The sequence below is a fragment of the Chenopodium album genome, chromosome 5 (assembly GCF_948465745.1).
Source record: "Chenopodium album chromosome 5, dcCheAlbu1.1, whole genome shotgun sequence".
In the NCBI taxonomy this organism is placed as follows: Eukaryota; Viridiplantae; Streptophyta; class Magnoliopsida; order Caryophyllales; family Amaranthaceae; genus Chenopodium; species Chenopodium album.
The window spans coordinates 2065892-2354249 of record NC_137838.1 but is presented as its reverse complement, the minus strand read 5'-3'; the positions used below and the strand labels follow the sequence as shown (position 1 = coordinate 2354249).

General features: G+C 33.9%; 25 protein-coding genes, 1 non-coding gene and 7 pseudogenes across 37 annotated transcripts; 17 read left to right on the top strand and 16 right to left on the bottom strand.

Moving 5' to 3' along the window:
* Positions 1–22633: 22633 nt before the first annotated feature.
* LOC145630034 (protein DETOXIFICATION 49 pseudogene) lies at positions 22634–24799 on the bottom strand (annotated as a pseudogene).
* Positions 24800–32927: 8128 nt separating this feature from the next.
* Positions 32928–38297, bottom strand: LOC145631481 (serine/arginine-rich splicing factor RS40-like). Of its 2 annotated transcripts, none has more exons than XM_081683573.1 (6): positions 38248–38297; positions 37195–37304; positions 34455–34567; positions 34127–34356; positions 33375–33995; positions 32928–33290 (listed from the first exon to the last, which is right to left on the bottom strand). In XM_081683573.1, the coding sequence occupies exons 2-6, from the start codon at positions 37298–37300 to the stop codon at positions 33254–33256; spliced, it is 1107 nt and encodes a 368-aa protein (XP_081539699.1). In that variant the 5' UTR covers positions 37301–37304; positions 38248–38297; the 3' UTR covers positions 32928–33253. The 2 variants fall into 2 exon arrangements, with proteins under 2 accessions (XP_081539699.1, XP_081539698.1); XM_081683572.1 differs by lacking the exon at positions 38248–38297 and adding an exon at positions 34782–35113.
* Positions 38298–53909: 15612 nt separating this feature from the next.
* Positions 53910–58106, bottom strand: LOC145631480 (uncharacterized). Its single transcript, XM_081683571.1, has 7 exons — positions 57565–58106; positions 55451–55563; positions 55242–55330; positions 55087–55161; positions 54863–54970; positions 54589–54684; positions 53910–54409 (listed from the first exon to the last, which is right to left on the bottom strand). The coding sequence occupies exons 1-7, from the start codon at positions 57987–57989 to the stop codon at positions 54143–54145; spliced, it is 1173 nt and encodes a 390-aa protein (XP_081539697.1). The 5' UTR covers positions 57990–58106; the 3' UTR covers positions 53910–54142.
* Positions 58107–59413: 1307 nt separating this feature from the next.
* On the bottom strand, positions 59414–60319 carry LOC145631299 (dehydration-responsive element-binding protein 1A pseudogene; annotated as a pseudogene).
* Positions 60320–68301: 7982 nt separating this feature from the next.
* Positions 68302–74519, bottom strand: LOC145631479 (potassium channel KAT3-like). Of its 2 annotated transcripts, XM_081683569.1 has the most exons (14): positions 74308–74519; positions 74139–74172; positions 71966–73816; positions 71603–71818; positions 71360–71515; positions 71064–71121; positions 70628–70945; positions 70302–70541; positions 70022–70120; positions 69857–69889; positions 69583–69768; positions 69063–69462; positions 68492–68633; positions 68302–68354 (listed from the first exon to the last, which is right to left on the bottom strand). In XM_081683569.1, the coding sequence occupies exons 3-13, from the start codon at positions 72151–72153 to the stop codon at positions 68527–68529; spliced, it is 2001 nt and encodes a 666-aa protein (XP_081539695.1). In that variant the 5' UTR covers positions 72154–73816; positions 74139–74172; positions 74308–74519; the 3' UTR covers positions 68302–68354; positions 68492–68526. The 2 variants fall into 2 exon arrangements, with proteins under 2 accessions (XP_081539695.1, XP_081539696.1); XM_081683570.1 differs by lacking the exon at positions 71603–71818 and having other exon boundaries at positions 68302–68633; positions 73784–73816.
* A 511-nt stretch (positions 74520–75030) lies between these two features.
* On the bottom strand, positions 75031–79136 carry LOC145630033 (uncharacterized). Its single transcript, XM_081682270.1, has 5 exons — positions 78781–79136; positions 77334–77598; positions 77027–77223; positions 76381–76568; positions 75031–75703 (listed from the first exon to the last, which is right to left on the bottom strand). Exons 1-5 carry the CDS (start codon positions 78873–78875, stop codon positions 75417–75419), a joined length of 1032 nt encoding a protein of 343 aa, XP_081538396.1. The 5' UTR covers positions 78876–79136; the 3' UTR covers positions 75031–75416.
* Positions 79137–82232: 3096 nt separating this feature from the next.
* Positions 82233–103085, top strand: LOC145631477 (ABC transporter B family member 28-like). Of its 4 annotated transcripts, none has more exons than XM_081683567.1 (18): positions 82233–82671; positions 84648–84835; positions 85903–85926; positions 86858–86959; positions 87548–87638; positions 88924–89024; positions 89196–89246; positions 89352–89480; positions 96756–96818; positions 96925–97204; positions 98897–99045; positions 99141–99230; positions 100268–100402; positions 100479–100535; positions 100631–100687; positions 101399–101691; positions 101799–101937; positions 102822–103085. In XM_081683567.1, the coding sequence occupies exons 1-16, from the start codon at positions 82281–82283 to the stop codon at positions 101633–101635; spliced, it is 2145 nt and encodes a 714-aa protein (XP_081539693.1). In that variant the 5' UTR covers positions 82233–82280; the 3' UTR covers positions 101636–101691; positions 101799–101937; positions 102822–103085. The 4 variants fall into 4 exon arrangements, with proteins under 4 accessions (XP_081539693.1, XP_081539692.1, XP_081539691.1 ...); XM_081683566.1 differs by having other exon boundaries at positions 101796–101937; XM_081683565.1 differs by having other exon boundaries at positions 101399–101699.
* On the bottom strand, positions 103009–104192 carry LOC145631478 (uncharacterized). Its single transcript, XM_081683568.1, has 2 exons — positions 103657–104192; positions 103009–103470 (listed from the first exon to the last, which is right to left on the bottom strand). The coding sequence occupies exons 1-2, from the start codon at positions 104125–104127 to the stop codon at positions 103207–103209; spliced, it is 735 nt and encodes a 244-aa protein (XP_081539694.1). The 5' UTR covers positions 104128–104192; the 3' UTR covers positions 103009–103206.
* Positions 104193–106290: 2098 nt separating this feature from the next.
* LOC145631476 (calcium-dependent protein kinase 10-like) lies at positions 106291–110413 on the bottom strand. 5 transcript variants are annotated; one of them, XR_014112395.1, is made up of 6 exons: positions 110264–110409; positions 108759–109740; positions 108234–108530; positions 107380–107778; positions 106430–106945; positions 106291–106308 (listed from the first exon to the last, which is right to left on the bottom strand). XR_014112395.1 is itself a non-coding variant. In XM_081683561.1 (5 exons), the coding sequence occupies exons 2-5, from the start codon at positions 109345–109347 to the stop codon at positions 106677–106679; spliced, it is 1554 nt and encodes a 517-aa protein (XP_081539687.1). In that variant the 5' UTR covers positions 109348–109355; positions 110264–110413; the 3' UTR covers positions 106365–106676. The 5 variants fall into 5 exon arrangements, 4 of the variants coding, with proteins under 4 accessions (XP_081539687.1, XP_081539688.1, XP_081539686.1 ...); XM_081683561.1 differs by lacking the exon at positions 106291–106308 and having other exon boundaries at positions 106365–106945; positions 108759–109355; positions 110264–110413; XM_081683562.1 differs by lacking the exon at positions 106291–106308 and having other exon boundaries at positions 106365–106945; positions 108759–109734; positions 110264–110412.
* Positions 110414–112235: 1822 nt separating this feature from the next.
* Positions 112236–114664, top strand: LOC145630032 (uncharacterized protein ycf20-like). The gene is made up of 2 exons (XM_081682268.1): positions 112236–112403; positions 114039–114664. The coding sequence occupies exon 2, from the start codon at positions 114061–114063 to the stop codon at positions 114526–114528; it is 468 nt and encodes a 155-aa protein (XP_081538394.1). The 5' UTR covers positions 112236–112403; positions 114039–114060; the 3' UTR covers positions 114529–114664.
* A 666-nt stretch (positions 114665–115330) lies between these two features.
* LOC145631298 (mavicyanin-like) lies at positions 115331–116333 on the bottom strand. Its single transcript, XM_081683381.1, has 2 exons — positions 116171–116333; positions 115331–115734 (listed from the first exon to the last, which is right to left on the bottom strand). The coding sequence occupies exons 1-2, from the start codon at positions 116331–116333 to the stop codon at positions 115331–115333; spliced, it is 567 nt and encodes a 188-aa protein (XP_081539507.1).
* LOC145630031 (pentatricopeptide repeat-containing protein At2g33680 pseudogene) lies at positions 115697–119396 on the bottom strand (annotated as a pseudogene). Its single transcript, XR_014111999.1, has 4 exons — positions 119160–119396; positions 116872–119056; positions 116171–116271; positions 115697–115734 (listed from the first exon to the last, which is right to left on the bottom strand). The product of XR_014111999.1 is annotated as a pentatricopeptide repeat-containing protein At2g33680 pseudogene (transcript).
* A 1133-nt stretch (positions 119397–120529) lies between these two features.
* LOC145631474 (zinc finger CCCH domain-containing protein 48-like) lies at positions 120530–127543 on the top strand. Its single transcript, XM_081683558.1, has 9 exons — positions 120530–121423; positions 121934–122026; positions 123237–123326; positions 123430–123531; positions 124189–124335; positions 124445–124564; positions 124692–124751; positions 126572–126669; positions 126932–127543. Exons 1-9 carry the CDS (start codon positions 120923–120925, stop codon positions 127071–127073), a joined length of 1353 nt encoding a protein of 450 aa, XP_081539684.1. The 5' UTR covers positions 120530–120922; the 3' UTR covers positions 127074–127543.
* Positions 127544–127845: 302 nt separating this feature from the next.
* On the bottom strand, positions 127846–131116 carry LOC145631475 (sorbitol dehydrogenase-like). The gene is made up of 6 exons (XM_081683559.1): positions 130905–131116; positions 130743–130810; positions 130049–130285; positions 129168–129458; positions 128319–128506; positions 127846–128223 (listed from the first exon to the last, which is right to left on the bottom strand). Exons 1-6 carry the CDS (start codon positions 131008–131010, stop codon positions 128031–128033), a joined length of 1083 nt encoding a protein of 360 aa, XP_081539685.1. The 5' UTR covers positions 131011–131116; the 3' UTR covers positions 127846–128030.
* Positions 131117–133299: 2183 nt separating this feature from the next.
* On the bottom strand, positions 133300–135121 carry LOC145630030 (pentatricopeptide repeat-containing protein At2g29760, chloroplastic pseudogene; annotated as a pseudogene).
* A 12038-nt stretch (positions 135122–147159) lies between these two features.
* LOC145631297 (uncharacterized) lies at positions 147160–147591 on the top strand. Its single transcript, XM_081683380.1, has one exon. It carries the CDS (start codon positions 147160–147162, stop codon positions 147589–147591), a length of 432 nt encoding a protein of 143 aa, XP_081539506.1.
* A 7783-nt stretch (positions 147592–155374) lies between these two features.
* LOC145630029 (peptidyl-prolyl cis-trans isomerase FKBP42-like) lies at positions 155375–160858 on the top strand. The gene is made up of 8 exons (XM_081682267.1): positions 155375–155528; positions 156739–156813; positions 157349–157531; positions 158033–158122; positions 158853–159037; positions 159147–159269; positions 159366–159518; positions 160333–160858. The coding sequence occupies exons 2-8, from the start codon at positions 156777–156779 to the stop codon at positions 160657–160659; spliced, it is 1098 nt and encodes a 365-aa protein (XP_081538393.1). The 5' UTR covers positions 155375–155528; positions 156739–156776; the 3' UTR covers positions 160660–160858.
* A 5590-nt stretch (positions 160859–166448) lies between these two features.
* LOC145630028 (protein HOTHEAD-like) lies at positions 166449–170491 on the top strand. The gene is made up of 5 exons (XM_081682266.1): positions 166449–167019; positions 167241–167882; positions 168508–168905; positions 169504–170069; positions 170175–170491. Exons 1-5 carry the CDS (start codon positions 166941–166943, stop codon positions 170209–170211), a joined length of 1722 nt encoding a protein of 573 aa, XP_081538392.1. The 5' UTR covers positions 166449–166940; the 3' UTR covers positions 170212–170491.
* Positions 170492–170883: 392 nt separating this feature from the next.
* Positions 170884–170963, top strand: TRNAL-UAG (transfer RNA leucine (anticodon UAG)). Its single transcript has one exon. It is a non-coding gene; the product is annotated as a tRNA-Leu (tRNA).
* A 6021-nt stretch (positions 170964–176984) lies between these two features.
* LOC145630027 (subtilisin-like protease SBT5.4) lies at positions 176985–182911 on the bottom strand. Its single transcript, XM_081682265.1, has 12 exons — positions 182780–182911; positions 181561–182567; positions 180706–180815; positions 180511–180608; positions 180150–180311; positions 179828–179939; positions 179166–179703; positions 178899–178996; positions 178560–178805; positions 178353–178467; positions 178058–178271; positions 176985–177944 (listed from the first exon to the last, which is right to left on the bottom strand). The coding sequence occupies exons 3-12, from the start codon at positions 180798–180800 to the stop codon at positions 177385–177387; spliced, it is 2238 nt and encodes a 745-aa protein (XP_081538391.1). The 5' UTR covers positions 180801–180815; positions 181561–182567; positions 182780–182911; the 3' UTR covers positions 176985–177384.
* Positions 182912–184024: 1113 nt separating this feature from the next.
* Positions 184025–187941, top strand: LOC145631296 (protein neprosin-like). The gene is made up of 7 exons (XM_081683379.1): positions 184025–184210; positions 184845–184931; positions 185062–185268; positions 186273–186443; positions 186667–186720; positions 186877–187023; positions 187576–187941. The coding sequence occupies exons 1-7, from the start codon at positions 184025–184027 to the stop codon at positions 187939–187941; spliced, it is 1218 nt and encodes a 405-aa protein (XP_081539505.1).
* Positions 187942–188613: 672 nt separating this feature from the next.
* Positions 188614–194202, top strand: LOC145631295 (protein neprosin-like). The gene is made up of 7 exons (XM_081683378.1): positions 188614–188715; positions 192572–192658; positions 192740–192922; positions 193051–193218; positions 193344–193397; positions 193518–193664; positions 193813–194202. The coding sequence occupies exons 1-7, from the start codon at positions 188614–188616 to the stop codon at positions 194200–194202; spliced, it is 1131 nt and encodes a 376-aa protein (XP_081539504.1).
* Positions 194203–200431: 6229 nt separating this feature from the next.
* LOC145631294 (protein neprosin-like) lies at positions 200432–201992 on the top strand. Its single transcript, XM_081683377.1, has 4 exons — positions 200432–200596; positions 201174–201260; positions 201341–201829; positions 201930–201992. The coding sequence occupies exons 1-4, from the start codon at positions 200432–200434 to the stop codon at positions 201990–201992; spliced, it is 804 nt and encodes a 267-aa protein (XP_081539503.1).
* A 3360-nt stretch (positions 201993–205352) lies between these two features.
* Positions 205353–207869, top strand: LOC145630026 (uncharacterized). The gene has a single exon (XM_081682264.1). The coding sequence runs from the start codon at positions 205473–205475 to the stop codon at positions 207423–207425; it is 1953 nt and encodes a 650-aa protein (XP_081538390.1). The 5' UTR covers positions 205353–205472; the 3' UTR covers positions 207426–207869.
* A 6027-nt stretch (positions 207870–213896) lies between these two features.
* On the top strand, positions 213897–215799 carry LOC145630025 (transcription factor TCP19 pseudogene; annotated as a pseudogene).
* Positions 215800–219584: 3785 nt separating this feature from the next.
* Positions 219585–220941, top strand: LOC145631293 (peroxidase 66 pseudogene; annotated as a pseudogene).
* A 2310-nt stretch (positions 220942–223251) lies between these two features.
* LOC145630024 (peroxidase 66-like) lies at positions 223252–224705 on the top strand. The gene is made up of 3 exons (XM_081682263.1): positions 223252–223476; positions 223561–223749; positions 223848–224705. The coding sequence occupies exons 1-3, from the start codon at positions 223267–223269 to the stop codon at positions 224409–224411; spliced, it is 963 nt and encodes a 320-aa protein (XP_081538389.1). The 5' UTR covers positions 223252–223266; the 3' UTR covers positions 224412–224705.
* A 2210-nt stretch (positions 224706–226915) lies between these two features.
* On the top strand, positions 226916–228391 carry LOC145630023 (peroxidase 66-like; annotated as a pseudogene). Its single transcript, XR_014111998.1, has 3 exons — positions 226916–227201; positions 227397–227585; positions 227683–228391. The product of XR_014111998.1 is annotated as a peroxidase 66-like (transcript).
* Positions 228392–229686: 1295 nt separating this feature from the next.
* Positions 229687–233630, bottom strand: LOC145630022 (uncharacterized). Its single transcript, XM_081682262.1, has 4 exons — positions 233433–233630; positions 231301–231548; positions 230177–230384; positions 229687–230059 (listed from the first exon to the last, which is right to left on the bottom strand). The coding sequence occupies exons 1-4, from the start codon at positions 233613–233615 to the stop codon at positions 229937–229939; spliced, it is 762 nt and encodes a 253-aa protein (XP_081538388.1). The 5' UTR covers positions 233616–233630; the 3' UTR covers positions 229687–229936.
* Positions 233631–242096: 8466 nt separating this feature from the next.
* LOC145630021 (uncharacterized) lies at positions 242097–244934 on the top strand. Its single transcript, XM_081682261.1, has 4 exons — positions 242097–242490; positions 242596–242666; positions 242759–243865; positions 244040–244934. Exons 1-4 carry the CDS (start codon positions 242211–242213, stop codon positions 244754–244756), a joined length of 2175 nt encoding a protein of 724 aa, XP_081538387.1. The 5' UTR covers positions 242097–242210; the 3' UTR covers positions 244757–244934.
* A 12939-nt stretch (positions 244935–257873) lies between these two features.
* On the bottom strand, positions 257874–262467 carry LOC145630020 (uncharacterized). The gene is made up of 7 exons (XM_081682260.1): positions 262231–262467; positions 262121–262152; positions 260903–261000; positions 260537–260619; positions 259461–259538; positions 259282–259380; positions 257874–258490 (listed from the first exon to the last, which is right to left on the bottom strand). Exons 1-7 carry the CDS (start codon positions 262318–262320, stop codon positions 258218–258220), a joined length of 753 nt encoding a protein of 250 aa, XP_081538386.1. The 5' UTR covers positions 262321–262467; the 3' UTR covers positions 257874–258217.
* A 3220-nt stretch (positions 262468–265687) lies between these two features.
* Positions 265688–269685, bottom strand: LOC145631473 (putative fructokinase-7). Its single transcript, XM_081683557.1, has 7 exons — positions 269437–269685; positions 268706–268899; positions 267899–268111; positions 267588–267785; positions 267339–267476; positions 267010–267126; positions 265688–266092 (listed from the first exon to the last, which is right to left on the bottom strand). The coding sequence occupies exons 1-7, from the start codon at positions 269456–269458 to the stop codon at positions 265964–265966; spliced, it is 1011 nt and encodes a 336-aa protein (XP_081539683.1). The 5' UTR covers positions 269459–269685; the 3' UTR covers positions 265688–265963.
* Positions 269686–271438: 1753 nt separating this feature from the next.
* LOC145631472 (phosphoglucomutase, chloroplastic-like) lies at positions 271439–282612 on the top strand. Its single transcript, XM_081683556.1, has 22 exons — positions 271439–271709; positions 272112–272177; positions 272279–272323; positions 272424–272516; positions 272594–272646; positions 274605–274656; positions 274748–274816; positions 275680–275748; positions 276799–276921; positions 277041–277093; positions 277653–277731; positions 277826–277890; positions 277962–278029; positions 278986–279104; positions 279198–279272; positions 279657–279772; positions 280708–280849; positions 281346–281427; positions 281507–281553; positions 281663–281740; positions 282071–282176; positions 282259–282612. Exons 1-22 carry the CDS (start codon positions 271494–271496, stop codon positions 282324–282326), a joined length of 1884 nt encoding a protein of 627 aa, XP_081539682.1. The 5' UTR covers positions 271439–271493; the 3' UTR covers positions 282327–282612.
* The last annotated feature ends 5746 nt before the right edge of the window (positions 282613–288358 follow it).

The window sequence follows — 288358 nt, the reverse complement described above, 5'->3', positions numbered from 1 at the left end:
AGGGAATATTATTGCTCATATATGCTTTGCTTCCTGTGAGGTTTACAATGACAGATGAGAATGTGAACCAAAAGTGGGGAGGGGGAAGGCACCACATTACTTACTTCTAACAAACCACACCATAAATAATCATAGATTGGGCTAACACTAAGTAGGGAGGACGAGGGTAATTTAATACTTGTACCTTCCTCCCAAGAGCAACATTTATGGTCATGGCATGCGTGAGATGGCACATGATCATCACGGGGGCCTCCATGTGCCAACAGGAGCACAATGCTAAGTGCTCCATCCCCGGTGCATTCAATAAATTACGAAGGTAATTAAGGTAATAGGATTAAGATTTGGGCCATATTATTGGCTTCCCTAATTCGGAATGGCATTTTCAGTTTCTAGTTACTACATGTAGGATGCCACATTGGCCAAGATAATGTATATTCATCTCCAAAATGATTATAAAAGTAGTATAAACTATAAATGTTATAAAGCTGTGATAATTGGCTACTACCTGGCACAAGTCATGATCTATAAGGTCTGCTTGAAGCTGAAACATTGGGAGCAAGCAAAAAACACAGCCACCTGGAACTCCTTGTTTGTATTGAACACTTCACTTGGAGCGGAAGTTGTCCCTGTCCCTTTGATTCCTGTTAGCACATGGAGGAAAAGTACAAAGAAGGCTACATTCAGATTAGACTGAGCTTCGAAGTCAATTATAATCCAATTGAGCCATGCGGATAGAACAGACAAAATAGCGCGGAAGCATAACACATGGCAAGAGGGAAATTGTTTGCAGCATTTATCTTTACAGATTTCGCGCTACTTCTACCGTTTTCAAGTCATTGCAAGCATATGAGATGATAACTGTTTTTGGTAAACATTTATTTTAACATTATGCAACTTGTATTCACTGAGATAGCTAGTCTGGTGATTAAAAAATTGATCAGCAAGAGAGCTGAAATCGCAAATTCGATCATTAATGGTCATATAATGTGCTTCAGCAGCAAGGGTTGTGTTAATTCATTATCTTTTCGACCAGGGGATTAGTCTGATGGTTCTCTATGACTAGTTAGATCATGGATTTTAGCTGTAAAAAGCAAAGTGCATGCTATAGTAATTCTAATTAGCTATACAATATACCAAAGTACTATACTTAAAAAGTAGAGTATTTCACCATGAAAAGATTCTAACAGAAAAGCAAATCTAGAATCAAATCTATTTCATTAAGGGAAAATGAAGCTGACCTAAACGTGCAAAATGCCTGGCTTGGGAGCACAAAGACCAAAGAAACAGTTGGGCAAAAGCAGTGATAAGCTTAGTCCAGCTGTAATTGTTATAATAGTATACTGTATTAGACAGTGTATACATTAAAACTCCACAACCCACACAGTCTTAGCCGGAAAACTAGGAATGAACTAAATTATTTTGCTGCACAGTAAATACACAGAAATATTCAATAGCTGCAAATTGTTTTTAAGTAAAGGGCAGTATTGCATAAAGAATCAACTGAAGAATTTGAAATAAGTAAACGACAAGAATAGACCAAAACAGCTCATTTTCTTATTCTTTATGTTATCATAGAAGGTGCTTAAGTTAGAAAAACATCATCAATTTTCAGGATTCTAAAGTTCTAGATATGCTGGAAATAGTAGAACTATTTATGTGACACACCATAGAAAGATTGGGTTGCTACGTGCCTACAGATCTCAGAATACGAAGATGGTTATTAAAGACAGACAGATCTGTAATATACTTCGTATGTATTGCCAAACTTAAGTTCCTACAAGGGAAGAACCCTGTGAAGTTTGCACAGAATCATGATGGCAGATTGTTTAGGCATACTTAGGAGTTAGGACGAAGGTGAATTGTTCACTGCATATAGGATCTGAAAGAACTATTAAATGGTATCCCAAAATATTAGTCATGTTTCTGAATAATCTCATATTGACAGATAGCACTATATTATGTAGAAACATGAAACATAGCACGAGGAAATGACGATATGAGATTGTAAGCTCATCAGCTAAAAGTACAATTTACATAGCATGCCATCCTAATACCCTGTTACAAAGTACTTCCTAACCTGTTCACCCTTAGCTGCAATTAGACATCATGGAAGACATTTGATATGGCACGATTGTTAGTACGTATACCAATGACATTGGAGAAGTTCATGCACAGGATCATGGTTTGACCGGTTATACAAATGATAACGGTGTTAGGACATAACATGTCATCCCGAAACCCTCTGTTACAGCTTACAAAGTACCTCTAACCAGCTGCAACAAGAACATAATGCAAGCTAAAGAAACATTATGGATGACACTTGAAATTACACGATTATTAACCTACACTTCCAAAAATCAAAGGGTCATAGCCCTCACAGGTAAACATGAAACGCTAACATACACCCTAGAAGAACACGGAAGAATAGTTTTTGTATAACGGTGGAAGAGTACCTGAACAGTGAACAGAAATATGGTTTGACTGGTTGTACGGATGATCGTAAATTCGTAATGTTAGGCAATTCATTGGTAATAGAAAAGTCTTGTCTATGAGGCCCATCCTCTACCCTTCATAATTAAATTCACAAGAAAAGTGCATACATCAGGATCATCATCATCATTTCATATGTCATCGCAAAGCCCACGTAGCAGATTAGCAGATTGATCTTCATCACTCTGCTTAATCTTACTCTGACCTCAATACATATCTACACTAAAAGGAAGATTTGTATGAATATAGGTTTCAATATTATCAAGAAATATCTTAATGTCTTCACATCATTTAAGAAAAACATACTTCATATGTAACATTACATAAAATAGAAAGGTTTGGTTGATGAAGAACAAGATATTGCGTAGGGTGGAATTAGAACAATAAGAATGGCACGATATTTTCTAGTAACAGGTAAGTAAACAATTAATAATAGCACAGGTAAGTAAACTAAAGAAAAATTGTGCACTGCTGATCTTCTGACTAACATCATAAAAAAAAAAATAAAAAAAAAATAAAAAAAAAAAAAAAAAAAGATGATAGTAGTAGGACGAAAAGCATTTAAACACTATCTAAACTTAGTAAACAACCAGTATACAGCAATAACAACATTAAACCGAAAACCAAACCATTATGCACAAAGCTTTAGTCCTAGTGTCCTATCCAACACCGAATGATAAGGAGACTGTTTTCCTATGTAAGGTCAGTTAAAGTCTTATAAAAGAGCAGAATATCGGTTTTCAAAACTTCTTAAATCTAAAAGTTGATCCGATCAAACTAGCAGTTGTAGTTCATAGACCTACAATTAGATGATTGATTAAACAAGCACGTTAGGAGCAACAACACGAGAGTACAATTGAAGTGCTTGCTCTCATATCTCATGGATGCAATGTGAATGTGAGATCATGCGAAAATTTTGACTGCATGTTACAGTATAGTTCAACTCCATAAACACATAATCACATGACACATTATTGTAGTAGAAGCACTGATTCAGCATGCAGTGTTCTGAACTTCTGATCACTCTTTCAAACTTATCAATTCTATGGTAGATCTTTCCGCATAATTGAACAAGCTACTATTTCAGGAAAAATTTTGAGCATTGCATACTCCAGATTATTGAAATTTCTCAAACCAAAGACAAATCAAACATAGGATCACCTAATATGGAGTAATAGATAACAAACAAATTTTACTAGCAGAAGTTTATAATAGCAACAAATTTAAGCAATTTCAAGTCACTCATCTCCTTGTCATATTCCTAATTTTCGAGGCAAAAACTCAAATTTTATCAAACATCAAAACCTAAGTATGATGAGCAATTGAACATCACATTGTTGAAGCATTATCAACAGAAATTAATTCATCAAAAATAATAACGGTATATTAGTCCGACAAAATTCGCGCAATTACTCTAACAATCATAAAATTCAAAGTTATAAGGAATTGATCATCATAGAATCAACGCATCATCAACAAGAATCAGCAGTTTAGGGAAAAATTACAGATAATTAAGCTGAAAAAACTGGATAAATTTAAACTTTAAGCTGATGAAATGCTGCAAAATTTACCTCATTAATCAGTTCTGGAAACCCTAGCTTTTGCGAAGGAGAAGAAGAGAGGAGAGAGAAAGAGATTTCGCAACTGATTTCTCGTTTCAAGCGACATTAATTTCTCCAGTGATCGACAAATGAGGGAGGATAGAGCTCTGATAAAGGGGGGAGAATTAGAGTGGCAGTTTTGAATTTGGGAATTTATTTCACTGTGGAAGAGTATTGAGGAAGCTTAAAGCTAGCCCAATTACCGGAGTTTCCGTTGCATGGCCCAAAACCCAAAATCTAGGAGTTCTGCCCACGATGTTTTAAGGGAAAACTAATGACCTTGTTTTGTCTATTTTTATGATGGATTACGATTGAGTTATGAGAAAAACAATGGATATTTCGGTGATAAATGGCTAGGGATGGTTTACGACACATTAGGGTGGCGCCTTGTGTTGTCAAGCCGTGTTTAGAGTCTCTTCATGCTGTAAGGTTGGCTAGGGATTATTTACGACACGTTACCGTGACCATGTGTTGTCCAACCGTGTTTAAGGGTCCTCTCATCCGGAAGGCTGGCTAGGATGGTTTACAACACATTATGGTGGACTTGTGTTGTCATCCGTGTTTAAGGGTCCGAACCTTTGGAATCCGATTGACCGTGTATTGTAGGGCTTTGATTTTGATTTTGTGCTTGATGTTGGATTGTGCTATCTATCTTGGAAATGCAAAAACATAGCCCAACTCAAAAGTATAGTCATAGTAAAAGGCCCTTATCATCAACGCTCCCTAACGACATCGTCTTCATATCACTGCCACAAATTATAGATCTAACTAGGAAGCCAAAATACAAATGTTCATTATTAAGTATGCAATTTTTTTTTTTTTTTTTTTTTTTTTTTTTTTTTTTTTTTTTTTGGTCTGGGGGGTTGGGTGTGGCCCAAATTTTCTAGGCCCATTTTTTGGTGGAGTATAATTGTGCATATTCTAGAAGCTTTCTGGAATTTTCTGAACATTTCTTCCAAGCTCAATAGATCCACAACTATAAATATAGGTCATGGACATTCAATCATCACTTCATCATACATACACACATAAGAAGCCATACCATACTCTAGTCTTTCTACATACTACATCTGGTAAAGACTACATCTCCTTGTACTATGTGGATTATTTCGGCGATCCTCGTTCGTGGGTTATTTTATGATTTTTCGCACGCTAAATACTCTGTGTCATTCTTTTACTACTTATCTTGCCTTTCAACTTCCTCCATTTTAGTTTGCTTCCGCTGTGCACTCACCAACCCCAACTGGGATATAGCTGTTTTATTATTTTGGGATTTAATAAATTGCAGGATGCCATAAACATTTTGATTAATATGTGAAAGTTGGTTTGTACGCTCAACAATATTATTTGAAAAAGATTAAAAAAAAAAAGAGTAAAATTTAGTAAATAAAAAAAAATATCTTAGATAATAAATACTCCGTATCTGGTTTTAAGAGTATTATAAGAGTATACACTAGAATACACCTAATATTGCGTATTCGTATTAAAGATGAACAATTCGACCATTTAATTTCTTTGCAACTGTGGATATTATGGATCTTTATCATAGACAATAAAGAGGTTATGATGCACTTTCAAAATGCAAAATTGTAAATAACGGGATGCTAGGAGGTTGCCTTTTTTCCATTTATGTTTAGCATGATAATAGGGGCTCATTGCATCCACAATTTGTTTTTGCACGAAATTGCTACTATTTAATTTGTTGAATTCCAATGTTTTACGTACTTGAGTTTTCTCATTTGGCTTTTTTAAGATTTTTGTTGAGTTATGTAACACTTTTCTAATTTTTCAACAGTGAATCAAACCTTATAATTAAATCAAAGATGATAAATAAAAAAGGTTTATAATGATGAATAATGTATAATTTATTTGTACTTATACGTACGTGTTTTGTACCATTTTGTAACAAAAAAGTTTATAAAAACATAAATTAACATTCATAATTCGCTATTCTAATGAGTAATATTGTACAACATATTTGAATATATATTCACCCATTCTTTTTTTTTTTTTTATATAATTTTATTAATCATTTATTTTTATAAGAAAAGTACTCTATTTATTTATTTATTTATTTTTTTTTTTTTTACAAAGAACTAGATGCTATTATTTTCCTACCACGAATACTATAAGTTGAGGTCCCATAACCCCTTTCATTCACTAAAAGACATTAAAATACTACCTTCGGTCCAAATTACTCGCAACTTTGGGGTATTATTTGTGAGATATAAAATATTCCAAAGTTGCGAGTAATTTAGACCGAAGGTAGTAAATAAATTGATACCCACATTGTTAAACTTCCACCTAGAATTATGTGCCTTAATATTTTAACTAAATTAAGACAAATGTATAAAATAACATAGTTTTTTTTTTTTTTTTTTTTTTGCTCTATTTTTACTTTAAAAATCATGTGCATCAGACAAACCGAAAGATTAATTACTCCGTAGTAGATTAGTTTATAACAACAAACCAAATATTATTACACTAACCAAAAGATTATAAATGTAGCCAGACAACTACTTCTGACAGATCAGGGAATACTAAATTACTTCCACCACTTATAAGATCTTAATTTTCCGAAAGTGCTAAATTTTGGATCTTAGTGTGTTAATGAACAACTATAAAGTACAACTAGAGGTACTAATAATGGAATGCATGCCACTTGGTAGTCATTCATGATTCTCATACACAAGATCCATCTACTCATTTAAATATAGTGTTTGGGCATACAGATTATTATTGGTTTTAATTAATCCCATTTTTTATAACTTAATTTATCAAGTGTTTGATTAGTTAATCTTGTCTTTTAACTCTTGTTTTAATATGAAAACTATTATTTTTGTACATTTAGAATTTTAAATACATGTATGATTCATGAAAGCTGTCTAATGTTAATTTTTCTCCCAATATGTTTAGTAGTATTGTTCAATAGACAGAGAAGATCGAGGCTCATAACACATCTATTATGATCATTTTGATTCAAGAGATGAGTTGTTAATTTGCGGTTATAATTGGAATTATTATTTGCTAAAATAATACTCCTATTTATTTTTAAAAAAAAAAATCTACATATACAAGTAGCTTTTTAATAAATGAAACTTATGATAGATGTACCGAAAGATAAGATAGATGTACTTTAACAATATACAAGAGTTATTAAAAGGTGTAAAATGATACTCCTAATTATAACCATGCTTAAATGTCAATAGTAAAATTTGATTTGGCTTTTAAATTAAAAATTACTCTGTACTAACTACTAAACATACAAACCTTTACCAATAAACCAAACCTACTTAATTACAATAAATCAAACCTACTTAATTACTACACGATAATAAGAGAGTATGTGTCATATCTACGTACGAAAGCCGACCTAATTAGATTCTAATGTACCATTATACCAATTGTTTAAAATTAAAAAAGCATGAAAATGATGGAAAAGTGTAGAATTTTTTTTTTATTATAAACTTTCAAAGTATAAATTCTAGTGCGTATCATGTTGGGCGTCGACAAACAAGAATTATGGTTGAAGCACAAAATTGACACGGAATATAGTGTACCTGCAAAAACTGCCCAATCCCCTCGCAATAACTTTCCCTTTATACTTATAAAGCCGATAGCCGTTAGTTACGTGAGCCATCCATTCAATTCACCTAGCTACTTTCCTTTTGTCTCCCCTATAAGGCGCCACCACCTTCTTTGTTGGCATTGTCGCCGTAATTGTAACAGTTCCCCCCATATATTCTTTCATTAATTAATCTTATGCTAATCACATTGATAAATTAATCTTATGCTAATCACATTGATAAAAGTCTAAATTCTCCTCCTACTTTTAATTTCTTTAATTAACTTCTACCAATTGTTTTGATTGGGATGTGAATTAAAAGTTGTTGGTATATTTTATTTTGTCGACTCTATCTTTTGTGTCCTGGGTGGAGTAAAGACATAAATATTATATATTTTTTTTTTTTTTGAAAAACATAAATATTATATGATGTCTTACATTTAGACTTTTTTTTTTCTTTTTCTTTTTTAATTAAATTTTTTTTGTGAGGCATGTTTGAACTAGGGTTAACTTTTTTAAAACAACAATGCTAAAACAATGAATCTTAATAGTATGTTGAATGTGCATGTCATTTTGTACTACTTTAGATTACTTTTGGGCTAAGTAGTTCTAAATTATTTTTCTTAATATTACAAAGCTTACATCGGTAGTTGTTTAATTAATTTTAGAGTAAAAAAATAAAAATAAAAAATTAAATTCATTAATTCATAGCCATCCATGTTTAAAAACTGTGTTAATCAAATGACTATTGTAGAATTTTCATGACAGTTGCACTCTCAGCCACACCCTATGAAAAATATTATTGATTTAAGGATATGGATAATTTTGATAAAAGAGATAGAATACCTATGTTGATGTCATTTTAGTTTGTTTTATAATTATAATAATAAAGTATTAAATCCATCTACTACTAGATTGCTTGATGATGATGTTGCCACTTGGTTGCTTTGGCTAAAGGTTCTCGAACGAGATCATTGTGTCATCTTCCAATGTTGAAAAACGCATGTAACTAAAAACTATCTTTTATTTTATAGAATATGTAAACAACTAAACACTACTTTTGCTAACATTAAAATAAACATATTAACCTATGAGTGTTTGGTAATAATTCATGCATGGCCATCTAGAAGAACAACTGCATCTTAATATACAGTAAATTGAAAGCCTAGTTTAGTACTGAGTACTCTAGCTCCTAGTATTGTTTGATACGTGTGTGAGTCATAACTCACATTGCCACATTGGAAAATGATGGTTTATTATCAAATAATATTATTAGCAAATAGCAAAGGCGAGGATGAATAATTTAGAAGTACTTGTATATATAGATAGAGTTAAATTGTTTTTTTTTTTATTATTATTATTTTATTTTATTTTAGGTATGGTTAAATTAATTAGTGGGAGAAATTGTCGAAAAACATATAGTCATATAGGAAAAAAGAAATAACAAAGAAGTAAAGCAAGTGTGACTTTTATCATTAAAAAATTTTAAAAAATAAATAAGAGGCAAGTGTGATTAGCGGAAGAAATACCAAGCAATTGAAAAAATGTTGTAATTAATCAAAAAATGAAGATAAACTAATCATATTGAGCAATTATTACTCCGTACTTATATCAATTTGATTGGAAATTTAAGGAGCAATCACTTCTAGATTTCTTAGTTTGTGTTTTAAATTCTTCTCGAAGCATTCATAATATTAAAGAAATGGAAAATTAACAAAACTACTCATGTGATGACTACCATCTTAAATGTCATCTTACTTTTATTTTAGAATAAACAATAAAGCCTCAAACAATTTAATTGGTCTACGAATAACGAAAACTACTCCCTAATTCTAAGCACATAGTGGTGTGGATAAGATAAATAAATACGGAGTAACAGAGGTATTTAGCATTTGAGCTAACCAAGACACCAAAGTTACCAAGTAGCATGCACAATTTCATGTTACAAAATTATTTATTTGTTTTTAATCATAGATTATTTTATTTATATATATTGTTCATAACAAAATTTTCTTTTCCTATATACTACTATATGATATGAGGAAGTGAAAGACTATTAAAAGACTTAATTTAAAGTGCAAATTAAAGTTCGGCGCATGATAAATGGCGATGAATGTTTTAGACTAAGCTACAATTTTCTGATCTTGTGAACGTCTCTAGTCACTAATGTGTCAACAATCGAAAAGGATTCTCCCCGGCCATGAGAAGCTGAAGAGAGCATAGCTGCTCGAGGCCTTGAGAGGCACAAGAGCGACAAATATTGATTAATTATATGTCATTAATAATTAGGGAGTGTCTATTAAATTTTAGGAAATAAAATTGATTTTAATAGTTCTAACTTTGATCGATAATCTTTATGTAATCCTAATTTTCTTTAACTTTCGATTAACTGTTAGAAAATAACCTACTCTAAGTTGGAATGATTCTAAAATAATTGAAATTGATATATTTTAAGAACATCGGCTAAAGTTGAGATTATTAATTTATCTATTTTTTTTTAAAAAAAAGTTGTTATAGATTGTTCTTTGAAGAGTGAGAAGTTGCATGATTGTAAATGTGTCTCTGAAGGAAAGTTAGCTAGATAAGCATGGTTAGTGACTAAAGTAAACAAAACCATGCATGCATGCTTATAACATTCAAATAAAACTACACGTTGGAAAAGGAACGGTCGTCGTCAAAAATAATGCAACAAAAGTAATATAAGTATTTTTCTTTTATTGTCGGTGAAAAGCCTGATTCATCGTTCTCATCCTTGACAATGAGTTTAATTAGTGAGTGTCTAGATGCAGATTGACATTGAGTATTAATCTTGTAACGAGGTTATGCATGCTTGGTTGGCAATTTTAATTTATTTATTATTATTTTTTTAAAATGTAATACACAGTAGTTGTCAACTGTTGTTAGGAATAACACTTCACTAGTCAGCTGCTCTTAAAAATTGATTATATTGAGACTTTGAGAGATATATAAGGATATATTCTGTTTGTCTGATATAAGGTGTTATGCACTGGTTTTTAAATTCTTCTAATTTAAGTTGGAGTGATGCATGCATTCTTCTTATTTATTAATTGAACTTTGATCTTAGTAAGTTAGTTGTAGTATAGGTTAAGGCTAATACTAGCATATATGAAAACTATCTATAGTCTAGTTAGATTTGTATTATGTAAATTTTCTAATTTTATAGTTCAATATGCACAGTTTGTCAATATATAAGTAACTACATACAGAGTATAAGAAAAACTAATGTGAAGTATCATTTAGTCTAATCCAATTTTATTATAATATTTATAATTTGTTGTATTTGATGAACTAGCTAAGTTGGTTTAAGCCATGAGGGGTGGGGTAATACTTAAAACATGTGATCAAATCATGTTCAAGTCATTTGTCTTCACAGCTCTCCTTACCACCAAAAAAAAAAAAAAAAAAAAAAAAAAAAAAAAAAAAAAAAAAATCATAATTTTTGATAGAAATTTCAAATTCCTAGCAAACATTTGGTCGTACAAGGTACATAGTTTTATTTTAAGAGTGTAATATCTTTGAAATTGATTTTACTATAAATTAGGTATGCATAGAATGGACATCTCAATGTCTTAGGTAATAAGACGGCCTAATTAATGAGTCTAAAACTTCGAACATCTACAGTAAAATAGAAATTGTGACCATATTTTGTCGTCTCATATGCCAAGCAGCATGAATAAAACAGTTAACCATGACTTAAACAGTGAAACTTGAGGAAATTAAGATAGATAAGTCTAAGAAGAGTCGAATAATAGAAACAAGTGGAAATAAATCGGTGCAAGCCGACAAGTTGAACTAATAAATGTATTAGTTTGGCGTGTATAAATAGCGTCAGCCTTGCAAAGCGCTCATAATGCGAAGGAATTTTGGGTAAATTTGCCCCCCTAAAAATGCCCCCTAAAGTTTGACATGTTTTGATTGAAATACTTTTATTCGGCTTTTGGCGGCCTTCCAAAAGGCCGTAGAAGTTGGGCACGCAACGGAGTTTTAGCCTTTGGGAGCAACACTACATACACCTCATTGTCACAAAGTCAATAGCCCATAGCTTTGACTTTTTAGGCTACTTAATAATCGATAATTCTATATTGTGATTTAATTTGATCTGATTTGAAATAAGCAGCACTGATATACTCTGTAATGAATAAAAGTACGATTTTGAATACTTGAAAAATAAAGTAAAGTTTGATTGAAGTACTGTATTTTTAGGGAAATTTTAATTTAAATATGTTATCCCCTGCATCCTTAAGAAATGTTTATATTCGGACTTTTCATGATTTTCAAAACTTATCCTTTAACCTTTCTATTGTTATTTAATTAGCATAATTAATAATACGTATGGTAGCCATATTCCAATTTACTTTCACTTCTGACCTTTACTAAAATTTCAAAGTTCGATCTACTAGTTCATGATCATTAGCAAGCAACATCCACTGAAGGTGGTGGGGGCCTGGGGGTGGGGGGAGGCCAAAAGGGTAAGAGAATTTTCATCCCTATATTACACAAAGTGAAGATTATTTTAACAATCTATAGTTGTAAGATATAATCCGTAACGCTGGATTAAATCTATTATAAATATGTAATGAACATTTTATTAAAACATACTTGTATACTACTAATAAAACCTAGTAAAATCAACCAATGGGCGGTACAATGCAATAAACATAAAATATATACGGAGTACTGTATAATGATAAGAAAGAGGTTTGATGAAGCCTACTTGGGCAAGTTGTTAAAGAGGAAAGGGCCTCTCATTTTCCTGCCCCAAAGGCCATGTTACCCATTTGAAAATCGGTTTCCAAGGATCTATGTACTTTGTACAAGTTAATTATGCATTTATGAATCAATGATAAAATTGATAATTTATGTATTAACTATAAAGGCCAGACTAGCTAAATAAATAAGTACCTATAGAAAATCAAAGAAACCAATTTGCGTTGCAAGATAGAGTATATTCTTATAAGATGCTTTTGTCCATGAAATATTGAATGGCCTTTGCTATAACCAAAGGTTTAGGCCTAATCTTTAGTGACCTAAAAATCATGGATTGGGTTAGAAACTAGCCATATATACATATATAACAAAGGATTCAATGCTTTCTAGTTATATACAGATTCATATATCTCCTTACATATCTCAATTTTTGTCCAAATGGTTTATCATTTCAAAAATTTCAATAGTGATTTACATTGAGTTGAGGTCCTTTTTTTTTTCTTTCGTCAATCTGTTCTTTGTTCGATGTGCACAAATTATTTTTCCATCAGTTTTTTTTTTTTTAAATTTTATTTTCTCCGTCCAATAATGATTCTTATACTTTTCAAGAATAAGCATAAATAGTTGTGTTGAATACGGAGTACTTGAAGAGTATAGAATACAGAATACTACGTATATATATAGTACCCCTAAAAAAATCATAGTAATGCATGCAATATTATATCTTTATTCGTAAGCTATAGTAACACTGTTGATATAACGACTTTGTTGAAATTAATATTACATCCCCCGCTTAACATGGAGAAGTACGTATGGTACGTACCTTCTCTAATGTAATTGAATTTTTACTCCATCAAGTACTCTGAAATTAATGTTGTGGTCCATTAATTTGTTTTATGCACATAAAGTTTTACTTAAGTACATTATTTGTTCCCTAAAAAAAAGTACAGTACATTATATGTAGTATGTACATAGGATTCTTGACAACCAATGCTATGATATTTTATACTATGCTCATGATGATCTAAAGACGGAGTACATATAAGTTTAGGTAATCGACTTAAGATTATTGCAAAAGAGAAAATTGTGATATTTATTTGATGTGATTTGCATAACGTATTATATTAAGAAATTCAGTCAACGTAAATATTTCAATTTAATTTTAAAGAATTTTTTTTTTATATATAAATATTTCATATCTTTTTCACGTGGATATTCTCTATCAGTTTATTCATTGAAAACAAAGCAATCTATATTTACAAATTGCACTCTTCACGATTTCACAAGGCCACATACTATTTCCATACTCTTGTCACCCCTTTAATAATTAATTGTTTTATAGCAAAATATTTTAATTAGCTTGTGTGCTATTTTGATTCTAATCATCTCATAATGCACAAAGCCATTTTGCAGCCGAAGAGTCACGCTAATTTCACTTAAAAACGGCCTCAATGTCTCCTATAGAAGGTACTATCTCATTCACTTTCCCTATCTTTAATTTGATTTATCTTGCTTGCTAGCCTGTACTAATAATTATGTGCTAATAATTTAATACAGAAATATGTGTATGGTATACCATACAATTTTCGTAAGCCTTTCGATCATGTATTTGATCAAGTGTCATTTTTCTAGTGTATGCATGTGTATTTATGTAATTTAACAAATTATTTGTGACATTAAGCAAATATAATGTTCTATTTATATATACTAATAATACCATTTTAGTACTTTATACAATTGTAGTTTACTTAATTAACTATCCCATTACATTTTTTGAGTAATGAAAAACACTCATTTCAATTTATATTGGTGCAATAATGTGGTTAAAAAAACAAATTTTATATTGGTGCAATAAGGTTTTTTTTTTTTTTTTTTTTTTTTTGGGTACAATGTACTTTGTACTACGTTAGGTATAATTAGATTTTCAAAACTATATAGCCTTATTAGAGAGTACTTTTGGAATGATCGAAAAACTAGATAAGAGATTACGTTTGGTTGGAATGATTAATTGAAAACACCTAAATATATACAATTTTTTCTATGATTTGTTTTTCATGCTTAGCTTACATATTGGTAAGCTAGCTAGGATAATGAACACATGTGAAAAATAAATTAATATACCAAGTATATAATTAACAAATTTAGTTGATAAAGTTTGTATGAAGGTGTACTTCATTGAGATATAAATTCAAAGTTGACCAATTACATCTATTGTCCTTTTTTTAAAAAAAAAAAAAAAAAAATTGTAATTCATTACTAATTAATCATATGAGATTTTTTATATTATCTACCATTTTATGCTAGCTAGCAACCTCGTATGATTAATATTTCAAATTCTGGCGAGACATGAAGATAATATTATAAATGATGTACGTAACATGTAGCGTTAGAAATTGAGCCATTAGTAAACTATATGTCCCTCTTGTAAAGTTATATAGAAATTAATAAGTTTTATAGTCAACCAGTTGACATCTCTTTTTATAGACTTCATTCCACTATATATATTCTTATTATTAGATCCCTTATTTTAAGTTCTTCCAAATAAATTAAAATTTAAAAAATCACTTATTTTAGGGCATCCGTTTTATTGAGATCAAAATTATCGCATACACTTTTTTAACAAAAGAAATACAGTACGTAGTATAGTACTACATTACTACGAAGTATATTTTAGTTTGAATCTAGCATCATAGTATTAATAAATTTTATATGGAGGCAAAAATGCATTTGTACTTTATACAAGTATTTTTTAATGATGAACTATCGCTTATAATCGAGGACAGTTAGGTAGTATGCTTCGTAATGCACCACAATTTAAGGACACTACTTAATACTTCATGAAATATTATTCGCGCTATTACCAAATGTTAGAAAATAAAACCAAATATGATTTGCATGACTATCTAATTGTTTTACATTGATGAAATAGGTCGGAAAAGAATAATTAACATACAAGAGTAGTCGCCTGGACTAATTTTATTACCAATTGGTTGTAGGATGAAATACTAGTGAAATTATTAGGATATGGAGTATAGTCCAGTACGTATACACCGATTTTTATTAGATTTAAAGTTCTAATTTACTGAGTACAATACTATATTCTCCGCGAGTACTATACTATATACAATAATACTATACTAACTTACGTACTGCACCGATTTTTATCAAAATTGAAGTACTAATGTACTATACTATATTTTTGGTCAAGAGATTGTTCTGTAACTTAAATGTAACCCACTCCATAAAATTACAAACTGATGACTCATAGAGATGATCAAGGGCTATGGCCTCATGCTGTCATGCATGCCGACCTTTTCATAATTAAACTTATAATTTGTACTATTGATTGAGAGTCAAAATTATATGTCTATATTACTACATTTATGTTTGTTTATTAGATTTGCATATCTTTGATCAACTGATTTTCTGGCTGCATAAAAAAAATATTAATAGTTGTTTAATTTAACTGACTTTAATTAAAACCCTGAAGCATAAGCTGCATTTATTGTAATTTATAAGTATATTTTTTTTTTTTGTAATGCATATTTATAAGTGTAATTTAAGTATTAAGGTTCATTGGTCTGTAAGTAAGTAATATGGGTCAGTGCCCCTAAGTCCTTAATTTATAGATACATTGTACTTTGTACTACAACTACTTTTAATTTGGTTTTTTGAAATACCATAGAGTCGCATCATCTATATATTACTTTTATCAACACTTTGTCATGCAAGTTAATTAGTTGTCACTTTTTGTACACATATAATCTTCAATAATTTGAGCATATTGCTCATTAGATGCATACATATAACTTATTTTACAGAATATATAATTTCTTGTGTATGCCAAAGAATAGTAATGGTTACGGTCTTTGAAGAGTGCTTCGTACTCCCTTTGTCCTATTTTCGCAATTAATGACTAGTCATTAGCTATGTGTTGTTTGTTTAATTTGTATGAGTTGATAATCAATAGTTGGCTAATTAACCGGTTTGACTACTTGTTTGAAAGAGGGTGTTTATTACGGAATAAACAACTTTTGGGCAAGAAGTAGAGGTTTAGATTTTAGTAAACCTTTTAGCTGATGAAAGTCAATATTTTTAATGTTGCTGGATTATTTGAATTGTTTATTTCTAAAATAACAACTTTTTAAGTATTATAAGTATTTCTAAATTGAAATTAAAGTTGTTAATGGTCAAAGTTGTGCGCTAAAATGTATTCCTTATTAAAAATAAAAAAAAAATAAAAAATAAAAACAAAAGAACGAAGTTCAATCTTGTATGGGATGTTATCGACTACCATTATGGACTGGATAAATGGGCTTGAGCTACGAATCTAGACCCGACCTATTATTGTCGACATATGTCCGTGTCGGCCTATTCACCAGGTTCACTTGGAGAGTTACTTTCGACCATGTGGACACCGGCCTCTTGCTTTTTTGGTATTCATCAATAAATACTCCCATAACTCGATTCTAAGGTACGTTTTTAATTACTCTCAAACACTTAAGTTACCCTTTATGCCCTTATCAGACTTTATTGACTATACCATCGGGAGCTGTTTTTCTTGGACAGAAACTTCAAAGTAGCGAATCTAAATTAATTGTGCAGGTATCAAACTAAGCAATTAGAGAGACCATTACCGGCCGCAGATATAAGTTCCCTATTCATACCGAAACATCTTTTAGTAAGCATAATTCGTTATTATATTCTACTTGTATAAACTTCAAATTGGGATCCACACCTTCTTTATAACTACAACAATATATAGCATATATAGTAGTTCGTACTATTTGATATGCCCCTTTGATTGACAAAGGAATCTTCTAACTATTCTATTCTAGGAGCCAATCATATGAACTAAATCTAGGAATCTTCAACCAAGATGATTAAAGAGTTAATTGAAGTGGCTCTACATTGTGATTTGAGACCAAAAATAAATAAATTATGGAGTACACTCTAATACTCTAATTGTTAAAATAAACTGACGCAACTCATAAAAGTTAATCACCTAGGAATCTTTAAAATCATCGCAAAGATTAAGAAAGATTAGTTTTAATTAAGCTAAGCATCTCTTGATTATTAGATTATGGGTGATTCTAGCCGTGTGATTGGAGTAATAATTACTTACGATCCGCAACATTCCTATATTTTTTTGGCTTTCTCATGCTTCCAAGGAGACAGGTACGTAAACACATCTTTTAAGCTCAATATAAGGTTACATTGTCATTATTTTATATATTAACGGGAATATATGGTTGCATTATACTACCACATACACTATTTATTTATTATATTGAAAGATTTTATAGGATTTGTTTTCAGGCTAATTACTTCACTAGAATGTCCACTGTTAGGATATCTTGAAAATTTAATGCATGTGATTTTGTATTTTTTTTTTTTTTTTTTTTTTTTTTTTTTTACATATAGCTATTACAAGTAGATTTTATATCGATTTTAATTTAGTGTTTTACATCTATTTAAAATTTCATCATGGGCAATAACTATTATATGACCGCTTCTGCCATTAACTAAGGGCTAATCACAAGATAGTTTTGTTATTGGTAGAGAATATACACTGAATGTTATACATAAATTCTATTCTCAGTCAGTCATAGATACAACTCATACAAACTATATGAAATTGAACTAAATTTTATAATCTATTTCCCGCTAATTAAGGCTAATGAATTATGTATGCCAATATAGTACTATGTACTTCTTGTGAGGTTGACCATGCATATAGGTATATTAATGTATTATTGAGAGGATCTCCTTCGATATCTTAATCAGTGCAGCTAACGTATGAATAAGATTACTTGGTAACAGTACATTTTGATTTCTAGTGTACGTGAAATTCTCATGCTGAAACGTTTTTTCTTGCATGACTCTATTACAAACAAAACCATGCTCAAATCAGATAGCAAATACACACAAGAAAACAAGCTAAAATTTTCTTTGTCACTGTGCTATATATGTGTACTATATATGGACCAACAAAAAATGCATACAATTTTGAGTCATTTTTAAATAGTTGTCACACATTTCATTTCACAAATCAATTCAAGTTTAAACACGTATTATGTATAAACATTATACACATTTAAAACATATAGAGTACGTGCCAACTGTACGCCTGTACTACATCCATTTAAATTTAAATTTGATATTAATATGTTAAAAGATACACTTTAGAATAATGTGACAAATAATTTCAAATCCATGAAACCTAAACCATGAAAATAAACAATGAAATTAGCATATGGCTTTTCCTATCTTTGATTGTAACTTTATCTAATAATCCTCTCTACCTCATGTTTTAATCTACCCTTTCATATTGACTAATTTAACACTATTAACTCTCAATTCACTCCGGCCATGAAAGCTCTCCCTCAACATTTTCTCCACTTCAAGACTTGATGGTACTAAATTCTCACTCTTGTCATGCAATCCTCCATCTAATTAAATAGATATAAGCTGTCAAAATAACCGTTGCAAAAACATACTTCGTAGTATATATATAGAGTACAATTTTCTACTCGAATTTAATACACAATATAAATTTGATTAATTAATTAAACTCCTCATCAATCTACGGTAGGTAGCTTAGATAGATAATCATAATTGAGTACTAGAATTGTTACTCCGTAACTTATACACCGTACCTTTATTACCTTTCTCATATTTATTAAAAATTACATGATATTTTATTTACACAAAAACAGATACGGTTATTTTATGAAATAATAATAATTGTAAAATATACATAGTATTTCATTATGCATTCGTGCGGTAGACAGTGGTCGTCACTCGTCAGGGCATTCAACAATTGTACTGCACGTCGTCAAATCTTACAAATTGGTAAAGTTAACAAATGTAGTGTATCTGTGTATGAAACAGGACATTTTTCACACTGCTTTTATAAGATTCCTACCGGTCAAACTAATTAACTAACTAACTCCCCATATATATTTTCTGGACGGCTGCTTTTTGGCAATGGGGTAATGGTAGTAGGTTCATGATATGTTTCAGGCACGCATGTCTTAGCTAAGCATGCCTTACTACATGAAACTATACTAGTAGATTTTGATTGTACGTTATAAACACAATATGGATTCATCACTCATTGACCTCGTGCCTTATTTAAATAATACTACGCAGTTATCTAGGGGTGAGCGAAAATTCAGGGTACCCTGATATGGAACCGGAACCTGTTCGAAACCGCAGGTTCCAAACCCGGAACCTGTTGATTAGGTTCCGGTTCCGGGTAATAAAATTAGGAACCTCTTGCAACAGGTTCCGGTTTCGGGTAATAAAATTTTGGATCTAGAATCTGTAGGGTACCCTGTTAGTACAGGTTCCCTATAGGGTACATGAAACCGGAACCTATATGGTATTAAAAATTCTAGACAATTAGTGTTGGTTTGTTATATTTGAAGTACTATACTAAAGTTGTAAGCTTTTATTGTGATCATCTATTTAAAAAAAAAATAAATTTGTCACAATTTATCAAGTAACTATTAAACTTACTTTGACAGACAGGGTACCCTGTTTAGGAACCGGAACCTGCAGGTTCCGGTTCCGGTTCTCAATTCTTAGGAACCTGTTGCAACAGGTTCCGATTCCGGTTCCTATTTTTAGGAACCTGTTGCAACAGGTTCCGGTTCCGGGTCCTGATATTTTTACAGGGTACCCTGCTACGCTCACCCCTACAGTTATCTACTTATCTTAAAGTATGTGTCACACTCTAATCGGATAATATATGATGATATGGAGTAGGTTAATTAGGTTATGACCGATTTATCTGTTTAAGAGAATTATGGAGCGATTTTGTTTTGATTATTTATCGTATTAGAATTTATATGTTATTGAGAGTGATTATTATGAGTTGTGATGACTCATTAATTATTTTAGGTTGACTTCAAAAAAGTTGCTTGTGGAAAAAGCTTGAATTCACGGGATCCATTAATTATTTTTTGTTTGATCTTTAATGAAAATAATGAACATGGGTGATAATAAGGCAAATCTAGTTGCGAGACTCTCAAAATCGATTTGGTGATAATCTAAAGAGAATCAAAACTCAAATTTGAGTCAAACTTAATTAATAATAAGACAAGAAAAGGTGACTTGAAGTCAACATTATCAACCATAAACATAAACCCATAATTGAATGCAAAATTGGCAAATTCTACAAATTACATACCAACAAGTAAAATCCAAATGGAATGTATGTGGGGATCAATCGAAAAGTCTAAATGAATTTGAATTATTATGTATAAAATTTACTCGTATTAAATATTGATTCTACATTATTATCAAGTGAGTTGGAACAAATACAAAAAAATTATTAAATATATATATTCCGTATATCAATAAGGCAGAAATTATGTTCTCACCCTAAAACACAATGTATTTATTGTTGATTTTTAAAAAATAATAAAATAGCCGAAATATTACAGAATTTCAAATTACATATAACACTCTTAATACAAATTTTTGTATGTGGCTGGCCACATGGTGCGGCAAGGGTTACTTGTAGGGTGTTACTGGTTTTGTCAAGGGTTACTTGTAGGTATTACTTGTATTATGGGGTTACTTGTATGAGTGTTACTGGTTTTGGTCGGGGTTACTTATAGGGTGTTACTGGTTTTGTCAGAGGTTACTTGTAGGTGTTAGTTGTATTCTGGGGTTACTTGTATGGGTGTTACTTGTTTTGGTCGGGGTTACTTATAGGGTGTTACTGGTTTTGTCAGGGGTTACTTGTAGGTGTTACTTGTATTCTGGGGTTATTTGTAGTTGTTACTTGTATTCTGGGGTTACTTGTATGGGTGTTACTGGTTTTGGTCGGGGTTACTTGTAGGGTGTTACTGGTTTTGTCAGATGTTACTTGTATTCTAGGGTTATTTGTATGGCTGTTATTGGTTTTTATCAGGGGTTACTTGTAGGGTGTTACTGGTTTGGTATGAGATTTTGGTCTGGAGTTACTCAGAATACAAGTAACACATACAAGTAACCCCACGATACAAGTATCTAATACAAGTAATCTCATAATACAAGTAACATCATACAAGTAACCCCAGAATACAAGTAACCTTAAAATACAAGTAACCGTGCCGCACCATGTGGCTTGCCGCACTGAAAAACCTCTGCACTCTTAAATAAAATAAAACAAACAATACCAACAAATCTTCTCCGATCAATGGTTAGCATCAATTTCGTACCTCTAGTAATAATAGCGGTACGAATGACAAAAACAAAATCGACGAGTATCGTAAAGATTGTCAACAACTCAACATTGACGTAGAAATGCAAAACATACAATGACACTTTTTTATGAAGCAGTCAAAATCAAAAGGACTGGATTACATTCCAAATGTAGAGCCCTCTTATAATATTTTCATCCAATAAGTAAGTGAAACATACACCTATGAAATGAATTGGAATTTTGGAAACATCTCACCAAAAATCAAGTTTCTGCTGCGAAGTTTCAATACATTTTTATGTACTCGGTTTAGTTGTGATGTTGAAACCCACGAGCACAACTCACCAAGTACGACCCACATCCACATGCCTCACCTAAACGCTCCTTTTACATCATCATGACATATAATTAGATTTTTAATAAAGTAATTAACTTTAATTTGTATACTTCTACCTTTGCTTAATGAATTTTACTTAGATTTTTATAACTATGTCACCAACTTTTTACTACTACTACTACAGCTATTTGATTACCGTACGGCATGAAATCTTGCCGAATTTGCGCGCATGAAGTTATTACAACTTGTAAAACTTTACCGTGTTTAACAAGTGTTTAATTTTGACACTTTCCTTCTTCTTACTACTACGTATTCCATTTGTGGGCTTTGAATTTCTTTGTCATCTCTCATTAAGTAGCTAAGCTCCACTAATTGACGTACATGATTATAACATGACTATTACAAGATTATTATGTACCCGCAACGATTTACCACGCTATCATCATGGTATATGCACTTTTCGTGATCCTTTTATCTTTATAAGATTTCTTTTGTCTTATTCTTTGTTCACTGCTACTAAGATATTTTTGTCATCGAATATTATAAAATTAATTTTGAATAGAAAAAGTATTAAGCTGTTTAAAATATAACGGTGATGCTATTAATTCAAATTACACTATCATAATAACGATTAATCAATATATCTAAGCACGGACTTGATTGGTTGCTTGATTTGATGTTAATACTAGTCGAAAATTGCTGCGGCAAGTATCATGTTTTAATTTTGGTACTAGGAACAATCAAATTCAGGAATAATCCAGTCGAATTTCAGCCCCCTGTTTGTTCTGTTTTCACTCAAAAAAGAATGATTATAATAACTTTCAGTAAACTTTTGATTCATAGTTAATATTTTTTCCAAAGAATATACTTTTCCAAATTTACTACTTTCCCTCCAACTCACCAAAAAAAAGTTGCTTTTTTCAAATTTACTATTTCCTCATTCATCTTTTCAATAACACATGAAAAAAATAGAACCTATTTCCCCTGTTAATTAATTACACAAAATTTCACCCGCCAAACTAAAATTAAAAAAAAAAAATAATTAATTAAACAAGTAAAGATTGATCTTGATCGTATTTATGAGTATGTTTATCTTCTTCTTGAACAAGAAGAGGAGGAGAAGCATGATCAGTAAGATCCTTAGCTCTTTGAGCCTCATTTTCCCAATCTGTTCTACTCAATACCAACATCATTGTGATCACACAAGACCCTTGGGCAGCTAATAACCCGAGCCACATCCCTTCGAAGTCGAACCCGGCGAAGAACCCGAGCCATACCGCCACCGGCATACCCACCAAGTAAAAGCATCCTAAGTTAATATTGGCACCAACTTTGGGCCGGGCCGTCCCACGTAACACCCCGCAGCCCGTTGTCTGCGGGCAGTTTCCGAGCTCACAAAGCCCAATTATTGGCAAAACCAATGAGGTTAGCTTGATAATGTCTCCGTCTTTGGTGAACATCCCGCCCCATTTCTCCCTTACCATGAAGGTGAAGAAAAGGGCTGAAAACCCAAGTATGAAACTGAAGAACAGGCCCGTTACGGCGGCCCGTTTGGCCCGCATGGGCCGGCCCGCACCGAGCTCGTTGCCGACCCGGGTGGAGACACTGACGCTCAAGGAGGAAGGGAAGATGTAGATGAGGGAGGTGGTTTGGATGAGGATCCCCATCGACGCGACGGTGGCCTTAGGGTTGACAAGGAGGCCGCAGAGGAGGATCATGATCTCGTACCACCACCACTCGAGGCAGACGGAAATGCAGCTAGGGATAGCCAGCTGAAGCAGCGTTGTGTACCCTTTTAAACACTCCTTACTAATAGGAGCCCAACCTTTCTTACAAGATTTCGAAAAGAAAACATATATCATTAGAAAAAGTATCATATTATAGTTAGTCAAGACGCCAGCCAAAGCCACCCCTTTGATCCCTAGCTTAAGCTTGACCACCAAGAGCCAGTTAAGAGGAAGATGTAGCGCGATGGCTAAGGCCGCGGTGAAGGTGAGAGGCAAGGTGATGGACTGAGTCCTAAGGTAGATTCTTAGTGGGTGTAGAATGGACTGAGCCAAAAGGTCAGGTAAGGTGTAGATTAAGTATGCTTGGGCTTGGACCGCGATTCCTTGGTCTTGGCGGCATAACAAGAGAAGTTTCTCCATGTTGAGCCACAAGAAGGAGATAGGGAGAGAGATAAGTAGTAAAAGGATAATAGTCCTTTGAAGAGTAAGGCCAAGGAGAGAATGTTTTTTAGCACCAAATGCCTGACCACATATTGGTTCCATACCCATAGCCAACCCGGATAAAACAGAGTAGCCAGTAATATTAGCAAACCCTATCGCTAGCGAGCCGCCTGCCAAGGCAAGCTCGCCTAGTCGGCCTAGAAACAACATTGATATCATTGAGCGTGAGTATAGTAACAAACCGGTAAGTATCATTGGTAACGCGACATCACCTAGTAACTTAGCCTCGCGTAAGGATGAAACACAACCCGAACTTGAAATTGAGCTGATACGCGACTTATGATCAATATCCGTATCATTATAACTATCATTATTCGTAGTAGTAAGAGGAGGAGGAGGAGGAGAAGTTGGGTGGTTATAGATAAGTAGTGTAGTAGTATGATGATCTTGTGGTGAATGTAAAAGGGAGGATATTTTGGGTGTTGGAGAATTGGGTAGCAATGGGGCATGCAAGCTGGCCATAGGGTCATCATTGGTTGATTTTGTAATTGGGTAATTTGTTGGTGATTGGTTTGAGTTGCATTTGCTGGAGATAAATCCATCATCTGAGCCTGCCTGCTTGCACATTTTTGGGAACAGAATATTTTTAGGAGAGAGAAAAATTAAGAGAGAGAGAGAGAGAAAGAGAATATGTGAGAGAGAAAATGAGAGAAGAGGCTGTTTCTTGTTTGGAGTTAGGGGGGAAAGGCTGGCACGGTCTTTATATATAACGGGGGTAGTATTTGTGCTCTACTTTTTGAATTTACTATTTTTTTTGTATTCTAGTATTTCTAAGATTGGACCATTTTTAAAATAATAATAAAAAATAATATTTTTTTTTAAAAAAACAGGAATCCGAATATTGATGTTGAACTATACTGTGCAAGTATTTTTTTTATACAAGGGGTATATTGTATATCACGCAGTTTTTCCGTGTCGTAACATGATTTTTCGGTGTGAGGTCAAGGGATGTATCTTATTAATTTTATTGTAGAAGGATTTTTTCTTAATAATTTCTCCCTTAGATGGACTTTCTCCTTATTCTTACTATTAAAGGAAAAAAGAATTACTAGTTGTTTGTTATTTTAAATCATTAAATATCATTTTGTTTGGATAAATGAACGTCGAAGTATAATATTATGTACTTGTACGCGATTTTAATTATATCTAGTATGGTTATAGGAACACAGATCATGCAAATATATATTTTTAATACTTCGTATTTGAAATAAGAAACACAGGTCATACTACTTTAGATTATCTCTTCAACTAAATACATTACAAAAATTCTTAATTTAAAAATATGCAATAGGATAACATTGTTTCATAGTTTAATTTTTTTTTTTATAAAAATAGTGGGGATCACTCAAGCATGAGTTTTAATGGGCGGTGTGAAAATCAAATACTATTGTTATTAATGACCTTATTATAAATACTTCTTTCGTTTTATTTAACTGCATCATTTGAAATTTTATACTATTTACACAAATTCTTGTGATGACTGTGTTTTGTGATTTCTGTAAGAAAAAAAAATATGAAATGAGATCTCATTAGATTCATCAAAACATTTATTTATTTTTATTTAAATATAATTAAATATATTAATGATCAAAGTATTGCATCGACAAATGTAAAGTGACGAGAGAAAGTATATTTTATGTATAAAAACAACAGTGACTCAAATAAATAAATAAAAATTAAAACAAGTATCAAGTGTGTAACTAAGATTGGGCCCCATAAAGGTGGATAAGATGTCAAAAAATGGAGGCCCGATTCGATTACTGTATTAAGATTAGTTATAATTACCCATTATAACTATAATATCTGTCAATCAGCTATATATCACCGACTCTAACATCACTTTGATTCAATTTCTCCTGTCGTTAAGATTTTACCAAGTCAATGTAACATTTTTCTCGTGGACCAAGTGTTGTGAATTTTCAACAGTTTGGAGAGTTCATTAATAGTTATGGGCCTTTGGCGGCAAAAACCATAGTACATGTACACGAAATTTAAGCTACTGATAAAATATTACGGGCCTGTTCTAATAGAGTGAAATCAGTTGAACTGAACTGAATTGAACTAAACTGAACTGAGTTGAACTAAACTGAACTAAAATGAATATTTTATAAGAGAAGGAAATTAGGAGCTGAACTGAACTGAACTGAAAATAAACGTATGAGAACAGGCCCGACGTAGATAACAGTTTGACTGTTATATTCGCGCTTTAGTGGTATTCGCGCTTTAGTGGTTTAATTGTTATATTTCTTATAATGGTGAATAGAGAGTTAAGGAACATATTTATTGTATGTATTTGGGCTTCAAGTAGGCCATCTAACAAAAGTTCAACCAATTATCAAAGGAAAGAAAAGGTCAACTACACTTGTATAATTATGTTATGTCTAACATAAGTTGTACTATAACTAACACAACCCTAACGGTGGATGCTTGCTAATTGCTATTGAGACATTCATCACAATGCCATTAGTACTATTTTATTATTGGACAAAATTGGTCAATACTTTATTAGTTACTTGTCATAACATTTTGACTAAAATGAGAATATTGAGTGCATGCATAGAAAATGATACAACTATTCAAAAACAAACTGTTGGTTAGAAAATTAAAATTGATTTGGAATAAGAAGCATTAAAAAACATAGGAAAGTCAACTTAAGTCTTCCATATTAGGTTTTCTATTCTTCGACTACATCTTTTCCTGCATATTTCTCACATTTAAACGAAATGATAACTTCTTATGGCAAAAATACGATTTTATAACACTTTTGTGCCAATGTGCGTACAAATGGGGCTAGAAGTTATAAGTGAAGTTAAAATTTGGGAGAACAACACTTGTGTCAAGTATCAAAGTATGACTATGTCTAAATTGTCTACCATAAACCACACCAAAAACAAAATACGCGGGAAAAAACTAGAAAATGGACAAAAGAAACTTCTAATAACATGGGCTAAAGCCTAAAAGGTATACTAGTGTATAGTAAGAATGTAATATAGCAGCCTTTTTTTCAGTCTTCTTCAACTTCTTATGGTTAGAAATTAGTGCTAGTTGACATATATAATGAACGTGCAATTTGGTTAATACTAGTACACTACATACAACTTAAAATAATGAGTAGGAATATTTTGAATTTTCCATTAACGGTAATAGATCGTCAATGCCGTAGTCTTCCATTTATATGCCTAATTACTGATTAGGACTATACGAGTCATCTAATGTTTGAAATTAGACGTTTAAATTAGCAAGTTTGTGAAGAAATTTCGTACGTGTTGTATGACGAGATCTAGTGTAAGGTCAACGCAAATCTTGAATTTGCTAGAACCTTTGGGGCTTTTTGTGTGGTCCTATGTTCAACTCCCTTTGTAATTTTTTTGTGATTCAATTAATTATTTCACTTTGAATATCACGTTAGTTAATTAAAAAATATAAGTGTTAATAATATGTTTAATTATCTATTACTTTAATAAAAATTATTTTAAAACTAACAATATAGTATTAAAACTTTGTATATTTGGACATATCTAATATACGTTTACCAGTATTATATTTTCTTGCTAAATAGTGAAAATGTGACCAATACGAAGCTTGTGGAGTACATTCCAATTTGGTATTGTAGTATATTTCCTTTATAATTTATTAAACTCGGATGTCGTCGTATGTAACATGTAATACTTCTATTTCTCTTTATGTTTGCACAAGGCTAAACTAATACAAGTCCGACATATAAAACCCTATAAATGTTATTATTAATCTATGGGTCTCATATGAGTAATAGGACTAATAGTTCGTACATTTGTTATACCATATTGACCCTATTCTTGTTTTGATTGAAAATAAATAAGTGTCGGCATTCTTGTAAAGGCATTTAAAGACTCGTTCTAGATGTGACTGAAGTTATTGAAGAAGCTCATCACAAAATAATTGCCACCGTTATGTAATAAATACTCCAATGTTATGAATGAAACTAACTGTACAAATCAAGATATGAAGAAAGTTAGGACTTTAGGAGACAACACACGCTCTTTTGAGAGGTAAGAGGTCGGGCCATGTAACTTAACCATAATGTTGCTTGTTGCTACTAACTATTAGAATAATGACTTAATTATGAGTACAATTGAAGTGATGAAAAGAAGTTAAAATTTTTATTTCAAATATACTTAGGCCCCAACTTTCTAACACGTAGGGCCTGTTCTCTTCAACTTATTTTCAGTTCAGTTTAATTCAGTTCAGTTCAGTTCAGCTCTAATAAGTTCAGTTCAGTTCAGTTCTTAATTTCCTTCTCTCATAAAAATATTTAGTTCAGTTCAGCTCTAATAAGATAAATTCAGTCCAGCTCCAATAAGTTCAGTTCAGTCCATTTCAGCCAATTAGAACAGGCCCGTACTGAGTATTACTATACTTAAATTATTTTATTTTACTTAATATTCCTCCTTTCATTTCATAATCTCGTAAAATTTTGACTTTTTACATTACTCACTCACTCAGTAGTAGTCAGTAATTCAGTACTCACACACCTAACTTATGTTTTGTTACTATATAATAGATATACTAGTCTGTAGTGCATTTTTTTTTGTGGCTAGTTTCATGGTGTGCCTAGAGTTACTTAAATTATTATGGGATTACTCGATCAATTAACACTTTTTTTGTGTAGCTGGGCACATTATGTGACTGACTGACACACACTAAATACTTAATTAATAGGTAATCTTTGACCGATTAATTAACTCTTAATTGAGTGAACCCTGACTAAGTTACCCCTAATCGAGTAACCTCCTAATAAATAACCCTGTTTAGAATAAGTAATCTCTATTAACAAAAAAAAGGTAATCTGACCACATGGTGTTATCAAACATATATGAAAATGTGTGCTACTAGTATATAACGTACTCGTATTAACGTTTACTAGTGCAAGTGTATTCTGTTTTGGGGAGGAATAATACTTGTAGTCTTGTAGATTGAGTTAAGAAAAAGGAAAGTCTTACATTTTACACTAAAATAAAAAGGTAGGTCCAATGAGTATGTGTGTTCAAGTGTAATAGTGACAAGTAGCTGGTATCCACGTGATGCAAGTTACCCAATATTTTACTTTTTTTCTTTTGAGAAGACATTCCACCCTTCTTTTAATTTGGTCACAATATACATACAAACGTGTAGAAATCACTTCAAATTTAAAATTAACTTCTAATATGGGGTACTACTATATAACAAATTAAAGTTGTTTTTGCATGCATGAAAGAATCTTTATGTGTTTTAGTTCTCTTCATAACGTTTTTTATTGACTCTTACTTTGGAGTTTTATTCAAGTTTCCTCGACATGAGAAAAATCATACTCGTACAATGAATTAAAAAGAACTAATTAAAAAACACAACTTTTTATGGTAAGTTAATACTTCCTCTATTTTTTAATACTTGTAACACTTTTCTAAAATGAAAATGTCACAATACTTACAACATACTATAAATGAAAAGTTATTTTAGGGAAAAACTATACTATTTCTCTTATTTAAAGCATGTGGCCCACCAAATTACACTCCTAATATTCATTCATCTCATTTTAAAGTGTATTATATCAAGTAAACCCCACATTTATTATATATAGTGAAAAAATGAATGTGCATCTATTAAAAAACCTAGGAAGTACGAAATAGTACTCACATGTTGAGAATATAAATTGAACTACGAAAATGATATGTATGTATACGAACGTATTCCATAGTTATGAAGAATCAAAGTAATGAGTATTGGCCTATTGGGTATTCAACTATTCATAGTAGGTCATAGTAGTAGGTCATAGTAGTAGTTCACTAAAATAATCTGATACTCACATTGTTGTTTGATAGAATATCGGTCTATGTCCTCAAAAATCACATACACGATTTGTTTATTATAGCAGCACATAAGAATGCTAAGTGTTTTAGAAGGCCACATACCGAGAAAAGAGATAGAGAGAAATAAAACAGGTACTCCTATGATAATAAGGTGGTAAGTTTAGAAAAAAACATTGTGCACATAAATGAATAAAAGACGTTTAAAACAAAATTGTTTCATGCTTAATATAAATTTGTGAGTGAATTCATCTATGTATAAACTTATTGAATGATGTTCGGTTATACATAAGAGGCTTTTAATTATAGTTACCTATAGGCTACAAACACAACTTTGATCGAACAAGCTAAGTAAGATTATTATAGCAGTAGTGCATACTAACTTTACTTTATCCTGCTCTTACGACTTTTTTTATATATGAATAAAACATAAACTATTCAATCCCTACAAGGCTACAAGGGCTAAACTAATAATAAGACAGCAAAAGAAATCTGTTTAGGATAAAAGATAAGAATGGAGAAAGAAAAGTTTGAAGTAGCAACTAGCATTTAGTAAGCGTTTGTGAATAAGCAAAGTATCTAGCTAGAAACTGTAGAAATTGCCCTAGAATTTTTTTGTCGATCTTTCGGCTAAGTACTTGCCAAAAAAGAAAACTTTATTATCTTGTTCAAATAAAAAAAGTTGATCCTTTTATCTTCTTATGACATATTCACAATTCACGAAAGCACATTTTGGCGAATTGTTCTTAGCTTCACTTGGTGAAATACACGTGCCAATCATATTGGATAGTATATTTGTTTTGGGTTCATCCACATTTTCTGTATTATGATGTGGCGATAAAACTTATGTTACGTGTCAATTTTGACACCCATTGTAGCCCTATTAAGACTAACAAGCCCTTAGGACGTACTGTAGTGATTAATGTAGCACGGTCTTTATTTAATTCGGTTATATATATTTGGAATGAGAGTAATGTATTACGAGTACTAAGGTAATACAGTTAATGATGTGATTGTAAGGGGTTTTAATAGTAATAGTGCAGTGTAAGGTAAATAAACTATCGCCCTTATTTTATCAATATAAGGTAAATAAAATAAATTATCGCCCTTATTTTATTAAAATTGAATATAAAAAAAGAACAAAAGACCTTAGCACATTTTATCTTAAACACTTTATTTTATTAAAACTGACTATAAGAGTGTAAATTTATTAAACTTTATTGAAGCATTTTTTTTTTATCTTATAAGCGTATGCATATTACATCGAAACCTTTAAACACGCACATTATAACTCTTCTATAAGCCCTAGTAATATTTGTATATGTGATACTGGAGTCCAACAACCTGCACTTTTATTTACATTTTACATGCATCATCATCATCATCATTCGTTATTTTAACATAAACTTTTTTTTAGTACAGTAGCATTTTCACAGGAGAATAGTAAAAAATAATGTCTGCTGATTGTTCATAAAAAATGATTAGTACCAAACATCGGCCAATTTGCAGACCAATTTTGTAAAACCAAAGAGGAGTAAAATTTTGTCAAAAGAAAAGTCTCAAAAAAAGGTGGGTCCATTATATACCAACTTGAAATCGGTATAGAGTATGGTCGGAAAATTTCGGACCGTAATAGAATTGGGAAGCAAAGTAGTGACCACCAATAGCTGTAACAAAGCTGTGTTTTGTGGCTTTGTGCAAGCTTGGTTGAGATGTCACCTTAAAATTTAGGTGTAAATCACAAACTTGCTTGTCCATAATTTTGATGAAAATCATGGTCCTATTTTTGGTCACTTCCTTTCTTTGATTGATGACCCTATATTAACCATAAGGGTCACTTGATGTCATCAAATTCTATCAAGTACCATCCCTCTCTAAAGGACCACTAAAAGATTTTTCCATATCTCTCTTCTACTACTACCTCCCATAAGGGTTAGCCTCCATCCCAATAACAACTAACAAGCTAATCAAATTAGTCGAGCGAGAATGACACACTACTAAGGTGTCTGAATGGCTGTTATCAGTATACGTTGTCAGTGTCTTATACAGTAATTATTGGTAATCCTTTTAGGACCGCTTAGAGAAACTGTTGTCCTTTCTATCATAAGCTTAGCTGTGTGAAGTAAGGTTTTGTTAATAATTTTGAATCAAAATATTTGAAGTAGAGAGTAAAGAATACAACCTGACAATGTGATAAGATATACTTGAATCATAAACGAGTGATGATACATTTTGTAATATTTTCTTATAATTTGATACGTTTATGATAGGTCCACTATTGATGTTGCCAAATCTTATACCCTAGCTACACCAATGGACCATCCTATTTTTACTTGATAAGTGCATTCGATTTGCTTTATATATCACTATGTTAATGTGTCAACATCTAAACCATTCCTAGCTAAGCCGTTTCTTTTTATCCCTTCTAATGTATGTGAATTTGTAGTTCTAAGAGTTGATAAAGTTGGTGCAGTAAGCCTTATCCTCCACATCTATATCATCAAAGCTATGTCAATTGCAACAATAAGCAACAATTATCCAGTTCATCCTTTCATGATCTCCTATCCACTAAATACAAATATCTCCTAATTACTACTAGTACTAATAATTGTACACAAAAAAGATTCAAGGCAGGGGATAAGGAGTAGCGCCTACCAATTCAAAACTCCTCGAGAATCAACCAAACATGATTTAGCAAACAAGGTTCCTTGTGAAGTTGAGAGTAGGTAACAAGAAATCCCACATCCAAAGTACAAAAACTAAGCATTAGAACATTCAATTGCACTACTTTTCTTTGCCATAACTGATAAACACATTAAATAAGGAATTACGATAATGGGAATGATTGATTGAAGGTAGTAATTCAAGTCGTCTAGATTCAATCTGAAAACATGGAGGCCGCAAACCACTTCAACCTACTCAGCAAGAATAGGAGATCACTACAAAAATAAACCAAAGCATACTTGATAACGTTGTTACGGAGTATAACATAAAGCTGAGTTCCTGACTGAGGAAAACCATGCACGCAAAGGTCATACACAAGATACACAGAGCACAGACCTGAAGGGTGCAAGTCACGGTTTTTTTTTAGAATTTTAAACAAATTTAAATTTAAGTCATTGAAAATTGGTGAGAATCAGGTACCACTGTAATACAGAGCTGGACTAACTACGAATGATTTAGCCATTACTAATATTCTTACATAAATCTAAGAGAGCATGTCACAGCTACCGCCTTTTAGAACTGGAAAGCAGCCAAACTGGAACAAGATTGAAGCAAAGCAGGATCAAGATTGCGATCTTTCACGTGCTAGAGGCGAGGGACTGCAACACAAAACAATTCTAGATTAATATATGAAAATCCAACTGCAAAATTAACTATAAGATTCCAAAAAATAGAGAATCAACCTTCTATATCTGTCATCCACTGGGCTTCCATATTCACCGGTAGGGCTCTCTCTCAAGTCAGGCTTGTTAATCGGACTCCTGGGTTCTTGAGCATCATCAGAGATGGCCCCTTCCTCGGGATAAGGGCTTGAGCTAGGGGGACGACCATGACCATGACCATGACCATTTTTCTCTCCACGAGGACTTCGACTACGCTCACGAAAATCAGAAAGCTTCTCTTCAGGACGTGGGCTGGAACTACGTGCACGACTATAATGTGGGCTACTCCTTGATGCCTGGCGAGGACTACGGTTCATACCATTTCCATATTCTGGGCTTCGCTGTACCCGACGAGGACTGCGGCTTAAACGATTCCCATATTCAGGACTCCTCTGTACTCGCCGAGGACTACGACTAGAGCCATTCCCATACTCAGGACTGCCACGCTCTCTCCTATAGGCAGCAGGGCTGGAGCCAGTTCCGTAATCTGGACTTCCTCTCTCTCTTTTGTAAGTACTTGGTGACCTCCTCCTCCTACTAGGTGATCTGTCACGGCCTCTCCTATCTGGGCTACTGCCACCTCTTCTTTCGTCATCATCACGAGCAGCATACTCAACTGATATGACTCGATCCATTAGCTTGCTGCATGATAAATGTTGTACCAATATTACAAAATATAGACAGGCAACGAAAGAGGAACATTCAAAGCTGAAATGAAACAAAACAGTGAATAAACATGATAATCTATAAGTGTTGGGAAAAAAAAAACTGACCTTAAGTTTGTTGCATCCAGAGCTTTAGTAGCATCATCCTGGGATTCATACTGTACAAATGCAAAATTTCTTCGGATCCTCACATTAACAATCTTCCCATATGGATCAAAATGCCTTTCCAAGTCCCTTGTCTTTGTATCATAAGGGAAATTAATAACAAATAAGGTCTTAGAAGGCCTTAGATTGGCAGATCTTCTTGTACTGACTGGTTTTCTGCCACCTCGTTCATGCTGAAGGACAGATTGACATCATAAGAGATTTATATGCTGATATGCAAGGTAAAAAATAAACAAAAAGGTACATGAGAAGTCAAATGTTTGCAAGCTACCTTTGTCCATTCAACACGAAGCCTCCGCCCTTTTCTACCAAATTCAGATCTATCAAGGGCTCGAATTGCATACTCAGCATCTCTGTCATCGTCCATGTAAACAAATGCAAATCCTAAGAAAACATGAAACAAAAGAAAATCAGCAGATGAGACAACAGAGAAATATACTAAATTAAGCTTCACAAACACCTTCAATAAATCCCACTGTAGGACTCTATGACATCCCTGCCATACATTGACAAATATCGAAATATAGAACTTCCTGAAGAAAATATTATATATATGCACCACTTAAAACTATAAAGCTAAGTGAATTTACCAACAGACCTTCTGAGATCGACTAAATGATGTCAAGGACAAATTCCAAAAGTTCATGGAATGACAGTGATAGAAGGGACATCTCCACGTATGCTGCTGCCTCCGCTGCGAGGTCGGCAAGGTAAGTGCTATGAAATATGTCCAAAATTAGAGGTTGGACAAATGTCACAAGAAATGGGAGGCAATGGTGGTGTCTCATGCAAGTACAGGATGGTAGTGTCATCGTGGATGGATCAGACAGGCTCTTCTTTGAAGAAGAAGAGGAAAATGTGACATAAGCTGGAAATAGAGGGAATGGCCCATCCATCAGCCAAGGGAGATAAGAATATGCCAATACATTCCTGCGCCAAAGAAATCGTTGAGTACAGGGGCTGACACTTTTAAACAAAACAGTTTTCTTCTTAATGTATCTTGAACCCCATTACAACTCAACAATTGACACAGATTTGTCCGAACGAATCCTTTAGGATCAATAATTGAGCAACCCACGATTAGTGCACCCTCAAAAACAGAAGTTACCAAAATCAGTTGGCTCGGTATTTTGGGATCTGCTTCATGGGCTGCTGACCTTTCACACGCTATTTCCCATATAGTTTGTACTTAAAAGGCGTGCAGAGTATCTCGCAGTATTCTCTATTTTCCTCATGAATCCAAATTCATAAAAGATTTGTATAGCTGTGTCTTTGTAAGATTGATGTCAGACACCGCACATTCTCTAATGGCACTTCCCCAGCAAAATTTGGGCATAAATTTTGAAATTTAACAGGCAAAAGTAATCACTTGAGCCCTTAAAAACCTTTTTATTTTCCGAGTGATGATATCCAAATAAAATCATTATAACAAGACTGGAACTACAGTAACACTTCAATATGTACTATCTTAATGACACTGAACACTTCAATATGTACATACAGGCAAAAAAATTGATGACAAGTGTCAAAGTAATTCAGGAGACACTAAATTTTCGTTAAACAATACTGATTTCATCCACTGAGAGACTATTGTAAGTTCAGATATTTAACCATAAAAAATACAAAGTACAACAGAATTCCAAAAGCAAATTCATACTTTAAGATGCTTAATAGTTTCAACAATGATCAGTCAGTAAACAAAACAAAAACTTCCATACTGCTTGCAAAGTAAACAAATGTAAATCACCTCATTTATTTAACACGAACATGAATTCTAAACATTAACACCAATTTCCCTCTCTAAACCAAAAAATACAAGAGTGAAATTTTACTGATCCTATTTTTATACTTCCAATTAAGGAATTTTTTTTTTTTTAAAAAAATGCTGACTTCTTATTACTACCTCCGTTACATATTATTTGCAACGATTTGACAAAAAGTAAAGAGGGAAAATGTCTAATCGTTGCAAATAATATGTATCGGAGGTAGTATATTTTAGCTGTAAAATGAAAGCTTTTGTGACCTTAACAAGAGGGGTAAAAAAATCTTATCTACAAAGCATTCTAACCTACCAACGCCCCAGTACTGCTGCCTCCATTCCAGTAGCAATATCCTTAAGTTCAATGACTATATCACATCCTTCATCCACACAATACAAAACCATGCTCAACTTTTCATGTTTAAGATGCATTTTCACAACACTAATCAAATCAGTTGACATTCAAACTTTGTGATAGCCATAAATTAATGTACACACTCGCCAAAAAGTGAGCAAAATGTTGAGATATAGTCAGGGGTTTTACAGGATGTTTATTACTCCACAACATTTCAATAAATTTATTCTTTTTTGTAAAAATAATGTTGTCAAACATGAGAGAGTATTCCTATGTTAAACAGGCTTGGCTCTGAACAACGTGCCTAGGTGTCCATACCAATGTTGAAGTGTCCTGGGAGCAAATAAGAAACATATTTCAATTAGACGGTTCTGTAGGGGTTCAAGGAATGGAGGTAATCAGAGGTAGAGAGTGGGGGGGGGGGGGGGGGGGCAGCAGACGGCGAAGGTAGAGTCAGGTGGCAGGGAAAGGAAAGGGGGATCGAGATTATTAAAACTAGATATCTACCTCATCTACTGTAAGTTAATGGTTTATGCTAATTTAGGTCTTGACAGACTTTCAAATGTAGCCAAGGGTTATTGTGCAAATTAATTTTGTTCTTTCGGTTGAAAGCCTAAAACATTGTATTCATGCAGAATTTCTTAAACAAAATGAAATATGTGTATCCAAGATTCTGAGCTGGAAGCAAGTTAGGCAATAGGCACTAATGGAGAAGTAGCTCCAACAAACAAATAAAATTGATATCACAATTCATTGTTGAATTTGGAAAAATCAAGGAATACAAAACTGAGTCGTTTTACTGTTTTAGCATGTGCAATTTTAGCTAGTACATAAGTGATGCAGAATAAAACACATAAAGCAAAAACTAAAATATCAGACATTAATCAAGAATATTACCAGACTTCATATCCACTCGATCAACTTTTCCATATCGTCTGAAAAGGCGCTCCAGATCAGAAGAGCGTGCATCGTAATCAAAGTTGCCACAAAAGATTGGCCTCATTTTTCTGAAAAGTATTGAACAAACTTCAGAATTCTTACTAAGGATTATCCCACTTATGAGATTAAGGCTGATTGATTGAACAGATGATTTATAAAGTTTATGGAATGATACGTTTCTCAGTGTCACAAAATAAAAAAACCAAGTCTCTCTCAATCTTTCCTTTCCCTGTCCCCACTTTCTTTTCCCCTGATGACTATAATTAAATTATGGTCTTTTTGGAAATATGAATTTCATTCAAATTCTGAATTTTGGATCAATTCATTTGTTTGGAAAATAAAAAAAATATTCAATTCTCTAACAATGGTAATTGCTTCAAATGACATTCATAAAGGCTTGCTCTTTTGCTCATCATTTCCCACATGCAATAACAATTAAAACCACAGATAAGGCAAATCCAGCCGAAAATTGAGAAGTGTAAACACAAGCAATAAACTACAGAACTAAGAATCCATCAAAATGTTTTTTACTTAAAAATTAGTATAATAAAGCTGGCTCAGCATCCATCATTAAACTAACAAGTAATCAATACCCTAAAAATGTCATTTCATACGGTTAAATTTATCCTAAAATACTTTCATGGAAAAATCCCCAATTCAAAAACCCTAACCCCAAACTTTAACAATTCTTTACAAAACCAATGATTTCCATGACATAATTCTGGCTAGTTATACTTAATTATCTGAAATTATCCACAAATTTCAATTTCTCTATACTTAAAACAAACAATCACAATAATTTTTATATAGAAAAATCACAGCAAAATCAGTAACAAAAACTAGATCCATCAAAACTACACCCAAAACTCGCAATTAAATCATCAAACATTATCACAGATCTACAACATTCAATTATACAACTAAAATCAAAATTAAAATAAATAAGGATAAATAAATAACAAGATCTGAAATAAATGTTCATTCAAAAAGCATACAAAATGAGAGAAAAACCTTGAGATTGCGAAACAATTTGCTACAATTTGTAGATGATTACAAAGTAAAACCCTAAATCTTGGAAAAAATGTTTTTTTTTTTTTTTTTTTTTTTTTTTTTTTTGGGGGTGAAAAAGAGAGAGGAACTGATAGAAACACGAGAGATGAGTTTTTATGTAATGAAGCAAGATTTGGTTATACAAGTTTTTCTTATTTACATAATTGCCCCTAAAACTTGTATTAATTGCAAGATTAACTTTTTCTGGGGATTTGTGTTAAATCATACGAGTATGATATAACTGCTCGTAATTGTATTGGTTGGATCAGTCAACCAACCACCTTGTCCTCCTATCTCGTCAATTTTCAGATTTATAACGTCAGCAGCTACAAAAATATCTACCATTCTTCTTCCACTCCTCTAAAATATCTTGACAATAATAGAGGGAAAATAACAACTGCTCCTAAAGCAACCATTTGCGTATATTTTTTAAGGCGTGTTTGGCAAAATATAGTTGTAACTTGTAAAGGTAGATGTTAGGCATGTAATTGAGAGCTGTTCAGTTAATTAGAGATTTTAGCATTGAACTAGCGAAGGTGATAAATAATTAAGCATGTGTGTTTGGTAGAATAATTGTTTAACGGTAAAAAAAATTGAAGAAAAATTTCAAGAGCTACCTTCAATCATCAAAAGCTACTTCAATAGTTAAACTGTTTCCACCACTAGATTGCCAAACACTAAGGTTTTATTTTTTTTACTAATGGCTTGAAAAAGTCAGTCCATTAGCTAGTGCCGAACATGCCCTTAAGCTTTATATGCTGACGCGTGTGTTAGATCAATTTGTTTTCACGGAGTAATCTTTTAGGAAGAGAGGGAGAGTAACTTACACGGCCTTTATATAAGTTATATGTCGAATTTTTTTTGTATATGATGTCTATCTTTTCCAAAATCTTTATTTTTATTTCTAACAACAAAAGCATAAGATAATGAAAACAACCCATTCAGATAATACGTGCCAAAAAATCCCATTCAGATAATACCTTTTCTTTTTATATTGATAACAGCTCGTACATCACACGTGTCAAAGTGTAAAATTGCAGCTAAAAGATGAATGTTACGAAAAGAAATTAAATAAAATAAAGCAAAGCAAAGAAATTGAGGTGTTACTGGATCACATTGCATCCAGTGAGCCCAATGAAGATGGATCCAATAGCAAATGCCCATGATTATTGGGTTGAGTATAGTAGTTCTCAAAGCTAGATGATAAATCTTCTTCACTAGTTTGTGGCCCAGAAATATAGTCTTCTGGAGGCCCATAAACATTGAGTACTAATGCTATTTCAGCTTGGGCCTTAACCAGTTGATTTTGGGCCATGTTTAATTCTTGTTGTAATTGGTAAATGACTTTAACACAACCATAAACTGGATCTTCAACTCGACAATGTGCTTCATAGTGTAAACAATTTGCTGCATCTTCTCTCAAGTGTACTGGAATCCTCTGCATATTAACAAGACAAAAAAAAGTTACATTCATGTTCATTAATATGAAATACTTTGGATGGTTCGATATCAAATTATCGAGATTATAAATGAGACTCTGGAGTATAAATTATGTAAGGTTGCAATTATTCATCTAAGAATATGAAATGATTTGGACAATGGTTCGTTGATCAAGACTTTTCAAAAAGGGTACACTTAGGACATGCTACAATAGAACATACCCCGTGCACAATATATAGTGATCATAAACCATAATTTTTAGAAACTAAGGATAGTGTATACACCCTCATTTCTAATGACCAATATTTATAGACGGATGGAGTAATTAACACGAAAAATAAAGATCGTATAGTAATATAATACCTGAAGCATTCTGGCAATATTGCTGGCACCGTAGATTTTGTGCACATTTTCAAATCTTTTAGGATCATTTGAAGGGAAATAAGGTGAGAAAATGCAATCTGATGGACATCTTTTCCTCAAATATTTGCAAGCTGCACAACGAGAATGGTTAGCCATTATAATATTATACGAAGATTTAGCCAAAAATGTGAAAGATTTTATGAATCTATGTGTCCTTCTTTGAGTATAATCTAATAATATATGGAAGATTTTATACGGCCATAAATAATTTATTTATATTGCTAATGACAAAACTTTTAATTTTGTATAGAGACATTAGAGCTTGTTATGGAGGGAAAGGAGTTTCTAACGGCTAAATTTATTCAAAATTTGCGCTATAATTTGGAAAGTTTTTTTAGCCTTAATAGTTTTGGAGCGACAGTCGTCTAGCCGTTACTCAGTTATACTAGCTCATTTAGCTTAATGCATTCAATTTTTAATTACAAATTTAATTTAATGCTTTTATTAAGGATATTATACACATGCACTCATATACTTGTCATCCAATAGATTATTCATAATTTTTCCTCAAAAGAAGAAAAAAAATTAAATTATTCATAATTGAAAATAATACAAGGTTGAAACTTGACATGCATACTCCCTCTATCACATAAAATCGCAGCAAATTAATGTGAGGTGGGATGCACCTAATGAAGGCTGGTACGTGTTGAACTGTGATGGGGCTGCAAAGGGAAGTCCAGGAGAAGCAGGTGGAGGGGCTATTATTCGAGACCACCTAGGGGGATTTGTTTCTGCCATAAGTGCAAACTTTGGGATATGTAGCGCATTTAGAGCTGAAGTTCTAGCACTTACCAATGGTTTGAAATTAGCTCGAAACCTTCAAATTCAACAACTTGAGATTCAATTGGACAACTTGTCCTGTGTACAAATTCTGCAAAAGGACAGTATAGGAAGGGGGGATTGCTACCATGAGATTACACTATGCCAAGAGATGCTCAGGAATGCCAATTGGAAGACCAAAGTTATTCACATTTATAGAGAAGACAATCGTGCGGCGGATAGGTTGGCCAACCGCGGAATCTCTCAAGACACAGGATTATTTATCTTTGAATCGGTTCCCTTAGAGCTTAGCAGAATTTTGGCGGAGGATGCTAGAGGGGTTTCACTACCTCGCTTAGCTCCACCTTGATTTAGCTTAGCTTAGTAGATAGTTGTTTGTTCTGTTTTATGTCTTGTTTCGGTTGTTTTTCTTGTTTTTTATTGGAATTTTTTTCCTCACTTGGATCAAAAAAACATAAAATCGCAGTATTTTGACTTTTACACTATTTATAGGTTTGCTTTGTCTCTCTCTCTCTCTTTTTTTTTTAATCAATATATTTTTGGATAACTAATGTATAAGAATCATATATATATTGTCATGTGATACAAGTCTTTAAATTTGTATGCCTATTTTCATTAGATCAGGCTTTTATACTTCTCAAAATTATATAATAATTAATATTAATGTAATAACTAATATTAATGATATGGTCAAAGTTGTGCATCAGCATATGTGCCGATCAAAGTCTTGTGATTATAATGAAATAGAGGGAGTAAATAAATTGGTTTGACCATACTTGTACGCAACCATACATATACTTTTTTTTTTTTTTTTTGGGGGGGGGGGGGGGGGGGGGGAGGGGGGACAAGATTCTAAAACAAGACTTCAAAATAAGAGAACTAATTTTTATCATGAGCAAAGGCAATTCATGATGTTGATGTAAACCGTGTACTTGTGAACGCAGGTTGGACAATATCATGATTAAGCGATATACATACACTAGAAATAAGGGTTGGTAGGTCCGAGGTCGATCAAATTTGTCATAGGAGCAAAAAATGAAAATTTGGTTACAATTAGCTTTAGGCTTGTATGCTTGCTTGCTAAAAAATAAGGGGAGATGATAAATTTTAATTCTATGAATCTCCACTATATATACTAAACAGAGTTTTTTCACTTCTTCTCTAATTTTCTATGTAATTTCTACTTCATTAGTTCAAAGCTATCTGCTTCTTATGGAGTCAGAACCAGCAAAATGCAAAGTAGGATTATCAACTTATCTCTATAAATCAACATTACATAAATAGATCATAATAACTTTTCTCATTCAATGTAAAAAACTAAAACAAATTAAATTAACCATGACAATTGTGAATTACCAAAAAGATCTTAGGCCATCCATACTTTTTTCTTAAGAAAACATAATAAATAATTCGCAAGTAAAATTACTCTAAAAGACATATTCTATTGTAATTATCTATAAATTTCTAATTTAAAAAGCACACAAAGCTTCACATACAACATGTCAAAAGGTACCTAGACTATAATCAACATTTTCTAATTAAATCACTACTACAAAAATGGCAAAAGAGACCTATAATAAGAGACCTTTTGGTTAATACAGCAGGTCTCTTTGATATAAGAGACCTAATATTAGAGATAACAGGTCTCTAAAATGTCAAAGGACCCACATGAGATTTTGGGACGAAAATAAGAGACCTGTTGGTTTGCTGAACGGGTCTCTTATATATGCGCATAAGGATTAAGGACCCACCACAACTAGCGTACTCTCGCCTTTTCTTTGTTTTTTTTTTTAAGAAAAAAAAATTCCCTTTTTAATATTTATTCATTTATACAGCTCATTATTAGTCATGTTCATATGAATCTCTTTTCTTGTTCCCCTTTATACGTCTCTTTTCTCTTTCACCTCATCACTTGTCTCATCTCATTTCTCATTTTTATTTCTCACGAAGCAATTAACTCCTCCTCATTAACGACGCTGCATCTTCCTTCAACACCGGCGTTGCCTTCTTCTTTTAACTCAAAGTTTGAGGCTTTCAACGTCTATTATGACCATAAATACTCCAGATCTAGAGTCTTATGGTCAAATTTGCCTAAATAATTCTACAATTGAATTAGTCTTAAAAAGGTATGTTTCCATATCAATTTAATTCTGAAAAGTTTTTGGGTTGTTGACAAGGTGTTTCTATGGCAATGGTTTATGGTTTGTTTGTTTCTTTTTTAAAAAATAGGTTGCTATAGTTTAGATTGGGTAGTTTTTGGTTTTTTCGTTGGTGGCTAGTGTCTTACGGGATTGGGGTTTTTTCACTAGGGGTTGGTTTTTCACGGGGTTGGGTCGGTTTATGACGAGGTTGGGTCGGTTTATTACGAGGTTGGGATGGTTTTCACGGGGGTGAGTGTAGTTTATACGGGGGTTGGGGTGGTTTTCACGGGGTTGTGGGCGGTTTGTTAGAGGTTAAGGCTTAGGGTTGGTTTATAGGGGTTTGTTATTGATGGTATTTTCTTGGGTTTTTCTTTTCTTTTTTTTAATGTTAAATTAAGTATATTATTTCCTTTGCAGTTTGCAGTTTGGGTCAATTGATTACTTTAATATTGATGATTTTTCTGGGTTTATTTTGTATAACAGATGATTTAGGTGCCCAAGAGTTGATTTATGTGGTGAAGATTGCATATGGGATAATATATGATTTTATCCCCTTAATTTTGTTATTGATGTTTAAATCGTGTAAGGTTGTGTTTATGTTGTTGATGTCTAGTTTTTAACCTGAATTATAACCCTTGAAGCTTTTTTTTTATTGATTCTCTTAATGGTATACAGGTTTTTAGAGGCCAGATGACCAATTCAAGAAACTCGCTTAGCTGATATATGGAGGGCTAAAGAAATTACCAAAGAGATGGTTGGATTCACTTGCCGTATAAAATTGGTGGGAATGTTGTTAGTTTTGATAACTTATTGTAAATTATTATTTCCATTAGTTATTATTTACTTGTTCCATAAATTCTCTTATACATGTAAATTATTGTTCGTATATACTTGTAAATGTTACTACTAGTAAATTCCATAATTATATAAGTTTATGTAAATTTATCTAATTTTTTGGTTTTGTAATTTTCAATTTTAGTAGAATAATTACAAAATAATAAATATATATCGTCAATTTATAATTTTTTTTTTAAAAAAAGAAAAATTATAAAGAGACTCGTTACCTGACAAAACAGGTCTCTTTATGGCTATCAAAGAGACATGTTGTATGAAATAACAGGTCTCTTCCCCTTCGTAAATATATGATGTATATACATGCGAAGAGACCTGTTACTTTACATAACAGGTCTCTTATTGATAACAAAGAGACCTGTTCAGTTGAACAGGTTTCTTTAGCAAAGAGACCTGTGAGCTAGAGACCTCCTCTAAACAGGTCTCTTATGCTATTTCTAACGGGTCTCTTTGGCCTTTTTTGTAGTAGTGAATTTTAGTACCCAACATATATAAACATGTTAAAAAAAAAAAAAAAAAAAAAAAAAAAAAAAAAAAAAATCTTAGACATCCAAAGTGAAATATCCAACACCCAAAAGATTTGTTTTTTTTAGCAAAAATTATTGTTCAGTGCTTCTCAATCATAGAACATAATAATATGCTACAATTGATATATAGCAAGGAAATTTCAAAGACATGAAATGTCAAAAATGTTATTTTCATGATAACAACAATTATAATTATGTACTTATAACTTTGTAAATACATAAGTAAGAACAAAGTATCGGTTAGATGCATATTATTGTATGAGTATGTAATATTTATCGAGTTCAACTGCCTAATTAATTAATAGCCAAAAATCCTTCATGTTAATCAGGCAGTTCAGCTTGAGCTCCATAAATATTACATACACTCAAACAATAATATGCATGTAACAAACAATATAATGAAACATAAAACATGCAGAGAATAATGAAGACAAAGATATTGAGCAACATATACATGCATAACTTTAAAGCAATTTATCCACAATCCCAAATTCCCAATGTAAGAAATAAAACATTATCAAAAGAGTCAAAAGAAAGTCATTGGCTCTAGCTTTTATTGGTTGAGTTTTATGTAAACTGATCGAAAACTAAACTTTGTGATTTTATCCTTCAAATTATAGCAGTCATCGATCACTTCCAGCCACGGCAGCACCAAATTTAATGCTTCAGTTAGGCCCCATAAAATCAGCCCCACCATCCTGCCAAAGTAGTGCAACAAAATACATGTGTAAGTTTACTGTTATGATATGACAATGTAGACGGGTTTTAAGTTATGACTTATTAGATTACCAAGTTACCATTATTCTTGTACTCTAAAAATATTGCCATAATATATATGTATCAATTGGAGTAGTTTATGTTCTAGTAACATGTTAATTTATACAATGTCGACTTTAATTAGACTGTATTATGATATTATGCATTGCTTATTTTTCTAATTAGATTGGTTTCAGTTTTTAATGTCGACTTTAATTAGACTGTATGTAATAAATTATAAACTACTCCGTATAACAATTGTACAAATTATGAATTGACGATGGTTATTTAATATTGAATCTAGCAACAAGTTATATATATATATATATTATTGTCGAAATTAGACCTTAAAATGGTGAAAACAGAGGAAATTAAATACATATTATTTTAATACGTATTATTTTATATATGCTTGCAACTGCGCAATGTTTTATTACCTATTTTAAAGTATAAGATAGATTACTTGTATTCAAATATACTCATATTAGGATTGAGCTAGTAATTAAAGTTGTACTTTTCAAGTATCAAGTAATTCCTATATACTAGTATTAACAATTTATAATTTCAATTTCAAGCTAGAATATCAATTCACTTGCCTGCTGATTGAGGAATTCTAGTTCACTCTCAGCAAAATAGTTTTCGAAAGGGATGTCATCATTGCTAGTATTAATTCCCTGCATGATGTTTAATTTGTCTTAGCACATTATTATTGCAGTGCATATATTAATTAATACTATACATACATGTGAAACATGAATCTTTTTTTTTTTAACATATATAATTTCTCATACAATAATTATACTGAAGAGTTCCAACTCTATTGTATAAAGATGGAGTGCATCAATTGAGAGAATCATGCATAATATAAAAAGAAAAGGCCAGACAAAATATAAACATGTATTCTCTAAATATTTAATCTGATTGGTTTCAGCTCTTAATGTCAACTTTTATTAGTCTGAAATAATTGATTAATTAATAGTGGTATGGATTATGAATAGATACATGAAAAGGTCAATTATTATTTAAAATTGAATCTAGCAAAACTTTTTTCTAAAAAAATTTATTGCCGGAATTATATCTCAAAAGGTGAAAACAACACTTATTTTAAAAACAGGGGAAATACCTATTATTTTATAAATGCTTATAACTGCGCAATATTATTTACCTTTTTCAGGTTCTATAACGCTTTAAGAACATATAAGTTACTTCAATATCGTATTTACTCTATATTTGAATATGTAAGAAACCAATATTAGGATTAATAAGCTAGTGAAGTTGTACTTTTCAAGTATCAAGTCATTCATATATACTTGTAATACCAATTATAATTTTAATATCAATCAAGAATATCAATTTACTTGCCTGCTGATTGATGAATTCTTGTCCACCCTCTTGAGTAACATAGTTATCGAAAGAGATGTCGCCATTGTTAGTAATTCCCTGCAGGAAATTAGTCTTAGAACATTGTTGCATATCATATATACTATGAAAACAGTGTAAATATAAATGAAATTAATTAAATTCCACAAATATATAACTTCACTATTATTATTTGAGGGGTGTAACTTGCCTGATCAAGTCCTTCAGCGAAACCTCCCTGAGCATTACCTTGAGCATCAAAAGGTCCAAACCCGAAATTGTTGTCAAAATAGTCCTGCAACAAATTGAAATCATGCTTGTTCAATATTGTTGGGAGTTTGAGTTTCAAAATACATACCTCTTCAAAATTAAACCATGAAAAGCAATTTATATTGTATTGAATTTTTTTTTTCAAAACATATACTATTATGATCAAATGAATATATAAGTGCATTATACAAGTAATTATTTATGTCAAACAGAGTAAAATAACTTGTGACTCACAACCAAACATTTAATTTTAATAGTAATTCCAAACAAGTCCTTAATAATTAGCCACACACAGATCCACAGTTATAAATTAAACTAACCGGACAATAATGCAACATTATTATTATTATTATTATTATTATTATTATTATTATTATTATTATTATTATTATTATTATTATTATTATTATTATTATTATTATTATTATTATTATTATTATTATTATTATAACTTAAATTTAATTAAAGAAAAATGTAGATCTAGAGATGAAAATAAATCAATTTAATTCATGCTAAAAATGGGAGCAATAATTAAACTACAAAAGCAAGCAAGGTTAATTGATTAGATAAATTACCTGATCCATTGGAATGTCAATACCAAGTTCCATAAATTCATCACCTATACCACCTTGCATGTTTGGCATTTCTTGTGACATTCCAAAGGGATTTGCTTGAGGAGTTGCAATTTGATCAACATTAGGTGTGTTAAAATTCCAATCATCAACATCAGAAGAGAAAAGATCAGCAAGAGGAGTATTAGTATTATTATGAAAAGAATTATCAGCAAAATTCATTCCATAATAATTGACCTCTTGAGCATTATTAGCATTTTCAGTAAAATTATTGCTACCATGCATGCCATTAGCAAAGTTAGCATTAGCAACATTATTATCACCAAGAACTATTGGTGTGTTGTTAGTAGGGCTAATCAGCTCCCCATCAGTACTAATTCGAAGCCCGACATAGTTATTATTATTGTTGCAATTGGCTGGATGAAACTGCTGGTTGCTTAGAACCCTGCCATCAATAGGACTAGGAGAAACTTGTTTATGCATACGTTGAAGCTTTTGCAATTTCTCAAGTAGTTCGATTTTTTGTTTTAGGCTTCGAACTGCCTCACTAAGATCACTAGGAGCACCGCCCCTTGCTTGTTTCCTTGGACCATTAGCTCCTTGGGTGCTACTCTCTCCTATTTCAAAATTAGGATCATTTGTCATACCTGTGACAATAATTTACAATTCATTAGAATCCTCGATCGATTATTTGGAAACTAAAGAAAATATTTTTCATTGACAAGTTATTAGAAAAATCAATTGGCAAGTACATACATGTATAATTAATATTAATCAATTTTGAATTATTCTAAACCAAAAAATAAATAAAAAAAAAATAAAAAAAAAATGAAACTTGCATTTGGTAGTAACATCCAACAATTATGCCCTAATGTATTTTTTTCAACAATTTTTTTTCAACAGTTATGCCCTAATGTATTAGTTAAGTACATACACTAGAAATTAGGATCCAATTGTTGAATTAATAATGGGTTTATATTTATATTGTTAATAATAATAATAATAATAATAATAATAATAATAATAATAATAATAATAATAATAATAATAATCAAAAGCACCTCCAAGTGTATTCAATTTTAAATTGATAGAACAATTTTTAATTAATTACCTAGAGAACGCTCTGCTACGAGGCCTCGATACTGATCTTGAATGCTACCTGTAAGAAAGGTGATTTCATTCAACACAAAGCTTGATCTAAATGGCCTCTCATTCCAATTATTGGGAATACCATTTTCATTGTCAGTTGTAATATCCGAAACCCGCTTCAAAAATATGCGATATTTCTGTAAAAACAAAAAAATGTTATATCTCTATATTACCATATTCAGAAGAAAAGCAATGCTTCCTTTTTGAGAATTGAATAATTTGCATTTTAGTAATTATATATTAAGTTTTTTCAAAAAAAATTATTAAAAAAAATCATATATTAAGGAAATTAATTATAATGTAAATACGATTAAATATATTAAAATAAAATAAATCATTTTTTTATAGGATTAATATTATTGCAATATTATAAATCATATATTCTACTCCTTTTCATATAATAAGAAACAAATAACCATATAACAAATCTATTTGATAACAAAATCAGATCGCAATTACGTGCAAGATACGTATATGGTGTATCTTCTCAAAGAATCATCGTGTGCGTGTGCATGTGCATGCATGGACACTGTTCTAATGAAGAATAAAGATTATTTACACACAAAATAATACTAGTAGCTAACAAATTTATACAAGTATATATAGATGAAAATATCCTTGATAATAATCTTCTATTATTCTAGTGTATGATAATTAACCATAATGTAAAAAAATTTATAGTTAAAATAATTAGCTAGTGTAAAAAATAACTCACCTGCAAATGGCTTGCAATATTTTCTCTCTTCAATCCTGGAACATTCATGTACTCCAAAATTCTCTTGGGCACAGCTTCTGATAATTAAAATAAAACAATAAAACAATTAAAATGTTAATTCAAAGATTATATATTATATATATATTCCATATCCAAATCATGATATCATATTTCAAAAAAAAAAAAAAAAAAAAAAATCATGATATCAAATTTCTAAGAAAAATCAAATAGTACAACTTACTGTCTACACCAAGGTTATTGACAGCCTCCAAAAATCGGCTATGAAGTGAGGTAGTCCAAACCAGCTTCGGCTTCTTCATAGCTGGTTTATTCTTCTTCACAACCCTCTCATCTGAATTACTACGCCTTTTGTTAATACCATTGTTAGTGTAGACTAATGGTGTAGCATTCACCTTGTTTCGGCCATTAGTAATTGGCGCGTAGTTTTGCACAATGTCATTGTTGCAAACGTTGTTGTTGTTGTTAATAATGTTGTTGACACCGTGCATCATCTCTTGTTGATTAAAGATTCGCATCAAAGTATCAGGATCACTTGTTATGACACGAGACATGTCTATTGAGTTAGCATTGCTATTAGCTATACCCTTTGTTGGAATAGCAAATTGCCATATTTTTGAAAGATTGTGTGGAGAAATAGGCTTCACAAAGTAGAATAGAGCTCCACTTTGTAAACCTTTGTGGATGATGTCTCTATCCTGGTCAGCAGACATTACTGCAAAAAAAATCATCTAAATGTTTAATTTGATTAATTGATTAGATAACTAGAAATTTATAATTTTTCAACAAAATAAAACTAAGATAAAATACCACATTTATTTAATTTTTATTGTCTAATGATCTATTTAACCTTCAATAATTGGGAGTCATAAATGAATTAAATTCCATGTAAATTTATTAGTTGGACATATTAATTTACAAATGTAACATATGAATTTCAATGACAATTTTTTACAAAAATAAAATAAAAAAAATAGCAAAATTAAAATTTTTTTAAAAAATAAATTAATTAATTTTTTTTACAAAAAAAAAAACCTAAATAAAAAAATCATGACCAAGTGGTGTCATGGGACACAAGAATTAGGCTATGTTGGATTTGGAAAAAAAAAAAAAAAAACACTTCTTTCATGGTCTTTCGAAAGATTTCGACAAGAAACACAAATAGAGGCAGTGAGAATAAATTAATTACGAAGTATAAAATTGGAGTATTTATACTTACAAACAAGAGGAAGCTTGTACTCTTCTTCGACATGTTTAAGGAGCTCAATGCCACTCATATGTGGCATGTGCACATCCGACAAAATCAGATCAAATTTTTTATCTTTCCTCCTCCTTAGTACTTCTAGTGCGTCTAATGGGTTGGTCACAGCAATAACTGCAGATTTAATGAAATTTAAACATTTTAGTATAAATTCATAGTATATATTATCAAGAATTTACAAAAACGAATCAAATTAAAATTATATAAATACAATTAACATAACTTATTTCTTTTCAACTATGGTTTGATAGTTGACTTGTATGTTTTTCATGGAATTGACAAATTATAAAAAAAATAGTTAAAAAAAATGTTACACTTGTACTTAAAACAAATTAAGACCCATGAAAGGGGGAAAATGAATTAACTTTAGTACGGAGTATCAAACTACCTCATGAAAAACAAACCACCTCATTCTATAAAGAATTCTGCTTGTGAAATTGAGACAAATAGGATTGAAAAAATATTTGAGAAAACACCATGAATTCTACTTGTGAAATTGAGACAAATAGGATTGAAAAAATATTTGAGAAAACACCATGTCCAAAATAATTTTCTTGTAGAATCAAAATCTCAAAATTTTGTGTCAACAAAAAAAATAAAACTTGTTTGTTTTTTTAAAAAATAAAAATAAAAAATAATTCAAGATTAAAAATTCTATCAAACTCGTTGTAGACACATGACATTTGAGTCTCCATACATCCTGAAAACTTTGAAAATTATAAGTGATTTGAAAGACGGAGACTTTTAACTTCACCCCTTTTCTACGAAAAAAATCAACAAGTTATTTCAGTTTAGTAAAATAGATTTAAGAAATTACTTGTAAATAAAATTAAAAAAAAAATACATTAAAACAATATAAAACATGTATTCTAGATGAATAGAAAAGATGAATTGCTACCATGATGATTCATTTTTGTAAGAGCTCCTGCAAGAACTGAAAGACAAATTGCATCATCATCAATAATAAGGATGCTAATTCCTGGGTTATTGCTTGTCTTTTCCATATTAACTCTCACTAATCTCAATTTATGAAAAACTCTCCTTTTGCTTGAAACTGCCCTAAACACAACAGAAAAGAACTTTGAAAATGTAACAAAGCTATTGGGTGATGACTTAAATAGTTAAATGTAAGAGGGAAAATGCTCACTCTACTTCTTTGTGGACCTCTACAAATGTTTTCACCTCATGTATATATACATCATTAAAGGGTTGATTGTATTATTATCTTCCTTATTACCTAATAAATGCAAATCGGTTTCAAATAAAAAAGATCATGTGAATGATAAACGGTAAATTATATCGTTATGACGACGTTTGCCACAAATAATGGTTAATTTAATTTAATAAAAACTATGTTGGTAAGTAAATGAGCATTGTGTGCACGTGTTACAATATGAATAGACTAAGAAAAAAGTTTCTACTTATTATGAAAATCAATATTTTTGCACTTGATATTAAGTTATTGGGAAGATTGTGTAATTAAGATTTAGTTCCATAATCTAGAAAGATGACCATAGCCTTATCTGATTTATTTCTTTCAATTATATCCTTGATTTTGTTTTTGATATAGGAATATATCTACATAGCCTTAAGTCCTTAACACAAACATTGATTTTTTAATTTTATTACATAATTTATCAATTGTAGAGTTAAAATATGAGTTTTATTGTGAACTTTTTAATGCGCAAATTTAACTATGTTACTTTTAACTTGATTTTTTTTTTTTTTTTATCCGCTCTTAAGGGCATATATAGTGTTCAAGCTAAGTATTAAAATCTGAAGTATACACTATTTGGTTAAAAAAAGATAGGAGGTATAAAAGAGATACGCTCTACTAATAATAATGTTGATTACGTATCGAATCATTTTTGTTGGAAAAAATTATAAATAAATTAATACAGATAATGAATCATGATATGAATATACCGTATCCAGATCAATTTGATATAGCTTAAAATTCCGTATCGAATCAATCAGATGTAATATTATATGTTTATATTCAGTCTGATTCAATAAACTTGGAGTTTAAATTAAAGTCCAAATTGCTTACATTAGAGAGAGTTATTTCAACTTTCAAGATCAATTCAACTAAAAAAACAGTGTAATAACAACCCTTGTGATTCAATCAAACAAATTAAATTTAACATTTTAAAATTTGTAGGAAAATTATGTATGTTAAGAAAATGAATCTAAAAAGTGGCTAATTACTTTAATATATGTGCATTTCAACAATAATTCAAACACTTTAATGATTTTGAACGGTTAGTTACTCTTTGTGACTAGATAGATTATTTATATGAAATATTATTTATATTGTGCATATTATGCCATTTGTTATATGTATAGTAAAGTCTAAAATAGTTACTTGGGGATATTTTCTAAGAGTGGTATGTTATTTCAGTGGGTTTGAAAGCGGTGTCAACTCCATAAAACTCTTTATTAAACTCGAATTCAACTCAGTGAACTCACCATCTTTGTTTCTTGGTTGTGTTTGTTAAGTATTTATAGCAAAGAAAAAAAGTTATTTTTTTAGGGAGAGTAAAGAAAAAAGTTGTTTTTTTTTAGGAGAGAAGAAAACATAAAGGAGATTGACATTAAAATCAATAGTGTAAAGAAATAAGTTTTTTTTAGGAGAGAAAAGAAAAAAGGTGTTCGACATAACTTTAAACAAAAATAAATAAATACGTCAAAAACTAATTTGCATTTCGTTATGTAAATTGTCATCTAATTCATAAATGTAATATGCCAAAATTGCAAACAATTAGTGGAAAATGAAAATTACTTTGAAAAAAAATTAAGGTAAGAAGAAAAAAAAAATAGTACGTATATTTGAAACATGCATGCATGTTGTTACATATATAGGACTTTAGGTGGATGCTAAATTTGTTTAGCTTGTTGCTTCAAAAATTTGATAAATATAACTAGCTTGTTAGTTCGAATTTTAGAGGATCGAATTTTTATTTTATTTGAACTTTTACAAATATTTTAATTTTTACCATTTGTCTTTTTTAAAGTTTTAAATTAATTGCTCGATTTTCATTTTTGATTTTCTTTCAGACACACCAAATTAAATAAATACTCATTTTCTTTCAAATCATGTAATTTTTTTATTTTTTTTTATTTGGTACTAGTAGTCATTCAATATTAACAGTCGTTACTTCACTTTTTTTTTTCTTTATCACGTGAGTATTTTGGTGCAAATCAACAGGTGCATATAAAAAATAAAAAATTAAAAATTTCTATTGAAATAGTAGAAGTTGTATTCTTTTCAACCTTTTTTAAAAAAAAATTATTTCAAGAATATTTAGTTCGTACTCCTTATAATATAAGATAATTCGGAAAAAAAAAAAAAAGCCCTAATGATGACCAAATTCCATAGAATAAATAATGTCTTAACATTTGTGTAGTATTATGAGTGCTTCAACAAGCTCATATTGAAAATCATGGCCTATCCAATGAGGACAGTCTATACAAAATGACCCATATGTGGACAACATAGGGTTCGACAATGTGAGAACAAGATTTACAACCAAATTATATACTCGTACTATACAATTACAAAGATTGGACCTAAAACTGCAGAATCAGCCTACTCAGAAACCAGACTTCAGTTGCTCATATAATGCCCACAAAAGAACACCAATCAATGTATCTCTTGCCAAATCTTTAACAATTTTATTGATCCAAGCATTAGGAACATTAGCACCAGATTTATTCCCAGCTAAGTCGCGAAAGCGTAGATCTCCCAGGTCTGAAATCAGCGCGTAAATCACTCCATTCAAGTGACCCTTTCCTATTACTCCCACCACTCTCTTACAGTTATTTACAGCTTTGCTCCGTTTTAGAGACCATGCTAGGTACTGCAAATGTGAACTTCAAGTTAGTATATAAAAAGAGTGAAAGAACTTTGAATAATCAGTGATTCTGGACTCTTTGTATTGATCATAGTATCAAGATAATCATTGCACAGTACAATAATCAGGTTAAAAAATGCACTCTTGTGGATGAGTAAAGAACTTAAGAGAAATGAGACCATTACCGTGTCACGTTCAAGTATAAGTGGCTGTACAAGGGAAGGGTAAGCAGAGCTAAGTTTCTCATATAGCTGGTAAGGGTTGTCATCAGTACCCGATTCCTGTAACCAATCACAACTGGGAAATTAAGCAAGAATCTTAAGGTATATAGTCATAAGAGAGTACAGTGTGAAAGGAATGGCCTTATAATCCTGATAGTTGATTGTTGTTTGTTAAGTGTCATTCTACAAAATTTAGAATAATGTATAGCCCACATTAAAACAATAGAGTAGCGAGGACCTTCACATTGGCTGTGGAAGTCTCGGATGAAGATGTGATTCCTTGGATAACTGAGCTCACTAAGCTTAATTTTTCGGCCCATTTCAGTGAATTCCACGCCCTCTCAAGCTGCAACGTATGACAAACAGAACATAATCCCAAAATGAGCCTAAAAGTGCCTCATCAATTGAAACTGTTGAAGCCAAAACTGTGCTATTACAGGTTGGAAATTGCATAAGACTTACAGTAATTTCAATTGGCCGATCCCCCAACACTATCTGTGCACCAATTTCTTCAGACACCATCCGAGCAGCACGAAACTGTAAACAAAGGATATTATCTCAGTCAATCAGATGACTTCCTGTATCCAAATTAAAGTTAACCTTTGCAAGTTGGCTACCTCATCTCCAAAAGGCCTGTCAACATCCGAAGAAATTTTTGATGAAAAGATGGCCAACAATAGCCTTAATGCCAAAGCAGTTTGTCCCCCTATCATAAGAAGTCAGAAAAAACCACTGATCAGCCACGCAGGCCCACAACGCCACCAAGTTCAAATGAAGCACACTTCACATATATGTAGATAAGATTAAGGTGTAAATCCAGGCTTACCTAAGTTTATGCTACGACTAACAGCACCGAAAAATCCAGCACCACTTAAGGAAAACATATTGGACTTCAGCTCTGCTTTTGGCTGATTGCTGCTGGAGTACATTATCCCAGCTCTGAAGATGAAAGTCTGTAATAATTAAGGTTAAGCCATGGAATGAAGATATAACACACACATATTCACATATAAGAGGATAACACCTAATTTTCTACAGCCACAATCATTTATTTATACATTGTATTTTACTCCAACTTGGCCTTTCTAGTTCCACACCATGTCAACATGACACAACAAGGATTAGAGGTATCAATTCCATAGCCAACACTTGACATAACGATATTAAAATAAAGCGCCATTACAGCAACAAGAGGCTAAGAAGATAGGTTTATGATAGAGTGATCGACAAACATTACATAAAACTGCCATTAAGGTTTTTCATTAAAGTAGTTTGTAATGCACAAATTTAAAAGGCTTTAAATTAATGTAATGACATCAAACCAAGTTACATATTGGATTCGAAGCCCCTGAATCCTAACAAAATTAGTTTCATATCTTGATTTAGTTAGATTGTTCATGATAAAAAAGCATATCCAGAAATTTATATGTATTTGTCCTCAGAGTACTTGGCAAGAATTTAGAATTAGAAAAGAGCATAAAATAATCTAAAATGCTACACATTCCTGCTTGAACCATAACTTCTAACTTCAATCAAGAAATAGTTGTCATGTAAACCTTTATCAAAATTTCTGCATCATTCAGGATAGTGTCACTCGGAGAATAAGGTGCAAGGTGCAACTCTAAATATCAAGTATCAACCTGTGATCATCTCTGATACAGGTTTTGCTGAAGCCTCTAGTATTGTAATGTGAAAACTGTATCTGCATAGAATTCTGCTCCTATAGTCCTATAGACTTCGTAGAATTCAAGTCTCAAAGGACTACCATGCTTTAAGGAAACACAGTAAGGAGCATTATAGCAAGCTTGATGCCTAGAGTCCTAAACCACATACTTGTCATGCAAAGTTTTATCTCTAACAAAATAGTATTCGTATGTCATACTTGTCCAAAGAAAACTCCACCGAATTGCCTTTTGCCATTTTCCTATATCCGATTTTGTGTTTGATCTCGTTTACATGGGATGTCTGAGGTGAATATATAGTGGAATCTAGGGGCAACTGAAGTCTTAGTATTGCAACTCCAGTGTATTGAGTAATATACAACGAACTATCAAGCATTATAATACACCCTTTAATAATCTTTCTTATAACTTTCCTAAAACACATTTTGGTTGATTAGCATATACAAGTAGTTCAACCAAATACAGAATAATGACCTTGAACTTCACATAACTCCAGTGTAGACAATAGAGCTCACAAACATCACTTACAATCTTTATAAAACAAGCTGGACCCCCTCTCTTTTTCGAAATATTGCGTTCCTATTAACCCCATTTTTTTTTCTTGGATACCCTCAAATTTGAATTAAGGCTCCAAACTTTGATCTTTCAATCAAACAGGAATTTTTCTATGAACATATTAAGTTGTATGAATGATATTTTATTTTAATTCTCCTATCACACAAATTAGTCATCATTACCACAGCTCAATCTCATAATTAAGCTTCGTCAATGCTAAGCTTTTAATTATTATTTAAAGTCCATCATCTTTGTTTTAATTAATTTTCAGGTTTCTGTTAATTCCTTCCAGGATCTAACTTAAATTGAAGAAAAAATTGATACGGAGTATTGGTTTTTATTTTTGTTGATAAAAGTTATTCCAATTCACCAAAATTGTCATGTTGTAAATCCTGTTAATCCCGGATTTTAATTTATAAACTTTGAATTAATAATTCATATGATTGATTTGATAATTTTTAGCTTGATTAGAAATCCTAATAACATATACGAAAAATGTTTAGCCATGGATGTCAATCGGCTCAGTTATGACCGAAGATCAAATCCCGTCTATATCACCCACACTTTAAACACCAGAAAAAACAATTTTTTTAACAGAATGTTAGGATCTAAAACTACTTCCATCCAACATCTAACTAAAATTCAAAAAAATTAAAATCATCGAAACTTTCAAGTCTTATAACCAAAAAGCTAGAAGACTTGCCTGCTACGACAAAGCTCAACGACGACATTATCGGGCCGAATAGCCCGAACAACCCGCTCAACATCCAAAGATGAACCCTCATCAATGTGACTAGTACCCACCAACCAAATCTCATCGGGCTCAACAAACTCGGCCCGCCAAGATGGTACAGGCCCAAATTGATTCTTCTGGACCAACACCAAACTCCCCATATCAACCAAATCCAAAAGCTCCGGGTGGGCCCCCGAAATTACGGCCCGAGAATCCGAAAATATTTGTGATGATCGGAAATCGAACCCGGGTGGCGGAGCCTTAATCGACGCTTTACAACTGAATTGGGCCTTGAGTTTGGGCTTGGGCTTAAAATTAACAAGTTTCGAAGTTTGTGAGATTAGCAACGACGGTGACGGCGGTGATGACGGCGGAGATGACGGCGGAGTTGCCATGGATGAATAACAGCTTAACAAGTGGTTTTTGCATTTACTGTTTTTTTTTTCTTTTCTTTTCTTGTTTGGGTTTTTAAAGTGGTTTAGTGTGAGATTCGTGTGTGATGTAGGTGGACATCAAGATAACATGAGAAATTGTCAAAAAAAAAAAAAATAGAAGATAACATTAGTGGGGCCCAATAACGTGTGAACATGTGGTTGAAAGAAACTCGCTTTGAAATGTGGGTCCAAAAAGTGAAATTTTATTTGTGGATGATAATGCTCCAATAGTCTCACTACTAGTAGTACCGAATATACTTGTTATGAATGATTGATGAATGAACCTTTGAATTTCAGCCAAGTAAAAGGATTGTATAACCAAGTACAGTATTATCCTACTTGTGTATCCTTCGTGGTTTTATTATATTGATAACTTATAAGATAAGTTATGACAAAACAAATTATGTTGGTTCTCATTAGAGAATCTATTGATGTTTGCTTACATGCAAAAGGTTATCTACCTATCCATCTATCTATCTGGCTTTTTACTCTTTTTTATTTTTTTTGTTATTGGATTATTGTACCAAGGTGTGTGACTGTATTATTATTTTTTAAAAACAAACGAATTTTATCATTATCATGTGCAGTAGGATCTAAATTTGTAAATCTTTCTCGTTCCGACAATAATCTTTTCTAGGTATAAAGTATGACACATGATTATGGAAAAATTAAAAAATAGGTACAATACCACACACACTTACGTTAAAACTGTGACAGAACTACAGAAATACTACACAGTCACCCGTCTTATCCACATGACAAAATTTACTCTCCTTGTTCCTCATTTGATACACACCATTTTACAAACAACAAAATAGCATTTCCATAATTCCATCCCATCACATATTGAGGTATAACAACATAACAAGCATAAATTAATAATTTGCTCATAAATTTAAACATGCTCTGTTTTCAAATTTCCCTCTTATTTTATATGAACATGTTTCTTGAAAACAGTGTATTACTCCCTAAAGTTAGACAAGATACAACCAAATTTAACCAAGAAAGAGACGAATCATCGTCAATTAAGAAAGTAGTACATGATCTAAGTACTACACTTTACAATCATACTTCTATTTTTAGTAATACTAGTCACTCACTCAGCTGTGCTCTGTTTCTCCAAAGCAACTAACAAAGTACATTTCTAAATTATATTTTTTTATTTAAATTTTCCCACTCTAAATAACAATACTTGCATACCACCTGTACCAACCAACAAAAAACAATCGGTAACGGCTAACTAACCAAAAATCATGCCAGCATAGTACTCTGTTCTACTTCTAAATTTTAACATACAAAAATTTAAATTTTTTTCTTTCTTTTTTTATAGATTCTGAAATTATCCTAAAACTTTATTAAAAGAATAAGAATGAATGGAGTGGTTTCTAAAAAGAGTAACTCCATAATGGCAAGTCAGCAGTTCCATTTGCCATATCATCGTCTTCATAAGTCGTCTCATTGAAACTAGTCATATTTGGAGGCGGAAGCATCCCCATTCCATGGTACATATCCGCGATTAATCCCGGGGTTTCGAGTTCCGTCTCGTAATCCATATACATACCATTCTCATTATTACTAAAACTCATGTTGTTCATCTCATCCATTGTAGCAGTAGTTGACGATTGAGCTTCCTCTTCCGCCTTCTCATCTACCGCCTGTTGAAGTTCTTGAACAGGCGGAAGTTGAGGGCGGAATGCTTCGGCAGCCTCAGCGGCTGCGCGTTGAATGTCCTTGGTATCGGAGGATGCAGGGACAGGGAGCCGCCAAACGGAGTCAGCAAAGTTGAGACAAGCACCGGAACGACCACGGAGGGCCATTGCTGCCACGTCATGAGCTCTGGCAGCCATCTCGGCAGTAGGAAAGGTGCCGAGCCATATACGGGTCTTCTTGTTAGGCTCACGGACCTCGCACACCCATTTACCGTTGTTCCGTTGGCGGATCCCACGGTAAACGGGGTGACGAGTCTCCGTAAACTTCTTTCTGCCTGCCCGTTTCTTCGGGTAGGCAGAAGCGAGCATGAGCCCCTCTTCTTCAGTGGAGTTGGGGCTCATGCCGCCGTCGGATGAAGATCCTTGGTTAGTGTAAGACATGTTCATAGAGGATTTAACTTGTTTGATGAGTATATACGATTGTGTGAAGTACTATTTTTATTTTCTTCTCAAGCTTTCTTTTTTTTTTAACGCTTCTATTTTTCTTTTGGAGTTGTTTTGTGTTATTGTTGGACAACATAAAGCCGTAATTGGGTGCTATTTATACTTACGTATATCCAACTTGCTAAGAAAAGTGATGGGCCTTTCCTCAGCCAGCAGATAATAAAGTAAAAAATAATAAAAGAAGGCATGGGTCAATTATAATTAATGGTCAGATATATATTTTGGGAATAATCTGTTTAAAAACATAGGATACGATTCATATAAGTGGTATAATTAGTGATTTAATGGTCGTGTATATAGATAGAAAAAGACGATGATTCTCTATTTTCAGGTCATAAACACTATATAATAAGTTATAATTTAAGTAATGATATATGTAGTCTTGAGGGTTATATATAAGCATTAAATGCATTCCTAAAAATTATATAAAATTAGAAATTCATGACAAAAACACGCATAAATCAATATAATTAGTGTTTATATTTTTATAATTTCTTAACTTTTTACGATTTTCAAATATAAATTTAATACTTATGTCCCATAACATTTTCCTTATAATAATTTTTACTACGTACTTACAAAGTAATGTTTTTTTTGCTCATGTTTCAAAATATTTTTTGTAATGGGCCCACTTGTTTTTTGGCAAATTGTATTGTGGGCCATGGAAATTTGGGTACATCAAGTGAACAAGTGACATTTGTCAAATGCTTAACTAATTCCTCATTTGTTTTTATTTTTTTGAAGAAACTAATTCCTCATTTATGTGGGGCCATAAAGCGATGGAAAAAGTTTTCTTCACTAACCAATAAGAGTAGCTGTTTTATTTAGTAGCTGTCTTTTAGTCAAGGAAATATCTGAAGAGTGACTATTTGACTTCAAAAATAAAATATCAATAGACTACATTGTAAAATATCCCCTAAAAAAGAAACTTTTTTTTTAATTGTTGGTGTGTTTTGATTGGTTCAAAGAGAAAATCCCTTTATTTTTATTTTTTTGAACTAGAGACTGTTATTTGAGCACATATTGCTATACTGTTGTGTGTCTGTGTTGCATACTCGTGGTCGTGGGTAGGAACTATTATACTCCATAGTCCATATCATGGTTTAGGATATTTTTATTTTCATTGAATGGTGTATGAACTTTTTGATGAAAGATATTCCCCGATGCATGATGATGCATGGTTTTTAAGGTGATCATGAAAAATTAGAGGCTGGAAAAGTTTCTGGACATTTTATTCCAGAATCGATTTTGTCAACCACTAAAATTAGAGGATTGATTTTTAAAAAAAAATTATATTATAGGCGATCTGTGTATGTTGATCTATTCAAAAGTTTAATGGATATGATCGCCACAACCGTTAAAAAACAACGGCTTTTTGTTTGAGACGGAGTTATCATAGTATATATGTTGCTAACTATCGGTGTATTTAAAATTAAAAAATAAAAAAAAAAAAAAACTACTTTTATATAGTTTGATGCACTTGTTTTGTTCGAACCTGTAAGTGTGTCTAACTTACATTATCTAAATTACTTGTCTAAAATTACTTTAATTTGTACAAACTTATCTTAACAACCTTTGTTTCTTATTAGCCGGTACACTTCATTTATGCACACATTTTAAGGAGGTGTACAAGAGTTGCTACTACCTTCGTTTTTTTTAAAGTGCCTCATTAGCAAATTTGGCACTATTCACGCATGTTACTATCAAGCACTTAATAAAAAAACGGAGGGAGTATAAGGTAATAATAATTATTATAATACCCCTACCTTTTTTTTTTTTAAATAATAATACCCCTACCTACTACACTACAAATCAATCTAAAGTTGTTTAATTAAGGGTCTATTTTCATAGACTGAACTCAGCTGAACTGAAATGAATATTTTATAAGAGAAGGCAATTAGGAGCTGAACTGATCTGAAAATAAACGTATGAGAATAGGCCCTTAGTAATGGTAAAAATATATAGAAAGGAGTGTGGTTCGATACAGAGATGGAACTATACATTAAGAAACTTACCAAATAAAAAGGGAAACTTGTCAACTAAAAAACGAAGAAAGTATTAATTTTCCCGAATAATCCAAATCAAAATAAATGATACAGAACATGCTCCAATATATTCCGTACTAATAGTAGAGTAAACCCCCATTCTCCGGTATAGTTCTTGTGTTAATATGGTTAAGATCGAGAGCTAAACCCTCACCTTGTTTTAATTGTATATATATACTCCGTTTATTTTAGTTGACACTATTTGACTTTTACACTATTCACATAACACGCTTTGACTCGCTTTTGTAGTTTATATACACGATTAAATATATTCATGTGGGATAATGTTTGAATCGTTTCAATATATATTTTATTAATATCCACTTTTTATAATTTTACAATGTTGTTAATTATAGGTATTAATCGTTAAAAACATATATCGACAAACGTGATAATAGAAATATATAGAAAGTATATATATATATATATATATATATATATATATATATATATATATATATATATACAATATAGTAGTGTAATAATATACAGAACAAAAAGTGTGTAAGTGTTGACGTGTTGTGCTCTAGTAGCTCTTGCATTATATTTTGAGTTGTTTTCTTTTCTTTGAAAGCTGCGTGAACTTTTAGTGAATAATTGTATGTAGTCTAGACTGTCTAGTGGATTTTTTTTTTTTTTTTTTTTTGTTCCTTTTCTTTTCTAGACTGTCTAGTGGATGACTTAGGTGACCAGAGGAAAACCTCAAAAACTAGAGGTTGGAAATGATCTTGGACCAACAAATTTAATAATATGGACATACGGTAACAAAAATTTCCAACTACTAGAATTAGATGATTAACCAATAGTATATAATTGTATAATGTTATTGTCAATAATCTATGTGTGTGAATTCATAATAGGTTTATAAGAGATATTATATTACTTCATAATAAATACTATATGATCGTGCAAAATGACAAAATCTTATAGGGCCTCTTGTATCATAGATTAAGATACTTTGTTTTCGTTGAAAGCTACATATATTTTTGGATTTTTGGTGAATGCTATTCTGAATCGATTTGTGATTGATCAAGTGTTCTTGAAAGATTACAGGTTGAAATGATCCTATAACAATAGTTTTGTAATTCTAGAGCCACTAAATTTATATGATCACTCAAGAGGTTTTCATCGGTAATTTGTGTGTAAGGATGTATTACAGATTTATAAAGATCGAGTATGTTTAACACTAGGATCGATTTGAAGAATAGATAAATCTTATATTCCCTCCAACCCAGTTTATTTGTCAAAATGAATCATTTTAGCCCGTATAAATTATTTACTGTAATTACCATTTTGACATGTCAATATTGCTATTTTTTTTTTAATATTCTAATTTTCAATGGCATATTAATACCAACTCACCTAATTTGACTAGAGGAATTGAAGTTTGTTTGTTTTACTACCTCCGTTTCATATTATTTATAACGATTAGACATATTTTTTTTCTCTACTTTATGTTAAATCTGTTACAAATAACTTGAAACGAGTTAGTAATTATGCTAGTATAAAATTTTGACAAATTAAAATGAAATAGAAAGAGTATGACACAGACTGACGCTATGCTGCAGTAAGATACAGAGAATGAGAGAAATAAAGGCGATAGAGCGACTGAGCGAGTGATGTTGTGCACTAGTAGGACCTTTGTCCTTGTATCATTAACTTAAGATATTTTTCTTTTCTTTGAAAGCTACATAAAGTTTTGATTCGAAATGGATGATTCTTAGCCTCTTAGGTGACCATGTGTAGTTAGAGGCTGGAGTTGGTTCTAGACCTTTTTTTTTTGGTTTTATTGTTATTATGTTTGTTTGAACACAAGATTTAAGAGATTTTCATTGCTTTTTCAACAAAAAAAAAAAGAGATTTTCTTTGGCTTTTGTGTATTGGTTTGTATTTGAGGTCCATATAGAAGTTGGGTATCATCACTATCATGGTAGTGTGGCAAAACTCATATAGTCTTGTTGTCCTTTTCCATTCGCTATATTATTTCTATTACGGAGTATTTTAAAGTTGTATTAAGTCAATTGATTGGTTGATCGCGTTCTTTTAAATTTATGGGGGTGAATGATGAAATAAAAAATAAGGGTAATATAATCTTGATACGCGTTGATGATACTTGTAATTTTTTTTTCTAGGGTAGTGTGACATCATTTAACTACCTTTTTTTTCACATGGTAAAATAAAACTACTAGCTCATCAACCTATTGAATAAATAATTTGACCAACTACTCACTAGATTTTATTGTTATTGACAAAGTTGATCAATTTGCACACTAAAAGCTTGTTCACATTTACTGAACTGAGCTGAAATAACTGAACTGAACTGAACTGAATAGAGCTGAAATGAATATTTTATGAGAGAAGAAAGTTATGAGCTGAATTGAATTGAGTTAAACTGAATTGATTGGAGTTGAACTGAACCGAACTAAAATGAAATGAAATTAAGCCGAAGTGAACATGCCCTAAATCAAACAAGCACCGTATGTATATAGTTTCTAATGACTAGTAACATTAAACAAAGCACAAATAAACTATGTGACCATATTTATAGACATCTCAAAATAACACCCATATTTTAGTTTAGCATTTATATTTACAAAGAATTTTGTATACATCCGGTTTACACTAATATTAGTGTACATCGAGCAGTATAAGGGTAACTTTTTGTCTTTTTTTGGGTAACTTTAAACATAATACAATTTTTATATAAATCAACAACAAGAAAAGTTTTATAAAGGTAATTTAATTACATTTAATCACTAATAATTGATTTTTAGTCATTTAAAATGTGATTCTTTACTAATAAAGCGTATATAATTTTTATTTGAATTGTGTTACTTTAACGCATATTGGGGTAACTTTTATTCATTTCAGGAGTAACTTTTAATCACTTTAGGTTATATTTATAATGGATGTACAATAATTATTGTACACCCGATTTTTTTAAAAAGTTTGTGTTATATTTATTTACTCCATCTATTGCTTAACCCCAATAAATTACTTCACATATGCTACTTATTTTATAGTTCGTTACATAACCTTGTAGATGGGAAAATAATGGAGCAATTTTAAAGAGACACCCCTTGAAGAGATATGGGACAAAGATAGACCAGTAGACCATGAATGATTTAGCCAAATTATAACATGACGAACCAATGACAAACCATTGTTATTAGAACGAGTAAGACCAATGAGTTATGAGTCACTAATTTTACACACTCACGAAATCACACGGTTTGCCACCTCCTTAAATTTCCAAAAACGAAATAAAAAACATTATCGTCCCTTCTAGAAACTCTAGATCATAAGACAACAAAACGTAGCTTTTAGAATTGACTACTCAATAAGTCACTTTACCCTTTTTTAATTTTTGATTTATTTTTCACTTACTAATTAAGTAAACTTTCCCACACGTTTGGTGAGTTGGTAGTTACACACTCACTTCTAACGGTTGTTTCCCTTTTTCCGTCATTCAACTGTTAGGTTTTTTTCCGCGTAAACGCGTGAACCACGTGACTTTCTTACCATTTGCGGAAGTATCTTTTTTTTTAGATGCTTTGTTGGATATTTATTTTTGGAAATCTTGCTTTACAGGGGGAATATCTTGTTTTATTAAGACATTAATAATATCATGATTATTTTGTTTAGTATGTCGTCATTATCCTACATTCCTACTTTCTACTACTCCGTACTTTCTAGATTATTGTTATTAGTTGTATTATTATAGTGGATTATACCAAGTATATTATTAAAATTATTTCCCCCGTTTCTTTTTAGTTGATACATTTCTTTAGTCATATATGTCAATTCACAAATTCAAATGTTAATATATTTAGTTACCGATTTTCAAAAATAATAAAAAGTTGATATTTTGAAAATATACATCGTGATAAATCTAACAAAACCCCACATGACTATATTTTTCATTACGTATAAATCACAAAACTTGGTCAAAGAAAAGTGTGTGAATAGTGCTAAAGTCAAAACGTGTCAACTAAAAAAACTGAGGTAGTATATTGTTGTGTAAAAAAAAGTACTCCCTCCGTCTCATAATTTTTTGTTTGTGTGTTTTCACAGTTTTTAAAAAATAGGAGGAAAAAGAGGATGAAGTACATTAATAAAAATGAGAAGTACAACGATAAATAAAAGTTAAAGAGAGAAAGTGAAAAAATGTACAAAGTATGTGCAAAATTCAAGGGTAAATTAGGAAATACCATGAATAAAGTTAAAAAAAGTAGCGATAATGAATTTTACATACTTCATACTATCCAAAAATAGAAATAGACACAACATTTTTTATCTCCAAAATAGAAAACAAGAACTATATTATGGGACGGAGGGAGTATACTATAATATGTAATTATGTTGCGCTGTTACATTAGTGGATCTAACAGCTACATTACAAGAATAATCGAATTTGATAATAATGTCTGATTTGCGCAAATATTTAGTTAATTAATACTTCATGATGTCGTATTAGTGATTAAATTTGCGGCGCTGGATTGCTCATATTATTATAATGTAGTAGAATGTTTAATTGAATCTGTTGTCTATATTTTGTCGGGAGGACTAAAAGAACTGAATCTCTTACACGATGTGGATTAGATACATGATTAATTTCTACAAAACATAACTTCATACGGATCTGAGTAGAATATAATAAAGGAAGACTTTTATTTATTAAAAATTAAAAGGAAAATCGTTTTCATGTTTTAAATATGTACATACTACATACGTGTAGTGTGTTGGACTGTTGGTTAAAAGTATATGATTATTAATAGAATCCATAAATACTTGGTACTTCGTATATTTTTTTTTGGTGTTTAGAGAGCCACAAGGGCGGAGGTGAGAATCGATCCCAAGATCTTCTGGAATCGAGAGGGAAACTCTAACACTTGAGCTCTTCGTATATGATTATTAATAAAATCCAAAATAAAATTCAAAAGCGGATTTTAGACGATTTAAAGGGCCAAGTATGCACCAAATAATTAGAAATGAAGTCTAAGTTATACCCTCCCTGTCTTTTTCAGAGCCCTAATTTAACAAAACATTGAATTTTGACCTATACTATCTTTGATAATTAATAAGTTTATATTTAAAAAAAAAACTATATGCTAAAACAATTACCCATATAATTATAGTTGATTTTTTGTATAAAGTACAAACACTGGTCAAGTATTTATTTAAATACTAAATAGTGAGGAAGTCATAAGGGTACTTAAAAAACACATGGCAGTATAACACTAGGCATGATCAAGCCCTTTAAGTGGTATAATATGATACTATACTTTGACTACTTAGTTGGATCTCAAATTCTTGAGATTAAGGATTCAAATTTTTCAAGGGATGGCTCAAGGGGTGAAGGTCCTCTTATCCAGTCATTTTCCCTCGTACTCTCACATAACATAAACTTCTTATATTTTTTTCAGGAAACTACTCTCACTTTTTTTTTTTCTTTTTGAGAAACTACTCTCCCATGATATGAGTCATATGACCCACATATAGTCGAATAAAATAATAGAAGATTTGAGGTATAGTGCTTGTTCCAAAAAAAAAAAAAAAAAGAAAAAAAAAAGATTTGAGGTATAGTTAGGGCCACATTTTTATTGGTGAAGAATGACAAGATATGGTGATAACATAATAGACATGTGAACTCGAACCGTGGCTGGACCACCCTTTTGAATGTTGTAGCATAAGGCCCACACCACATAACTATGGGCCTAGGCTGCGCTACGACCCACGAGGTAATCAGACTTGACATGAAGCACGACAGCCTATTTTTTTTTTTTTTTTAATTTTTTTTTTTAGTTTTTTTTTGTTTTGTTTGTTGAGAAAACGAGCCTATAATAATTTTTTTTTTTTTTTTTTTTTTTTTTTTTTTTTTTTTTGAGAAAAGCCTATAAAATATCTTTACCAAGCATACCAATAAATGTAGTATGAAAGACAATAAATAAAGTTATAGAATGTGGTTCCTCAAATACAGAGGAAGCCGCTGCATATACCTCATTGTATGATCTACCATTCTACCCTGCTTTCGAGTTTCAATAATCCTTCAAATTCAATGCCTTCGAAAAATTCTTACATAAAAGATATACTTTTGTACTTTCCATTTGGATTAAGTTGTGCCTCAGCTGCCAAAAAAAAAGTTTTCGCATTACTAGTTTAAATTACGTACACTACTAGAGTAGTACGGAGTATCAATTAATTCCGGCCATATGGAATAATTGTTAGCCTCCTTTCAAAATTATATGGAAGATCTAAACTCTACCTGTACAACTAAATTACACCCAATTCTTTTCAGTGTTATTGCATGAAAATTAGATGGTCTCCATCTCTGATCACACCAATGTCTTCAATTTCTGCATTTTCTGTACTGATAATTTTTGTGAAGCGTCGTCTGAACTTCTGGCCTGCAGTTCAAAAGGGTTGAATTTGTCATCAGAAACACACAATCGAAGAATTGAACAATGTGTAGGAAAAAAAATGAGGTTCTCCTGATTGTCAATGAGTAGGGATAAATGTGGCTGTGAAGCCCGGTACGGCCCAGCACAAAAAAAAAACACGGCATGTTACTGTGCGTGTCGGCCGTGGGCCGCCTTTATTTGGGAGAAGCACAATAAGGCACGGCACGGCCAAACCCGGTTAAAATCAATGCAGTATTGCTTAGCCACTTAAGCTCGGCATGACGGCAGGTGGACATGGGCCGACATTTTAAAACTTTGGCCCGACCCGGCATGAAACTTGTGGGCCGAGCCTAACTAATGCCAAATCATGTGGGCCTGACACAAGGCATGACCCGGAACGGCCCAAAGCATCTTAAAGTAGGGACTGGCTGGTACCTGCAAGATTGAACAACTCTTCAATGCTATCTGGCAGGACTATCAGTTTGCCAAACTGTTTCTCTTCCATACTGTCGCTTTGCGACTGCATGTGAATGATCACTCTAATCTTGTTAACATTTGTAATCGCTGCTCCAGGATGTCCTATATAGCTGTTTGACCTCAAGTTTTCCGATGCTGCCTCCATGCCACATGTGACTGAATCATAATATTTTTGAGTTTCCACCTTGTATGTAGCATTCCATCCTTTGTGCATTGTGCTATTTTCAGGAAATTGGGGTTCAATTTCATGTTTTAAGCATGTAATACATTTATGTTGGCTGTTAAACCGCTCCCCATAAGTATATTCCTCAACATCTTGCTGCTCCAACAAACCTTGGTTTGCTAGATGTTTTAGTTTCTGCAGAATAAAACACGCAAACACCTAGATTAATAGCAGTATCATCTACTCATTCTGCTCGTATGAGAATGGAGGGAGAATCAATTAGGCTTGCTCATATACTAGTTTTGGAAGAATTACCGTAAATAGATGGTTCTTGATGATATGTCCGTCTGCTTCGTTTGCTTGAATAATGTTCGTAAATGAAGTACTATTTAACCTTAATATCTGAGACAGTTCTGAAGTCCGGACAGTGAATGGCTGAGGCTTGTTACATAGAACCCCAATCTCTCCAAATATTTCCCCTTCAAATAGCTTCTGAACAACCTGAGTACAAAGTATAATTTTCGCTGTTAAGACACTGAAAATTTTATTTCCTAGCATACTGTCTCTGTTAAATTGACAGCATAATTACCTGATTACGCCCATTAATGTGTGCCACCATGTCCTATAATAAAAGATAACATTTCATCAGTTTATAAGTCTTTTGATGATTTGATTAATTGTTAGCCTGTTAGAGTATTAGGTAGCTAACAGTTAATTATTTAGCCATAAAGTGCTTGAAACAATAAAGATTTACCACTGCACCAGATACGAGAATGTATATATCCATCGGCGTTTCATTTTGTAAAATCACATCTTCTTTAGGTGGAAAGTATTCAGCCTCCATTTCCGAAACCTGCATACAAGGAAAATAAGGGGAAATAGGCGGAAAATGGCATATGTAACACAATATAGATTGCAGTATAGTATCATCAATCATCATTGGCCAAGAGTACAGCAGAAATTAAGCATATACTCGTATACTGATTGGAAAATAAGATCAGCTTTAAAGCTTGTCAAGCAGGAACAGGTCTTACCAGTTGTAAGAGAAACTTTTGAGAAACTCCACAGAAAAGTTGGACTTTCTGAACAACAGGAAAGAAGAGATATTGTGCAATGCTAGATCGGAGAGCTTTGGGCAGACTGTTTAAGGTCTGCTGCTGTTTTAACCCTTCAGTTTTGAACTTCAGACATACATGTGACAGCATTTGGTCCTGTATTCTGGGAGGAAGTTGATTGCGTGCGGCGAATTCTGTACAAGCTCTGACTGTATCTCTCTGCAGAACCATTAATCATGAGCATTGTTCATATTTTCTAATTCTAATAAAAACTTATATATATCTAGCTATATTGAGCCACTCACAAAATTTCTGGTGCGACTTGTCCAGTGAACAACAAGGTTTGTCATGTTTCCAATGATGTAAGACGTGAGTCCTAGATTGAATAGCATGTAGAAGATGTCAAACAGCATCTCGATAGTGTTTTCAGCATGCAGGTCACCATAGCCAGTGGTTGTTAGTGTCACAATAGACCAGTATAGCGAGGCAATGTATCTCTTCCACACGCCCTGTGATTTAAAGTTCGGGTTCACTGCACCAATCCAAGTTTTAGTTGGATCAGGGTATTTGTCTGCTATCAGGTAATAGAAGCATCCAGCATAATGAACAGCAAATAATGTTACCTGTAATTTAATATTAGTCAAAAGAAAAGATACCACTTAGGCACTTACTAATTAAAGTTAACAACTATTTCAATTAAGTTGACTATAAAAATGGTAAGCGAAGTTCATGATGGCTTACTGCGACAAGTTTGGTGCAGCGGGTCCAAAAGTAGTTGAAGTGGATATCTTTCTCGAGCCTGGAGATGGTTAATAATCATAGCAAAGTCTTAGGTGAAACCGTCTCATAGTAATCAAATAACAAGTATAAGATGGTACTAAAAGTTACCCTTCAGAAAAGTAAAAAGTCGTTACTAAAAGTTTTCATTAAAAACACAAATCAGTCTGGTACTCTTGCAAAAAATTACTGAGTACTGCAAGACTGTCATATCATCCAGAGTTTTACTTCATCAGTTCATTTAGAGTTTGATTACAGACCTTGCAAAGAGGGAGCTGACCCTCCGAAGTCTCCAGAGTCGAAGCATGTTAAGTGCTTTAAAACCTAGTCCACCGTTGTGGTCTGTAAAGAGAAGGCTAAGCGTCTGAAGTGGTGCTGTTGAACAGACATCAAAAATAAACCAGGTTGACAGGTACCTATAAAAAAAATTAGAAAACTTTTCAAGTCCAACTTTAGTATCTAGAACGGTTGGAATCTGAACTGCTGCATAATATTATACTAACCTGATTGCAATTTTTTTATGATCATCAATTAGTAAGTAAGTTCTACGATCAATATATGCAACAAAGAAGGTGAGAACTATATCAATTGCGAAAAAACCATTCACGACGTGATCAATGATGAAGAGTGCATCCTGCTTGTATACGAGGAATGCAAACTCAAACGGACAGATCCATGCTGAATACACAACCAGGATTATTAGCAGCATCTCCCATGCCCTGAAAGTTTGAACCTTTTCACTTAACTCTCATGACAACTGATACAATTTTACAGAAAGATGACAGCAGCAGTGAAGTATGTTATGTCAAAAACCTTGATAGAGTAGAGTGTATGTTTTAATGTTCAATCCTACTTTGTTATCTCACCTGTAGCGAGGATTGAATGGTGAGATGACATATTTATTGAGCTCGACAGTTTGGTTGATTCGAGCTCCAAGAGACGGTAAAATATCATTGGAAAACACGCTGTCATAGCTGCTACCATGCTCAATTCTCAGCTCGTTTGTGCAAAAACGCTTGAAGAATGTTCTTATGCAGGAAAGCCACACCCACATGCTTCAGTATGCGCGTGCTCAAGAGTCAAAATTATTCTTTATACTCAAGATTCAGAAGTTTTTTGTAGTAAAAGAAGTGTTATAATTAATTTTTACTTTTGCAAGCTGGTAAGCTATGCTTGGAAGAGTTATACCTGTTTCTGAATCATATATATATTTTTACATGTCTGTACATATATATGCAATGAAAACAGAAGTGGTGCGCGATTGCCATGTAGACAGATTGATGAGAAAATTGAAAAGAAACATCTTGTGACCCAACCAGAAATGGAAAGGAAGCATATATGAGTATATGGCCCAGGTAGATCTCGTGTATAAAGGTAGGAGAAGGATCCAGAGAGAAAAAGACAGCAATTGTGGCTGAAATACGTCTCTTTTGTATTATAATTTATTAGCTGGTGCACTGTTATTGGGTTCATGGGTACCAGAAAGAGGGAAAGTTCACATCAAAGGTAGTTTAAATTGTTGTAAAAGAGGTTATAGTTAACTGTAATGGTAATAATTGTGAACTGCTATTAATAATTGGCTTGGTGGATGGCTCCAAAAAGAAAGGAGGCCTATTGTTGCTGGCAGGCAGCCGCACTCTGCATTAATTTATACAGCCTCTGTTCTTTTATAATCGCAACATTTGCACTATTTATGATTGTGAGGAATAGTGTCTTTTAAAGTTTTTGACTAAATGTGTTGACTATTCTTCTTGTCTTTAAAAGTTTTTTCCTATGTAGACAGTAATTGTCTCACAAAAAAAAAAAAAATCAAGATATGATTTAGAAACAGATGGAGTAATATTAGAAACAAATTATAACATATATATGAAATGATTGTTAGATTAGATCGACTCAATGTATAGGGTCAACGTTGAGCATTGGACATGTTAAAATATCGTGATTAAAATTAAGTAATGGAGGGACTATTTGATATTTCATGATTCTTGTATGTAAACTATTCACAATTGACTCGAATATGATCAAATCAAATCCAACTAGAATAAAACAATTTGTCAACGGGACATGACCCATTCCAAAGGATGCAGTTATCGCCTATACTAACACTACTAGTTGTAGGACCACATTCCCCCTACACAATGACTCTTCACTTAATGGAAGACTTAATTTGGTTGAATAGATTACATACTAAGTTCTAGTCAGTTATTAAACTTTGAGTAACTTTTGAAATCTCAAGTAAATGCCAAAAGACGAAGAATAATCAATGTAAACACATGATCTATCTTCAACAATTTGGCATTAAGATTTCAAACCAGAATGCTCAAATTCAAGCTTATACATTAATTATATGAACTCGAATTCAAAACTAAAACAAATTCTTAAAAACAAAAAGCTATCTAAGTGTAAATCCATTTCTACAACTCCGCCGCAACAGGTATTGTCACATTATAGCCCATTGAATTTGACACTGAACAGAATCCTGTTCCGTCGTTGTCCCTTGCTGCATTAGCAGCGAGCGCCAACACTTTCAATGATAGATAGAGGTAAGTTAAAGGAAAGGAAGGTCAAAATTGCTAAGAGGCTCCCTTCTTAACTAATGACCAATAGAATATTCCGAACATGTAAATTAAACATTTCAAGAATGCAATGATTTACAATTAATGGGATGGAAAAAAAAAGACTACCTCATGTGTCCGACTTTGTGTATGATCCACCAACTTCATTTCAACCAAATTGCTCAACCAAAAAAAAAGAGTAGTTAACAGCTACTTAAGTTAATTGCTCAACTAAAGCATTGAAGAAGAATATACAGTAATTAACAAAAAAAAAAAAGGTTGAATCATAAGTAAAGTTAGAATGAGGTTTATGAATGTCGCATTTTCTTTGACTACAAATTTTGTATAAATCAGCATTACACCGTTTGATTAGCAAAGAGTTCATCCTTATTGACATTAAGAGTTTGAATTGAAATTCATTTATAAACCAAAAAGTATTAGAATGCAATTAAACTGAAATTATGGCAGCAGGAATATTTCATACCTGTCAAATGACTCAAATATGGCCTCAACACTCCCTGCATTCAAATTGTACAAACATATATCAACCAAAGTATAAAAGGCTAATTACAAAAATCACAAGCTAATCATAGCATATCACATCACTTTATATTATAAATAATCAAATAAGATTCACTAATTAGCACAATCACCTTCAATGTAATCATCCTGTATTTATCAACCGTTGTATTTATCAACGTGTATGTAGATAGAAACTCCGTTGAAGGCGAGCCTTGTCGAAGCATCATAATTAGTTTCACTGTGGTGTGGGGATGATGAAGATGTGGTGATGAGGAGGAAACTAAGGAAGATAAGAGGGATTGAATAGTATATGAAAAGATTGAAAAATTAATCAGCATGTCTTTGGGATATATGTAAGACAAATTCTCAATAATTGCATAAGATATTTTGAACTTTTGACTTTCAATTCGTAGTAAAAAGAGAGGTAAAGAACTACACACTAATCACTAATCATAATCAGAGTACCCAACTGATTTTTTTGCCAGTTATATAATCTTAGATTCTTAGGTGATCACTCTGACCTAATAATATTGTTTAAACTTGATAAAAGCCATGTATAACAAATAATGCACTTCTAAGTTCATACATAAATACACAAATTTATCGATTTAACTTGACTTGACCATATAGCATGAAAATTGTACCAACTCCTACGACATCAACCAACCATATTGTTAATAATGATCTCAAGAAACCTACTAAAAGTTAGTTCAGTGAAACACTTAAATATGAAAACATAAAATGACCACCCAACCGGCCAATCAGCACATTTGACACGTATCCGTTAATCCAGAAAAGGCTAAGAGAAATTGACAAAAGAAAAGGTAATACGAAGTACAAAATAAAGGCCAGGATATATAACAGAGTACCAAATTAGATGAATCTTTTTGTAACAGAAATAACAACCCCCATATTGCCAAATAAAGATATGAATCTTGAACAGAGTGCACAGATACTCAGATAGTCAATCAGACTAAGCTGAAAAAACTTAACAGAACATGAGAACTGAGGAAGACCAAACAATGTTTACACTATACATCTTCAACAAAAATCCTAGTCAACACATTACACATTAATGTGGAAACAAACTCCGTTCTTCTGGCCACCAAGGGGTGTCAAAGCAGAAACACCCACCAATGCAAGCATCCCAGAGAGATGCACAATGGCGAGAGAAAAAACGGATGAAATAGCTGAGATCACAGCACGAATCTACTCTGTATACAAGCCGAAGCAGAAATTTCTACTTGGCCTTCTTCAATAGAATCAATGTTCTGTACTCTGCATCATCCTTAATGAAGCTCCACCAAATGTAGGAAAGAGGAATGCTAATGGCATGCCACACAGCAAGGGCATCCACAAAATCCCAGTAAGGTGGAAAATCATAAATCACCAAGAGGATAGAAAGAGCTCCCCCAAAAACTACAATCCATAACTTCGAACGTGAAGGATGCTGACTCATACGACCCCATACAGCCCACAGAAGAAGCTGAGCCAAACCCATGGTTAGGCACACTTTCATGTTCAGACCTGATGGACACAGAGGAAATGGAATTCAGACAGGTGATCATGAAACATCATAATAATTTACATGCAAGTTGGAACTGAGAGTCAAGAGAATAACTAAGCCTAGAAACAACTAAGATTCATCAGTTTACTCATAATTCCCTCCTAAAGCCACCACTATCAAGGGAAGGGAAATATGTGCAATAAATACCAGTTTTAGGCTGTAAGAACAGCCAAAGAGCTCTAGCAAAAAGCAGATGTGGACCACAGCCAATTGGCCACCGTGCTAAAAATACCTTTTAGAGAGGTCAGTAATATAAAGTTACATGCTAGAGAGTTTCACATATGAGCAACTGTTTATAATGTATGGAAGGGGTAATATTTACAATCACAATTCAATGATCAATCAAAACATTCGACTTTGGATCTCAAGGATTATATTAATTTGCTTTTTCGTTATTTCATACTTCGTATTTTGCTGTGAATTACTAATAGGCAATTCTAAGGGCAAAGAGTCTCTCTGCATTTGTAACAAGGCACTGTTTCACCCAAGGGCCCAGACCCCAACCCAGAAGAAGCAAATCCTCTTCCCCACTTCATGAATGAAATGCATGAAATGATGCTTTGTAAATCAACAAACTTCCTTATAAATCAAAAATGTATAAATAGATTATTAAAAAAAAATTGAAAGAGAGATTTACCATAGTCAAGAGCGTAAAAATTTAGATACAAGATGTGTGTCGTCACAAATGCAATTAGTGGTGCGGAAACCATAACCCTAGAGGCTTCCCGCTTTATCTCAAATGCTCGAAAGATAGCTAGGATAAGACCAAAGCCAAGCAATGCCACAGCAGAGGAGTAACCTAGCTTCTCTGTCAGGTCCAGATCTCTGTAAAAGGAGGAAAGGTTACAGATGCCAACCCATTTCCACATCATTGACTATAAGCATAAGGACATGCAAGAGCAGCAGTAGCCTAACAGGTTTAGACAATCAGTAATTCTTGTTATAATGTAATAATGACTGATGGCGACCTCAGAGCCACAAATTTCCCAGTTTTAAGCTTTCAATAACAACTTTATAAGTATAAAATATACATTTAAAATAAATAAAAGCCTTGTTCGTTCTAGCCTATATCTTTTCCCTTTCTATTGGTGTGAGAACCGTTAAGAGTGTAAAAATCAATCTTGAATTGCACTTTTTTGCCAAGATGCCAACATCAAAGTATTTAGAAGCTATCAAGAACATACATAGCAGGATGCAGAACTCAGGGATATCTTAAAGCTACGGCAGATGCATAAATTTGATAAATGAATTACACAGAAAAATGCAAAAGGATGAGTACTGACCGACTGTGGAAAACTGCAGCCCAGAACCAACAATTCATTGCCAAGACACCATAGATATGCCACAAGCCAGAATATTCATAATATGTCTTCCGCTTATCCGTCAAAGGCAACTTGTAATAAACAAGAATGAAGAATGATATCCAACCGTGAAATTGTATGGCAAGATTGAGTGCAGAAAGAGATACAGAAACAGGTTCCTGGAGAAACAAATGGGAACCATTTTAAACAGGATAATTGAAGAATAAACAAAATTAAAAAGTACTTTATAATACTATACATATTTCAACAATGGGAAATACAAAAGAACCTGGATTCCATATACACGACGAAAAGGCCATCTTCCATGATACTTGACAGGTTTCTCTCCAAGCTTTCTCCTTTCCTCCTCCCTTGCAAGCATGCAATAGTAGCGACAATCACTGTGGCAATCCCACTGTTTCCATTTCAGATAGAGAGGTTCTTGAAGATACCATCGACCATCAGAAATGTTACCATCGGCAGTGAATATGCAATGTTGAAAGCACTGATGGCTTCCAACACAACCGGTCTCCTGACAATTTTCCACACAACCCCTAGAGCATGACAGAATATATAATCAGTAGAAGCTCTGTACCAAACAGTCAAGCAAGAAGAAGATAAAACAAAGTCAAGGAAAGCTACGAAGTGCACATCGTCTATACTAAATTACTAATCTAATAATAATGCTAAAACATTGCCAGAACTCATTTCTAACATCAACACTATATTTGACAAACTACAGGCCGAATCATCCACTGAATTCGCTCATAATATACACTTTATTAAATATATACGAAGTTTAGGAGAACAGTCACTCAAGAACAAAGGCTACACCAAATTATTATAAAAACAATTAAAATTCCTTAATCCTGATGCCTCTCATCCTACCTTAAAGAGTTTCTATGCAATTAAAGGTACTAGAACCCAATGCACTTCTTCAAGGTTGTCAATCAAGCAACTAGGCAAGAACTTAATATCTATCGGATGCTCAACCCCAATAGGATGTCATTAGCTGTCCAATTTGCTCAACTTAACAAGTTCACAGGTGAGTAATGAGCTAATGGCTTATGAATAGTCCCATATCAAAAAGGTTTATTTACTTTAAACAGCTAGAGAGTAACTTTGACATTCCCACAATTTCCAATTGGTTTTAGGAGGGAACCACCTTAAACGAACATCTAATAAGTCCGACTATCCACCATCACGACCACAACATGGGATATAATCCACTTTAACATTCCCCTCCACCACCACCCCTCATTGACCACTAAAACTTAAGATCTAATAAGTAAGTAATCTCATTATGAAGGTCAAACAACCCATTGCAAAAGACTCAGGGTAGAATAAAATTGTAACATTGAATCATCGCATCAATTCTTCTAAAAAAGATAAAACCTTAATCATATCCATCCAACTCAGAACCCCACTAAGTCACATTCTTCAACTCACTTTTTTAAAATCCTCCACTTTTTAATCCAAAAAAAAAAAAAAAACCATCCAATCAATCAGTAAACTAGATGTCACCAATCACACCCATGAATTCCAATAATCGATCAATTCCCAAATTTCAAATTCAAAAAACAACAAAAAAATCACCATGTATCAACAAATTTAAACCCTAATTAGCAGCAACAACAACAACGAACATTTGCAAATTAACCAATTAATCAACAAAACAAATTAAACCCATCAAAATTAAACCACAAAAAATAAAAGTAAAGCAAAGATTAGACAACCTGTAAATTGGATCAGCATCACCTTCAGTAGCTTTAAGAGCACGAGCAATGCCGAAAAAAGCAAAGAAAACAACCAACCAATGACAAAGTGCCATCTGGGAAAAACCCAACAAAAATGGAGGAGAGAGAAAAGGTAAACAGAGATCAAGCTTTACCAGCTATGGCGGCAAAAGTCAGGCGATTTACAATCACATTTTTCGGAGGAGAGAGAAAATAGAGGTGCAAGATTTTGTGGGATTTTTTTGGGATAAATATTTAATTGCGCGGAAAAATTGGGAAGAAGACAAGTGGGAGAAAAAACGAGAGAGATAAAATAAGTTTGGGAAAATGGTACGGAAGGAAGTTAGTTTATTGAAATGAGTTTGGGGGTTTTGGTAAATGGGAACAAATCATGATTTGAATGACAAACTGATTTTCTGTACATAATTTTTTGAGACTATCACCTGACACGTGGGGGTAGATTTGTGGATGATTAAGGTATCTTTAGTTTTGTTTATTGCTTGCCACGAGGTCGGGTTATTGGTTTTCGTGTGAGACGGGTGTATCGTGTGACCATTAAATTTTGAGGTTGGGGAATGATATTTGATTTGAGATATGGTCAAATAATTATATACTCATATTATTCAATATAATACAAATTTAAAATAATTGCTAGTTGTGTGATTAGAATCCACCACCTAAACACTAATAGAGTTAAGAATACACAGTAAATCACAAATATTAAATTTAGGTATAATTAAAGGTAAAGAGAGACAAAGAGTATATAAGATGAGTAAAAAAACCATGGAAAGGAAGCGGGCAGATGTAAGGATATTGAATCAACAGTGTTATCAAATTAATTTAAATATTAGGATAATGAGGAGTATTTTTTATATTAATTTGCATTACAAAAATTTCTAATTGAATAATATTTTTAGAGGTAATTAGTGTGATTTCGAAAATGTATGCGATGATTCAGATTAAGATGGTTAGGTTGATTAAGTGATTGGAAAGGCAGTATATATGGGTACAGGTAGCGATAGTGGTTTCAGTTGGTGATATTGTGGTTTACTTATGAGAAGTTTATGTTAAAACTTTAATTCATTAATCATCATTATAAAGTTTTGTGTTGGATTCCGTATTGATCAACTCAGTTTGGAAAAAAATGGATGTTTCAATTCGAATGCATCACTTCCCCTTTTAGTTAATAAATTTTCTATCTTTTTTTATATAGTTATATTACATGAGCCCTCTTTATTTACATTTCTCTTTATTTCTTTCTATTTTAAAAAATGTATAATACACGTCACAAAATCTATGCAACTAAAAAACAAATGAAATCTTTAGTTTTGTTTTTAATTGTTCTTTTAGTGTGTTTTATACAACTCACTTATCATCTTCTTCTCATTTAATTTTTAGTGTGTTTTGCTGCTTGGGCGGAACATTGGAGAATTATGTATACATTACTCACAAATAATGTCCAACACTAATATTTATAGGTGATGTATGGAGGCAATGGAGGTGGAAGTAGTGTGTTAAAATTTCTACCCACCTACTCTTTAAATTGCCATATTAATCTAGAACCTTTATAGCCATTCACCAATTCTAGAATTTTCCACAATTCTGTGTCAAGTTCTCAACCTATGAGAATTTTCCATAAATCTTTAGAATCCTTGAGACATAATTAGTTGAACTATGGAATTTATTGTGTCACACTAACTCGTGTCACACTAACTCAACATATACTTATAACATGAAGTTTGTATGCTATAATGTTTTGTGTTACTTTGTTATCTTATTGTGCTTTTCTTCAATATTTCTACGGCTTTAATGTCTTCATTTTCAACTGCTATTTCCTCTTTTCATCTTCCGGAGTTAGAGTAAACCATTAGTAAGGGCAAAAAATAAAAAAAACAGAGAACTTTGTAGCTTACTTCATTCTTCACATACACTTCGTATTAGATACTCCGTACTTTTTCCAATAGTTTTCCTCTTTTATTAGAAATTATATTTCAATTATTCGCAACAACACAAGTCACTACCAAAGATTGCATTGGAGTCATGCATCATCAAAACATTTACATTCAATCTCGGCAAAACCAAAGCATCCTTAGCAAAAGCTATAACTATTCATAAAGAAGTCCAACTAGCTCTTCATTGCACCATTCAAACAATTTAAATTGAAGGTGGTAATAACCTTTTAGGCTTTTAGTCAATGAGTCAATAAAAGACATTTGGTTAGTCCCTTGGCAGATCAATCATATTATCGAAGACATTCGTTCCCTCCCCACCCAGTTTCAGTTAGGGGTGTCCATTCGGTTTTCGGTTTGGATTAAACCCAAATCCAATCCGATCCGAAATAAATTTCGTTTTTCATTTTCAAATCCAATCCGATTCGAATTCATAACAAAATCCAATCCGATCCAATCCGAATTATAATTCGGTTATTTGGATCAAATCCGAAAATCCTAATTAAAATACGTTACTTGCTACTTTTTTGGCCTAATGCGATTATAAAAATAAAAATGTAATAATAAAAATACAAGTCTTGAAAGGATAGTTGTACACGATTAATACAAGTATTGAAAGCATAGGTTTACATGATTAATTTTATTATAATCATAAACATAGTTTAACATAATTAATATTAACAATATTTATTTATAAAATAACACTTCCATATTTCGGTTATTTTGGTTTTTTGGATCCGAATAAGGTCAATCCTACCCAATCTGAAAATCCGAAGTTTAAAAAAAATTCAATCCGATCCGATAATTCGGTTTAGATTGGATTGGATTTCGGTTTTTATCCGAATAATGGACACCCCGGGTAGTAGATTGGAGACCAACAAGTTTTAAGTTAAGAGTTTTACTATCTTAGCCATTTATTAGTTGTGCATTTTTATCCAACAAAATTATAGTTAACTTAGATAAGTTAATTTGTGTCTTATTATACAATTTGTTTCCATTATGTAATGATTGAGCCGAGTTTGACAACTAAAAAAATGTTTATATCAAGACTTAAACTCGAAACCAACAAGCCTTACTATCTAAACAGTCGAATTTGATTAGCAAATTAAACAAATACTCCCTCCGTCTCCGAAAGAACGACCCATTTGGCCTAATTTTAGTCCCAAAAAAATAACCCATTAGCATTAAAATACCCACTAATTTGCAACAATATTTGTGCAAAATTATCTTTTCCATATAAAATTTTGTTTTTCCATATACTTTTATTACTACCCCTCTCTACTTTTTTTCCCTCAAAAAAAAAAAAACCTCTCTACTTTTTTGTAAACCCCATGTAAATTTAATTTTCAAATATACTTTAACTTTTTTTTATTTAACTTTATTAATACCTGCGAAATCAACCCAAATCGGTCGTTTTTTCGGGGATAGAGGGAGTACAAACTAGCCATTCGGGGCATCATGTGCATATCTAAGAAAAGGCAAATATTATATGTTGAACAGACCTAACGGGTAAATCGTGAGTCTCTTACAGAAAGCTATTCCCGTTCACAAATGGCGGCAATTTCTCTCTCCTCCCCATCAATCACCCGCACACACTTCCACTTCTCTCACCCCCGCATCCAATCACATCACTTCCCGCTATTTTCTCTCTCCTCGACCCAACTCCGCCGCACCACCAGCCTCCGACTGATAACTCCGAAGCAGAAATGGGCACCAGCAGCTTACGTACACGGACCCGCTTCAGACTATTCGGTATCTGACCCGAACCCGAACCCGGACCCGAAAGTCGAGGGGTTTGGGAGAGAGAAAGTTGAACCAGAAGTTGCCATAAGTTGGGGAACTTTCTGGAATTTGTTGGTGGACCAAAAATGGCGGCTTGCTCTTTGTGTTTCTGCTCTTGTTGGGGGTACTGCTTGTACCCTTTCTATGCCTCTTTTCTCAGGTACTGTTTAATTCTTCAATTGTTTATTGTTTTTTATATAAATAATCATATAGTTTGATTTAATTGGAGTTGGAATTATGGGTTACAATTGTAGCTGAATTGTTTGATGATAATTTAGGGTTTTCAATTTTGTTATGATTGTTTGTACTTAGTTATTGGTGAACCGAAGAGATAGATATTGAATTGTTTTGATGTAAATGTATCTGATCATCAGAGAAGAATAGATGAATAGCATATTCACTTGGACAACACTTAAGCAGTTAAATCCCGTAGGCGACGCCTTTTCTTATTGATGGAGCCTTGAAGCTTGGCTTTTCTCACTCTAAAATCCAACATGTAATGTTAAATATCACTTTACAATAGCAATGCAACTTCAACTAAATTTATCTAATTTTGTTAATGTGTGGAAATTGCTAAATTGACCTTTAGGCGAGTGATCATAGGTGTATTCGACATTACAGGATTATTAACTAAGGACATTTCTCTAACCATACTCTTTCTCCATAGAATAAACAGATTTTTAATCCTTTCTCGTTCTAAAAAGTATTGAATGATAACCTATAATTAATGTCTTATAGCTATTGCATAAAGAGGCTTGGATGGAGTCTCTTTCATCATGCATGGAATTTTTGAAATACACTGTAATAGACTGTTAATATTCACGCTAATAATAAAGGAGAAGGTTCAGAAATTTGATTAAAGATTAAGGGTTTCTTACAAATGGTAGTAGTAGGTTTAGCCTACAAAGCTCCTATTAGTGACTTGAGGTCACAACTCTCCTAATAGTGACTTAAGGTCACAACTCTCCTAAGGAATTACTCCAAATTCTGCCTACCTATTTCCTTCCCTTCCCTCTCTATTTATACTAAGGACAATTAACCTAGTGAGCTAATATTAGTAGAATACCTATACTACCCCTCCTTAGGTTGATCTAATACATACACATTATGGTCCTAGAAAGAAATGAGATAGAAAGGCAATTTAGGAAACCACAATCTAAGAAGTTGTCTGTCTTGTGGATAATAATGTTAAATATGCAAATAGGGTAGATTGGTTTTCAAGTATACTTTTCACTTAACACAAAACAATCATATTATCAACTATGACTCACCTTGAGTCCTTGGGATAACACAACTTAAGTATATATTTTGGCTGATGTCTCTCTAAGTCAAGCTTGGCTTAGTTTAAATAAGCTTGCAACAATTCACATTCAACCCTGTCCTTATGTAGTGCCCATAGGTTTGATGTTAGCGCTTAGCGGAGTAAAAACTTGAATGTATGACTTCATCTCGATCATATGCAGCAGATGAATGTTTATTGACATAATTTCCATAGTTATGGTAATTAAGATGTGATTTAGCACATATATCTCAGGTTTAACCTTTATTATCACATACGCAACTAACTCATTACTCCAATTTCCAGTCTACTTTTCCGCTGCCTCATCCGTATTGCTGATTTGCCAATTTGCCATCTTTAGTAGTAGGAAAAGTATCACTTCTGGAGGCTAAACGGTTACTAGTGAAGGAAATACTGTTTTTTTGCAGTAGAACTTCCTCACCTCAAGAAAGAAAACTTCCATGTACTTTCTGCCCAATTTCTAACCCAACATCTCTTTTGAGATCCAATCTCCTCGTACCCTGTGTCCCCTTACCTTCATGGTTCCACTATGATTGTGAAGAAGAGGGCTGAGAGAGGGTTTTAGTGGTAGGGACAACATCTGTTTTCCAATTTTTGATCCAGATGATCACATAGACACTGCAGCAGTAAGCAGCTTAGGATTCTTCACTGAGGCTCTGCTTTGTTGGTCCTTGGCATGTTGCTTATTAGCTAATTTTTTCTTATAGTATGGAGACAATTCTTGATATATCTTCTTTCTACTTGATTTATATTTGGTTTATCCCCCCCACATCTTATTTTTTTGGTTGCTTAAATAAAAAAACCCTTATATGCTTCTATGTGTCGTGATTATGCAGGGAGGTTTTTTGAAGTTCTTTCAGGAACGACACCCGAGCCTTTGTGGAAAGTAATGAGTAAAATTGCATTTGTATATTCATTAGAACCAATCTTCACTGTGATATTTGTCATAAACATGAACAAAATTTGGGAGAAGGTTATGTCTGTTTTAAGAGCTCAGATATTCCGGAGGATGTTAATTCAAAAGGTAGCATTGCGTATCCTAGCCCATTGAATTTATCTAGTCTCATTGTTTGTCTCATCAGGCATTATAATTTCATATATGCTTATACCGTGCTAGTGTGTAACTAATAAAACAATTGAAACAAGGAAACCTCTTAATGTTTTGTATGGGATAGTAAATCAAAGAAAAAAACATGGGTGACCAATGAGGATCATGCATCTAGCCGTCTAGTACAGAACAACATATTTAAATGTTACTTCCTCCGTTCTTTAGTTAATTCAACAATTGCCTTTTATAGAAGTTTCACAATAATCAATTTAACTCTCTTTTGGGAAACATTTCACACTAAAAGCTACAACTTTGCCCTAGTTTATCATCTTTTGTTTCTCCTCTAATCATATAATCACATGGGTATAGGGTGGGCCACCTCACCCACTTTCCTCCCTTATATTCTTCGTGTCAAATCCAATTGTTGCAATGAATAATGAACGGAGGAAGTATTGCTGTTAGTATGCTTGTGTTAATACTTAATTAAGACCCCCAAGGAAATATGGTAGTTGTATCTACTTATGTGCATGTGAGACTGTACTGTACCAGTAAGAAGTACACTAGTATTAAATGTAACGACTATAGCTGTACACATAGCTTCTATAAATTTGCAGCGGCATTAAAACAATTCCATGACTTTCTGGCTTCTGGACCAAATTGCTTAGTAGAATAGGAGTATTTGATTTTTACATTATCTTGAGGTTTGAGCACTTCAGTGGGATGGACCAAGACTGCAGTACTAAGCAAGATCATATATATTGGTTGAATTTTTCTTGCCTTTTCACCAACATGAATATGTTACATGCCTGAAAAGCAGTAGCATTAATGCCTTGCAGTAGCACTGTTATGATTGTTAAATGTAAATACCAAATTGGGCCACCTAAATGTACATATGATTTATAGCAATATCTCTTTTGCCTTTCACATTTCATGATCTGTGTCTGCTTTAGTATATGCGACATTTTGATAAGACATTGTGTAGTATTCCGAAACTCATTAGTTGCTTAATTCTAATTTGTCACTTTTTCATTTGTTCCATGCAGGTGGAATTTTTTGACCGCTACAAGGTATGGTGTGGTTTTCATATTCTTATCAATCTCTACAGCTGCTCATAGTTTGTGATCTGCCGATTTCTTTTCCCCTTTATTTTAGGTGATCTTACCAGAACATTTCTGAAATGGTGTATATTATGTGTGTTCTTGGCAAAATATATATATATATTTTATTCCTGTCGCCTTTCATCATTGTTGATGCAACATAGTTTGTGCTGGATGCATTTTATTCCCAGAAATGAGGTGCATCCAATCATAAGTATTCTCCACCTTCAGATGCCTTGACCTTGTAGTAAGGTCATACTCTGATAATAAGAGCACCATGGTGCTTTTGAATATTAATGATATACTTCTTTTTTTACTTGACCTGTTTCTTTTTTCACGCTTTCCAATGCAAAACTTCAACGATTAATAACTTTAATTCTCCATAAGTAAAAATTATAAAAGTTATATATTATGATAGTACTTCTTGAGATGAATTCAAAAATATCCAACACGAACATGTTTTTCCTTACAAATTATTCACAAAAGACGGTCAAAGGAGGAGTGGTGAATAGTATAAAAAGTCAAAGCGGGTCAAGTAAAAAAAAACGGAGGAAGTATATGTTTTTTTCTCCTTTAGTCAGCTATTGGCTCTATAGCATGTCGATCCTGGCATATCTCACATTTCGATGTTTGAGATCATACTTCTCGAAGTTTCTCATTTTTCTCTGAGATTTTTGGTGATGGGACTTTGAATCAGATTATTCATTGCATATGACATTACTATGTTGTTTTAGATGGAAAATTTCATCTCAGAATTTCGTAATTGTTTTAAAAAAATCTGCTTATGTTTCATGGACATTAGATTTCTTTCCCTTTTTTCTTCATGTGTTGCATTAGTCGTGGTTACTTAAAACGATTATAATTTCTCAGTTTCAACATTTGTGGTTTCTAAATTTTGCAGGTTGGGGAACTGACTGGATTGTTGACCTCTGATTTGGGGTCTGTTAAAGACATTGTCAGTGAAAATGTTTCAAGGGACAGAGGATTTAGAGCACTTTCCGAGGCAAGCTACTTTAATTAAACAGGAATGATTCTTCTTAAGGTGTAGAATGCTAGAATTCATAGCTAGCTTTATCTGAAGTGGACTGAGCCTTCAGTCTCTTACTACAGGGGAAAGGAATCAGAATAATGTGGATATATATTCTCTATTACTCCCTCCGTCCCATAATACTTGATACAGTTTCTATTTTCGTCTGTCCCACAATACTTGACACGTTACTAAATATGGAATGGGACCACTAATAAAAAAGTATTTTCCCACATTTTCTCTCTCATCACCTACTCCACTCCCACCTCACTTGGTGTTTTCTTGTAAAAGTTGTAATATAAAAATACAAAAGAATTTTGTATACAATAAACAAATGTTTAAAATAACCCACTAGTAGTTTAGTTTTCTTAAACTACGTGATCACCCCAACGTCCCAAGTATTACGGGACAGAGGGAGTATAACTTTATTACCTGTATCATAAAATTAGTCAACTGAAGATTGTCAATAATCTAGGTTGTTTTGTAACATGATATGATCTCATCCATACATGTTTCTGTAAATTTTTGTTGATTCTTATTTCTAAATATCCTCATAACTTTCAGATTGTTGGAACTATTTGCATCTTGTTCACTCTTTCACCACAACTCGCACCAATATTGGGTTTGCTTATGCTTATTGTCTCCATTTTAGTAGGTAAATGTTTTTTTTTTTTAAAATTTATTTATTGACTCTTTTGTTTTATTATTCATCTATCTCATTGCATATCAATTCTCTATTTAGAAGCGTGTACAAAATATCATCTTTGACCTTGTTAAATACTTGAGTAAAATACTTAGTTGATTCATTTTTAAGAAAAGGTTGTTTGGAATATTCTGAAAGACTTCCACCTAAATGTTAATGTCATAAATTTTCTCATAGGATGCCATGTATGGAAAAGGAGTTGTCCACCTCCTTTCCCTTTGTTGTGGCGTGCGTTTTTTTTTTTTTTTTTTTTTTTCCTTTTTTAAATCCACTTCTTTGAGTCAAAATCAACCTATCTCATTGTTGCTAATCACATACATGTCCGAGGGTGAAATGTGGATGTTCGCGATTTTTCATCCACTGTTATTAATACCAAAGGTAAAGGTAGGATTTTCTTTACTTTATCATTATAACTTTCTATTATGTATGTAATCGCTAAAGCTAAGCTTTTGGAGTGGGCTCGGCAAGAACCCACTTTGTAAGAACAAAAGGGGTACCCCTTTAACCCCAAATGCCTTCTTGATTCCTCTACGCTGCCCTAGACTTTGTATTTCCCCATCGCAGGTCATTGCTCTTAACATAATCATTTTCAAGTTTTACCTGCCAAGCCATCATCACCAACCCAAATTCTCCATCACCTTCTCCCTTCATCTGTCATTCCTAGTAACTAAGCCCAAAACGCCTACCATCTGTGCAATCAACAACGCACCCCTGAGTCCCTGACCCCTACTCACCCCCTTAACAATGACCACCACCTAAGGATGTAGATTTTGAAGACTGAAACCTCACAACTGCCAAATATGATATCCATTAGATTTTACAATGTCAGAAGGAGACATGTCAACATGGAGGCGAGGGTTGAGACTTGAGAGAAGGATATCCAGCATATCTATATGTGTGCATTTGCGTGCATGTGTTTTGTAACTCAGTGTTGCTATGACACAACCATACTTATACTGCGAACATCATAAACATGCATCCTGAAACAATTCATGGATCCAAATCTAGTTGTTTGACTTGCTGAAATCAAAGAATTGTATGTTCTGTAAGTCAATAATATATCTTGATGCATATTCTTATCATGTAGTTCAATTCAATGTACTTATTGAGTTATTGATGTAGATTCGATTGCATAATTGCATTGAGTATCATCATTTAGCTCCTTTGAAGATTAGTCTAGCTTTTCTTCTGATTTCCATCTACCTATATAATTTGTTTTTAACATCTTGTTCTTCAGCTGTTTACAAGCGGTCAACTATGCCTATCTTTAAAGCTCATGGTTTGGCACAGTCTTCAATGTCTGACTGTGTGACAGAAACAATTTCGGCCATTCGCACTGTGAGTTCCAGTGAGTTGCAGTTGTGCAATATAGCATTTTAGCATCCAATGCCAGCTCTAGCTCTTTTAAGGGTGATTTGGATAATCATAAACTATAACTTTGGCTTTTGCATGATGGGATCTATGATCCATCCACATATGCTGTACTGAACTCTTGATATAATATTTCAGGTGAGATCCTTTTGTGGGGAAAAGCGCCAAATGTCAGCATTTGGTAACCAGGTAATCTATCTGTCATGTCCTTGAGTCGGAAAATGGAATCCGTTTTGGTTTCTGTGGGATTTTGTGCGTTATGTTTGTTGATATTTATTCTGTTTGATGTGGCAGATACTTGCTTATCAGGCGAGTGGCATTAAGCTGGGGACTTACAAATCCATTAATGAATCAGTGACCCGAATTGCAGTTTATGTATCATTATTGGCTTTGTATATCCTTGGAGGAAACAAAGTTAAAGCGGTGAGGTTTCTTCAATGGCAGTAGTATTTTTGGCCTTTTTCTTACCAAGCCTGTTATTCATTATATTATTTCCCTGTTTTTTCCATGATAATATTTTGCAATAAATCCTCTTGATTGACATGCATGTACGGGATGTTTTTGACTTATGTCGAAGGTTTCATGTCTTTTTGACTATTACGTATATAATAAAATGTTGAGGAGATATAGAAAGGAAACAACAGCAGCTTGCTGAATTGTAGAGTTGTCAATTCGGGTGAACGGGTCGGGTTTGGGTTGAGTAAGAGTGGGTCAGGTCAACTCGGGTCGGGTCAATTCAGATTAATTCCATAATCTATGCGGTTCGGGTTTGGGTTGGGTCATGCTTGGGTTAGGTCGCGTCGGGTCATACTTATCGGATTTGGGTCGGGTTTAGGTTGGGTTAATAACAGGTCAGGTTACATTCGGGCCGGGTGAACAATAGGTCGGGTTAATTCGGGTTTTCATGGGTTAAAAAGGGTTGATGTAATTCTCGGGTTCAAGTCGGGTTCGGTTCAAGTCAATAATTTGCGGGTTAGAATAGGTCGGGTCATTCTCGGGTTTGAGTCGGTATCGGTTAAAGTCAATAATTTGCGGGTTATAATCAGGTCGAATCATTTTCAAGTCGGGTCATTCTCGGGTTCAAGTCGGGTTCGGTACAAGTCAATAATTTGCGGGTGTTGGGTTATTTTCAAGTCGGGTCATTCTCGGAGTCAAGTCGGGTTATGTTTAAGTCAATAATTTGCAGGTTACAATCAGGTCGGGTCATTCCCAAGTCAGGTCATATTCGGGTTTAACTAACTATTAATATATAATTATCATTTTTATCAAGCTAATTATTTCCTTTAACTATAATATATATGACAATACACTAGGAAACTATGGCTTATAATTTAGGAAGATAATTATCTCCTTTAACCATACAACAAATATATGCTATATTTAACTCTTAAATTTGAGGATAATGCTCCTTTCTTTTGCTTGCCTAGACTGACTTGGTCTCTCAAGACAAAATGTTTTGATCAACAATAATAAGGTGGTCTAAATTGCATTTAAGATTTTAAGGTGATTAGAAATTGGGTCAGGAACAATTTGGGTTGAATTTAGGTCGGGTCAATAACAAGTCATGTTAATTTCAAGTCGGGTTAGTAACAGATCGGGTTCAATTTTTGGGTTGGGTAAGTAATAGGTATGGTAAAAGTTGGGTCGAGTCAATTAAAAGTCGGGTTGAATTTGGGTCAGGTCAATAACAAGTCAGGTTGATTTCGGGTCGGGTTTGTAACAGGTTGGGTTAAATTCGGGTCGGGTTAGGAACGAGTCAGGTTGAATTAAGGTTAGGTTAGTAACAAGTCGGGTTAAATTCGGGTTTTGACAGATTAAAACGGGTTTGGGTCAATTTCGGTTCAAGTCGGGTTTAGTGCAAGTTAATTAAATTGGCCGTTGTAAACCGATAAATCAGTGCAAGTTGTAAACCGGTAATTAAATTAGCCGTTTAAAAGCAAATTGAATGGTTCCACACACCCAATTGGACTCCCGGAGGGTATTCGGGACCATGGTAAACATTTCGGCAATTTTTATTTTCGGGCGAAAAAAAGTAGAAAAATTCCAAAATTAAAGACTAATATCCACGCTTTTGAGAAATTTTAAGGTTTCGGGGCCGGTGTCGAAAAGTCTAGAAATTCTATGGGATACATCTCGGGGTCATATAATGCCATTTGGAACCATATATGATCATTATTTGGTGTCATAAATGTTCGTGGTAGGCTTGAATTAATGAATTAGGTGCAATTTGTAAACCGGTAAATTGGTCGTTTAAAGGCAAATTGGATGGTTCCACCCACCCAATTGGACTCCCGGAGGGTATTAGGGATCATGGTAAACATTTCGGCAATTTTTATTTCCGGGCGAAAACAAATCAAATAATTTCAAAAGTGAAGGCTTGTCCACGCTTTTTAAGGAATTTTTGGAGGTTTCGGGCCCGGTGTAGAAAAATATTAATATTTTAGGGGATATATCTCGGGGTCATATAATGTCGTATGGAACCATATATGATCATTATATGTTGTCATAAATGTTCGTAATAAACTTGAGTTAATGAAATCCGTGCAAGACTACAAGTTGTAAACCGGTAATTAAATTGGCCGTTTAAAGGCAAATTAAATGGTTCCATCAACCCAATTGGACTCCCTGAGCGTATTAGGGACCATGGTAAACATTTCTGCAACTTTTATTTTCGGGCAGAAAAAAGTCAAAAAATCCAAAATTAAATTTTTTAGGTTTCAGGGCCCGGTGTCGAAAAGTCTTGAAATTTTACGGGATACATCACAGGGTCATATAATGCCATTTGGAACCATATATGATCATTATTTGTTGTCATAAATGTTCGTAGTAGGCTTAAGTTAATGAAATCGGTGCAAGTTGTAAACCGGTAAATTGGTTGTTTTGAAGGCAAATTGGATGGTTCCACCCACCCAATGGGACTCTTGGATGGTATTAGGGACCATGGTAAACATTTTGGCAATTTTTATTTCTGGCGGAAAAAAAGTCAAAAATTCCAAAATTGAAGGCTAATATCCACGTTTTTTTTTAGAAATTTTGGAGGTTTCGGGGTCCGGTATCGAAAAGCCTTGAAATTTTAGGGAATATATCTCGAGGCCATATAATGTCGTTTGGAACCATATATGATCACTATTTGTTGTCATAAATGTTCGTGGTAGGCTTGAGTTAATGAAATCGGTGCAAGTTGTAAACTGGTAAATTGACCGTTTAAAGGCAAGTTGGATGGTTCCACCCACCCAATTGGACTACCGGAGGGTATTAGGGACTATAGTAAGCATTTCGGCAATTTTTATTTTCTGGCGAAAAAAATTCAAAATTTTCCAGAATTGTAGGCTAATGTCCGCGCTTTTTGAGAAATTTTGGAGGTTTTAGGGCCTGATGTCGCAAAATCTTGAGAATTTAGGGAATACATCTAGGGGGTCATATAATGCCGTTTAGAACCATATATGATCATTATATGTTAAAATGTTAGTAGTGGGCTTGAGTTAATGAAATCGGAGCAAGTTGTAATACGGTAAATCGACCGTTTAAAGGCAAATTGAATGGTTTCATCCACCCAATTGGACTCCCGGTGGGTATAAGGGACCATGGTAAATATTTCGACAATATTTATTTTTGAGCGAAAAAAGTCAATAAATTCCAAAATTGAAGGCTAAGATCCATACTTTTTGAGAAATTTTGGAGATTTCGAGGCCCGTGTCGAAAAGCCTTGAAATTTTAAGGGATACATCTCGGGGTCATATAATGCCGTTTGGAACCATTTATGATCATTATATGTTGTCTTAAATGTTCGTGGTAGGCTTGATTTAATGAAATCGTTGCAAGTTGTAAACCGTTAAATTGGCCGTTTAAAGGCAAATTGGATGGATGCACCCATCCAATTGGACTCCTGGAAGGTATTAGGGACCATGGTCAATATTTCGGCAATTTTTATTTCCGGGCGAAAAAAAAGTAAAAAAATTTCAAAATTGAAGGCTAATGTCCACGCTTTTTGAGAAATTTTGGAGGTTTTGAGGCTTGGTGTCGAAAATGTCTTGAAATTTTAGGAATACTTTTCAGGGTCATATAATGCCGTTTGGAACCATATATGATCATTATATGTTGTCATAAATGTTCGTAATAAGCTTGAGTTAGTGAAATCGGTTCAAGTTATAAACCGGTAAATTGGTCGTTTAAAGGCAAGTTGGATTGTTCCAACCAGCCAATTGGACTCCCGGTGGGTATTAGGGACCATAGTAAACATTTCGGCAATTATTATTACCAGCGAAAAAAAGTAAAAAAATTCCAAAATTGAAGGCTAATATCCACGTTTTTTGAGAAATTTTGGAGGTTTCGGGACTCGGTGTCGAAAAGACTTGAGATTTTAGGGAATATATATCGGGGTCATATAATGTCGTTTGGAACCATTTATGATCATTATTTGTTGTCATAAATGTTCGTGGTAGGCTTGAGTTAATGAAATCGGTGCAAGTTGTAAACGCTAAATTGGCCGTTAAAAGGCAAATTGGATGGTTCCACCCAACCAATTGGACTCCTAGAAGGTATTCGGGACCATGGTAAACATTTAGGGAATTTTATTTTTGGGATAAAAAAAAGTCAAAAAATTCTTAAATTGAAGGCTAATATCCACACTTTTTGAGAAATTTTGTAGGTTTCGGGGCCCGGTGTCGAAAAGTTTTGAGGTTTTAGGGGATACATCTCGAGGTCATATAATGTCGTTTGGAATCATATATGATCATTAAATGTTGTCATAAATGTTAGTAGTAGGCTTGAGTTAATTAAATTATTGCAAGTTGTAAACCGGTAAATTGGCCGTTTAAAGGCAAATAGGATGGTTCCACCCACCCAAAGTGTCTGCTAGAGGATATTAGGGACCATGATAAATATTTCGGCAATTTTTATTTCTAGACAAAAAAAGTAAAAAAATTCCAAAATTGAAGGCTAATATCCATGATTTTTGAGAAATTTCGAAGGTTTCGAGGCTGGTGTCGAAAAGAAATGAGATTTTAGGGGATACATCTCGGGGTCATATAATGCCGTTTGGAACCATAAATGATCATTATATGTTATAATAAATGTTCGTGGTAGGCTTGAGTTAATGAAATCTGTGCAAGTTGTAAACCAGTCAATTGGGGTTTTTAAAGGCAAATTGGTTGATTTCACCCACCAAATTGGACTTCCGGAGGGTATTAGGGACCATGGTTAACATTTCGGTAATTTTTATTTCCAGGCGAAAAAAAGTAAAAAAATTCCAAAATTGAAATCCACGCTTTTTGAAAAATTTGGGATGTTTCGAGGCCCGGTGTCGAGAATTTTGAGATTTAAGGGGATATATCTTGGGGTCTTATAATGTCTTTTAGAACCATATATGATCATTATATATTGTCATAAATATTCGTAGTATGCTTGAGTTAATTTAATCGGTGCAAGTTGTGAACCGGTAAATTGGCCGTTTAAAGGCAAAAAGGATGGTTCCACCCACTCAATTGGACTCTCGGAGGGTATTAGGGACCATGGTAAACATTTCAGTAATTTTTATTTCCGGGCGATGAAAAGTTAAAAAATTCCAAAATTGAAGGCTAATATCCACGGTTTTTGAGATTTTTTTGAGGTTTTGGGGCCCGATGTCGAAAAGAAATGAGATTATAGGGGATATATCTCGGGGTCATATAATTCCGTTTGGAACCATATATGATCATTATATGTTGTCATAAATGTTTTTGGTAGGCTTGAGTTAATGAAATCGGCGCAAGTTGTGAAACGGTAAATTAGCCGTTTAAAGGCAAATTGGATGGTTCCACCCACCTAATTGGGCTCCCAGAGGTTATTAGAGACCATGGTAAACATTTTGGCAATTTTTTATTTCCGAGTGAAAAAATTCAAATGTTCAAGGCTTTTTTGAGAATTTTTGGAGTCTTCGGGGCCCGGTGTCAAAAAGTTTTGAAATTATAGGGAATACATCTTGGGGTCATATAATGTCATTTGGAACCATATATGATCATTATTTGTTGTCATACTGGTTCGTGGTAGGCTTGAATTAATGAAATCTTTGTAAGTTGTAAACCGGTAAATTGGTCGTTTAAAGGTAAATTGGATGGTTCTACCCACCCAATTGGACTCCCGGAGGGTATTGGGACCATGGTATACATTTCGGCTATTTTTATATCCGGGCGAAAAAAATTCAAAAAATTCCAAAATTGAAGGCTAATATCCACGATTTTTTGGAAATTTCAAATGTTTCAGGGTCCGGTGACGAAAAGCATTGAGATTTTAGGGGATACATCTCAGGGTTATAATGCTGTTTGGATCCATATATGATCATTATATATTGTCATAACTGTTCGTGGTAAGCTCGAGTTAATGAAATCGGCGCAAGTTGCAAATCGGTAAATTGGCCGTTTAAAGGCAAATTGGATGGTTCTACCCACCTTATTGGACTCCCGGAGGGTATTAGGGACCATGGTAAACATTTCGGCAATTTTTATTTCTGGGTGAAAAAAAGTAAAAAAATTCCATAATTGAAGGCTAATATCCACGTTTTTTTGAATTTTTGGAGGTTTCGGGTAGAGCTGTCAATTCGGGTGAACGAGTCGGGTTTGGGTCGGTAAGAGTGGATCGGGTCGATTCGGATTAATTCCATAACCTATGCGGGTCGGGTCATGCTTGAGTCGGGACACATCGGGTCATACTTCTTATCGGGTTGAATTTTTGGGTCGGGTTAGTAATAGGTCTGGTAAAATTCGTGTCGGGTCAATAACAAGTCGGGTTGAATTTGGGTCAGGTCAATAACAAGTCGGGTTGATTTTGGGTTGGTTTTGTAACAGGTTCGGTTAAATTCGGGTCGGGTTTGTAACGGGTCGGGTCGGGCCGGGTTAGTAACAAGTCGAGTTAAATTCAGGTTTTGACGGGTTAAAACGGATTTGGGTCAATTTCGGTTCAAGTCGGATTTGGCTCAATTCAGGTCAATAATTTACGGGTTTCATTCGGGTCGGGTCATCTCCAGGTCAGTTCATGTTCGGGTCTCACATACTCGGGTTAACTTGGGTCTAGGGTTGGTTTCAGGTCGGGTCAGGTCGGATTTGGGTCACCATTTTTTCGGGTTCAGATGGGTCGGTTAATAATCGGGTTTGAGTCTGTATTTCGGGTCGGGTCAACTTTTGATAGCTCTACTGAATTGGGATATTAGAAGGGTGAAGCAGACTTTTTAAAAAGCTTTTGTGATAGAGGTCAAAGAAAAGAGATCAATTGGATTGTTAATTGAAAATGAACTTGACTGAAAGAGACTCATTAGTCCATATGATAATGTAAAACACGGTAACATAGGAATAGCCTTTATTGACTGTTGGGATGAGAATCTTGCATCTAAATTATGAAGTGTATGTGGGCAAATTTTTGTGCCCTTCAGAAGAGAAAGGTGAGTCATTTGACGCTGAATTGTTATAGGCTAAAAAATTATTAATCCTCTTTTAGAAGTGTGACCTTCATGTTTAAACAAGAGTGCAGATTTCCAGTGAGGGTACTAATCTTCTAGAGCATAGGGTTTTTGTTTTGCTCCTTTCTCAACTTGTTTAGCAGCTATATTATTTTTCCTCATTATATATTTATTTGTCGATGATCTCTGACCTTAGTATCATAACAATTAATTCAAACTCTATGAGCATGTTTAATTTGTCTACTTATATGGTTCAATGGAATGTGCAGGGTGAACTCTCAGTTGGAACCGTGGTTTCTTTCATCGGATATACCTTTACTCTGACTTTTGCTGTGAGTTCTTGCTTCTAGCTAATAATTTAGCTGTTATACATTTTTTTAAAAAAAATTAAAATTATTACTGTCCCTTATAACCATGTTTATTATATATACTATGCAGGTTCAAGGATTGGTTTATACATTTGGAGATCTACGTGGGGCTTTTGCTGCTGTTGAGAGGATTAATTCGATTCTCTCTGGGTCAGAAATTGACGAAGCTCTTGCTTATGGTTTAGAAAGACAGATTCAACCAAAAGATGTTCAGGACGAAAAGTTTCAATTATTTGTTGTCAATGGATTTGATGAGAAACAGCAATCTAATCATATGCATTACATGTCAGCCTTGGGCTCATCAAGTGATGTGTATAACGTAGCCTGGTCCGGTGACATTAGTCTTGAAGGTATTCCAAACTTGTTTTTTTGTACTTGTGTCAGGTTGATGCTATAATTACTTGTTTATATCTTCTCTCTCCCTACTGTGTACCTGTTATTCAGCGTTAATGTGCTTTGTCCAGGTACCTTTTGACCCTGGAAATGTGGAAAAAAAACTGCAAAAAAATTAATCAGTTAGGAGGCTATTTACGGTCCATTAGCAATTTAACCAATCCTAAAGCCCTATAAATGGAAAAGGAAGAGGTTATGCATCCTAAATCCCTATAAATGGGATAAGAAAAGATCATGCATCCTAAAGCCTTATAAATAGAAAAGGAAGAGATTATGCATCCTAAAACCCTTTAAATGGAAAAAGAAGAGATTATGCTATGCAGCTCTGTGCCCAAAACATTTATTCAAAATCTTCCTATCTAAACAATAAGCAATATTTTTCTCTTTTTTTCCCTTACAGTATGAAAAACTAATTTTTCTTTCTTGAAGTATGAAAAAAAGAATTTTCCTACCTTTTTGAGACAACAATTCATCTGAATGAAACATTCTTCAGTTTGCTCAAGGTCTTTAGGCTCTTTACTGCTTCTTGACCCAGGGAATTACAGTTGTGAGTCATTACTCAGTAGCATTACCCTGGCTTGCATAATGGAAAGCACTCCAGCATCACTTGTATCCTTAACTACTGGGGACTAGAAACCGGCCCCAACAAGATATTCAACATTATCTTGAAGGCAGTTATAAGCACTTTACAAGCTGCTTTTCCTGGCTTCCCAATTGCTACACTACCAAAAATGAAGGTTATGTGCCCATTGAGGGGAAGTCCTGATTTCTTGTCCCCCTATTCATAGCACTTCTTCTAGGATCAGCTCTATGAACTTGTTATAGGAAGATAGTAGTAAGCATTCCCATTGTTATAGTCCCCCACCTTACAATCCCTTTAGACATCATCATTATGATTTCCTCTCCAATCTTATCAATTACGCTAGCAGCATTACTCTCAATACTATGAGTTCAAAGAGTCCAAATGATGTCAACACCACAGCATCTGGGCTCCTATACTTTCCTAGACAAGATTTTAGATGAAAGATATGCTTTATTGATTAAGCTGTTAAACAGCCTAAAAAAATTCTTAGCGGTCTATGTTAATATGCTTACACTGTTGAGCCTGCATAGTACTAAGAGATTGATGTAGGTCATAAAATTTGATCTTTGAATGTTTATTGTGCCTTATTGATACAGTTTCATGTTGAACAACAATCCTTGTAATGTCAGGGGTGAGGGGCTTTCTCCTTTGGAGAACCTTCTTAACTTTCGGGTTCTGAAATATATAGTAGTGTCTGTACAACTGACATATAACATCTACAATTAAGTGAGTCACTCCCGCTTTGTTTTTCTTATTTGTTGCTTCTTCAATATTATACTCCATTGCCTCATTTGATGAAAGGATCTTATAAGCATTACCCTAGAGACCATGTTTGGTGCACTCTTGGTTTGAAAAGGGTGGTTGACTGACCTTTTACTTCACTACTAATAAGAATTAAAGGACTGAATAGTAGTGAGACATTTGAAGTTCATTTTGAAGCAAACCTGAAAATTTGCCATTGTTATATGTTCAGCTTTGTTGGAAAATCAATTCTGACACTTCTTGTAGTAAAATGAATCTGCTTTTAAATGCCAGCTACTAGTTTAACATTTCCCCATCACTGCAGATGTCCACTTTTCTTATCCATTGAGACCTGATGTCGAGGTCCTTAAAGGTCTTAACCTTACATTAAAGAGTGGAACTATTACTGCTCTTGTGGGATCAAGCGGTGCAGGGAAGAGTACAATTGTTCAGTTGCTGGCACGCTTTTATGAGGTTTAGTTTGCATTGTTGATTCTTTCTCTCTCCTAATTGTAAGTGTGGTTACTTATTGTTTTATAACACAACCAAGCCTTGTTAATGTTTTGCAGCCAACCAGTGGCCGCATAACTGTGGCTGGAGAAGATGTTAGAATGTTTGATAAAAGTGAATGGGCTCGAGCTGTCTCAATAGTGAACCAAGTAGGTTTTCAGCAATAAAGCTTTTAGCTGTTTAACTTTTGCTTTTATTTTTTTTGGGCATTGGAATCTAGATAGCTTCTATGTGGCATCAGATGCAGCTTAAACTATGGCCGCCATACACCAGAAAAGAAACCCTCCCAAATTCATCTCTGTCCATTTAAACCAGAAGAGTCTGGATTGGGATGGGTCTGATTGTCTAATCACAAATCAATCAGTTAAACCTTTCATGAACTAATTAATTGAATTGCATAAAGTTCACACCATTAGGAGATAGTGCCTTTGATAGGTCTTATACTCTTATGTTTTGACCATTATGCTCTGTCTGTGAAGCTATAGATTGAGTCTTTTGCTTTACTGTTCTTCTTCTTTTCATGTTCTTCAAGATCTATATATTTTTCTCCTCGTGCTTTCCTTTTGATCTTCCTTACTACAATTTCCTTCCCCTGTTAATTATTCTTTTTCAATTTAGTACGGAGTAGTTTTTTGTTGGATTTTTTAGACATCAACTAAATTCTGAGTAGATTTTTACATTATTAATGTGTTATTTACTTTCTTAGTAAAGGAAAACCTTTTCTCCTTAGACTTGTTTAAAAAATTTGAAATGCTTCAGTAGCCAGCAATATGTAATGATTCTAAGGTGCTTTCAACTGTTGGGTCAACCTGAACCCTAATATTTGTCTGAGGGCCGACCCTTTGGTAATTTGAACCTGGAATTATCAAACCCACTACATCCATTGTAAATATGCCCTGTCCTACTAGTTGGCTCCCTGTAACTAGACTGTTATTTTTGAAAACTGTACTGAACTGGCTGCTCAGACTGCTGAGCTGGACTTCTTGCTAGTTCAGTCAAACATTTGAAGATGCTATTTGGTATGACTTGTCAAACCAGTGTACCAATCAACACGCTGGTAAACTGTCAAGTTGGTTACATATTCAAGTATATACATCAAGTATACTTATCATCTGGGTACATCTGATACTCAAATTGTCAGTCTTATGATGTCTTTCTGAAACATATGGTGACTAACCTTGTGCAGGATCCAGTTCTCTTCTCCGTGTCTGTTGCAGAGAACATTGCATATGGTCAACCGGATGCTAATGTATCTAAGGATGATATAGTAAAAGCAGCAAAAGCCGCTAACGCTCATGAATTTATCATATCACTCCCACAGGTTTGTATTGGCTCCTTTGAAACAGGAAAATATATATGTAATGATAATATCCTTGCTAAATATTGTATGTTTCAAGGGTTATGACACTCTAGTTGGTGAGCGTGGAGGTCTCCTTAGTGGGGGGCAAAGACAGGTATAACATGTTTTAATATTTTGTTGAATTTCTACGGAGGATGTAAAAGATAAGGTATACATTCTAATTTGTAATCGTCCTCTGTACTTCTGTAGAGAGTTGCTATTGCGAGGGCGCTTCTAAAAAATGCTCCAATTTTGATTCTTGATGAGGTATTTATAAATCATTTGTGTTTCTATTGCCTTCTGACTGCTGCCTGTTGTTGATATTTTATTCTTGTAACCCTCTTGGTTGACACTTAATGTTGTTGAATAGCCACTGTGTAGTTACCAATCTCTGCTGTGTTAGAGAAAAAGCTCTTTCTCCTCTCTTATATCTTCCCCTTCCCTGCAGGGCCGTAAATCCAAGATTCCAAGTACTTTGCTTTGTCTCCCTAATATAACTTCTTGATTTTGATAAACAGTCACGTCAATGGATATCATTAGTTGTCTTCAGCATATCACTCATTCATTTGTTGTTCTTTATTTTGTGTATTAGTGCCTCTCGTATTATTTCTCGTGAAAGCTATAGTGACAAAGAAAGATGAATATGATGAAGCCCTTATTAATTTTTCCGTTTGTTAACATTGATTTTATGTGAAAACTGTGAAACATATTGTTTTGCTTAGGTATGTAATACCATCTTGGTGACCTTTTTTCTTATTCTTTTTTTTAAAGGAAAACAATAGTAACTTAAAAGTTGGACCATCCCACCAGTGAAGGAAAATTATCTATTTTTATAGAAGAAAAATGTTTCCTGTGATGATGAATATTAATTCTCTGATAAAGGCATACTGACGTCAGTATATTGATCTTGTTTCCAAGCCTTCAGGCTGCATAGACAAATAGATTTGAATATTTGACTTAAAATTAAATTTCATGCAGGCTACAAGTGCCTTGGATACAGTTAGCGAGCGTTTGGTCCAGGATGCTTTGAATCATCTTATGAAAGGAAGAACAACATTGGTAATAGCTCACCGTTTAAGCACAGTCCAGAATGCCCATCAAATTGCACTTTGTTCTGATGGGAGGATTGCAGAACTTGGGACACACTATGAATTGTTGTCACAAGATGGCCAATATGCTTCATTAGTGGGATCCCAGAGGCTTGCGTTTGAGTGAATTTGCAGTATATTACCATAATGGCTGTCAATGTCCATCATAAAGCGCTACTGAAGGTGGAAAGGTTATTTCCTAGCAATTTTTTGCTCCCTTAATGATCCCATTTGCACTATTGCGTATAATTTATTTTAAATTTTCTTTATTTGTCTGTTTTTTCTAGAAGATATGCTTCAGTTTCTAAGGGATACTTCAAACACTATAACAAGATAAAGAACTAAGAAAGTTCTTAGTACATTTCTCATGTAAAGAAGCTCAACAATCAATTGTTACAGTCGGCTGCTGATTCATTGCTGTAAAACATGGTAAGAAACAATGGGAATTTCCTTTTATTGCATGTAACTTTCATGGTTGACTAACTATAATTGATCCTTCTGTGCGCTTTGCTTTGGTTCTCTTTCTTATTTTATTTGTCCTGGAACATTCGAACTTTTGGGTTTGTATTGAGTCTAAACTATAAATAAGATATAGTGGCTTTCAATCTGGCGAGGCATTCAGAAGGTTGGCCAAGAGCTTTATTTATGTACTTGTCATCAAGAAGATCAACCCAAGCCACACTGATCAACTTGCAACTCCCATCTTTGCCAGCCTCTGTCCTCCGTTGCTCATAGTTAGTGCTCTGGTGCTCCCTTCAGCTGTAAATATCATATCTATGGGCAGAGGAGGTTCCTTATGGAAACCAAGAGTTTGGATTAATTTAGTTCGACTTGTACTGGCAAACTGCACAGCATAAAGTTGCTGTTCGTTTCACACAAACAGCTTTTTCAAATCAATGACTGAAGTCGTATGTAGCAGAGGATTAGCTGTGGAATTGGTCTATTTACAATTTTTTATCTGAGTATGCTGAAGTAATTTTTATGGTATTTCTTATCCATATAGTCAGTACTCAGTCTGTACCTTTCCAGATTCCTCCTTGGATGATTTCAAAGACAATATCAGTCTTCACAAGAGGGTGGGAGCAGGATTCACCCTTTAAACTGTGGTGTTGTGATTGTCAAAATCTTATCTGACTGGAACTTGGCCTTTGACTTAATAGTTCTTGATTTGATATGGTTGATGGTCCATCTCCCACTTCCGTTGTAGCTGTAATGAAATGTGCAGCTTGCAGCCATTCAGTGTCTAAATCCTTTATTGTTGTAATACTATTTGTTTGATGATTGTGTCTGAAAAACAATGATTTGGTTTACAGCGAAAGAGTTAGAGCACTGCATTTCTGGTTGCTGGCTAAAGAAGACTCAAAAGGATGAAGAAGATAACCATTGATTCTGTTTGTAGATTGGAGTTTTTTCTTTAGTCATGTACAAGCTGTAATTAGGGGTGTAATATTGGTACTAGGTGTATTTAAATACCTGCTCACTCTTGTTATACAATTAACATTCAAAGCATGAATGAGATTACTTGCCAACCTCAAAAAGTATATTTATATAAAAGTTTCTTAATACCATTTTTTTTATTGTGCTGGGATATACAATGGTCGCACTAGATATCTACTAACAATAGTCTATAATTACTCATCTGCTATTATCGTCGATAGCGAGCTGGGAATATGAAGCTAAGCAATATAAGTAGAAGTATTATAAAGAGATGGTGGCGTTCATAACGGCAAGGCATTCAGTAGGAAGGCCAAGAAAGGTATTCATGAAGAGATCATCAATAGGATCCACTGTTGCCACCCCTACCAACATGCAGTTTCCATTTTTCTCCATTCTTTGCCCTCTCCCTTTTCTTAATTTTCCTTGTGATTCTTCAGATGTCAAGTTCGTCGAAACCAGTAATGGTGGTGCTTTGTAGATTGTCCCCATTGAAAACCAGAATTTGGCCTTGAATTCAAGATCAACCTGCAATGAATATATTCAGCTGTAAGTTTCAATCTCATTTTTTTCATTACTACTTCAATAACTATTTATGCCGAACATTTACATCAAACACATGCTTTGACGGCTAACCTTTATCCACTAATTTTCTTTTGGCGAACAAACAATAACCATAAAAAGTAGCCTAAAAAACAGTGAAAAATCTCTAACCTTGCCAGACTCTTGATCAATGCATCCCTTGAAAATCTCAGGCACAATATCAATCCTCAAAAAAGGTGGCAAAGGCAACCCCAAAAACTTAGTAGTCCCACTTGTTAATGGTGGAATATAAAGCTTATCAACATCAAATTCTACCAAAATTTTACCATTTGACTCATTTTTACCACTTCCACTCCCAAACCCACCTTCGGCATCATACTGAAAATCAGGATATCTTGCTATTCCAAGCTTACAACCTCCCTTTGTCTTAAATTCAACATTATAAGAATTTGGTGAGCTTAGTTTCTGATTATTTTCTTGGGTTTTTTGGGTGGATGAAGATAGAGCTACAACATGAGTTTTATGTAGTTTAGGTTGTGACAAATAATATGATGAGATTAATAATAATGTTGGTGGTTTTTTAGTAGGAAGTTTTGTACATGGATTTTGAGGTTTTAGGGAGAAATTAGTATGATAACTCATTTTTTAGGAATAATTTTATGAAATATGATATTTGGGACTTAATATGAAACAAAGCATATGAATATAATGTTGTTTCTTGAATGTGTGTGGTCAGGTTTTTGTTCATCTTATCAGTGCCACAAGCTTCAAATTGGTGGACCATACGAAAATAAATTTATCGAAAATAATTTTCTTTTGAATATTGGGCTTGGACAGCTTTTTCATTGAATATGATCTGTAAATTGGGCTTGGGTTATCAAAAGTTTTTTCATGGCCCATTTTGGGGGACATAACAGAGATACCTATTAAATCATGGAAGCAACAAGCAAGCACAGACAATAAGCCATTCTTAATGGGAACAACTTTATCATTTGATGATATTGTATTAAAAGAAGTCAATATGTGGGACAAATTAACTTTTTATCATGTAATGATGTTGTATAAAAACAAAAAATGGTTTGAAAATAAGTACGAAATAAACAGAACCTGAAAGTTTATATTGAAACTGTTTGATTTACGAATCAAATTTAAGAATTACAGAGTTTGTGCATGGAGATAAATTTCTTTTATGAAGTGTTGTATGAATTATATGTTAACACTAATCATAATTATTAATCAAACAACTTTCAAATTTTAAAGTCAACGTCATTAAAAGCTTTTTTTTTTTTTTTTTTTTTTTGACAACCTTTAGAGAAAGAAAACTACAATTAAACGGTTAGTAATAGTCATGCCTTTTTTGGAAAAAAGAAACAGAAGAAAAGAAAAGGCATAAGCATTAATAGTGATTTATACTGTCTTTTTAAATGTCTTACATATGGACCAACAGGCAACAGGCAACAGGCAACAGGCAACAGAAAACAGTATGTAAACATTTATGCCTTGAACTGTAAAAATTTATGTAAAGAAAATATAATAGGCCCCTCAAATCTTTTGAATCAAGAATTCAACATATAATATGATGACCTTCAATTAATTTGGGCATGTATATTTATCAATCTTCTGTTTTTAAGAATCTGCAAAGGGAATCACACTTGTTGACTTGTTGGTGGTTGACTAGTTGTCATCATCAACACCTCACATGAATTTTGCATCAACAACTATGGACTTTCCTTTTTATTTATTTAAATATGGAAATCAATTATTTGTATAGAAAATTATACAGATCTCAAGTCCAGGGATAGTTCCTATTTTGGATTTATAAATTCGAGATTGAGATTTTTATTTGTGTATTCAAAAGAAGGATAATGTGGAGGCGCATAATATGTTTACCTTCACTTTATTGAAAAGTCTATTAGATGATTATGGATAATAATAATAGTATGCTTTTATTTCATTTATTTGGAACTTAATAAATGTGTTAGTTAAAAATGTTGGAAATTTGAGGATGCAATCAAAACATGTTAACCTCAAGTGTAATCACTAAAGCAGAACTTCTCAAAATTTGTTACATAGTAGTATATTTGAAGGTATTATTTGTAATGTATGGTACAACAACGTATACTACATTCATAACACACGTTGAAACATATATGTCACACGCCGTGCATGAACATCCCACGCTCACCTCGTCTTTACACGTGCCACACCGGTGTACAAAATCATATACTTGCACCACTTTAGACATTGAATGCCCCCTTTTGAATGATTTCAATGTATTGATTCCAGCGAATATATAACATATACATCAATACATGCATGGTCCCTCCATCATGATAATATTAGTAAAGATCACGTAAATGTACATGAAGCATTTATACCAGAGATAAACCAGCCTGGGTCCAGATCATTGTGATTCGGTCGGCCATTTCTTTGAATTCATTATTAATGTCAGATTCTTCTCTACTCTCTTACTGTAACATCTTCTAACATTCATTACTTACTTCACTTTGGGGTATCAAATTATACATCAATCTTTCAATTTTATCCACACATGAAAAAAGTCAACAGCTTTGTAATAATTTCAAAAGATGCCTACACGTTTATATCTCTCCAATAACATCTTATTAACATGGGAACTTTAGTATTATACAGTACTAATTTGAGTCAAATTTACATGTTCATGATTTGGTTGGTCTTGATTTGGAGATTATAGGTTTTCAGTACCTTACATAATCACGGGTTTTTGGCCTAGTGACAAAGATTGAGGATCTGTAAATGATAGGGCGTCATAGATTAGCAAATGTCATTGTAGCTCCTTTGGACCTAAAAAAAATGTGCAAGGAATTTGGTCATGACAAAGGTTAAGCAATGACATGGAATGAGAACAAAAAAGCTTTCTATACATTTGTAAAATTATGACCCAAAAAGTTCAGGAAATCAGTGCCTTCAAAATCCATGCTTTACACATTTTGAAGAAGAATCTGCTCTTTTTTCTCTGCAGATTCATTGCAATCTAACTGTTAACATTAGCTTTCTAACTTAAGAGTTATCATCAACAACAGTACACGCAATTTCAACCCCTCGTAATTTAATCTTGTACAAGAACAGCAGGATCCACACGGTTTCATGTTGTCCAACTTTGTATCATGATATATGATGTTATCGATAAATATGGATTGGTCCAAAGACCATCAGCATACAAGAGAAGACCTGAGTGATGATCCGGTAGGTAGGTTGGTGCATGAAGCCCATCGGATAACTGATTCAGTCACCACAATATCAAGCTGGTCAAACTCTCCAAGCCCAATCGTTCTATTTCTCTTGCTGTGGATACCAAAAATCCTCAAGCCTGTTCCTACACTTTTCTTAGAGTCTGATGACTTCTGATCCAGGTCCCTAGCATCAGTTTCCGAGCTCAGGGAAGAATCAGGTGATTCAGATTGTTTCTCCAAGACATCTCCTGATAAACAAACATTGAAATCAGTTGTATGAAGTGACGTCAATAAAACCTACTCCGTAGATGTTAGGACAAATGGTATCAATCAAACCTAGATGTTAGGACTTAGGAAGCTCAACACACTACATTAATCAATCATCAAGAAACAGAAACAGAAAAAATTATGTTTTCTAGAAGTGCAATAGGACACCGAAAAAATGTTATTTATCTACTGATGTGGTGGGCATAAATGGAAATTCAACAAGAAGTTCCCGACAAACTCAAATCGTTTAGGTTGCAAATCCAACATTAGATTAAGATAATAACTATTTAGTTAAGAGGGTCTATATATGAGACTAAAGTATGTTCATGACCAAGGGAGTTGAAAATTTGACACCAGGGAACCTGTGGCAAATCTGCCAATAAGAAACGATGATGAATAGAAAAGTGGAATCTACCTGCATGAATTTCATCAGTGCTTTCTCCGTCGGTCGAAAACCTCCCATGTTGACTTACATGCTCAGCTACTGAGCTAGGGCTGAAAAATGTGAAACTAGGCATGGAAGGAATGGGCGAAACAAACTCAATAGCAGAGAAATCCCCGCTGCTTCGGAAAGAGAATCCACTTGATATGAGGGTGGGTGTGGATGGCTCCACAAAAAACGCTGAGAAAGATGATCTGCATGTAAATGTTGGTGATTGAGGCTCACAGTTTACTGCTGATCCAGTGCCAAAGCTAATATCATGATCTCTGGCTATAAATGAGCTATCTCGAGTTTTTAATTGCCTGGAGCTAAAACCATCATGTTCATGTGAATCTTCAGTGGCTGAAGAAACCTCTTCCATCCACGAGTGAGCTACAGGTAATCAAAAGAATATGGTTATTAGTACTATGTTAATAATCTTTTATACTTAGCATATGTATAATTAGCTTATAACATCATGATTTCGTTAACATAATTGGAGCCATAATTCTAGCTTGTAATCTGTACAGTATATTGTTTGGAAAGCAATGAAATTAATCACGGAGTGTTAATTTATCAAGTACTTCCAAAAAACTAAGCATGCAACAATATTTTACTAATAATGGTTCAAGTGTCCAAGGACACCAAGGAGATATTATTAATTTGACTAATAATCAGGTATAGTTGATTCATTAATGTTAGGTAAAGAAGATTTGTCATTCAAGCTTGATGCCTTCTAGAAGTCATCTCCATCAGGACATATAATAAGATACACTAACCACTTTGTGGTACAAAATTTGTACACTGATGTTCGTCATCTGTATCTAGCAAAGAGGACGAAATCATACCTAAAACTTGCTCAGCTGTCAAGCGCTTCAAAGGATCTATGCAAAGCATTTTCTTGATCAGTTCCTGGGCAGATTTTGATACTCGGTCCCACGGTTCAGATGGGAAGCGCAGATCAGCTGCTCGGACTGCTTCAAAAATCCTTGACTTTGTCTTACCCCAAAACGGCGGCATAGCACTCAAAAGAATGTAGAGAATCACACCAGCGCTCCATACATCAGCAGCTTGGGTGTAACCTCCAGACAGAACTTCAGGTGCTATATAAAATGGACTCCCCACTGTCCCATGCAAGCTCTGCCCTGCTTGACCAAAAACCAAATGCTTAAACCACTTGCTAAAACCCAATATTACTCAATATTGTTTATGATCAAACTGACCATCATATGAAAAAATTGCATCTTTTCATCAGAGTGTCAAGTGTCTATCCTATGTCGAAGTATCTACAGTTTTCAACATGGATTAATATCGAGGTGAAATGAAAGAGTTCAGGTAACACAGGTAAACAAATTAGTAGAAGAGTGCTCTACCTGGCTTAATATAAGTAGCAAGACCAAAATCGGCTAGCTTGATTGGTGAAGAAGATGACTTGGTTGCCATAAGAATATTCTCAGGCTTCAAATCTCTATGAACAACACCATTATCATGGCAATACGAGACTACCTGCATTAGATGCCGAAATATGATCTTTGCCTGAGACTCGGGATACCTTCCTTTTTCCTCTAATCGATGGAACAACTCCCCACCAGCACAGAGCTCCATCACCAAATGGACATAATCTTCTTCCTCGTAAACTGCCTTGAGATCAACCACATGAGGATGACCCGATAACTTGCTCATGATCTCGATTTCAAGCTTCACACTTCGAACATCATCTTGGGTTACCAGCCTTTCTTTGGCAATTGATTTGCACGCCAATAACTCTCCTGTAAACTTATCAGCACACGCCCTGATCACACCAAACTGCCCCCAACCCAACTGATCTCCCAAAACATAACGATCTTTCAAATCAGATGTCTCAGTTGCATCCAAGATAGTTTCCTTCAAGTCCGCCACCTTGAAACAACGGCATGGACGAGTTAATTGTCCAGAGTTGCTACTGTTTTTGCCAACAGCCATTTCGTAACCTACAAGTCCAAAACCAGGACTAAAGCAAATACTATAGGGTACAGAAGACAAAGTTCCTTCTATGTAAAGTTGGTCAATTTTCGCCAAGCTTTCGCACTACCTTCCTCAAAAGAAATGAGTACACAAAATAAAATTCAACGTTTGAAGTTGGAAGCTTCGCAACCACCCCAGTACCAAAACCAAACTCAAAGGTCAAAATTCAAACGGAATAAAGAACCACTCTTTAGCTACTAAAGGTTTAAATTTTGACAATGAAACTCAACTTGAGTAACAAATGCATCTAGATTATATGGCGTTATATCAGCAAAATTTCCACGCTCAACAGATCAAGCAGAACAGGTAAAGTTCAAGCTACCCAATTAAACAATTTTGTAATACCTGGATCTGCAAATTAAAAATAAGTGCACCAAAACTTAGAATCCCAATTTTATTCTACAGAAAAGTAATTAAAATGCACTTTTTACGCTAAATATTAGTAATAAAATTGAACCAAACAAAGCACCTTATAAATGATCTAACAGATCACACTTAACTAAAAATTCAAGTTTAAACAAACCCAGATATACTAATTCAAAGTATCAAATTTGATACCATTTTTATCAAAATTAGGCAAATGAATCTAGAAAAACCATGGAAATTACTAAACCCTAAGTAAATTTAAATTTCAAACCCAAATTAATTAATCAAAAACAGTGGAACACCCACAAACTGAAAACCAACTACTGGAGTAAAATCAGCAGAATTCAGCAGACACCCACAAAAATTAAACCAAAAAGAAAGCAACCCAACTCAAAAAATCTAGCATAAAAGCAAAGCGAGCAACAAAGTTCATAGCACAAATTCAGTATAAAAAATTTTAAAAAAAATTTCTTTAAATTATTACAAGCAGAGTAGAAGAGAGAGAAACCTGGAAGATTCAGGAGAGAGAAAGCAGAGAAGAGAATAGATTGAAAGAGAGAGAGAAAGAGGGAGACGTTGGAGAAGATGGCCCTCTGAAAGTGGGGGCTGCCTTCTCTGGTCTACTCTGGCTCTGAATTGCCCAACTTGCTTGTTTAAGTTGAGTTTGAAGATTATTTAATAGTGTGATTTTTGAATAACTATTCCTATAATTTAACTAATTTATGTTTACTTTGCTTGCTTTCTTTATTTGCTTAATTTACTCTTCCTTGTCTAGTTGTCAATTGTCTTTCCATCTCTACCTTGTTTGATTAGTTTGTTATCAATATTTATTACTCCAGTGTTAAAGGTTAGGCGATTTTTCCTTATAAGTATTCTATTTCGAACAACAATAAAAATAAAAAAATTATGTTACTAATACGAGTATGTTTTTGCATTTAAGGTAATCTATTGTATTAGGGTTTTAGGAGAAAGTTTTCTCCTCTTTTCTATATCATTATTGAGCTACTTGTACTTCCTTAACATTTCAATAGTTGTGCATGAGAATAGGTTTATTATAGTTAAAAAAAAAAAAGTAGAGAAAGTTAGTGACCGATTAGGTAAACATATACAATTAAAACACACATAGAACAAAACTAAAGTAAGAAAGACGTAAATAGTTTAATAAGACAAATATTAACGATGTCCAAAAAAATAAAAATAAAATAAAATAAAATAAAAACATTGATAGTGATTTTCTTCATAAAAGTAGTTAAATATGTTAGTTGAAAGTTGGATCGTTATTAATTGAGAATTTAATTTGGTAAGCTAGTTTAGCTCAATTTAAGGCTTGTTAAAGTTCAATTTAATTGAGTTCATGCAACAAGTTCCTAACCGGAAAAAAAAAAAAAAAAAAAAAAAAAAAAAAAAAAAAAAAAAAGTGATAATTGAATTTATTTCAAAGTTAATAAATTCAAATATTTAAAGTTTCGTGTAGCTTAAGGAAATCATTTAAATATATTTGACTTAAGATTTATTAAGCTTGGTATGTGTTCCTTTCTTATAATAAATCCCTACCTTATAAAAAGTAGAAACATACTCTTATGAATAGTGTAATGCCAATTATACCCTTCAAAATGTGTATTTACATACATACCCTCATTAATATGTAGATGCTATTTTAATGAATAGTGTTTAGACAAGTATACCCTCTAAAATATTTATGTACTTTTATGCTTTCATAAATGTTAGTTGTCTTGAACATTTATACCACCTAAATATAGTTGATTACATATTTTCTCTTATTGTTTTTTTTATAGGAAAAATTTCTCTTATTGTTAATTTAACTAATTTTGTGATTTAAAAGCCAAACCAAAAAAACCTTCAAGATATGGCTAGCTATGACGCGCGCGATGCGCGCGTTAGCTGCCCTAGTACCTTAAAGTAGTGTAACATCAATAATAAAATTCATTTCAATATATGATTGGATAATAGGTAGATATTCTTTGTATTTCAAAAATAATTTACAAGAGGGTAGAAACTCATGATGTATTAAAATATACCCTGTACTTTGTATAGATCATATACTTATAATTTCACAAAATGTTATTGTACCTGTTTAGAGATAAATTTATCATTGCTCATTAAAACACGCATTTTTTCCATATATAACGCTAGTATCATTAAATATTTATTCTTAAAACCTATGTTACATGGACTCGGATAGTCGGATACCCATGTTCGACACGAGTACATGTCCAAGCGAAATATTTCAAGATTCGAACTAAAAGTAATGTGTGTAAGTGTTATACTCATGTCCAAATGTCGAGAATCTGACATAGATGTTTAAAGTGAAATAAGAGTAGATTATTAAAAATTATGAATTACACCCCCAAATTCAACCAAATTAAGGAACTCAAAATTGAGAAATTTATCCATCATTTCTCCATGACAATAGTCCATGAGACCATGACTACATGATAGTGACTTCACCAAAAAAAAAAAAAAAAAAAAAAAAAAAAAAAAAAAAAAAAAAGAAGAAGAAGAAGAAGGAAGGAATCCAAAAGGTTTGGAATGAATGTAGCTTAGACAATCTTTATTAATTCCAAACACACAGAGTGGACTCATATCTCTGCTGTTAGTTCTCTCTCGACCTATCTGCTTCTGCCAAGGTTAGTTTTTTTGTCATTTTGTTGACTAAATTTGTGATTTTTAAGGTTAATTATATTATTCTAATTATCTAAGCTCTACTTTGTCGATTGTTTTGCTCAATTTGATTTTGTGTTTTAATTTTTCAATATATGATTGCATGATTATGTTGTTTCTGGGTTGGATTTTGGGGGCTGATTAATGACTTATTGTGGTGTAATTTGGCCAGTTTTGAATACAATTTTGGGGTTAGGGTTTCCATTTCTTTTTGTTGTGGATGCATCAAAGCAATTTTTAATTAGCAAATTGTTATTTAGGATGACTGACCGATTAATAAGTTTCAGCTTTTAGGGGTTTAATTTCAGCTTTTTGTTGTGTAATTTGCTCGATTTTTGAAGTTAAAGGAAAACTCTTAATCGTATTGGACTTGTTGTAGTTGGTGGTGTGGGAAACTGGGAAGCAGTATCATCTATGAGAACTTTGGAGCTATTGAGTTCTGAATTTTTGAGATTCTATTTTGATAAAATTACCTGAATTATGAGAGGTGAGAGAGGTGAGCATTAGCCTTAGCACCTGATTCAGCCTCGAGTGTATTTTGTTGAGTGCAAGATTGGCAAGACCGAGAAATGATGAATTCATAATCAAATTTTGATAGCATTGTTTGATATTATGGTTCATTGGTAATTTGGTACAGTGGTACACCTAAAGGGCATTTTGGAATAAAAAGAATTGAGATTGGATCAAAACTTTAATTCCCGTAGTTGATTGTGTGTTCCTATGCAAATGGCAAGGTCATGGTTATTAGCTTGGCTATAGTGAAAGAAGAGAGCAAGGGAGAGTAGAGAAAGAAATTGTTTTTGGGATTAATTATCTGCCCTTGTAATAGTTTTATATGCGCAATTGTCTATAACTAGGAATGCTTGTTCTTTTGATCTTCTGTAAGAGTTAATTCTGATACCTATTTAGCTTTACTTATGATTCATTGATGTCTTTGGAAGAGTAATAAATTTTGGAAGAGCACTTTGGTGGTGAGACATTGAAGCTTGAAAGTGTTTGGGAAATTGAAGCAATGTTCTGCTGTTGTGCATTACAATCTGCTTTTTTCTTCTTTCATCTTTCACAGGTTTAGTCGCCAATGGGGTACAAGCTAATTGCATGCTTTGTTGCATATATAGCTGTAGAATTGGTGTGGTGTGGCTGTTTTCTTTTCCAAATTAATCGACTTTGTTTAGCAACCTTTCCATCCCTGGACCAGGAAAATGATTGGTGGCATAAGGAGGGGAAGGAAAGCAAGAAATGTATACATAGGTTGTGCGGAAGCATTTCTGGGCTGGGATCTGCTCAGATATTATTCCCTTGGGATGTTTTGCTGATTCTCTAATATTCACATTATGTGTAAAGCTTACATAATAAACTTTAGCATCGGTTGGCTTGATACATTGTCATCCTGTGCAAGATTTAAAACTGCATTTGCTTATCTTTATTTAAGGAAGTGAAACATATATACGAAGTATTTAGCATCATGTAGCCAATAATTGTAATTGAAAGAGGAATTGATTGTGTTCTATTTAGCATGCCTAAAGTAACAATGCTAAGATTAGGAACATTCTGTGTACTGTGGCATTCAGTTCTTTGACATAGCATACCTTTCTCTGCAGGTAACAAATTTTTTATTCCTCCATGGCGATTGCTGTGGATATGAGCCCCATTGGGTTGCTTAATTATGGCCTAAATATCAATAAAAAGAGCTCATATGGAAGATTTGACTCCCTTGTTTCAAAATCGCCAGTCCGATTTCGTCCTATTCGAGCTGTGCAAGATAACGTGGGCCCTCGAAGGCTGGTAGACATTATTCGTACTGTACCAGACATTTCAAGAAACTATTTCAAGAGACCTTCAAGGAGAGCGCTCTTTGGAGGAATTGCCTTATTAGGTGGGTTTTACGTCGCACAAACAATTTCTTTGTCCTTTGGAGCTTTAGGGGTCAATGATGTTATTGCTGCTGTATTGTGTGTGCTCCTCACTGAATATGCAACAAAATTCTATTACAGTCGGTCGAAGGTAACATTTCCAATCGCCCTTCTCAACAATTTCAAGATGGGATTTACATATGGTCTATTTATTGATGCTTTCAAACTAGCTAGTTGACCTGGGACTCAACGTTAAGGGTACTGTGTCGTTCTTGTACATACTTCTAGTTATCACTTCTGTCATAGATACAATACAGAGATCCTGTAACAGTGCAAATTTTGACAATATGATTGATGTTGGTTCTTCAAATTCATCCATTTATTCTACTACCCTACTAGCTTTTGCGATGCAGACAGCTGAGCAATCCAGTGGTTTTGTATAAGCCTGCAAAAGTTGTGTTATATATGCTGTCATTTTTATTATCTTCACTTCTTAGCTGAGATGAATTGAGCCAATGGAAAATTGTCACCATGCTAGAGTAATAGCTGTCTTAACCCCTCATACTTGAGGATTCAACATGATTTTACTAAAATACTTTGTATGTTTAAAATACCTGTCTTCTCATCCTACAAGTATTATTCAAATGGAAGGAATACTAAGCAAAGTCAAGGATTGAATTGAGGAACCGAGTTTGTTTCCTTGCGCCTAATTTGCATATCTAAATTTAATCCTGTGACATCTTAAAGAATATGAAAGAATACAATACAATAACATCCTCTTCGGTGCATAGTTCTATGTTAAAAGGCGAGGTTCTCCACAGATGAGAGAAAAGGCATTGTTCTAGTCTGGTAGTTGTAGCAGAAAGGCCGTGCTTTGTCTTCCAAGTAAACGAATTTTTTTTTACAAAATTGTAATATTACATACAATGTATATTTCTTTTCAATAATAGCTTATGTTTCTAGCACAAAGAATATGTATACGATACTTCTTCAACTCATGTATTATGTATAAATGGTCAAACATATAACCAGAAATAATCTCATATAATACCCACACTCAGAATTGTGAAGCCCAGAAAACCAAGCAAAAATAGGAAGAAAGCGTCGCCAATTCTGACAAACTCAGCTGAGGAAGCTAGAACAGGGTGATTGCTCTTGGAAGTTTTGGGCAGTAAGCCCACGGAATTTGGTGCAAGAGCTGCTTCAGGTGCTCCTGCTGTTGAAGCAGTTGACACAGCAGTTGAGTTGGGTTCAACATGTACGTGAAGCTTCATCCCTCCTAGACAGTATAGTCGGTTGCAACAAGCAAAGTACCTGTCTCCTGGTTTTGTTAAAGGGAAGGTTGTGTTTCCTGAGGTACTTCTAAGCAGAGCATTATTGGTGTCGCAACTATCAAACTCTTGCTTTGTCAGCTCACATACTGATGATGATGAGAATTGAAATGCTGCAAATATGATAAGAAAATAAGAATACTGGTACAAACTAGCCTGATAAATCTATGCATCAGCTATTCAGCTGGCATCTGTTCTATTTACAGAGTACATATATTTAAATTTTATCTGGAATTTCAAGGGTTCTATTAAAGAACAAAATGGGAAAATACAAAGTGTAATTAATTAAGACGTTGTCTAATTATTTTGCAATGACCTTAGGTAGAAATGTGGTCTATAATCCAGAAATGTAGGAGTTGTTGCATAAGATGGCAACAACACCATGAAAAAAAAAAAAAGAAAAAAAGAAGAGAAAAAGAGAGAAAAAAGCTGAGTTTGGAGCCAAATATCTGAATATTTATACGATATGGCACTTCGATCTATTCACGCAAGTTCAAATTACGAGACAGCACCCAAGAAAATCGGGAAATTAAGGGGAAAGAGCCTTACCAAGAACATCTCCAACAACGAATCTCTTGCCCGTCACCCATGAATCAAGATCAGTACTAATATCCCAACCAGAGGTATCACCGACCATGTACATGGTGGCTCTGCATGCAACAATAAGGCAAATCAGTGCACCGATAAACCCAAGCAAACGAAAGTTCCCCATAATAGTGAATAAACCTGAAGTTGATATGCAAATCATCTTTTTCATGCGGCAATAAAGCATATTTATATAAAGTGTTTGTTAGTAATTAGATTACCAAACTCATCATATGGCCCATTTAAGTCTTAGACCAAATAATTAATTAAGATAAGTATTCTATATAAGTTGGCCATCTGATATAACCAACCCCCCTGGGTCTGACATTTGATGGCCAACTATTAACAGAACCTACTAATGACAAACTCTATAGTAACTGAAGCCAAGCAATATGCTAGAAACAATAGACATTCTTAGCAACCTAGAGAAAATAAGTTGGTTTGGAATTTTGGACAAACTAAATTGGGAAATTCAAGCTTGGAACCTCCAAGTCCTACATTCTCCTGTAATGTGAAGACACTGGGCAAAAGACCAAACACATTGAATAACAGCACTAAACATATATATATATATATATATATATATATATATATATATATATATATATATATATATATATCAAAAATCTCATGATATCAAAGTTTAAATGAAAATAGGTTGGTACCAGAGATCAAGTCTGATTCTACTCGATCTTCCCATAGTTAAGTTGAGGTCGTCAAAAATGGATCATAAGCTGGTCGGTAACCTTCATCAATCATTTGTTTAGTTAAAATTCTTAACCAGCTACATATATCTGCTATCTCAGGATGCTTCTGATCTCCAACAACAAACACGTGAACAAGACTCTTCAGTTCAATCCAACTACACCCAGCCTCCTTGCCTACCCTTCTAAGCTTCATAAGCCTCATGACTCGTCCCACGTCATCTGATCTTCCTAGTGCAGTATAAATTCTAGACAATAAGACATAAGCTGATGATTCTTGTGAGCCTAGCTCCATTAGTTTCTCCCCTGCATAGGCTCCTAGCTCATAATGACCATGATTTCGACATGCACTTAATAATATTCGCCACAAACACATCCCATGATCCAAAGTTGCTGATTCAATGAAATCCTTGGCTTCAAAAAGCCTCCCAGCACGGCTATACACATCAACCATGCAAGCATAATGCTCTAATCCAGGTTGTAGGCCATATTCACTGGAAATCATCTTGAAGTATTCCCAGGCTCTTTCAACCAATCCCATATGGCTACAAGCAGAAAGAATATTAACAAAAGTAACATTATCTGGCTTTACACCTTCTGATCTCATCTCCTCGAATAGATCCAAAGCTTTGTCACTGCACCCATTTTGAGCAAGACCAGATATCATAGCATTCCAAGAAACTATATCTCTTGTGGTCATCCTCTGAAAGACCATGTTGCCTTCGCCAATGCACCCACACTTTGCATACATGGATGAAAGAGAACTTCCAATAGTCATCTCTCCAGCAAGCCCATACTTTATGGCCCGGGCATGGACTTGTTTGCCTTGCTCCAAAGCAGCAAGACTAGAACAGCCTTTCAATACACTAGCAATTGTTAGGTCATTAGGTAAAATTCCCTCTGCTTCCATCCTGCCATACAAACTCAATGCTTCTTCATTATCTCCATGCTGTATATAACCTCCTATCATTGAAGTCCATAAAACAACATCTGGCTCCTGCAAACAATCAAAACCTTTCCTAGCATCAGCAATGCTACCGCATTTCGCATACATATCAACCAGTGCAGTTATAATATACATTTGATTCTCCAATCCCATTTTAACCGAATAAGAATGGATTTGCCTGCCTTCCTCAACGGCACCATCGTCACTACACGCATTAATCACCCCAACGAAAGTATATTCACTAGGCCTAACCCCAGAATAATGCATTTTAGAAAACAACTCCAGAGCTTTCTTAGAGTGCCCACTCTGCGCAAAGCCAGTGACCATCGCGGACCACATAATAGGACTCTTATCAGTAGACAATGCAAACATCTTAAGCGCATTGTCTGCACTCCCACATTTCAAATACATAGTAACAAGAGCATTCCTAACTTCCACAATTCGTATCACCCCAACCTTAACAGCAAAGCAATGAACTTCCCTTCCAACATCAACCAACTCCGGAATAGCCAATGCACTAAGCACACTAGTCAAGAAAAAGGGACTCCCTCGCTCCTCTTCATCCTTCACTATCAATTTAAAAACCCCCACAGCCTCTCCAGCCATACCACTCGCAGAATACCCAGATATCATAGTCGCCCACGACACAGAGTTCCTCTCAGGCATTTCATCAAACATCTGGCGTGCATCATCCATAAAACCCGATTTACAATACATGTTAAGGATCGCGCTTCCAACAACCACATCTCCACCATAATTAGTCTTAATCACTAACGAATGCACCTGTTTTCCAGCCCAAACATCACCCACATTTGAAATTGCACTAAAAATCCCAGCAAATGAATAACCATTGGGGAGACAATTCTCGACCCGCATTCGACGAAACAAATCAAAAACATAGAAAGATGACTTATTGCCACCAAATTGAGCATGGGCATTAATAATTGAGCTCCAAGAAACATCATCTTTAATGGGGATTTCCTCAAAAGCAAGCTTAGAATGGGTTAATTGGCCACATTTTGCATACAAATTAACTATGCTATTAGCTAAGTATACATTGGAAAAATAATTTGATTTGATGATTTTTGCATGAATCAATTTACCCTTTTGAAGGTTTTGTTCTTGGGTAAGCTTTACAACCTCCTTGAAAAGAGCTCGATGAGCTGCACTCATCAATTCTGTTATTGTTTGGCAGTTATCCTGGAAATTGAAACTATAGGTTATAATTTTGCAATGAATTTTTGTTTAATCTATAATTTCATCAACATAAATTAGAAGAAATCTGTAAAATAAATAAGAGAACCTTGGCGACAGTAGAAGTTGATTGAACGAACAGTCGAACAGGAGACTCAACTTAGTTGCTGGTGCCTGGTGTAAACTGTAAGAGTATAGAGTGTAAAGGAGGTTTTTTTTTTCTTTTGAAATTTAGTTATAAAATAGGAGTGTATTGATCTATCTGTGAGGAAGTTATTCCAACTTAATTAAGGTTTTGGGCTCGAGATTTGAGAATGTCCTATTCCGTAACACTTATTAGAAGAGCTTTTTTTTCAATTAGGTTTTAACTCGACTCATATTTGAATTAGTTGGAGTCTAGTAGGCTTTGAATTACCAAATTTGCTAAAAAAAAAATGTGAGTAAGAAACATGTGAGGAATATTACTTAGCTAATTATACTCCATGCATGATAGGTGTTCCGCCATGATATAACTTTTAAAATATTAAAGCTGGTGTCTACATCCTTATATGATTGAATTATTGGTAAAATTATTCATTTTTTAAGTTTTATTACTCCAATGGTAGCTATCCTTTTCTAGGTCACAATATTTCCTTGCCACACCCAAAGTAGGGAATTTGTATTTTCAATCAATTTCCTTGACTAGCAATGTTAAATGACATTTCCTGTTCTCGGGCTTGACAACATTGAAATATCTAAAATGCTTTGTTGACAGTGATGTTCTAATACTTATGAGTTTATTGAAGAGTAATATGTGGAGAGAGTTAAAGGGAGGAACAGGAATCGTGCCTTACGTGTATTTAGACAATGGAAGGTGATAATGGGTTGAAGAAGTGCAAATTTTCATTGGATCATTAGTAATGAAAAGAAGCTATAAGTTTATATTTTTTTCATTTCCATCAAATAAATCAAAATAAGTTTATATGTTTTCATTTCCATCAAATACTAATATCTCAATTCTCAATTTGACGAAACACAACAATGCTATGGAGTACTCTTATGTGTTTTCTTTGTAGGTTTTATTTGATTTAAACTATTTTATGAATAGGTACAAAATCGTTCATACCAACAAGTTTGTCAAGCAAAATTTTTTGTTATTAAACATTAAGGTAAGTTGGGTAACAACTAGCACTATTTACTTGATTCAAATAATAGTGTTTGATAATGCGAAGTGGATGGTAACTTTTAGCTTTTAAAGTAGCACTGTCTGTTAAAAACTACAAAAAAATTTCCCTTAAAATGTTAACATTCAAATTTTGCCTTATCTCCACTAAACAAATACTTTAACTATTTTTATTTTCATATAGTGTTAATTTGACAATTATATATCTCATATGGAGTATCAATTAACATCTGCTCCATAAAACCTACAAATACCAAATACCTAATACAGAATATCATTTATTTCCACATCTATTCAGCTACCAACTAATTCGAAGTTCAAACTACAATACGAGGTAGTCATAACCAATTTTGCCGAACACGCCCTTACTATCTTGGGTGGCGATGATCGAGTCGGATCTTCCACTTCCAAAGTTCCATTGTGAACTCTTCCGTTTTCGATCCCTACCCAAAACAAAATTTTATCCTCGTGCGTGTAGATGGCGCAGTTACAACTAGTAAACTAACTAATAAATATTAAAACCAAAACCCAAATCTTCTTCTTCCACCGCCGTATTTCTTTCTCTCTCCTCCGACCACCGCCTTCCCCACCTCCACTAACACCCACCAAAACAAAAACCCCCTTTTTTCTAATCAAAGAACCCTAATTTCTCTCTCCTCCCAATTTCCCCAATTCAATCAATTCATCAATTTCAATTTTTTTCCCCAATAATGGATTTTGATTCAAACGGCGGCAATAAACGAGTATTCCATCGACTCGGAAACAAACAATCTCAACCTCATCAACAACACCAACAATCTCATTATCCTCAAAATCAAAAAGTTTGTTATCACTGGCAAGCTGGAAGATGTGCGAGAAACCCGTGTTCTTTTCTTCACAGAGAACTTCCTCTTCCTCCTCCTACTACACACCCTTCTTCTTCTTCATCTTCTTCGTCGTCGTTTAATGGCCCTGCGAAGAGGGCTCATGGTGGTTTGGGCGGTGGTGGTCAGAGAAATGACGGCTTTTCGAGCCGTAAAAACCCTAATTTTAATAATACTTGGGGTAGACCTGGTGGTACTAGTGGTGGGGTTCCTCCGAAGAAGATGGAAAGAGTTTGTAATTTCTGGGTTCAAGGGAAATGTAGTTATGGTGATGGTTGTAAATTCTTGCATTCTTGGTCGATTGGTGGTTCCTTTTCACTTTTGACTACTCTTGAGGGTCATCAGAAGGTATTTTAATTTTTTTTTAGTACTGTTTAATTTGATTTTATTTATATTAGGGATTGTTTATGTTTCATCATGGTTCAATCTGATCAAACTGTAGTTGAGATTTGTGTATTTTACATGATCATGATAGTTTACTCATAGTAACTAATGCTGCTTGAATTTGATGGGTTCGGTTTATCGGGTTTTGGGAGCTGTGTTTGATGGGTTGAATTCTTGTTCGGGGAGTAATTTTATTGTTTTGTTTGATGCAATCTTCACTATTTAATCTGATCAAACTGTAGTTGAGACTTGTGAATTTTACATGATCATGACAGTTTACTCATAGTAAGTTAGTAACTAATGCTGCCTGAATTTGATGGGTTAGGTTTATCGGGTTTTTGAAGCTGTGTTTGGTGTGTTGAATGTTGTTTTATTTGGTGTTTCTATGTTTTGATTGATGCTAAAATTGGAAATATCCTTCTCCTAGGAGGACTTGATTTACAGTGCGTTTGAATTGATGTGTTTTCGGGTCAGGTTGTAACTGGGATCACTTTGCCATCAGGGGATAAGCTTTACACAGGCAGTAAAGACGAGCATGTCAGGATTTGGGATTGTGCATCAGGACAGGTTTGTTCTTTTTCATTCGAATATGCTCTTTAACTTTTGTTTTAGTGATTAGCAGGTTGCTGTTCTTTATTGTATGGTTGATGTATTGATGCTATTTGGACTTTTCACTCCATACCTAATTTTTTAATTTATTATATATTTTGGACTACAGAGTACAACCCGATTTGTTTGGAAATTATTTGAATAAGTGTCCACTTAACTAACACTTTTGCATCATATTATTTGTCACTTAAAATATCAATGCACTATTATGGGTTGGCTTAAAATACCAGAATGATGATACTTGTTACTATTACCATTATAAACTCTCATATCCTTAACCTTTGATCATATTCTTAATTTTTGATCATATTCTTAAAATAAACTTATTTTTAGGATGGAGATAGTAGACCAAAATCATTCAGCTGTACCTGAAATCAGCCAAATGCTATCATACTTTACTTATCTTTTTGCATTTTTTTTTGGCGCAATATAAGTGGTCATGCACAACAATTTATTCCCTTACCCCTAACATATACTCTATATTGGGCTATGTATTTTATTAGTTTAAAACCTTTTGGTTTGTTAAAAATAGCCTCCCCGTCTCCCCGATCACCTGGGTTGAAACACTATGCTTTGCTAGTTATCTTTGGAGAATACTCTTTATGGCGTATAAATTAGATATGGGTGTGTCCTTCACATAGACAAGATTGGTTACATATTCAATTTGTTGGGCATAAGTGCATGTGGCTTCTACATGTAAAAGACCTTTACATGCTAGAGAACCTAATTTAGGCAATAAAATTGTATAGAGTTATTTGAATGAATCATATGAATTGTGGATTTAGGTTAATGTAAGAACTTGTAGAATCAATTGCACTAGACCAACTTTTAACATGTATCAATGTATGTGTGTGATATTTGGAGGTTTGACATTATATATCATAGTCTGCGAAAGTTGTTAAAAGTGAAGCTATGGCATCCTGTAACTATGGAGCTTATTGTCGAATTTGCTTGTTTTGTAAATGGATTAGTCCTAGATTAATTGGAAAGTATGCAACTTTGACATATGTGATGTCTGATGTGTCATCGTGTTCACTTCTCTTCCTTTTCCCAATTTTGTGAGCCATTGACAAATCCTTAGGTCTTGAGATTTTCTTATTCTCTTAAAAAAAAAAAATATGCGCTTCTTATTGGGAACTTACTTCTGCATTGTTGCCTATTTTTATAGTGTGTCAGTGCTGTTCATTTGGGCGGAGAAATTGGCTGTATGATCAATGAAGGGCCCTGGGTTTTTATAGGGTTGCCAAATATGGTCAAGGTGAGGTGGGATGCAAGATTTTCTGTGAGATAATATATAAAGTTCACACTTACTTTTTATAATAAGCTAATGTGTGAAGCTTCTTGATTCGTCATATTTGCAGGCATTGAACATTGAGACTGTCACTGATATGAGTCTCAGTGGACCTGTTGGTCAGGTTTATTCTCTGGTGGTGGGGAATGATATGCTGTTTGCTGGCATACAGGTGATTGATTTTTCTGTTCAGTCTGAATTAGTGTTTTGATGATTTTGGTAGTATATATTTGTTTCTAGTGTTGGCTTACCATGAAAAAGAAAATAACAGAGGCTTATTGGTTTCTGTTGCTGAAAGCATTCTTTATTTTTGAGCATCATTAGATTCTGGATATAAGTGAGTTGCTTGAATGTTTGAGCTAAAGCTAATATTGTTTTTGTTATTACAGTAGATGCTTTTCAGTTTTGATAACTCTTGCCGTCCATTAATGATAGGATACATCTTCTTTGGATTGTCTCAAATTACTTCTTTTTATATTTAGTTTGTAATTCTTACCATTTATCCATATTCCTTTTTCCTTAGTGACAGTTTTTAGGAAAGAAGATGCAAAAACTAATCCCAATTCCTTAAAAAAGACCTTCAGTTTCACTATCAAATATTTATCCAAATGTCCAATGAAGGCAACAATCCATATATTATATCTTCAACCCTATTTCTTTATTTATCTGCTTATGTTTTTACTCTCCTTTTATTACTACTTTTAATTTCTGTGTCAAACTAAAGTCTGAAGATTTGGAACGGAGGAATGTTTCTTTCTGCTGAAACTTTGATATGCTTTTATATCTGTATTTAAGTTTATTCAAAGCTAGGTATCTTTTTTTCTTGTAGGATGGGAATATATTGGCTTGGAAATTCAACCCGGCTACTAATTGCTTTGAACCAGCTGCATCCCTTACGGGGCATACAAGTGCTGTTGTTACTATGTTTGCCGGAGCTAATAGACTCTATTCTGGATCAATGGATAATTCTATAAGGGTAAGCTGTTTCATGATATTGATATCAGTGTTTATTAATGCTTTACTTTGCTTTTCCGAGGTATAGTTATTTATAGTCTCCAGTTTGATCTTAATATTTCCTTTTACAGGTGTGGAATCTTGAGACTTTGCAATGCATACAGATTTTGACAGAGCACACTTCTGTTGTTATGTCTGTTCTTTGTTGGGAGCAGTTTCTATTATCAGCTTCACTGGACAACACTATAAAGGTTGTTATTTGTTTGCCTAGTTGATAATTTTGGCCAATAAATGGAATTTGTATGGCTTTGTTTTGGCCACCATTTTCATGACTTCTTTTTTCCTTAACCCTTCTGCAACTTGATTGTTTTTGTGCAGGTCTGGGCTGCTACTCCAAGCGGAAACTTGGAAGTGACTTATACTCATACTGAAGAGCATGTACGTTTAAAATATTTTCTTGTCATTTTAAGCATTTCTTTGCTTGCTATTTTAAGCTACATTTCTTCCGATTAGTGATTTTAAGCTACATCTCTTTGCTTTGCTCTAAGGATCATCCATTTGGTCCGAAGTTTTTGTTTAGTATTGTAAGGCATAACCTCAGTACCTGACAATTTGGACTTAGTTGCAATGAAGCTGTATCATATTTGAGGTTCACAAATTAGCCATGATTCTTATGAAACTACTAAATTATTTCTGCTAAGAAAAAATGTAAAAGCTATTCGATTGGTCAACAATTTCTTTCTTTAATCAATGAGGTTGTATCCCATGAAATAGCTTAGGAAAAGGTGATCCTGGGGATTGAATTTTGGTTATGTGGGTTAGATTGTTGCACTTAGGTGTGCACCTGATCCCATGAGACGCTGAGGTAGTGCTTCTTGCAAAACATGCCTGGTTGCAATTTTTTGTTCGTGAGGTCTAAGGATTTAGTGTAGAGTTTGTGGGGGAAATATGAGAAGTAGAGTGGGGGATACCCAGATTAAGGTCGTACCTGGGTTTATGTGAATTGTGTTTTACTGTGTCTGACATGTTGGTATAAATAAATAGACTTTATACTGTGTTTGGATAAAAAAGGAGGAAGGAAAAGAAGGGGAGGGAGGAGAAGAGGAGGGAGGAGAACAATTTAATCCCTCCATTTCTCTCCCCTCCAATTCCCTTCTTTCCTCATTTGTTATCCAAATGAAAGATATTTCATCCCTCCATTTCCCTTCCCTTCCTTTCCCTCCATTTCCTTCAATCCAAACACACTGTTACTCTCTAATCAATCTAATCTGCTTCTCATTATTGCTGGTCAGCAGAAACTTCATGCGCATAAATACTTGTCTAAGTTTATGCCAAGGCTGAGGTTGAAGCCCAAGTTACTTTTTCTAGCTTAGGTAGACAGCAAAAGAAAGACCACATAGTAACTTGAGTGCATTATTGCTAACTTGTGATTGCCATAGGTGTACGTGGATATGCTTGCTCTTTATCCCAGTTTTGATCACAACCCTCTCTCATTTTGTAAACATTTTTTAAAAAAAATGCTGCATTCTCTGTGAAAGCAATGAAGTCTGCTTATCACCTCCTTGAGTTTTGCTTTAATCATTTATTTATTTTATTTATTATTATTATTATTATTATTATTATAAAAAAAAATAAAGAATATGAGATCATCTTTGGCTGTGGCATTGCTTTGATTCAGCCAAGATTTGATCAGTTAAGGATTTTATTTCTTTTTGGTAGCTTGGTAGAAGAGGTAGTTTTGGATTGAAGACTTGAGAACACCATTTCATTGATAATAACCAGTGGTTATTTACCACCTAAAGCACTACACTACCTTCTATTCACAAAAGAGCTTTTGTAGTGCAGTTAATCTGACTGAATTAGGTGTGCATTTGTAGTTTATATGTAATCATTTTATGTGGAATTTGTTTCTCGTCTTGTGGGAATGAATCAAGCCAACCTTCTATGCACAAAAGAGCCAAATTGTTCTAACTCCAAGCCCCACCAAGTCAACCATTTATTCTAGTTTGTAAAGTACATGTTTACAGGTAGGATTAAACTTTACATTCACTCTTTCACCATCTCACTCCAGGCCTCCAGCTATACAAAAGAAATTTATCATTGCCTACTTCCTTGGTGCCGGGTGATTGTTCTGTTGCTTGTTTAGTTGATTACCCTTCATTGGCGTAGGAATCCACTGGTTTTTAACTCCTTCCATAATCTTCCCTCTTTGATTAAGTTACCAATTGAGATTTGATTTGTGGTTGTTTAATATGCAGGGTATACTCTCTCTCTGCGGGATGTTTGATGCAGAAGCAAAGCCAGTGTTACTGTGTTCCACCAATGACAATTTTGTCCACATATATGACTTGCCATCGTAAGTTTTTATCCTAGTGTAGGAAATCCATGTCATTCTACCACCATACTTAGAAAATCTATTAACATTGGTCATGGGTTGGGCCTCACTCAAAATTTAAATGGGCTAGTTTTGGCCTGATGTTGGCCCTGAAAGCTGGGTAAATTTGGCTTGTACAATTATACATCATGGAATTGAATAAATTCTACTTGTGTCAGGTTGTGTGCGTGATGTGTTTAATGATTATGAATGTTATAGATAATTATCTGTTGTTCTTCTTTAGGTTTATGGAGAGGGGCAAGATTATTTCAAAGCAAGAGATTCGAGCTATTCAAGCAGGTCCTAGCGGATTATTCTTTACCGGTGATGGAAATGGTCAAGTGAGGGTGTGGAACTGGTTAGCAGAACCAAAGACAGCTATGTAATACTATTTATTTTTCATGGCAGTTAGCCCTTCAAGTTTTCTCTCTATTTTTTTGTTTCCTTTGGTCATCGTTGTTGAGGAATTGCGAGAAGATAATCCTGGCTGATGTTCCTTGTTATTGGCCACAAACTCGGCACCTTTGAAGTTGTCTTCTACAAGATAAGGACTACTCTTTTGGTTGAGCAAATTGTTACTACACTCCACAGCAGCTTTGCTGTGATTTATTATGTATTTATAGCAAATGAGGGAATGATATTGTGTAACGCTTGTGTATGCAACCATTAAGTGATTTTGCTAGTGTATTTAGCCCTTTTTGAAGTAAAATTCATATCAGTTACTCTTTGAGGAAGAGGCATACCTAAAGCTTCATTTTCTTTGAGACTTAGTTTTATGTTAATGATTACCTTGTATCACCCCCAAAAAGAACTGAAATAATTGACAATTTAAAGTGTACATTTTGCACTTAGTTTCCCTTTGCTATATGCTTTTTACCAAGTTTTGTTCTAAAGTTGGGGCTAAGTGGCTAACTAGTCCTATGAATCAGTCCAACATCTTTCTTATAATATGTGCATTCTATTTAAATCTTCCCTTATTTTACACCTTACATACTCCTTAACTCCTTACTTGGATTGTGGTGGTTAAAAAGTAGCAAGCAAAGCTATTTATGTTGGATGTGCTGCTCATAAGAAAAAAAAATGCTAACATATGAGGAAGTAGAACCAGTATGGGCAGTAAGCTCTCCCTTGAGGCTTTGCTAATTATAACAAACACGATGCATCAATAATATATTATTTTAATTAAAACCCGGTTTTATGGTTCTTCAAGTACACTTGCATAGGAAAGCTATAAAGCAGCAATTAGTAATCTTTTATGCTTTTATTGTCTAAGTATCTTTGAACTCTGCTGTGTAAACTTAGCTTCGCAAACTTTTGGTAACCAATACTCATCGCACACTTCCTTACAGATTGAACATAACCTTAATCGCATCACCACCACGAGCACTGGTTTCAAAAGCTTCTTCTACCTCCTTCTGTGAGAACCCGAACCTGTGAGTAATGAGAGGCTTCACATCGATTTTACCACTAGTAAGAAAGTCGATGCATAGAGGCCAAGTATTTTTGTAACGGAAAACACCCACAACATCTACTTCCCTGAAATTAAGAATGGAACACATTATTAGAGTCTAAACATATAGTTAGTGGCCTATTTATAAGTTTTGCATTTTTTCCTATTAAAAAAACAATACCTCACAGCTGCAGCGGTGAGAGGAACATTCATCTCGCCATGGCCCATCCCAATTAGACACACTTTACCACCTTCACCTGTTGCACGAAGAGCAGTTGACAAGGTCTTGTTAAAACCTGCACAATCCAAAGTCACATCTACACTTCTCCCCATAGCTTTGCGAATCTGCTCAACTTCTTCTGGTATGTCCTGTGGAAGGAAAGAATAATTAGGAGCATAATTAATGTATCATAAAATCATTAAATTTCCATTTGAAATTTATTATCACATACTATACTCTTAGGATATCTACAAAAAGTTGTCACCTTTGATAATAAAGTTTTATGTAGTATATCATGTTTATACCATCTTAAATAGAGTGGCGGAGCTAGCATTTTTATTGCGGTTAAATTTCACTAAAATTAGTTCTTAGTTAAATGTAAATGATTTTAGTATTCCAAATCATTAAAATAAAACATTTACTAGTATAAACACTATTGAAATTGCTTTAGAATCATGTTTTTTTAATAAAAAATCATATATATTGCACACATGTTACACGTGTAATATTTGACACATATGATGTGTAATTTAAATTGATAATATTTTGAATTTGTATGTCTTTTCCATATTAAATAATTTTTTTTTGAAAGAAATATTAAATAGTTATCTTTTAAATATTGGTAATTTTTTTAAAAAAATTAATTAAGTAGAGTTGATTGACCCCTTGCTCAAATAGACTTAAAAAATTTATTATGGAAGGTTAAGACATCACTACTAACATGTATGGACTAAGTAGTTTGTGTGAAAGAAGCCGATAAGTTTTAAGGATTTCCAATGCTGAGAAACTGTTTATAAAGAAGAAGCAAACCTGCATATCAGTTGAAACCTTGACAGTTTCATCTGCACCAAGTTTCTTTGCAACAGATAAACGATATTCATCTACATCCACTATGACTATTCTTGGGGCTCCAAAAGCACGAGCTGCCAGCAATGTCACAAGCCCGATAGGTCCAGCTCCCATGATCAATGCCGTGGTCTCAGGACCAACATTGGCACGACGACAAGCATGGATACCAACACTTAGCGGCTCACACATAGCTCCTTCTTCCAAACTAACATTATCTGGGAGTTTGAAGCATAAATCAGCAGGATGTACCACCTGCCACAAGTCATAGAAACATGTTTTCATATTAGCTTTAAACTATAATTTGTTGCATAAAACACTAGCTGCAAAAGCATCAAGAAAACTTATATAAGTTCATCACTTCATTAGCTAACACTGAGTTTCCGGAGGATTTTGTTAAGCGGGAAAGAAAAAGACAATACCCTGTATCCCAATAAGGAAGCCTCCAATTATCTCCCTCGTTTCTCCCTTATATACATGAGTAAAACATCATATTGATTGATCAAATTCTGGTAATGAGCCTAAGTAGGATTACCAGCAATAAAATTCCAAAACCTTCTTTCTGTTATGAGTACAAAAAGACACTAAACAAACCACCATATATAGTCAACATAGAATCTATTGCATCCACTCGAAATTAGTTATCACATTGTATCAACCTATTATATTTAAGAGTATGACATCATATCACAAATCAATTTTTTTTATATCAAGTTACCTTATTTCCATTATCTTCACATTGTTAAATTCAAGTACGCACGTATAAGGAATTCAGTCATAAACCATTACTAAATGTAGCTATTAATTCCGGATAACCACACTAGAAGGTTTCAAAAAATAGTTACCTGATTTGCAAGAGAGCCATGAACAGGAGGAGTTGCAAAGAACTTCATCTCAGGGCACAGATTGTAGCGGCCGTCTTTGCAGACATTACAACGCCAACAACTGATCCCAGGCTCCAAAGCCACTCGATCGCCCGGTACTAATGTTTTAACATCACTTCCAACTTCTTCAATTATCCCAGCACATTCATGTCCAATTACCATTGGCTCTTTCACTATGAAATCAGCACATCTTAAGGTCTAAAAAATCAAACAAGAAACAAAAATAAAAATAAAAAACTGTGAATAGGCTAGGCTCTTTCACTGTGAAATCAGCACATCTTAAGGTCTACAAAATCAAACAAGAAACCAAAAAAAAAAAAAAAAAAAAAAAAAAAAAAAAAGTGAATAAGCTTATTATTCATCCAATTCAATTCCTTAGTATCTGATGTTTGATCATTTTTAGCATGCATGCTCATATAATTAATCAAGCATACTATAAGCTAAATTAAGTAGCAAAATCAATTCTTTTATTCACTAAATTAAATTTCCTAGTATCTGAATATCAGATGGCTTGATCATTAGCATGCATGTCCATAAACAGCAATCAAGCATAAATTAAGCTAAAATAAGAAGAAAAAACCAATTCTTTTTTATGAATTTCAGAATTATAATAGCAGGAAAAGAAAGCTGAATAATAAAGATGGGATTTTTATACCTTGAGATAGTGAACATCACTTCCACAGATACCAACAGCCTTCATCTTGATTCTGACATCATATGGTCCTTGAGAAATTCACAAGAAAATATGCAAAAGATTAGATTTTTAACAGGAAAAAAAAAACAAGAAACAAAGAAAGGTTGAAGTAGAAGTAAATACCAAGAGGAGGGAGCTCAAATGGTTGGATTTTGAGAGTGTTAATCCCAGTTAACCAAGCAGCCATGTTCTGCTCTCCATCTTTTTCAGAGTTTCCTCCCTTACCCATTTTTTTCTCTCTAGCTCTTTATCTTTCTCTCTCTTACTAGGTGTTGTGTTTCTTGGTGAGTTTTCTTTAACTGATTGAAGGGCTATTTAAAGTTGACAACTATGAGCTGAGGTTGCACAACTTCAACTACAATTTCCAATATTTTATTTTATCTCTGTTCTAATTAAGTCAATTATGTAGAGAAAGTAATTGGATTGTTGAAATCAAGTTCAATATCGGTCAAGATTAAGTGAAATTCCGTGTATCGGTTTGGGTGGTTCATATGTGTATCTATTACATGTTTTTTTAAGGGTTAGAATTAATTTAGGACTTGTTCGGTATCACTTTAATTTTTTTATTTTTTTTTTGACGGTAATTTTTATTTTTATTATGAAAGTCTATAGAATACGAGTAATAAAATTTGTCAAACATATTAGAATAAAACATGATTTTGATAACCAACCACGAAATAGTGCAAACAACATGAAGTGTTCAATTTGTTTAGCAAACTGCATATTTTATGTTACATCTCTCTCCTCTTAATGATCCTCAATTCCTCATCCTATGAATCAATAAAATTAAAAAAAATCCTCATCCTTAACCGTTACATTTATTAATCTCTATTTTTTGTTTTCTTATAATAATAGGAGTAACATTTAGGCTTTAACACGGTCAACACGCAACTTTAAACATTATCATTAATTAACATACAATGAAAAATCAATATTTTGAAAGTAAATCAAGACGATTCCAATATAACATGACTATATTTTTCCTAACTTAAAAGTCACAAACGATGGTCAAAGAGTATGTAAATACGTTAAAAATCAACTATAACTAAAACAAGTCACTGCTTACCTCATGTCATTTTTTTGTGAAATATTTTTCAATTTAAACTTTTTAAAACATCATCTTTTTATATATAAAAATATCTCTCGTTTACAATACTTTTAGAAAAATGAATGAAATCCGAATAACAAATACTCCGATAAGAGAGCTAAAGAAGAAATATCAAAGGAAAATTAACATTAATACACAGATTTTTTATTTTTTTATTTTTTTTGTAACACATTAATACACAGATTGATGCTTGATTTGTCATGCAATCCTTCATACTATCTAACGTCCCAAAACACTCATTAGCAAAATCTACTACAGAGTACAAATTATTACAGTGATCTACTAATCCCACTGACATCTCACTCACTTCGTTATTAAACCAGTAAAAAATAAAAAATAAAAATAATAAAAAAAAAAAACTCAGTTGGGTGTTGGATCGTGTAAATTTGATTTGGCAATTCACATTGGGTAATCAAATCGGTTACAGGGTGACTCGAATTTACTGGATAACCGTGTTTTCTGTTGGTGTAGTACCTAGGTCATAAATATCATGTTCCATTTTTTACGAAACATAAATTTTTGCTTTGATAATATCGATTTCCAAAATTGTTGCTTATCCTGAGGCTCTAATTCCTGCTGACTTTGTCGATTTTGTTTGAATGCAAAAATCATCCAATGCATGAAAGCAATTTGCCAAGCTACGATTTCCACATTGTGTCTTTGTTTTTTTTATTTACGTAGTAGTTTAAATTATTTGTAACTCACTTTCAAATTTTCAGGGACCTTATCTTTATACAGTCACCTCCAAGAAGGCAAGACTATTAGACTAGTCTTGTTTTCTGGCCCACCAAAATTGAATGAAAATCACCTCCCTTCTCCCACAAGTGTAACATATCTATACATATATTGAGCATCAGCTCCTAAATTCAGGAAGTAGCACCGACACAAATTATTACATGCACTTGAGAGTACCTAGAAGGACGCTTCCACCAGTGCATGACGAGTCTGGTGACCATATGCTGACTCATATGTATCACTGGGCTCCTGGCCTCCCACACATGAGCCCAAAGCCTAAAACACTTGCTACGAAAGCCAATGGCATCGGGTTTGGGCTCAAGGCATTGGCTTTGGGCTCAGATGGCTAAGCACCACAAACTCACTTATTAAGTACGTCTTTGGAACTTCAGATGATGGCTTCTGCACAATATTTGTAATGATCATTAAGACAGTTAAACACGCTATAGAACTCAACACCAAGCCCAAGCTGAAGGCTAACACACCTGAATTTCTCCTTGGAAGGACACAGGCACACAGCAGGCTCTAAGCACCAAAAGCTCAAACTTATTTTATACAGCTTCAGGCTGTTGGCTTTAACCCAATGCTAATTTGAATGTGCTGCAGAAGCAACCGTATGCCCAAACTGAAGGCTATGACAACAAAATTTCTCGTGGACAAAGGGGCATAAACACCGTGAATTTTACCTAGTTACTTCAACAGAACTCCAGGCTGATGGCTTTTGCACGCGGTTTTCCTCCATCAAATCTCTGTATTTCATAGCAGCATCCCACCTTTCTGCGCCTGCATAAGCATCCGATAAAAGTACATAGTTTCCACTATTACCAGCATCTGATTCAAGAAGCTTACTTGAAACAATCTCAGCTAAGGCAACATTTTTATGTAGCTTGCAGGCACTCAACAAGATTCTCCATAATACTGCATCAGGAGGTGTTGTCATCTTGAGTATGAAGTTATATGCTCTCTCTAATTCACCAGAACGACTCAAGAGATCAACTACACAACCATAATGTTTCATTTGTGGGATAATTCCATAGATTCTATACATACTATCGAAAAATTCCATCCCCTTGTCTACCAATCCAGCATGCGAGCAAGCTAGCAATATGCCGACAAAGGTTCCATTAGTTGGCCTAACGTTTTTGCATAACATTTCCTCAAATAGCTGAACAGCAGAATCAGCAAAACCATTTACTGCAAGCCCTGCTATAACTGCAGTCCATGAGACAGAGTCTTTATCATTTATACCTTGAAAAACTTGTAATGCCATCTTAACATCCCCACATTTGCAGTACAAATCAATTAAAGAGTTACCAACATACATGTCTACTCTGATATTATGCTCAATTATGAATTCATGAATTTCCTTGCCCATGTCATGCATTCCTAGATGAGCACAAGCAGAAAGCACACTCGATATTGTAATTTCGTCTGGTTTAACCTTATTCAACATCATTTCCTGAAAAAGTTTCACAGCATCAGAAAATCTGCCTGCTTGTGAATACCCAGTAATCATTGATGTCCAAGAAACCACATCCCTCTTTGGCATTTCATGGAAGAGCTTCCTTGCCATAACCAAATTTCCAATTTTTGCATAACCTATCATCAAAGAATTCCAAGAGACACTATTTCTATCACTCATCCGATCAAACACCCCCTGGGCTGAGTCCATCATCCGACGCTTTCCATACATATCAATCAAAGTATTCCCCAAATAAACATCTATATCAACACCACTTCTCTCAATGTAATCCACCATTGAATCAACAATATTCCACTCACTCAACACATTACAGGCCATGATAACTTTCACCATTGTCACAGCATCCGCCCTCACATTCGCCACCTGCATCGAATCGAAAACACCCAGAACTTCTGTATACTTATTGCATTGACTATACCCACAAATCAAAGAGTTCCAAGTGACCAAATCTCTCTCAGTCATTTCATCAAACACCTTCTGTGCAAAACCCATTTCCCCACATGATCCATACATATGTATCAAAGCATTTGACACAAACAAATATGATTCATACCCAAGTTTTAATCCATGAACATGAATCTTTTTACCCTGCAAAACATCTGAAACACGACCACATGCCTTAAGAACAAATATAAAAGTCAAATTATTCCCAGTTAACCCATAGTTTCTCATATCATTATACATATAAATTGCTTTAATTGGATCATCACTTTTGGATAATCCCTTTATCAAATGATTCCATATTAACAATGGGGGTCGTTGAATTTGACCAAATACAATCTGGGCTTTGTGTAATGTGATTGAGGAGAGAGAATATGAGCGCAAAACTAGAGAAATTGAATCTGGGTCTTTGTGTTTTTGGGTTCTGATCAAATGGCCATGAAGCTCTTTAATGGCGTCGATTGAGGTTGAATTTCTGGGTGATTCTTGCGATTTGGTGATCGAAGTGAAGCTGCTTAATTGGCGTGAAAAGGGTTTAATAAATTGCATGGAAAATCTGGATTGAAGTATCATGAAGATTGAGGTTATAAGGTATGATGGTTGAAATATGGAACCTAGTTTTTGGAATTTTAGCAAAATTTGAGATTTTGAGTAGTTCTTGATCTTAAAAAGCATTCACTTCCCGCCAAAAAAAATCCTAATTCATTGACATACAATTGTTTTTCTTTTCTTTATTATTATTTTTTTTTTTTTGACAAAATTGACATACAATTGTAAAATTGTGGTTTAATTAATTTCAGATAATGAAAATATCAATCAAATCCTAGGTCAATAACAAGTCGGGTTGATTTCGGGTCGGGTTAGGAACGGGTCGGATTGAATTCAGGTCAGGTTAGTAACAAGTCGAATTAAATTAAGTTTTTGATAAGTTAAAACGGGTTTGGATCAATTTCGTTTCAAGTCGGATTCGGTGAAAGTTAATTAAATTGGCCATTGTAAATTGGTAAATAGGTGCAAGTTGTAAATCAGTAAATTGGTCATTTAAAAGCAAATTGAATGGTTCCAAACACCTAATCGGGATCCCGGAGGGTACTAGGAACTATGGTAAACATTTCGGCAATTTTTATTTTCAGGCGAAAAAAAGTCAAAAAATTCCAAAATTGAAGGCTAATATCCACGCTTTTTAAGAAAATTTTAAAGGTTTCAGGACCCGGTGTCGAAAAGTCTTGAAATTCTATTGGATACATCTTGGGGTCATATAATGTCGTTTGGAACCATATATGATAATTATTTGTTGTCATAAATGTTCGTGGTAGGCTTGAATTAATGATATCAGTGCAAGTTGTAAATTGGTAGTTTAAAGGAAAATTGGATAATTCCACCCACCCAATTGGACTCCCGAAGGGTATAAGGGACCATGGTAAACATTTCGGCAATTTTTATTTCCTGGCGAAAAAAAATAAAAAAAAATCAAAATTGAAGGCTAATATCCACGCTTTTTGAGAAATTTTGGAGTTTTCGGGACCAGGTGTAAAAAAGTATTAATATTTTAGGAGATACATCTCGGGGTCATGTAATGTCGTATGGAACCATAAATGATCATTATATGTTGTCATAAATGTTCGTAATAGGCTTGAGTTAATGAAATCCGTGCAAATAGTAAACCGGTAATTAAATTGGCCGTTGAAAGGCAAATTGGATGGTTCCACCAACCCAATTCAACTCCCGGAGGATATTAGGGACCATGGTAAACATTTCAGCCATTATTATTTTCTGGCGAAAATAAGTCAAAAACTTCCAAAATTGAAGACCACGCTTTTTGATAAATTTTGGAGGTTTCGGGGCCTAGTGTCGAAAAGTCTTGAAACTTTAGGGGATACATCTCGGGGTCATATAATGCTGCTTTTAACCATATATGATCATTATTTAATGTCATAAATGTTCGTGGTAGGCTTGAATTAATAAAATCGGAGCAAGTTGTAAACCAGTAAATTGGTCGTTTAAAGGCAAATTGGATGGTTCCACCCACCCAATTGGACTCCCGGAGAGTATTAGAGACCATGGTAAACATTTCGGCAATTTTTATTTCCGGGGGAAAAAAAATCAAAAAATTTCGAAATTAAAGGCTAATATCCACGCTTTTTGAGAAATTTTAGAGGTTTTGGGGCCCGGTTTAGAAAAGTATTAATATTTAAGGGGATACATCTCGGGTCATATAATATCGTATGGAACCATATATGATAATTATATGTTGTCATAAATGTTCGTAGTAGGCTTGAGTTAATGAAATCCGAGTAAGATGTAAACCGGTAATTAAATTGGCTTTTTGAAACAAATTGGATGGTTCCACCAACCCAATTGGACTCGCGGAGGGGATTAGGGACCATGGTAAACATTTCGCAATTTTTATTTTCTGGCGAAAAAAAGTCAAAAAATTCCAAAATTGAGGGCTAATAACCACGCATTTTGAGAAATTTGGAGGTTTCAAGGCCTGGTGCGAAAAGTCTTGATATTCTATGGTATACATCTCGGGGTCATATAATTCCATTTGGAACCATATATAATCATTACTTGTTGTCATAAATGTTCGTGGTAGGCTTGAGTTAATGAAATTGGTTCAAGTTGTAAACCGGTAAATTGGTCGTTTAAAGGCACATTGGATGGTTCCACCCACCCAATTGGACTCCCGGAGAATATTAGGGACCATGGTAAACATTTAGGCAATTTTTATTTTTGAGCGAAAACAAGTCAAAAAATTCCAAAATTAAATGCTAATATCCACGCTTTTTGATAAATTTTGGAGGTTTTGGGGCTCGGTGTCGAAAAGTCTTGAAATTCTATGAGATATATCTCAGGGTCATATAATGCCGTTTGGAACCATATATAATCATAATTTTGTTGTCATAAATGTTCGTGGTGGACTTGAATTAATGAAATCGGTGCAAGTTGTAAACCGGTAAATTGGTAGTTTAAAGGCAAATTGGATGATTCCATCCACCCAATTGGACTCCCAAAGGATATTAGGGACCTCGGTAAACATTTCGACAATTTTTATTTCCTAGCGAAAAAAAAATCAAAAAATTTTAAAATTGAAGGCTAATATCCACGATTTTTGAGAAATTTTATAGTTTTCGGGGCCCGGTGTAGAAAAGTATTGATATTTTAAGGGATACATCTCCTGGTCATATAATTCCGTTTGGAACCATAAATGATCATTACATGTTGTCATAAATATTCGTAGTAGGCTTGATTTAATAAAATCCGTGCAAGTAGTAAACCGGTAATTAAATTGGCCGTTTATTAAAGGCAAATTGGATGGTTCCACCAACCCAATTAGAGTCTCGAAGGATATTAGGGACCATGGTAAACATTTCAGTAATTTTTTTTTTCAGGTGAAAAAAAGTCAAAAAATTCCAAAATTGAAGGCTAATATCCACGTTTTTTGAGAAATTTTGAAGGTTTCAGGGCTCAATGTCGAAAAGTCTTGCAATTTTAGGAGATACGACTATGGGTCATATAATGTTGTTTGGAACCATATATGATCATTATTTAACGTCATAAATGTTCGTAGTAGGCTTGAATTCATGAAATCGGTGCAAGTTGTAAGTTGGTAAATTGGTTGTTTAAAGGCAAATTGGATGGTTCCACCCACTCAATTAGACTCGCGGGGGGGTATTAGGAACCATGGTAAACATTTCGGCAATTTTTATTTTCGGGCGAAAAACAACCAAAAAATTCCAAAATTGAAGGCTAATATCCACGTTTTTTGAGAAATTTTGGAGGTTTCTAGGCCCGGTGCGAAAAGTCTTGAAATTCTATGGGATACAACGAACATTTATGACAACATATGATGATCATATATGGTTTTATACGGCATTATATGACCCCGAGATGTATCCCTAATATTAATACTTTTCTACACCGGGCCCCGAACCTCCAAAATTTATCAAAAATCGTGGATATTAGCCTTCAATTTTGAAATTTCAAATTTTTTTTCGTCCAAAAATAAAAATTGTCGAAATGTTTACCATGGTCCCTAATACCGTCCGAGAGTCTTATTGGGTGTGTGGAACCATCCAATTCAATTTGCCTTTAAACGACCAAATTACTGGTTTACAACTTGCACCGATTTTATTAACTCAAACCTACCACGACCATTATGACAACAAATAATGATTATATATGGTTCCAAATAGCATTATATGACCCCGAGATGTATCCCCTAAAATTTCAAGACTTTTCGACACCGGGCCCCGAAAGCTCCAAAATTTCTTAAAAAGCGTGAATATTAGCCTTCAATTTTGGAATTTTTTGACTTTTTTTTGCCCATAAATAAAAATTGCCGAAATGTTTACCATGGTCCCTAATACCCTTCGAAAGTCCAATTGGGTTGGTGGAACAATTCAATTTGCCTTTAAATGGCCAATTTAATTACCGGTTTACAACTTGCACGGATTTCATTAACTCAAGCCTAATATGAACATTTATGACAACATATAATGACCATATATGGCTCCATACGACATTATATGAACCCGACTCAAACCCGAGAGTTCCCCTAACCCGTTTTTACCCGTGAAAACTCGAATTAAACCCGACCTATTGTTCACCCGACCCGAATGTAACCCAACCCAAACTCAATAAGAAGTATGACCCTACGTGACCCGACTGAAGCATGACCCAACCCAAACCCGACCCGCATAGGTTATGGAATTAATCTAAATTGACCCGACCCAATCTTACCCGACCTGATTACCCGAATTAACAGCTCTAATTGAGATCAATGGAATTGACTCCAATTTGAGGAGTTTCATATTATCTAACAAAATATTTGGAATAATTAATGGTAAATACTTTTATATATATAGAATGATAATAAGGGACATTGATATGGATTAGATTCGATTTTACGTTTTTTAAAAATTTTTTTAGCTGCGTAATTAGGGTTTATGCTATCATATGGATTTGTAAAATTTATTTTGTATAATTGTTTTTACACGGAGTACATGATATATATATTAATATGGAAAAATTATTAATTTATTTTTTCTAGTATGCATTGATTCCTCCGTATTTAAAACTATAAATATTTAAGGGAAATTCTCTTTGGTAACACCGTGTTTTTTTACTTTCTCAGTGGTAAATTGCAAAAAAACTTATTATCTTTGGTAACATTGTATTATTGTTTACCAAAGATAATAATCATTTTAGTTAAAATTATTAACCATGGTTAGTTTTATTATTTTTTTAATAATGAACTTAAATTTAAAAAATTTTAAAAAAACACCCAACCCTCCCACCAAACCAGCAACCAGCCCCTCCCTTTGCCGGCGCCGCCGCCACCCAGACCCTTTCCCTTTTTCTGGCGCCGGCGAACAGCCATTCCCCTCCCCCTTCGATTTCCACCTCACTTCCCTTGAAACTACTTGGAACTTCACCTCCCCCACCCCTGAAACCACCTGGAAACCGCCCCCACCCCCCAAAACCACCTGGAAACCTCCCCCACCCAGCCCACCACACTCGAAGAACCCTAATCGGCCCTCCCACACCCTCACAAACTGTCGGCGACCTTTCCTCCACCACCATCCTCTCTCTCCTCTAACCGAACATTCTCCTCCTACCGCCGGTGACCCCCTCCTCTCTCTCCTATGACCAAGCCTTCTCCTCCCATCGCCGGTGTCCCCTTCCTTACCGGCGAAAAACGCCCCTTCAAACCCTAAATCGAACATAAGGAACCCTAAAATCGAGCAAAAATAACCCTCAAAACTGAGCGAAATCAAACCCAGCGAAATCAAACCCAAAAACCGAGCAAAATCGTACCCTAAAGCTTCGAAAATTTGAGGAATTAATCTGATTTCATTTAGGGAGAAGAGATTGAGAATTTGAGGATTTTCGAGGGGGATTTCAGGGTTGGGGGAGTTGGTTTCGGGGAAGGCGTGGTGGTTCAAGGGGAAAGAGAAGCGCGCGGGGGGGGGGGGGGGGGGGAGGGGAGGCCGGCCGTCGGTGCACCGGCGAAGGTAAGGCTGGGCGCCGACGTGGGTTGGAGCAGGGGAGGACGTGGCTGGCTGTTGGGGAGATGGGTGATTTTTTTTAATAAAAATATTTCTAAAATAAATATTAAAAAAAAAAAACTAATTAACCATAGTTAAATATATAGTTAAATTTCATCATTAATGTTATAATTGAATAATATAAAAAATTTAGGTTTACCAAAGATATTAAGATTTTTCGCAATTCACCACTGAGAAATGTAAAAACTATAGTGTTACCAAAGAGAATTTCCCAATATTTAATAGGAAAACATCAAAATGGTCGAAATTTTGCTCAATTGAACCTCGATTAGATTGTATATATAATAATGGAGTAATTGATTATTCAACCTGACCAAAGATTTGATCTTTTGATAAAAGAAGCAAATTGCCCCATTTATCCTTATTGTTTATTTGATTATGTAATAGATCCTACAAAGTTTAGTACGGAGTAATAGTTACACGCTTTTATAGCCATTGTAATGTTTAAATCACAACCTTACATTTGTTTAATTAGTACTCCGTACTACGCATAAATCTACATCGTTCATCCAGATGATTAATTAATACTATAATTTTTTTATTCAAAAAACTCTGTTAATCTTTACCTGTTTTCTTTTCAACCCAATATGTATTCCACTTCATATTCAAGAAATAAGAAAAAAATCTCCATATTTCACATAAGATGTTTAAAAAATTGCAATTAAAGATTATTTTATGAAAGCTTTACGAAAATTGGATCATAACGGTACACTAGTTATAGTCAATTGAGTTTGATTTAGAGCAAGGAGGTGTTGTACAATATCATCAAATTACTATTCAATCGTTTTAACTCTCTTAAGATAATACTTCATAAATTATAATATTTTAAACAGTTTAAAGCTAGTTTTTTTACAAAGCTTGAGATGGAGACTCGAAAATTCAAGACCCAACTTAAGACCTAATTTAATTATAGATTTTATATTTTTTAAATGGTTCATTAATTAACCATTTCATTTAACTAATTCAAATATATTTGTGATCAAGGGATTATTTATGTGTTCAAAAAAGGGGATTATTTATTTATGATACTAGATTAGTCCCGTACGATGCACGGAAATATAGAGTATATATATTTTATGTATTATTATGTATCAGAAAAATTATTGAGATATAACCATTAGTTGTAAATGCTAATTTTATAAAATTAATTTTGAAGGAGAACAAACCGAATATAAAAATTTAAGCACATACATAAAAGTTAGATTTTTAATATACGAATTTAATTAAACAAATAAATAATGATTTTAAACTTGTAATATATACAGGAAAATAGAAAAAATGTATACATCAAAGTATTTTGTTCGATGAAGCATAAGGGAAAGATGTATTAGATACCAATAGTTGGTGATAGAAGAAAAATAAATAAATTAAAGAGTATAGATAAATTGAGAGGAGGAGAAATTAAATTTGAAATTTGAAATCAAAGAAAATATAATGACGTCAGATTTTATTTAGGCGGAAAATTTTTTCTTATAAAGCTGCCACATGGACAATATGATGTCAGCGGTTGTTCCTTTAATTTATTTATTTATTTATAGATAGATAGATAGATGTGCCTCATGGAGTCATGGTGTCTCCCTCCTTAGAGCGACGCCACTACTACGAAGTATAATACTACTAGTATTACTCTACTGGGCTACTGGGCCAGAAAACAAGTAAAGATGAAGGCGAAGCTACGGGTTGGGCCTCTTTTGATTATATGTCATTGACCCTTAACAAGACCTCAGTTATATAAGAAATTTATTCATATAGCACCCCAATTTTTTGGGATTGAGCCTTTACCAAGTGATGACAATATTTGTATTGGTATATTAATACAAATACTCCATCCGTTTTAAAATACTTGGTTCATTTCTTCATATGTAGAATTTTAGGAGAAATTGGAGAAAGTAATAAAATATGGAGATAGTGGAGTTAGTGGAAGAATAAAAAATTATAAAAACCCAAAAGTAGTGGAGAGAATTTCAGGAGAGAGAATAAGAAATTAATATTGTTGGGTCCACTTGGTGAGAGAAATTAATTAAATATTATAAAATATTTTCAAATAAGAAAATGGAGCAAGTATTTAAAAATGGCCGGAAAAGGAAAGTGGAGCAAGTATTTAAAAACGGAGGGAGTATTATATAGGAAAAAAAATATATATATATGGATTGTATTCCTGTAAATAAGAAGTTAAAAATGAAAAGAAAAAACAATAAATAAACATTTATTACACCAATTTACTCTTGAATTGTCGACAAATTCCCAACTTCATACTACAAAATGAAGTATATTAAATACTTATTTGCAACCAGCATATAGCATTACCCAATTTTATATCATCAATAATTTTTATTGACAATCAGTAAATCAGTTTTTGCATATTTTGAAATGTTATCCATAAAATTATACTTCTAAATATACGGAGTAATTACTAATCTTATGGAGTGGGTGAAAATTCTTACATGTAATCAAGTTTACATAACGGTATATATGTACAATGTATTTAGAGTTAGGTGTATCTAAACATACTGTTTTCTGCTCATTCAATAAATTTTCTCATTTTAAAACCTTCAACCAAGCAAAAACATACGTATAGATGTACCTATTTTTATGTATAACTGGGTTTATAAATCGTAGAGTGGTCCTTCGTAGCTAAAGTATAAAATTATGATAGCTCAATTGGTTAGAGGCTTAGAGCTCTCCTCCCGATTCCAAGAGATTTTGAGATCGATTTTCATCACTTGTCCTTGTGGTTCTCTAAACACCAAAAAAACAAAAAAAAAAAAAAAAAAAAAAAAAAATAAATAAATAAATAAATCATCACACACCTTGATTGTAAACTGTTGGCTAAACCTATTTCCTTGCATTTTTGTACTACTCAGATATTTTAAAGCACAGATAATTATGTTATTTTATTTTACGTGGACTAACCATAGCATGTTAGACTTAAAAATAAAATCGAAAATGGCACAGTAAACGTTAATTGGTTGAGCAAATTGCCAAATTGTTATCTAGTCAACAGCCATTTTGGTTCACTATTTTAACTTATCAGTGTTATCACCTGATATAATTTATTTATTTATTTATAACTATAGAAATTCTAACTTATAAATGGGGTCTGACTCCTGATAAATGCACCAAAAAACACTGCACTTAGATAAAAAAAATTACTACCACTTATTTGACGTGCTCCAACAAGAAATTCTTGACACTGACCCACAAAATTAAAGGAAAATGTTGCTAATTGTCTATATTAATCAACAAATTCATAATTTATACACAATAATGTTGTTTTTGATGTTGGATATTCACACTAATTAGCCAATAACATCAACATATGGTTAATTTAGTCAAGTTCAACATTATAATCAAGTGTTTGATCATCGCTTCTTGTTGAGAAAATATTGGTCAAGAAGAATTTTGTCATTTTGGTGCACGATTATTGTAGTGTAGTCGATAAATTTAAATAGGACACCAATTAGGTTTATATATGTAGTCATGCATACTCTTTTCTAACATCAGCTCATAATTAAAATATTTAAATGAAAAATAGGATAAATTATTTTTTTTTTATTTTTCAAATGACTAGTGAAAGTAGTGGTTTTTTTTTTCTTTGGTTTAAATTTATTGTAAATTAACTTAATTTTGTTAAGGCAAAGTAGTGACAATTCATTGTATAGCTTTTAATATGAAAATCTGTATTAGTGGACATAGTTTGATTGTACTTCAGGCGATTTATGAGCTAGTACTTTTTTTAGTTAAAGGTTTGAGATATATTTGGAATCAAAGTTTGCATGTCTACTTTCAATTCGTTCTCATTCAACCTAAAAAATGAATATTAGGTGAGAATAAGTTGACCTAATCTTAAAGGACAAAGGCTTAGCTCGATGTCAATGGCTATTTAATGATTTTGACTTCATTTAGTAAATTTTATTTACTTTTTTTAGAATATTGATGAAATTCACTATCCCATCCTATTGTTTGTAGAAAAAAGGAAGTTATTGAATTATAGATTGATTGATTGGTACTTGGTACAAGAATTGAAATAGGATGCCCTAGGTCTAATTAAGCTTGGTGTCCTTTGTGTTTCTAAGATCTCAGACAAAGAATTCAATTGGCATATGCTCTTACCAAGCCTCTAGAATTGCTCACTCATTTAATTTTAGCTTTGTATTTTTAAGCAGTATTTTTTTTATGTCGAAGGTTATTATGCTTGTTATTTTATTTTAAAAATTAAAAAAGCCAAATATCTTACACCATTGTACTATCATTCACGAATTTAAGACTTACTAAAATACAAATAACATATACAAGTATATTGTTAGGAATATAGGAAAATATATTATTGTGATATATTTTCCATATAGATCTTATAATATTATATTTAGGATAATAATATATCTTAAATATAATATTATAAGATCTATATGAAAAATATATCACAATAATATATTTTCCTATATTCCTAACATATATACACAAATATTGGCCTTATTTACACAATTTTATGTAAAGGATCCATCCCCTCACAAAGAGTATGAGCCTTTGGAAATGGTCAACTTTGTTAGTTGAGGATGATTGGCTCAACATTCTCGTTAAGCCATGTGAAATATGAAAGGGTTTTTTGTTTTCTTAAATTAGGCATGAATTTGGCACACTATTTCTCCTTTTTAGCAATAAACACTCTACATACACATGATATATGACACCAAGTATATCATTATATCCCTTCAATTCAAATTTTAAATCTTTAATTTCTTTTTCCTTACAATTTGTGTTTTATCTTTACTCGTAAGTGCCACAAGTCAGAACTTACCTTAAAATTTTACTCCAAAAACAAAATAAAATAAATTCTTACTAACACACTTATTGAAAAGGTTCTTGCTTACTATAGCTGAATAAAATAAGTCATCATGAAGATGTATATTTTATCAACTTCGGTTTGTTAATAATTTTAAAATAATACATACACTACGTACACTCTAATTAACATTGTCATCTAGGTGAAAAAAATTTCAAGTTCACTAAAAAGTTTAAAATGTATACCACGTATATGTCAATGGGATTATAGTGGTCACACACGCCCTAATCCATGCATAGTGTTAGTTTAGTATGGGTTTTGTATTTTTTTTTTCTAGAGCAAAAGCCATATAATGTCAATGAGATTAACATTTAAAGGAGTTATTAACAGAAAATTATGATTGAAGCAACATTGTTTCATTACAAATGCGAATTTTACGAGTAATTGTTTCTTGTTCAACAACAAGTCTTTTTTCCTTGTGGGTTTGTTCAACCTAAAGTAGTTGGCTTCAACTCCTATGTGTTTTCTCTGGGTTTCCACAAATCGAAGCATATAAATTGCTTACTTTGAGAATGATTGCTTGATTAGAAGAATGACATTGCTTTATAAGCATTACTTATGTAATTTCTGTAAGATAAGACACATAAACAAACTCTGTCATAATTGTCATCTTTACTGTCTATGTACAATTTCTAAATACTGCAATAATTAATACTTGGTAAAAAGTGGTTTGACTAAAGTGAATTGCATCTATTAATAAATTCTACCAAAACAAACCACTTTAATTTGTGCACTCAGTGAGTATAACAGACAATATTATAGATGAGATTTGATTTCGAATCTTAAGTATTACACCTAAAACTTTAACCAAGAAAACTAGTTAACACCTACAACATCGATATAACAATGGGACAAACTTTAAAATTTGAGTCCTCGAATGCGAGTACTCACATTATTATTTGTGTAAGCTTTGTTGATAAGTCAAAGAAGTACTCCATAAAAGAGATTCTTGATTTGAATGTGATTTCGTAGTGTAATTATATTGCATTGCTTGAAAATAATAAGTTTGTGTATCTAGCTACTCTATAGTACCTAGTGCCCTAACCCCTTATGGTATATTATCATTATAGGGTTTACCTAGATCGTTTTCTACACAGCTTAAAAAATGTTGAAACTACTACTTCTATACATAAACCATAAATATCATCCAAAAGATGATCATTGTAGAATTATTCTTCAACCACATATTGACAAATACTATACGATACCAAAACACCACTAATAAGTTAGAATTGAATGATACTCCGGTAGTATTCTATATATAGCCATAGATTTTGTCCAAAACAATATGGCGAGTACTTGATTTTTTTCATACATTAATGCTTATTATAGAGAGACGAGAGGATAAGAAGGCACAATATATAAAGTACAAGGAAGACTTAAGTTAAGAACTAAAATTGATTTGGTAAACTAAACATAAAGCCTAAACAAAATTTGACCCCACTTTCACCCTCCCACTCCACACCAATATGCACGTCCTTCTTCCACTCCACCCCCCCAAAATAAACCCAACTCTTCAACTCCACTTTTTCTCTCTCCACTTTCCACACTTCACCTCAACATCACCAACACCCATTTCTCACCCCTTATATAACCCACCCAAAATCATTTTATAACACCCAAAAAAACCAAAAACATTTCACACACACCCAAAAGAAAAGAAAAAAATAAAAATAAAAAAAATTCAAAACCCCAAAATGACTCCTTTAAGTCCATCAGAACGACGTACAAATGGTATCAGAGCAACCCTGACAATAGCAGATACCGCCTCATGGTACTGTTCTATTATCATAGTCGTCCTAATCTTGTTCATAACCTTAAGGGAGGAGAATTTCAACCCTTACGACGACAACAACAACGACAACGATCATCATAACTATTACTCTACTAGTAGTAACAACTTAAAAGCGATGAAAGGTTCGAGCTTTCATGAACATCATCGACCGTGCGATGAAATATACGTTGTTGGTGAAGGTGAAACTCTTCATACTATTAGTGACAAGTGTGGTGATCCTTATATTGTTGAACGTAACCCTCATATTCATGATCCTGATGATGTTTTTCCTGGCCTTGTTATCAAGATTATGCCGTCTCCTTCTATCAATACAAACAGGAAACTTTTAAGTTAGATTTTTTTTTTTTTTTTCTATGATAAAGTTTATAGGATTATACACAAGAAAACAGAGCACTTTGTTTCATAGATGTATACTTTACCTTTTTTTTTTTTTTGGATTTTGCAGTGTTTATGTAAATAGCATTAGAAGGGTTAAAATATTATGTTCTGAACAAATAAAATTAAATACGGAGTATAATTTATTTGGAGTAATTTTTGAGATTCTCTTATCTCTTAAGGAGTACGTATTTGATTTGTTGCTCTGTTTGGAAAAGATATGATAATTCATAATTGGACCCCTTTGTCCATTATTTATTTATATAAATTTTTATTACCTCTTCGTATTTTAAAAAGTGTTATATTTTGACTAAATACGTATTTAGAGACACGGTTTTGACCCTTAATTATTTTAATTAATATTATGGAAAATTGATACAGTATAATGAAAATATACATTATAACAAATCCAACAATAATATCGGAGTATTATATAATAACATTTGTTTTTTTTAATATATATATATATATATATATATATATATATATATATATATATATATATATATATATATATATATATATATATATATATATATATATATATATATATTAGTAAATTAATTAAGTCAAAAGTATTATGTAAATAGTGAAAAAAGTCAAAATACAACACTTATTAAAACACGAAAGGAGTATATTTTTATATAGTGTGAAAATAAAACTTATTTACTTCTTCAGTCGATACTTACGTCTTATATTCGATATTTGCTCTTTTTTTTTTATTAGTGCAAATGACTGTGGGACAAGTAAATTGGATGAGAGTGTACATATAATTTTATTTCTCTTTTATTTGTCTCCCTTCCAAAATTGACAAACATTGCAAATGGCACCTTTACTTTTAGTTGCAAAAGTTGATCATGGTGTGTATTGTTTTGGTCACACAAACTCTGAGCCGCTAGAAGAGGAATATTTTGGTTAACATAACAGTATTTTATGTATCTAATCAATTTTTTTTTTTTTTTTTTTATTAGATGACATAAGAAATTTCTATTAATATAATTCTAATGTCTTTTCTAACTTTAGTTTACCCCTTTTTTAAAGTTTGTCGCATGACTTTCATTTTCCATGCCTTAAGTATTGCAAGTAAGCATATAGAAATAATGAAATATAGAATGCTCCATAAGTCCATAACATAGAATAGGAAAGAATATGGTCATGACTAAGGGCTTGTTCACATTTACTAAAATGAGATGAACTAAGCTAAAATGAATATATTATGAGAGATGGGAATTAAGAGCTGAACTGAATTGAACTGATTGGAGCTGAACTGGACTGAAATTAAGCTAAAGTGAGTAGACCCTAAGCGTAGCCACATAATAAAGTTAATATTTTATGGAATAGAAGTGTTTTTTTTTTTTTTTTTTTTTTTTTTCATTTTAAAAACTATTTTTCTAATTTTACATACTTTATTGCACTACATTGAAGAGTAAAAAGATGTTGAATTTTTAGATATCCGCTAACTCTTACTTCGTATTAGCTATTCGAAGTACTATTTTTTAAAAAATATACTTCGTATATTGTGACAACTGTCAGACCCTGTTTTCATCAGATTATTTTTAGTTCAGTTCAGTTCAGTTCATAATTTTCTTCTTTCATAAAATATTCATTTAAGTTCAGTTCAACTCTGATAAGTTCATTTTAGTTCAGTTTAGCTCATTTTAGTCAGTGAAAACAGATCCTTAATTTAAGTTGAACAATCTATAACAGGTCAACTTAAGTCGTACTTTTCTTTTTTTTTTTTGAAGAAGAAAACTTGAGTCATACTCAATATTTGAGTAATGAGTTAGTTTTTTTATTTTCAATTATAAAGTTCGCGTAAAAATAATACTTCGTAAGAAATATAAGTTTATTTGAGTCCTATGTATACATACAATCTATATTCTATATCGATTACTACGATTTTAATATGAAATAATTGGTACACACAAAGACATTCATTGACGTGAATGTTATTCTAAGTATTGATTAATAAATTTCCATAACTGCCTCATTCAAATAATTTCAACACGAGAAGACTAAAGTATTATTTATACGAAAGTATATATTTTATGGATAACACTACTTAGATGCCTTGGATTAGTAGGATGGTCCTTAAGAGTGATGCACATGTCTTGGTATATTCCTGGTCAACTTTTTCAGACCCATATTCTTATATGACTAGTAAAAGTAGAGTAATCTTTGTAGACTTGTAGAGGACAACGGTCCAATTCTTTAGTCCAACTGAACTTAAGAAAAATCATCATTTAATTTCGCAATAAACAAATAAGTACATTAACAATGGGTAGAGTTGTGAGAGTTACAGATAACTCAAGTAGTTAGATCTTTTCTCTTGGTTCTAGAAAACAACTTAAAATCGATTCTCATCTCCGTCTTTTGTGAATCTCTTAGCACCAAAAAAAAAAAAAAAAAGGTAGCGCTTTCAATTCAGAAGAAAATAAATAATATAAAAAAGGCTCATGATTTTATCATTTTGGAATTATCATTGTTTTTTTGGTGTTTAGAGAGCCACAAGGGCGGGTGATGAGAATCGATCCTAGAATCACCTAGGACCGGGAGGGGAGCTCTAACCACTTAAGCTATCCCTCACTCTCTTGGAATTATCATTGTGATAAAGTGGGCAAGCACTTCGTGAATGTTTTTCAATTATGATGCCATGAAAATTATTACTTCATACAAAATAAAATCATCATTTGCTTTTCAAAAGATCTTTTTGGGAAGGTGCCTCCTTGTTTGCATCTAAAAATAGATAAACAAAATGTATCTTGTGTGGGGAAATCAAACTATTCTAATGGAGTAGTACTATGTCTTTTTTATATATATATCAAACTAAAAATCACATACAAATATACAATATGTATGGAGTTGTCATATTTTGTTTTTTTTGGTGCAACGAGTTGTCATATTTTGTTGTTGCTATAAAAACAACTTTAAGATTAGAATTTTATGATACAAATAAAAACTAATGTGGATTAATTAAAAGGAACACAAATACACAATTTTCACTTCTTTAAGCCCATACTACTATACTATTATACTATTGTACACTATAATTGCCTAATTGGAGTGACATGAAAAAGTTCATGTTTGGGCTCAAATTGTATATTTTAGCCTATATTAGGCTAGACTAGAAAAGGCATGCACCAGCCCAACTTGATATTAGCAATTTAGCATGCTTGAGTTTGACCCACACTTTTCTACCCGAGAATCCGAAATTAGGCTTGCCCTGCTCCCTTGGCCCGAAATGAGACACTATATCGAAGGTTCAATCTGACTCGTGTTCACCTCTATATCATACTATATCGAAGTACTTCTTAAGAATTAATTTTAATTTGATAAATAAATACCCCTTGAGGAGAAATATCATACTACATCGAAGTACTTCTTAAGAATTAATTTTAATTTGATAAATAAATACCCCTTGAGGAGAAATAGCATATCATACTAAGCCATTTCTAAGAGTGTCGTTTATTCCCATGTATTTCACATAATAAAACTTTAAAAACTATTTTTATTGTAAATTGAACTAGACTAGTTTTTTTTTTTTCTCCTTTCCTTTCTAAATTTAGCTAATGGCCACATATTTTCATAAAATATGATTTAAAAATAAGGTGAATATAAAGACCACCTAAACATGATCAAATTGACTGTATCTCATCACCCCAATCATAATATGCATTTGAAGACCCAAAAGTGAAACATAAGTAGTGATGATGTTGTTGAATCGATTTGCGATTTATTTCAAACGGAGTCGATCCCAACTTGATAATTGCTAGGCCCAACAATAAGATCAAGCAAATTAAGAGCACAGTGGTATTCCCTCCCGACAAACAAAAGACCATTTGGGAACTCATCTAGTGATTTCCTTTCACTAAAATGGGTCAACTTTTTTCATGAACTAATTATGTCCCAATCCACAAAATGAATGAGGCAAACCCAATTAATATTTTTAGTTGACAAAATTTGTCAATTTAATTGTAATATTGTAAATCAGTGAACTTTTTTTAAAAAACAACTGTTTATGAACAATATGGCTACTTAATCATAAAGATTAACTTGTATTTTCTCCAAAATAAAGTGTACACATAAATATAATCCTCTGTAATTTTATTTTTCTTTATTTTTTTTATGAGAGATAATCCACTGTATAATTAAGAAGGGGAATTCTTGTCCCTTTTAAATTTAGAAAATCTTGTCCAATTATGCTACATATAAGCATTAAATACAATCTTGAAAATTGTTTAAATTTAGAAAATCAAAACAAAATACACTGATTTACGCGTATTTTGTCACAAATTTCTAATTATTTACCATTTTCAAAAGTATATTTAACACTTTTATGTAACCCTAAGAATTATATTGTATATTCTTTCAAAAAAAAAAAAAGAATTTTACTATATATAACATTTCTGGAGCATACGGCCGAAACCTCCAACATTTCTCAAAATGTGAGGATATTAACCTTCAATTTCGGAATTTTTTTGACTTTTTTTCACCAGAAAATAAAAATTGCCGAAATGTTTACCATTGTCCCTAATACCCTCTGGGAGTCCAATAGGCTGGGTGGAACCATCCAATTTGCCTTTAAACGACCAATTTATCGGTTTACAATTTGCACCAATTTCATTAAATCAAGCCTACCACGAACATTTATGACAACATATAATGATCATATATGGTTCCAAACGGAATTATATGACCCCGAGATGTATCCCCTAAAATCTCAATGCTTTTCGACACCGTGCCCCGAAACATTCGAAATTTCTCAAAAAGCGTGAATATTAGCATTCAATTTTGAAATTTTTTGATTTTTTTTTCGTCCGGAAATAAAATTTGCCGAAATATTTACCATGGTCCCTAATACCCTCCAGGAATCCAACTGGGTGGGTGGAACCATCCAGTTTGCCGTTAAACAATCAATTTAACGGTTTACAACTTGTGCCGATTTCATTAACTCAAGCCTGCCACAATCATATATTGACAACATATAATGATTATATATGGTTCCAAACGACATTATATGACCCCGAGATGTATCCTATAGATTTTCAAGACTTTTCGACATCGGGCCCCGAAAACCTCCAAAATTTCTCAAAAAACGTGGATATTAGCCTTTTATTTTGGAATTTTTTTGACTTTTTTCGATTGAAAATAAAAATTGCCGAAATGTTTACCACGGGTCGTAATATCCTCCGGGAGTCCAATTGGGTGGGTGGAACCATCCAATTTGCCTTTAAACGACCAATTTACCAGTTTACAACTTGCACTAATTTCATTAACTCAAGCCAACCACGAACATTTATGACAACAAATAATGGTCATATATGGTTCCAAACGGCATTATATGACCCCGAGGTATATCTCCATGAATTTCAAAACTGGACCCCGAAACTTCCAAAATTTCTAAAAAAGTGTGGATATTAGCCTTCAATTTTGGAATTTTTGACTTTTTTTTGCTCAGAAATAAAAATTGCCGAAATGTTTACCATGGTCCCTTATATCCTCCAAGAGTCCAATTGGGTGGGTGGAACCATCCAATTGGCCTTTAAACGACCAATTTACCGTTTTACAATTTCATTAATTCAATCCTACCACGAACATATATTAAAACATATAATGATCATATATTGTCTCAAATGGCATTATATGGCCTCAAGATGTATTCCCTAAAATCTCAAGCCTTTTCGACACCGAGTCCCGAAACCTCCAAAATTTCTCAAAAAAGCGTGGATATTAGCTTTCAATTTTTTGACTTTTTTTCGCCTGGAAATGAAAATTGCCGAAATGTTTACCATAGTCCCTAATACCCTCCGGGAGTCCATTTGGGTTTGTGGAACAATCAATTTTGCCTTTAAACGGCCAATTTACCGGTTTACAATTTGCACCGATTTCATTAACTCAAGCCTACCATGAACATTTATGACAACATATAATGATCATTTATGGTTCAAAACGGCATTATATGACCCCGAGATGTATCCCCTAAAATCTCATTTCGTTTTGACACCGGGCCCCGAAACCTTCGAAATTTCTCAAAATGCGTGGATATTAGCCTTCAATTTTGGAATTTTTTGACTTTTTTTTCGCTCGGAAATAAAAATTGTCGAAATGTTTACCATGGTCCCTAATACCCTCTGGGAGTCTGATTGGGTGGGTGGAACCATCCAATTTGCCTTTAAACGACCAATTTATCGGTTTACAACTTGCACCGATTTCATTAATTCAAGCCTACCACGAACATTTATGACAACAAATAATGATCATATATGGTTTCAAACGACATTATATGACCCCGAGATGTATCCCATAGAATTTCAAGACTTTTCGACATCGGGTCCCGAAACCTCCAAAATTTCTCAAAAAGCGTGGATATTAGCCTTCAATTTTGGAATTTTTTGACTTTTTTTCGCTCGGAAATAAAAATTGCCGAAATGTTTAACATGGTCCCTAATACCCTCCGGGTGTCCAATTGGGTGTGTGGAACCATCTTATTTGCTTTTAAGCGACCAATTTACCGGTTTACAACTTGCACCGATTTACCGGCTTACAATAGCCAAATTAATTAACTTGCACCGAACCCGACTTGAACCGAAATTGACCCAAACTCGTTTCAACCCGTCAATTCCCGAATTCAACCCGACTTGCATTGTTACTAACCTGAATTCAACCCGACTCGTTCCTAACCCGACCCGAATTTAATCCAACCTGTTACAAACCCGATCTGAAATCAACCCGACTTTTTATTGACCTGACCCAAATTCAACGTGACTTTTTATTGACCTACCTATTACTTGCCCGAGTCAAAAATTCAACCCGATCTGTTACTAAGCCGACTCAAAATTAACACGACTTATTATTGACCCGACTTAAATTCATCTCAAATTGTTCCTGACCCGATTTCAAATCACCTTAAATGCAATTTAGACCACGTTATTATTATTGATCAAAGCATTTTGTCTAGGGAGACCAAGTCGGTCTAGGCCAGCAAAAGAAAGGAGCATCATCCTCAAATTTAAGAGTTAAATATAGTATATATTTGTTGTTTGGTCAATGGAGATAATTATCTTCTTAAATTATAGATTATAGTTTCCTAGTATATTGCCATATATATTATAGTTAAAGGAAATAATTAGCTTGATAAAAATGATAATTATCTATTTGTAGTTAGTTGAACCCGAATATAACCCGACTTGGAAATGACCCGACCGGATTGTAACCTGCAAATTATTGACCTGAACATAACGAACCCGACTTGAATTCGAGAATGACCCGACTTGGAAATGACCTAACCTGATTATAACCTGCAAATTATTGACTTGAAGCGAACCCGACTTGAATTCGAGAATGACCTGACTTGAAAATTACCTGACCTGATTATAATCCGCAAATTATTGACTTGAATTGAACTCGACTCAAACCCGAGAATGGCCCGACCTGATTCTAACCCGCAAATTATTGATTTGAATCGAACCCGTTTCAACCCGAATTAAACCCGACCTATTGTTCACCCGACCCGAATGTAACTCGACCTAAACCCGAAAAGAAGTATGACCCGACTCAAGCATGACCCAACCCAAACCCGACCCGCATAGGTTATGGAAATTATCCGAGTTGACCCGACCTAAACCCGACCCGTTTACCCGAATTGAGAGCTCAAGCATACGGTGAAAACCGTAAATTATACTCTGTATTTGGTATTTCACTATTCAATTTTGACTACGTAACACTGTAATCCAGCCACCTTTGTTCAACTTTAAGAGCGTGACTTCCACTCTCTCTCGCTCTCTTTCTTTCAACAGTCCTCTCAGTGGTGCTACCTTTGACGCCGATTCCTCACTTTCTCTGTTCTACCATCGGAAACATATATCCGGCGAAATTCCCGCCTTTTGCGCCACCCTTGTAAGCCGCCTCTCCCTTCTCTTTATCAATTCTCCGCCTATTACAAACAAGAAAGAAAATTTGGATACCCAGATTTACGAATTCATGTTCTAATATACTAAACTATGATTTCTGATATGAAGTTCTAATTAAAACTATTTAGTATGGTTTGAAACATATTGATTATATGCCAATGTGGAAATTCTTCAATTTGATATGAATTTGATGTGATATGATTTTAATGAAGTATGATGATTATGTTTAAGCAAATCTTATTGGTTATTTAATTGTTTTAAGTAGTTTAGATTGTTGTAAACCCAATAAGAATTATTGAAGGGTTTTTGAATTTAATTTATGTTGTGGTTTATGTATTTTAGTTCGTCTTAGATGTGATTTCATTTTCGGAACGTTATTCTTGTTCAGTGAGATTAGTGAAGTACATGAAGTTAAAATGTAAGAGTGTCTATGGAAAGTTTGGGTTGAAATTGATTCTTATTTCGACATAGATATACAAGATCAGTTTTTAAGACGAGGGTAGTAAAAAGATAATTGAGAAATAGATTGAATTTGGGAAGTTGTTATGTTATTGAAATGTTGGTTATTTATCCACTATGGGTATTGAATCTAATCAATTGTAGAATGCAAATGGAATCTTGTGGTTATGTCGATCTTGGAATGTGACTCGATGCTGTAAAATTATGCCTTTGATATGTTTACAAAGCAACAATGTGGTCATAATTCATTGGTATTGTGTAATGTGTTGTGATGTCTTAAGGAGGGAACTTTTGCTGGATGAACGTGTAGAGAGAGAAGAAAATCTAGGGGAAAGCGAAGGGATTAAGTGAAATGAGGTTGATGTGATAGAGAGGGATGATTTGTATTTAACTTTATGGAAAAAGGAGAAAAAAATTTGGGACATCTATATGAGAGAAGTGTGAAAACCATTGCTGATTGAAGTACATCATTGTAGATTGAATAATGAATAAGGGTCATTGGCTGACTATTGTAGACTTGTGTCTGGCACTGGAAATGGAGATTGCGGCAATGCCAATGTTTGATCACAAATTGAGAAATAAAATTATATTCAGAAGCTCTCAAAATGTTCCTTATATTTTATTCATTTCACGCATAAATTGGGTTTTTAAAAGTTCACTATTCAATTCAAGGGATTAATTTTCATTTTAAGTTTGGAATTAACAAAATTTTGATATGAGCTTGGTTTGTTAAACAGGTACTGCAAAAGACCCCATTGTGCTATTATAAAGAAAAATGGAGGATGAAGTAGAGCAACAGAGTCAATTAGTAGGTACAGAGTTTCCTATATTCAACCTTTTTTTTTTAGGGATTAAGGCTTTGTTGCTGTTGTTGTTGCTATTGTTGGGTTATATTTATGCAAGACTGTTATGCATCTTCCAGTGTCCCTTTGAAGTTTCTAGTGTCGCTCAAATTCTCCTATTGCTATAACTTTTATGCCAATTTTGACTTATGTATGGGATTTCTGGAGAAGGAAGAAGGTCCATGTAACTTAGACAGACAGGGTTAGTGAAGCTTTGAGTTGAACCTTTGGGATTGGAGGTAGCATTTTGAGCTCTATGGAGTATATTTATTTTTATATATATTTTTTTTCTATGGATTGTTGCATTATACTATAATGTCTGATTCAATAATTTTCAATTTTAAATTTGAGTCAATTCAACGTTGATTTACTACCAGATTGAAAGTTTTATACTACCTGTGAAGTCATGCTAGGAAATTCTGTGGTACAGTCCTATGAATCATTGTCTTTTAGACTCTGGAGTTCTATCTTTTTAAACATCTCAGATTGCCGTTCTCCTATGTAGGTGAAGATGGAGAGAATGATATTGTTACTGAGAAGGCAGCATTTACTCATGAGGAGCCACATCAAGATGGTACTACCCCCCCAAAATCGGATGCTGAAATTGAGGTTCTTCATGAGAAAGTTACCAAGCAAATTATTAAGGAAGGCCATGGTGAAAAACCTTCCAAATATTCCACATGCTTTGGTCAGTATTCTGTCACAGCCTTCCTTCTAAAATTGCTGATTTTGCTGAGCATTCAATTTGTTGGAAAATATTTTTCTTCATTGTTCGTATAGATGGCAATACTTTCACCTTTCATTGTCTTAAAGTACCATACCATGTCTATTATAACTTCATGACACTTGATGTTCTTCTTTTGAGGAAAACTTTTAACAATTTTACTGGTACTCTCCATTTTTTTTTTAATCTATATATTTAGTATTCGTATTATTGTTTTATGATACTCTTGGTCTTGAAATGCACCTGTGACATAAATTGATAAAATTTTGTTTGGCACATCTCCGTTGCTCTAAATCGTGACTTTATGTGTCAATTTTTTTTATTTTTTTTTTCACATGGCTATTTTACAATTTCAAAATAAGGTTTTGGTAATTACTTAGTACTGTACATGCGGAGAGTAAAATCAGCTTCTCATTTCTCCCTTCATAGCCCTTATATGATTGTGTATTTCTCCCCTTCTGATAGTGCATTACAGGGCGTGGACTGAGAGCACACAACACAAGTTTGAAGACACATGGCTGGAGCAACGACCAGTAGAACTAGTTCTGGGCAAAGGTATTTCTTTTTGTTTGGCTATGAGATGATATGTTAGCTTGTTACATACTAAATGCTGGTTTATCAACTATGCTTGCTTTGGCTGTGGTGTTTTCCAATCAGACTGCACTTCTTTGATGAAGATAAAGGTTACTTCAAAATTTTGTTTAATTAAGGCACCTAGAATATATTGCAGCCTCACTTTTTTACAACTGGATGCAAATTGAATTATATATTACAAAAAATTCTGCAATGTGTTATTGGACAATGTTCTGTTTTCTTGCTGAAAGTGAATTAAAGGTTCATGTAAGGACTTAAGGGGTCATTGAAAGATTTGAAGGTATGACTTATGAGGCACTGACTTGAAGGTTTATAACACCTGCCACTGCTAGCTTGTCTATTACAGTATTACCTGACTATCTACAAGCACATATCCAAGAGCTGCTGCACCTGATATCGGTGCATGTCCATGCATGTATTCTGGATTTAGACTCCATGAACTGTCCCAATTCCAAATGCTTAGTGTCGTGTCTCCGTGTCATCATTGAAATTTGTTGAAGAAAATGTTATCTGATGTGAACATTTGTGGCATTATCTCACTTGTCTTAAGCTATAAATGTAACAGAGTTTCTGAAAGCATTTTAGTTGCAAGTTTTTGTATTTAGTTGAGTAGTTGACCTTGATGATATTATTCCACTCATCTGGACTGTAGATATACAATACTGAGCAGGAATTATTGTTTTTTTGACAGAGAAGAAAGAGATGGAAGGCTTAACAATTGGTATCTCAAGCATGAAGTCTGGAGAACGTGCCCTTATACATGTTGGTTGGGAACTAGGCTATGGAAAAGAAGGAAGTTTCTCCTTTCCAAATGTTCCACCCATGGCAGATATTATTTATGAAGCTGAACTCATTGGTTTTGATGAAACCAAAGAAGTATGAAATTATCTGACAGATTTAATATTAATCGTATTGTGTTATCTGGAAGTTGTTTATTTTTCCTTTTCATCTATATATATTAAATTAAACGGCAAATGTGATGTAGGGTAAACCACGCAGTGACATGACAGTTGAGGAAAGGATTGGTGCTGCAGATCGCAGAAGGATGGATGGCAATGCTTTATTCATGGAAGATAAACCGGAGGAAGCCATACAACAGTATGAAATGGTTACTTCCTTGATCCATATTATTGTCATGTCTTGTTTTTGCTTCATATTAGATCTTAAATATTTAATATAAATGTGTTATCTCCTGATGCATTAGGCAATAGCATATATGGGAGATGATTTCATGTTCCAGCTTTTTGGAAAGTACCATGATATGGCTTTGGCTGTCAAGAATCCTTGTCATCTCAACATGGCTGCATGTTTTATAAAGCTCAAGCAATATGAGGATGCCATTATGCAATGCGGCATTGTGAGTTACTTCTCTCATAATCTCATTAAAGAGTTCAGCTTGTCTTTCCTGATTTGGTAATACCATGCTACTGCTAAGGCATTAAAAAGTTCTGGCATTACTAACAGCATTACAGAAAAGCTCTTTGGGGGTCCGTTTGTTTAATATGTGAAAAATTCCTTTCATATGAACTATACAGCCTTGATTTCTGTACTTTCCCTCAATATAGCTTCTCAGCATGATTGTCTATGCTGTACTAAGTATATGCCAGGTTCTGTTAATAAGCATATAAGTCCTGGATCTGTTTTGCTCTTCCTCGTGATAATATAAAACATATTGCTAGCCTCAGATTAGGATATACATATATCCTGTGTTAATGAGGAGTCAGGACCTATATATATGTAATTTTGTATCATGCATTTGTGTTGGTGGTACCAAAGGCCTGTCTTTGAAAGTGAGGACCTATGTTTATGTATCATCCATACTTACCCTTCAAAAGTTTCTCATAGACCAAAAGCATTTTAGCAATTATCACATCATCTCCTTTTTTTTTTTTTCCTTGTATATATCAAGTTTGAATCCTGAAGAAGTGTACAGAAGCTACTATATGACTTATTTTGTTTAGTAGTAAATCCGACAACTGATGTCAGAGTTTTTTTTTTGGATGAACTTAGGTCTTCAACCCTTCATTACTACGTACTACTACTACTGCTACTATGTGTTATATATGAAGTGTGAAGTAGACTTCATAATAGTTGGTAATCTTCCGTTATCTACTTTTCTGTGCCCCATCTATTGACACTGAATACTTGCTGGATGATTCACTCACTGTTAGGTCTTAGCTGAGGATGGAAACAATGTGAAAGCTCTGTATAGACGAGGAAAAGCAAGAGCAGAACTTGGGCAAACAGAAGCAGCAAGAGAAGATCTTCTTAAGGCTCGCAAATATGCTCCTACTGACAAAGCAATTGTGAGGGAGTTGCAGTTGCTTGCTGAGCATGAAAAGGTTGTCTATCAGAAGCAGAAAGAGATGTACAAAGGCATACTAGGACCAAGACCTGAACCCAAGCCCCAAAAAACCAATTGGTTAGCTTTCTTTTTTCAATGGTTAGTCTCGTTATTCTATAGGATTTTTAACCGAAAAACACAGAAAAATGAATAATTTAATATATGGCTCCCAAAAATGGTCTGTAGCTAGCCTTGAATCAAGCCAGAATGGTTTTCGGCTGTCAAACTGTAATTGTATATCTAAATTCTAGTTACGGAGTACTTTGTATGTTATGTAGTATTTTTGAAACTTGAATTGCTGTTCCATGTATCAGATACCTTTGCTGAATGAAGCTTGTTTTGTTATAATGTGACGAAGGGAGTAAGTTAAATTGAAAAACAATTCGACCCTTTATTGACCCAGGCCACTATTTCGTAGTACTTTCTAACCTAGTAAACCCATCATAAATCGCCCAATAGCCAGGGGTATTAAGCATATGACCATCAAAGTCGCGACTCATCGTATGAACTGATTATAATTAAGTCTATGATGATGGACAAGAGCACATGATTATCATTGACATATGATAATATAGTTCTCTATTTGTGTGGCTAATATATAGGGGCCAGTTTGATACTTATTATTGGCTGCAATTTCTTTGTTGGAAGTTTTATTGTTACAAATACAATCGTACGTACCTCACATCACACAATTGCCACCTTCTTGCATTAAACCAAAAAATAAAATCCAGCCCCAATAAATAAATATGTTTCTGGACAGTTACTAATCAAACAATAAATACCTTGCTAGCCAAGAGCCCAAGACAAATTTACTCCATTCACATGATCAAAAAGTCAGCCATTAAGTTGAACTAGCTAGCTTTGGTTAAGGACCCATCAAATTATTACATGTGGCGAAACCGAAAAATGATTTCACATTTAACATTTATTCGTAAATTTATAAATTATAATTAAAATTAATTAGACGTATTAAAACTAAACAAACACGTATTCATAAAATTAAATTGCATTGGTTTCTAAAAATGACAAATACTGTTATTGTCGCTGTCTTTAAAAGTTATACATGTTGTGAAAATGGCATAGAGTGATCGACCTACTCCAATATCACTTGAATGAAATAGCAAGAGGAGGATTGTGATGCGGAACATCGGCTTTAAATTCTTCCCCCAATAAGAATTAGTGATTTATGAAGTGGACAGAATCATTTGGACACATCAATAACTAATCTTGTAAAATGATAAGATATTGTATAACAGTCAAGAACATTCTAGATATGGGCACTGATCCTATGTCCTGATTTTCATTTAATATTTCGTGCATTATTATATACCTCTTTCTACCACTTTTTGGTTGGTATATGAGTTGTATAACATATTAAAATCCAAGAAGACCAAGATCTTGCAACATCAAAATTATTATCATAATTATTACTATTATTACGGATTATTATTAATATTGTTGCTATAAAATTAAAAAAAAAAACCTACAAATTCAATCAATTTACAAGAAATTGGTAGGGAGCCGAGATACAATCTGGGCTCCCACCCCTCTAGCTATAGCGAACCCGATCCTACTGAAGATGTGAGCAGCTGCACGAGCACCAATATCCTGAGTCTTAGAGAACGCCTGAACCCGCTTCAGCAACGCAATAGCATCCTTGTCTAATTCCCCTAATGAAGAAAAGGAGAAAGGAAGAAAACCATAACCATTAGCCCTGCAACGTGCCCCATACTTGTCCCGCTTCCGCTGAGCCGCCGCCGACACAACACGGCCAGGAACGAAGTCAGACAACCCCGAATGTGTCAAAGGTGAAGACCCCGTATTATTATTATTATTATTATTAAAATTGGGAGATCGATTATAGTTAAGTAGTTGATGAATTTTCCTCATATACACATGCTAACATGATTACAAGTTTATTATTTTTCTCCGCCTACCACCCAATTGGGTAGGTGAGATTTTAACTATTAAATGTTGTTGTTTTAAGAGCACATATGACAATAATCATAATTAATTTGGGAGCCTCATATTTGAAACAATTCTAATATTCAATAACAAACTTTCATCAATGTACTTTTTCCCAAAGATTAATTTACTTAACTAGATACAATCATTATAAGTTCATAACTCATCCATCTTTTGAGAATTTGTTTGCCAATACTTTTTTTATACAAGCATAGTTAAATTAGCTTTTGATAATAATGTAAGAATTTCTTGATACTTCGTACTTGTAAATATAGCTTTTAAAACACAATTATACAGAGTATATTAAATATGAAGTATTAAGTTATATTTCAATTCATATTTATCACATTATAAAGGTATGTATTTTTGTCCGTCCTAATTAATATCTCATCCACGACTTGCTCTACATCTAATTGTCGTAATCCTAAATTCACGACTTGCTCTACATCTAATTGTCGTAATCCTAAATCCATGACTTGCTCTACATCTAATTGTCGTAACCCATAATCCTATCGTGGTCCGTAGGAATCACAATCCAATTCTTGTCTTAGCATTATATTGACGTTTTTCTCCAATATATCTTGCACAACGCTTTCGCGTATACGGTTAAGGAAACGATCGGGTCAGTCTAAACATGAAGTAGTTAGCTATTAATGAAAAATAAATCTACTCAACGGTTCAAGATTTTCACTCATAAATTGCCTTCCCCCCTAACTCCCATAGTCCCATGCATGAAAGGACCAAAATGCCCTCTAGTATCACAAAAATAGCTGGAGACCCAGAAAGTTTTCATCTAGAAAAACACAGTCAACTACTGTACTCTATTGGTCCCTTTTTATCTGCTCTAATTATAGGACCATGAAATTTAACTAGAGTGTGAAACAATTTGAAAAGGACTAATATAAAATAGAAAAGGAAACTGTTAGAGGACTAACTCAGTCAAAAGCTTAAGCTGATGGTTGAGACCCAAGAATAAGTTTTATACTCTATCAGAAGCAATATTTTAGAGAAAGAGGGGAGAAAATCAATGTCATTTTCGAGATTTTATATGCTTATTGGTAGGCTTGTTATAATTTCAAACCAATTTTTATGACTTCGGAATTGAAGCACCCTGCACATTCATGTTAAGTTTTGAATTATTTTTTTTTCCTGGAATTGATCCAAAGTGTAGATTATAGCTTTAATTTTAGAGGAATTTCAACTTTTCATATTCAGAAATAATAGAGAAGAGTGGAAAAAGTAGGCTTGTTATGATTTCAAACTAATTTTATGACTCCGGAATTAAAGCACCCTGCACATTCATTTTAAGTTTGGAATTTTTTTTTTCTTGAAATTGATCCGAAAGTGTAGATTATAGCTTTAATTTTAGAGGAATTTCAACTTTTCATATTCAGAAATAATAGAGAAGAGTGGAAAAAAAAAAATCCCATGATACCCTAGGAGACTACTTGGGTTGTAGGAACCATCCACTTTGCTACTTAGTTATCAATTTAGCTTGTTACAAAAATGTCTTCCCATCAATGCCTTAACTTTTATGTGACTAATTAATAGACGTAGATGGTTCCAAATATGAGTAATTGATAGACGTAGATCGTATGATGTATCCTTACTTGAATTTTAGACAACTCGTCCCAAGAATATTTTAAAATTATACAATTTCGTGAATTATAGCCACTATAAAGCCTCTAGACAACACTTTCACTCTTTCAGGTCATGCACCATCCATCATTCAAGATGCTTTCCCTATGCACCATGAGGGCCTCAGGGTGTTGGGTTGTTTATCCTAAGCCCCACATGGAAGAAATAAAGAAGAGACGACTTTCTTATGATTAGAGGCATATCTCATTAATATAAGGCTTTTGGGAAGATGTCAAAAAATAGATATACGTGTGTTAGACTCAAAGCGGACAATATCATATGAATGTGACGTGCAGCCCAACGAGGTGGGTGACCTAGGCCCAACATATACTTTACCTTGCCTTGGCTCATGTTCATGGGCTCAGCCTTACCTCTCCGAAATTGCCTCTAATAATTTTGCCACCTAGATGATAAATTGCTTGCTTAAATTCTTTAAATTTTACAAATTTGCTAGCCAACTCCTTTATACATTTCATTAGAAATGATCAAGATTATTAACTCGTTTGAGTTAAATCTTCACCAGATTTGGTACCGCCTTAAATATGCACTGCCTTATTCATTAAATTTGTGCCCCACAAAGACAGAGACTTATCTATCTTTGTGGACAACCAATTATATGCATTGCTTCATTTTTATTATACATTTGCATTTTTCAAAAGCTAGCAACAATGTGCATTTAATTATATCACCCAATTGACATCTGAATTTTCATCACAAGTACTACTACTAGTTGTTATACTACTACTAGTTATTACTGTGTACAATATCTATATTTTAATTGGATTATTTGTGATTAATTTAACACGTAATAAAAGTAGCAATGTTTATTTCTGTGTTCTCGTACATATGTCAATCGCATATAAAAGTAAACGACAGCTTAAGGAGGGTACATATTATGATTTATAAGAACGAAAAAATTGTGTGAAAACATGTATGTACGATTATTTAATTTGCATGGAAAATAATTCTTCAAATCCAAACAATTTCACCGGCCTTATTAATGCTTACAACTTTATCCCTCAACTAGTAACTACTTAGTTTCATGGAAAAAGTAATGTCAACATCGTATACAAGACTTTTAGTTTCAGCAAGATTATTGATAGTTTTAAGCTATGCTTCTCTTGTGTGAAAGTACACCATTTTTTGGCAGTACTAGCTTCTTGCAAATAGGGGTATAGATATAGATATATAAATTGGGAGAATAATGCAAAATTCAATCCCCAAAATATCAAAGCATGAAAAGAATAATTGTTAAACTACTTATCATAGTTTATGTGTTTCCTAAAAAAAAAAAAGTTAAGGTGTGATATATAATATACCAACTAATGAAGACCTAGGTTCAAATCCAATATCAATATGGCATATATGCCTCTTAATACACCAAAGAAAAATGACAAAATTACTTCTATGAAAAGAATTAACTTCCTAATAAGGTTGTGATCTTGCAATTAGTGTTTAATGTCTCAACCAACTATTTGACAATTTGCATTTTTGTATCCTACATTCACGTACATATACTACGTATATATCATTATGAGAAGTTATATGATTTACCCCATCTCAGAGAGTGGATTCAAGATTTCATTCACTTTAGCCTGCACTATTCTCTCCCTATAATACCCTCCTTATTTTCAAAGCGTGTTGAAAATGCCCCTTCATATCCAATCCCTTGATGAACTACTCAAAAATTCCTGTCAATTACTCAATTGTACGTTTATCTGAATTTTCTAGAAGTAATAAAACAAACAATGAACTCAATGTACAAGAAGTTTAAAGCTAGGTCACTTACAAACAACCAAATAAAATTACACATACAAACAAAACACGTTCAAATTTTACCACCTCATGTGTCAACTTGCTTCAATAATACAACATTTATACATTAAACATGCATGCACATTTGATTGACCAAATTACTGGCTTAACTAAAATCATCAAAAAAAAAAAAAGTCAGTCATAAATGTATCAAAAGTGATTGCCTTTTATTATCTTCTTCTGTCATATAATAACTGAGATTTCCATCAGAAAAATAACCAACCAAATTTATCGTTTATTACCGACAAGAAAAATAACATATAGTTTCTTCATTATTCTCTAAACCAATGTATATTGGTCATTCTAGTTCATATACCATGGAAAAAACAGAGGAAATAACAGCTTTTAATAATAAAGTCAAAAAAAATATTATTTTTGGACCTAAAAATGGACAAATATTAATTATATGTATAGAATAAAATACACATTTACTACTATGGTATCTCAAGGACAAGTTATGAATGGAGAACATTTGATCCACGTACTAAATATATGACCATTTCCCTAGAAAAAAAAATAAAATAATTTTACCAAAATTTTAAAAAAATGAAGAAAATGACAGGATGTAGGGGAGACAAGTCTAGCTCACAATGCAAGTGCAAGCTTTTTGAACCAACTTCAACAATTAACAACCCACAATCAATAGCCTCCAAGGATTTTGTGTAATCAAGTAGTGTTTAAAGTAATAATACGAGGCGATACCGAGAAATTATAAATATGAGGGGGAGAAGGGGAAGGAGAAGGAGATGAATGTGCATTTAGCATGCTTACTAGAATCTAGCTTGCAATAATCTTTAGATGAATGTGTCACAAAAAAAGCTAAATGTTGTTGAACAATAATTACCTTATTTTGTGACTAAGTGTAAGGGAAGATCTTTTTACCTCAAAGGAAAATGCACTAAAATTTCTTTGTGCTAGCTGCATTGGCGTTACGAGTTTATTTAAAGACGAGTAGTTGCCTCCCATTATATTTTGTTGCTTCTTCACAAAATTTATAACCTTCAGATTACCTTGCTCATGGATTCTGAGTGTCGTAAACTCGCCTTCATTTTCATCTTTGGAGTTTCTTTCTTTTATGCTTCTTTTGCTGAGAAAGGTATGTACAATCCCTCTTTATCTCTTTGTATTTTCATTAAACAAAAGTGAAAGGTAAAATAATTGTTGTGTGACGACTTAACTTTTTATTTAACAAAAACCATATAGTATATGGTTTATGTGACAAGAAACATGAATAATACTTACTCATTTCATTTTTGTGATTACACAGATTAAAATTAATCTTTTGAATTAATATGTTTTTTTTTTTCTATGTTGCAGCCCCACATTTTTCCTTTGTGAAACCAGCAACATTGGCTCCTGCAGTTTCCTACTTTGATTACATAGTTGTTGGAGGAGGAACAGCAGGGTGTTCACTAGCAGCAACTCTCTCAGATGGTGCAACTGTGTTATTGTTAGAGCGAGGAGGAGTACCTTATGGAAACAAGAATGTTGAAGATATAGGCTCATTCGGAGCTAATCTTGCTAATGTTTCTCCATCTTCGCCGTCACAAGGATTTGTATCAGAAGACGGTGTCTTAAACGCCCGTGCTCGTGTTCTAGGTGGAGGATCTGCCATCAATGCTGGGTTCTACACAAGGGCTCCCCCTGAGTTTGTGGCTAAAGTTGGATGGGATTATGGGTTGGTGAATCAGTCGTATGCTTGGGTTGAGAGGAAGGTGGCATTTGAGCCACCAATGCTGCAGTTTCAGACCGCGGTTAAAGATGGATTGCTGCAGGCAGGTGTGCAGCCTTATAATGGATTTACCTATGACCATATTCATGGCACCAAATTTGGAGGGACTATATTTGATAACAATGGTCACAGACATACAGCTGCTGATTTGCTAGAGTATGCCGATCCTCGAAGAGCTACGGTTTATCTGTATGCTGTAGCTCAGAAAATCTTGTTCAGCAGGAGAGGTAAGACTGATGTGTTTTTTTTTTCAGTATAAGAAATTGTTTGATTAGTAATTGTACGATCTCTGCTAGCAGTTCTGTTTATTTTTCCTCCGTTTACTCAGGACTCTTCATTTCACTTCAAGTACCCATGTTAGATCCTCAACCTTCTGACACTATGTCTTGGACCAAAATCAAGGAGTATTTCATAGCAAGTAGCCGAGTTTGGCACTTAAGTACATACCCGAGTCCAAGTAACAGAGTGTCTCCTTATATCTATGAGAAGCACATGAAGTTCGGGTTTAGCTCTGGACATTAGCATAATTTTTTTTAATCCCTGACCCTGCAGTGTAGGAGAAGTCATTTTTATAATTTTGATAGAATTGCATGTTTATAGATTAACTGAGACAAATTTTGCCTAGATCTAGATACTGAAAAATTCGAAGATCTAGAGACTGCAAGACTAAAACAGATATAATAGGCTATCTGAGTTTTAGAGAGGAGGTTTGACAAAATACTTTAGGCCTTATTTCAGTTTTCTAATCTCTTAGCAGAGCCAATAGATATATAAATGACCAGATAGAACCTTACTGATTGAAAATGCAGTAGCAGAGACATATTTTGATTGTATTCATTGGTGTTGATGCAGAGCTTGGGAAGCCAAGAGCTTATGGAGTGATATTCAAGGATTCAGTCGGAATCGTGCACAAAGCATTTCTACGACCAGGGGCAGCAAATGAGGTGATTTTATCAGCAGGTGCACTAGGAAGTCCACAATTGCTGATGCTAAGTGGGGTTGGACCAGCTACTGAGCTTATGCTTCATGGTATCGAAGTGGTGTTGGACCAGCCTCAGGTAGGACAAGGAATGGCTGATAATCCCATGAATCTGTTGTTCATTCCTTCTCCTATTAGTGTGGAAACATCCCTGATTCAAGCTGTTGGCATCACTGAATTTGGTAGTTTCATTGAAGCAGCAAGTGGCTCAAGTAATGTACGAGCTTTCATGCAGAATCTTCCTTCAGCTGCTCAGATGCTGACTTCCCAGGTTTGAGGCCCCTAAAACTCCTGTATTCAATTGAAGTATTTGATCAATAGATATAATGATGTCGATATCTGACCTCGAGTTTATAAAATTAAGTAGATAAAGGTGAAATTACTAAGTTTCATATCCACATCATGTGAAGCAATGCTGTATTTCAACTTTTCAAGTATACATTAAAAGCATGAATATATGTCACAGCTCCATATCCATAATTAAAGGTCATATTTTATGTTGGAGGATAACATTTTTAAAAGCACAACAGAAGACTAGCTACTAGTTGAAAATATCGTTTTCCATCATGTACTTGATTTATAAAGCAATTCTGATTTCCTCAAAAAAAAAAAAAAAAAAAAAAAAAAAAAAAAAAAAAAAAACAATTTTGAAACTGATGCAGAAGTCAGGTAATAGTGAGATGTAAGGTATTTTTGTAAATTAATATCATTTTGATTTTCGATGGACAATTGATAAGAGTGATCTAGAATTATAAACATCAGTGAGATGAAGAATAATTCATAAATGTCACAACATTCAAGGCTATACAATATTATAAAGTTTATTGGATATATGGATAGTAACAGAGGATATTGTTGAATATGTGCAGGCTAGCCAATCATCTGATGGACCTAATGTGATAACTACACAAGGAGACTTGGATACAGCAATTGAATACATGCATTCTCTATTGAACGGAACCATCAATAGTGGCTGTATCCTAGAAAAGATTGCTGGTCCGCGCTCTTCAGGATATTTGCATCTAGCAACCGTAGATCCAAATGACAATCCTGCTGTCAGATTCAACTATTTCCAAGATCCAGATGACCTACAAAGGTGTGTTATGGGAATGGAGACCATTATAAAGGTCATAGAATCAGAACCTTTCTCAAAGTTCCGTGTACCAGGAATGACTACACAAGCACTTATAAACATTGTTGTCAACTTCCCTCTAAACTTAAGGCCAAGGCATTTTTCCACTGCACTTTCTTTGGAACAGTTTTGCATTGATACAGTATTGAGTATATGGCATTATCATGGAGGTTGTCAAGTTAATAAAGTCGTCGATAAGGACTATAAGGTTCTTGGCACAGTAGGTTTAAGGGTTATCGATGGGTCTACATTCTATGACTCGCCAGGGACCAATCCTCAAGCTACTGTGATGATGCTCGGAAGGTATTTATGTTGCCAATGATCACCCTTACTCATTATCAGTTTTTAAGTTCTCCTATCTGGTAATTTCTCTTCCTGTTTTCTTACTATAATATCTTTGCATTGCAGATATATGGGACAAAGGATTTTAGCACAACGACGATAAGACTCAAAGGAAAGTAACCACAAGAAAACATGATTCTTTGTTAAAAGCAGCCAAAAGAATACATGATTCTTTGTTTTGTAAAACCTTACATTTGATTGTTTATATAATGTATGGTTTGAGCTAAATTAGCTCTTACAAAACATAGGACCTACTTTTTTACAAAAATAAATCATATTCGACGAACAAATATAGTCTGTATTTTGTAATATTAGATCACAGGATCAAGTACATGTAAATTCAATTCAAATGTTTGGCTAAATTAGACCCCATCTTGTAGCCTCCCTGGCAATCAATTTACGGAAATTGCTTATATTTGAGATGATGCATGATAAAAGTATAAACTTTTGTCTTTACTTAGCAACTTTTTTTGCAAGAACTAACAGAAATATTGGACTGATAGTATCATATATTCATAACTAATGTAATGCAGTACAACTATCATACTATATCTTCAACATACCTTACACCGAAACACCGCGAAACAGCAGCAAGATTGATCTTCCACATCCAAGCACCTGCATAAACTATAATACATTATTAAGGAGTAAATTTATTTTAACCGAGGAAAAATTAAGACGATGATTAATAAATCAAATCAAATGCTTACTGTATGATTGCGTTTTTTTTTTTTAATTGGTGTCTAGTATTTAATTGTTTAAGAAGTTAACACCTGACAGTTTGGCCGAGTGGTCTAAGGCGCCAGATTTAGGCTCTGGTCCGAGAGGGCGTGGGTTCAAATCCCACAGCTGTCATTTTTTTTTTGAAACTTTTTTTTTTTTAGGAAATGTGCAACTAGAGCTGTCAAAACTTGACACGACTCAAATCCGATTATTAAACGACCCATCTGAACCCGAAAAAATGGTGACCCAAACCCGACTTGAAACCAACCCTAGACCCGAGTACGTGAGACCCGAGTACGTGAGACCCGAACATGAACTGACCTAGAGATGACCCGACCCGAATATAACCCGTAAATTATTGTCCTGAACCGAACCCGACTTGAACCGAAATTGACCCAAATCCGTTTTAACCTGTCAAAACCTGAATTTAACCCGACTTGTTACTAACCTTACTTGAATTCAACCCAACCCGTTCCTAACCCCACCCGAATTTAACCTAACCTATTACAAACCCGACCTGAAATCAACCTGACTTATTATTGACCTGACCTAAATTCAGCCCGACTTGTTATTGACCCAACCCGAATTTTACCACACCTATTACTAACCCGACCAAAAAATTCAACACAACCTGTTACTAACCCGACTCGAAATCAACACGACTTGCTATTGACTCGACCTAAATTCAACCCAAATTGTTCATGACCCGATTTCAAATCACCTTAAATGCAAATTAGACCACCTTATTATTGTTGATCTTTGTCTAGGGAGACCAAGTCGGTCCAGACTAGCAAAAGAAAGGAACATCATCCTCAAATCTACACTATATATTAAAAGGTGTTTATAAAAACGTCAATGTTCCACGTAAACCCCTCCAAATTACGCCTTGTCACTTCATAAGCATTTCATAACGCCATGTCATTTCACAACACCTTCATGATGCCATGTCACCTACCCAACATATCATCATACCACATCATCACTTCATATTAAAAATTTGAATATAAGGAGATTCGAACCGCGAGCTACTTCTAACAAAATTAACTCTTCAACCATCTAAGCCAATTATCAAACATGTTACAAATATGAAAAAGGAATATATATATAAACCACGTAGTTTAGTTATTAAAAAAAAACACAAACATTCATTCAAAAAAATAAAAAATAAAAAGATAGTATTAATGATTTAAGGCGGGTACTGAATTACCTTGACATCTAGACTCTTTATTCCCCATTGTTTAAGAAAAAAAAAAACTTCCTTTTACTCTTTGTTTTCATTATTGTTAAATTGATGTGCCAAAACTATCTTTTACTTTATTAAAAAAAAAAAAAAAGTTTGCTTACAAAAAGACAATTGCATAATACAAAATCCATTAAAAAAAAATACTCTTATTGTACAATTACAAAAGTAGCAACCCGGGGCAACGCTCGGGCTACTCACTAGTTTAAGAGTTAAATATAGTATATATTTGTTGTATAGTCAAAGGAGACAATTATCTTCCTAAATTATAAACTATATTTCCCTAGTATATTACCATATATATTATAGTCAAAGGAAAAAGTTAGCTTGATAAAAATGATAATTATCTATTTATCGTTAGTTAAACCTAAATATTACCTGACTTGAAAATGACCTGATCTGATTGTAACCTGCAAATTATTGACTTGAACATAACTCGACTTGACTCCAAGAATGACTCGACTTGGAAATGACCCAACCTGATTAAAACCCACAAATTATTGACTTGAACCGAATCCAACTCAAAACAGAATAACCCAACCTGATTCCAACCCGCAATTTATTAACTTGAACCAAACCCGAGAATTAACCTAACCCGTGAAAACCCGAATTAAACCCGACCTATTGTTCACCCGACCCGAATGTAACCCAACTGTTATAAACCCGACCCATACCCGATAAGACGTATGACCCGACGTGACTCGACTCAAGCATGACCCAACCATAACCCGACCCGCATAAGTTATGGAATTAATCTAAATAGAACTGACCCGAGTTGACCCGACCCATTATTACCGACCCAAACTCAACCCGTTTACCCAAATTGGCAACTCCACCCGAAACCTCCAAAATTTCTCAAAATTCGTGGATATTAGCCTTTAATTTTGGAATTTTTTGACTTTTTTTTCACCCGGAACTAAAAATTTCCGAAATGTTTACCATAGTGCCTAATATCCCCCGGGAGTACAATTGGCGGGGTGGAACCATCCAATTTGCCTTTAAACGATCAATTTACCGGTTTACAACTTGCACTGATTTCATTAACTCAAGTTTACCATGAACATTTATGACAACATATAATGATCATATATTGATCCAAACGGCATTATATGACCTCGATATGTATCCCTTAAAATCTCAGTGCTTTTCGACACTGGGCCCCGAAACATTCGAAATTTCTCAAAAAACGTGGATAATTAGCCTTATATTTTGGAATTTTTTGACTTTTTTTCGCCCGGTTATAAAAATTACCGAAATGTTCACCATGGTTTCGAATACCCTCCAGGGGTCTAATTGGTTGCGTGGAACCATCCAATTTGCCTTTAAACGACCAGTTTATCGGTTTACAACTTACACCGATTTCATTAATTCAAACCTACCACGAACATTTATGACAAGAAATATGATAATATATGGTTCCAAACGACATTATATGACCCCGCGATGTATTCCCTAGAATTTAAAGAATTTTTGACACCGGGCCCCGAAAACCCCAAATATTCTCAAAAAGCGTGGATATTAGCCTTCAATTTAGGAATTTTTTGAATTTTTTCATCTGGAAATAAAAATTGCCGAAATGTTTACCATGGTCTCTAATACCCTCCAGGAGTCCAATTGGGTGGGTGGAACCATTTAATTTGCCTTTTAACGGCTAATTTACCGGTTTACAACTTGCGCCGATTTCATTAACTCAAGCCTACCACAAATATTTAATACAACATATAATGATCATATATGGTTCCAAACAGCATTATATGACCCTGAGATGTATCCCATTAAATTTCAAGACATTTCGACACCGGGCTCCGAAACCTCCAAAATTTCTCAAAAAGCGTGGATATTAGTATTCAATTTTGTAATTTTTTTATTTTTTTCGCCATGAAAAAAAAATTGCCGAAATTTTTACCATGGTCTCTAATACCCTCCGAGAGGTCAATTGGGTGGGTGAAACCATCCAATTTCCCTTTAAACGGCCTATTTAATTATCGGTTTACAACTTGCACGGATTTCATTAATTCAAGCCTACTACGAACATTTATGACAACATATAATGATCTATATGGTTCCAAACGGCATTATATGACCCCGAGATGTATCCCCTAAAATTTTAATACTTTTTTACACCGGGCCCGAAACCTCCAAAGTTTCTCAAAAAACGTGGATATTAGCCTTTTATTTCGGAATTTTTAAACTTTTTTTCTCCCGGAAATAATAATTTCCGAAATTTTTACCATGGTCGCTAATACCCTTTGGGAGTCCAATTGGGTGGGTGGAACCATCTAATTTTCCTTTAAACGACCTATCTACTGGTTTATAACTTGCACCGGTTTCATTAACTCAAGCCTACCACGAATATTCATGAAAAATAATAATAGTCATATAAGGTTCAAAATGGCATTAAATGACCCCGAGATGTATCCCCAAGAATTTCAAGACTTTTCGACACCAGGCACTGAATCCTCGAAAATTTCTCAAAAAGCGTTGATATTAGCCTTCAATTTTGAAATTTGACTTTTTTCGCCGGAAAATAAAAATTGCCGAAATGTTTACCATGGTCCCTAATACCGTTCGGGAGTCCCATTGGGTGGGTAGAACCATCCAATTTGCCTTGAATCGACCAATTTACCGGTTCACAACTTGCACCGATTTCATTAAGTCAAGCCTACCACGAACATTTATGATAATAAATAATGATCATACATGGTTCCAAACGACATTATATGACCCTGAGATGTATCCCATAGATTTTCAAAACTTTTCGACACCGGGGCCCGAAAAATTCAAAATTTCTCAAAAAGCGTGGATATTAGCCTTCAATTTTTGAATTTTTAGACTTTTTTTCGCCCGGAAATAAAAATTGCCGAAATGTTTACCATGGTCTCTAATACCCTCCGAGAGGCCAATTGGGTGGGTGAAACCGTGAAACCATCCAATTTGCCTTTCAACGACCAATTTATCGGTTTACAATTTGCACCGATTTCATTAACTCAAGCCTACCACGAATATTTATGACAACAAATAGTGATCATATATGGTTCCAAACGACATTATATGACCCTAGGATGTATTCCCAAGAATCTCAATGCTTTTCGATAACGGGCCATGAAACCTCAAAATTTTCTAAAAAAACGTGCATATTAGCCTTTAATTTTTGAATTTTTAAACTTTTTTCGGCCAGAAATAATAATTGACAAAATGTTTACCATGGTCGCTAATACCCTTTTAGTGTCCATTTGGGTGGGTAGAACCATCCAAATTGCCTATAAACGGCCTATTTACCGGTTTATAACTTGCACCGATTTCATTAACTCAAGCCTACCACGAACATTTATGACAACAAATAATGATCATATATGGTTCCAAGCAGCATTATACGACCCCAAGATGTATCCCATAAAATTTCAAGACTTTTCGACACCGGGCCCAATAACATCGAAAATTTATCAAAAAGCGTGGATATTAGTCTTCAATTTTGGAATTTCTGGACTTTTTTTTTCGCCCGGAAATAAAAATTGCCGAAATGTTTACCGCGGTCCCTAATACCCTCCGGGAGTCCAATTGGGTTAGTGGAACCATCGAATTTGCTATTAAACGGCCAATTTAATTATCGGTTTACAACTTGCACTGATTTCATTAACTCAAGCATAATACGAACATTTATGACAACATATGATGAAAGTAGATGGTTTCAAACGGCATTATATGACCTCGAGATGTATCCCCTAAAATATTAATACTTTTTTACACCATGCCCTGAAACCTCCAAAATTTCTCAAAAAACGTGGATATTAGCCTTTAATTTTGAATATTTTTTATTTTTTTCGCCCGAAAACAAAAAATTGCCGAAATATTTACCATGGTTCGAATGCCCTTTGGGAGTCCTATTGGGTAAGTGGAACCTTCCAATTTGCCTTTAAACGGCCTATTTACCGATTTATAACTTGGAGCGATTTCATTAATTCAAGCCTACCACGAACATTTATGACAACAAATAATAATCATATATGAATCACAACGACATTAAATGACCACGAGATTTATACCCTAGAATTTCTAGACTTTTCGACACCAGGCCCCGAATCCTCCAAAATTTCTCAAAAAGCGTGGATATTAGCCTTCAATTTTGAAATTTATGTCTTTTTTTTTCGCCCGGAAATTAAAATTGCTGAAATGTTTACCATGGTCCCTAATACCGTTCAAGAGTCCCATTGGGTGGGTGGAACCATCCAATTTGCATTTAAACGACTAATTTACCGGTTTACAACTTGCACCGATTTCATTAATTCAAGCTTACCACGAACATTTATGACAACAAATAATGATCATATATGGTTCCAAGTGGGCTAAGTGGCTTATATATATTGCAATCCTCTTTTCTCTGTTTTCCCCAAAAACTCTAGGGTCTCATGATCGTTAGTACTAAACGCTCTTGAGTGTATATCTTTGTATCCCAAAAACGTGTTCATCATAGCCTTGTTAGTACGGTGGGGTGAATAACCTTTTTAGGAAAGTGTTCTTCGTACAAGCCTAGATCCATTATTTGTTTTTGTTGTTCCAATCAATCTTTCTACTAACAGCTCCTCAGGATCTAAAGCATTATCAACAACGTCTAAATGGATCCACCTAATCCCCAACCACTTAATGTCAAGATCAACGCAAGCTAACTCAAATGGCATCTTCTCACTCTTCCATGTCTCCATAAGTAAAAATTATAAAAGTTATATATTATGATAGTACTTATTGAGACGAATCCAAAGAGATCATACATGAATATATTATTCCTTACATATTATTCACAAAAGACGGTCAAAGGAGGGGTGGTGAATAGTGTAAAAGTCAAAGCGGGTCAAGTAATAAAGAACGGAGAAAGTACATTGTATGTTGAACTCGTTTTTTCGGCTAGAGGCGTTGGTATCTGCACCTCATACATAACATCGATGAAGTACAAACCAAACGACCCCTACATACCAAAGTGATAGCAAGTTTAAAGCATAAGGTGTGTACTTGTGTGGTAATGTAGCATCTGTATCATTACATTGTCACACTAAAATCGCGATTTCAAATAGAAATTGGTAAATATTACAGAGCAATGCACAATTTGCTTCAAGCTAAACAAATTGGAAAGAATTTAGAATTTAAGGAGTATAGATAGCCTATAGTATAAGTTTACTGGCAGTAGCTAACTCACTATTAACTCGTTATAATTATATATACAGTTTTTTTTTTTCCCCTAATTACTACTTCGTATTAAATAAGTAACCATACTACCACATTTAACTCTAATAACCTAAAAAGCTAAAACCTATTTCCTAATTACATCAACCAGAAGTAGCAACTAGCAACTACTATAGGACTTCTAACAAAGTGCTTGCCATCTGACCATAATAACTCTCCAAACTTGTAGTCTTCAGACTTTGGACCTTTTGATGTCAGAGTCACCTCAAACTTCTTTTTCTCTCCAATTTTCTCAAACTTCAATTCCTTTGGCTTCACAGTAATTGATACTCCGGATGGTTGGCGAACACGAGCAACATAGACTCCGGGAGATCCCACATTCGTTACAGTCCTAGTAACAGTTGTGGAGTCTGAAAGATTAGGAACTGTAATCGACGGATAGTTCAGATTCAAAACAGTATTTTTGCTAGAGGTTGAGTTTGAACATTTGTATTGGCCAGTATATAAGGTTTCAATGTTAGTCTTGTTGTATCCAAGTGCACACAAAAAGTCCAAGTAATCTGTTGTGGTTAGATCATAGATTAACCCAGGATTCATGGCACGGTTTGGTCTGACATGTCCTGCACCATAACCAAATGGTGTAGCCTTGCCGTAAACTTCATCTCCCATTGGGTTGATAGTGTTGTCTCTAGTTCTAGCTGTAAATGAAAAACAAACATAACATCACAACATACTATTTGTTAGTAATTATGAAAATGTACATACCATTAAGAAGGTTGGTCACAATTATAATAAGAATAGATTGGTTTACCAGTAGTCATTATAGCAGATTTGATAGCAGCAGGACTCCATGTAGGGTGCATCGTCCTAAGAAGGCCAGCGATACCAGATATATGAGGGCAAGACATAGATGTACCAGTGTCTATCATGAAAGAAACTTTCCGGTCATCATCAGGTATTCCGGTTAGACTTACTGCAGGACTGTATGCAGCAATGACATCGACACCTGGTGCTGTAATATCAGGCTGTAAAACACATAGAAGATATAGGCCTCAGTGTTATACATACATTTTCAACTAATCTAGACCTGTAATTTTTTAACAGACCTTCAAAATCTCTGGTGTAATTGGATTTGGGCCTCTTGAGGAGAATTCAGCAATACGAGGAGCTGGTTTGACACCAAAACTTTGTTTTGGGGCGGTGAGGTAAGCTGTGGGCTTCCTATAAAAGACGAAGTTTGTAGAATAAATAAAAACCCAAAAACAGGAATTAAACAGAGGAATGACATATATAGTATAGATAAAATTTATTACTGTGTGGAATTGATGTAATTGAGTAAAGCTATTCCATCTTGAAAATTGATATTTGTAGCAGGAAGGACTTGAAGATCAGCTGTGGTCTGATTCCCATGAGATTCGTCGTTACAAAGGATCATGCCAGCCGCTCCAGCACGTTTAGCTTGCAAGCCTTTGTCTAATCTCTCAGTGATTCCCCTAAGACAGACCAAGATCTTGTCTTTCACCTTTTTCTCATCTAATGTACCTTCCATGCAATAAAGGCTACACGTACACGAACAAATAAATCAGTCACTAAAAATGGTATGCGTATTAAGACTGTTAACATTGAAAAAAAAAATAAAAAATTGTCCTTACGCCGCATCATTAGCAGATGCATTGGCAAGTTTTGCATCAGCAGCAGAGATGAGTGGATATTGTGTATCTTTTGGCAATGCTTGTGATAGGCTTGAACCCTGCACAATGATGAAGCAAAAATTTAACTAGAATGAATCTATATGAATACATGTTTCAATGAGGTAATCTAATCAATAATTATATTATCCATTGGTACTATTAGACCTCATGTTGCTACTAGTGTTTTGTAAAAGTTACCTAATTCCACAACTCATGGAGCTAGTTTACCTTGAAACGGAGCCCATTACCGAGTTCAACAAACGACTGGACCTCTCTATCCATAGTACTTGCAGCGACAGTGATAATCCAAGGAGCAACATTTGTGACAGAGCCAGAGTAAGGCCCAGAATTTCCACCAGAGCACACCACAACAATACCTTTCTGAAATGCATGAAAGGCTCCAATGGCAGTTACATCATCAAAGTAGTCAGAACTTGTACCTCCAACCGATATGGACACCACATCAACACCGTCCTGAATGGCCATGTCAAAACCTGCTAACAAGTCAGAAGTCAAACATCCAGCACTTCCGTTGATTGAAGACCAACAGACTTTGTATGAAGCAACTCGTGCTCTTGGTGATCCGCCTTTTGCTGTCCCAAAAGGGATACCGTTTATGCTTACTCCGGGCACAAAATTGCCTCCGGCTGTTGAAAGGGTGTGTGACCCATGACCATTGTAGTCTCGTGCTGATTCCATTGATTTCGAAATACTTCCACCAGAAGCTTTGTATCCTTTGTTGAAACATTTCGCTCCAATCAATTTCCTAAGATGATTTCAACATGCAAATACAATTGTTTCAACACATACTCCATAATTTTGTACATTAGGTCCAAAGTATGATTTACAAGTCTTGAGCAAGAAATAGAAGCAGTGGACAATAATTAAACCTGTTGCAATGAACTCCAGCCGTGTTATTGGAGTTCTCACAAGAACCTTTCCATCTTGATGGAATCGTTCCATAGCCTACGTCACTGAAGCTCTCAGATTCGGGCCAAACACCTAACCAGTAGGCAGTAGTTAATCTAATGTAAGCATAGTTAAATAGTTTATAAAAGCTAGGCATGAGTATATTATATTTTCATATGAGTATATGAGTCACTTCTTATGTTTTAGTGACTACTCGTAATTGTCATTTCATACAAGCAAAATATACACATGAATGTGTATATCTATAGGAGTTACTCCATAATAGGTAGCTGAAGATAATACCAGTGTCGAGGTTGCCAATAATGGTATCTTCCCCAAATCGAGCTTCCTTTTTCCATGAAACACTAGGTAGATCATTATTTTCTAGTGACATGAAATCCCAAGAGTGTGTAGTGTGTAATTCCATCACTTTATCAGGAATCACTGAAATAACATCTTGATGTTCTGCATAGTTTAAATTAAAAACAAACAGTATAAGTTTTGATTAAAGAGAAGGATATTGTAATATACACGCCAATAATAATAAAAATCATCATATACTAGACTTAATGTACCTGAGTATACTTTTATTTTATTGTAGTTTAAAAAAGTATATTCATAAATAAGATTTGAAATATAAAAAAATTTACTCAATGTTACTAACTTGCTATTTCCGCTGCATGATGCTCTTCAAGGATAGCAGAGAAACCATTAATATGCATTGTATATGAGTAGATTATTGCATCCCTTGCCTCTTCAAGGCTGTTTACGCAAAAATAAATAAATAAATAAATACAAAGTATGTGTATAATTTGTATATACTAACCATGAAAAATTCCTAATTCCTATGTATATGTACCTTCCAAGGAAAGTTGCAAGGAATTTGTGATGAGAATCTGTCACTCGATCAAAAACCTCCATTGTTGCATCTTCGGGATGTGAATGTGCTCCCATATACACTATGTATGACTATACAATTGATACAAAATTTTTAGACAAGTACACAAATTTAAGTTAAGTTGTCAAGTAGATAAGTACCATTACATAATTTCAAGAATTATAAAGAGAGGGAGTTATTTACCTGTTTTACAGCAATTGAGGATACATGCAGTAGAGAAAGCACAAGAAAAAACAAGGCGATCTTCATGGCTATTTGTGTATTATTTTCAAGTAGAATTCAAAGTAAAAATATGCGAAAGCTTTACAGCATTATAGGTATCTTCAAGGCTCTAATTATTATACGAAGTACTAATTAGAGCTGAAGTCTAGCCTAAGTATAGGTATCTGGTTTTTTTATCATTAAAAATTTTATGGGATATAATTTTTATATTACTCGTAATACATTATTTATCTTATTTTAGTCGGTAAAAAAGTTGAAATACACGTATGTTTAACATAACCAATCAAGTGAAAAATCCATCCTTAGGATAATTTTAGAATCTATACTTATGTTTAAATGGATAGTAGATAAGTAATGACTAGTTGATTTTTTTTTTTTTAAAAAAAAATTTTATCTTGTATTAATTTTCAAAGAGGTATCGATCTTGTTGTATTATATTAATTTAGAATTTTTTTTTAAAAAAAGAATCAATGGCTGCATAACAAAATTAATGCCATGTAAGTACAGAAACAATGAATGATGAATTATAAAGTTAGCAAAAAAACTGCAAATGAGTCTTGAATCACATACTTTAATATGCAACAGAAGACTTACATTTCACATAACTTTGACGATATCCACCAATGTCGTGAGTTGAATATAATTGCATCTGCATTAAGCCATTAACCCACTCCTTGCTAATGTCATCCATTAGTCTGGCATAAGAGTTGACTTCACTCTCTTTGGAGAATGCTTTGTCGCGATACCAAGTTGTACAAGGAAAACAGACAGGTAGAATTCCACATATAAAGGAATGAAACCAAGTGTCTCATAGTTTTCGTTATGTACTTATGTTCCTTTCACTTCGTAAACTCTCTTAAGCCTTTCCAATATGTTAAATGCATTCAAATCAAGGATCAATGTCACCATTTTCGGGCTTCCTTTCTAAATTAGTATTTATCCTTTCTAACAATCTCCCATTACTCAAGCAATTGAAACCTTGTTCCACAAAAGGACACACCGAAGATGGTGAAGAATTATACAAAGGATAGTTGTAGTCCGATACCCATCTCCCATCAAAGACATCACACATACTCGAGGAAGCACCGAGCTCAAGACATACCAATCCGAACTTGGGAATAGTATTGAAATACCCACAAGATAAACACAAAGTAAAAGATGATTATCAATGGTCCTATAATGAAGAGAAACACACAAATTCCGAGAGATCAAGCTATCTTGACGAAGGTCCATTGGAGTTGTCTTGCTTATCTCAATCAAAAAATACTTTTGGACTACCAATGGCAATGGCATTCTTCCTAATTCACTATATGAAGATGTTCTCCTACTAAAAGATGATCCAATTCGGAATTCTTCATAAATGGTCTTAATTGAGCACTGGAATTACACTTTACCAAAAGTCCAAAACCATAGAATCCAAAAAACCCTAAATCCCAATCTTCTATAGATTAGATTTATTTGACCATTATCATCAATCAAGTCAAAATTGCATCAAAAAATTCGAACCCCATAAACCCATTAATCCAAAAAACAAACAAACAATAATTCATAGCCCGAAATCTTCTGGGTTTCAAAGCATCAAATTAAAATGCAAAGCACAACTGCAAACACAGAGCAATAAAAAATAAATTACATAAATATGAATTAATATCCAAAATTGGCAACATCAAAGAATAAAAACAGCAAATTAAAATTATACCCAATTCATTAATCATGCAGAAGTGCAAATGGTATCATTCAAAGCTCAAGAAATTTATTTGATACAGAATCATGATGTAAATTATAGAAAGATATAATGCATGAAAAAATTTACCGGTTAAGAAGTGCAAGAACGATCTTCAGGCATCAAGTAACGCAGAATTAATGAGTGACTTGAAGGGTTTGAATAGACATTGTAAGAAGAGGAAGAGAAGTGAAGATGATTTTGCCAATTCATGATTCTTTTATAACACTCTCCCTAACATGAAAGCGTTTTGTGATGTGAATTAATTCCACTCTTAAGGGATGATGGATGACATTTGCACCCGTGACCTTTATGTCACATTGGTTTCGATACCAAATAAGTGGACTAAATCAACTAAATGGTTAAGGTTCAGGAATATGTTATATACTCTATCAATGTATGATCATGTCTAAACGCGTCTAATCATTTTTAGACATGAGTGATTTGAAGGGTTGTAACTTTGATTTATTAGTTAGGTGCGGTCTCTTTTCTAAAGCCGCTAATAGTGATAGTGGTTTTAAGCTGAATCAAAAGGGAAAAAAAATTAAAGCCCAACTCCAATCCTGTCTAAAAACGAGTAATCAAGTGTGATTAGTTGGGTGTAATAACCTCTATAGTGTAATAACCTCATTGGTATAATGGTATGCCACACTTTGATTTATGCACTATTTATCAATCTTTTGAATCAAATTCAAAATCATTTATTGATCATGGAAAACAAAATGAAAGTCATTATATAAGTAATACTTGTAACATGCATGGATCAATCAATAAGAAAAAGTGTACTCTATAATATGGTTAATATATAGAAAGCAAAAAGAAGTCATGGAGTAAACACACCATAGAGGCTATTACACTATAGAGGCAATTTATATTGTATATACTAGCTCCGATACCATATTAATGGACCATCTCAACCAATAGCTTATGCTTATGGCTGCGGCCCAAGAATATGTTTTTGTACTCTATCATTCCACTTGACCTTAAGCAAGGGTACCTTAGAAAATTCCCCTAAAATTATTTGTAACATAAGGAAATAAGTCACCCTAAAAATAGAAAAAAATCACCTCAATCATTATTTTCTTTAAATTATAGTGATATCAATTATTACAGACAAAATCATGCCTCATTTAAAATATTGATTTTTTTCCTAATCTACCAAATACTTTCCTAATGAAACAATGGCTAGAATGTGTATATTCCATGAATTTGGAAATTTTTATATAACCTTCTCAATTAAAATGTTTCTTATATATATATAATAAATAATCAGTAACATAGGCTAAGTTTCATTCTTACAAAATACTTGTATGAAAAAATAAAAAATAAATAAACATGGTAGGCAGACTTAGGAATATTAATGTATGGGTTTTTATGAGAATTGTAGTTGTTTTTTTAGCATTGATTTCGAACTTTGGTGAACGTGTTGAAGGTCGGAAGGAGATTAATTTATCCTATGAAGATTTAGAGCTTGAAACACGTCTTAAGAACTTGAACAAACCACCCATTCTAAGTTTACAGGTACTTTGGATTTTTTTTTTTTTTTTTTTTTTTTTTTTTTTTTGTTGTTTAACCTAATATTATAGTGGGAGTATTGGTTATTGATTTTTTATCAAATCTTGGTGTTTTGTTTTTATGGTGATGAAATAGTTTTAGTCCTTTAAAGTTAACTTTTCTTGTTGGTGTAATTACTTTTATTGATTTTCTTTGAAAAATTTCATGTTGAATTTATTTAAAATTGACTTTTTATTAATTAAACATTAGTTTTCATATGATGTAGTGAATGTAGGCAGTGGGTAAGGAAAAGCCTTTAATTTGTTAAAAAAAAAATGCTAATTATATTAATTTGAAAATTAGAAATTTCCAATATATATAAGACATAATTAAAGTATTTGTCAAAAAAATAAAAAAATAAATAAAAAAAAAATCAAAGTAAAATAACAATTAAATTGATTTGATTATAAATTTGCAATACGCGTAGATTGGTAGGTTGACTAATTTCTCAATTTTGGTTTCAATTATGTGAAATTCTTGGGCATTGTTAAAAAAAATTTATCCTTATACCAAAAACATATGAAGTATATAATAAATTAGTTGTATGTACAATAGTGTTAAGTATTTAACATCATATATGTAATTTTTAATCTTCGTGTAGAAAGATGATGGAAGCATTATCGATTGCATTGATATACACAAACAACCTGCATTTGATCATCCAAAACTCAAAAATCACAGGATCCAGGTAAATTAATATTAATCCGTAACCTGTTAATTAATTAATAATTCACCATCTTCCTCCTAATAACTCACGGTAATATCCATTTGTTAAGTAATAACTCACATTAATTTATTCTTTTTCAAAAACCCTACAGATGAAACCTAGTTCATTACTGCTAAAAAAGCTGGGAATGTCACTTGATCAAGAACATAAATTACCGTCCAAAGTCCCACAATGTCCTCCAGGAACGGTACCCATTCGAAGAACACGAAAGGAGGATTTGGTCACGGCAAATACGGTTTTAAGCCATTATCGTACAATGACCGGAGGACCACCATTTACTCCCTCACAAGGAAATTATGTATGTTCGTTGATTTTGTTTAATTTAATGTTACGTCGAAAAATTTAATCTATATTATTATTAAAACTCCAAGACAAGGAGTGCCATTTTGCCATTTGTCAATTCTTTTTTGTCATTTCGCCACATCACTTTAAATTTTTTGCCACGTCACTTTTGCAATTGTAGTATTGTATCTAAATAATGTGTTTGATAATAATGATCACTTTAAATTTTTTGCCACGTCACCTTATAATAATAATGATCAATCAAATATTGATTCTAAATTTAAAGAAAGAGAAGATGTTACTTGGAAACCAATAGGCTAGCCATTATTAGTATTTAGTTTGGTCACAATTGATAAGATGAATAATTAAAATGTTTTAAAATTGCTTTGACCCATTTAATTTGTAAAATATGTAACCGATATGTATTCAATATATTTATCCCTATAAATTAACTATCTAAGGAAATGATATACTAAATGGTCTAAACCTCTTGGAGAAACATTTTACTAGGCCAGTATTGAGCTAGGTAAGTATTTGTTTACTCTACCTACCTTGGAATGCAATGGATATATTTTGCATACTTAACTCATATTTTTACACTTTTAATAAATCACCCCAAATTAATTATGGGCTATATATGTTTTAAGCAATAAGTAGCATTTTGGTTCGATGATTGTGTAATATGTAAGAATTGCTATATTTTAATATGAGATTTCATTGGTTGATTTTCTTTATAGTTCACTCAAAGTTCTAAAAGTTAGTGTGTGTAAAAATTTTCATTATTCACTACCTATGCTCGGTGGTTGAATATTGGTTTGATGATCCATTCGTGCATCCAATTTGAAAACAATACTACGGAGTACATTTTTTTAAAAAGGATATAATCCATGTAATTATTTGTCATGTACGTAATTGAATATGAAGAAGATAAACAAGCCCGGGGCATTGCCCGGGTCACTAACTAGTTATGTATGTAAAAATAAATTTGTACTTGTATTTGTGTATATACATACTATACAGTATGCAGGAGCAGGAACTCCAAATGGAACGTCAGAAAAATACCTAGGAGCAAGGGCTGCAATAGCACTTTTTAATTTGACAATCGCGATTCCTGCTCAAACTAGTGCAGCTTCCTTGCGAATTGGTAGTGGTGTTGACGGTCCATTTAACAGCATCGAGTATGGATACACTGTAAGTCATTCACTTCACTCGTAACTAATAATAATGTACACGAAATTTAATCTCTCTCGAGTAGAGTTAATTGACTATGCTAGTTTTACGAGTAAGATAATACACATTTACATTTTACACTACATGTTTTAATAGAAATCCCATATTATAGCTAATATAATACTCCGTACATTTATATGTACATGACTAATTCTAGATATTGTTATGTATTGATCTTCAACAGTTCAACCAACAATTATATGGAGATAGAAAAGCACGAACATTTAATTTGTGGACGGTAAGCTACTTATATCTTGTTACGAGTATTTGTTTTAGATTTTTCCGATTTAATAGGGAATTATATATATATATATATATATATATATATATATATATATATATATATATATATATATATATATATATATTTAAATTATTTTTCTGTATTGGTCAGGCGGATGGATTTGGTAAGACAGGGTGCTTTAACATGCTTTGCCCCGGGTTTGTTCAAGTAAACCAACTCCGTCATATGGGAGATGAATTGACCTATTTTTCGGAGTATGATAAAAGCACGAGATTTATGTTGCTTGGAATTATCAAGGTATGCCTCAACAAAGTACACACTTGGTTGTTTAGTTTATGTGAAATAATTAATGTATGACAATTAAAACACATAACTCAAAAGTCAAAATGCATGGGTTCTTATGAAAAATTAGGGCAAGTTCACATTTACTGAGCTGAACTGAACTGATTGGAGCTGAATTGAGCTGAAATGAATATTTTATGAGAGAGGAAAATTAAGAGCTGAACTGAACTGAACTGATTATAGCTGAACTGAACTGAAATTAAGTAAATGTGAACAAACCCTTAGTAAGTTGTAACAAAATACCTTTTGACATGATTAAGGGTCTGTTCACTTCAGCTTAATTTCACTTCTATTCAGTCCAGTTCAGTTCAGTTTCAATCAGTTCAGTTCAGTTTAGCTCCTAATTTACTTCTCTCATAAAATATTCATTTTAATTCAGTTCAGTTCAGTAAATGTGATCAACCCCTAATTCAAAACGCTAATCTAAGTATCATTCATAAATGTCATATATTATATACATTCAGATCATGTAACATGACATTAAATTGGATTGTTGTTGAAATATAGGACCCAAAAACACAAAATTGGTGGATAGTGGAGAGCCTACCAGAAGCAACAAATCAATATATAGGATATTGGCCAAAGGAATTGTTGCCAGAAATGAGTGATTCTGCAACAAATGTTCAAGTTGGTGGTAAGGTGTATAATCCTTCTATTGAGCCTTCAAAGACTCCCATGGGTTCAGGTCATTTCGTGGCGGACGACTTGCTCAAAACATGCCAAGCTATAGTCCATGTTGTTAACTCAACCTATGGTCTCATCCCTGATGAATCTCTTAAAATGGATGTTTTCGCGAATTCACCTGATCTTTACAATGCTCAATTCTTGGATGGTGCCGAAGTTCTCTTTGGAGGACCTGATTTTACGACTTAAGAGTGTTTTTATTGTACCAGAAATTATTGGATGGTCCAAGATCAACAGCGTAATATTATGCATTCATAGATTGTAGCTTGGAATAATATTGTTCCTGTAATAATCAAGATAATTACTAGCTCATGGTGTGATATCATATATTTATATTAGCGAGTAATTATCTTTCAAAAATATATTATTATTGATATATCTGTGAGTTGGAAGGCCTTGTTATATAGAAATTGGAATTCTCTTTAACCAACATTAAGTATGAGTTTAACCTATTTTAAACGTATACCACATAGACACATACCTCATACTTAAAATATATGAACCAACTATTTGGAAAAAAAAAATTAGAAAATGGGGATAAAGGGGGGTCGCGGGATTATTGAAACATGTGATCTATCACAAACTTTTAGTCTTAACCAACTTACAATTTATTTATTTATTTATTTTTCGGCGCTTTTTGGTGCAGCAGGCCACACCGTGTGGCCTGCTTCCAAGTCAGCAAAATAACGGAGAACGACGCCTGTATAACGGGATTAGGAAACAAGCGCTGAACAAAATGGCTTTACAAAACAAGCGCAAATTTCTAAACCTTAAAACCCATAACAACTCATTTACGAGGAACAAATACGAAAATTGAGCGAAACCTCACACAATTTTTCTTCCAGGAATTAAAGAATAACAATGGCAGAAGAATTCGAAAAATTACCTGAATCACAAGAATCATTAGAGATCGAACAAATGGAAGATTTTTTGATGAATCTTGAAATCCAAACCATTAATCAGGTATTGGATCTGGAAGATGAAAATAGATACAATGAAATTGAAGAAATTAACAAGTAACTAACCCCTGTAAAATTAACATGTAACCCCTGTAAAACTAATAACGAACTAACCCCTGTAAAATTAACAAGTAACCCCTGTTAAACTAACAAGTAACCCCTAAAATAAACAAGTAACCCTAACAAAAATTAACAAGTAACCCCTGTTAAACTAACAAGTAACCCCTAAAGTAAACAAGTAACCATAACAAAAATTAACAAGTAACCCCTAAAATAAACAAGTAACTCTAACAAAAATTAACAAGTAACCCCTAAAATAAACAAGTAACCCTAACAAAAATTAACAAGTAACCCCTATAAAATTAACAAGTAACCCTTGTTAAACTAACAAGTAACCCCTAAAATAAACAAGTAACCCTAACAAAAATTAACAAGTAACCCCTAAAATAAACAAGTAACCCTAACAAAAATTAACAAGTAACCCCTATAAAATTAACAAGTAACGACTCCTGTTAAATTAACAAGTAACCCCTAAAATAAACAAGTAACCCTAACAAAAATTAACAAGTAACCCCTAAAATTAACAAGTAACCCCTAAAATAAACGAGTAACCCTAACAAAAATAAACAAGTAACCCCTAAAATAAACAAGTAACCCTAACAAAAATTAACAAGTAACCCCTATAAAATTAACAAGTAACCCCGAAAATAAACAAGTAAACCCTGTTAAACTAAAAAGTAACCACTAAAATAAACAAGTAACCCTAACAAAAATTAACAAGTAACCTCTAAAAATAACAAGTAACCCCTATAAAACTAACAAGTAACACCTGAAACTTAACAAAAATTAACAAGTAACCCCTCTAACTTAACAACAAATTCTGTAAAACTAACAAGTAACTCCTAATAAACTACGAGTAACAAGTAATAACCCCCTAAAACTTTACAAATAACACCTTGTAAAATCAACAAGTAACCCCTCCCTATAAAACCAACGAGTAACCCCTAAAACAAGTACACTGTAATTTTAAAAGTAATCCCTACATAATGAAAAAAGTAACTATTGTTGTATCTTCTACATTAGCAAGCTCCTCCAGCATTTTCTTAGCAACCTCCATTTCATCTGCCTTTTTTTTTCTTTTCATTCTCTAGTAATTCTTCATAAATTGCTTGATTTCTACTCACGAATTCTTTCACACCACCAAAAACAATCTCACGATGCTTATTCAAATTGCAGAGCATAGATGACATGAAAATCGAAAAATTACTAAAATTAGGGTTTAATTTATATCAGAATTAGGAGAGTTCAGCGTATATGTCGATCCTTTCTTTCCCTTGAGGAAGATTATCTTGATTTTAGACATTATCAACGAAAAGAACAATTTAGAGGAGAGAGAATTTGAGGAGAGAGAAAATGGAAGAAGAATAGTTTGAGGAGAGAGAAAATGGAAACAGAGAAAATGAGAAAACTTTGGGAAAAAAGAACCTTTTGATGTAATAAAATGAAAAAAAAGAAAGACACGTTTTTTTTTTTAATTTAAAATAACGGACCCGTTTGGTATAACGGAGTCCGTTATATGAAACGAACTGGTCACACCATGTGGCCAGCCACATATAAAAATTTGCCTTTATTTTTATTTTTTTTTTTTGAAATTTAGTCTTAACCAATTTGGTCAACACCTCAATAAGACAATGATATTTTTCCACCCCTTAATGAGAAAACAAATGCATCTTAATTCAATTAGAAAAAAAAAAAAAAAAAAAAAAAAAAGTCAAATCTAGTTGAGACTTTTAGGTAGTACAGAGTAGTAAGTTTTTGGGGAACAATAAATAAAGTTTACACTTTCTATTTTTTTGGGAAAAAAAAAGCTCATTTTATATAGTCAACCAAACAATTTTCATAATACCATCAAACAACAACTAGTATTACGGAGTACCTCTAAATATGATGCTCTTTGTTTCATTGTTTGAAATATCCTCGTTTTTTTCCACCTTTATTTTAAAGTTGTTTAACAAAATCCGTGGAAGAATATCCTAGTGATAGCAATTGAAAATCCGCATTATAACTTAAATAAGTTTCAATTCTATACACTTAATCAGAATTTTATCCTAAAACGTAAAAACACTAAAAACTTAGTACGAGTAATTATAGTAAGGACTTATAATAGAGTTAGTTCACATACTTGAAGAATTATATATTGTAAAAAACAGTGCAAATTATTACGTACATACTTAAAAGGTCATACATTGATACAAGCATAATCAACCAGATTCTTTAGTATTCTAAATAACAAGGATTTGTTTCATGAAATTTTGATTTACAAAAGCATATCAGAAAATAAGGATAGATACACATGCACTTTATATTATGCATTTAATGTATTGACAGCACAATTGTCATCATGCTGAGGTTATGAGATCAGAATTGATTTCTCTTTCAAAAAAAAAAAAAAAAAATCAGAATTGATTTCAATCTATGCTATATATATAGTTGTATGTAATAGTCCTATGCTCATAGTGCATATATATATTCATCAAATAATCAAAGTATCAAATAAAATAATAATAAAACAAATCAAAGTTTTTATTTGTTAGTTCAATAATGAAATTCTTTACCATTAGTGTTTTAGTTCTTACTTTGCTTAGTGTTGTAAGCCATGAAGTCGAAGGAGGAAGCCGAAAGTTTAGGTCAACAGAAGAAGATCAAGAACTTGAAAGGCAAGTCAATAGCTTGAATAAGCCACCCATACAGAGCTTCAAGGTTTAAATTCTTCTTTAATTTATCCTCCTTGAATTCAAATTAAATCTTTACTACTTAGAATTACAAATTTACAATTAGAGATGAGAATGGGTCGGTTTGACCAGACCCTAACCCCGATCCTTATTAAGGTGGATCCAAATTCGACCCAGACTCATTGGGTCTAAAATTGTCATACCCAAACTCATTGAGTCTATTAGGTTTTGGGTCTAAAGTGGGTCCAATGAGATTTGGGTAAGAAAAAAGTTTGTCAAAATAAGTCTAAATACTTAATCTAACCCCCTCAGTTTGTCAAAATAAGTCTAAATATTTAATCTGACCACCTCATTTTGAACTAATCTATTTATCTTTTTTTTTTTTTTTGACGGGAAGATTAAAGATTTCATTTATAAAATAGCCAAACGGCACTTACAATCAATTTTTGAGAAATTTAAAACTCCAACAAAAACATATAAAACCCTAAAAATAACATCGCAGAATCGATTGATAATAGCCTTAACAAAAAACTTCATCCGAAGCAATACAATCTGTGAGTTCGCTCTAATTCGGCATAAGATCTGCAGATGCATAATTTTTTGGATGAATATCCTTCCTTGGTCTTCTAAACTCCGATAAAAATTGCGAAACCTTCGATCTTCATTCTTTAATAAACAAATAATTAAAATTCCTACCATGAACACCATCTTAAGGATGGTATCTTTTTATTGAAAGCAATTAAAGAGATTTTGGGGCTTTCCACCGGTAAAAACCAGTGGAAGCCCCTACAAAATTCACAAATAAAAATCAAGAATGAAGGAGATAAAGAAAAGTAGGGAAGGATTGAAGAAAAAACAAAGAAAAAACCCTAGCAAAATAGGCTAGGAAAAACCCTCCCAAGGGAAAACCCTAGAGGGAACTATCTCTCTCTAAAAACTAGAGAAAGAGAAAAAGCGAACTAATCTATTTATCACTTTTATTACTCCGTATTAAAATTACACAAAGATATCAATAAAATAACATATATCAAATAGAATACAAATATAAATTAAGATTATTTTCTTAAGGTGAATTGTATAGGGTCTAATATTATTACGAGTAGTAATTTTCTTTCCTCTTATAAACAGAACAAATTTGGTGAACTAATCGATTGCATCGATGTCTACAAGCAACCCGCTTTTGACCACCCTTTGCTTAAGGATCATAACCTCCAGGTACATTGTCCATTTATATATATTTTTCCCAACATAAAAAAGTTGGACTAATTGAAATTTGTACTGTTGCTCATCAAATAGATGAGACCAAGCTCCCTTCCCAAAGAATTGAAGTTGAGAAGAGACGATAATAGAAAAATTAGTAGACAAAATAATCCAAGTGAATCTAAGGTGTGTCCTTATGGAACAGTCCCTTTCAAAAGAGTTACAAAGGAAGATTTGATAAGGGCTAAAGTTGCATTTCAACATGCACCAAACCCGCATGTAAGTACCCCGTATTATATTTTGTGACATATGTAGCACGTACTTTAAGTGGCGCGCTACATACAATAACCTCCTAATTGTTCGAGTTGTTATTAATTAATACGACGTACTTGTAATGGTTTGTGCAGTATGCAGGGGTTACTACACCAAATGATCCCTCGAAACAGCTATGGGGAGCTGCAACTGATATTAGTGTCTATAACATAACTGATCAAAAGGGCCAATATAGCCAGGCTCTACTATGGGTTGGAACTAGCATCAATGGTCCATATAACAGTATAGAATACGGGTGGACTGTAAGTCATTTTATGTTATATACATGCCTTTGTATCCGTTTTTATCAATAACATATAAAAAACAACTCGTGTATATGTAACCGCGAGTAATATGTTTTAAATCGTATCTCAATTTCAATTTATAGGTAAATGAAGGACTGTATGGAGATGGTCTATCGCGAACCTATAGTTTATGGACAGTAAGTATTTCTTCATAGTTTAGAAATTTATTGGGCTAATTTAATTTATATCTCTAGTCTAATTTATGATTATATACGAAGTATGATAATTATGTTGGACATTTTATTTGACATTGTTAGTCGGATGGTCTTCAAAACGCGGGATGTTACAATGCACTTTGCCCAGGATATGTGCAAGTGAGCCAAAAACGGATAATGGGCGAACCTAATCATCCAGTTACTATTCCGGGTGAAGACGTCTATTCAATGGAATTTCAGATTTTCAAGGTATAATTTCGGGAAAAAATAAATAAATCTGTCTGACAATACATAATCGTGTATTTAATTTAAAAATGGCCGTGCTACCAAGTAACAATGTATGTAAATATTTATATGTAACATACGTACTAACGTACAATCAAATAATGTAATGTAGGATCCAAATACAAGCAATTGGTGGCTTTTCGAGAACTTAGGCGATGTAGCTCATGAACCAGTAGGTTACTGGCCAAAGGAGATACTTCCGAAGATGTCAAGTTTTGCATCAGTGGTGCAATTAGGAGGGAAGGTTTCGAGTCCTAATGACGAGCCTAGCCCGGCTCGTATGGGTTCCGGTGTTTTTATGCCAGATGATTTTACAAGAACTTGTTACGCTTCTAATATCCAATTTGTTAATAATAATTACGAGTTTTACGATCCAAAAGACGAAAAAATGCTTGTGGTTGGTGATGCTCCTGATACTTACGAAGCTGCATACCTAGGAGATGCAAGTAAGGATCATCCTGGAAGAGGGTATACACTAGTGTTTGGACCTGCCCTTAGGTAGATAGGGCTACAACATTAATTAAGTATGGTCTTTAAGCTAAATCAAGCTAATTATATTAATAGCTTTTGGTAAACAAGCTGAATTATCATTTATTTATATTATAAGCTTTTCAAATGTTATAAAATGAAGAAGAGTATAAAAAAATTATGGATCATTTATGGTCTTTTAGATAATTAGTAAGCTAGTTTAATAAATAAGTTTTTTTGTAGACAAGCTGAATTTTCATCTACATCAAATGTTCAAATTGCATAGAATTTCTTCTTTAATGGGCCTATAAACATAATTGGACAACCATCCTCAATTTATTTAGAGTTGTCGGGCCCACTACGTTAAAGTAAAATCAGATTCAAATTAAATTAGACTTTCATAAAGTTTTTTTTTATTGATTATTACAATCCGGGGCGATGGCCAAAATAGCTAAAGGTAGAAATATCAAATAAAAGTGAATATTAATTACACCGATCAACGCTTGATTTTGGCATATATTGCCAAACTAATATCACTTTAGAAATGTGTCAAAAAAATATGTGTAAAAAAAAAATCACTTTAGGAAATGTTTTAAATGCTTATTCAGCTAACTAAAGGCGCTCGTTAGTAAGATCCTGACCATTATGGCCAAAACCTCCAAAATTTATCAAAAAGCGTGGATAATATCCTTCAATTTTGGAATTTTTTAACTTTTATTCACCCGGAAATAAAAATTGCCGAAATGTTTACCATGGTCCCTAATACCCTCCGGTAGTCCAATTGGCTGGGTGAAACCATCCAATTTGCCTTTAAACGACCAATTTACCGGTTTACAATTTGCACCGATTTCAATAACTCAAGCTTACCACGAACATTTATGACAACATATAATGATCATATATGGTTCCAAACAGCATTATACAACCCCGAGATATATCCCCTAAAATCTAAATGCTTTTCGACACCGGGCCCCAAAACATTAGAAATTTCTCAAAAAGCGTAGATATTAGCCTTCAATTTTAGAATTTTTTTGACTTTTTTCGCTAGGAAATAAAAATTGCCGAAATGTTAACCATGATCCCTAATTCCCTCCGGTAGTCCAATTGGGTGGGTGGAAGTGTGGAACCATCCAATTTGCCTTTAAACGACCAATTTACCGGTTTACAACTTGCACCGATTTCATTAATTCAAGCCTACCACAAATTTTTATGACAACAAATAATGATCATATAAGGTTCCAAGCGACATTATATGACCCCAAGATATATTCCCTACAATTTCAAGACTTTTCGACATCGAGTCCCGAAACCTCCAAAATTTCTAAAAAAGCGTGGATATTAGCCTTCAATTTTGGAATTTATTAACTTTTCTTCGCCCGAAAATAAAAATTGCCGAAATGTTTACCAAGGTTCCTAATACCCCCCAGGAGTCCAATTGGGTGGGTGGAATCATCATATCCAATTTGCCTTTAAACGACCAATTAACCGATTTACAACTTGCACCGATTTCATTAATTCAAGCCTACCACGAACAAATATGAAAACATATAATGATCATATCTGGTTCCAAACGGCATTATATGACCCCGCGATGTATCCCATAGAATTTCAAGACTTTTCGACATCGGGCCCCGAAACATCCAAAATTTCTTAAAAACCTGGACATTAGCCTTCAATTTTTGAATTTTTTGACTTTTTTTCACCCGGAAATAAAAATTGCCGAAATGTTTACCACGGTCCCTAATATCCTTCAGGAGTCCAATTGGGTGGGTGGAACCATCCTATTTGCCTTTAAACGGTCAATTTACCAGTTTATAACTTGCGACGATTTAATTAGCTCGAGCCTAATACGAACATTTATGACAACATATAATGATCATAAATGGTTCCAAACGACATTATATGACCCCGATATATATCTCCTAAAATCTCAAAACTTTTCGACAAAGGGCCTCAAACATCCCAAATTTCTCAAAAAGCGTGGATTTCAATTTTGGAATTTTTTACTTTTTTTTGCCCATAAATAAAAATTTCCGAAGTGCTTACCATGATCCCTAATACCCTACGAGAGTCCAATTGGGTGGGTGGAACCATCCAATGTTCCTTTAAACGATCAATTTACCGGTTTACAACTTGCACCGATTTAATTAACTCAAGCCTAACACAATCATTTATTACACATAAAATGATCAAATATGGTTCCAAAAGGCAGTACATGATCTCGAGATGTATCCCATAGAATTTCAAGACTTTTTGACATTGGGTCTTGAAACCTCCAAAATTTACAAAAAAGCCTTCTATTTTGGAATTTTTTTACTTTTTTCGGTCGGAAATAAAAATTGCCAAAATGTTTACCATGATCCCTAATACCTTCCGGTCCAATTAGGTGGGTGGAACCATCCAATGTTCTTTTAAACGACCAATTTACTGGTTTACAACTTGCACCGATTTAATTAACTCAAGCCTAACACAATCATTTATGACACATAAAATGATCAAATATGGTTCCAAACGGCATTACATGATCTCGAGATGTATCCCATAGAATTTCAAAACTTTTTGACATTGGGTCCTGAAACCTCCAAAATTTATAAAAAAGCGTGGATATTAGCCTTCTATTTTGGAATTTTTTTACTTTTTTCGGCCGGAAATAAAAATTGCCGAAATGTTTACCATGACCCCTAATACCTTCCGGGAGTCCAATTATAGGTGGGTGGAACCATCCAATGTTCCTTTAAACGACCAATTTACTGGTTTACAACTTGCACCGATTTAATTAACTCAAGCCTAACACAATCATTTATGACACATAAAATGATCAAATATGGTTCCAAACGGCATTATATGATCTCGAGATGTATCCCATAGAATTTCAAGACTTTTCGACATCGGGTCCCGAAACCTCCAAAATTTCTAAAAAAGCGTAGATATTAGCCTTCAATTTTGAAATTTTTTGACTTTTTTTTCGCCAGTAAATAAAAATTGCCGAAATATTTACCAAGGTCCCTAATACCCCCCGGGAGTCCAATTGGGTGGGTGGAACCATCCAATTTTCCTTTAAACGACCAATTAACCGATTTACAACTTGCACCAATTCCATTAATTCAAGCCTACCACAAACATTTATGAAAACATATGATGATCATATATGGTTCCAAACGGCATCATATGACCCCGAGATATATCCCCTATAATTTCAAAAAAATTCGATACCGGACTCCGAAACCTCCAAAATTTCTCAAAAAGTGTGGATATTGCATTCAATTTTTGAATTTTTTTGACTTTTTTCTCCCGAAAATAAAAATTGCCGAAATATTTACCAAGGTCCCTAATACCCCCTGGGAGTCCAATTGGGTGGGTGGAACCATCCAATTTGCCTTTTAATGACCAATTAACCGATTTACGATTTGCACCGATTTCATTAATTCAAGCCTACCACGAATATTTATGACAACAAATAATGATCATATATGGTTCTAAACGACATTATATGACCCCAAGATGTATCCCTTAAAATCTCAAGCCTTTTCGACACCGAGCTTTGAAATCTCCAAAATTTCTCAAAAAACGTGGATATTAGCCTTCAATTTTGCAATTTTTTGACTTTTTTCGCCTAGAAATAAAAATTGTCGAAATGTTTACTATGGTCCCTAATACCCTCTGGGAGTCCAATTGGGTGGGTGGAACAATCCAATTTGCCTTTAAACGGCCAATTTACCGGTTGACAACTTGCATCGATTTCATTAATTCAAGTCTACCACGAACATTTATGACAACAAATAATGATCATATATGGTTCCAAACGGCATTATATGACCCCGAGATATATCTCCTATAATTTCAAAAAATTTCGATACCGGACTCCGAAACCTCCAAAATTTCTCAAAAAGTGTGGATATTAGCCTTCAATTTTGGATTTTTTTTGACTTTTTTTCGTCCGAAAATAAAAATTGGCGAAATGTTTACCAAGGTCCCTAATACCCCCTGGGATTCCAATTGGGTGGGTGGAACCATCCAATTTGCCTTTTAACGACCAATTAACCGATTTACAACTTGCACCGATTTCATTAATTCAAGCCTACCACGAACATATATGAAAACATATAATGATCATATATGGTTCCAAACGACATTATATGACCCCGAGATGTATCCCCTAAAATCTCAAGCCTTTTCGACACCGAGCGCCGAAATCTCTAAAATTTCTCAAAAAATCTTCAATTTTGCAATTTTTTTTGACTTTTTTAGCACGGAAATAAAAATTACCAAAATTTTTACCATGGTTCCTAATACCCCCCGGGAGTCCAATTGGGTGGGTGGAATCATCCAATTTGCCTTTAAATGACCAATTTACCTGTTTACAACTTGCACTGATTTCATTAATTCAAGCCTACCACGAATATTTATGACAACAAATAATGATCATATATGGTTTCAAACGGCATTATATGACCCTGAGATGTAACCCATAGAATTTCAAGACTTTTTGACATTGGCCCCAAAACCTTCAAAATTTCTCAAAAAGCGTGGATATTAGCTTTCAATTTAGAATTTTTTGACTTTTTTTGCTCGAAAATAAAAATAGTCGAAATGTTTACCATGATCCTTAATATCCTCCGGGATTCCAATTGGGTGTGTGGAACCATCTTAATTGCTTTTAAACGGCCAGTTTACCGGTTTATAACTTGCGCCGATTTGCTGGTTTACAATGGCTAATTTAATTAACTTTCATTGAAACCGACTTGAACCGAAATTGACCCAAACCCCGTTTTAACCTGTCAAGACCCGAATTTAACCCGACTTGTTACTAACCTGACATGAATTCAACCCGACTCGTTCCTAATCCGATCCGAATTTAACCCAACCTGTTACAAACCCGACTGAAATCAACCCGACTTGTTATTGACCAGACCCAAATTCAACCGGACTTGTTATTGACCCGACCCGAATTTTACCAAACCTATTACTTACTAGACCCAAAAATTCAATCCGATCTATTACTAACCCGACTCCAAATTAACACGACTTGTTATTGACCCGACCTAAATTCAACCCAAATTGTTCCTGACCTGATTTCAAATCACTTTAAATGCAATTTAGACCACCTTATTATTGTTGATCAAAGCATTTTGTCTAAGGAGACCAAGTCGGTCCAGGCCAACAAAAGAAAGGAGCATCATCCTCCAATTTAAGAGTTAATTATAGTAAATATTTGTTTTATGTTCAAAGAAGATAATTATCTTCTTAAATTATAGACTATAGTTCCCTAGTATATTGCCATATATATTATAGTCAAAGGAAATAATTATCTTGATAAAAATGATAATTATCTATTTATAGTTAGTTGAACCTGAATATGACCTGACTTGGAAATGACTCGATAACCTGCAAATTATTGACTTGAACATAACGAACCGACTTGAATCCGAGAATGACCCGACTTGGAAATGACCCAACCTGATTATAACCCGCAAATTATTGATTTGATCCGAACCCGACTTGAACCCGAGAATGACCCGACTTGAAAATGACCCAACCTGATTATAATCCGCAAATTATTGACTTGAACCGAACCTGACTCAAACCCGAGAATGACCCGACCTGATTCTAACCCGCAAATTATTGACTTGAACCGAACCCGACTAGAACCCAAGAATTACCCTAACCCGTTTTAACCCGTGAAAATCCGAATTAAACCCGACCTATTGTTTACCGACCCGAATGTAACCTGACCTAAACCCGACCCAAACCCGAAAAGAAGTATGACCCGACGTGACTTGACTCAAACATGACCCAACCCAAACTCGCCTCGCATAAGTTATGAAATTAATCCGAACTAACCCGATCCAAGTTGACCCGACCTAAACCCGACCCGTTGACCCGACCTAAACCCGACCCGTTTACCCGAATTGACAGCTCTACCATTACGTACATAATTTAGCTTAGTTTCTAAATAAATTGGACGTTATCTAGATATATATTTCCATAATATGTTGATATCTCTCTTTAATTCAATCGATTGCCTACCAATAATGAAGATACTGCAATTGATTTTAATTGAATTAAATTTTAGATTATCATATAATTGGATTATAACGCAGTAAATAATAAATTCACATTAGAAGTACTTTAGAAATGCCAAAATCATATTCATTCCTCATATACAGACGTTATAGTATTGAGAAGTCAATGTAAAAATATATTGCTATGCACCTGTACCAATATATCACATCAAATGCAAAAATATTCAAGAAATTATAATCATGGCCATGAAATTCTTAATCAATATTCTTTTACTCCTAATCTTTCTTATTACTGTGAGTCATGGTGCTGAAGAGGGAAGCAGAAAATCAAGACTCAAAAAAGAAGATATAGAGCTCGATAAGCAACTCAACATCTTGAATAAGCCCCCCATTACAAGCTTCAAGGTGAAAAGCTAATACTCAATTCTATTAACTTTTTCACCAAACAAAGGTTCGGTCTAGTTGTTAGGATTGTTAGCCCTCATGACTCATACTCGTAAAAAATGTTTCTGTTTACCTAGTTTACAATAGTATTATTGTACACTGAAAAGATTTAATGTAATTTTCAAGGTGATTTTGAACCTCATTTGAATATAATTATAAATAAATCATAGAATGAGTTTATAAGATATAACATAACTAACTTTACATACTGGGATTTGTGGTTTTTTTTTTTTTTTTTTTTTTTTTTTTTTTTTTTTTTTTTTTAAAAAAAATATCAGGGTAGCTTAAGTGCAAATGTACTACTTCTCCTGTACACCAAATTTATTTAAAAGTTTGTAATTAGCAATTTAATGATGACATTTTATTAAAATTTCTATGATTTGATGATAATGATAATAATTGTATAATATGACAATATATGTGCATGAACAAGATTTTCATGCATGAAACTTACATTTCAATCAAGTAGCAATTGCCCCCATTATTCAAGATAATTTTATACCCGTAGTAACAATTTATTCGCCTTTATATATAATAGATCAAAGATGGTGAAATTATTGATTGCGTAGATATATACAAGCAACCTGCTTTTGATCACCCATTGCTCAAGAATCACAAGCTTCAGGTATATATACACATAATTCATTTTTGTTGTTTCTTTCACTGATTAGCTAATAAAACTAATTTATATTCATGAATAAAAAGAGGAGACCTAGTTTTATACCAGAAGAAAAAAGAGTGAAAAGAGCAAGTTCGAGATTAAATAGACGACAATATAATCAAGGGGAATTTAAAGGGTGTTCTCATGGAACAGTCCCTTTTAGGAGGGTTCAGAAGGAAGATTTGATCAATGCTAAAGCAATTCGTGATCTTCGTCGTCCTAGATCAGTTAATTTAACACAAGGGCTCACGCCTGAAATGCATGTAAGTATGTTCGACTGTACAATATCCATTAAATCAGATATTCAGATACAGAGTACTAACTTTGCTAGTGATTTTAACCTTATTGATTCGGGTACTCCGAAGTATGCAGCGTTGACAACTCCAGATGATAAATCCAGAAAGATAGAAGGAGCATCGACATTCATCACAGTATACAACTTATCAGTCCAAGCACCCCAATTAAGCGAGGCTCTACTATGGATTGGTTCCGGTGTTAGTGGTTCATATAGCAGTGTAGAGTATGGATGGACAGTAAGTTTCAATATCAATTAAATCTCTCTGCTGCAAACTTACATTAGGCAAATGATACTCTGTCCAATTTTCATTTACAATATTTTCTCTTGGTTTGCAGGTAAATCCACAACTGTATGGAGATAGTCAATCGCGAACTTATAGCCAGTGGACTGTAAGTTAGTTTATTAAAATGTTGAGGCACTCGCTAGAAAATCTCATTTAAAAATACTGTACAAATAGAAAGTGGTGCTAAGATATAGTAAGATTTAATCCCGTCTACATTATTTGCCCATTTATGTTCAAGAAAGAAGCAAAAACCGTTCACCACTATACTAACACTAACCATTCCATGATATATACAAGTATGTGATTATTGGAAAAAAATTTGTGTCGGATTTCAGGCAGATGGTTTCCAAAGCACAGGATGCTATAACTCACTTTGCCCAGGGTATGTGCAAATAAGTCCAAGATTGCCAATGGGTTCAACAAGTAATCCTGTTTCGACCGTTGGAGGAAAGACCTATGGCATGGATATCAAGATCTACAGGGTAATATCTTCAAAATAATCTAACTTGTTTTCTACTACACATTTTACACATTTTTGAGTAGAATCTCATCCATTACCAAAATTGTCTTACAGGATCAAAAGACAAGCAATTGGTGGATTATTGAAAACTTTAGTGACTTAGAAAACGAACCAATAGGTTACTGGCCAAAAGAGTTATTTCCAACACTGGCGGATTCTACTACTGTACTGCAATTAGGAGGGAAGGTTTATAGCCCTTCAAACATCCCTAAACCAGCTCCAATGGGATCAGGAGTCTATGCAGCACATGATCTCACCAGAAGTTGTTACGCTTCCAAACTCGCTTACATGGATACAGACGGAGAGTTTTACTTACCAAAAAATCTTCCCATTCAAGTGACTGCTGATAATCTTGATGTATACAAGGCAGATTACTTGGGGAAGATAGATGATGACAATGGATATACCCTGTTGTTTGGGGGACCTGACCACATTGGTTAGAATTTTATGTATGATCCCTTAACTAAACTTGTCTAGTCTATTGCCATGCTAGATTTAATCCTAATCTGTATAAAAATAAGCCCTAATCGCTTTTACTCCAATATCAGAAATCTTCTCACAGGGCATATCCTCATATGTAAGCCTATTCAGTGTACGGACATAGGATGTATTCCCTTTATCCCTGTATAATACTTGGTATGTTCCATAATCTCACATTTGATTGAGGATTATATTTATGTAAGCCTATTCAGTGTACGGACATAGGATTATATTGGTTGAAAGCCTATAGTTACAAGAGCGACCACTTCAGTCCTCAGGGATGGTAGAACCATCTACCTCCCATTTAGTCATGCTTTTGAGTACAGTCAACCCCGCCCCCCACGACCATCCACCAGTGGGGTTCCCCAATTTTCCCCCAGGCCTGGACCTACAAGCACAAAGAAAGAAATCTTTTCAAAATCAAATTTTTAGTATCCTATAGCCAGTTGAAGTTAATCATCCACCATTCATTCTACCTCGGAATCCTTTTGGGATTAAAGCTTTGTGGTTATTGTTGTATTCTACCTTGGAAATATTTGACTATTTGTGTCACAGTGACAAGAGTGGTTGAGCTTAAGATACAACCCTAAGCCCCTAATGACCATACAACTATTACTATAACCTATCTCTAAGACCACTTTTAACCATGATAGTCAATAGCACAAGAACAAGTAGGATGGATGGAAATATTATTTTGACTAATCTTTCTAATTTGGCTTTCTTTAAAATCACATCCCTTGTTCGGTTGTCCCTACAAATAATTTCTCATTTATCTCTATCCCACAAAAGTTAACATTTCCAGAGGGCACATAGTTTTAATAGACAACTTTTCCATGTTACTCCCTTCGTCCCACAATAAAATTCTACTGCCAATACTCTCCTAAAACTATGGAGGGGGTAACATGAAAAACTATGTTTTTCACTTTTTCTTTTCCACTTTTTCCTTGACATACGCAACATCAATTCAAGTTCACATACATCTAATTACTATGTCAAGGAAAATTATAATCAATAGCTAAAAATCCTGACTTTAACACAAAGACTTGTTCAATGCTCCAAATCATATGATTGAAAAGGAGAAAAATGGAGAGATTTGGAAGATATTAAGCTACTCTATTAGTGATACTGCCGGCCACTATCAGCCTACAGTAATGCTTTTATTGTCTAGTTCCTGTCAATTTAGTGCAGCCTTGGCCCGGCCATCTTTATCAAGCCTGCGGTTATCAAAGTGCTACCACCACAACTTTAATGACTTACAAAACCATTTTAATTGCGGAGTGCCTCTATTTCTGACTATATAATTTTTTTTCTTAAATCAGGCTAAATAGACTAATTGACTGTCACACTGTTACCACTGTCAATTACTCAAATATTTTTTAAGCAAACGATATCATCACTAATAATTACTCCCCCGAGATGTGATAGGTCAAACACTAAGGTTTGTAAATAATGTCGAAAGTGTGAAAACTAGATACGGCTTTTTTTATATACTTGGGTACGGTTTAGAGAGCTCAACGATTAAGTTAAACTCTTACTTCCTCATCCTTAATACAGCTTATCTTGGCAGATTTATCAAGAGAACGAAAGTAGTGTGAACTGTGGATACATATAAAGTATACACAAGCAAAAAGATACCCAAAAAAAAAGTAATTACAGAGTATATTTGGTGTTTAGGGGATTGGCGTGACAGTTATGAGCAATTATTAGCCAAAAGTATATTCTTCAGAAATTCCAGCTCTTACTCATTTCAACAACAAAGTAATGGAACAGTTTTTCACACTTATTCATTTCGTACACTTCACCCAAAATCTAAAAGTGTTCATTAAAAAAATTTAATGGTTATAGTATGAGATTCATGATCCTTTTCTAGGAAAATAGAAAAGATCCTAACCAGGTTCTAACAGGTCAGGTACACCTTTGACACTCCATTAGTAGGACCAATTAGGCAACCATGAATGATAAACTAAAAATCAAAGGCAGGGTCAAATAATCAAAGAATAGATAATCTTTTTGCACTCTCATTTGATTCTTGACATGTTTACAAGAAAACTAAAAAGAACTATCCTTTCTTTTTCATTGTTCTTTATTAATTTTTGGGTGTAAAAAGAAGGGAATTGATGTTCTTTATAAATTTTTAGTGTAGAAAGAAAGGGAATTATCTACAATAACCTTGTATTAGATCATTTTCTTACTATTAAGTCTGATCATTTTGATAAATGGTCTTCGCTACAAAGTTACAATAGATAATTTCTCTCAAATGATCGTAATCATCAAAAGATTGGAATGAAAGGGATAATTGTAATACGACTAGTCAAATGTAAGATAGCCCACAAGTGTAGATTGAAAGACAAAAAGAGGGGGTCTTTAGTACTATGACCTGTTAAAAGTCACCACACTATGGCCCCTTAATAAGTGCGTTTGTCCAAAAAATGCATTTAAAGTGGGGCTATGCTTTATAATACTTCCAAACTAAGCAATACCCTCAAAAAACTAAATAAACTCTTTAAGATATGAGTAATGAAAAGCAATAGTAGTAGGCAAATAATATGAAAGCAGAGCACAAAACCAAGACAGTTTGAAGAAGTTACCCAAAGAATGCAGTCAACTTCAACAAGGGAGGTCACAGAATTGTGCTTCCATGGCTGCTGCCCAACTCCTTTCTTCACTCTAAATGAAGCTGATAAATCCATCGCTGCTAAACCGAGAAATTCTTCAGCTGAAAACCGTCGCACTTTTGCTTCCACCACCTCTTCCTCTTTGTTCCCTAACACTGAGTTTAACAACCCTGACTCCCTTCCTTCCCTGCAAGAAGCATTTGATCAGTTCATCAGAACCTACCCAAACTACACTGAGACTTACCAAATTGATGAAATACGTGCTCAAGAGTACTACAATCTTTCCCTCTCTAACCATGTATGCCTTGATTACATTGGCATTGGCTTGTTCTCTTTTTCACAGCTTCACAATCAGCTTTCTCTCACATATCCTTCAACATCATCTTCACCCCCTCCATTGCGGCCCCACAGCTCGGACTTTCCGGTGTTCCACTTATCGTACAAGTCAGTAAATCTGAAGAACCACCTGCTTGAAGGAGGAAATGAATCGAGATTGGAGTCTGCGATCAAGAAAAGGATCAGGGAATTCCACAACATTAGTGAAGATGATTATTCTGTAGTTCTGACAGCAAACAGAACATCAGCCTTCAGATTAGTTGCAGAGTCATATCCTTTTGGGTCTTGTAAGAAGCTCCTCACTGTCTATGATCATGATAGTGAGGCAGTAGATACAATGATTAATAGCTCAGAGAAGAGAGGAGCTCAAGCAATGGCAGCTGAGTTTACATGGCCAAGATTAAGGATTCACTCATCAAAATTGAGGAGTATGATTACCAGCAAGAGAATGATCAGCAAGAAAAGAGGGCTTTTTGTTTTCCAGCTTCAATCAAGAGTGACAGGTGCTAGATACTCTTACCAATGGATGAAAGTGGCACAAGAACATGGATGGCATATCCTTCTTGATGCCTGTGCTGTGGGACCAAAAGACATGGATAGTCTGGGACTGTCTCTCTTCCAGCCAGATTTCTTAATATGCTCTTTCTACAAGGTTTTTGGGGAGAACCCATCTGGATTTGGGTGTCTCTTTGTCAAGAAATCAGCCATTTCGATCCTGGAAACTTCAACTTCTGCTGGAATTGTAAGTATTGTCTCAGCAAGGAAGTTATTTTACCTGCCTGAAGAATCTTCTGGCACTGAAACAGAGTTTGAACAAGAGCTTGAGTTGGGCGGCTCATCATCATCAAATTCCTTCTCTGGTCCTATATCCATCCAAGCACCGACAATGGAAAAAGGAGAGTCCTCTACGTCAGTAAGGAATAAAGATACAAGAGTCAAGATCAATGGACAAAAAATCTCAGAAATTGAAGTGATAGATGAAGGTAGTGATCTTTTTGTTGAGCGACGAAGCACGGTAATCAGCAGAAAAAGGAATTCACTCGTTGAATGTAGGTGCTTGGATCATATTGATGCATTGGGGCTCTCACTGGTAAATAGTAGGAGCAGGTACCTTGTCAATTGGCTCATTAATGGTTTAACAAAGCTCCAGCACCCAAATGCAGAAAGGGCAGTTCCCTTGGTAAAAATATATGGGCCAAAGATAAAGTTTGATCGAGGACCAGCCTTGGCTTTCAATTTGTTTGATTGGAAAGGCGAAAAGGTTGAGCCTATTCTAATACAGAAACTTGCTGATAGGAAAAGCATATCATTAAGCTATGGTTTTCTGCATCATATTTGGTTTCCAGAAAAGTATGAACACCAAAAGTCTAGTGTTCTTGAGAAGAGAAGATGTGAAGCAAAGGAAAACCCAGGAAACAAAAAGAAAGGAAAAGAAAACCTAGGTATAAGAGTAGTTACAGCTGCATTCGGATTCATTGCCACATTTGCAGATGCTTACAAGCTTTGGGCTTTTGTTGCTCAGTTCTTGGATGCAGACTTTGTGGAGAAAGAGAGATGGCGATACACTGCCCTTAATCAGACAACCATTGAAATCTGAACGGCGGCAATTCTTAGTTCAATAATCAATTTTCCAGAGTTTTCGGAATCATGAGGTCACCAATGCTTACAGGTGAAGCATACCAAGGTTCATAGTGTGATTGAATCAAGGATCTGTTATCTCTTTACCTTTTTGACAGCATATTTTATACAAAGTATATGCCATTATTGTACATCTCACTTCACAATCTGGTAAAATTCCTTTTATTATACTCATAAAACAACAAAACGTACCTGCTGCTTCTAATAGCTCCTGATAAGCATATTCCCTTCAAATTGTCAGCATTTCAGGTAGAATTTTTGAGTTCTTTTGCAGAATTCCAGCCCAATCATTGCCCTTCAGTGTTTCAACATCAGTCTTATCTGATACAGTTTATGTCTTACATGACATTATTACAAATGAATAGCATGAAATCTTTGTTTATAGTATTTATACCATAAAAGCACTACCAGTGGTACAAACAAAAAATTTGCCAGCATTTTATGATGACTAAAATGATAATATCTAACTAGACATATAATGTAAACATATGCAAACACAACAAAGTTATGTCAGTATATGCCAGCACACTCTGCAAGAAAATGTCTGGTAAAGAGTGAATTGTAAGGAACAAGAGTAAATTAGACTCCAAGTAACAGCCTTGACGAGTCAATCTATGGTTTTGTAATATTTGGTTAAGGGTAAACCGTAAAAGTAGTGGAGATTAAACTACTCTCTTTGATGGCATATTTTTGTAAGAGTCCGAAATACGTAATTAACCCATAAATATCTATTATTAACCTTATGGCTTATGCTACTTTATAAAGCAAAATGCACGCCTATCGTTCAGAACAATTTTTTAAAAAATCCATAGCTAGGTGTTAATCAACTGAACACTTTTACAGAATTTGTTATTTGCTCTGAGCTAGTTCCATGTCAAAAATACTAACAGAATCTACTTTTATAGAAATTGTTATATGCTATCTAATATCTGCTAACCCCAAACAACACCTGTACCATACACAGCATAGTTAGATGCAATGTTTAGGCTACAGTTAGTTGCTTATCAAAACTTTTGGATAGTGATGATGGTTGATGACTTTACAGAAGTTGCGGGAAAAATAATATGTTATAACTCATAACTCAATGACTGTTGTCCTCTAGCCAGAGAATAGATAAAATAGAAGCCATCTAATAAAACGACATCTAAAGCTTTATGTGCAACCTAATTGCTTGTAACTTTTGGATGGCTAACTGATAGTTTGGATGCAAAACCAGGGTAGGCAGTGGGCTGCTATAAATTCACCAAACCATGGAAGAATACTTCAATGTGGTATAATAAGCATACGAAAATAGAAGCTACGGTTTCCTTAAATGTGGCCTTCATGTTCTGTTCATGCTCTTCAATAAAGTCTCCTATGGATAAGCTCTTCATATTATTTGCCAATTGTACATTGCACTTCCTATGAAGCTAACATGATAAGGTTCTCTCTGTACTTCTCAGGAGTCAATAAGCTAATTAGTTGAGGTATCCCAAGAAATGATAAGAAAAGTAGGTACTATACATCGGCTAATCCAAAAAAAAAAAAAAAAAAAAGGGCAATTACATCCCAAGTGAAAACTTTGAAAATTTTCCTTAATTTTTGCAGCTCTGGATAGAATACTTAGTGTGACAAGCAGAGTGACAGATAAACAGCCAAAGCTGCTAAGCAAAACTAGAACTTCATAACCGTATAACCCCAAGCCAACCGGGTGTTTGTTCTCAGAAGCTTCTTAGTGATACTAAGATCATAATAACGTTAATATAAGATTAATGATAAACACAGAACACAACTATAAATAGTTGATACCAGTGAGAAAAAGAGTTTTCCTGGCCACAGGTTTCCAGTAAGCACTAAGCAGCACATAATTGATGATAAACTGATACGGACTAATAGAGCTGTCAATAAGTCTATGCTAAGTAGAGCTGGAATTTCTAAAGCTTACCCTGAGATACACTATTGATGTTGTGTTACAAAAATCAGCAATTGGACACACCCAACTATTCGTACTTCTTAATTTTGTAAAGATGTTGGTAAGCTGTTTAAAAATAATCGGGAAATCCAGGATGTCAATGATATATGAGTGTTGAAAGCTTCAGTATGTGAGTATGTTCGGAAGCACTCCTCTTTTCCTCCAAAACACAAAAACTAGATATAGAACATAATGTTCAGTTGACAGGAGAAGGCACAAGAGTAACATAGCTGTCAAACATGATATATGACATAATGCTGAGGAAAGCAGCATAAGAAAAGGACTCTCGAAACAAAAACTAATAAGTACTAAAAAGCTCCAAACCTACCATAATGCCTACATAACAAAACAGTAACATAAAAGGATAAAGCAACACAATAGAGATCAGGCTGCTTAAGACAAAAGAACTTGTGTAATGGTGGGTCTGGAACCAACGGACCAGTACGAACTGAATTATAAATTTCTGGCATGCTTCACTAAATTCCCATAAGATTTGACAAAGCACGAATAAAGCGACCTTTACACGATCTGCTGGTGTAAGATACCAGTCAGCCAATCAAACTACATGGTAGCAACTCTCATCAAACTGTGAATTCTAGTAGTCATGACTTCTTATAGTATCATCAATAACATAACTAGTCATATATTGGTCCAAATAATGTGTAATCTTTGAGAAACACAGATACAAAAGGCGAACCTAGACTTATGAGCAACTTAAATCAATTTAGCAGCAGCAGTTAGAGTTAGTTTCATTGACATAGGCCAGGGAAACAAGTGATTGCTAAACCAAGAACTTTTATATATGGTCTCATTATTCTCTCTGATTGTAACTTATAAGACTATCAAAAGAAAGGGTACCTTTCAAAAGTAACTTGCGAGTTATTTGGTCTCTTTACTCTCTCAAGCTGTAAGACAACTAGTATAGAAAGACGGGGTAACTTTCATGATTAACTTGCGAGTTATGAGAGGATAGTTTTCGAGAAATGAGGTGACATTTTCCGTCAAATGCTATAATTGCCTAGAATTTAAACACCAAATGATTATGACCAGGCAAAATGACCCTAATGCAAATTTTTGAAGAGGAAAACAACCACCTGATAGCATCAACAAATCAAAGATCCCATCTTTATTACTAACACTAATCTTCGGGTCCTTTGAAATGACAAAAAGAACAAGAAATCCACAATATCAATTAAACAACTTTTCATATAAACCACATTTCATCAAATTAAAAAATAAAGAAAAGAAAAACATTTGATAATCATAATAAAAGAGGAACATTATTACACCTACCCAATTACCTCATAATGCCAGCTGATTGTGAAACCCACTCTAAAAAAAAAAACCCATGTGGCCCAACAGCAGAAGACTTCTCTCAGGCATTTTATCCAACAGTTGGAAGACTCTACCAAAAATTCCTTCAAAAAACCAAGTTCCAAAATGTAAATGCCACCAAAATAGTACAACAGTAGTTCAAATTAACAGCAATTGAAATTTCCATAATCTGGGTGTTGAAACATCAGCATTAATCCAGATTCTCTAAATTCATGCCCATCAAAAAAGACAGTAACGTTTTATAAATTTCTTCAAATGGGAAGAATTGGCATCACATCATTAGGTGATCACATCGAAGAATGACGTGATCATGTATTGGGAAGATAGTGGACAAAAAATATGAGACAAATTGCACGAAATCTCAATTAATAAATCTGTGTAGTTTAGAACAATATGAAGTAAGAAGTGCATTTTAATTTTTGAGGGCAGACTGAAAAAACTGAAAATTAAGTGGAAGCATAATTGTAGAGTTCTCACAATAGTGATGTGGACGGAATTTGATCACGAATTTGTAACCTTTGTCCCTGGTGTGGTTCGGTGGATAATTTCATTCAACAAAACATGATTTGAGTAAAATAATGCATGTTTAAGAATTGCTAATTGTTGGGTCCTTGGGTAGATTTTAACATTCTATGCATTGACTAAACTAACCGACCTATGACTCAATTAGGCTCAGTTCTAATTAAAGTTGAGCATGGGTCAGGTTATGTAGGCTTGTGTATCGTGCTACCGTGCCTGACGCTAAACCAAGTCATATTTGTGACAAACTAAATAGTCTTATCATATAGGATTTGTGATTGATAATTTAATATACTATCTTCGTTCTTATTATGTGCAACAAAAGAATTATGACATGTAATATTCATTGGTTGCACATAATATGTATTTGTTTGGTTAATTGGAAGATATTTTCCTTGGAATTGGAACTTCTTAGACAATAGTAGCGATTAAATACCCAGTTTAGAAGAGACCCACAACCTGGGCTCTGATACCATGTTAAATTTCGAAACAATATGAAATGGGCCTGGGCAACCCGAACAAGGAGGAGGAGAGTTTGATCCACAAACAAGGCTTTGGAGCTTCCATACTAAAACCAATTGGTAATAGTAGGAGGTACTCCTCTACCTTATAAAGTGAAACAATCTCTCCTCTTTCTCCAATGTGGGACACTCATAAGTGGGCTATAATGGGTTTCAACATTGTATCATATGATCATATCTAATTAACTCTCGTATTAGCCTAACCCTATAACCAACTCTCTAGTCCAAATAATGGGACTACCTTAAAAATTCATATATTTCCTTTGTTGCTCGCCAATGCATTATTGTCCTAATAATTATTTTAATTGATATTTGTATGCTAATACTATAATTCATCTTGGTTTATTCTAATCTATATGTTATTTAGATACGTCAACATGGTAAAATTTTGTGTAATAAGTCTATTAAAACCATTAGATAATGCTTAAAGCAATCCTCCTAAGGGCCTGTTCTCATACATACGTTGAAATTAAGTTCAGTTCAGCTCAGCTCAGCTCAGTTCAATTCAGTTCAGCTCAGCTCAGTTCAGTTCAGTTCAGTTCAGTTCAGCTGAGTTCAGTCAATGAGAACAGGCCCTAAGCTTTATTTGTTGGGTGGCTCAAATTTTATAGGCTTCTTGTTTTGGTGGAGCATTTATACATATACTAGAAGCTTTTTTTAAAAAAAAAAAAAACACGCAAGGTTATATATACTTATGATTTCTCTGAAATTACCTCTTAAACATTTTAATTAGAGAATTCTTGAAATTGAATTCACCTAAAAGATATGGTTTGTAAAAGTTCTAGGAAATCCTATATACGATGAAGGGAGTTCTTGAATATTCTGACCCTTTTTTTCAACCTACATCTACAACTATAAATTTTAGGGATAAGATTTTATACATACACAAGAAGCCATAAATATACATAAGCCTTTCTACCTTTATACTACATTTGCATATAGTGGATTTGAGGATCTTTCTCACCTTAAATAACATATCATTTGTGTGTCTTTTCTACTACTTGTCTTGCCTTTATTATTCTCTCTATTAATACATAGTTCTCAATCTCTATATCTATTATACTCACCAATCTCTACAACTTTTATTTGCATCTCTATGGGCATTCACCAATCTTAACACTATAATTTATTCATATAACTTTTATTTTGACACAAATAATGAAGGATTTACTATGTAGGTGTTCAACTAAATCGAGTTTTGTATACAAAATTCACATAGAATTATACTATATAAAAAAGTAATAAAGTATTCATATAATCACAATGTGATACATCCTTAGTTTCTTTAAACTAAAACCAATTTTTTTTTTTTTGAGGAAAACTAAAACCAAATTTTGATATATCTTTCAACTTCAATTCTTTTGTGGTGGGGCTTTAAACCACATGATAATGACAATGGAGCTAATTAATACTTTAATTTTCTACAAACTTTTATAAATATCTTAACATAAATGTTTACATGTGAAATTATTAGTAATAAAGTAGTAATAGCATAGGAAGTATAAAATTATTTGATCTCCACAGTAGAGTAATTTCAAATAATAGTAAATATTTACTACTTCTGTTACTTGTATTTTTATTTTTATTTTTTAAAAAACTTGCCTTATTTTTCTTAAAAAAAAAATCAAGAAAACAGTATTTATTTATTTATTTTATCTACACTAATGTCATTTTTTTTTTTTTCAAACAATAGTGTCAATTTTGATGACAACTAAAATTGACCAAATAAAGAGGGACCTATCTCTTCCTCCCTACATATATTGGTGGGTCCCAATTCTCCACAAAACTCATTCTTATCTTATGGACCCATTTTTGTTGTGGGGCCAAACTCTTCTACCGTTGATTTTCTCACCCTCTATTTATATGTAGTCCCCTATATTAGCGGTGTGGAGACCCATTAAAATTAAAAATATTGATTATTTAATAAAAAAAAGTAATTAATTAAAAAAAAATTAAAAATTTTGGAGGGTCCCAATCTTTGAAGAAACCATCCACAGCGGATAAGTGGGGTTGCCTTTTCTAGGGTTTGTTTTCTCTCTCCTCTTCTCTCTTCCTTTCTGATTTATTACTCTCTAATCACTATTTTTATTAATTAAGTATTTCATAAACAGTCTTCTATTAATCTGTTAACAGTACAATATAAATCCAATTCCAGTCAAAAAAAATTGACAAAAATTAAAGCTGTGTTCCCTCCTTCTTTTCCCCGCCCACCACCTGTTCGTTCTTATTCTCCAATGAAATTGTTTGTTCAATTCTTCATCTATTGATTTCTTGAGTTTTTTTTAATGGGTTTTCTTCAAATTAATTTGGGTAATTCCTGAATTTTTCTGGGCCATCTTAGATTTTTATCGGCATTAATTTCTTCAAACACAGAAAAACAAACAATGGAAGACGAAGGGAACAACAGTAGCAGCAACAACGACACTTACAGTAGAAACTCCGGCGATTTCCCGGCGACGGACCCATTACCGCCGGTGGACCACTCAGAATCGACGGCGATAATTCCGGCGGCGTTGAAGGTGGAACCCACTGACGCGGTTACACTCGCTTCACCTCCTCCTTTGGTGCGTAAACGGCCATCGAAGGACCGTCATACGAAGGTTGAAGGTCGAGGTCGGAGGATCCGAATGCCCGCAGCTTGCGCTGCTCGGATCTTCCAGCTGACCCGAGAACTCGGGCATAAATCTGATGGTGAAACAATCAAATGGCTTCTTGAACGAGCTGAACCGTCTATTATTGAAGCTACTGGTACGGGTACGATTCCTGCTATTGCTGTTTCTGTGAATGGGACTTTGAAGATTCCGACTACTTCGTCGGGAAAAGACGAGGATGATTATGGTGGGAAAAAGCGTAGAAGGACTAATAATAGTGATTTTGTTGATATGGCTGATGTTGGTGTTGGCGTTGGTAGTGGTGTTACGCTTTCGAGTGGGTTGGCGCCTATTATGCCTGCCACCACGGCATTGGGCTTCACTACGGCACAAGCCCCTGGTCCGCCACCCCAGGGGCTTGTGCCGATTTGGCCAGCTAATTTTTTCATGATGCCCAATGCCGCCGGTGGAGGCCAGCAAGCTCAGTTCTGGGCTGCACCGGTGTTCGGGTTAGCCGCACGGCCTATAAATAATTTTGTGTCTGAGGTCGTTCCGGGGATGAGTCTAAGTGGTGGGCGGAATGAGACGGGTGTAGGGCCGAGTTCAGGTACTAGCAATGGGAATGCTCCTACAACAACTAGTAGTAATAACAATACTGCTACTACTACATCATTATTGGATTTTTCACTAGAGATATATGATAAGAATCATCAAAAGAGGGAGTTACAATTGATGGGTAGTAGACCTATTAATGAGACTAATCATCATAATAATCATCAAGGAATGTCTCAAGAACAAGTTCAGCTTCAAGTACAAGCAGGAGGAAGTAGTAATAGTGCTACACCACCACCTTCATCTTCATCACAAGCAGTTTGACATTTTGGTGAAATTTTAGGAATGGATTAATGGATGATGATCATGATGTAATGTCATGTCATATAAGTTGTAAGTAAGATGAGTTTTGGTGGATTTTAATTTATTAAAATATTAGGGGGGTTCAATTTATGAGGCATACACAATTTGATCAAAGTACCAAACTCAAAGTGTTTGATATTGTTAACCCCATTACATTTTGTTGGGTGATTAAGGAGGTGGTTTGATTGGTGGTGGGTTTCTCTTTTTAGCCACTTTTAGGCCTTTTAATCTAGTTATTATGATGCTTAGCATGTTATTTTTAGCTTTTGGAGTGATTGTGCAAAAGTTTAGTTAGGTTTTAGAGGCTTTTAGCCGTTTTATGATGCAATTTGTGAGGGATAGTTCTAACTTTTAAACTTTCTCTAAATTTAACACTTATGTTTCACTTTGTTTTATTGAAGATTCATCCTCACTTTGTTATCCTTTAAATTACTTTGTGTCTTGTATTCAAATGAATATCAATTTCATTGTCCGTAGTAATGAACGTATTGATTTTACACATGTCTATTTTTGACAATGCTTGGTTAATGTATATATGTGCACAACCGTATATACCTATATGTGCTTGTAATGATCACATTGGTTATGCACATCTTGATTTAGTGATTTTATGTCATTGTGTGGCACATATGTTGTTGAATATACTCATATACATAGACTTTATACGCCAAGGTAATCAAGTATATAATGTAATCTACTGAATTTAGATAAAATTTATCTAATAAAGCTATCGCACGGAAATTATAAAGAATAGTCAATTTACAAATGGTAGGTTTGAGAAGAGAAAAACAACCCTAAAGAATCTTTAACTTATGATCCATTCACATATTCTTTTTTTCTTTTCTTTTTTTTTAAAAAAAAGAAATGTATAAAATGAGCTCATTTATTCAACAAACAAAATTGAAAAGAGATAGGACCCATACAAAGATAATGAAAATGTGTTTGATTTTTGGTGGGATCCATTTCAAGTGTGTTGTGGTCCTTTTGGGGAAAGCAAAAAAGTTCGCACGTGAGGCTTCTTGAGTGATGCACGTGTGAGATGGTCCCCACATACTCGACTTTGGGGATTGTGCTAGGTGTAGTGGGCCCCACTTTATGGTGGGTCAACAAGTTAAGGTGGTGGCCCGTGGACCTAGCAGAGTGGTTAAATTTGTGGAATCACCTTTTTTGTGGGGATGTCATGTGATTTGTGGTCCGACTTATTACTATAATTTTTATTTTTTTTTACTAATGTTTTCTCCATTTCATATTATTTGTAACTAATGAGTCCATACAAACTTTTATTGAATTATACTTGTTATTGTTGGAGGGAGAGAAAAATATAATGATACATGTAACGATGATAGAGAGATATAACAATTTAAAAAAATACTACTCCATAGAATATATTTGTTGCATGTAATATCTAACAAATTAACAACCATCTTTTATATTTCCTATGCTCCATAAATATTACAACAATGATGAGATAACGCATTCTAAAACACATAATGCTAAATATATATAATTTTTTTTTTTTTTTTGGTGAAATATATATAATTATTTAAAAGTAAAATTATATAAAGTTGATATTGTATAAGTGTTTTATGAGATGAATCTACCCTACATAACTATATTTTACTTTACATATAAATCATAATATGTGATTAAACAAACATGATAAATAATTAGTGTAAGTCCAATTGTTGCAATAGTACTAGAACAGAGGGAGGAAAAATTACACATAATATAAAATAGAGTTGGTATTTTATTTTGAATGTGGGTTAAGTATTGGCGCATAGCTGTTATTTACATGCCAAGTAAAGAGCAGCTATATGACAAAAGAGTGGTGATTTTTTTTTTTTCCAGTGATACAATATTTGTACCACTGTTACTATTAAAATAGCTTAAACTCTATTAGTACATTAGAAATTCCACTGTAAATATAATGGTACATTCAAAATACCACTGTAGTAATAAAAAAAATCTCAAAAACTAAGTAAATTTACCAATTAACTCTCCTATATGCATTTTAAAGTTTTAAACATATAGAAGCTATGCGTGTAGTGTAGTTGCACCCTTGAACGTGGGGCTAATTTTAGGCGGGTCCATTGATGTCCCACACCCTGCTTTTTTGGTGAGGGACTACCTCCTAATATCGACACGTGGTAATTTAGTAGCCGTTTGTGAGGTTTTCCTCCTACCACGGCGTGACACATGGATTTTTGGTTATAATTCTTTTTAATTTTTTTTTTGAGGGGAATAATTCTTTTTAATTAAATGGATTTAAGTGTGTGTTGATCCTTTTGTGTGGGCCCGTGAATTCTCACCGAAGTTAAAGATCATGAGCGTGAGTGAAAATCTGGCCTTGTGGTCTCTCCTCTCTTCTTGTTTTTGGCGGGGGCGCAATTTGTGCTCAACTTTAAATAATTTTGTGTTTATATTGCCTTTATTTATATAATTTTTTTTTTTTTGACAAGTGCCTTTATATAATTATATTTACATTTCCTTCACAAAAATATAATTATATTTAGTTATTTACTATTCCCGGATCGTATTAGATGCTGGGAAATTAATTGTGAGATATAAAATTTTTTAAAGTGCATATAATACGATCCAGAGGTAGTACATTATTGCCGGTACAATGTTTAAATTTTGATTATATTACTCCGTACCACATAGCTTAGGGCATGTTCTCTTCAGATTTTTTTAAGTTCAGTTTAGTTCATTTCAATTCCAATAAGTTCAGTTCAGTTCAATTCATTTCAGTTCAATTCAATTCAGTTCACTTCTTAATTTCCTTCTCTCATAAAATATTCAATTCAGTTCAGCTCCAACAAGTTCAGTTCAGTTCAGCTTTGTTCAATCAATCAGAACAGGCCCTTAGATTTTTTTTATTTGCACCATTGAACCACTTTTTGTGAGTGTATTTTAAGTCAAATGATGCAAATAATAAGGAACTGGAAGAGTATTAATTACTTGTATTATTTGATAGGTAAAAAGTGGTAAAGATATATATCGCTTGCATATAGACTTGTGTAATAAATTTCAAATTTTCATTTTTTGTTATTTTACACTTTAATTTCTTATATATAGCCCTAAAACCTATGATTTTTTTTTTTTTTTTTTTTTTTTTTTTTTTTTTTACAAAGGTAAAAGCTATGAATTTCATTTTTTAACTACTATTATATTTGTATATAGTTACTATGTAAATATATACAAGTAACGAACATAACGATTTATGTAAGTGGGCACGGAATTTCACACATAATATTGCTCATTTGTCCTAGTAGACACACATGCAGGAACAATGTGGAAAAAACAAAGGATTTGGGGCTTAATGCCTGAGTCGATCTTTATCGATTTGGGCTTTTTCACTGGTTAGGCCTATCAATAAGCACCAGCCCACAAATTATCTGTACAAATATCGAGTTTCCAAGCAACATTATTTATGAAACTACCTTCTAATATTTCTCTCATGTACAATTGTTGTTTTTTAGATTCAAAACTTGTTTTATACTAGTCTAGAACTCTAGAAGTTCATATTGATATTGTGAACTAAATAGAATCTAGTTCCTTTTTTTAAACTACATCTTGACTCCCTATGCTTGTGTTTTGTTGGTATCAAAGAAATGAGGTATGTAGCCTATAGTGAGCAATAATGATTCATGATTGAGTAGTCCAATTGACCAATTGTAAAGATCATCGATATCAAAGGTTAAAATAATTATATCTTATATTCTTATGTACCAAGTATGAGTATATTTTAAAATAACATATACTAAAAGAAATAAAAAAAAATAAAAAAAAAAAGTAAAAAAAAAAAGGTTATTTTTATAACACAATCAATTTTTATGACAGATTAATGCCTAATTAAGTATTCACTTGTTCCCGTCAAAAAAAAAGTATTCACTTATTAGGACTTTTTAGTAGTTTAAAAAGATGTTCTAAGACTTCTTACCACAAATACACACATGAAATTTCATGTATTATGCATTTTTGGTAGGTAACAAAACGTGTACTCCGTATTTGGATATATAAATAAAGCACACCACAAATGGTTTTAGTTTTTGCAATTTGCTTCAAAGGAGCATCTCAAACTACACTTTATCTTACACAAGTAGATCTTATTAGTAAGAGTTTTTGGCCAAAATAATTATACACAATGTCGTATGACATTTAGTCATTTATAACATATAGTAGTACTCCAAATAAATAGCACTACCATCTTTATGATGAAATTTCAACAGTTTCACCTTTTAAGCTCCTAATTCCCTAGGTTAGTCCATACATACACCTATCAAATTATGTTGAGACTATCGCATGAGTTCATTTTCTTTGTTTTTGCAATTTTGGTGGCTCAAACGAAAGCAAAGCAACTTGATAGTCATTACTATGAACAAACATGCCCCCATGTTGAGAGAATAATCAGAGATGTAGTTCATAAGGCAACGTTAAGTGATACCAAAGTTCCTCCTCGCATCCTACGTATGTTCTTCCATGATTGTTTCGTTAGGGTATGTATTCTAGTCTTCTAGCTTCCTCCACTCCTTTTTTAACTCCTTATATATGCTTACAACTTTTTAACTTTTGCACTATTTACATACTCTATAATTTTATTATTTATATTTACAGAAAAACATAGTCATATAAGATCTTTTCGTGTATAGAATGAATCTACACAATATATATGCTCCATTATGGTTATTATATAAAAGTTAATAATAATCTTCACAATATATGGTTATGTGATGAACCTTTTTAATTAATATTGTATGCATGGTACAATTGTCTAGGGATGTGATGCTTCAGTTCTATTAGACTCTACGGATGATAACCTAGCAGAGAAAGATGGCCCTCCAAACATATCACTCCGCGCATATTATGTGATTGATAAAGCAAAAGCCAAGCTCGAAAAGGCTTGCCCTCAAACCGTCTCTTGTGCTGATATTATTGCTATTGCAGCTAGAGATGTAGTCAACTTGGTACGTTTTTACATTGCAAGCAAGTCTTTATAATAATATTAGTGTTCTATGCCGCAAGTAAAATATTGTCACATTTTGATTTGATGTTATTGGGTTTTATTAGGCTGGAGGACCATATTGGAATGTGTTGAAAGGGAGAAAGGATGGAAAAACATCAAGGGCAAATGAGACTCTAGACTTGCCAACACCATCTTTTAATGCAACCAAACTTATAAAATTATTCTCAAAAAAAGGCCTTGGCATTAAAGATTTGGTAACCCTTTCGGGTGCACATACCCTAGGGTTCTCTCATTGTTCCTCCTTTAAATCTCGAATACATCGTTTTGATGACAACTTTGACATGGATCCTAGCATGGACATCATGTTCGCCAATACCCTAAAACAAAAGTGTGCTAGTAAGCATAATAGGGACAATAATAATTCAGGGTATTACTTGGACTCGACTTCATCAGTCTTCGACAATGAGTACTACAAGAGATTAGTAGCGCGAAAGGGTGTACTTGCTACGGATCAAGCTTTGTACAATGATTATAGGACTAAGTTTTTAGTCGAGTCTTATGCCAGATATGAGGCCTTGTTCTTTGTAGAATTTGCAGCTTCCATGGTAAAACTCGGAAATCTCGGTGTTAATGATCATCACCATGGAGAAGTTAGAGAAAAGTGCAGGTTTGTGAATTGAGTGTCATGCATGCATGCATGCAAAGCAAGAATGAAGGAGAAAGAGATATGGGATAAAGAGTTTGTTAATTATGTAATGTATTTGTTAGTTGAGGTTAGTTATTATTGATTAAGTACTATAATTAAATTGCACTACGTATGAATTTAATTATCACTTGTATATTTATTTGTTTCTTTTTGTAATGAAGAATGCAAAAATTGCATGTAATCAGCTTAACAACTCCATGTATCACTCTCTTTGCATTAGAAGAACTTGTCTCTATGAATGACCAAAGCGATTATTTGGCTAAAAAAACGTGCATATGATTTTAAATTACCATTATTGTAGGATTAATTTTTTTTTTTCATGGTTGGTATATATAGTACTTCTTAATGTTTCTTATTAAGTACTCTGTATTAGTTTGTGACTTTATGCATGACTATTGACTAATTAGTACTGTACCATACCCCAAAAAAAAAAGAAAAAAAAGAAGGAAAAAAATAAATAAATTGTGAGAGGGTATTGTTGTACCATATAAAAAGTTCAAGTCTTTATGACCTTATGCATTTTCAAACATTAATTCTTAGACCAAATTATAGAGCTTTGACTACCTCACTAACTTTTTGATTGAAAAAAAAAAAAAAAAAAAAAAAGAGAGAGAGTGAAATTTTCATGTATGTATATTTTGACATTCATAATAAATAAAAAAATCCCTATTTACTTATTTTGAACACAATATTTTTAAAATTATGTCACTATTTCAAAAATATCATACACTAAAGTATGGTGCAGATGTTTAAGTGGTGTAGTTAATATATAATTAAGGGTAATATACGTACAAAATTAAAACTCAAAGTAGGAACAAGGAACACAATGATATTAACCATATCTCAAAGTAGAAATTGAAGTGCAATCAGATCTTTGTAGCTCCTCCTAATTATAAACCTTTCTTTTATATGTAAAATATATACAAGTATATTTAAAAAAAAAAAAAAAAAAAAGATTCGTTTTATAGTTAAAGGAAACAGAAAAAAATGAATAACAAGTACGTTACATACATGTACAAGAGGTATAAATGAGAAATTGTACTCCACAGCTCACAGCCTCACACCAACAACCGTACTCCAAGAAATCCGAGTTGATAGATAAGTATGAACCAATAGTCTTACCTTTAATAACATTCTTAAGTTAACGTAATATTTCTTGCATTCAAAAGGATTTCAAAGCTTTTAAAAGTTTGGTATTCATTAGTCAAGGGTTAAGCAACTCTTTTTCAGTTCTATCTATAGAATGTACTAAACTTTATGTTTGGTGAAAAAGTGTTTTTATTGAGTATATCATTGCCAACCCTCCTAAAAGGAAGGAAGAGAGAGAGAATGTTATACTAGGAAGTAGTAATTTTTAGGGAAAAAAGACCTAATAATTAACAACTTTATAATCAATATTTCATCATGATTTTAATTCATGTATATTGAGTATTGCACTAGATACATTATACTATGAAAAATAATAAAATATAACTTAAGACCTATTCTCTTTAACTTAACTTAATTTCAGTTCAGTTCCTAATTTCCTTCTCTCATAAACAATTCATTTCAGCTCTATTCAATTCAGTTCAGTTCAGCTTAGTTCAACTGTTTTAGTAAATCAAAAAGGCCCTTAAAAACTTCCCTCGAAAGAAAGGGTGACACTATATAGAGTTATAAAGAACGACGATGTATGTATGAAACAAGAATTATAAACCGAGAAGAGATATACTACATATAAATGAGTAGAAAGGAAAATACATTACTACTCCGTATTATATTATAGTTACATGTCACCTCCTTAACTAGCTAGAAATAAATTTTGCTCGACTTAATGATTTTTATAGTGCTCACGATGGTGAAGATAAATGTAGACAAAACCAATATCCAAGTAGTTGTGCAATTACTTTGCAACTTTTCAAAAATAAATATGGACTTCATTTTTTTTACGGGAAAAAAAATAAAATTGAAATACATTACGATAAGCAAAATACATAGAAGGTGTACGATATATCAAATCGAAGACCACAAATTTGAAGACTACCTTTTTCAAAAACACAACCATAATAATAGTAGTACAAGTTTTCTAGTAAGTACATGGCTTAAAATTTTCTCATAAATTTAATCAGGAATTACTTGATCTTAAAGCACACTAAAGAGTTGGTTTATTTTTCCCAGAGTTTTTCAAGTTCAATGAGTGCCTTGAAAGCTCAATCCATTCTCTTACAGAACTATAAATACTTCTCCAAGTTTAAGGCATTTCCATCACCAAGCATCCCTTCAACACATCTCTTCAATCCTCTTAATTAAGACGACGAAAATGGCTACTCAATCAACCAAAGTCCTCTTCTTTGTTCTCTTCTCCTTCGCAATTTGCCGCACTCATGCAGCACTCAACGCTCACTATTATGATCAAACATGTCCACAAGCCGAGTTTATTGTATCACAAACGATTCGCAATGCTTCTATATATGATCCCAAAGTCCCAGCTCGTATCCTCCGTATGTTCTTCCACGACTGTTTCATCAGGGTAAGCATCTTCTCTATTATTATGGTAAGTCTAGAAATAATGCAATCACACGTTAGTACAACTAATAATGTTGAATCATATTAGGGATGTGATGCATCAGTTTTACTCGATTCAACATCTGAGAACGAAGCAGAGAAGGACGGGCCTCCTAACATCTCAGTTAGAGCATTCTACGTAATTGACGATGCTAAGGCCAAGCTTGAGAAGGCATGTCCACACACAGTTTCTTGTGCTGATGTACTCGCCATGGCTGCTAGAGATGTTGTCGCTATGGTAACTTCTTTAGAGATTGTTTTCCGATATTGATTACATCTCATATCTCTAACATCAACTCTCTAGTTTACGCTTTTTTTTTTTTTTTTTTACCTCAGACTGGAGGACCAAGCTGGAACGTACTCAAAGGTAGAAAAGACGGAAGAGTATCAAAGGCTAATGATACTGCCAATCTCCCAGCTCCATTCTTAAACGCGACAGGACTGATTCAGGCCTTTGCTAGCAGAGGATTGAGTGTTAAGGATTTGGTTACTCTATCTGGTGGACACACTCTAGGCTTCTCACATTGTTCTTCCTTTGTAGCTCGCGTTCACAATTTCAGCACATTACACGCAACTGATCCTAGCATGAACACCGAATTTGCCAGCTTACTCAAGAACAAGTGCCCAAGTACAAACAACAACGGCGATGCAGGACAGTTCCTAGACTCAACTGCATCACAGTTTGATAATGACTACTTCAAACAAATCATTGCAGGAAAGGGTGTTTTCGGATCAGACCAAGCCATGTACAATGATCCAAGGACTAGACCGATCATTGAGGCATTCGCCAAAGACCAAAACATGTTCTTCAGAGAGTTTGCAGCCTCAATGATAAAGCTTGGAAATGTGGGGGTTAATGAAGTAGGAGAAGTGACACTGAACTGCCGAAAACCAAACTAAGTTCCGGAACCAGATCGTGTACATACAACACACATGGAAGAGACGAAAGCGATTCCAAGAGAATGTGTAAAGAGAAAAGAAGACATTTCTAATGTAATAATGTTTGAGTGAGAAAAAAAATAAGCCATAACTAATTTGTTCCTCATGTTCTTGAAAGATGATGTTATACTGTAAAGATTTTTTTATATGTTTGTATACTCAACAAAATGGAGTGTGAATTATTATTTTCTTACTTATAATTCTCTGAATTGGTACATACATTAACTATTTGTTGGGAAATATTTATTGATTTTATGTATGGCAGTGAAGAATCTTCAGCAACAGCAGGAACATGAATTTTTTAAAAGATTAAAAATTAAAATTCTCACAAAATCTCCAGAATCATTGGAGAATGGACAGGTCAACTTATTAAATCATAAAATAAATAACTCAAAATCCAGGATCATTGTTAATATTGACAGCTCTACTTCCAGAAATTTTTTCTTAATTATAAAATGATGTTACCATCAATAAAATAAGAAATAAAAAAAGAAAAACTTGGACATAAATCACATAATGTACATTTTGGTTTTCAAATTTAAAAAATTCTCAATTGTAAATTACAATATGCAATCAAGTATGAACCGATACTGCCATGCACGAGTAGTCTGCTTTTGAACACAAGATGCATGAATATTTTAAAGTATGCAAGTCTATGCAGTATGCACATCATATTTCACGTGCATGTGTTATGTGATACGCGCATAGTATTAAATGGGCAAGCCATGCCAAGGCTAGCCCCCAAGATGTAGCCACTATACTATACAACATGGTTCGAGTCTTGCCAAGCCTAGGCGTGCTTTTGGACTTGTGCCTAACCCGACCCATTGCCAACATTTACTATTTATACAAGAATTACAGTATAAGAAAATTTGTATAAAATAATGGGTGGGTATAACAAAGCGATGGATAAAGTAAGAGACATCAAGTAAGAAAATGGTGGATAAAATAAGAAACGATGAGTAAATAAGTAGAAATGTGTAATTTTTGTGGGTGAGAGTAAGTGATAAAAGATGTTTGCCTGAAATAGAATATGTTAAGATTATTATGAAACAGAGATAGTACTCCATAATAATTACGGGGGTAGTAAACAAACTATATTCCAACACATACACGAACCTTAATTTCTAGCGTCAATTGTACGGAGTAAGTTCTTAAAACAGAATTGTTACCGTAGACCACTGCGATACAAAATAGATTTCTTCAAATGAGGCTCTACCCCAACCTCTACAAAGTAAGGGTGATCAATACGTACAGTCAAATAAACAGCTCGAGTTATTGCTTTTTACAAGATCTGGTAGCATAACCAGACAATTTAGTGTATTCATCAAGAGTGTTTAACAGAACAACTACTTAAATGCATACGAGTAACCTAAAATCTTAGTGCATCCAACTGTTTTACAGAATACGGAGTAATTATTCAGTTTTTATACCACGCTTATCTGTCTGAAATTACTAGTCACATATATTACTTTTGGATCGAGAAATCCTAAAGCAAGTACGAGTAAATTTATTAATCATGATAGTGGTTAATGATTACTCCGTATATTCTAATCCATAGAATATGCAAATTTAACTAACTCGAAACAGAGGAGAATAAATGGTATGTTGACTGATCAATCATAGAGTTGGAATGACATTGCTTAACACATGCAGTACAAAAATACATGTACGTCTACTTTAAGGGTCACCAACCGTAGTCCTTTAACAGACCTGATTGATCAGTATGAACCAACACTTTGGGCTCATTTCTTAGAGTTTAAATCAAAGTTTTTAAAGTTTGGCTATTGATTAATCAAAACCAACAATATTAACACATAGAAGTATAGAACTCAAATTTAAGCTAAAACTAAAAAGTTAGCTCTAAAAAAACAAATATTTGGGATTAATATGTATAAACTCTAATAGAAATGCAATAATTACATGAATTAACAAATGAGGCATTGATTTAGTGATCAAAATCAAAGTATGACGGTAATATGTAAACCTCTCAATAGATATTTTAATTCATAGGAAAAAGCATAAAAGACCATGCAAATAAAAATAAAATAAAAATTAAAAGGAATATGTTAAACGTAGCATTGCTTTAAATTTTGTCTTAAATTCACAATTTTATACCAATTAGAGAAATATAAATATGTTAATGCATAAATGCTGTGATTAGAAAAACTTATAATATAAATTAGGACTTAGAATTTGAGTCAACAATCTAGAAAAGAAAAGGGTGTTAGTTTCGGCTGTTGGTACTATTCACAATCACGTTTCTGATTAGCTAAAAACTTGAAAATAACAGAGCTTAAAATCTTCTAAAATCACATAAAATTAAAAGGAATACTTGATCTTTAAAGTACAGTAAGAACAGGTGGTTTCAAAGGAATTTTGAGTCCAATGAGTGCCTTCAAAGCGCAGTCCTCTATTTTGTTCTAACACTGTGCTACATTAACTATAAATAGGGCTCTAAGTTTATGGTATTTCCATCACAACAAGCTTGCTTACAAGTATTAACACTTTAACTTGCCTCGAAAGTACGAAATGGCGGCTCAAGACACCAAAAACCTCTTCCTGTCAGCCTTATTACTTCTCTCCATTGCAGTTTTTAGCTGTCAGGCAGCACTCGATACTCACTATTACGATCAAACATGTCCACAGGCGGAGTATATTGTCGCACAGACAGTTCGTAATGCCTCCATATATGATCCCAAATCCCCTGCTCGCCTCCTTCGCATGTTCTTCCATGACTGCTTCATCAGGGTAAGAATCTTTCTTCCAATCCATGAAAGCATGCACCAAATAGGCTATATTTTTCTTTTCTTAATAATATCGAAACTTGGAAGTGGGTTAGAGGGAGCTTGGGCAATGCGAACAGTCTAGGTACAAAATCAATCAAACCAATCTAGGCTGATTTATATTCTATTATACATTAACTAAGATATTGAATTATGCTAGGGATGTGATGCGTCAATTTTATTGGACTCGACTCCTGGGAACAAAGCTGAGAAGGATGGTCCACCAAACATCTCAGTCCGATCATTCTATGTCATTGACGATGCAAAGACTAAGCTTGAGAAGGCATGTCCACACATAGTTTCATGTGCGGACGTAATAGCTATGGCTGCCAGAGATGTTGTCACTATGGTAAGTTATTGCTATAGACATCAGTATTTCACTCTATAATACATAGTTGCATACTCGATGAATCTTCATTGTCTAACTCTCGATTTCTATTTCTAAGACTGGAGGACCTTACTGGAGTGTACTCAAAGGAAGAAAAGATGGAAGAGTGTCAAAAGCCAGTGATACTACAAATCTTCCACCCCCATTTCTGAATGCGAATCAACTAATTCAGACCTTTGCTAAAAGAGGATTAGGCATTAAGGATCTGGTCGCTCTATCCGGTGCCCACACTCTTGGCTTCTCACACTGTTCTTCCTTTGTTGCTCGTGTCCATAATTTCAGCACAGTGCATGAAACTGATCCTAGCATGAACTCCGAATTTGCCAGCTTACTCAAGAACAAGTGTCCAAGATCAAACAACAACGGAGATGCAGGGCAGTTCCTAGATTCAACTGCATCACGATTTGATAATAACTACTACAAACAGATCATCGCCAGAAAGGGTGTTTTTAATACAGACCAAGTCATGTATGATGACCAGAGGACTCGCCCAATGATTGAGGCATTTGCCAAAGACCAAAACTTGTTCTTCAGAGAGTTTGCAGCCTCAATGATAAAGCTCGGAAATGTGGGGGTTAATGAAGAAGGAGAAGTGCGACTAAACTGCCGAAGAATAAATTGAGTGTTGATAAAGGATTCATGTGTATATCAAAGGGAGAAACTTTGAAGAGAGAAAAGAAGCCATTTCTTGTATTGTAGAGAGATGTAATAATGTGAGAGTTTTATGTTTGTGTACTCTATCATAATGCAAATTTACTATTTTCATATACTCGGGCAAAATTAATCAAGTTTATCTGGAAATATCTTAAAGGAAAAACTACAAAAAATAAACTTGAATGCACAATACACAAGAAGCAGGATCATTCAGCATCCATCAACTAAGCCATTTCCATAGAAAGAAAACCAATTAGCTTTACAAACTTACATATCCCAAGTTACACAGGCAGGCGGTCAAAAGCTCAAATACACCAATATCTCCTCTCTACCCCGGGTCATGAGTTGAAAACTAATCAAATGCATGAACCCATGCCCAATGCCAACAATACTTGCTGACTTGATATTGTGAATGAACTCATCTGCTCAAATTTATATAGTAGCACCTATTATACTGTTCTTAGACCTTTATCATAATGCACTATAATGACATGGCTTGTTAAACAGATTATGCCTCATTCTTACAGTGAAAAAGCAACATCTCTGGTCAAGAGTTGACTGGAATCCACTCCAATATTGCAGGGAAAGACTAAGCTCATTCAACCCCCTTCTCTAAAACAAGAGGCTTTTAACGGTATAAGGGCAATTGTTATTGGCTTAAAATACTTTGTAATAGGATTGATAACATCCAATTCTGCCTTCCCATACATTCTGAACTTAGACCTTTATGATAATATACCTTAAATTTCATCTACACCTTTTTGAGACATATCTATAATAGCAGTTCATCAATACAACCATATCAGCAAACCACCCAGCCAGAATACGGCAGCAAGCATGACCTACAGCTCTACTTCCTCTTCCTCTTCTTTCCTTTCAGTTTGTAATAATACCTTCTAGGACTAATTGTCATGATGAATCAACCCTTTCAAAAATTTCAACATTTTTGTTCTCTCTTCAACATCGAATTTCATATGGGTTACCTTGAGACATCACACTCTAGTAATCTACTATTTAAATCACAAATATGTTGGGAAAAATTACTTCTCACAAATCAGAAAATCCCAAATTGGTACATGTTTTTCTAATGCTATTGCTTGTTTCTAAGAAGCTAAATTTCTAACGATCAGAGAGCTTAAAGATGATAAGTTTTATCACGACAGGAGGAAATGCAACAAAGCCTCATATATTGGGAAAGCTGTAAGGACTGAATTAAATTTTGGTTTCCAAGTTAGTAAGTACAAGAGGAAAAGGTATAACAAGAAAATCATTTGGATCTTCCAATACAGGATGCTTTGAGCTCAGAACAGTATGGATGCTACTTCAACTAGGAATACCCTTATCTGAATTATACCTCAAATAAACACAGAGATCTTCTGTCAAAAAAGAAAAAGGTAAAAAAAACCACTCACAGACAGAGATCTTTTTCCATATAATATTGAGCATTGATGTCAACCAAAATTCACAATTAATAACTTAGGATTAAAAAAATTTACAACATCATTATATACGTTGCAGATCATATTTAAGAATGAAATGCAGAAGGTAATAGCTGGCCTTCACATTATGTGATGGTAAAATAGCGATGATAAATGCAGAAGGCAATAAATGGCTCTGGCATTGTGTTATAGTAAAAATAATGATGATACTTAGCTCGATCAAGCAAAAACTACATCTGAACGAAAAACATACTTGACCCCTTTGGTTACATTCCGAGCTTCATGCAACATACACTTGTCACCATGGATATGAACGAGTGCCATCCCCGCTGCAGGAGCCACCTGCATATGCAGCCTTTTAGTTAGCCATATATACTCTCAAAGATTCACAGCAATAAGATTACTTCTCTTTGAGAAAAATAACACAAAGAAGTCAGAAAAAGTGGAAAAAGAGCACACCTCAGCCACCACTTTGCTTCTTGAACCATAAAATACTGTTTCACCTCCAACTAAGGGATCTGTGTTACCTAGGCTCTTGACATCACTTTTGCTTTTGGATTGAGAACTGCCACTAAGATATATTAATAGTGTATAGTGTGTGTGCTTTCCATCACCAAGATCAACACTTTCATCAATATGACGCCCGAAACGCTGACCAACCTTGTATCTGCGAAACCAAGAGACCAATTTCAATTTCAGAATCACCTTCACTTAATGAATGAATAAATCCCAAGAGCTTATTACATAAGTTCCTAAATCATATATAGCTAGAGTCAGTGACAAAACATAAACCACACTGCCACCATCCCCAGAAAAAAACAAAGGCAAGGAAAGCAGGAGAAACTAAAAAATCCATGGGCAAGGGCTCTCGGATAGCTCATCAATACTCCGTATGACTTAATGTAGCAAAACTACAAAAGACATCCCCCAAAGGCAGTAACAACTTCTCATTCATGGGGTAAATAAATATTAAACAAACAAGTCATTAATGTCATAATTCAACAGTGATAAATTTGCAAGTTAAGAATTAAGATATAATAGAGGAAAACATTTTGCAATCATCAAGCGGACCTATCTCATACAAGAAATTATCTTAAGGCCAGGTCTCATCAATTAGAAAATAACCACCCATGCCCTAGAAAGTATGATAGAAGGTGAGTATTAGTGGAATGAGGAAAAGCAGGGATGGAGAGTTTATGGACAAGGGATCTCAGACTAATCATCAATAAAATTCGAAGTGGCAGAATTACAAAGGACATTTTCCAGAGGCAAAATCAGTTTTTTGTTCATAGGGTCAATAAATTGAAATAGAGAAACCTTTATTGTGACAATTTCACGATAATAGAGCTGCAAGTTGATTATAAGTTACAGCTCGACTAATCAGATAAAAACCTGAATTAATACTAGTAGAGTGGAAAGCAATACATGATCATAACATGGACCTATCACATAGATCAATGAATCTCAGAGCCAAGTCTCAGTGATTAGGAAAAGTTTACACATGCCCTGAAAAGAATGGTAATAGATGAATGACGCCATGGATACAAATCATACAATAATTACAAACCAAATAGCAAGAAAACCTGTAGAATCTGATGTTTGGATTAAGCCCGACAGCAGCTTTCCCGTGTATTTTGATATCTCTAAACAATTTGTTAAGACCTGACTCCCAAATTATGCCAGCAAGTTGAGGATCATTCACAGAGACCCGGTCATTGTCTCTATAAGCTTCACCTTTAGCTGGCCCAAGACTCCCTTGGTGCACAAAACCAAGTGACTCTGCAGCTTTGACAAATGCCTCAGATTCAAAAGGCGTCAAAAAATTAGGTACCTGAACATCTTAAATGAGATTTCAGATATTAGACATATCACCCTTCTAAAAGTTTTAATTCTTCTAACATGTGCAATTCCAAATTACCAGGTAATACCAATAAGGCAATAAAGACATCATCTATACATATAGCAAATTCAATTATCACGGCAACGTACATACATAAATCATGACTTCATGAACAACGACATCCATAATTGTACTGTAATAGGCATCATTATATTTCAATTACCTCAAAAAAAAAAAAAAATGGAAACACAATTCATTTTTAGTACTTTATAGACATCTTTATAGGTGCCTATAGTTTCAAATCATCTTATATGACCCTAGGAGTCACCCCACGCATTCAGTTCATTTTTTGAAAAAATGTCAAAAATTGACCTAAAATCGTGTATTATAACCTTCAATTTTGGACAATTTTGCACTTTTTTGGACCTGGAAAAAAAATTGCCGAGATGCTTCCCATGGACCCTAATACACCCCAGGAGTCCATTTGGGTGGGTGAAACCATCTAATATGCCTTTCAACTGTCAATTTACCCGTTTACAACTTGCACCGATTTCATATACTCAAGGCTACCACGGACATTTATGACAACATATAATGATCAGATATGGTTCCAAATGATATTATATAACCCCGGGATGTATCCCTTGAATCTCGAGATTTTTCAACACCGGGTCCCGAAACCTTCGAAATTGCTCAAAAGCGTGAATTATAGCCTTTGATTTTGAACAATTTTTGACTTTTTTTAACCCGAAAAAAAAAATTGCCAAGATGCTTCCTGTAGACCTCAATACTCTTAGGGAGTCAAATTGGGTGGGTGGAATCATCCAATTTGTCTTTAAGCATCCAATATACCCATTTTCGTAAAACCCTCTTTTATTGGCTATAAGCTTTCACGAGACCTTAGTGTAGCCGACTAATGGTTGTATATGGGTCTAAACTAAGTGCCGTGATTTTTTTTCACTGGGTCCCAAGACCTCCTAAATTGCTCCGATTTCATGTATTATAGCCTTCAAATTTGGCTTCCGTACATCATTTTTTCAACAGCCACCCAAAGGGCCTTCAAAGTGCCCGAATCAGCTTGTATGCCTTGTCCTTGAGTACATCTCTTAAGGCAAAGAAAAAGTACTCTAAAATGACAAAAAAAATTCTTTGTATGCCTTGTCCTTGGATGCACATGTCTTGTGCACATGCCACACGCCCCCTTGCAACATCCAACATCCCAACACTTAGGCTTTGTGACTTGTCCCAATCTCATACTAAACATTTTAGCACCTATTATAATACAATAATGGATGTCTTTGTTCATTCCTTATGAAGAACACATTCCTTCATCCTTCAAAGATATTACTATGAAGAACCTACCCTAGTTCCATCCCATCCTCACAAAAGCCGTGTTTTACCTCTTTCTGAATGTTGAGCGGTCTATGAGCATCTTAAAACAGAAAATTTTATGATTGAATCACTAATTTGATTAATAAAACATACAAGGTATGACTTAATCCCAAAAAGACTACTACTTTCACCTCCAACATAATTCCCTGAATCCCTGATCATCCCCTGAACTACAAAAACAATTAACATGTAAAATCAACTTCACAGTCTTTTTGTTTTAATCCATCAAATGGGAATTCGCCAAATTTGAAAAGGCAAATTTCCCCAAATATTTATTAACACACTAAATTTAGCACAACCCCAGAAAAATGCAACCTAGAAATACAAGTAATTTGCACCCAAATACAATAAATCCCAATATCAATTATGCATTAAAAATAACACCAATTTTAACATATAATACGAAGTATATTTTATATATTCAGCAAAAATTTAACAAGCACTAAATAAATTGCAAAGAAAGAGAGGAAGCAAGATAATTACAGTGATAAGATCGTTTCCTTTGAGAAAATTGATTTGGAGCTTGTGCTTAGGTTTGATAACTGGGAATTCCACCTTTTGATCTCCCATTTTCCAGATTTCTTCTACTTGCACTTTGCTTTCCTCAACTCTCTTCCTCTTTTTCTCTCTCTCCTCTAGTTTTCTATGTCGAATCAGCTCTTCCATGATTTGGACCTTCGCAAAAATCTGGACCAACTCGTATTTTGACCGAATCCGAACATTTGCAAAGAATGTGTTAGGGATATTGGTTTGGGCCTCTCTAATATTATGATTTCGTCCTTTGGTCCAAAAGTTTCTTATATTAACAGGTGGGCATGGACCGTGCCGTGTAGCCTGTAGGTACATCTGTCATGTCAACGCACTTCGTACTCGTACTCTAATGCCGAGTGTTTAGATTAGGAAGAAATAGTTGTGCTATGGTGATGTTGTATTAGTTTATCATAAATGAATAGAGATCACGTTTAGCTTGACTTACTACCTCCGTTTCCTATTATGTGCAACAAAGGAATATTTTATGTCTCACAAATAATACCCCTTTGTTGCACATAATAAGAAGCGGAGGTAGTATATTCGCTGCCGTGTTAGTAAACCCCTTTTAAAAAATATTATTGATAGATTGGTAAAAAAAGTGTGCAAACACGCTCGTCGTGCTCGTGCTGCTATCATCGTGCCTCTCGTCTCGTGTCGTGTCGGACTTATGATAGGCTTAAAGTTTGTGCCATGTTGGGCCTTTCTCGTTCTTGCTCAACCCATGTCCATCTCAAATTCTCAAGTGATATTCTTCCTCATGCAATGTGTTGGGGTCTTTTTTTTTCTTCAATAGATAAAATAAATGTATAGGGTTGCATTTAAAACTTAAAAGCACTTCTAAAAAATGTTACTGAATTTCCATTAAAACTAATGATTAGTTATTCTTAATCTATCATTCCTTAAACTTCTTACATGTAGACCTTAGGGTCACATTAATCATTTTCCTTAATCATAAAATAATATAATATTCATAAATAAATTAGATTTAGAAAACATGAATGTTTAATATTACGAACTAGTTATTGACCCGGGCGATGCCCTGAATCATCATAAAGTATAAGTTTGATTAAATTAATTTAGAAGAGTTAATATTGAACAATATTAATAAGTAATAACTAAATGAAAATGTAATAAGAGGTCAATATGAAGAGTTTTTCAATTAAATTAAACACAATTATTTATTATTAAAGTTATACCGATGAAGAGTTTTTGTTAAAAGACTAAACATTAATACAATTCAATATGGTGAAAGAGGAAAGATGACACATAGGATGACATGCAGTGCACATGTGGCATAAGGATGACACATGTTGTTAGTATGTTGCTCCCATGAGTTTTAATAATACTAGATGAAGCCCGTGCGATGCACGGTTTGTTAGTATTTTTTTAAAAAAATATTTTTCATATTTATGTGATTTTTGTTACTACGTATTATATTAGCTTTAAAATATTAGATAAAATTTCTAATCTTAAAAGATAATATTTTGTATTTAATTAATTTAAACTTTAAAATTTCATTCGTCAATTTTGCTAACGTGGCATTTGAATTATTTAATTGTAAAATAAATTAATAATCTCTTATTTAATTGGCTACAACTTAAATTCATAATCCTACATGGCACGCTAAGAAAAATAAATCGTACGTGGCTCTCTAAAAACTCGGGGAAAAACTCCCCTTTATATATATATATATATATATATATATATATATATATATATATATATATATATATATATATATATATATATATATATATATATATATATTAGATTATAGATTTATTAGTAATACAAATTTGCTATTAAATTAACTACAATAAATAATATTACACTGGGCTACGGCTTGTCTTCATATATATTTTTAAATTAACATAAAACTTTAAACTTCTATTGTAAACATTTGAATTATATATATTAATTATAGGTAAATTATTTCCAATCAAAAGATAAATTGCAACAATACTCTTAACAGTATATCAGTACAAGTTGAAGTAACATTGTAACAATAATATTGTCACGTTTCAAATGACACGTTATATTCTATAGACAGTTTAACAGTATTTATAGCAACAAATTTTAGAATGAAATGAAAATAATAAATGGAACATGCATGATATTCAGAATGAAAATAATTGCGACAACTGACTAACATTATTCACTTATTCAGTTCTTTTTTTTTTTTAATTACTTAGCTTTCTTCACCTCAATAATGACCATATAGTCGACCCATACATGATAATGATAATAATAATTTTGACGAATGATAATAATAATAATAATTTTGTTTCTTATTTTTCTGTAGCCTATGTTTCAAACACACGCTCCTAACTCTTGTCATCTTCCCCACATTATTCTATTATTTGTAATGATCATCCTTAACTATAATATTATTATGTATGATCCATTACTCAGTTTTTAGTTTATATAAAAGCTAAAATATATAAACTAGCTTAATTGATTAAAATAAATATTAAAAATACATTTGATAGCTAGTGTAACTTGAAACCGATCAATGATCAAATTCCACATGCATGAAGGACAAAATGTCAATTAGATTAAGATATTAATTACATACACTCTATGTTTCTTCAAGTATTATAACTCTCTTTGTCACAAAAAAATAAAATAAAGTATTACAACTCTCTTAATCGTTTTTTTTTTAAAGTGTCACATTTTCATTTTTGGAAATTTATTCCATCTTTTACACTATGTATCATGTATTTCTTCTCTATCATCATTATCTGTCTTTGTACGTAACTCTCTAAACATTAAAAAAAAAAAAATAGAAAAAGAGAGTATATATTCTTTTATTCTTTTATTTTTTATTCCCTTATATTAATACTTTTCTTTCACATAATTTGGTTTTCAATAAATTATTTTACTTAATATTAACTAAGGCAGCTAACACGCGTGATACGTGCGCTATATTCAAAATTTCTTTTGATTTGACTTTACACAACAAATTAAATTGTAAGAGCTGAGTATATCAATTAATTGTTGTACTCCTTATCAAATTGAAAAAAATCAGTTATCAAATTACATCTACATACATTATTGCATATTTGCATTTATGGAACCTGACTTATATCTTCACCATTTAATTTTTTAATTATTCTTTAGTCAAAATGAGACATTATCCTTGTAACATTATGGTATTCTTTTCAATAATTTATGCTTCCTATAACTTCAAAATTTGAAACAGTTCCATCTTTCATTCTCTCTCTCTAGCTGGGGTTTGTCAGTGTTGAAGGGGCCTTGATTTTAGTGACGATGGTCAGGAATATCATACATGTTGAGAGGAATCTTCAATGTTTTGAGCGTTAATATTATAACTTTAGAATCTAATAATCTGATGTCATGTTAAAAATCTAGCCGTTGCACCAAAAATAACTTAACAACTGTTATAATAATAACCAACTAAATCAATGAGTGAATAAAAAGTGTTATTGTACGTGAATATGTATGTAATAAAGTTTAACATTTTCAGTTCTTTTGGTGTTGGTTTGTCGTCCTCTTTTGGTGAAGAAAGAAATCTTCTGTAAAGTTTGTAATTTTACTGTTTGGAATCTGTTTTTTTTTTTTTTTTTTTTTTTTTTTTTTTTTTTTTTTGCTGCTTTATTTTTCTTCTTTTCACTTTTGATCCACTTTTTTGTTTCTAATGCATGGCCTTTGCTCGTCGATAATTAGTAAAGGTGCATGTTTACATGAAAAAAAGGACATAAAAATTGCGGTTTTTGAGTTAAGAGTATTGGTAATGGTAATAGAAAATTAGAAAGAGTCCTCAATCGTTTTTTATTAATTGTATTATAATCAAGCAAGTAATATGCATGGCAATAGCGCAATGAACTTAACTCGAGTTTGATTATTGAATTAGAATTTTACGTATATGTCATTTTTTATTAATTGTCTAACTTGTTAGACAAATTGACTTTTTGTGTCAAAAAATAAGCTATGGAGTAGTAAATATCGAGAAAACTAATGCGAAGTACTTGGAACACTATTTGATGATCCAATAAGGTAGTAAAACAAATTAAGACTTGATCAGCTCAAGAATTTAGTGTAAGAGTCTTACCAAGTGAGTCAAGTTCTTACTTGCTATATGACTTAAGCATGTAGTTTTTTCAACCACAAATATCATGTTGTATGAATTTGAAAGATCAGACATGTGCCACACCTTAGGCACATCATGCACCCAGGCGCACATACAAAGCATTATCACCATGTCATATACGTATGTAGTAACCAACATGATTAGATATGTACAAGTACTTTGTAGTGATCGTGATCCTATCTTTAAATTAATTCATTAATTATAAGCTAGTGACTCCGTACTTATACTATTAGCTACGACAATAAATGTATATGAATGCTATTTGAATTAGGTCGCAAATGTGCCATAGTGATCCGAACTTAAATCTTTTGAAAGAAACAACGTATGTAATTTGGAATTGAAGGTATTATTGCTTTACCTTTCTGAATTCCTTTCTAGAGACTACAGTATTATTTATTCCTTGCATTATTTGGGTCCAAATGAAGTTGTGCAGCAAAATAGCAAATATATATACTACCAAGTATAAATAGTTCACATGCCAATATGCCATCCATGGCCTACAAGAGTACCTTTGGTGTAACTTTTTAACATGCAATGGTTAGTACGGAAGAACCACATAGTATAAGATATACTTCGTATGTACTCATAAAGTCCTAGTTTATAGAAAGGTGTAATCAATTACAATACTATTAAATTACAATACTATTATAATATACATAGGTATAAACTGATTTTAGAAGGGAGGGAAATAAAAAGATTTTAGAAGATCAATAAAATTGAGTAATAATGGAATTTAATCCCTATAGTGGTAGTTAGTAAGTAATGGTAAATCAACTTTAACAAAATTTGACTAGAGCTTAAGAAACAAATGTTGTTCACTACAGTCTACCGAGTATCTCTTTGAATAATAATTTTTACTCGCATATGTTAGTGAAACAGGTCATACACAAAATTATGCCGTAGAAAATTTAGAAGGTATCAAAAAATCAGTGAAAAATCTTGAACACTATAATTAGTACGTGTTATACAAAACAATAACTGTAGCGGATCATGTATATGTTGTCATTCCAACTCTTTACAATTTTTGTTTATGAATCTAAATTTTATAATAACTATCATTTTATGTGTATGATATGGTATTTACGTTCATTTTCAAGCCTGCAATATACCATGTAGTGTCATAAGTGAAAGGGATAGTAAAGTTTGTAACTTGGGGGAAAAAAATGGAATATTTAAGTTGAGGACCATTATATAAAGATGAATTGGACCCATCAACAAACAATTTAGACAGTTTACGTTGTTTAGTAGCGGCTAGCGGGCCATATGCATAGAACTATAAACATGTATATTTCTTCAAAATAAATAAATATGCAGCAAATTATTACTTGTAAGTAAATAAACCTGCATGAATATTATGTGTGCTAGTAGTAGTACTAATACGACGTAACAAATTCCACAGACTAGCAACTAAAAAGTACAGTACCAAATCACCAACAGAGTTTTATAGGTGTTTATGCTATACTCATAAGTGGAGTTAGTTGTTTTTGAGCCCTTGCTTACTTTGATGTTTATCATCAATGTATGTGCTTATGTAGGAATGTGTGCGTATGCCGATTGTTTTTAATTAAACGTGTTAAAATACGTCTTAAATCAGTTAAACCCCATCAAACGACCATTCTTGGATTGGGGTTCAGGGGTAACGCCTCTAAGCATACAATCTTCGTTATATATAGGGCTACAGTCAAGATCAATAAAACTCTATCTTACATGTTTGTGGGTGTAATTTATACATTGTTAGCAAATCACGTAAATATGTGTTTTTTTATGTCTATTTTTATTCTCGCATTTTTCTCAATAAATTGAAAATAAGAAACTAATTTAATCCATTCTTAAAGGATACCAAAAGATAAATTAGGTCCTAACTACTTCAACTCGCTACCTTACTCATAAAATAAACCTTTAATATTAAGTATTAATAGTCATGAAAGGTCAGTGTGATTTTATTCTTTTCCTATCATTCAAATTGAATTACAAAAAAATTATACTTGTATAATATATATAGATAAGATTCAATCACAAGAGCTTAAAACTATATTAAATTATTAATATATACGGGTATATTAATATAGACGAAATTCAATCACAGGAGCTTTAACATTTTTGGGAGGGGAACAAAGAAGGGCACAATGAAGCTAGAGGGGGAGAGACAGGAAGTTTGGTTGCACAAACACAAAGATGACACCTAGCAAGCAAAAATCAGTTATCATATGCAAATTTACACTCTGCTCGATCAGCTGCTACACCTGAAATAATCTTATATGGCCTTCCCCTTTTCCCAAGAGGAATACCTTCAATTTTATCTTGCGTCACCCATGATTTTTATCAACAACAACAAACAACAACTAACGGATATAATTTTTGATTTTACCAATACAATTTCTATACTATTATATGGTACTATTAATATGCAAAATCTTACCTAGATCATGATTATATTTATTTAATCTATAAGACTTTTTTAAAAAAATTAAGGGATAATTAGTACTTGATAGGATGTCACATGAGCGTAATGGTTGAATTAATTTTTGCAGATCCCTAATAAACATATCCACACCACACCACCACCTTGTGTTTTAAATCTTTTAATGATTTATTTATTTTATTATTACTCTAGAAAAATTTGGAGGGATTTTTATCTTATTGTTGAAAGAGCTCAAATTTTGAACTAAAGTTGTGTATTTTAATGGGGTATGTTGAATGTATAGTACAATTTATAAATTTCCCAAAATATTTCTACTATAGGGTTTTTGATCTTGACTTAACATAACAAAAAAGGGAGCAAAAATACACAAACAATATGAGGGTGATATATGTTGATATTCTTATATCACCTTTTTCTTTTTGGGGATGAAAACAAATGAAACGAGTGTAAAGATTAGTTATATTGAGTTGGACAATTAATTGTGGTTCAATCAATTTTTTCTTTAATCGAAGGGACTTAGAAACATTTCTTTTCACTTAGAGATTGTAAAACGACTACACAGGTTTAATATAGTTCAATTATTTTATAAGAGATATTTTATTATTCATATGTAATTCTGTCTTATTGATAGGAAAATACTTTATTTTCCCTTGATGTGGTTGTGTTAGGAATAGTCTTTTCAATCAACTAGTCTCAAACAAGCTAGTACTATTAGAAATATATAAAATCATTGACTGGACCTCAATAAATTTAAATTTGCGATCGAATGGTCTCATGAAGTGTGGTGGTAAAGCACCCACATGCAAAGGACATTTCAATGATTGAATAATTATGCAAATGCAAGTCATGCAACTTACTTAACGAGTTAAACTACTAGAGAGTAGAGACCTATAATCCCAAGACTTCTAATCAAATCTCTCATCTTCTTTAATTAACTTTTTACATGCTTGTACCTCTCTCAACACCAAAATTAAATCTAACCAACAATTCAAGTATTAAATCTTTTACTAGAAATATGAATTAGGTTGTGGGAAAAGGTAGAAAGTTGGTAATTATTCTCTAATTTTAGAAGTATGAAAGCAAAGAAATACTCCGTGCTCCGTATTAATTTTCTCCTACATATGCGCAAGGTTTTGACCAAAAACAAATTTTGAAAACTAGGAACGTACTGATTGCTCATTTATTATACTTCGTGTAACAAAATGTGAAAAATTCTATCAACTATATCTTAATTAGCTAAATAAGAAATAAGAAAATGGTGAAAACTACGACTAGAAAAGTTATATGAAAAGACACCACTAGATCGATTGAAAGCCAAATAGGAGTATTAGCCAACTACAACTATGGATGGTTCTCTTGTAATTGCTCCGTACAACATAATCAATGGTGCATTTGGTTTCAAAACTTGTTGACAAGATGTGACAAGTTTTCTGTAGCAAAATACTTAAACATAGTTCTGTTCTTCTATTTAATCCAAAAAAAAAAAAAAGCTTAGAAAGATTAATTTAGCAACCAAACCTAGTCCATAGACAAATCAATTTGATAGTGACATGGAAACAATTTTGTCAAAGTAGGCATAAATAGACAAATATAGAGAAATCAATTAGATTAAATTCATTCAAATAATATTTATGACAAGCTAGCCATAAATCCAAAAAAAAGTCTAGATTAAATTCATGTACAATAGCTATAATAATAGCTAGAAATTATATTTCATAGTTTAAGTCATAGCTAGAAAATATATATAGTGTGGTCCATGTAACACCAATTAAACAATCTTAATTACTAACATACCAAATCCAATTAAATATATTAGTCCCCCCAAACTTTTTGAATGTAAAACCTCATGGACTGTCAGTAGTCTAAGCTAAGCTAAGCTATAATAGATCATATAATAAAATTAATAACAATAACAATTTAATTTCTAATAATAATAATAATAATAATTTCAATATTTATAAATTCAAATTCCCAATGAAAGAAAGTAAGGTTGGTCTTTTTCCCGGTCTTTGCTGCTGTAAGCACTTGGGAGTGAGTGCTCTCATATAAAAACAACATACAGTTTCAGACACACACACTCATATATTCACCCTTTTCTTTGTACATTTACTTCTTCTAACACCCTTTATTTTTATTTTTTTGAACACCAACTAAATTGATAGAGGAGGAAAAAATAAATATTGCTAGCCTATTTGTTATGGGTAGAGAATGGTACCTAAACTGGGGTACCAAGTCCTCCTCTAAGAAAGGAAAGACGAGCGGTAGTGGTAGTGGTAATGGTAATGGTCGTAGTGGTGGTAGTAGTCGAGTAGAAAGAAAACCGACTACGCCACCAACGGCTACGGTGGCGGCTGCTGCTGCATCTGCAGGAGGATGCATGAATGCTGTACTTCATCTGTTTGATTTTCAGCATTTTCAGTTGTGCTTACATCCTCACGATGGTTCTTTTCTTCCAGATGACCCCACCCCTCTAAAAGGTAGAACTAGTAGTAACAGTCTTACAAAAGAATCATACTTTTTCTTTTGTTTTTTAAACCACATTTTCAAATTTTGATTTTTCTTTTTTGGTTCTCAATGTTCAGGTGTAGAAGCGCCAAGAAACAGCTTGGAATCAGTCACAGAAGAAGATAAGGATGATCATTTACACATTTCTGTAAGATTTTCCACCCTCTTAAAAAAAAAATCATTATTAATGGTTTAATCTTCTTATTCTATATATGATAAAAATAATGTTATGCTTTTCAGAATGGTATTAAGACGAAAACGAATCGAAGAGACACAGCGCTGAAACTAGTCCAAGTGCCAAGAGGTAAAATAGAAGATTTGTCATCAGAAAGCAGTTGTTCTCCTGCAAGTGCAAGGACACCAACCCTTGTAGCAAGGCTAATGGGCTTAGATATTCTCCCAGAATCAAACACAACAACACCAAGATCATCACATTCTCAAGCATTTTCTCCACACATAAGATCCTCAACCCCTCTCATTTCCACCAAAACAAGAAAATCTTGTAGTGCTTGTAGTACTCCTGGTACTAGAGCCTCCTACAGTGACAACGGCCCCGGTCCCCGGTCCTCGCCCGAGACACCAAGATCATTGCAATCAACAAGAAGACGGTCCATGGATGTTGTTGATCACCATCGATTATCTCTCCAGATCAACAAGGAGAACAACATTCAGAGGGAGATGGAGTTATCGCGGCCTTCATGTTCCGCGATAACTACCAAGAGAAGAGATGGGAAAAACTATGATGCTGAAGAAGTTGCTAAGAGTCCTAGCTATTATGCTAGGCAGATTATGAAACAAGTTAAGGAAACTGTTAGTAGAAGAGTTGGTGTTGATATTACTAACACAATTGGTAGAGAACATAGAAGAGATGAACATCTTTTGTCATCTTCAACAACAAAAGCAGCAACAACAATAAAACCCAAGAAGTCCAAAAAAGATCAGTCTTCGCCGAGGTATAAAACTTACAGTGACGAAAACCATAAGCATACGAACTCGAAAAATTCGGAACAGCTCCCACCAGCTGTTCCTGAAGTAGTGCCTCCGCCAAAGACGGTCACATTGCAAGCGAAACCAGTCGAAAGCGAGGATGAAAGCTTAAAGAAGCATGTTCAACCTACGACAACGACAACAACGACGCCAAGCAAGAAGCCTTTGAAGTCCTACAATTCAATAAGGAATAAGAAAGAGGAACAATTTGTTCACCCTTCAACAACGACGACAACGAGCAAGAAATGCAAGAAGAATATGTTGTCTAGTGATCTTCTTCACGGGACAGTCCCTTCACTTGTCCCCCTCAAGAAGGATTCTTCTCCAGTACCTTCTCCTACAAAATTACTTGACAATCAGGTAACTTTTTTTTTTTTTTTTTTAGCCCAAGTTTCCGTACTATATAACGGTTGCATTGGATATTTTTAATCTTATTATTATGATTATAATTCTACTTTCTTTTGAGTTTGTATTGGGTTCTTCATAGTCAAAAGATAGTCATACTAATCAAAAGTTAAAAAAAATTATTCATAGGGAGTTTCATCAGAAGCTCAGCTTTCAAAGCGGCTTATCATCAACAACACCACCAGCACCACCACCACGGCACGGTTATCTCGTTATCCGAGACAACGGATAGACGAGAAGAGACAAGAAGAAGCGACGCATACACCCGCCGACCGCTGGAGGAGCGGTAGGAAGGATGCAGGTACAGGTACTTCCGTAATGGAGTTTCAGTACATCAGTAGAATACTGAAATGTACTGGAATTGACAGAGATACCCCTGTTTCATTTATGAGGTGGTATTTACCATCACACCCTTTAGACCCATCAATTTACCACACTTTAGAAGCTACTCACTATATTACAACTAGTGACAGATTTTGTGAACAGTTAAATCTTTCAATTAACAGAAAGCTAATATTTCATTTAGTTGATGAAATGTTAGCTGATATGTTAAAACCTTATGTTAAACTCAAGAATCATTATCATCGTCGTCGTCATCAGAAAAATCATCATGATACACAGATGAATGGGTTTCAATTAGTGAAGACGTTGTGCTTGAAAATTCGAAGTTTTCCTAGTGCAGATTGTCAAACACTACAAGATATTGATGCACTTGTTGAGAAAGACATGCCAAGAATTGGAGCAACGAGTGATATGATTGTTTACCACGACGAAGGCGAAGGCGACGACATTGTTACAGAGATTGAACGTTATATTATGGACTCACTAGTCCAGGAAATGTGCTAGGTTAGTAGAAGTAGCAGTTTCCATGCAAATTACTATTAGATTAGGGAAGATTGATGTTAATGAATAATAATGATGATGTAAATAAAATGTTTGTTTTAGTTAGTTGAGATTTTTCTTGTTGTTTGATTCAAAAATAGGATTTAGGAAATGATGAGTGGGACCATGTAAATGTTAGTCAAATGGGTTCTAATTAGTGATTTTTGTTAGTCGTTGGCTTTTGTTGGTTGCTTCTGTTAGTATATCCATTAACCTTATTAATACCACAAATATAGAAATAATAAAATTTGAATTGAGCTTAATACTTTGAATAATGTTTCTCCAATGATATGATGAAGGTGATTAGAGGCTTAATCTCGGACATTTAGGACCGCGATTATTTTTTACATTATTAATTTGCGAAAATCTATGTATTAGAGTAGTTACGGTCCTTTTGGAGTACATGGTCCTCAGCTATAAGGGTCTATTTTGGATTATTTACTCAAGTCACACCTTCTTGGACAAATCCCATTTCCTAGAAGGTAAGGTGCTAATGAGTAATTTAATCTCTTAGAAAAATGTGAGCCATAAAAGTTGAATTCTATGTTATGTTGTAATGTTGAACTTATTCAAGATTAGAGTTTAAACTTGGTTTGATTAAGCATATATTCTCTGTATATTTTAATTGTATAGTTAACTAAAAGTTGAAAATGGAAACTAGTGATTCTGCAAATATAGCTGTTGAATAAGTTCAAAATGATGAACTTGCGTGATGAACATGTTTGGGTTAGATTAATATATTGATAGTTGGTTTTAAGACAAAGGGGAATATTTATTGAATATAGATTACATTTGTTAGCTCCTCAATTCAACTCCATTTCAATGAGTTTTATCTTTAATTTCAAAAAAGTTATCATCCATGTTAAAACTTTAGGTTAAAATTCTAAAATGACATATTATATATATAATGTACTCCCTTCATCATTTTAAATTTTTTTTTTATAAGGGTACAATCATCATTCAAATAAGAACTATTAAGATGGATTAAAAAGTTTACAATTTAAAGAAAATCTAGAGACTTAAAAAAAAAAATAAAATAAAAATAAAAATAAAAAAACTAAGGGTATGTTCACTTCAGCTTAATTTCAGGTCACTTCAGCTATAATAAATTCAGTTCCTAATTTCCTTCTCTCATAAAATATTTAGTTCAGTTGATCAGTTTAGCTTAAGTATGAAATGAAACACTTAAGTAACTAACCTCATGGTATGGTTGAAAGATGAAGACAATGCTAATTGTATCATGTTTCTTAACAATAATATCCTAACTAGTAAGAAAAAAAAGTAGGAATCATAAATTCATAATAATATGGTCTAAAAATGATGGCACAAGACAAAGTGGGAGGAGTCAGAAAGAAGAGTGAATACACCTGAATGAAAGGGAGAGTAAGAGAAAATTGGGCATAAAAAATAGCACATGGGCCATTCACGTGACGAGCTACTGCAATATTTTGTTGGTAATGGTCCCAAGCCCATGCTTGGAACCTTGCCCATTTGGAGACTCATATATTTTCGAACTTACACGTGGGATGTTTGGAATTTTCTTTTGAAAAAAAAAAAAAAAAAAAAAAAACTTTCAATTTTTTTTTTTTATGAAAACTTAAAATTCGTTTTGAATGTTAAAACTTTGGGGACAGTAACTGTTTTGGCTAAGGCTAGCCAACAATAACTGTTGTTATTGGCAAGCAAAAACATAACAAATGGCAGTAAAAATTAAATAAAAGGATGATTCTGTTAAGAGTTAATTAATTTAGTCAAGGTGTGAATGTCCACACTCCAATTTCTTCATTACATTTAATGTAGTAGCCAACCCTAATTGCCACCCTCTAAGGTTATAGCCCATAATATAATAGTGGTTTTTACTACTATAAATAGCCATGTAATTTCACTTGTATGATACACAAAAAAAATATTACCAAGAGTAATACATAAAAGTAGTAATACTTCTCTTATTACCTTCTTCTCTTAATCCTCTAATTTCTATATATTTCATAACACGTTATCAGCACCATCTTCAATCAGGTATACTTATACCGATTATCCAATTTTTACAAAGATTCAATTTCTTTCACAAAATATATTTTGAGGAGTATGCTCTATAGTTGCCCATATGGGATCCTCTATACCAGAAACTCATAATATATTTCTCCACAAAATTACTCTACATAATTAGCCATGTTGATAAAAATGAGGATATCAATACATACCTTATTTATGATATTTAGTTTGGTAACTCTCATGCATGGTTATAGAAAGTAATATATAATTACTTTTGCATGTGGAAATATTTGTTGTATGCATGTTAATAAAGTAAATTTCATGGTCACACAAATCATGTTTATACTTACTTACTTGTGCATAATTACTGAAATGAAAAAAATGATGCAGCCTTTATATTTATTTAATTTTTAGATTACACACTTTTATGTTTCTTTCAGTTTTCGAACCCTTGACCTCATGAATAGATTAGGGTTCTCGGACCACTACGGCTTGCATCCCAGTGTGATACTTATTTACGTTTGTAAATATTTATAGTTTGATTACGATTATTTTACCAGTCTAGAACATTGTATGATATTTTTTACAGTAGTGTAAAGCTGAAACGGATAATTTACCCCCCTATAAAAGGCGGATTACACCCCCTTATTTCACCATACAAACCTTATCCCCTCCTTAAACTTTACCCAAATTATCTCCTCTTCTTCCTCCTCCATTTACACCGGTCACACACCATGTTCCCCGTCGACAACCGACAACCACCACACCCCTTTACCTTTGAAGAAGATTTAAGGAAATTAAAACTATATTTAGTTTTAATTATGGCCCTAGTAGTTTTATTAATGGCAATGATGATTTTCATCATTTTACATAAGTAGCGCTCGGTTTTTCGACAAAGGGAATTCATGCATGTAATCTCCGTAGTACTTCAAGTTTTTTTGTCTTCTAGGTAGATTATAAGTGCATTTTGTTATAATAAATGTTCCTTTTGTCTTAACATTAATGTATGTCATTAATATTAATATTATTATTGTTGTTGTTGTTGTCGGTGATATAGTAATAGTAGTAGTATTTATTGTTATTGTTATTATTATCATTGTTATTGTTATATTTGTTGTTGTCGTTGTTTAACTAAAGTAATTATCATGTTTAATTTTAGCTCAACTTTATGTAAATCATAATAATAACCCAAGGGGGAGAAGCAAATATGTTTTAAATGGATTATTATTATGATTACAATTTGATTACTTTAATTATCACTTGCTTAATTGGCTTAATAATAATTACCTATTTGATTGTAGTTAAAATGGGAGACTTGATGAAAAGACAATTTGACGTATTAGACTTGTCCGGACATAATTATCTTGAATGGACAGTTGATGCCCAAATGAATTTAAAGGCTCAGGGATTGGAACATACAATCAAAGAAATTACCATCCCAGGAAGCGAAAAAGATGCCCCTGCTCAAATTAAAGTTCCTACTGATCAAGAGAAAGCAAAAGCTATAGTTCTCTTAAGGCACCATTTACATAACAGTTTAAAAACTGAGTATTTAATGGTGGAAAATCCCAAAGAACTATGGGATAGCCTGAAAGGAAGATATGACCACCATAAAAGGGTACTCCTTCCTTCAGCACAATTTGAGTGGACAAACCTGAGATTTCAGGACTTTAAATCTGTCAGTGATTATAATTCATCACTATATAAAATCGTATCAATATTGAGATATTGTGATCAACCAGTCACTGAAGTGCAAATGATAGAGAAAACACTCTCTACATTCCATGCTAACAACATTGTATTGCAACAGCAATACCGTGAAAGAGGCTTTGCAAAATATTCTGAGCTTATTTCTACATTATTGGTTGCTGAAAAGAATAATGATCTTCTGTTGAAGAATCACAACCTAAGACCAACTGGGTCTCAAGCATTCAATGAAACAAATGCTGTAGAAAGCTCAAATCCACCTGAGACAAATGTTGCTCATAGAGGTGGACGTGGAAAATATAATAACCGTGGCAGAGGTCGTGGAAATTTCCGTGGACGTGGCCGTGGACGTGGTTATGGCCGTGGTAGAGGCCAATTTCCCCCTAGAAACAACACTCAAAGGGGGCATCAACAAGGAAACAAAAATCAAGCCACCACAAAAGGAAAAGACACATGTTATAGATGTGGCATGACTGGACATTGGGGACGTACTTGTTGTACGGCCAAACATCTGGTAGAACTATACCAGGCTTCCATTAAAGGGAAAGAAAAACATGCCGAAACAAATTATGTTAATGAAGAAAATGTCCCTGGAATTAGCCTTGATGTGTCTGATTTCCACATAGACAATGGTGAAGCTGGTGGTGAATTTATCTTTGGAGAGAATAATCATGTTTAGATAATTCATCAATTACTATGATATGTATTATGTTTTCATTATGTACTTTTCTTGTATGTTTTTTTTTTCATGTTCAAGTTATATACTTTTAATTTTTCATCATTAATAAAGTAAGTCCAGTTTAATTATCTTAAACTAATCTTATACTTATTATTTTATGAAGATATGGATCTGCCCGAAGTTGGTTCCAAATTTCAATGCCTTTTGGACAGTGGAACAACACACACTATTCTGAAGGATAGAAAATATTTTTTAAAGTTAAGATTGTTTCAAGCAAATGTTAATACCATTTCTGGGTCAGCCAAGCTAATAGAAGGTTCTGGAAAAGCTTGCATAATACTCCCAAATGGAACAAAATTAATCATTAATGACGCTTTATATTCGAGTAAATCTCGAAGAAATCTTATAAGTTTTAAAGATGTGCGTCAAAATGGTTTTCATTTAGAAACAATGATAGTGGATCAAAAGGAATATTTATGCCTCACGGCAGAAAAACATGGCAAGAAACATGTGTATGAGAAATTGCCAGCATATTCTTCAGGGTTATATCATATAGATATACGACCAGTTGAAATAAATTCGATATCTAACCAGAAGTTAGATAATAAGAATCTGCTAAATTTATGGCATGATCGTTTGGGTCATCCTGGTACAGGAATGATGCACAAGATTATAGCAAATTCAGTAGGACATTCAATTAGGAATGTCAAAATCCCTCGATCAGATGAATTAACATGCTCTGCATGTTCACTTGGCAAATTAATAATAAGGCCATCTATGAACAAAATTGCTACTGAATCTCCAACATTTTTAGAGAGGATTCAAGGAGACATTTGTGGACCAATTAATCCTGCATGTGGACCATTCCGATATTTTATGGTATTAATTGATGCCTCAACTCGATGGTCACATGTAAGTCTCTTATCCAGTAGAAATGTTGCTTTTGCAAAACTCCTTGCTCAAATTATTAAACTAAGAGCACAATTTCCAGACCATACAATAAAAAGAATAAGGCTTGACAATGCTGGGGAATTTACATCCCAAACATTTAATGATTATTGTATGTCGATTGGAATTGTTGTAGAACATCCAGTAGCTCATGTTCATACACAAAATGGATTTGCTGAGTCATTAATTAAGAGACTACAATTGATTGCAAGGCCATTATTGATGAGATCAAAATTGCCTTCATCTGCTTGGGGTCATGCCATAATACATGCGGCAACTCTAATTAGATTGAGACCAACTGCTTATCATAAGTTCTCACCACTACAATTAGTTTTTGGTCGAGAACCTAATGTCTCACATCTAAAAATTTTTGGTTGTGCGGTGTATGTTCCTATTGCTCCACCCCAACGAACAAAGATGGGTCCACAAAGAAGGCTGGGAATTTATGTTGGATTTGAATCACCCTCCATAATTAAATATCTTGAACCAATGACCGGTGATTTATTTACGGCCAGATTTGCCGACTGCCATTTCAATGAGACAGTATTCCCAGCCTTAGGGGGAGAGAAAGTGCACCCACGAAAAAAAGAAATAGAAATCATTTGGAATGCAACACAATTGTCAATGTTTGATCCACGAACAAATATGTGTGAACAAGAAGTTCAGAAAATTGTTCATTTACAAAGCATTGCAAATCAGCTGCCTGATGCATTTATAGATGCAAAGAAAGTGACAAAATCACATATACCAGCTGAAAATGCCCCTGCACGAATTGAAATTCCATCTGGTGATAAGATCACTGAAAATGAATCTCTAGCACGCCGAAAGCGTGGAAGACCACTTGGTTCAAAAGACTCTAAACCAAGAAAATTAAAAAGACCTGATGAGATCAACAACATTCCCCTTACGGAAGGTCAAGAAAGACAAAGTACAGATGAGAATAGAGAAAAAGATGATAATCCGAAAGGGGATGAACAAGATGACCATGACATCGATAACAATGAAACTTCAATAAACTTTGTTTCTACCAGGAATTATTGGAATAGAAATGATGTTATCGTAAATGAAATATTTGCATATTCCATTGCAATTGAAATGGCATCTGACGAAAATGATAGTGAACCAAGAACAGTGGAAGAATGTCGTTGCAGGCATGATTGGCCAAAATGGAAAGAGGCAATGCAGACAGAGTTAAAGTCACTCGAAAAACGAGAAGTGTTTGGAAAAATAACCCTTACACCAGAAGGTGTAAAGCCAGTTGGATACAAGTGGGTATTTGTGAGAAAACGAAATGAGAAAAATGAAATTGTTAGATACAAGGCAAGACTTGTAGCCCAAGGTTTTTCTCAAATTCCAGGGATTGATTATGAGGAGACATATTCTCCCGTAGTTGATGCAACTACGTTAAGATTTCTGGTAAGCTTGACAGTCTCAGAAGGACTAAAGATGCGATTGATGGATGTAGTGACCGCATATTTATATGGGTCACTCGATACAGATATTTATATGAAAGTCCCAGATGGACTAAAATTACCAGTAAACCACAAGCCTAGACATTTACTTTCCATAAAATTAAAAAGGTCACTTTATGGATTAAAACAGTCTGGGAGGATGTGGTATAATCGTCTTAGTGAATACCTTATGAAAGAAGGGTTCAAGAATAATCAAATCAGTCCTTGTGTTTTCATTAAGAGATCACAATCAGGGTTTGCAATTGTTGCAGTTTATGTTGATGACTTGAATATCATTGGAACCCCAAATGAACTTGAAATAACTGCAAAATACTTGATGAAAGAATTTGAGATGAAAGACCTTGGACAAACTAAATTTTGCCTTGGATTGCAAATTGAGCACTTAAATAATGGTATTTTCGTCCATCAGTCTAACTACACCGAAAGAGTGTTAAAACGTTTTTTCATGGACAAAGCGACCCCAACAAACACCCCGATGATTGTTCAGTCTTTGACTATGAAATATGATCCATTTAGACCTCGAGAGGAAAACGAGGATGTCCTTGGTCCTGAAGTACCATATCTAAGTGCAATTGGGGCTCTAATGTATCTAGCTAACAATACTAGACCAGACATAGCTTTTTCTGTGAATTTGTTAGCCAGGTTTAGCAACACACCAACGAAGAGACACTGGAAAGGAGTAAGACACTTACTACGATATCTACGAGGAACAAAAGATCTTGGTTTGTTTTATCAATCAAGGCAAGATGCCACCCTCATCGGATATGCAGATGCTGGATATCTATCAGACCCACAAAACGCCAAGTCACAAACTGGATATCTGTTCACCTATGGTGGAACTGCAATTTCTTGGAAATCAACAAAGCAAACCTTAACTGCGACATCATCAAATCATGCTGAGTTGATTGCCCTTTATGAAGCAGGACGTGAGTGTGTATGGCTAAGGTCAATGATCGGCAATATCCAAGAAGAATGTGGGATGAAAGAAGTAACTAAAAGTCCAACCATCATTTACGAAGACAATACTGCATGTATCGCACAAGTAACTGAAGGATATATTAAAGGTGATAGGAATAAACATATATCCCCAAAACTGTTCTTTACACACGATTTGCAGAAGGAAGAGAAGATAAATGTCCAACAGATCCAATCATCTGATAATCTTGCAGACTTGTTTACTAAGTCCCTACCTTCGAAGAGTGTTGAGCGGTTGGTCCACAAGATTGGGATGCGTCGTCTTCATAAACTATGTTAAAATCAGGGGGAGCATTATATGCACTGCACTCTTTTTCCCTTCGATCAGGTTTTTATCCCAATGGGTTTTTCCTGACAAGGTTTTTAATGAGGCAGTACACTAAAGCATATAGTAATATATTGTTGTACTCTTTTCCCTTAGCTATGGCTTTTATCCTAAAGGGTTTTACCTAGCAAGGTTTTAACGAGGCAACATATACCCTATTCTGTATGGACATTCAAGGGGGAGTGTTAAGAGTTAATTAATTTAGTCAAGGTGTGAATGTCCACACTCCAATTTCTTCATTACATTTAATGTAGTAGCCAACCCTAATTGCCACCCTCTAAGGTTATAGCCCACAATGTAATAGTGGTTTTTACTACTATAAATAGCCATGTAATTTCACTTGTATGATACACAAAAAAAATATTACCAAGAGTAATACATAAAAGTAGTAATACTTCTCTTATTACCTTCTTCTCTTAATCCTCTAATTTCTATATATTTCATAACAGATTCCTTCATTTTTGGTGGTTTGTTAGTTTTGCCTTTTCCTATGGTTTGCTCTTCAATATTCTCTCCATGCAAAATTGATGATATACATTAAATAGGGTATTTTGTTTTATAATGTAAGTTGATTTTCAATATTACTTATTACCTCCGTTTCTTATAACGTACAACAAAGGGATATTATAAAATATTCCTTTGTTGCACATAATAAGAAACAGAGGTAGTATATATGTACGGAGTACAAAATACTGAAGTTTAATGTTGTCTGACTCTCCTCCTAATACGAGTTTAGAACTTTGGGGTATGCCTAATAAGATAAGCGGATCCTATAAAATGGTTATTATATACTCCATAATATGTTGTTGACAATACACAAGGCGGATGGAATCGGATTGGATGAAAGGTTACATAGAAGTACAAGGTTAAAATTGAAGGGTGAAAAATGTAACTTCTACAAGTTTTAGAAGGGAAACAAAGATAGGTTAATGCTATAAATAAAAAATACAAGTACTGAAGAAGGAAAGAGTCAACAAGTCACAGAATTTTCGGGAGTTTTGAGCATTGGCATTATTACAATTGCCATACTATAAAAGCAGACGTACGAGTAGTTAATAGATGGTGTTATGAATTGTCATTTCATAGAATTCAATGAGAAAAATGGAAGACAAAGATGTATAGTGAAAATATATTCAATAAATTAAACTATAGGGACAAAACTGCAGAGTTTCTTACATGTATTTACCTATTAATTACTATTGTATCAGAAAGAACACTCTAATTTTGCAGATGTCAGTACAAATATAAAGAGGTAAAATTAAAGGAAAACTTTACTACTACTCCGTAGTACTCTGTATTTTTGGTATATTATAATGCTACTATGAGTTTTACGGAGTAATTTTTAGGAGTAAAAGAGAGCTTTTTTGTACAGTAGTAGTGTAGTACTCTTTACAATTTTACAGATGTTTAGCAGCAGATCCTGTTTTGTTTTGTTTTCCTTTAACTTTATTTTGCAAGAATTACCTTCAATTTTGTGTGATTTTGTCCGAAAACAAAAATAAACAAACTCTGCCAGGATAATTAAGTATTGTGAAACAGGTATTGTGAAGCTGGTAACTTTTTCTAATACAATGTCGATTTCAGTTTTTTTATCTAGCTCGGTTCATTAAGTGTTACAAGTGGAACTCGTGTCCAAGTCGGCTCATTAACACCCCTACTCTGATGCCCTTTGCCCCTGTGCGGCTGTGCCCTAAGACAAATGAACTGTTTTCTTGAGGCTAATAATGTGAGATCACTAAAAGAAAGGGAAAGATGGGATAAAAGTGACACTTCCCTTTTCTCTCTTCTTAGGTGGAACTGACTCTTCTATGAAACCGAAAGTGATGATAAACCTGTCAGTAAGAAGTGCCATAACTTTTTTTTTTTTTTTAATGAAGATGATATTGGTGGGATTTTTATTTATTTATTTATTTTTTGATTAGTTTTTTTAAGTAGAGAAAAGTTGGAAGTTAAATGGGGTAAGATAGTGGCTTCAACGTGTTGCAGAGGTACAGAATGCAGTAAATACTCTCAGACGAGCTTCAGTAAATTACATTTTAATATGAAAGTGGAGAATTCAAAAGAATATAAAGATTTAGAAAACATGGAAAAATAAATCAAGAAAAACGGAGTGATAAAGTGATTGATTAATAGAAGGAAAAAAGAAAAAAAAAATCTGTGTTGCTCGAATTCTCAGAGTTTATGCTTATAATTTAAAATAAAAGTTTTGAAAATTTAGTTTAAAAAAAAATCGACAGTAAGATATTGATATTTTTGACTGACCATATATTGGGATTGCCATTCAATTGAAGCGGGTTCGCATTTATTGCTCGACAAGTAGGATAATGCAGCTCATGATCGAACTCAAATTCAAAGAAAGTTGTTGAAATCACTATTCTTTACAACTTAGAAGTCAATTAATTTTTTATACTGAATCAAGAGAAGATTTATTTACAGCTTCCAAGAGCTTTGCCCTTTCCCATGTTTGTGTTGAAGATATTATGTTGAACAAAATATTGCAAAATAACCAAGATTCCTATTTTGACCAATGAAAATCAGGTAGATAAAGATAAGAAAATCAACATATAGATACTTTGATCTTTGTCATTGACTAATGATGAATTCATGATGAAGGTGATCATAAGTCATAATGACCCCGAAAGTTAAAAATGCACCAATTCACAATCACCGATAAAGGAGCTAGCCTTGGGTGGTAAAGTCTAGGCGAGGGATGTGCATTATACATTTATACTACACTTAGAATCGAATACCGTCTACATTATTGTCCACAATTACTACCAAGTAAGGAAATCAAACGGGGTAAAAATGCATAACAAAAAAAAGGTGAATCTTAGGACTTAGGAGCCCAAAAAAGGGGAATTCAGGTGTGTAATTGTCAGCAAAAAAAATGATTGTGGCATGCATGAAGAGAAACAACTATCACTCTCAAGATGTGAAGTGCAGTAATTACGTCTAACTTATTTTGAATTGGTAACTTATTATGCATTCATTCAAGCAGCAGAAAATGCAGAGATTCTACTTGGTCAATTTAATTGGTGCATCAAGATGAAAAAACTTCTGAAAATGCAAAAAAGTAAATGAAGGTTTTTTAGGAAAATATTCTACTTTGCATCTTCCACATTCACTCACACTCTTTCATCAATTTGTCCTCCTGCATCCTCAGTTCAATATTACCCTCACGATATTTTTTCAGGATCATTTATAGGCTGAGTTTTGGACTGTTCATTGCCACACCGTACAAGTCATTCAATTTTAACCCACATAACTCCTTTTAAATTGCTAAATGAAAGTGCAGAACTCAATAGACAACTTTCCCTATTTTGTAGGTAGTCGAACTTATGAAGTATTAGGAAGTGCATGAAGTGCAAATTGTTTTTGTCAACCAAATTTCAATGTAAATCAAACAATCACGTACGAAAAACTATACCAACCAGCCCACCCTAGCTGTAGCCTAGTTCAAAAGCCGTCTCTCAACTTGAAACCCTAAATGTAAAATCGATCCAGAAAATCAACCCAAAACAACCTGGCCTAAACATGAAATTACCTACTCAAACCAAACCATTAGACAAATCTACTTTCTATACCCCTAAGTTTCTCATAACAGAAAAGTACCAACAGGATACAACATTAACCCATAGAAACAAGAATAGATAGTGAAACTGTGAAGGTAATGGTAATTGCCTGAAAATTGAATGTTGACTAGCTGTTTAAAAACAGAATCTGGGTTCCAAATAAAATAACTATCACATTCAACCCTCTATCTAATGTCCTTTAAGGATATTACAGTCCTGTGAATTTTATAGCTGGTGGTGGACCTTTTGCGTCAGCTTGATATAAGCTGCCAAAAATTGAATGCGATGAAAACAGAAAAATATGACCCAGTACTTGTACTACATTCAGAGCTCCATCATTATATCATCAGTCATTTTCCACTTTGGAATTTTCTTTATTTTTTTTTGGTGGTGGTGGTGGTGGTGGGGCGTTAGGGTTTTAATTTCACTCAGATCTTTCTAATTTCTGGATATATTTCCGTATTTATAATGGGGAAGGCTTGGCTGGTAAGAGTACAATTTCTTCCAGGTTTTGACGTGATTGTTGAATGTTGATATTCAGCCATGACTATACCTGGAGATTTGTCTTTCTTTTGCCTCACTCCCCCTTCCTGTGAGGACAAACAAAGGGATCTATTCCAGCCTTAACTCTTGTTTCTCCCCATTTTCCTCATACCTCCTATACCTCATATCTAGACGAGAGAATTGATAAAACTGATCATCTTAATTCAGCTCAGGCATTGTTAACTCATCTTAGCGATTAGGGCTTTTAAAGAGCACAACATTATAATTTTTTTTTAAAGTATTAATAAGACCCAGGATCCAGATCATCTTAATATCATGTACTGTTTTTTTTTTTTTTAATAATCTTGTTTATCCTGCTGCCAAAAAAAAAAAAAAGATCCTAAGACTCCTAATACAGTTTGCTCCAGATATAGAAAGTTCAAAAGTCTCACAAGTTACTATGCTCTTAAGTGACTATATGTATTTACTAAATTCTACAGGTTTGAAGGATGGCCGTGAGGGTTTTGCTGCAATGAGGCCTACATCTTACGAATGAACTATACAACTAACTAAGTTGAAAACTTCAGTACCACCCAAGAACAAATTGCAAAATCCCCCCTATTTGGAGAAAAGAAAGATTTAAATCAAGGCCATCAAGCACACATGAAGTTTAAGATGAAATCACAAAAACATCCTACAAACATGATGCTGATCAAAAGTGAGAACAAATTAGTCCAGCTGGCCAGCCTAAATGTCTCTCTTGTAAGTTGCTACCCATTCCATGTGCAACTTTATGAGCTAAAGGAGGAGATATACACAAATGATCATTTGGATTTAAAAAGTAGTAAAAAGGTTTATATAGACCTAAAGGCGGAGATATACAGACAACGCGGTGATAGCAAAGCTCATGAGAAAAGCACCAAAATTAGAGAAAAAGAAATATTATTGATCTGAAGTATCAAGGTGAATTCATCCCAAGATAAGTCTGACCAGCAGAAAAGCACAATTTACAAATGAACTACAGCCAACAATAAACCGACTCACAAGACAAATTGCTTAAGCAGCTAACTTTATTGATATGAGTTTGAACTGCAATCAGATATTCTAACATCTAAAATCTAATGTAAATGAGACAATCACTATTCACAAATGAAGATCTAATCCAAACTATAACAGGATGTAAAGAATCTAAAATAAATAAGAGTACCTTTTGCACATAATCTGAGACACTTTTCTCATCACAAACCTTGACATGCCACTGAGATCCACTCAACTTCTAGTATCCACGTCAAACCCAGAACCAGTCCAGCCAGTCACAGACCCTCTCCCTTTTGACAATGCCCCAACTCCTCTTCCTTTTCCTTGTAATAGGTTTTTCTTCTTCCCTCTTCCTTCTCCATCAGCACTAGGTGGTTGATTATGAGCAGTAACAGTGGGTACACTTTCATGAGTTTCATCATTTCCTTGACTTGGAGTGTTTGAAACCACCCCATTTACTTCTTGCGTCAAAGCAGCAGCTGATGCATTATTTGGCGTGCTATCCTGCAAAATTTCATTACAACATCAAACAGAAACTCAGTCTTAGCACCCATAAATCATCCATCTTTGTCAGCACAAGTAGAACATATATACTGCTTCCTCATCCAAAACCTACACCACATATATCAGTTGTTTTAAATTTTTAATAAAACTAATATCGATTTCTGCTATTATTTACTACTTATACGACTCTTTCTCCTTCAAAAGTCCTGTTAAAATGGATGACTCTACATATGGGGAGGTGAAAAGTCAAAGTGAAGAGTGCACACACTCTCCCTGCATCCCATAAATCTAACCTCAGTAGGTTGATGCGATCAATAATTCCACAATACTGATTTGTCGCATGCAGTCTACCCTATATATCTTCTAGAGAAGTAGTTTAATCACTTTAATGGCTCTAATAAAGAACGTTCAACAATTCATTGCGAAACTCAGACAAAGAACATATAACCAGTATAATTACACAAAAGGAGTCATTATAGAAGCAAAGCCAGATTTCCACCTTCTCCAATCACTCCCCCCGGCCCCCAAAATTATTAAATAAAAAATATATTGAAGCAGAAATAGAGTGGGAGCAGCTTCATGCTTACTAGGACAGCAAGCTAATGAAAAACAATCCCGTTGATATTGATTGTGTGAAAGGAAACACATTTATCTAAATTCTTGCAATATCCTCAAAAAGAATAGAACAGAGTGCTGCAGAACAAAGACCGTGAACAGATTCCATTTTGATAACCTTTAACCAGCAAAGAAAACAACATCTCCAAACAACGCGCATATCGGAAACAACATACAGGCATAGTAGATGTTGACGCTCTTCCTGGATTCAAAGCTTCTAGCCGCCTTTTCAACTGCTCGAGTCTTGCATACTGGGAGTTACTGCTTTCTTGGACCTAGTATAGATAGCGGCATCAGAAAACAGCACATACATACAAGTAATCAAGCACATAAAACACGAGGTATATGGATATACCAATTGGTTCAGGTCCTCACATAGCTTCTGCTTAACTAATTCTTCATCCTGCACAACTTTTAAAGCAGCCTCCCATACCTGGCATTCAGAAAATATTCGGCCAACACAATTTGTAAAATTGAATATAACAAATCAAACGCATTGATACAGAAACATGGTATATATATTCCAAAATATGGTGCATTTGGTACACAAATCTAGTAATAAAAAGGACAGAGATAACAATCCAGTATACCGGCGCAATTTCACAGGATTCTTAAAAAACTTGTTATTGCTCTTGAGAAAAGACACAAAAGGAGTCGTATGGAAATTGTAAAAACTTACTCCCCACCCCCCCTCCCCCCTCCAACACACACACAAATATTCCCTTGAGATAAATGTCTCCTTAATTAGAAAAGGCTATACTTTTGGTATCATCTTTGTTTAACTTTTGATCGCAAGGTCGAGGTATCCCACCCTGCTAAAACTTTAACTATAAGTAGGCATTTTTTTCAACACAGCCAGAAGCTTTAAATAACTTTGTGATTCTAATGTTTTTTTCTTATTCTTTTCAAAATTTCTAACTTATCATAAACACTCTTCCCATTTTATCCACCCAAACTGCGTTGTCACAAAATAGCATACAATAATCCACTCTCTTCCTCATATTGCTTTGGTAAACCCATAGATACACAAGTATGCAACCATGGTGCAAAAGGAATGAATTTGAGAGACATAAAAGCAATAAAATTGCAACAATTTTAGATGACAAAAGATCAATCTAAAGAAGATGTAGATATGTTCTCCGATGGTAGTCCAACATGATTTCAAATTGAAGCAATATCTATCAGAGTCTAAGTTCCAAACTAATGTCTAGTCACAACTCACAAATAAACAGACTAATACAGTACTTCACAGATAACAATTGAACGATCTTATCCTTCTTTCACAAATTAACAGGGGGGAAAAAAATTGATTTAATAATTTAAAAAGGGTCACTTACTGACTCTAAAAACAATAATACCAAACCAATGAGGTGGTAGGATCTGAAGAACATCTAACAGTGTAACTGCCAACTCAAGTAAAGAAGTAAGAACCTTTTTTGCTTGTTCTTCCTTGATCTTAGCCGCTTTAATTTGCTCATTTTGAAGCTCAATCTTCTTTCTCAAGTGTTCAAATGCTGCAGATATCAGCAAATGAATTTCTTTTTAGACATTCCCCAAAAAAATCCGCCACTATTCAACAACGTTTGTTCTTTTTACCACTTTCATATATTCCAAGTTGATTGGTGTAAAAAGTTGGTAGATGCACAAGCTTACATTGTTTTACTTCGGCATCCTCCTCGATTCTTAACCATTGATTTAATGCAATCTCTTAAACTAATTCCATTCTAAACATGTATAGAGATAGGAGGAAGGCTCGTCAAAATAATTAAGGTCAACAGTATATGTAGCAAAGCTAACCTGCATGCTTTGATCCTGCCGTAAGTTTCAGCTCCAAATTGAGGTTGGCAAATTCACGTTCAACATCACGAATTTTTGAATAATTTTCCTCTATATATCTGACAAATGCAGCAAAAAGAAGATCCAATAAGACCAGCATCCATGCAAGGATGTAGCAATATACAACACACTACAATCACAAAGTAAAACAATGACATATATGATCAATGCAATACATGTCTGGTTAATGCTATTCCTCTTTTCATAAATATAATTAATAGCGAAAAGGCAATTGTTCCACACATTCGGTCAACAAACGTGATTCCTCATGCTGAGATAGACCATGAAGCAATGAAGCCTACAGCTTCTTACGAACAAAAAAAGGTCCTTTAAACGCAAGAGTTTGATACCAGCTCAATGACTTCTCTAATTAGAGTTTGATACTTGCAAGTAATACTGCACATATATAAGCCTCACAACAACATACTTCGTATGAAGTATAACTGTATAAGCAAATGCTTTATAGTAATAAGCTTCAGGATTTCAACTGTCACCGTCTTTAACATGACTTCCACTCATTTGCAAGCACAAATTCACTGGTTTTATAATACAAGAATGATCAAAAACCTTTAGCACACTATATTCTTATCTTATGGTGGTTATAAAAGACAAAGATGATGCTAGCTCAATGGCTTGTCTTGGCTTTCTTCATAACTCAACATCGGATACTCAAGAGTCAACGACACAGTAAGCCAATGCCAATCCCCTGTAGTAATCCAACAAACTTCGGCTTTTCAATTCTCACAGCCTTCAGCACAAGTTTTACTGGTTTTGCAATGCAAATTTAAAAAGAAGTTTGGTCGACAGTGTAATAAGCCAAACCTCTATAGTAGTCGTGTAGTCGCAAGCTTAATAATTTGATGATTTCAATTTTACAGCAATTCAGCACAAATTTCACTCATTTCACAAAATGTTCAAAAGAAAATTGATCACTAGCATAATCAAAGTCATTAATCAAAGCAACACTGCACAAATCTTGAATAGTAGGATCACTACTCAAATCTTGATCACTCAATTCAACGAACGCTAGCAAATTTAGAACAATCAAACTACAAGTGCGCAATTTTTTCACAAATTCCTGATCAATTTGCACTCATTTCACAAATGCAACTTGAATTATGCTCAATAACGCAACTAATTAAGTTAAAATCAACCAAAAAAAAAAGAATAAAAACTTACTTCTGGAGTTGAACTTTTTCCTGCTCGATAATCTATCATGAACGCCAAAAACCTAACATTAGAAAATGAGATTAAAAAAACCGGAAGAAAAAAAGAGAGGAGAGAGAAACCTTTTCAGTGTAAGCGATGACAGGAGCTTCACGAAAGAGACCATCGGGGCCAATCTCCGACATTAGCGAGGGATTAGCATTGTTCGCCATTGTTGAATTGTTGGATCTTCAGGAAGAACACAAAAATGGAGGTAGATCTGGTGATTAATTATGATTAATGGAAAGGGATGAAGAATGAATGAAGATTGTAAAAATGTTAGCGTAATCAAGTGGGATAGATTAGTGTGATGCAGCAATTGGATTGATAATGGGGATTTGGGAAATACAACTGCTTTTAGACTTCACGTGGATCATTACATCAAATCCGGATGGTCAATGGCCAAACCTTTTGTTAAAATAAAATTACACGGAGTACTCTACGTTAGCAATTTCTTATGTCACGCTTGTCAATGTACGAACTTATTGTTAACATCTCTAATTATCGAATAGAATCTTGCTAACTCGCTATAACGTTAGCAATTTACTACTCCATATATAACCATTTTTTGTATGGTGAAAATACATCTTCCCCTATAGGGCTATTGGCTAGCAATTCATATTCGGGTTTCAACTATTACATGATCATGATCTAATATGATTTTAAGAAGTTCATAAAAGTTTTGAAAATGTCTAACTTGTCGAAGTGTCCAAGCACAATTACTAAATTACATTGTTGTAATACTTTCATAAGGTAAGATCAATCAATCAATCAATCAATCAAAGCCTTAATCCCAAAAGTGGGGTCGGCTAACATGAACCAAATTTGATTATTCCGTGTAGTCATCAACATAAATCTTTCTCCTCCATCCCTTACGATCCAAAACTTCATCCTCACGTAAATCCATGCACTTCATATCCTTCCTCACTCCTTCCAACCAAGTCATCTTTGGTCTCCCTCTTCCTCGTTTAATCCCTCCATGGTCCCACTCTTCCACTCTTCGCACCGGTGCACCCTCGGGTCTCCGTCTTACATGTCCAAACCAACGCAGACGATTTTCCCTTAATTTATCTACAATGCCCGCCACACCTACTTTCTTGCGAATAACCTCATTTCTGATTCTATCTCTTAAAGTGTTTCCACACATCCACCTTAACATGCGCATTTCCGTAACCTCCATCTTTTTAATATGCTCTTTCTTAGAAGCCCAACATTCTGTACCATAGAGCAACACTGGTCTTATGGCAGTCCTGTAGAATTTTCCCTTCAACTTTAAGGGAATGCTGCGGTCGCATAACACTCCCGTGGCCGCTCTCCATTTAAGCCACCCTGACTTAATCCTGTGGGTCACGTCTTGATCAATGTCACCATTCTTCTGGATGATCGACCCTAGGTACTTAAAACATTCACTCATGGTCAAATCCTTTCCATCCAAACTCACCACTTCATTGCTTGTCCCCCTCTGAGTGCCAAAACGACATACCAAATATTCAGTCTTACTCCGACTTAGCTTAAACCCTCTAGATTCCAACCTTTGCCTCCATTGCTCCAACTTGACATTAACCCCATCCTTAGTCTCATCCACCAAAACGATATCATCTGCGAACAGCATACACCATGGAACCTCATCTTGAATTGGTCTAGTTAATTCATCTAGAACCGTTGCAAAAAGAAAAGGGCTTAATGCAGACCCTTGATGCAATCCGATTGTAATAGGGAAATCTTTTGTCAACCCTCCGCATGTCCTCACATTTGTTGACACATCCCGATACATATCCTTAACTAGGTCTACATACCTTCATGGGATACCTTTCTTCAACATTGCCCACCAAAGTATCTCTCTTGGCACCTTGTCATATGCCTTCTCTAAATCAATAAAGACCATATGAAGATCTTTCTTCTTTACCCTATAAAACTCCATCATTTGTCTTATCAAATGGATTGCCTCCATAGTAGATCTCCCAGGCATAAAACCAAATTGGTTATCTGAAATGCTTGTGCATGCCCTCAACCTTTGTTCAATCACCCTTTCCCACAACTTCATAGTATGGCTCATAAGCTTAATTCCTCGATAGTTAGAACAATCTTGAGCGTCTCCTTTGTTTTTATAAACCGGGACCAAGGTGCTCTTCCTCCAATCTTGTGGGATCCTTGTAGCCGTCCATATCTTGTTGAAAAGGTTTGTTAACCAATCAATACCAATCTTACCCAAACACCTCCACACCTCTATCGGTACCCCATCAGGGCCAACCGCCTTCTTAGGTTTCATCTTCCTCAGTGCAATCTCCACCTCTACTCTCCTAATCCTTCGCACATACTCCATGTTGATTTCTTCATCACTCATAGAGGTATCTCCTATCACAACTCCATTACTTCCATTAAATAATTCATCGAAGTACCCCTTCCACCTGTCCTTGATGCCCTCCTCTTGCACTAGGACCATTTGGTTCTTATCTTTGACACACTTCACCATGCCAATATCCTTCCTTGCCTCTTGTCTTCTCTTTGCCATCTTATAAATGATCCTTTCTCCCTCCTTGGAATCAAGCTTTTCATAAACCTCCTGATATGCCTTTTCTTTTGCTTGGCGAACAGCTGCCTTTGTCTTACTCTTAGCCTCCTTATACGCTGCAAAGGTTTCATCACTCCTACATTTTCCTAAGGCTTGATAGCATTCCCTTTTTTGCTTAATTACTGCTTTCACCTCTTCATTCCACCACGAAGTATCTCTCTGTACCGAAGTTCTTCCCCTTACTTCCCCTAAGACCTCTTTGGCCACTCTTAGGAAACAGTTCTTCATTCGTAACCAAGTCATGTCCGGATCCACCTCTCCATCCCAATCCGCTTCTTCAATTACCTTTTCTGTAAAAACCTTAGCTTTTGCATCCCTTAGGGTCCACCATCTTATCCTTGGTTCTTCTTGTCTAACTTTTTTCTTCGCCTTCTCTTTCAGACGAATAGTCATTACCAATAGCCGGTGTTGGGTGACCACACTCTCCCCTGGGATAACCTTACAGTTTATGCAACTTTGTCTATCTTTGCTCCTTGTGAGCAGGAAGTCTATTTGAGTTGCATTTGCTCCATTCCGAAAAGTTATCAAGTGTGAATCCCTCTTCTTAAACCAAGTATTAGCCAAAATTAAATCATATGATTGGGCAAAATCCATAATAGCTTCACCACCGGCGTCCCTCTGCCCATACCCAAAGCCTCCATGGACACTCTCATAGCCATCTCGGCTCGCCCCAACGTGCCCATTTAGATCCCCTCCAATATATAACTTCTCTGAGTGGTGGACACCCTGCACCACCTCGTCTAGGTCCTCCCAAAATTGTCGTTTCTCTTCTGCATCTAAACCCACTTGGGGAGCATAAGCACTGATAACATTCACAATCTAAGAAAAGAAAGATAAAACTCCGTATAGTCGTATAGGACTGAGTATCATACAAAACAGCAAATTTCATTGGCATTAACAGCACTCTCCTACAGTCTCCTACAGTCCTACCCATACTGTTTTCGTAAAATAAAATTTTACGAAACATATAATACAAGAATGATACCTTTTATTCAGAAAATAATGGTGCAATACAATCATACACCAACATCAAACAAGCTAAAAGAATTAACTTGGCGATGATACAGCTTCTGCTTAGTCTGAAATAGGATTAACCTATCAACTTAAAACCGAAAAAAACTATAGTAATTTGAAACAAAAAGAACTACTGTATATATTTTGCACCCTAAAAGGGGTATACTATCAACCTAGAATTACATCAAATACACAATATTACTCAAAAAAGAATGTGCCTAGAATTTGTATCACACTTGTTGTAAGATTTCAAGGACTTCATCTCTTGTTGGCAAACCAGGAATGGCTCCTCTCTTCGTAACCGTAACAGCACCACATGCATTTGCAAAATACAAAGCATCCCTTAACCGCTTTTCATCCTGCAAGAAGAGCTAAAACTGAACTTTCCAATACAAATTGCCAAACTAATTGCACAGAACTGCATATTTATATTCAATCAAGGCAACAAGCTAATTTAACTGAAAAACCAAGGCGGCGGCGGCAGCCAGCACCAACTACCAAGTCGAAGAGAAAAAGAATAGAGATGTGATCACGGACAAGCTACAATAGGGCTTGGTTGGGACAGACTAGATAAAAAGGGACTGGTCAGTGGTCACCAATTGGCTCATAAGCCAGGTTGGGTTGGTCTCAATCAACCTACAGGCTACCTCCAATGTAAATACTCAGCTAGGCCCAAGACCAAGAGGGAGATAGACAAACGAGAATAAACCTTAAATCCTTAATCAGCAACTGGACGTTTCAGCGGCTATAAAGTTTGATTTAAACAGGTAGGACTTATAGCACTAAAATTTAAGAGAGCAAGATCATCTAGGAGAATAACATAGGCTGCAAGTGATCATCTCTGCATCTTCCATCAACTAAATGTGTCATAGGCAATCCAGAAGAAAATCAATGTCTTAAAGCAAAAACACCTGTCCTTATTCACATTATTATTTTATTATGTTGTCATTGACTACATTACATCACATTTGCATATATAGGAAGGTCCATATAGCTTCTTTTATACTGTACAAGTGTATGTTTTGTGTGGTAGTAAGAATAAATAAATCGTTCTAGTTATCCCATCCAGCAGCCTGCTCCATGCATATGTCCACTATGAGCAGTTGCATCATCATCATTAATTTATTGAGCATCAGAATATACTGATATGCCCGGCACATGATTATACATATATATTCAGCACAAAATGCATTAAAAATTAAACACAGTACACGAAAGCCCTAATGGGCAAATTGAAGCATGATAAAAGTATTTTTCATGCCCTGCAATTAATTACCTTCAATAATTTCAAGTCAGAGGCTAAAATGTTTAGAAATCCTCCCACAAATGCATCGCCTGCACCGGTTGTGTCCACAGGTTTAACTTTCACACTACCAACCCTACCCTTAAACGTCTGCAAAATAAGGGCATAGTTAAAATTCTTGTCAGTTTGAAATATTGTTAAGAAGCTAAAGATTCCATAATCATTTCACCAAGAGTAACATTAACTACATGCATTTCACTAGCTTAAAGATGAAGCAGCAATTACCAGACAAGAAGATATCTCAAGAGAATTATTGGACAAATACAGTACTAGGTATAGAATGCCCTAATCAACTTGCTTACCTGAGTGTAGTATCTGCAACCTTCTGACCCTTCAGTCACAATCAAGAGCTTAAGATTGGAATGAAAGAGCTTCATAACAACATTATCGTCGTATGGGTCCTCACCACCAGTCAAGAATGTGATTTCGTCTTCACTTACCTGCCGCAAAAATAACAGTCTTAAAATCACATGTGCACAGTTAAACATGATTAGCAGATTAGTATTTTCAGCTCATATAAAATTCAAGATTTTTCCTCCCGAAATTTATACCTTAATCATATCAGCTTGTTCCCATATGCTCATTATGCCAACCCTAGCAGCTTCCTCTGATGACCATAATTGCTTTCGCAAATTGGGATCATAAGAAAGGAAACCACCTGCCTTCTTCACAATTTTCATCGCAGCAAGATGAGCTGATCTGCAAGGTTCCTCTATCAAGCTAATTGAACCATAGTGCAAGATCCTTGCCTACATTAAGATTACAGTCACAGTAAGAGTTCAATTCCCAAGCAGCCACAGAAGAAACAAGCAAGTTTCTAGAGGGAAATAAAATATAAAAAATTCAATCATCAATAACACACCTTCTCAAGTAGGTCTTTATCGAGCTCAGATTCTTGAAGGAGCATGTCAGCACTTGGATTGCGGAAAAAGAGAAATTCACGCTCTCCATCAGCTCTCAAAGTAACAAAAGCCAGTGCTGTCCTTGCCCCAGGATCAAATCTCATTCCTGAATTATTTACTTTATTTTGCTTCAAAATGTCAGCTAACATGAAGCCAAACTCATCCTTTCCCACCTAATCAAAATTTAAAAACAATCAGAAAAGCATAAACACAGAGAGCAGTAGAAATATATTTTGCTTCGTGAGCATAGATTATGTTCAATCAATATACAAGGTGGCAATAATCCTAAAAACAATCAGAAAAGAATAAACATAGAGAGCAGCAGCCAGCTCATCAGATATCATTGGAAACCACACATAGCCACACTGGAATCAACCTAAAAACAAGTGCAGAGAACCAAAGAGTAATATGTTAGTTGATTATCCTAAATTACTTCTGATTACCAACATTTCCCTGTAAGATACTTAGACAAATAACATAAAGCAATCTTTTAGCGGCTTCTTCCACAGTGATTAAAACATGGACAAATTACATCTGCTTTTGCTCAAATAAGGCAAAGCTTAGAAAGTTTTTCTGATTAACAGAACTTTAGCCTCTAAATATATTCCTCCGAGTGCTCTAAAAATGAACATCAAACACAGTTAACAATGTGGATATATCAGCAATGAACTCTTCACTCATTATGTTTCATAATAGCATTAAACTAGGTTCCAAAAACTGAAACATCCAGAATTAGTACACAAAGGACCAAATTGAAGTAATTCTACCTTTCCAACAAAAGCTGAGGAACCTCCTAATCGCGATACTCCAACAGCAACATTAGCAGGAGCACCACCAGCAGCTTTAGCAAATGCAGGTGCCTCAGCAAGCGACACTCCGGCAGCCGTGGGCACAAAATCAATCAGCATTTCCCCAAAGCAAACCACCAGTGGTTTATCATCCTTCATTTTACCATTTGTACCTACCAAAAGAACCCATATACTCCAACTCATAAACGATCATAATAATCATTCATCTATGAGCTATAACATAAATCTTTCTATACAAACATCATATTTGACTCATGTTCTTTAGATTCTTGATTTGTAACAAACTCAAATAGCAGAATTTGGTGGAATTAACACATTTAAACAGCATTTTAGCTGTAATAAACAGAGATTTTCTGATCATTGAACTGAAAAACTAATAACCCAGATCATCATATAACCAAATTCTCTTAAAATCATTACAACTAATTACAACAAACATAATGATGATCTGATCTAGAATCAAACATCATATTCAAACTAAATAAAACCCATATCAAAGTTGTCAAAATCATCATTTAAAACAGTCAAAATCACGAGTATATTCAACATGCAAATTAAGATACCAAAAAGATTAGGAGGAAAACCCCACTTCACAATAGCAAAACTAAACAATAATTAATAACAAAACAATCAAATTAAGCAGAAAAATGCAGGAAAAAAAACAAGAAGAAATAAAAAAGAAAACCAACCAGAAGAAGGATTATGAGCCATGAAAAATTGTTAGCAATAAAACCCTTGTAGTTGAGAAAAAATTGGTGAAGAAAGAGAGAAAAAAAAAGAAGGTACGCTATTGGTACAGCAAAGAGGAGACAGAGAGAAAGAGAAGGTTGTTGGATCTTTGGAGAGTCGTAAGAAACAAATCTGGGTTGTGTATGAATTTATGATGATTCATGAAATTAGAAATGTAATAGTAATACCAATACCCCGTTAATGTTGCATTCTTTATTGACCAAACCAAACCCCTTTATTTTATTCTATTTTATTTATTTCGATTTTATTTCAGGGGAAAGAGTAATTTGCTGACCAACAAAACAGCGGCGTGCTAGTTTGTGCATGTACCACACTTCTATTTTGCTTTTGTTTTTTATTCTTTATACTCCATGGTTTGTATGATTGATTGTATTTGCGATTTTGTAGTATTTGTGGAAAAACGGTTTTCAATTGGAAAATATTTTTTTTAAAAAACGTCTTCAAAAGAAATGTGTTATTGATGATTGATTATTGCCCTTGTCATAGCATCGGCTTCATTTCGTAATCATTATAATAATACAATAGTCACATAATTGTTCGTCTAATTAATCAAATTAAAGCAGTCACATGAGGTTTGTCTTTACAAATGACTTCTTGATGTTGCGTCACTTGTGTTTCATATACATTATTGCTGTCAAAATCATGATTTAGATCGTTCATTTTTGCAATTCCAAACTAGCTAAATGATCCAGATTGAAAACATGATTATAGCCACGTAGGACTTCATATAATCATAGCAAGATCATACAAATGAGCTTAAAATCGTAGCTGAATTGTACAAAATTGCAATATCATAGCAAAATTGTACATGATCGTATAAATTAGAATATAATCAGATATGATCTAACAATCATATATACTGTTTTCATTATTAAAAAAAAAAACTCAATAATTATTATCCCTATTTCAAATCTCGAAAATTAACAATTCAACTTAAATGAAATTTTACAATATGTTCCTAAATAGTTTGAGTTATTGTTGTATGAAAAATACTTCTAAATCTCATTTCAAGTGTGTATTATCAATTTTTATGTCAGCAATAACCCTCTATATTATTACTAAGTATCAATCTCGTTGCTTAAATATTAAGGAAATTGATAAACACAGCCCTAAGGGCTATGTATAAGGAGCTAAAAAAGGAAATATTAAAGATAGATTAATGCGTGATTTTGTCATGAATTTTCAACTTAATTTCATTTTAGAAAGTATATTTAATGCTTATGCATGGACTATATATATATATCACTACCCAAAAATTAATTAGTCATTTTTCAGCTTATCAAAATTAGACAAAAACAAACTACACCAAACCATATAAAAAAAAAAATTTCAAGTCAAAGTAGACTAAATAAATACATATCAGACCTCAACAATCATACATTAATCACCAAATTCATAACAATTGTTACTTTGTGTATTAAAAAGTGATCAAATAAACACTCTTGAATCTCTAAAGTCCAGATGTATAGCCTATTCTCTTCAGTTTGATTTAGTTCAGTTTTCAATTTTTTTCTCTCATAAACAATTTAGTTTAGCTCAATTTAATTAATCAGAACAGATCCGTAGTCGGGTGTTAAATGGAGAATATATAAAGTGACTTCTTCATAGTCCCATACACGTTATGCAAAAATCTACAAAGGACTAAAAGTGTACCCACCAGCCACCTAAGCTGCTAAGCAATCACCATGCACTTCCACCGCATTAAAGTTGTTAACAAACTCATACACCAAAAAATCACATTGGAAAACACAAATAAATTCACCGACTCACGTGATAACTTATCGAACCAAGGGCAAATCTTAATACACGTGGTGTTAATACATTCCGTCAAAATACCGTCATTCAATTTGTCCTTGGATCTTCCCCAACCCAGCCCAATACAGTCCAGAAGCCCAGCCCAATTGTTTTTTTCAGATTGATAAAAAAAATATTAAAAAATCTGCAAAATTATTTCCCACATTTCCTCTCACCCTCTCATTCTCTAAGCTCTGTAACAATGGCGTTTTCTGTAAAAATTGAACCTTCATTCTCTCTCTACTCTCGAAAAACACCTATCAAAATTTTCTCTCTTCCTCTTCGCTCTTTCTCTCTCCCTCTTCCTTCTCACAATTTCATCTCTCTTACTAAAATGTCGTCGCATTCTCATTCCGCCATTAAAGCTTCTTCATCATCTCCTTCTACCTCCAGTATCCTCGAATCTCAGAATTTCTCGGTATTCATCTTATTTCAATTTAATTAATTTTAAATCTGTATATTTTTATAATTTGTGTTTTCATTTGATTTGAATGATGAATTGTAAGTTGAGAATTTGTATCAGCGCATTCTTGTTGTGAATTATTGATTCAATGTATAAATATATATATTTAATTGCCTTTTATTATCATGAATACTCATAATTTGATGTGAATTGTATCTTTGTTTGATGCTAATTGTTGCATTTTGTCAATAAATTATTGTATTTATAGAAATTTGGTTTGATATAGTAATACATTGTTTCTTTGATCACTATTATTATGTCTTGAAATTTGCAATTTTTTTTATTTGATGGAAGTAGTGTAATTAGAGTGGCATTTTGTATTGATTGTCGTCTGATTATTTTAATTGAGTTCAACAGATAAAAATGGTGCCGACGAAACCTTATGATGGTCAGAAAACCGGCACCAGCGGTCTCCGGAAGAAGGTTTAATTCGTTTTTCGTGTTTGTAAGTAATATGGATTAATGCTTTTTGTTAATTTGATGTGGAAACTAACTGTTTTCTTAAAAAATTGGTTTGCTCTTAGGTTAAAGTGTTTATGCAAGAGAATTACCTTGCCAATTGGATACAGGTTCAAAACACATTGCTCAAAAAGCATAGTTTGTTTACATGAGATGTTGGTGGCATTGTGATTACGGCATTGATTAGTGTGTGGTTTTATGAATGAGCAGGCATTGTTTAATTCACTGCCAACAGAGGACTATGTGAATGGGGTGTTAGTTCTTGGTGGCGATGGTCGGTACTTTAACAAAGAGGCTGCACAGGTATACTCATCTTCAGTTATGAAATCTGCATAATCTATGTATGGACATTAATTTGTGCATCTTGGTTTGCTATTCAGACAATTATCAAAATCGCGGCAGCCAATGGGGTTGCAAAAATACTAGTTGGGCAGTGAGTATCCTGTTTATAAATATATTTTTTCCTTCTTATGTGTTATGTTGTTATATAGTTTGATATCATGAATGAGTGTTATTTTTGAAAGGATTTTGAATATTTAACACCATTTACATACGTGTGTTTTGTAAGAATGTATGATCATCCTCTTTGTAAGCCTAAGTTAGGTCTGTCAAGCTCAATCCCAAAACCTCAAGAGCTCAATTATTAAATCACATGTTCAAAAGTTCAAGATTGGCTTGTTTATATTTTTTAACTGTAAAATGCTTAGGCCGAGCAAAATCAAGTTTGAAGGGGAATGCTTCTAAACAAGCTTCATACATGCTTCTATATATGTAAGTCAATCAATCAATCAAAGCCTTAATCTCATTAGTGGGGTTGGCTACATGAACCAAAAGTGATTATTCCGCATAATCATTCACAAAAATCTTCCTCCTCCACTCCTTACAATCAAATACCTCATTCTCATGCAAATCCATATGCATCATATCAACTCCTTAAACCAAGACATTTTCGGTCCCTATCCATGATCCCTTTCTTCCCTTCTTCGTACCAGTGCACCCTTGGGTCTAATGCAGACGATTTTTCCTTAGTTTGTCTGCAATCCCCCTGACACCCACTTTCTTGCGAATAACTTCATTTCAAAGTTCCCGCACACCCATTTTAACAAGTGCATTTTCGTAACCTCTCATCTTTTTGATGTGCTTCTTAGAAGCCCAACACTCTATACCCTATAGCAACACTGGTCTTATGTCAGTCCTATAAAATTTCCCTTTAAATGTAAAGAGATGCTTCGGGCACATAACACTCTCATGGCAGCTTTCCATTTAAGCCACCCTGGCTTAATCCCGTGTGCCAAGTCTTGATCAATATCACCATTTATCTGGATGATTGACCAAGATATTTAAAACACTTACTCATGATCAATATACCTGGACACTTCTATATATGCAAGTATTTAAAAAAAAAAATCACTAAAATATAACTGTACGCTATTATATCAATGCGTTAGTGTGTAATTAAAATTTGTTGAATCTACTAATAATGTCAATAATTTCAATTTTTGTTTTTGGTTCTATTTTTTGGAATATTATTTGTTTTTTCCCTATATTAGGTGTTGGCCATATTCAAGCTTGAATGGGTATTCAAGTGAACTTGAATGAGCTTATAATCATTTGCGGACAATTTGTTTGTGAGCTTAAACGAGATGAACACTTTTTCGTTGAGCTAGGCTTCTTTATTATACATGCCCTTAAATTTTGTTCAAGCTCATTTGTTTACCAAGTGAGAATGATCTTTGACCGCGAGTTGTTCACAGTTGTATTGGTTCATTGATACTACTATGATAGTGCATATTCCCCTAGATATTTCCTAGAATTACCTGGTTTGTAGAGGAATGTTGAGCTACAACTGCTGCCTGTTGCTTTTGTTTGAGATAACATCATAGTTTCTCTTTGAAAATAATTATTATAGAACACTCTTGTCACATGAAGCTTTTAGCACAAACACTTTCTTTTGAGCACCCATTACCATTTGTCTACGACATTGGAGTTGCTCTAGTACCTTCCTGATTACTCTTAGATTCTGATGTACACTACAACTTTCATCAACATTGTACCTGCTTGTCTTCAAACTAAGCTATTTAGTATTTCTCTGTAACCTTCCTTCAGTGCTAAAACCACGTACTTTTCTTTTGGTATCCATTACTACATGTCTATGTCTGCATTCACTTTCTCGTTATTCAATCTGTTCGTCTTTTCTTTTGGTATCCATTACTACATGTCTATGTCTGCATTCACTTTCTCGTTATTCAATCTGTTCGTGTAACTCATATGACCTGCAACATCATGATAAAAGTTGAGACTGGTTAGCAATGTGTGTAAAGAACCATAAATGTTTATGATAACTAGGCACTGTCTGATTTATGCGAATTTGACAAAGTTGTATGATTGTAGGGATGGTATTTTGTCAACACCAGCAGTTTCTGCTGTGATTAGAAAGAGGAAGGCAAGCTTCTGTATCTCTTTCCTTGTTTTTCTTATGTATTTATACAACATAAATGCTAATTAATTTGAAAGCTGATATCACACTTCTGCAGGCCAATGGTGGTTTTATAATGAGTGCAAGTCATAATCCTGGTGGACCCGATTATGATTGGGGAATCAAGGTAATGTTATGTACATTCATGTACTTGGTAAAGAATTTATGTTCTTCACCTTATTCCTTTTTCTTTGCTCCATTTCTTCATCTTTTTGCACATTGTTTGGTGCATGTTGAGCAAAATTAGCCATTACTGCACTATGATTTTCTTAAAGGCTGGATAGTGCTGATAGAGGTTCTGTTTGCCTCAGCACTATTACTACATATATGTTGATGCCTATTTTAGTTTTACTTATAAACTTTGTTAATAACGGTTAAATCATTTTCCCCTGGATAAGAATTACTTGTGCTATCTACACTGGTCGAGCCTTATTGATGCTATTGATGTCTTAAAAGGAAAAAAGTTTCATGAATAATGACTGCTAGCACCAGCAGAAGACATTCTGGATTGCAATTGCTACTATACATCATGTGGATGTTCTCATATTAATGTTGTTGGCATCAGATTTAAGCATATGCATGTAATATTTCTACTTTTTGATGCTTTCCAACTTCAAATGTCTAACTGTTATGCATGCTTTTTCATATAAGAATGGGTGTGTAGATTGTAGTTGTTGAACCCTTTTTGTAGTTATTGCAGTTGCTGAGCCGTGAAGTTGCTATTATCTTGTCATTTATTTTGGTGAAGATTTTTGTAAAATTCTAATGGATCTTAGAAAGCACTTTAATTTTTCCAGCCCTTCTAGTTTTTCCTACTCTTTAAGTCCTGGCAAGCTTTCCATCTTATGTAAAGTGGGTGCTGTCAAACAAGACACTCCCAAGGGGCTCAAGATGTTATTTGCTTAACATGTGACATGGCAGTCAGTTTTTGTTTTGTTATGTTCTTTGATTTTCTTAATTAAGGGTAACAATTTTGTATTAATGTTTCAGTTCAACTACAGCAGTGGGCAACCTGCACCTGAATCCATCACTGACAAGATATACGGCAACACACTTTCTGTATGTGCCTGATCTTCTGTAAATGCTTCACCTATGTGCATTTCTGCCACCCTTTTCCCGTGTTTGTAACATCTGCTGATTCTGTTTTCTAGAGCTTAGTGTCCATTATCCTTGTATTATTAGCTGTCTGATTCAGAACATCATTGGGCTTCCGCCACCAAGTCACTAACGCAGGGCGTCTGCAGGATTTCCCTGAGCTAATACCTTTGTTTTTCGGGTGTATGATGAGGTGGTAAAATCATAAAAGCTTCTTATGCCAAATCTTCCTTCACAAATGCAGGTTTTTTTTTGTTTTGTTTTGTGTGTATGTGTGGAAATATTTTCTTTGCAAGGGAATGCTCGGTATATAAATAGCTCCATACCCCTTCCGAAGTTCCACGCATTATCTGCTTGAAGCAAATAAATTATTTATACATCTCCATGCTTTTTTAGAAAAAAAACTTCGTATAAGAATTTCAATTATTCATCCCAAAATGTTAGCTTATTTGGAAGTATGGAAGTCAAATTTGGTCATTTTGACCTTGAATACATTATGAACAAATGAACATATTATGTTACAATTATTCTTGCTTGAATCATCATTTGTTTTTTTTTTTTTGTTTTGTTTTGCAAATATTTGAAGCAACAATCCTTTTCATCCATTTTGTCTTTTTATCTCTCTGGATGTTTAAAGAGCACATGACATTCAACTTTCTTTTCTTTGTTTCCCTTCGAATTCATAAACTTTGGACGTGCTTCATCCTCATCTAACATTCCAAATTTTGGAATATACAGTCAGTTATGTTAACTTCTTGTGGCCAATTGCTTTCTTCATGGTTACTGTGACCTACAAAAAGAGTGCATCTTTATCTCATAAAATTCACATTTTTCTAATGCCCAAAGCTAGTATCTAAACAGAATCTTTCTGGAATTCTGGTTATAATTTGCCTAATTTTTTCTCCTAAGTCCCAAATATGACTCTGTTCCTGTTTTCCACTAGAGATTTTGGGGACATCTATATTCATCTGTACTAGAAATCTGAGTGATACCTACATGGGATTATTTATGCAGATATCTGAAATTAAGATGGCAACCATTCCTGATGTAGATCTTTCTTGTGTTGGAGTTACGAAATTTGGCAACTTCGTTGTTGAAGTAGTTGACCCAGTTGCGGACTATATGGAGCTGTTGGAGGTAGAAGGGCTATTTGGAGATCTAATTACTTGGTCATCTTATTACTTCTTGTTTTGGACAAGATAACCCAAATACTCTACTGTATTTTAATTTTTACAAAATTTGTCTGCTATGCACAGAGTGTTTTTGATTTTCAGCTTATCAGAAGTCTTCTATCACGGTCAGATTTCAGGTGTGAACCCATATTTTTTGACAAATTTTTTGTCTTTTGATAAATTTTCCCGGTTTTCTGTTTGTCTTTTGATTAAATTTTCCCGATTTTTTTTACTGCATGCTTCATTTGCTTCAAATCTTTATTCTGTGACCCTCTTTCTGAGAGTAGGTGGTGGGTCAAAAGCATTCATCTTTGTATCCAACGTTGACATACGTACCCTAATTCATTCAACTCCCAACTATTTTATTGTGCCTGTGACTGACACTTATCTGACCCAAATTGATTAGTATACTTGGGTTCTGATCCTTAATATATGATGCATAGAAATTATTGTAAATTTTTGTATGGATAGAGAGGATAATTAACCGCATATTAGTTTGTCAGAGTATGGGATTTTAATTGTTTCATCACATCTTTTTTCATTTTCTATGAATTTGGATCTTGCTCGTTGGTTTTCTGTGTTTATGCATGATCTATCCCAGTGATGGTTTCATTTATGTATCATCTTTTTTTATTTTTTATTTTAATTTTACCTTCTACTAAGTTTGTCATGTAAATCCCGTTTATAATTTCTCAGGTTCACATTTGATGCCATGCATGCAGTTACCGGAGCATATGCGAAACCAATCTTCGTGGAAAAGCTGGGTGCCAGTCCGGTATACTTTTTTTTTTTCTATCTGAGTTAACAGAATTATGATTAAATTATAACTCTTTTGCTATGTTGATTACATTTCTTGAGGCCTTCATTAGGAATCAATAACAAATGGGGTTCCTCTGGAAGACTTTGGCCATGGCCATCCAGACCCTAACCTCACGTAAGATTATATTCACATCTTACGGTGGATACTTTTTATGCATGATATGTTCTGACTGGTGATTGGAACAGTTATGCTAAGGATTTGGTTGACATAATGTACGCTGAGAATGGACCGGACTTTGGGGCTGCTAGTGATGGTATAATTTCTATCCCCCCTTGCCTTTCCAGCCATTGTTTTAGCTCAATGTCAGTTCCTCATGGCCCTTTTGGCGGGCAGTATTATTTAGAAGTAATAATTATGAAGTTTTTGTGTAATTTGTGATGAAAGATCCATGAAATGTCCATTGTAACCCAACTCTATCTCTAAATGTTTGTTTTTATTCAAAATTTTATTGTTGTCATTCTGACAATGGTATTGGAAATTTATGGGAGAAACATGTACTTGGAAGTAGAGTTGCCTACTTGCATTACCTTGGACATTGATAAGAAACACGCAATCTCTTTTTTAAAAATTTATTGCCACCATATATTACTGCCTATCTAGTATCTACTGCGCCGGAAATTGCTAGGAAATTTTTTAAAGATCCATCTCACATTCTCAATCTTTGCAAAATGCATTCTGAGATTATAAAAAAGAAGACGACCTCTTAAAAGGTTTTCTAGAACCTTTTTGACCAGGTAAATTGTGGTTGGCTGTTATTTGACTTATTTCACCCCCAGACTATTTTGGACTATGGAAGTGTTGCCTAGGGCTATCCTTTCCTTATCTTTTTTTTTTTTAAAAAGAGCAAGGTATACAAGAATCAGGTTTTAATAGTCTTTACAAATTTACATTGTGTCGTTCTGCTTGGATTTTTTCCAAAGAATGATATTGAACTCATTGAAGCCTTAGAGCTAACACTCCACCAAGGAAAAAGAAAAAGAAGGAAATTGTATTTTTTTTTTTTTTAACTTACCATATTTTTAGTTTCTCGCAAGTGTTCATTATATGGGTTTGCATGTTTATCAAACTTTTATGAAGATTCTAGCAGTACAGTTAATTTTCATTAGCAGTGTGAAATTTTAGCAATCTCTTTGCTTAAATGTTCACAAGGTTTTTTTTTTTTTTTTTTTTTTTTTTTTTTTAATTTTTTTTTTTATTTTAATGGCCCAGGTGATGGGGATAGAAATATGATTCTGGGTAGAAGTTTCTTTGTTACACCTTCAGATTCAGTTGCTATAATTGCAGCAAATGCTCTAGAAGCAATTCCATACTTCCGTGATGGAATTAAGGTAAAACCTGTGCACATTTTGGTCTGCATATCAACTATCTTTTTATATTTGTTTCTGGTTGCTCATCCAGTGCTTGTTGTATGTGCTCTGCAGGGTTTGGCTCGATCCATGCCTACAAGTGGTGCACTTGATCGTGTTGCTGAAAAATTGAAACTTCCCTTTTTTGAGGTTTCTATTCTTCACTTGCGATCAGATATTTAGGGTTTCAGATTTTAATGTCAGTTTTGATTGCAATATTGATCACACATTATGTAAGCAAGCTTGTGATGCTGATTGAGGGGTCATATTGGTGTGATAATCGTGTCCCATGATCTTTGTGTCAGCAATTAAACCCTTTTATTGGCCTGAATCAGCCTTGCATTAGTTGTTCATGCTCTATAGAGGCCAACACATATTGGCCCTTTACAACTCACTTATTGGGATATGAAGCTGAAAAACTGATTTAGATCAGCATACATCATGTATCAGCTTATTTTTATGAAATCACTTGTAGTTAGTTGAAATTTGGTATCATCTAAAATTGGCTGACAATGCATGGTTCTCTTGTTTCAGGTTCCCACTGGCTGGAAGTTCTTTGGTAATCTCATGGATTCTGGGAAATTGTCAATCTGTGGTGAAGAGAGTTTTGGTACTGGTTCTGATCACATCCGTGAAAAGGATGGCATATGGTAAGTCTTATGACTAGTTTTTATGAACTCCCTTATTATGAACCGTCTGTGTGTGGCTGTGTGGCCAAGGCAGTGCCTTCTATCTCAGTGCAATGATTGTCTGTTTTGCATTTAATGGCCATCAGTTAATCTGAGGTTATGAGCTTGGTTTGGTTTGCCTCACCTTGTTCTGATATGCAACTAAAAGCCATCAATCTTTTTTTCTTGAATGAGCTCATTTAGATTTGTCCCTCCTTGTTCTTGTTACCTTTAGCCTTTCAACTGAAGGCTGCAGAATCCATTTCAAGAACATGCTGCAGCTGCCTACTGTGTTGATCCTACGAATAAATATGTGAATTATTCTTCTAGATTTGTTGTTTATTCCCAAAAATGGATGACTTTGCCGATAGGACAAGTCTCTCGCAGCTTAGTTGCCGATGCCTAATTTTACTAAGGGTGCTGTATCCACTTCTCCATCTCACCCGGAACACATTCCTATAACTGGATTGAGTACGGCAGCATAGATTTCTGTTTGGTGGTGTGCTAACTTTGTGCACAGAGCACCAGATATTGAAATTCACTTCACACATTTGAGAATGTAGTTGCTAAGGAGAGGGGGGGGGGGGGGGGGGGGAGTGAATAGTGCACATTCTCTACTTTTTCCAGGTTACTTAGCAAAAATCTACAATTAAAGCTGTGCAGTTACTGTATTATGTGAATTATGTAGTATATAGGAACCTTTTGCAGAAACTCTCAGAGTCTGCTTTTCTGACCAATATTTCTGTAATGGACTAAAGCATAGACCAAGATTTAAGACGTTGATATGTGTGAAAGTGTACTGTTGATTATCCATGTTTTTGTGTTTTAGCCAATGCCAGAGTTAACGAGCTTCTGATATCTGTGTAATTAAAATATTATCTTTAATGTGGTTTGACTTAAAAGATTTATTATTGCAGGGCTGTTTTAGCCTGGATGTCAATCATCGCTTACAGAAACAAGGAGACAAAACCTGGGGAAAGACTTGTTTCCGTCTCAGATGTAGTAAAAGAATATTGGGCAACTTATGGGAGGAATTTTTTCTCCAGATATGATTATGAAGTGAGCATCAGATCTGCTGTTGTCTGAAACTCTGAATTGATTAGCTTGTTCATGTTTAAGATAGAAAGTTTAATTTTTATCACTAACCAAATCATTCCCTCTGTCCGCAAATAATCTTCCTATTAGGTTTGACACGCATATTAAGGAATTTAGTAGGGTGAGGTGAGATTGTGAGAGAAAGAAAGTTACTGGAGGGATCCACATCACATGGTTTCAGCGAAATTTATTTATTTATTTTTATTATATGTAACAAGACGATTCTTTTGTGGTGATCCTAAAATGGAACACATGAAGATTATTTGAGGATGGAGGAAATACTTTTTTTCCTGTGGGATTTATGGTCTATTTTAACCAACCTTTGTAGTGCTAGTGACTAGAATCAATTAGATGCAAGGCTGCATATGTCTTGGCAACTTGACCTCATTACCTCTTCTGAGGTGAGATACATACTGGTAGTGGTGGTGTAGAACTTTGATATTGATGCTCATTTTAACAGGAGTGTGAATCTGAAGGTGCTAATAAGATGGTTGACCATCTCAGAGACTTGATATCAAAGAGCAGGGAAGGAGATAGATATGGTAAGTTCTGCTTTGCTGTTAGAAATTTAGATCAGAGGCTTCTGTCAAAGTGCAGGTATTAACGTAACTCTCAAAACAGGGGAATATGTCCTTCGATTTGCAGATGACTTCAGCTACACAGATCCTGTAAGTTCTAGTTTTAATGCTTTTATTGGCGGTGATTTATCTAAAAGATACAGAATATGAATGTTTTTACAAATATATTTAGTAGCCTTATTTTTTATATTGGTCTTAGGTTGATGGAAGTGTGGCATCAAAGCAAGGTGTTCGCTTTGTGTTTACTGATGGGTCACGAATAATATTTCGTTTATCGGTATGTGCAAACTTAAGCTTTTCATTATTCTTTTAACATTTTGCTGGGTGAAAAAAATCATTAGAAGTCCTCTTTTCAATCTTACGTCTCAGTCCATGTCATTTATAAGCTTGCCACATCACCATTGTCAATTGAACTAGATATCTTAAACACAATCTTTTCATAAGTAATCTATTTATGGTTTTTTTGGCTGTGGTAGATTTTTTTGGCAGATGGAGGGAAACAGAAATAATAAAATTCGATTGAATAATAGTGTGTGTGAGAATTTAAATTGTATTAGTTTTGAACCATGATTGGGACTTAGAATGAATTCTCTTTTTTTTTTTGCAGGGTACTGGTTCTGCAGGTGCAACAATCAGAGTATACATTGAGCAATTTGAGCCTGATGCCTCTAAACACGATTTGGATGCCCAAATAGCATTAAAACCATTGATAGGTTTGTTACTTTCCCTTCTATGCTGTACGTAACATGACCTGATTTGTGTTTGGAAATCTTATTTGCTACCTACAATGTTCAGATCTTGCATTATCTATATCGAAGCTGAAGGACTTCACCGGAAGGGAGAAGCCTACTGTTATCACATAAACCAAAAGGTATAGGCAAGTTCGCAAGTATAGATTCATTCCTGATTCCCCGTCATTCAGGTATCCTAGCTAAGTTAGGCTTTCCACTCCCCCACCCCCCCCCCCCCCCCCCCCCCCAAACAAAATAGTTTAAAATATAGTGCGAAGTATAATTTTATTTGAATTGGAATAAAACATAACTGAATGTGTTCAGATAATCTCAAGAATAAGCTATTCCATGTATAATTATGTAGGCTGTTTTTGTAAAATATTCACAATTGAAAATTCAATGAATTTAACGTTCAATAGTTTTGCAAACTGAGGTATTACATGCCTGGTGGATGTGCATTTTGTGTTTCTTAATTCATTCATTTATACCTTTCCATCTAGGTGAACTTGGATGAAATATTATGGTAATTTTTTCCTTCTTTTTTTGACAGCAATGCAACTTTCATTATTTACCAGTATATTGCTTTATTTATATTTATTTTGAAACAGAAAGATGCAGAGTGGTAAAACACACTCACTGCCTCTCTGGTCCTTGCATCTAATTGAAAAAGAGAAGGGAAATACATCACTCATCCTACATCGTACACTTTATTCATAATGCCATCAAGCTACCATATCACTCACCAGTCATCACTTAAAACAATCCAGTGAGCTTCAAGAAGAAAGCTAGTATAGTGGGGCGGCCAGACGTCTCTGTGTAGCGCCTGCCTCTTCCTTCCTGCCCTTGGTACTCTTTCTGGCACCTCCTCTGGCATTCGATTCTTTGACTTTGCCCTTGCCTCTGGCATCTCTGCTGGCACTGCTTGAAACTCTGTTGTGGGTCACGGTGGTGGTTTCCAGATACCTCTAAGTCACCTTCCTCGTAGCGCCCACCTTGACGTTCCTCTCTTTGCCGTTGTAGCTCTTCCTGGCACCTCTTCTGGCACTCGATTCTTTGCCCTTTCCTCTGGCATCTCTGCTGGCATTGCTTGAAGCGTTGTTGTGGGTCACGCTGGGGATTCTCGGATACCTCTAAGCCATCCTCCTCAAAACGCCGGCTTTGGTGTTCCTCTTTTTGCCTTCGCAGCTCTTCCTGGCACATCCTTTGGCATTCCATTATTTGTCCATGCCTCCTGCATCTCTGTTGGCACTGCTCGAAGCGCTGTTGTGGGTCACGTCGACTGTATGGGTCACGACCCTGGCTGATCTCCTCTACTTCATCATCCCTATCTCCATAACGACGACCACCTCTACCACTCTCCCTCTCCTGATACTTCTCCTGACACCTCCTTTGGCACTGCCATTGTTCGCTTTGACCACGCTGGCCCTGCCTTTGGCATTTACGACGACACTGCTCAAACTGGTGCTCACGTTCATGGTGTGGGTTGATATTTATGTCAATCAACTCATCATCGCCTTCAGAGACCCATTCCCCACTCCCTCCCTTACCTTTACACTCATCAATACATTCTAGCAGGCCGCCGCGCTGACTTCTGCAACGCTGCAAGCATTGCCAATGCTCATCACTCGATGCTTCATACTGGTTAGGAAAGCGGACTGCCAAACTGGAGGTTAAGACAACTGAAAAAAACAGCAATAACAAAGGTAGCTTGAATTTCAAATTCATGATATCTTTTTAGTTGCTAAACAAGTGCGAATGATGAGGTAGATTGTTTGATGTGTTAGTAAAAGATGAATTTTATAGACAGTGTGATGGTACGAAAATGCTAACAGTTGGTGCAAGAGTTGCCATGCAATGTGACTAGTGTTCTAGGGTTATACATCACGTGTCTTGCTCACTACTTCACACGGCGGCGAATTGGAGCTGCTACCTTGCTTCATTAGTCATTACATTGCTGCTGTATCGTTCACTTGAGTCACTTGACACGTTCGTGTGAAAGATATACGTCGCTGGAAGCCTTTTTGAAGAGAAACTTGATCCAAACACACAAACAAATTTAAATCTACAAGTACTGATCCTAGGATTTGTTCGGCAGAAAACTCGTAAATTTGCTACAACTCATATATACGTTAATACGTAGTACTTGCATCGCTTAGTTTTAGGTGAGGCGGACTCGTGATAGCTCATTTGCAACACCCCCAAATTAATCACAGATCACCCGTAAATATATATTAGCCATGTAATTTCATGATATCAAGTTATTTTTAGAGGTATTGAACTTAATATGTTACAGTATTTTGCCGATTTTCGTTGATCAATGAACTCTTTTTCAAGTAATGGTAGTTAAAAATCTTGATCTTGTTCCCATAATCTCCCATCAACTTCGGGTTTACAGTATTTGAATACTATATAAATTTTATGGTTCTCTGTATTAAACTTTCAAACTCAGTAGCAGAAGTAATAGTTTTCCGACACATTTTTTCTACTACGGGAATTTGGGAAGTTTTGTGACTCATCTATTACTATAATTTTTGTATGAATTATGTGTTACTTTATTAAAAAAATATATAAAAAAATCTTGTGCATTACTATGTACCTTTTGCCACGAGCTTAGGATATTTTAGAGGTGAGTTATTTGTTCTTCAGATAGGTTGAGTTATTTTTGGGTCGGGAAATGTGTATGTCAATAAGTGAAGCATGGTTTGAGTTGGTTTCGGATTTAAGTCATTGGGGTTAGAATGTTAGATTGGGTTAGGTTGGGTCATATTCTATTTATTGCTAATATTCTTATCATTATTAAACATTTTAGATTTTCCTCCAAAAAAAATAAGAAAAACACAAAGTTTTATATGCGGCTGGCCGCACCGTACGGCCAACCACATTATTTTTTTTTTTTTTTTATTTTCTCTCTCCTCTCTCTCTCCTCTTCCTTCCTCTTCCTTCCTCCATTTTCTCTTCCTAACTTTCTCTCTCTAACCATCAATGGTCGTGCTAGGTCATCCACCGCCGTCGTGTTCGTCGTCTTCGTCCAGATCTCCTCGAAGCTTCAAGCCAGCCACCTCAGCTCCGTCGTCGTCTTCTCCATCCGTCGCTGTCGTGTTTGTCATCTTCGTCAGATCTCCTCGAAGCTCCAAGCAAGCCACCTCAGCTCCATCGTCGTCCTCTCCTCCTAACTTTCTCTATTTTCCTCATCCTTCTGCTCGAATTGATCTTTCACTTTCACTCCGCCGTCGTGTTCTTTTCACTTTCATTTTATTAATTGATCTTGATTTGGTAATTTATTTATTGATCTTATGTATTGTGCTCGTTTTGTTGAAGAATTTGATGCTCATTTTTCCAGAATTTTCACTTTTTTGGTTGCCTTTTGTATTAGATGTTTAAATTTAAGTGCTAGAGGCAGGTTGCAACGTGGCGTGGGTTAGAGGTAGGTGGCGTGGGTTAGGGGCTGGCTGGTGGTGTGGGTTAGGGGCTGGCGGGTGGTGTGGTGTTTGGGGCTGGGCCGGCTAGTGGCGTGGGGTGGTGGTGTGAGGCAGTGATTTGTTTGATCAGGGGTTACTAGGTAGGGGTCGTTACTAAGGGTTACTAGGTCGGTTAGGAGTTACTAGGTTGGTCAAGGGTTACTAGGTCGGTTAGGGGTTACTAGGTTGGTCAAGGGTTACTAGGTCGATCGGGGGTTACTAAGGGTTACTTGGGGTTACTAGGTCGGTTAGGGGTTACTAGGGGTTACTAGGTCGGTTAGGGGTTACTAGGGGTTACTAGGTTGGGGGTTACTAGGGGTTACTTGGTCAGTTAGGGGTTACTAGGTCGGGGGTTACTAGGGGTTACTTGGTCAGTTAGGGGTTACTTGGTCAGGGGTTACTAAGTCAGTCAAGGGTTACTTTGTCTGGGAGGTTACTAGAGGGGTTACTTAAGTGGGGTTACTAGAGGGGTTACTGATATGGCACCTTACCGCACCGTGTGGCCAGCCACACCAGAAACACACTGTCAAAAAAATAGATATTTTAGGTCGATCTAAATCATGTGATTTGCGATAAAAGTTTGATGGTAAATTGGGCATGTATGCATCAGTTTTCTATATCTATAACTATGTTTTAGGTTGAATGTAAAATTTGATTATTTACTATTCATGCATCAGAATTACATATAAGGTATATATTATACATTTATAAGTACTTTGTTCATAAGATATTCTATATTTATCTCAATGCATATTTTTTCTTCTCAACTTTTACATCAGAATTACATTTTCTAAGTAAATTATACCCATCAGAATTACTGAAATAAGTTGAACTGAGTTAAATTGAACTGAACTTTTTATAAGAGAAAGAAATTAAAAGTTGAACTGAACTGAACAAAAAATAAACGTACGAGAACAGACCCTAAGAGTCTTTGAAAACAAAAATAATACAGTATATAAAAAAATAAAATGCAATTCAAACTATCTCCACAAAAAGTTATGAAAATCTAATTATTTAATTATTGATGCAAATCATGCACAAGATGTTGCTATTTGAGAATTAATATTAAAATCTATTCGACCCCAAAAGAGGAGACAGAATACATAACTTGATGTCTTCATCTTTTGATCCTCTCATAGCACCAAAGAACCACCTGCCTCTGACCCAATCTAATGCTTTGAGAGTGTGAGCTTATCCATCAACTTTGTCAGCTCTCATTCAACTCCATCTGCGACTGTAATAATACTTCGCATCATTTATTATTTTTATGGTACGCATTATTATTCATGTCTATTAGTCTATAGCATTATTTTGAATTATTAACGTGGTGTAAATGTTACTCCGTATAAATATATAATCCATCTCATCTCATCTCATCTCAATTCTCATTTCTCATGTATATACGGTATACTGTGTACATATTAAAATACAACATTATTTTGATTTATTTATTTGAATCCTATGTGGGATAACTAATAAAGGTTCTTGATTCCCCTTTTCACATCAAAGTTCTTATTTGTGATTTGCAACCACAATATTGAAAATTTACCGTGGTTTTCCGTACTTTATCATAATTGAATCTTTTAAGAAAGTTTACATATCCTAAGAATCGTTGTATAGTAGGAGTACTCAGTAACACTTTTTTTTTTGTTTTTTTTTTGTGGCGTCAAGTAATTGTCCCTCAGTGATAGAATATACGATAGATATTCTAGTTATTCTGTTATAGTGGGAGATATATTTTGTGAATATTTGTAAATATCTTTTGAGTTTCCTAATGTGATTAGGACTCATGTTTGTAACCCTATATATATTGATTAATGGAATACACTCCGATCGAAGGAGTTTACAGTATCTAACATGGTATCACAGCTTTAGGTTACGATCTAGCTTCCGCAAATTTAATTCTTTTTTTTATTTTTGTTTTTGTTTACGTCGCCATCTTGTCATCTTTCCACGGATTTTTCCTCAAATTAGTGCTTCTGCAGGTTTTTCCCACCATCATTAATTGATTACCTAATCAATTAATTCCTTTTATCTTGTTTACGTTTGGTGCGCCTGATCCCTCACTGCCACTAATACCATGACCAAAGACGACGAAACACCCTCTTCCTCTTCTTCTTCTGATTATCACCCTGCTTTAGGTGTTCATAACATCAAGAATGTATTTCCTCTTATACTTGATCGAGAGAAAGTTCAGTATTCCAATTGGGTTGAATTATTTGAGTGTCATACACACGCATATAATGTTCTTGATCATATTGACCCTAAAACTTCTAAACCGACGGATGTATCAGTTGAGATGTGGAAGCGACTTGACTCCATTGTCAAGAACTGGATTTATAGCACAATCTCCAAGGATTTGCTTGAAACAGTTATAGAAAAAGGAGCTACGGCTCAACAGATTTGGGACAAACTCAAGGCAATTTTTCAAGACAATAAAACTACTAGAGCCGTCTATCTTGAAAATCAGTTCAATGCCTTACATCTCTCAAATTTTTCAGATATTTCTTCATATTGCCGTGAATTGAAGAACATAAAAGATCAATTAGCCAATGTTGATCAACCGGTGTCGGAGCAAAAGATGGTTATTCGATTGGTTTCGGGGCTCGTTAACACTGATTTTGATACGGTTGCTGCAATGATACAACAAACGGACCCTCTTCCCTCTTTCGAAATTGCACGTTCTCGGTTGTTACTTGAAGAATC

What these genes read in the sequence shown, in the direction of transcription:
- LOC145631296 (XM_081683379.1), top strand. Translation starts at nt 184,025, where the DNA reads ATGGTAGGCAGACTTAGGAATATTAATGTATGGGTTTTTATGAGAATT. An exon ending in GCATCGAGTATGGATACACT is followed by an intron (nt 186,444 to 186,666) that starts GTAAGTCATTCA and finishes GATCTTCAACAG; the next exon opens with TTCAACCAACAATTATATGG. An exon ending in TGTTGCTTGGAATTATCAAG is followed by an intron (nt 187,024 to 187,575) that starts GTATGCCTCAAC and finishes GTTGAAATATAG; the next exon opens with GACCCAAAAACACAAAATTG.
- LOC145631480 (XM_081683571.1), bottom strand. Translation starts at nt 57,989, where the DNA reads ATGGCAACTCCGCCGTCATCTCCGCCGTCATCACCGCCGTCACCGTCG. An exon ending in ACAGGCCTTTTGGAGATGAG is followed by an intron (nt 55,162 to 55,241) that starts GTAGCCAACTTG and finishes CTTTGTTTACAG; the next exon opens with TTTCGTGCTGCTCGGATGGT. An exon ending in TTATACTTGAACGTGACACG is followed by an intron (nt 54,410 to 54,588) that starts GTAATGGTCTCA and finishes TCACATTTGCAG; the next exon opens with TACCTAGCATGGTCTCTAAA.
- LOC145630024 (XM_081682263.1), top strand. Translation starts at nt 223,267, where the DNA reads ATGGCTACTCAATCAACCAAAGTCCTCTTCTTTGTTCTCTTCTCCTTC. An exon ending in TCCACGACTGTTTCATCAGG is followed by an intron (nt 223,477 to 223,560) that starts GTAAGCATCTTC and finishes GAATCATATTAG; the next exon opens with GGATGTGATGCATCAGTTTT. An exon ending in CTAGAGATGTTGTCGCTATG is followed by an intron (nt 223,750 to 223,847) that starts GTAACTTCTTTA and finishes TTTTTACCTCAG; the next exon opens with ACTGGAGGACCAAGCTGGAA.
- LOC145631473 (XM_081683557.1), bottom strand. Translation starts at nt 269,458, where the DNA reads ATGGCTCATAATCCTTCTTCTG. An exon ending in GGCTCATAATCCTTCTTCTG is followed by an intron (nt 268,900 to 269,436) that starts GTTGGTTTTCTT and finishes TTCTTTTGGTAG; the next exon opens with GTACAAATGGTAAAATGAAG. An exon ending in CTGACTTGAAATTATTGAAG is followed by an intron (nt 266,093 to 267,009) that starts GTAATTAATTGC and finishes CTCTTCTTGCAG; the next exon opens with GATGAAAAGCGGTTAAGGGA.
- LOC145631294 (XM_081683377.1), top strand. Translation starts at nt 200,432, where the DNA reads ATGGCCATGAAATTCTTAATCAATATTCTTTTACTCCTAATCTTTCTT. An exon ending in CCCCCATTACAAGCTTCAAG is followed by an intron (nt 200,597 to 201,173) that starts GTGAAAAGCTAA and finishes TATATATAATAG; the next exon opens with ATCAAAGATGGTGAAATTAT. An exon ending in GTGTAGAGTATGGATGGACA is followed by an intron (nt 201,830 to 201,929) that starts GTAAGTTTCAAT and finishes CTTGGTTTGCAG; the next exon opens with GTAAATCCACAACTGTATGG.
- LOC145631476 (XM_081683561.1), bottom strand. Translation starts at nt 109,347, where the DNA reads ATGGCTGTTGGCAAAAACAGTAGCAACTCTGGACAATTAACTCGTCCA. An exon ending in TGCTACTTATATTAAGCCAG is followed by an intron (nt 108,531 to 108,758) that starts GTAGAGCACTCT and finishes TTGGTCAAGCAG; the next exon opens with GGCAGAGCTTGCATGGGACA. An exon ending in GACAGCTGAGCAAGTTTTAG is followed by an intron (nt 107,779 to 108,233) that starts GTATGATTTCGT and finishes GATTACCTGTAG; the next exon opens with CTCACTCGTGGATGGAAGAG.
- LOC145630033 (XM_081682270.1), bottom strand. Translation starts at nt 78,875, where the DNA reads ATGGCACTTTGTCATTGGTTGGTTGTTTTCTTTGCTTTTTTCGGCATT. An exon ending in GCTGCAGTTTTCCACAGTCG is followed by an intron (nt 76,569 to 77,026) that starts GTCAGTACTCAT and finishes CTCCTTTTACAG; the next exon opens with AGATCTGGACCTGACAGAGA. An exon ending in TTTTTACGCTCTTGACTATG is followed by an intron (nt 75,704 to 76,380) that starts GTAAATCTCTCT and finishes TGTGTCCATCAG; the next exon opens with GTCTGAACATGAAAGTGTGC.
- LOC145631295 (XM_081683378.1), top strand. Translation starts at nt 188,614, where the DNA reads ATGGCAGAAGAATTCGAAAAATTACCTGAATCACAAGAATCATTAGAG. An exon ending in AACATGCACCAAACCCGCAT is followed by an intron (nt 192,923 to 193,050) that starts GTAAGTACCCCG and finishes TGGTTTGTGCAG; the next exon opens with TATGCAGGGGTTACTACACC. An exon ending in TGGAATTTCAGATTTTCAAG is followed by an intron (nt 193,665 to 193,812) that starts GTATAATTTCGG and finishes AATGTAATGTAG; the next exon opens with GATCCAAATACAAGCAATTG.
- LOC145631297 (XM_081683380.1), top strand. Translation starts at nt 147,160, where the DNA reads ATGACTCCTTTAAGTCCATCAGAACGACGTACAAATGGTATCAGAGCA.
- LOC145630021 (XM_081682261.1), top strand. Translation starts at nt 242,211, where the DNA reads ATGGGTAGAGAATGGTACCTAAACTGGGGTACCAAGTCCTCCTCTAAG. An exon ending in TGACCCCACCCCTCTAAAAG is followed by an intron (nt 242,491 to 242,595) that starts GTAGAACTAGTA and finishes CTCAATGTTCAG; the next exon opens with GTGTAGAAGCGCCAAGAAAC. An exon ending in CAAAATTACTTGACAATCAG is followed by an intron (nt 243,866 to 244,039) that starts GTAACTTTTTTT and finishes AATTATTCATAG; the next exon opens with GGAGTTTCATCAGAAGCTCA.
- LOC145630027 (XM_081682265.1), bottom strand. Translation starts at nt 180,800, where the DNA reads ATGGGAGCACATTCACATCCCGAAGATGCAACAATGGAGGTTTTTGAT. An exon ending in GCATCTGCTAATGATGCGGC is followed by an intron (nt 178,806 to 178,898) that starts GTAAGGACAATT and finishes GTGTACGTGTAG; the next exon opens with CCTTTATTGCATGGAAGGTA. An exon ending in ATCTGCTATAATGACTACTG is followed by an intron (nt 177,945 to 178,057) that starts GTAAACCAATCT and finishes TTTCATTTACAG; the next exon opens with CTAGAACTAGAGACAACACT.
- LOC145631479 (XM_081683569.1), bottom strand. Translation starts at nt 72,153, where the DNA reads ATGTGGGTGTGGCTTTCCTGCATAAGAACATTCTTCAAGCGTTTTTGC. An exon ending in AAAAGTTTCTCTTACAACTG is followed by an intron (nt 70,121 to 70,301) that starts GTAAGACCTGTT and finishes CCTTGTATGCAG; the next exon opens with GTTTCGGAAATGGAGGCTGA. An exon ending in TTCTCGTATCTGGTGCAGTG is followed by an intron (nt 69,890 to 70,021) that starts GTAAATCTTTAT and finishes CTTTTATTATAG; the next exon opens with GACATGGTGGCACACATTAA.
- LOC145631477 (XM_081683567.1), top strand. Translation starts at nt 82,281, where the DNA reads ATGGCGGCAATTTCTCTCTCCTCCCCATCAATCACCCGCACACACTTC. An exon ending in TTATCATATCACTCCCACAG is followed by an intron (nt 100,403 to 100,478) that starts GTTTGTATTGGC and finishes GTATGTTTCAAG; the next exon opens with GGTTATGACACTCTAGTTGG. An exon ending in CAATTTTGATTCTTGATGAG is followed by an intron (nt 100,688 to 101,398) that starts GTATTTATAAAT and finishes AATTTCATGCAG; the next exon opens with GCTACAAGTGCCTTGGATAC.
- LOC145631474 (XM_081683558.1), top strand. Translation starts at nt 120,923, where the DNA reads ATGGATTTTGATTCAAACGGCGGCAATAAACGAGTATTCCATCGACTC. An exon ending in TGCTGTTTGCTGGCATACAG is followed by an intron (nt 123,532 to 124,188) that starts GTGATTGATTTT and finishes TTTTTCTTGTAG; the next exon opens with GATGGGAATATATTGGCTTG. An exon ending in ATACTCATACTGAAGAGCAT is followed by an intron (nt 124,752 to 126,571) that starts GTACGTTTAAAA and finishes TTTAATATGCAG; the next exon opens with GGTATACTCTCTCTCTGCGG.
- LOC145630029 (XM_081682267.1), top strand. Translation starts at nt 156,777, where the DNA reads ATGGAGGATGAAGTAGAGCAACAGAGTCAATTAGTAG. An exon ending in AGAACTAGTTCTGGGCAAAG is followed by an intron (nt 158,123 to 158,852) that starts GTATTTCTTTTT and finishes TTTTTTTGACAG; the next exon opens with AGAAGAAAGAGATGGAAGGC. An exon ending in CCATACAACAGTATGAAATG is followed by an intron (nt 159,270 to 159,365) that starts GTTACTTCCTTG and finishes CTGATGCATTAG; the next exon opens with GCAATAGCATATATGGGAGA.
- LOC145631481 (XM_081683573.1), bottom strand. Translation starts at nt 37,300, where the DNA reads ATGAGGCCAATCTTTTGTGGCAACTTTGATTACGATGCACGCTCTTCT. An exon ending in TTCGTGTTGAATGGACAAAG is followed by an intron (nt 34,357 to 34,454) that starts GTAGCTTGCAAA and finishes TCTGTCCTTCAG; the next exon opens with CATGAACGAGGTGGCAGAAA. An exon ending in GTGGATGACAGATATAGAAG is followed by an intron (nt 33,291 to 33,374) that starts GTTGATTCTCTA and finishes TTTGTGTTGCAG; the next exon opens with TCCCTCGCCTCTAGCACGTG.
- LOC145631475 (XM_081683559.1), bottom strand. Translation starts at nt 131,010, where the DNA reads ATGGGTAAGGGAGGAAACTCTGAAAAAGATGGAGAGCAGAACATGGCT. An exon ending in AGGTTTCAACTGATATGCAG is followed by an intron (nt 128,507 to 129,167) that starts GTTTGCTTCTTC and finishes TTCCTTCCACAG; the next exon opens with GACATACCAGAAGAAGTTGA. An exon ending in CTCACCGCTGCAGCTGTGAG is followed by an intron (nt 128,224 to 128,318) that starts GTATTGTTTTTT and finishes TCTTAATTTCAG; the next exon opens with GGAAGTAGATGTTGTGGGTG.
- LOC145630020 (XM_081682260.1), bottom strand. Translation starts at nt 262,320, where the DNA reads ATGGCGAACAATGCTAATCCCTCGCTAATGTCGGAGATTGGCCCCGAT. An exon ending in AGGAAGAACAAGCAAAAAAG is followed by an intron (nt 259,539 to 260,536) that starts GTTCTTACTTCT and finishes TCTGAATGCCAG; the next exon opens with GTATGGGAGGCTGCTTTAAA. An exon ending in GTGAGGACCTGAACCAATTG is followed by an intron (nt 259,381 to 259,460) that starts GTATATCCATAT and finishes TATCTATACTAG; the next exon opens with GTCCAAGAAAGCAGTAACTC.
- LOC145631472 (XM_081683556.1), top strand. Translation starts at nt 271,494, where the DNA reads ATGGCGTTTTCTGTAAAAATTGAACCTTCATTCTCTCTCTACTCTCGA. An exon ending in CTGTGATTAGAAAGAGGAAG is followed by an intron (nt 274,657 to 274,747) that starts GCAAGCTTCTGT and finishes ACACTTCTGCAG; the next exon opens with GCCAATGGTGGTTTTATAAT. An exon ending in CAGGGAAGGAGATAGATATG is followed by an intron (nt 281,428 to 281,506) that starts GTAAGTTCTGCT and finishes CTCTCAAAACAG; the next exon opens with GGGAATATGTCCTTCGATTT.
- LOC145630022 (XM_081682262.1), bottom strand. Translation starts at nt 233,615, where the DNA reads ATGGAAGAGCTGATTCGACATAGAAAACTAGAGGAGAGAGAGAAAAAG. An exon ending in AAGGAAACGATCTTATCACT is followed by an intron (nt 231,549 to 233,432) that starts GTAATTATCTTG and finishes TAAGATGTTCAG; the next exon opens with GTACCTAATTTTTTGACGCC. An exon ending in CCAAACATCAGATTCTACAG is followed by an intron (nt 230,385 to 231,300) that starts GTTTTCTTGCTA and finishes TTGGTTTCGCAG; the next exon opens with ATACAAGGTTGGTCAGCGTT.
- LOC145631478 (XM_081683568.1), bottom strand. Translation starts at nt 104,127, where the DNA reads ATGAGTTATCATACTAATTTCTCCCTAAAACCTCAAAATCCATGTACA. An exon ending in TTGATCAAGAGTCTGGCAAG is followed by an intron (nt 103,471 to 103,656) that starts GTTAGAGATTTT and finishes TATTCATTGCAG; the next exon opens with GTTGATCTTGAATTCAAGGC.
- LOC145630026 (XM_081682264.1), top strand. Translation starts at nt 205,473, where the DNA reads ATGCAGTCAACTTCAACAAGGGAGGTCACAGAATTGTGCTTCCATGGC.
- LOC145630028 (XM_081682266.1), top strand. Translation starts at nt 166,941, where the DNA reads ATGGATTCTGAGTGTCGTAAACTCGCCTTCATTTTCATCTTTGGAGTT. An exon ending in AATCTTGTTCAGCAGGAGAG is followed by an intron (nt 167,883 to 168,507) that starts GTAAGACTGATG and finishes GTGTTGATGCAG; the next exon opens with AGCTTGGGAAGCCAAGAGCT. An exon ending in ACTGTGATGATGCTCGGAAG is followed by an intron (nt 170,070 to 170,174) that starts GTATTTATGTTG and finishes TTTGCATTGCAG; the next exon opens with ATATATGGGACAAAGGATTT.
- LOC145630032 (XM_081682268.1), top strand. Translation starts at nt 114,061, where the DNA reads ATGGCGATTGCTGTGGATATGAGCCCCATTGGGTTGCTTAATTATGGC.
- LOC145631298 (XM_081683381.1), bottom strand. Translation starts at nt 116,333, where the DNA reads ATGGGGAACTTTCGTTTGCTTGGGTTTATCGGTGCACTGATTTGCCTT. An exon ending in CGTTGTTGGAGATGTTCTTG is followed by an intron (nt 115,735 to 116,170) that starts GTAAGGCTCTTT and finishes TCATATTTGCAG; the next exon opens with CATTTCAATTCTCATCATCA.